Source organism: Scyliorhinus torazame, chromosome 4 (assembly GCF_047496885.1).
Source record: "Scyliorhinus torazame isolate Kashiwa2021f chromosome 4, sScyTor2.1, whole genome shotgun sequence".
NCBI classification, from domain to species: Eukaryota; Metazoa; Chordata; class Chondrichthyes; order Carcharhiniformes; family Scyliorhinidae; genus Scyliorhinus; species Scyliorhinus torazame.
The window spans coordinates 375,568,356-375,856,713 of NC_092710.1; the positions used below are offsets into that span (position 1 = coordinate 375,568,356).

The window sequence follows — 288,358 nt, forward strand, 5'->3', positions numbered from 1 at the left end:
GGGTGGTTTATATATAGAATAACAGATACCCGGGAGTTACAGACTGGAATCTAATCCAGGGGTTCAGGGTGGATTGTATATAGAATAACAGATACCCGGGAGTGAGTTACAGACTGGAATCTAATCGAGGGGTTCGGCGTGGTTTATATATAGAATAACAGATACCCGGGAGTGAGTTACAGACTGGAATCTAATCGAGGGGTTCGGGGTGGTTTATATATAGAATAACAGATACCCGGGAGTGAGTTACAGACTGGAATCTAATCGAGGGGTTCGGCGTGGTTTATAAATAGAATAACAGATACCCGGGAGTTACAGACTGGAATCTAATCGAGGGGTTCGGGGTGGTTTATATATAGAATAACAGATACCCGGGAGTTACAGACTGGAATCTAATCGAGGGGTTCGGGGAGGTTTATATATAGAATAACAGATACCCGGGAGTTACAGACTGGAATCTAATCGAGGGGTTCGGGGTGGTTTATATATAGAATAACAAATACCCGGGAGTTACAGACTGGAATCTAATCGAGGGGTTCGGGGTGGTTTATATATAGAATAACAGATACCCGGGAGTGAGTTACAGACTGGAATCTAATCGAGGGGTTCAGGATGGTTTATATATCGAATAACAGATACCCGGGAGTGAGTTACAGACTGGAATCTAATCGAGGGTTCGGGGTGGTTTACATATAGAATAACAGATACCCGGGAGTCAGTTACAGACTGGAATCTAATCGAGGGGTTCGGGGTGGTTTATATATGGAGTAACAGATACCCGGGAGTGAGTTACAGACTGGAATCTAATCGAGGGGTTCGGGGTGGTTTATATATGGAGTAACAGATACCCGGGAGTGAGTTACAGACTGGAATCTAATCGAGGGGTTCAGGGTGGCTTATATACAGAGTAACAGATACCCGGGAGTGAGTTACAGACTGGAATCTAATCGAGGGGTTCAGGGTGGTTTATATATAGAATAACAGATACCCGGGAGTGAGTTACAGACTGGAATCTAATCGAGGGGTTCAGGTGGTTTATATATAGAATAACAGATGCCCGGGAGTGAGTTACAGACTGGAATCTAATCGAGGGGTTCGGGGTGGTTTATATAGAGAATAACAGATACCCGGGAGTTACAGACTGGAATCTAATCGAGGGGTTCGGGGTGGTTTATATAGAGAATAACAGATACCCGGGAGTGAGTTACAGACTGGAATCTAATCGAGGCGTTCGGGGTGGTTTATATATAGAATAACAGATACCCGGGAGTTACAGACTGGAATCTAATCGAGGGTCGGGGTGGTTTATATATAGAATAACAGATACCCGGGAGTGAGTTACACACTGGAATCTAATCGAGGCGTTCAGGGTGGTTTATATATAGAATAACAGATACCCGGGAGTGAGTTACAGCCTGGAATCTAATCGAGGGGTTCAGTGTGGTTTATATATAGAATAACAGATACCCGGGAGTGAGTTACAGGCTGGAAACTAATCAAGGGGTTCGGGGTGGTTTATATATAGATTAACAGATACCCGGGAGTGAGTTACAGACTGGAATCTAATCGAGGGGTCGGGGTGGTTTATATATAGAATAACAGATACCCGGGAGTGAGTTACAGACTGGAATCTAATCGAGAGGTTCGGGGTGGTTTATATATAGAATAACAGATACCCGGGAGTGAGTTACAGACTGGAATCTAATCGAGGGGTCAGGGTGGTTTATATATAGAATAACAGATACCCGGGAGTGAGTTACAGACTGGAATCTAATCGAGGGGTCGGGGTGGTTTATATATAGAATAACAGATACCCGGGAGTGAGTTACAGACTGGAATCTAATCGAGGGGTTCAGGGTGGTTTATATATAGAATAACAGATACCCGGGGGTGAGTTACAGACTGGAATCTAATCGAGGGGTTCGGGGTGGTTTATATACAGAATAACAGACACCCGGGAGTGAGTTACACACTGGAATCTAATCGAGGGGTTCGGGGTGGTTTATATATAGAATAACAGATACCCGGGAGTGAGTTACAGACTGGAATCTAATCGAGGGGTTCGGGGTGGTTTATATATAGAATAACAGATACCCGGGAGTGAGTTACAGACTGGAATCTAATCGAGGGGTTCAGGGTGGCTTATATACAGAGTAACAGATACCCGGGAATGAGTTACAGACTGGAATCTAATCGAGGGGTTCGGGGTGGTTTATATATAGAATAACAGATACCCGGGAGTGAGTTACAGACTGGAATCTAATCGAGGTGTTCAGGGAGGTTTATATATAGAATAACAGATACCCGGGAGTGAGTTACAGACTGGAATCTAATCGAGGGGTTCAGGGTGGTTTATATATAGAATAACAGATGCCCGGGAGTGAGTTACAGACTGGAATCTAATCGAGGGGTTCAGGGTGGTTTATATATAGAATAACAGATACCCGGGAGTGAGTTACAGACTGGAATCTAATCGAGGGGTTCAGGGTGGTTTATATAGAGAATAACAGATACCCGGGAGTTACAGACTGGAATCTAATCGAGGGGTTCGTGGTGGTTTATATATAGAATAACAGATACCCGGGAGTGAGTTACAGTCTGGAATCTAATCGAGGGGTTCAGGGTTGTTTATATATAGAATAACAGATACCCGGGAGTGAGTTACAGACTGGAATCTAATTGAGGGGTTCGGGGTGGTTTATATATAGAATAACAGATACCTGGGAGTTACAGACTGGAATCTAATCGAGGGTCGGGGTGGTTTATATATAGAATAACAGATACCCGGGAGTGAGTTACACACTGGAATCTAATCGAGGGGTTCAGGGTGGTTTATATATAGAATAACAGATACCCGGGAGTGAGTTACAGACTGGAATCTAATCGAGGGGTTCGGGGTGGTTTATATCTAGAATAACAGATACCTGGGAGTGAGTTACAGACTGGAATCTAATCGAGGGGTTCGGGGTGGTTTATATATAGAATAACAGATACCCGGCAGTGAGTTACACACTGGAATCTAATCGAGGGTTCGGGGTGGTTTATATAGAGAATAACAGATACCAGGGAGTGAGTTACAGACTGGAATCTAATCGAGGTGTTCAGGGTGGTTTATATATAGAATAACAGATACCCGGGTGTGAGTTACAGACTGGAATCTAATCGAGGGGTCAGGGTTATTTATATACAGAATAACAGATACCCGGGAGTGAGTTACAGACTGGAATCTAATCGAGGGGTTCAGGGTGGTTTATATAGAGAATAACAGATACCCGGGAGTGAGTTACAGACTGGTATCTAATCGAGGGGGTTCAGGGTGGTTTATATAGAGAATAACAGATACCCGGGAGTGAGTTACAGACTGGAATCTAATCGAGGGGTTCAGGGTGGTTTATATATAGAACAACAGATACCCGGGAGTGAGTTACAGACTGGAATCTAATCGAGGGGTTCGGGGTGGTTTGTATATAGAATAACAGATACCCGGGGGTGAGTTACAGACTGGAATCTAATCGAGGGGTAAGGGTGGTTTATATATAGAATAACAGATACCCGTGAGTGAGTTACAGACTGGAATCAAATGGATGGGTTCGGGTGGTTTATATATAGAATAACAGATACCCGGGAGTGAGTTACAGACTGGAATCTAATCGAGGGGTTCAGGATGGTTTATATAGAGAATAACAGATACCCGGGAGTGAGTTACAGACTGGAATCTAATCGAGGGGTTCAGGGTGGTTTATATATAGAACAACAGATACCCGGGAGTGAGTTACAGACTGGAATCTAATCGAGGGGTTCGGGGTGGTTTATATATAGAACAACAGATACCCGGTAGTGAGTTACAGACTGGAATCTAATCGAGGGGTTCAGGGTGGTTTATATATAGAATAACAGATACCCGGGAGTGAGTTACAGACTGGAATCTAATCGAGGGGTTCGGGGTGGTTTATATATAGAATAACAGATTCCCGGGAGTGAGTTACAGACTGGAATCTAATCGAGGGGTTCAGGGTGGTTTATATATAGAATAACAGATACCCGGGAGTGAGTGACAGACTGGAATCTATTCGAGGGGTTCGGGGTGGTTTATATATAGAATAACAGATACCCGGGAGTGAGTTACAGACTGGAATCTAATCGAGGGGTTCGGGGTGGTTTATATATAGAATAACAGTTACCCGGGAGTGAGTTACAGACTGGAATCTAATCGAGGTGTTCAGGATGGTTTATATATAGAAGAACAGATACCCGGGAGTGAGTTACAGACTGGAATCTAATGGATGGGTTCGGGTGGTTTATATATAGAATAACAGATACCCGGGAGTGAGTTACAGACTGGAATCTAATCGAGGGGTTCAGGATGGTTTATATATAGAACAACAGATACCCGGGAGTGAGTTACAGACTGGAATCTAATCGAGGGGTTCAGGATGGTTTATATATAGAACAACAGATACCCGGGAGTGAGTTACAGACTGGAATCTAATCGAGGGGTTTGGGGTGGTTTATATAGAGAATAACAGATACCCGGGTGTGAGTTACACACTGGAATCGAATTGAGGGGTTCGGGGGGGTTAATATAGAGAATAACAGATACCCGGCAGTGAGTTACAGACTGGAATCTAATCGAGCGGTTCAGGGTGGATTATATATAGAATAACAGATACCCGGGAGTGAATTACAGTCTGGAATCTAATCGAGGGGTTCAGGGTGGTTTATATAGAGAATAACAGATACCCGGGAGTGAGTTACACACTGGAATCTAATCGAGGGGTTCAGGGTGGTTTATATAGAGAATAACAGATACCCGGGAGTGAGTTACAGGCTGGAATCTAATCGAGGGGTTCGGGGTGGTTTATATATAGAATAATAGATACCCGGGAGTGAGTAACAGACTGGAATCTAATCGAGGGGTTCGGGGTGGTTTATATATAGAATAACAGATACCCGGGAGTGAGTTACAGACTGGAATCTAATCGAGGGGTTCAGGGTGGATTGTATATAGAATAACAGACGCCCAGGAGTGAGTTACAGACTGGAATCTAATCGAGGGGTTCAGGGTGGTTTATATACAGAATAACAGATACCCGGGAGTGAGTAACAGACTGGAATCTAATCGAGGGGTTCAGGGTGGTTTATATACAGAATAACAGATACCCGGGAGTGAATAACAGACTGGAATCTAATCGAGGGGTTCAGGGTGGTTTATATACAGAATAACAGATACCCGGGAGTGAGTAACAGACTGGAATCTAATCGAGGGGTTCGGGGTGGTTTATATATAGAATAACAGATACCCGGGAGTGAGTTACAGGCTGGAATCTAATCGAGGGGTTCAGGGTGGTTTATATATAGAATAACAGATACCCGGGAGTGAGTTACTGACTGGAACCTAATCGAGGGGTTCGGGGTGGTTTATATATAGAATAACAGATACCCGGGAGTTACAGACTGGAATCTAATCCAGGGGTTCAGGGTGGATTGTATATAGAATAACAGATACCCGGGAGTGAGTTACAGACTGGAATCTAATCGAGGGGTTCGGCGTGGTTTATATATAGAATAACAGATACCCGGGAGTGAGTTACAGACTGGAATCTAATCGAGGGGTTCGGGGTGGTTTATATATAGAATAACAGATACCCGGGAGTGAGTTACAGACTGGAATCTAATCGAGGGGTTCGGCGTGGTTTATAAATAGAATAACAGATACCCGGGAGTGAGTTACAGACTGGAATCTAATCGAGGGTTCGGGGTGGTTTATATATAGAATAACAGATACCCGGGAGTTACAGACTGGAATCTAATCGAGGGGTTCGCGGTGGTTTATATATAGAATAACAGATACCCGGGAGTTACAGACTGGAATCTAATCGAGGGGTTCGGGGAGGTTTATATATAGAATAACAGATACCCGGGAGTTACAGACTGGAATCTAATCGAGGGGTTCGGGGTGGTTTATATATAGAATAACAAATACCCGGGAGTTACAGACTGGAATCTAATCGAGGGGTTCGGGGTGGTTTATATATAGAATAACAGATACCCGGGAGTGAGTTACAGACTGGAATCTAATCGAGGGGTTCAGGATGGTTTATATATCGAATAACAGATACCCGGGAGTGAGTTACAGACTGGAATCTAATCGAGGGTTCGGGGTGGTTTACATATAGAATAACAGATACCCGGGAGTCAGTTACAGACTGGAATCTAATCGAGGGGTTCGGGGTGGTTTATATATGGAGTAACAGATACCCGGGAGTGAGTTACAGACTGGAATCTAATCGAGGGGTTCGGGGTGGTTTATATATGGAGTAACAGATACCCGGGAGTGAGTTACAGACTGGAATCTAATCGAGGGGTTCAGGGTGGCTTATATACAGAGTAACAGATACCCGGGAGTGAGTTACAGACTGGAATCTAATCGAGGGGTTCAGGGTGGTTTATATATAGAATAACAGATACCCGGGAGTGAGTTACAGACTGGAATCTAATCGAGGGGTTCAGGTGGTTTATATATAGAATAACAGATGCCCGGGAGTGAGTTACAGACTGGAATCTAATCGAGGGGTTCGGGGTGGTTTATATAGAGAATAACAGATACCCGGGAGTTACAGACTGGAATCTAATCGAGGGGTTCGGGGTGGTTTATATAGAGAATAACAGATACCCGGGAGTGAGTTACAGACTGGAATCTAATCGAGGCGTTCGGGGTGGTTTATATATAGAATAACAGATACCCGGGAGTTACAGACTGGAATCTAATCGAGGGTCGGGGTGGTTTATATATAGAATAACAGATACCCGGGAGTGAGTTACACACTGGAATCTAATCGAGGCGTTCAGGGTGGTTTATATATAGAATAACAGATACCCGGGAGTGAGTTACAGCCTGGAATCTAATCGAGGGGTTCAGTGTGGTTTATATATAGAATAACAGATACCCGGGAGTGAGTTACAGGCTGGAAACTAATCAAGGGGTTCGGGGTGGTTTATATATAGATTAACAGATACCCGGGAGTGAGTTACAGACTGGAATCTAATCGAGGGGTCGGGGTGGTTTATATATAGAATAACAGATACCCGGGAGTGAGTTACAGACTGGAATCTAATCGAGAGGTTCGGGGTGGTTTATATATAGAATAACAGATACCCGGGAGTGAGTTACAGACTGGAATCTAATCGAGGGGTCAGGGTGGTTTATATATAGAATAACAGATACCCGGGAGTGAGTTACAGACTGGAATCTAATCGAGGGGTCGGGGTGGTTTATATATAGAATAACAGATACCCGGGAGTGAGTTACAGACTGGAATCTAATCGAGGGGTTCAGGGTGGTTTATATATAGAATAACAGATACCCGGGGGTGAGTTACAGACTGGAATCTAATCGAGGGGTTCGGGGTGGTTTATATACAGAATAACAGACACCCGGGAGTGAGTTACACACTGGAATCTAATCGAGGGGTTCGGGGTGGTTTATATATAGAATAACAGATACCCGGGAGTGAGTTACAGACTGGAATCTAATCGAGGGGTTCGGGGTGGTTTATATATAGAATAACAGATACCCGGGAGTGAGTTACAGACTGGAATCTAATCGAGGGGTTCAGGGTGGCTTATATACAGAGTAACAGATACCCGGGAATGAGTTACAGACTGGAATCTAATCGAGGGGTTCGGGGTGGTTTATATATAGAATAACAGATACCCGGGAGTGAGTTACAGACTGGAATCTAATCGAGGTGTTCAGGGTGGTTTATATATAGAATAACAGATACCCGGGAGTGAGTTACAGACTGGAATCTAATCGAGGGGTTCAGGGTGGTTTATATATAGAATAACAGATGCCCGGGAGTGAGTTACAGACTGGAATCTAATCGAGGGGTTCAGGGTGGTTTATATATAGAATAACAGATACCCGGGAGTGAGTTACAGACTGGAATCTAATCGAGGGGTTCAGGGTGGTTTATATAGAGAATAACAGATACCCGGGAGTTACAGACTGGAATCTAATCGAGGGGTTCGGGGTGGTTTATATATAGAATAACAGATACCCGGGAGTGAGTTACAGTCTGGAATCTAATCGAGGGGTTCAGGGTTGTTTATATATAGAATAACAGATACCCGGGAGTGAGTTACAGACTGGAATCTAATTGAGGGGTTCGGGGTGGTTTATATATAGAATAACAGATACCTGGGAGTTACAGACTGGAATCTAATCGAGGGTCGGGGTGGTTTATATATAGAATAACAGATACCCGGGAGTGAGTTACACACTGGAATCTAATCGAGGGGTTCAGGGTGGTTTATATATAGAATAACAGATACCCGGGAGTGAGTTACAGACTGGAATCTAATCGAGGGGTTCGGGGTGGTTTATATCTAGAATAACAGATACCTGGGAGTGAGTTACAGACTGGAATCTAATCGAGGGGTTCGGGGTGGTTTATATATAGAATAACAGATACCCGGCAGTGAGTTACACACTGGAATCTAATCGAGGGTTCGGGGTGGTTTATATAGAGAATAACAGATACCAGGGAGTGAGTTACAGACTGGAATCTAATCGAGGGGTTCAGGGTGGTTTATATATAGAATAACAGATACCCGGGTGTGAGTTACAGACTGGAATCTAATCGAGGGGTCAGGGTTATTTATATACAGAATAACAGATACCCGGGAGTGAGTTACAGACTGGAATCTAATCGAGGGGTTCAGGGTGGTTTATATAGAGAATAACAGATACCCGGGAGTGAGTTACAGACTGGAATCTAATCGAGGGGGTTCAGGGTGGTTTATATAGAGAATAACAGATACCCGGGAGTGAGTTACAGACTGGAATCTAATCGAGGGGTTCAGGGTGGTTTATATATAGAACAACAGATACCCGGGAGTGAGTTACAGACTGGAATCTAATCGAGGGGTTCGGGGTGGTTTGTATATAGAATAACAGATACCCGGGGGTGAGTTACAGACTGGAATCTAATCGAGGGGTAAGGGTGGTTTATATATAGAATAACAGATACCCGTGAGTGAGTTACAGACTGGAATCAAATGGATGGGTTCGGGTGGTTTATATATAGAATAACAGATACCCGGGAGTGAGTTACAGACTGGAATCTAATCGAGGGGTTCAGGATGGTTTATATAGAGAATAACAGATACCCGGGAGTGAGTTACAGACTGGAATCTAATCGAGGGGTTCAGGGTGGTTTATATATAGAACAACAGATACCCGGGAGTGAGTTACAGACTGGAATCTAATCGAGGGGTTCGGGGTGGTTTATATATAGAACAACAGATACCCGGGAGTGAGTTACAGACTGGAATCTAATCGAGGGGTTCAGGGTGGTTTATATATAGAATAACAGATACCCGGGAGTGAGTTACAGACTGGAATCTAATCGAGGGGTTCGGGGTGGTTTATATATAGAATAACAGATTCCCGGGAGTGAGTTACAGACTGGAATCTAATCGAGGGGTTCAGGGTGGTTTATATATAGAATAACAGATACCCGGGAGTGAGTGACAGACTGGAATCTATTCGAGGGGTTCGGGGTGGTTTATATATAGAATAACAGATACCCGGGAGTGAGTTACAGACTGGAATCTAATCGAGGGGTTCGGGGTGGTTTATATATAGAATAACAGTTACCCGGGAGTGAGTTACAGACTGGAATCTAATCGAGGTGTTCAGGATGGTTTATATATAGAAGAACAGATACCCGGGAGTGAGTTACAGACTGGAATCTAATGGATGGGTTCGGGTGGTTTATATATAGAATAACAGATACCCGGGAGTGAGTTACAGACTGGAATCTAATCGAGGGGTTCAGGATGGTTTATATATAGAACAACAGATACCCGGGAGTGAGTTACAGACTGGAATCTAATCGAGGGGTTCAGGATGGTTTATATATAGAACAACAGATACCCGGGAATGAGTTACAGACTGGAATCTAATCGAGGGGTTTGGGGTGGTTTATATAGAGAATAACAGATACCCGGGTGTGAGTTACACACTGGAATCGAATTGAGGGGTTCGGGGGGGTTAATATAGAGAATAACAGATACCCGGCAGTGAGTTACAGACTGGAATCTAATCGAGCGGTTCAGGGTGGATTATATATAGAATAACAGATACCCGGGAGTGAATTACAGTCTGGAATCTAATCGAGGGGTTCAGGGTGGTTTATATAGAGAATAACAGATACCCGGGAGTGAGTTACACACTGGAATCTAATCGAGGGGTTCAGGGTGGTTTATATAGAGAATAACAGATACCCGGGAGTGAGTTACAGGCTGGAATCTAATCGAGGGGTTCAGGGTGGTTTATATACAGAATAACAGATACCCGGGAGTGAGTTACAGACTGGAATCTAATCGAGGGGTTCAGGGTGGTTTATATAGAGAATAACAGATACCCGGGAGTGAGTTACACACTGGAATCTAATCGAGGGGTTCAGGGTGGTTTATATAGAGAATAACAGATACCCGGGAGTGAGTTACACACTGGAATCTAATCGAGGGGTTCGGGGCGGTTTAGATATAGAATAACAGATACCCGGGAGTGAGTTACAGACTGGAATCTAATCGAGGGGTTCAGGGTGGTTTATATAGAGATAACAGATACCCGGGAGTGAGTTACAGACTGGAATCTAATCGAGGCGTTCAGGGTGGTTTATATATAGAATAACAGATACCCGGGAGTGAGTTACAGACTGGAATCTAATCGAGGGGTTCAGGGTGGTTTATATATAGAATAACAGATACCCGGGAGTGAGTTACAGACTGGAATCTAATCGAGGGGTTCAGGGTGGTTTATATATAGAATAACAGATACCCGGGTGTGAGTTACAGACTGGAATCTAATCGAGGCGTTCAGGGTGGTTTATATATAGAATAACAGATACCCGGGAGTGAGTTACACACTGGAATCTAATCGAGGGGTTCAGGGTGGTTTATATATAGAATAACAGAAACCCGGGAGTGAGTTACAGACTGGAATCTAATCGAGGCGTTCAGGGTAGTTTATATATAGAATAACAGATACCCGGGAGTGAGTTACAGACTGGAATCTAATCGAGAGGTTCGGGGTGGTTTATATATAGAATAACAGATACCTGGGAGTGAGTTACAGACTGGAATCTAATCGAGGGGTCAGGGTGGTTTATATATAGAATAACAGATACCCGGGAGTGAGTTACACACTGGAATCTAATCGAGGGGTCGGGGTGGTTTATATATAGACTAACAGATACCCGGGAGTGAGTTACAGACTGGAATCTAATCGAGGGGTTCAGGGTGGTTTATATATAGAATAACAGATACCCGGGGGTGAGTTACAGACTGGAATCTAATCGAGGGGTTCGGGGTGGTTTATATACAGAATAACAGACACCCGGGAGTGAGTTACACACTGGAATCTAATCGAGGGGTTCGGGGTGGTTTATACATAGAATAACAGATACCCGGGAGTGAGTTACAGACTGGAATCTAATCAAGGGGTTCGGCGTGGTTTATATATAGAATAACAGATACCCGGGAGTGAGTTACAGACTGGAATCTAATCGAGGGGTTCAGGGTGGCTTATATACAGAGTAAGAGATACCCGGGAATGAGTTACAGACTGGAATCTAATCGAGGGGTTCGGGGTGGTTTATATATAGAATAACAGATACCCGGGAGTGAGTTACAGACTGGAATCTAATCGAGGGGTTCAGGGTGGTTCATATATAGAATAACAGATACCCGGGAGTGAGTTACAGACTGGAATCTAATAGAGGGGTTCAGGGTGGTTTATATATAGAATAACAGATGCCAGGGAGTGAGTTACAGACTGGAATCTAATCGAGGGGTTCGGGGTGGTTTATATAGAGAATAACAGATACCCGGGAGTTACAGACTGGAATCTAATCGAGGGGTTCGGGGTGGTTTATATATAGAATAACAGATGCCCGGGAGTGAGTTACAGTCTGGAATCTAATCGAGGGGTTCAGGGTTGTTTATATATAGAATAACAGATACCCGGGAGTGAGTTACAGACTGGAATCTAATCGAGGGGTTCGGGGTGGTTTATATATAGAATAACAGATACCCGGGAGTTACAGACTGGAATCTAATCGAGGGTCGGGGTGGTTTATATATAGAATAACAGATACCCGGGAGTGAGTTACACACTGGAATCTAATCGAGGCGTTCAGGGTGGTTTATATATAGAATAACAGATACCCGGGAGTGAGTTACAGACTGGAATCTAATCGAGGGGTTCGGGGTGGTTTATATAGAGAATAACAGATACCCGGGAGTTACAGACTGGAATCTAATCGAGGGGTTCGGGGTGGTTTATATAGAGAATAACAGATACCCGGGAGTTACAGACTGGAATCTAATCGAGGGGTTCGGGGTGGTTTACATATAGAATAACAGATACCCGGGAGTGAGTTACAGTCTGGAATCTAATCGAGGGGTTCAGGGTTGTTTATATATAGAATAACAGATACCCGGGAGTGAGTTACAGACTGGAATCTAATTGAGGGGTTCGGGGTGGTTTATATATAGAATAACAGATACCTGGGAGTTACAGACTGGAATCTAATCGAGGGTCTGGGTGGTTTATATATAGAATAACAGATACCCCGCAGTGAGTTACACACTGGAATCTAATCGAGGGTTCGGGGTGGTTTATATAGAGAATAACAGATACCCGGGAGTGAGTTACAGACTGGAATCTAATCGAGGGGTTCAGGGTGGTTTATATATAGAATAACAGATACCCGGGTGTGAGTTACAGACTGGAATCTAATCGAGGGGTCAGGGTTATTTATATACAGAATAACAGATACCCGGGAGTGAGTTACAGACTGGAATCTAATCGAGGGGTTCAGGGTGGTTTATATAGAGAATAACAGATACCCGGGAGTGAGTTACAGACTGGAATCTAATCGAGGGGGTTCAGGGTGGTTTATATAGAGAATAACAGATACCCGGGAGTGAGTTACAGACTGGAATCTAATCGAGGGGTTCAGGGTGGTTTATATATAGAACAACAGATACCCGGGAGTGAGTTACAGACTGGAATCTAATCGAGGGGTTCGGGGTGGTTTGTATATAGAATAACAGATACGCGGGGGTGAGTTACAGACTGGAATCTAATCGAGGGGTCAGGGTGGTTTATATATAGAATATCAGATACCCGTGAGTGAGTAACAGACTGGAATCAAATGGATGGGTTCGGGTGGTTTATATATAGAATAACAGATACCCGGGAGTGAGTTACAGACTGGAATCTAATCGAGGGGTTCAGGATGGTTTATATATAGAATAACAGATACCTGGGAGTGAGTTACAGTCTGGAATCTAATCGAGGGGTTCAGGGTGGTTTATATAGAGAATAACAGATACCCGGGATTGAGTTACAGACTGGAATCTAATCGAGGGGTTCAGGGTGGTTTATATATAGAACAACAGATACCCGGGAGTGAGTTACAGACTGGAATCTAATCGAGGGGTTCGGTGTGGTTTATATATCGAATAACAGATACCCGGGAGTGAGTTACAGACTGGAATCTAATCGAGGGGTTCGGAGTGGTTTATATATAGAATAACAGATACCCGGGTGTGAGTTACAGACTGGAATCTAATCGAGGCGTTCAGGGTGGTTTATATATAGAATAACAGATACCCGGGATTGAGTTACACACTGGAATCTAATCGAGGGGTTCAGGGTGGTTTATATATAGAATAACAGAAACCCGGGAGTGAGTTACAGACTGGAATCTAATCGAGGCGTTCAGGGTGGTTTATATATAGAATAACAGATACCCGGGAGTGAGTTACAGACTGGAATCTAATCGAGAGGTTCGGGGTGGTTTATATATAGAATAACAGATACCCGGGAGTGAGTTACAGACTGGAATCTAATCAAGGGGTCAGGGTGGTTTATATATAGAATAACAGATACCCGGGAGTGAGTTACACACTGGAATCTAATCGAGGGGTCGGGGTGGTTTATATATAGACTAACAGATACCCGGGAGTGAGTTACAGACTGGAATCTAATCGAGGGGTTCAGGGTGGTTTATATATAGAATAACAGATACCCGGGGGTGAGTTACAGACTGGAATCTAATCGAGGGGTTCGGGGTGGTTTATATACAGAATAACAGACACCCGGGAGTGAGTTACACACTGGAATCTAATCGAGGGGTTCGGGGTGGTTTATATATAGAATAACAGATACCCGGGAGTGAGTTACAGACTGGAATCTAATCGAGGGGTTCGGGGTGGTTTATATATAGAATAACAGATACCCGGGAGTGAGTTACAGACTGGAATCTAATCGAGGGGTTCAGGGTGGCTTATATACAGAGTAACAGATACCCGGGAATGAGTTACAGACTGGAATCTAATCGAGGGGTTCGGGGTGGTTTATATAAAAAATAACAGATACCCGGGAGTGAGTTACAGACTGGAATCTAATCGAGGGGTTCAGGGTGGTTCATATATAGAATAACAGATACCCGGGAGTGAGTTACAGACTGGAATCTAATAGAGGGGTTCAGGGTGGTTTATATATAGAATAACAGATGCCAGGGAGTGAGTTACAGACTGGAATCTAATCGAGGGGTTCGGGGTGGTTTATATAGAGAATAACAGATACCCGGGAGTTACAGACTGGAATCTAATCGAGGGGTTCGGGGTGGTTTATATATAGAATAACAGATACCCGGGAGTGAGTTACAGTCTGGAATCTAATCGAGGGGTTCAGGGTTGTTTATATATAGAATAACAGATACCCGGGAGTGAGTTACAGACTGGAATCTAATCGAGGGGTTCGGGGTGGTTTATATATAGAATAACAGATACCCGGGAGTTACAGACTGGAATCTAACCGAGGGTCGGGGTGGTTTATATATAGAATAACAGATACCCGGGAGTGAGTTACAGACTGGAATCTAATCGAGGGGTTCAGGGTGGTTTATATATAGAATAACAGATACCCGGGAGTGAGTTACAGACTGGAATCTAATGGATGGGTTCGGGTGGTTTATATATAGAATAACAGATACCCGGGAGTGAGTTACAGACTGGAATCTAATCGAGGGGTTCAGGATGGTTTATATATAGAAGAACAGATACCCGGGAGTGAGATACAGTCTGGAATCTAATCGAGGGGTTCAGGGTGGTTTATATAGAGAATAACAGATACCCGGGAGTGAGTTACAGACTGGAATCTAATCGAGGGGTTCAGGGTGGTTTATATATAGAACAACAGATACCCGTGAATGAGTTACAGACTGGAATCTAATCGAGGGTTTGGGGTGGTTTATATAGAGATTAACAGATACCCGGGAGTGAGTTACAGACTGGAATCTAATCGAGGGGTTCAGGGTGGTTTATATAGAGAATAACAGATACCCGGGAGTGAGTTACAGGCTGGAATCTAATCGAGGGGTTCAGGGTGGTTTATATAGAGAATAACAGATACCCGGGTGTGAGTTACAGACTGGAATCTAATCGAGGGGTTTGGGGTGGTTTATATAGAGAATAACAGATACCCGGGAGTGAGTTACAGACTGGAATCTAATCGAGGGGTTCAGGGTGGTTTATATAGAGAATAACAGATACCCGGGAGTGAGTTACAGGCTGGAATCTAATCGAGGGGTTCAGGGTGGTTTATATAGAGAATAACAGATACCCGTGAGTGAGTTACAGACTGGAATCTAATCGAGGGGTTCAGGGTGGTTTATATAGAGAATAACAGATACCCGGGAGTGAGTTACAGACTGGAATCTAATCGAGGGGTTCAGGGTGGTTTATATAGAGAATAACAGATACCCGGGAGTGAGTTACAGACTGGAATCTAATCGAGGCGTTCAGGGTGGTTTATATATAGAATAACAGATACCCGGGAGTGAGTTACAGACTGGAATCTAATCGAGGGGTTCGGAGTGGTTTATATATAGAATAACAGATACCCGGGTGTGAGTTACAGACTGGAATCTAATCGAGGCGTTCAGGGTGGTTTATATATAGAATAACAGACACCCGGGAGTGAGTTACAGACTGGAATCTAATCGAGGCGTTCAGGGTGGTTTATATATAGAATAACAGATACCCGGGAGTGAGTTACAGACTGGAATCTAATCGAGGGGTTCGGAGTGGTTTATATATAGAATAACAGATACCCGGGTGTGAGTTACAGACTGGAATCTATTCGAGGGGTTCAGGGTGGTTTATATAGAGAATAACAGATACCCGGGAGTGAGTTACACACTGGAATCTAATCGAGGGTCGGGCTGGTTTATATATAGAATAACAGATACCCGGGAGTGAGTTACAGACTGGAATCTAATCGAGGCATTCAGGGTGGTTTATATATAGAATAACAGATACCCGGGAGTGAGTTACAGACTGGAATCTAATCGAGGGGTTCGGAGTGGTTTATATATAGAATAACAGATACCCGGGTGTGAGTTACAGACTGGAATCTATTCGAGGGGTTCAGGGTGGTTTATATAGAGAATAACAGATACCCGGGAGTGAGTTACACACTGGAATCTAATCGAGGGTCGGGCTGGTTTATATATAGAATAACAGATACCCGGGAGTGAGTTACAGACTGGAATCTAATCGAGGGGTTCAGGGTGGTTTATATATAGAATAACAGATACCCGGGAGTGAGTTACAGACTGGAATCTAATCGAGGGTTCGGGGTGGTTTATATATAGAATAACAGAAACCCGGGAGTGAGTTACAGACTGGAATCTAATCGAGGCGTTCAGGGTGGTTTATATATAGAATAACAGATACCCGGGAGTGAGTTACAGACTGGAATCTAATCGAGAGGTTCGGGGTGGTTTATATATAGAATAACAGATACCCGGGAGTGAATTACAGACTGGAATCTAATCAAGGGGTCAGGGTGGTTTATATATAGAATAACAGATACCCGGGAGTGAGTTACACACTGGAATCTAATCGAGGGGTCGGGGTGGTTTATATATAGACTAACAGATACCCGGGAGTGAGTTACAGACTGGAATCTAATCGAGGGGTTCAGGGTGGTTTATATATAGAATAACAGATACCCGGGGGTGAGTTACAGACTGGAATCTAATCGAGGGGTTCGGGGTGGTTTATATACAGAATAACAGACACCCGGGAGTGAGTTACACACTGGAATCTAATCGAGGGGTTCGGGGTGGTTTATATATAGAATAACAGACACCCGGGAGTGAGTTACAGACTGGAATCTAATCGAGGGGTTCAGGGTGGCTTATATACAGAGTAACAGATACCCGGGAATGAGTTACAGACTGGAATCTAATCGAGGGGTTCGGGGTGGTTTATATATAGAATAACAGATACCCGGGAGTGAGTTACAGACTGGAATCTAATCGAGGGGTTCAGGGTGGTTCATATATAGAATAACAGATACCCGGGAGTGAGTTACAGACTGGAATCTAATAGAGGGGTTCAGGGTGGTTTAAAAATAGAATAACAGATGCCAGGGAGTGAGTTACAGACTGGAATCTAATCGAGGGGTTCGGGGTGGTTTATATAGAGAATAACAGATACCCGGGAGTTACAGACTGGAATCTAATCGAGGGGTTCGGGGTGGTTTATATATAGAATAACAGATACCCGGGAGTGAGTTACAGTCTGGAATCTAATCGAGGGGTTCAGGGTTGTTTATATATAGAATAACAGATACCCGGGAGTGAGTTACAGACTGGAATCTAATCGAGGGGTTCGGGGTGGTTTATATATAGAATAACAGATACCCGGGAGTTACAGACTGGAATCTAATCGAGGGTCGGGGTGGTTTATATATAGAATAACAGATACCCGGGAGTGAGTTACAGACTGGAATCTAATCGAGGGGTTCAGGGTGGTTTATATATAGAATAACAGATACCCGGGAGTGAGTTACAGACTGGAATCTAATGGATGGGTTCGGGTGGTTTATATATAGAATAACAGATACCCGGGAGTGAGTTACAGACTGGAATCTAATCGAGGGGTTCAGGATGGTTTATATATAGAAGAACAGATACCCGGGAGTGAGATACAGTCTGGAATCTAATCGAGGGGTTCAGGGTGGTTTATATAGAGAATAACAGATACCCGGGAGTGAGTTACAGACTGGAATCTAATCGAGGGGTTCAGGGTGGTTTATATATAGAACAACAGATACCCGGGAGTGAGTTACAGACTGGAATCTAATCGAGGGGTTTGGGGTGGTTTATATAGAGAATAACAGATACCCGGGAGTGAGTTACAGACTGGAATCTAATCGAGGGGTTCAGGGTGGTTTATATAGAGAATAACAGATACCCGGGAGTGAGTTACAGGCTGGAATCTAATCGAGGGGTTCAGGGTGGTTTATATAGAGAATAACAGATACCCGGGAGTGAGTTACAGACTGGAATCTAATCGAGGGGTTCAGGGTGGTTTATATAGAGAATAACAGATACCCGGGAGTGAGTTACAGACTGGAATCTAATCGAGGGGTTCAGGGTGGTTTATATAGAGAATAACAGATACCCGGGAGTGAGTTACAGACTGGAATCTAATCGAGGCGTTCAGGGTGGTTTATATATAGAATAACAGATACCCGGGAGTGAGTTACAGACTGGAATCTAATCGAGGGGTTCGGAGTCGTTTATATATAGAATAACAGATACCCGGGTGTGAGTTACAGACTGGAATCTAATCGAGGCGTTCAGGGTGGTTTATATATAGAATAACAGATACCCGGGAGTGAGTTACAGACTGGAATCTAATCGAGGGGTTCGGAGTGGTTTATATATAGAATAACAGATACCCGGGTGTGAGTTACAGACTGGAATCTAATCGAGGCGTTCAGGGTGGTTTATATATAGAATAACAGATACCCGGGAGTGAGTTACAGACTGGAATCTAATCGAGGCGTTCAGGGTGGTTTATATATAGAATAACAGATACCCGGGAGTGAGTTACAGACTGGAATCTAATCGAGGGGTTCGGAGTGGTTTATATATAGAATAACAGATACCCGGGTGTGAGTTACAGACTGGAATCTATTCGAGGGGTTCAGGGTGGTTTATATAGAGAATAACAGATACCCGGGAGTGAGTTACACACTGGAATCTAATCGAGGGTCGGGCTGGTTTATATATAGAATAACAGATACCCGGGAGTGAGTTACAGACTGGAATCTAATCGAGGGGTTCAGGGTGGTTTATATATAGAATAACAGATACCCGGGAGTGAGTTACAGACTGGAATCTAATCGAGGGTTCGGGGTGGTTTATATATAGAATAACAGATACCCGGGAGTGAGTTACAGACTGGAATCTAATCGAGGGGTTCAGGGTGGTTTATATATAGAATAACAGATACCCGGGAGTGAGTTACAGACTGGAATCTAATCGAGGGGTTCAGGGTGGTTTCTATATAGAATAACAGACACCCGGGAGTGAGTTACAGACTGGAATCTAATCGAGGGGTTCAGGGTGGTTTATATATAGAATAACAGACACCCGGGAGTGAGTTACAGACTGGAATCTAATCGAGGGGTTCAGGGTGGTTTATATATAGAATAACAGATACTGGGAGTGAGTTACAGACTGGAATCTAATAGAGGGGTTCGGGGTTGTTTATATATAGAATAACAGATTCCCGGGAGTGAGTTACAGACTGGAATCTAACCGAGGGGTTCAGGGTGGTTTATATATAGAATAACAGATACCCGGGAGTGAGTTACACACTGGAATCTAATCGAGGAGATCGGAGTGGTTTATATAGAGAATAACAGTTACCAAGGAGTGAGGTACAGACTGGAATCTAATCGAGGGGTTCAGGGTGGTTATATATAGAATAACAGTTACCCGAGAGTGAGTTACAGACTGGAATCTAAGCGAGGGGTTCGGGGTGGTTTATATAGAGAATAACAGATACCAAGGAGTGAGTTGCAGTCTGGAATCTAATCGAGGGGTTCAGGGTGGTTTATATATAGAATAACAGATGCCCGGGAGTGAGTTACAGACTAGCATCTAATCGAGGGGTTCAGGGTGGTTTATATAGAGAATAACAGATACCCGGGAGTGAGTTACAGACTGGAATTTAATGGAGGGCTCGGAGTGGTTTATATCTCGAATAACAGATACCCGGGAGTTACAGACTGGAATCTAATTAAGGGGTCAGGGTGGTTTATATATAGAATAACGGATACCCGGGAGTGAGTTACAGACTGGAATCTAATCGAGGGGTTCAGGGTGGTTCATATATAGAATAACAGATACCCGCGAGTGTGTTACAGACTGGAATCTAATCGAGGGGTTCAGGGTGGTTTATATAGAGAATAACAGATGCCCGGGAGTAAGTTACAGACTGAAATCTAATCTCGGGCTCGGAGTGGTTTATATATAGAATAACAGATACCCGGTAGTGAGTTACAGACTGGAGTCTAATCGGGGGGTCAGAGTTGTTTATATATAGAATAACAGATACCCGGGAGTGAGTGACAGACTGGAATTTAATGGAGGGCTCGGAGTGGTTTATATCTCGAATAACAGATACCCGGGAGTTCCAGACTGGAATCTAATTGAGGGGTCAGGGTGGTTTATATATAGAATAACACATACCCGGGGGTGAGTTACAGACTGGAATCTAATCGAGGGGTCGTGGTGGTTTATATATAGAATAACAGATACCCGGGAGTGAGTTACAGACTGGAATCTAATCGAGGGGTTCGGGGTGGTTTATATATAGAATAACAGATACCCGGGAGTGAGTTACAGACTGGAATCTAATCGAGGGGTTCGGGGTGGTTTATATATAGAGTAACAGATACCCGGGAGTGAGTTACAGACAGGAATCTAATTGAGGGGTCAGGGTGGTTTATATATAGAATGACAGATTCCCGGGAGTGAGTTACAGGCTGGAATCTAATCGAGGGGTTCAGGGTGGTTTATATATAGAATAACAGGTACCCGGGAGTGAGTTACACACTGGAATCTAATCGAGGGGTTCGGGGTGGTTTATATATAGAGTAACAGATACCCGGGAGTGAGTTACAGACTGGAAACTAATGGATGGGTTCGGGGTTGTTTATATATAGAATAACAGATTCCCGGGAGTGAGTTACAGACTGGAATCTAATCGAGGGGTTCAGGGTGGTTTATATATAGAATAACAGATACTCGGGAGTGAGTTACAGACTGGAATCTAATCGAGGTGTTCAGGGTGGTTTATATATAGAATAACAGATACTCGGGAGTGAGTTACAGACTGGAATCTAATCGAGGGGTTCGGGGTGGTTTATATATAGAGTAACAGATACCCGGGAGTGAGTTACAGACTGGAAACTAATGGATGGGTTCGGGGTTGTTTATATATAGAATAACAGATTCCCGGGAGTGAGTTACAGACTGGAATCTAATCGAGGGGTTCAGGGTGGTTTATATATAGAATAACAGACACCCGGGAGTGAGTTACAGACTGGAATCTAATCGAGGGGTTCAGGGTGGTTTATATATAGAATAGCAGACACCCGGGAGTGAGTTACAGACTTGAATCTAATCGAGGGGTTCAGGGTGGTTTATATATATAATAACAGATACCCGGGAGTGAGTTACACACTGGAATCTAATCGAGTGTCGGGCTGGTTTATATATAGAATAACAGATGCCCGGGAGTGAGTTACAGACTGGAATCTAATCGAGGGGTTCAGGGTGGTTTATATATAGAATAACAGATACCCGGGAGTGAGTTACAGACTGGAATCTAATCGAGGGTTCGGCGTGGTTTATATATAGAATAACAGATACCCGGGAGTGAGTTACAGACTGGAATCTAATCGAGGGGTTCAGTGTGGTTTATATAAAGAATAACAGATACCCGGGAGTGAGTTACAGACTGGAATCTAATCGAGGGGTTCAGGGTGGTTTATATATAGAATAACAGACACCCGGGAGTGAGTTACAGACTGGAATCTAATCGAGGGGTTCAGGGTGGTTTATATATAGAATAACAGACACCCGGGAGTGAGTTACAGACTGGAATCTAACCGAGGGGTTCAGGGTGGTTTATATATAGAATAACAGATACCCGGGAGTGAGTTACACACTGGAATCTAAGCGAGGGGTTCGGGGTGGTTTATATAGAGAATAACAGATACCAAGGAGTGAGTTGCGGTCTGGAATCTAATCGAGGGGTTCAGGGTGGTTATATATAGAATAACAGATGCCCGGGAGTGAGTTACAGACTAGCATCTAATCGAGGGGTTCAGGGTGGTTTATATAGAGAATAACAGATACCCGGGAGTGAGTTACAGACTGGAATTTAATGGAGGGCTCGGGGTGGTTTATATATAGAATAACAGATACCTGGGTGTGAGTTACAGACTGGAATCTAATCGAAGGGTTCGGGGTGGTTTATATATAGAATAACAGATACCCGGGTGTTACAGACTGGAATCTAATCAAGGGGTCAGGGTGGTTTATATATAGAATAACAGATACCCGGGAGTGAGTTACTGACTGGAATCTAATCGAGGGGTTCGGGGTGGTTTATATATAGAATAACAGATACCCGGGAGTGAGTTACAGACTGGAATCTAATCGAGGGGTTCAGTGTGGTTTATATAAAGAATAACAGATACCCGGGAGTGAGTTACAGACTGGAATCTAATCGAGGGGTTCAGGGTGGTTTATATATAGAATAACAGACACCCGGGAGTGAGTTACAGACTGGAATCTAATCGAGGGGTTCAGGGTGGTTTATATATAGAATAACAGACACCCGGGAGTGAGTTACAGACTGGAATCTAACCGAGGGGTTCAGGGTGGTTTATATATAGAATAACAGATACCCGGGAGTGAGTTACACACTGGAATCTAAGCGAGGGGTTCGGGGTGGTTTATATAGAGAATAACAGATACCAAGGAGTGAGTTGCGGTCTGGAATCTAATCGAGGGGTTCAGGGTGGTTATATATAGAATAACAGATGCCCGGGAGTGAGTTACAGACTAGCATCTAATCGAGGGGTTCAGGGTGGTTTATATAGAGAATAACAGATACCCGGGAGTGAGTTACAGACTGGAATTTAATGGAGGGCTCGGGGTGGTTTATATATAGAATAACAGATACCTGGGTGTGAGTTACAGACTGGAATCTAATCGAAGGGTTCGGGGTGGTTTATATATAGAATAACAGATACCCGGGTGTTACAGACTGGAATCTAATCAAGGGGTCAGGGTGGTTTATATATAGAATAACAGATATCCGGGGGTGTATTACAGACTGGAATCTAATCGAGGGGTTCAGGGTGGTTTATATATAGAATAACAGATACCCGCGAGTGAGTTACAGACTGGAATCTAATCGAGGGGTTCAGGGTGGTTTATATATAGAATAACAGATACCCGCGAGTGAGTTACAGACTGGAATCTAATCGAGGGGTTCAGGGTGGTTTATATATAGAATAACAGATACCCGGGAGTAAGTTACAGACTGAAATCTAATCTCGGGCTCGGAGTGGTTTATATATAGAATAACAGATACCCGGGAGTGAGTTACAGACTGGAGTCTAATCGAGGGGTCAGGGTTGTTTACATATAGAATAACAGATACCCGGGGGTGAGTTACAGACTGGAATCTAATCGAGGGGTCGGGGTGGTTTATATATAGAATAACAGATACCCGGGAGTGAGTTACAGACTGGAATCTAATCGAGGGGTTCGGGGTGGTTTATATATGGAGTAACAGATACCCGGGAGTGAGTTACAGACTGGAATCTAATCGAGGGGTTCGGAGTGGTTTATATATAGAATAACAGATACCCGGGAGTGAGTTACAGACTGGAATCTAATGGATGGGTTCGGGGTTGTTTATATAGAGAATAACAGATACCCGGGTGTGAGTTACACACTGGAATCTAATCGAGGGGTTCGGGGGGGTTAATATAGAGAATAACAGATACCCGGGAGTGAGTTACAGACTGGAATCTAATCGAGGGGTTCAGGGTGGTTTATATAGAGAATAACAGAAACCCGGGAGTGAGTTACAGACTGGAATCTAATCGAGGGGTTCGCGGTGGTTTATATATAGAATAACAGATACCCGGGAGTGAGTTGCAGTCTGGAATCTAATCGAGCGGTTCAGGGTGGTTTATATATAGAATAACAGATACCCGGGAGTGAGTTACAGACTGGAATCTAATCGTGGGGTTCAGGGTGGTTTATATAGAGAATAACAGATACCCGGGAGTGAGTTACAGACTGGAATCTAATCGAGGGGTTTAGGGTGGTTTATATAGAGAATAACAGATACCCGGGAGTGAGTTACAGACTGGAATCTAATCGAGGGGTTCGGGGTGGTTTATATATAGAATAACAGATACCCGGGAGTGAGTTACAGACTGGAATCTAATCGAGGGGTTCAGGGTGGTTTATATAGAGAATAACAGATACCCGGGAGTGAGTTACAGACTGGAATCTAATCGAGGGGTTCAGGGTGGTTTATATAGAGAATAACAGATACCTGGGAGTGAGTTACAGACTGGAATCTAATCGAGGGGTTCAGGGTGGTTTATATAGAGAATAACAGATACCCGGGAGTGAGTTACAGACTGGAATCTAATCGAGGGGTTCAGGGTGGTTTTTAAATAGAATAACAGATACCCGTGAGTGAGTTACAGACTGGAATCTAATCGAGGGGTTCAGGGTGGTTTATATACAGAATAACAGATACCCGGGAGTAAGTTACAGACTGAAATCTCATCTCGGGCTCGGAGTGGTTTATATATAGAATAACAGATACCCGTGAGTGAGTTACAGACTGGAATCTAATCGAGAGGTTCAGGGTTGTTTATATATAGAATAACAGATACCCGGGAGTGAGTTACAGACTGGAATCTAATCGAGGGGTTCAGGGTGGTTATATATAGAATAACAGATACCCGGGAGTGAGTTACAGACTGGAATCTAATCGAGGGGTTCAGGGTGGTATATATATAGAATAAGAGATACCCGGGGGTGAGTTACAGACTGGAATCTAATCGAGGGGTTCGGGGTGGTTTATATATAGAATGACAGATACCCGGGGATGTGTTACAGACTGGAATCTAATCGAGGGGTTCAGGGTGGTTTATATATAGAATAACAGATACCCGGGAGTGAGTTACAGACTGGAATCTAATTGAGGGGTTCAGGGTGGTTTATATATAGAATAACAGATACCCGGGAGTGAGTTACAGACTGGAATCTAATCGAGGTGTTCAGGGTGGTTTATATATAGAATAACAGATACCCGGGAGTGAGTTACAGACTGGAATCTAATCGAAGGGTTCAGGGTGGTTTATATATAGAATAACAGATACACGGGTGTGAGTTACAGACTGGAATCTAATCGAGGGGTTCGGGGTGGTTTATATATAGAATAACAGATACCCGGGAGTGAGTTGCAGTCTGGAATCTAATTGAGGGGTCAGGGTGGTTTATATATAGAATAACAGATACCCGGGAGTGAGTTGCAGTCTGGAATCTAATTGAGGGGTCAGGGTGGTTTATATATAGAATAACAGATACCCGGGAGTGAGTTACAGACTGGAATCTAATCGAGGGGTTCAGGGTGGTTTATATATAGAATAACAGATACCCGGGAGTGAGTTACAGACTGGAATCTAATCGAGGGGTTCAGGGTGGTTTATATATAGAATAACAGATACACCGGCGTGTCCATAAGACCATAAGACATAGGAGCAGAATTAAGCCACTCGGCCCATCGAGTCTGCTCCGCCATTCAATCATGGCTGATATTTTCTCATCCCCATTCTCCTGCCTTCTCCCCATAACCCCTGATCCCCTTATTAATCAAGAACCTATCTATCTCTGTCTTAAAGACACTCAGTGATTTGGCCTCCACAGCCTTCTGCGGCAAAGAGTTCCACAGATTCACCACCCTCTGGCTGAAGAAATTTCTCCTCATCTCTGTTTTAAAGGATCGTCCCTTTAGTCTGAGATGGTGTCCTCTGGTTCTAGTTTTTCCTACAAGTGGAAACATCCTCTCCACGTCCACTCTATCCAGGCCTCGCAGTATCCTGTAAGTTTCAATAAGATCCCCCCTCATCCTTCTAAACTCCAACGAGTACAGACCCAGAGTCCTCAACTGTTCCTCATACGACAAGCTCTTCATTCCAGGGATCATTCTTGTGAACCTCCTCTTGACTCTCCAGATGTGATACAGCAGAAATGGACAAGTGGTTTTTAAAACAAAACAATGTTTATTCTATGAACTCAAGTTAACCTTTTAAAACACACATTGAATATCTTAACACCCATTACTTCAAAGATAACCCCAAAAGACTACAACACTAAATAATCCTTCAAACTGTTCCTTTAAACATCCAAAAGACTTCAAACCTTCAAAAATAGGAGCACATTAGGTTACATTCAATATATTTATAGTCTTTGGATTGCAGAAATCAACAGATCAGCTCTGTGTTTCTTCATGCAGCTCACAGCAAAACACACAGACACTCCCAGCTGCCTTCTCAAACTGAAACTCAAAAAGCAGAAGTGAGCTCAGCTCCCCCCACCCTCTGACATCTCTTCAGTAATATGATCAGCTCCATTTCTTAAAGGTACATTGCTTAAACATCCATTTCTTAAAGGTACTCTCACATGACACCTCCCCCCAAGAAAAAAAAACCCATCAACTTCAAGATGGTTTAATTTTTCACCTTTGCACCATCAATTAAGAAATGCACACAGTAAAAACACTTTACCGGTTCAAAAAAAATAACACACGCAAACAGGTATAATAATATAGTCCATTTTTTTTTTTTCCGTTCTTCTCCCTCCAACCAAAATCCTTCTCGATTGACCGTCTCTTTGAACAAGAAGGTCTCTGCATGATCTATCAATTCCTCTATGCCTCGGCATTTCTCTTTAAAGTTAGATACTTCAGTTCAATCTGATCACAGAGTCCCTTGCAATTCTCCAATACAGGAGCATCGGTTACCACAGCTTTCAGGCAGTCAAATGCCTGTTGAAACTCCGCTGTCCATTGAAATTTTTTAACGTTTCTTCAGCAAGTCCATCAGTGGAGCAACCACGCTACAAAACTCTTGCACAAATGTTCGATCAAATCCACTCATGCCAAGAAATCAAATTATTTCCCGTCGTGTCAAGGCTATTGGAAACCCCAATAACTTTTGTTCTCACATCCCGTGGGACCAATCAACCCTGTCCGATTGTATGGCAAAGGAAAGTGATTTTGACTTTTCCAAATTCACTTTTGGCTCGGTTTATCACCAAACCCGCCTCCTGAAGTCAATCGAATAACTCCAGCAGATGTTTCAAATGTTCTTTCCATGTCTGGCTGAAAACTAACTTAACAATTCATCCCAATTTTTAAGAACATCCTCATTTTCCAATTTAATTTGAGGTATGTCAAATTCACAGTCATCTGGATTTGGTTCGTCACTTTGAGTTAGAATCATTAAAACCTCCTTTTTCTCTCCTTCCCTTTCAAAGTACCTTTTAAGCATATTCACATGACACACTCGGTGAGTCTTCCTTCTATCTGGTGTTTTTACCACATAATTCACCTCACTGAATTTAATTTCAATCTGATACAGTCCACAAAACCCTAGCTTTTAAAGGCTCCCCTACCACTGGTAACAACACTAAAACTTTATCTCCCCTGGCAAAACTACGAACTTTGGATTTCTTGTCCGCTACTCGTTTCATCACATTTTGTGAAACTTTCAAATGTTGTCTAGCCAATTCACCTGCTCTATTTAATCGTTCCCTAAAATTTGAAACGTAATCCAAGAATGTAATTTCCGATTTCTCACCCACCAATTTTAAAAAATCAATTTAAGTGGTCCTCTTACCTCATGTCCAAAAAGTAGTTCAAAAGGACTAAATTTGGTTGACTCAATAGGTGCATCCCTAATTGCAAACAGTACGAATGGAATTCCTTTATCCCAATCCTCTGGATAATCTTGACAATAAGCCCTCAACATTGTCTTTAATGTCTGATGCCACCTTTCTAACGATTCTGGATGGTACGCAGCTGATTTAAATTGTTTTATTCCTAAGCTATCCATAACTTCTTTGAATACTTTGAGGTAAAATTTGATCCTTGATCCGATTGTATTTCTGTGGGTAGTCCATATCTAGTAAAGAATTTAAGTAACTCCTCCACAATCTTTTTAGCTGTAATATTACGTACTGGAATGGCCTCTGGAAAACTAGTAGACACATCCATTATAGTCAAAAGATATTGATTCCCACTTTTTGTTTCAGGAAGCGGTCCGACACAATCAATTAGGACCCTTGTAAAAGGTTCCTCAAATGCTGGAATGGGTATTAAGGGCGCTGGTTTTATCATTGCTTGAGGTTTCCCGATCACTTGACATGTGTGACATGATCGACAAAATTTAACTACATCTTTATGTAGTCCAGGCCAATAAACATGTTTCTGGATTTTAGCTTGAGTTTTCCTTTTCCCCAAATGACCTCCCACTGGTACCTCATGCGCCACTCGCAACACCTCCTTTCTATACCCTACCGGCAATACTACTTGATAAACCTCTGCCCACTTTTCATTCGCCTGCATATGTAAAGGTCTCCATTTTCTTATCAAGACATTACTTTTACGGTAATAACACTCTGGTATACACTCAGATTCCTCTTCCGTGTATGCTTTCTGATACATCCATTTTATTTCTACATCTTTCTGTTGTAACTCCGCCAATTTTCCTGAACTAAAAATATCCACCTCATCCTCCACCTGTTCTTGTTCTTTTTCCAACCATCTGATCGAAAATCATTTCTGATAATTGCACTTCAACTTCATCTTCACTCTTTGATTTCTCCTCTTGACTTAACCTGTGACTTTGCGACCTTGTTACGACACAATCCAGAAAAATCCCAGGATATTCGTCCTTCAACACGTCAGTTGTCTGATTTTCCACTGGCTTATAAACCACAGTAGGCATCACTCCCACTTGCGATCCAGCTATATCATTACCCAAGATAAACTATATTCCTGGACAAAATAGTTTCTCTATTACTCCGACTACCACTTCACCACTCTTCACTGGACTTTCCAACCTTACCTTATATAATGGAACGCTACTCCTCTCATCCTGAATTCCACATATTACCACCTTTTCTAGCAACATTCTTCCCAAACTACATAATTCCTCATCTCTTACCATTAAAGATTGACTAGCTCCTGTATATCTTAAAACTGTGACTTCTTTACCTGCTCCTCCTGATACACATGAGTAAACTTTACCCACACAAGTAAATTCTTGAAAGAGATCTGGCACCTTCTTATCAATCACCTCTTGAACAGGCTGTACAATCTTTTGCATCTCCTTCGCTTCCCTTGGGCTTTCCTTTACCACTCTAACAAACCCCACTGTCTTATCCTGTTTTACCACATCAGCCTTCCCAGTGCTTTTCTTCAACCACCAACACTGTGACTTTACATGGCCTAGTTTATTACAGTGAAAACATTTGAAACTTTTCATTTCTTTTCCACCCTCCTGGATTTCTTTTTTAATCTGAGGTACTCTCTCTTTATTATCTCCCATCAGATCACCTTTATCGTTACCACTTGAGTATTTCTCTTTTCCCCAGTTTCTATCCCTCACAGGCTGAAATTGATGTCGGAAACCAAACTTTGATTTATGAACTAATTCATAATCATCTGCCATTTCTGCTGCTAATCTCGCAGTTTTAACCCTCTGCTCTTCCACATGAGTTCTCACTACATCAGGAATTGAAGTTTTAAACTCCTCCAAAAGTATAATTTCTCTGAGAGCTTGATACGTTTGGTCTATTTTCAAAGCCCTTACCCACCTATCAAAATTACTCTGTTTGAGCCTTTCAAACTCCATGTATGTTTGACCAAATTATTTCCTTAAATTTCTAAACCTTTGTCTGTAAGCTTCAGGCACTAGCTCATATGCACCTAAGATGGGTTTTTTCACCTCCTCATACGTTCCAGATACCTCCTCCGGTAGTGATGCAAACACTTCACTAGCTCTACCTATCAGCTTTGTTTGAATCAGTAACACCCACATGTCCTGTGGCCATTTCATTTGTTTAGCTACCTTCTCAAATGAAATGAAAAAGGCTTCTACCTCCTCGTCAAACCTTGGCAATGCTTGGACATATTTGAATAGATCCCCCCCACGTCTTTGACTATGACGCTCTGTCTCACTATCCTCATCCATCTCATCCAACTGTATGTTTCCCTTTGCGTCTGCCAATTTTAACTGATTTTCATGTTTCACAGCCATTTTATGAAGTTCAAACTCTCTCTTTTTCCCTTTCCTTGCTATCTCTTTCTTTGTTTCTTTCTTCTCTCTCCTTTTCTTTTTCTCTCATTGCATATTCAAGCTGCTTTAATTCTTTTTCATGTTCAAATGGGTTAATCTGCAACTGGACCTTTGCCATTTCTAATGAGTCAGAATGTATCTCAGGCAAAATTAAATGCTCAGCTACCGTGGTAAGTACCTCATCTTTTCGCATTTTGCCAGGCAATGTTAATTGCAATGCTTTTGCCAAATCTAACAGTCTGCTTTTAGTCTCTGTCCGTAAGGTATTGCGTGTTACCATGTCCACCCCCAAAACCTCCTGAGTCTCTGAAAGAGCCATTGTCCACAACACCCCCCCCCCCCACTTAAACTAATATACCACACCTGAAAAGCAACCACAACATGCTCACCTCTCACTGTCTTTCAGTTCGTTAAGCCAATCCAATCGATAGACTTTTATCCCCCTCGAGCCCCCAATTGTTATGGGTCCGGGTTTACAGAACCCCAAAGAGTTTCATGGAGTTCAACCGACCCACAACTTTTAATAGATTGTGGTGTGGGAAGCACACGGCGTACTCTCCAGGTGTGATTCCCACACCACAATCTATTAAAAGTTGTGGGTCGGTTGAACTCCATGAAACTCTTTGGGGTTCTGTATCTCTAACTAAAATTAGTGGTAAAGCAAAAAGTGCAGAGGATACTGGAAGTCTGCAGAGGGATTTGGATAGTTTAAGTGAATGGGCAGATGGAATATAATGTTGACAAATGTGAGGTTATCGATTGTGTGCCTAAAATTGGCCGACTTCTGTTCCTAATTCTTATGTTCTTATGTGATACAGCAGAAATGGACACGTGGTTTTTAAAACAAAACAATGTTTATTCTATGAACTCAAGTTAACCTTTTAAAACAAACATTGAATATCTTAACACCCATTACTTCAAAGATAACCCCAAAAGACTACAACACTAAATAATCCTTCAAACTGTTCCTTTAAATATACAAAAGACTTCAAACCTTCAGAAATAGGAGCACATTAGGTTACATTCAATATATTTATAGTCTTTGGATTGCAGAAATCAACAGACCAGCTCTGTGTTCCTGCAGCTCTCAGCAAAACACACAGACACTCCCAGCTGCCTTCTCAAACTGAAACTCAAAAGCAGAAATGAGCTCAGCTGCCCCCCACCCTCTGACATCACTTCAGGAATATGATCAGCTCCATTTCTTAAAGGTACATTGCTTAAACATCCATTTCTTAAAGGTACACTCACATGACAAACTTTTGGAGTTCACCTATTCGTTCCATTGGACAGACGCAGCATGGGTTCAAAAGGGCAGGTTATGCCTAACTAATTTAGTGGAAATTTTGGAATTACCAGTGCGGTAGATAACGTGGAGCCAATGGATGTGGTATATCTGGATTTCCAGAAAGCTTTTGACAAGGTGCCACACAAAAGGTTGCTGCATAAGATAAATATGCATGGCGTTAAGGGTAAAGTAATAGCATGGATAGAGGATTGGTTAATTAAGAGAAAGCAAAGAGTGGGGATTAATGGGTGTTTCTCTGGTTGGCAATCAGTAGCTAGTGGTGTCCCTCAGGGATCAGTGTTGGGCCCACAACTGTTCACAATTTACATAGATGATTTGGAGTTGGGGACCAAGTGCAATGTGTCCAAGTTTGCAGACGACACTAAGATAAGTGGTAAAGCAAAAAGAGCAGAGGATACTGGAAGTCTGCAGAGGGATTTGGATAGGCTAAGTGAATGGGCTAGGGTCTGGCAGATGGAATATAATGTTGACAAATGTGAGGTTATCGATTTTGGTAGGAATAACAGCAAAAGGGATTATTATTTAAATGATAAAATATTAAAACATGCTGCTGTGCAGAGAGACCTGGGTGTGCTAGTGCATGAGTCGCAAAAAGTTGGTTTACAGGTGCAACAGGTGATTAAGAAGGCGAATGGAGTTTTGTCCTTCATTGCTAGAGGGATGCAGTTTAAGACTAGGGAGGTTATGCTGCAACTGTATAAGGTGTTAGTGAGGCCACACCTGGAGTATTGTGTTCAGTTTTGGGCTCCTTACCTGAGAAAGGACGTACTGGCACTGGAGGGTGTGCAGAGGAGATTCACTAGGTTAATCCCAGAGCTGAAGGGGTTGGATTACGAGGAGAGGTTGAGTAGACTGGGACTGTACTCATTGGAATTTAGAAGGATGAGGGGGGACCTTATAGAAACATATAAAATTATGAAGGGAATAGATGGGATAGATGCGGGCAGGTTATTTCCACTGGCGGGTGAAAGCAGAACTAGGGGGCATAGCCTCAAAATAAGGGGAAGTAGATTTAGGACTGAGTTTAGGAGGAACTTCTTCACCCAAAAGGTTATGAGTCTATGGAATTCCTTGCTCAGTGAAGCAGTAGAGGCTCCTTCATTAAAAGTTTTTAAGATAAAGACAGATAGTTTTTTGAAGAATAAAGGGATTAAGGGTTATGGTGTTCGGGCCGGAAAGTGGGGCTGAGTCCACAAAAGATCAGCCATGATCTCATTGAATGGCGGAGCAGGCTCGAGGGGCCAGATGGCCGACTCCTGCTCCTAGTTCTTATGTTATGTTCCTTGAATGCCTGTCATTGCCTGTCCACTGCACTTCCTTTCAGTAATGATGTGGAGATGCCGGCATTGGACTGGGGTGAGCACAGTAAGAAGTCTTACAACACCATGTTAAAGTCTAACAGGTTTGTTTCGAATCACGAGCTTTCGGAGCGCTGCTCCTTCCTCAGGTGAATGAAGAGGTGGGTTCCAGGAACATTTATATAGACAAAGTCACAGAAGGAATACGATACTTTGAATGTGAGTCTTTGCAGATAATTAGCAGCACGGTAGCATTGTGGATAGCACAATTGCTTCACAGCTCCAGGGTCCCAGGTTCGATTCTGGCTTGGGTCACTGTCTGTGTGGAGTCTGCACGTCCTCCCCGTGTCTGTGTGGGTTTCCTCCGGGTGCTCCGGTTTCCTCCCACAGTCCAAAGATGTGCAGGTTAGGTGGATTGGCCATGATAAATTGCCCTTAGTGTCCAAAATTGCCCTTTAGTGTTGGGTGGGGTTACTGGGTTATGGCGATAGGGTGGAGGTGTTGACCTTGGGTAGGGTGCTCTTTCCAAGAGCCGGTGCAGACTCGATGGGTCGAATGACCTCCTTCTGCACTGTAAATTCTATGATAATCTATGATAAGTCTTTACAGGTCCAGACGGCGCGACTGGAGATAGGGGTAACCCCAGGTTAAAGAGGTGTGAATTGTATCAAGCCAGGACAGTTGGTAGGATTTCGCAGGCCAGATGGTGGGGGATTAATGTAATGCGACATGAATCCCAGGTCCCGGTTGAGGCCGCACTCATGTGTGCGGAACTTGGCTATAAGTTTCTGCTCGGCGATTCTGCGTTGTCGCGTGTCCTGAAGGCCGCCTTGGAGAACGCTTACCCGGAGATCAGAGGCTGAATGCCCTTGACTGCTGAAGTGTTCCCCGACTGGAAGGGAACATTCCTGCCTGGCGATTGTCGCGCGCTGTCCGTTCATCCGTTGTTTCAGCGTCTGCAATGTCTCGCCAATGTACCACGCTTCGGGACATCCTTTCCTGCAGCGTTTGAGGTAGACAACGTTGGCCGAGTCGCACGGGTATGTACCACATACCTGGTGGGTGGTGTTCTCACGTATAATGGTGGTACCCATGTCGATGACCTGGCATGTCTTGCAGACATTACCATGGCAGGGTTGTGTGGTGTCGTGGTCGCTGTTCTGAAGGCTGGGTAGTTTGCTGCAAACAATGGGTTGTTTGAGGTTGCGCGATTGTTTGAAGGCAAGTGGGGGGGGGGGGGGTGACCTTGGCAAGATGTTCATCTTCATCAATGACGTGTTGAAGGCTGCGAAGAAGATGTCGCAGTTTCTCCGCTCCGGGGAAGTACTGGACGATGAAGAGTACTCCGTCAGTTGTGTTCCTTTCAGTAATGTTTCCCAGTCCACCATAGCAGGCTCATGCCTCGTACCATCATAGTTACCTTTATTAAAGTTCAGGACCCTGGTCTCTGAATCAACTACCTCACTAATCACCTTGATAAAGAATTCTACCATATTATGGTCACTCCTCCCCAAGGGTTCTCTCACAACTAGATTGCCAACTAATCCTTTCTCATTGCACAACATCCAGTCCAAGATGGCCTGATCCCTTGTTGGGTGGTGGTTAAGATCTCATGCCCAGCCGTGATTTTCAGCAAGAGGTTTTGAGTATAGAAGCAGGGATGTGTTGTTACAATTGTACAGGGCCTTGACAAGAGGAGATCATTTCTGTTATAACTGGCAGCATTGTTGTATCTGACAACCCCCTCCCATGCCCGATGATCTGCACCAACACTTTTACCGAAGTCACTAAGAATGATTCTCTTGTCTGGCTTTGGCATAGTGCCAATCAAGAAGTGGAGGTCATCAGTGAATTTAACCTCAAATTCATCAGGATGGTGATACATAGATACATAGCTATGTAGAAGATAGGAGCAGGAGGAGGCCTTTTGGCCCATCGAGCCTGCTCCGCCATTCATCACCATCATGGCTGATCATCCAACCTAATCCTGCTTTCTCCCCATAGCCTTTGATCCCATTCTCCCCAAGTGTTATATCCAGCCGCCTCTTGAATATATTCAAAGTTTTAGCATCAACTACTTCCTGTGGTGATGAATTCCACAGGCTCACCACTCTTTGTGTGAAGAAATGTCTCCTTATCTCTGTCCGAAATGGTTTACCCTGAATCCTCAGACTGTGACCCCTGGTTCTGGACACACCCACCATCGGGAACATCCTTCCTGCATCTACCCTGTCCGGTCCTGTTAGAATTTTATACGTCTCTATGAGATCCCTCCCTCCTCATTCTGCTGAACTCCAGCGCGAACAATCCTAACCTCGTCAATCTCTCCTCACATGACAGTCCCTCCATCCCTAGAATCAGTCTGGTAAACCTTCGCTGCTCTCCCTCGAGAGCAAGAACATCCTTCCTCAGAGAAGGAGACCAAAACTGCCCACAATACTCCAGGTGTGGCCTCACCAAGGCCCAGTATAATTGTAGCAACACATCCCTGCTCCTGTACTCGAAACCTCTCGCAATGAAGGCCAACGTACCATTAGCCTTCTTTACCGCCTGCTGTACCTGCAGCTTACCTTCAGCGACTGGTGCACAAGGACACCCAGGTCCCGCTGCACACTCCCCTCTCCCAATTTACAATCATTCAGGTAGTAATCTGCCTTCCTGTTTTTGCTTCCAAAGTCAATAACCTCACACGTATCCAAATTATACTGCATCTGCCATTGGTTTGCCCACTCGCCCAACCTGTCCAGATCATGCTGCAGGATCCCTGCATCCTCGTCACAATTCACCCTCCCACCTAATTTGGTATCATCTGCAAAGAACAAAGAAATGTACAGCACAGGAACAGGCCCTTCGGCCCTCTAAGCCTGTGCCGACCATGCTGCCCATCTAAACTAAAATCTTCTACACTTCTGGGGTCTGTATCCCTCTATTCCCATCTTTGAGATGTTATATTTTATTCATGCATTTTATGATGGTAGTGGTATCCACACTAATGAGAGTTACTTGCCTGTTGCCATCTAAAGGGAATTTAAGCACCATCATTCGATCATTAACACCCTTGAGAAGGAAGTCAACTGGCTGTCGAGATGGTTCATGACCACCAAAGGCCACACCAGCTTCGCACCCTTCCACAGCTGGGAATGTGTAACCTGCACCAATGTGCTTGAGCTGATCCTCCTCAAGTAGGTAAGCCTCGCTGAGGGTGGTCATCCTCAACGTAGCTAGCTCGCGACCAACAGGAGAAGTTCTCTCAGCGCTGTGGGCTGTGGGGTTCTCCATGAGGGTGCACATATTCCATGCACCCAATGGTGACCAGTGTCACTAACGAGGGCATTTGGACACATACACAGACAGGCAGGCGCAGAGGCAGACAGACACTGAAGACAGGTACAGGCACCAGATACAGACAGGCAGACACTGGAAGACAGGCAGACACAGACGGCAGAAAGTTGCCACCCAGGTTGAGAGGGTTGTTAAGAAGGCGTACGGTGTGTTAGCTTTTATTGGTAGAGGGATTGAGTTCCGGAGTCGGGAGGTCATGTTGCAGCTGTACAAAACTCTGGTGCGGCCGCATTTGGAGTATTGCGTGCAATTCTGGTCGCCGCATTATAGAAAGGATGTGGAAGCATTGGAAAGGGTGCAGAGGAGATTTACCAGAATCTTGCCTGTTATGGAGGGAAGATCTTGGGCGAAATTCTCCGACCCGCCGCCGGGCCCGGATGGGCCGAAGTCCCGCCGCTAAAATGCCTGTCCCGCCGGCGTAAATTAGACCACCTACCTTACCGGCGGGACAAGGCGGCGCGGGCGGGCTCCGGGGTCCTGGGGGGGGCGCGGGGCGATCTAGGCCCAGGGGGTGCCCCCACGGTGGCCTGGCCCGCGATCGGGGCCCACCGATCCACGGGCGGGCCTGTGCCGTGGGGGCACTCTTTCCCTTCCACCTCCGCCACGGTCTCCACCATGGCGGAGGCGGAAGAGACTCCCTCCACTGCACATGCGTGGAAATGCTGTCAGCGGCCGCTGACGCTCCCGCGCATGCGCCGCCCGGAGATGTCATTTCCGTGCCAGCTGGCGGGGCACCAAAGGCCTTTTCCACCAGCTGGCAGGGCGGAAATTCGTCCGGCGCCGACCTAGCCCCTCAATTTTGGGGCTCGGCCCCCAAAGATGCGGAGCACTCCGCACCTTTGGGGCGGCGCGATGCCCGTCTGATTTGCGCTGTTTTGGGCGCCATATTCGGCGGATATCGTGCCGTTTCCGGGGAATTTCGCCCCTGATGAGGAAGGCTGAGGGACTTGAGGCTGTTTTTGTTAGAGAGAAGAAGGTTAAGAGGTAACTTAATTGAGGCATACAAGATGATCAGAGGATTGGATAGGGTGGACAGTGAGAGCCTTTTTCCTCGGATGGTGATGTCTAGCACGAGGGGACATGGCTTTAAATTGAGGGGAGATAGATATAGGACAGATGTCAGAGGTAGGTTCTTTACCCAGAGAGTAGTAAGGGCGTGGAATGCCCTGCCTGCAACAGTAGTGGACTCGCCAACACTAAGGGCATTCAAATGGTCATTGGATAGACATGTGGACGGTAAGGGAATAGTGTAGATGGGCTTTCGAGTGGTTTCACAGGTCGGCGCAACATCGAGGGCCGAAGGGCCTGTACTGCACTGTAATGTTCTATGTTCTAAGATACTGACAGACACAGACAGGCAGACACTGACATACAGACACAGACAGGCAGACACTGACAGGCAGACACCGACAGACAGACACAGACAGGCAGACACTGACAGGCAGACACTGACAGGCAGACACTGACAGACAGACACAGACAGGCAGACACTGACAGGCAGACACTGCGGTAATAGTTGGGGACTTTAAACTTTCCCAACATTAACTGGGACAGCCATAGCACCAGGGGTTTGGATGGAGAGAAATTTGTTGAGCGTATTCAGGAGGAATTTCTCATTCAGTACGTGGATGGGCCGAATGGGGAGGGGGCAGGTGACAGAAGTGTTAGTGAGGGATCACTTTGGGACCAGCGACCATAATTCCATTAGTTTTAAGATAGCTCCGGAGAATGATAGTTCTGGCCCAAAAGTGAAAATATTAAATTGGGGCAAGGCCAATTTCGGGGGTATTCGGCAGGAACTTTCAGAAGTTGATTGGGGGGGAGCCTATTTACAGGCAAGGGGACAGCTGGGAAGTGGGAATCTTTCAAAAAGGTGTTAACTAGGGTTCAGGGTGAGCACATTCCTCTTAGAGTGAAGGGTAAGGCTGGTAGAGGGAGGGAACCTTGAAGACTCGGGATATTGAGGTCATCGTCAAAAAGGAAGGAGGCAGCACGGTAGCACAGTGGTTAGCACTGTGGCTTCACAGCTCCAGGGTCCCAGGTTCGATTCCCGTCTTGGGTCGCTGTCTGTGCGGAGTCTGCACGTTCTCCCCGTGTCTGTGTGGGTTTCCTCCGGGTGCTCCGGTTTCCTCCCACAGTCTAAAGATGTGCAGGTTAGGTGGATTGGCCGTGATAAATTGCCCTTAGTGTCCAAAAAGGTGAGGTGGGGCTACTGGGTTATGGGGATGGGGTGGAGATGTGGGCTTGAGTCTGCTGCTCTTTCCAAGAACCGGTGCAGACTCGATAGGCCGAATGGCCTCCTTCTGCACTGTAAGTTCTATCTTCTATATGGCATGCATAGGCAGCTGGGATCAAATGGATCCCTTGAAGAGTATAGGGCTTGTCGGAGTAGAGTTAAGAGAGAAATCAGGAGGGCAAAAAGGGGACATGAGATTGTCTTGGCAGATACGGCAAAGGAAAATCCAAAGAGCTTTTCCAGATGCATACTGGGTAAAAGGGTGACTGGGGACAGGGTGGGGCCTCTTCAGGATAAACAAGGTCATCTATGTGCAGATCCACAAGGGATGGGAGAGGTCCTAAATGAATATTCCTCGTCAGTATTTACTGTTGAAAAAGGCGCGAATGTTAGGGAAATTGGGGAAATAAAAGTGATGTCTTGAGGAGTGTCCATATTACAGAGAAGGAGGTGCTGGAGGTATTAAAGCTCATCAAGGTAGACAAATCCCCGGGACCTGATGAAATGTATCCCAGGACGTTGTGGGAGGCTCGGGAGGAAATTGCCGAGCCCCTGGCTGAGATATTTAATTCATCGACAGTCACAGGAGAAGTGCCTGAAGATTGGAGGGTTGCAAATGTTGTGCCCTTGTTTAAGAAGAGCTGTAGGGATAAGCCTGGGAATTACAGACCGGGTAGCCTGACTTCTGTAGTGGGTAAGTTGTTAAAGGTATTCTGAGGGACAGGATCTACAGGCATTTAGACAGGCAAGGGCTAATTAGGGAAGGTCAGCGTGGCTTTGTAAGGGGAAAGTCATGTCTCACCAATTTGAGTTTTTTGAAGGGGTAACCAAGAAGGTAGATGAGGGCAGTGCGGTCGACGTTGTCCAAATGGACTTTAGCAAGGCCTTTGACAAGGTACCGCATGGTAGGTTGTTGCAAAAGGTTAAATCTCACGGTATCCAGGGCGCAGTAGTCAATTGGATACAAAATTGTCTTGGCGACCGAAGCTAAAGGGTGGTTGTGGAGGGTTATTTTTCAAACTGGAGGCCTGTGAGCAGCGGTGTGCCTCGGGGATCGGGGCTGGCTCCACTGTTATTTGTTGTATATACTATTGATTTGGATGAGAATGTAGGAGGCATGGTTAGTAACTTTGCAGATAACACCAAGATTGGTGTCATAGCGGACAGTGAAGGTTCTATAAGATTGCAACAGGATCTTGACCAATTGGGCCAGTGGGCCGATGAATGGCAGATGGAGTTTAATTTGGATAAATGTGAGGTGATGCATTTTGGTCGATCGAATCGGGGCAGGACCTACTCAGTTAATGGTAGGGAGTTGGGGAGAGTTACAGAACAAAGAGATCGAGGGGTACAGGTTCATAGTTCCTTGGAGGTGGAGTCGCAGGTGGACAGGGTGGTGAAGGAGGCATTCAGCAAGATGGGTTTGATTGGTCAGAATATTGAATACAGGAGTTAGGGCGTCTTGTTGAAGTTGTAGCAGACATTGCAAAGACCACACATGGAATAATGTGTTCAGTTCTGGTCACCCTATTATAGGAAGGCTATTGTTAAACTAGAAAGAGTGAGAAGAGATTTACGAGGATGCTACCAGGACTTGATAATCTGAGTTATAAGGAGAGGCTGGAACTTTTTTTCCTGGAGCGTAGGAGGCTTAGGGGTGATCTTATCGAGGTCTATAAAATAATGAGGGACATCGATAAGGTAGATAGTCAACATCTTTTCCCAAAGGTAGAGGAGTCTAGAAAAGTCCAAAGACGTGCAGGTTAGGGGGATTGGCCTTGATAAATTGCCCTTAGTGATTAGGAGGGGTTATTGGGTTATGGGGATAGGGTGGAAGTGAGGGCTTAAGTGGGTCGGTGCAGACTCGATGGGCCGAATGGCCTCCTTCTGCACTGTATGTTCTATGTCTATGTGTAGAGGGCAGAGGTTCAAGGTGAGAGGGGAGAGATACAAAAGAGACCAGAGGGGACATTTCTTCACACAGAGGGTGGTGAGTGTCTGGAACGAGCTGCCAGAGGCAGTGGTAGAGGTGGGTACAATTTTGTCCTTTAAAAAACAGACAGTTCCATGGGCAGGGTGGGTAGAGAGGGATATGGGCCAAATGCGGGCAAGTGGGACCAGCTTAGTGATAGAAACTGGGCGGCATCAACAAGCTGGGCCGAAGGGCCTGTTTCCGTGCTGTAAACATCTATGACTCTATGACTGACAGGCAGACGCAGAGAGGCAGACGCAGAGAGGCAGACGCAGAGAGGCAGACGCAGACAGGCAGACGCAGAGAGGCAGACGCAGACAGGAAGACACTGACAGGCTGACACAGAGAGGCAGACACAGAGAGGCAGACACTGACAGGCAGACACAGAGAGGCAGACACAGAGAGGCAGACGCAGACAGGCAGACACAGAGAGGCAGACGCAGAGAGGCAGACGCAGAGAGGCAGACGCAGAGAGGCAGACGCAGAGAGGCAGACGCAGAGAGGCAGACGCAGAGAGGCAGGCACAGAGAGGCAGGCACAGAGAGGCAGACACAGAGAGGCAGACACAGAGAGGCAGACACAGAGAGGCAGACGCAGAGAGGCAGACGCAGAGAGGCAGACACAGAGAGGCAGGCACAGAGAGGCAGACACAGAGAGGCAGACACTGACAGGCAGACACAGAGAGGCTGGCACAGAGAGGCAGACACAGACAGACAGACACTGACAGGCAGAGGCAGAGAGGCAGACAGACAGGCAGACACAGAGAGGCAGACGCAGAGAGGCAGATACAGAGAGGCAGACACAGAGAGGCAGATACAGAGAGGCAGACACAGAGAGGCAGACGCAGAGAGGCAGACGCAGAGAGGCAGATGCAGAGAGGCAGACACAGAGAGGCAGACACAGAGAGGCAGGCGCAGAGAGGCAGACACAGAGAGGCAGACACAGACAGACAGACACAGACAGGCAGACACAGAGAGGCAGACACAGAGAGGCAGACACAGAGAGGCAGACACAGAGAGGCAGACACAGAGATGCAGACGCAGAGAGGCAGACACAGACAGACAGACACAGACAGGCAGACACAGAGAGGCAGACACTGACAGGCAGAAACTGAGAGGCAGAAACTGACAGGCAGAAACTGACAGGCAGACACTGACATGCAGACACAGATGGCAGACACTGACAGGCAGGCAGACAGCGTCAGGCAGACACCGAAGGCACACACAGATAGGCAGATACTAACAGGCAGACACAGACAGGCAGACACAGACAGGCAGACGCGGAGAGGCAGACGCAGAGAGGCAGACGCAGAGAGGCAGACGCCGAGAGGCAGACACAGAGAGGCAGACACAGAGAGGCAGACACAGAGAGGCAGACACAGAGAGGCAGACACAGAGAGGCAGGCACAGAGAGGCAGGCACAGAGAGGCAGGCACAGAGAGGCAGACACAGAGAGGCAGACACAGAGAGGCAGACACAGAGAGGCAGACACAGACAGGCAGACACAGAGAGGCAGACGCAGAGAGGCAGACACAGAGAGGCAGACACAGAGAGGCAGACACAGAGAGGCAGACACTGACAGGCAGACACAGAGAGGCAGACACAGAGAGGCAGACGCAGAGAGGCTGACACTGAGAGGCAGACGCAGAGAGGCAGACACTGACAGGCAGACACAGAGAGGCAGACACAGAGAGGCAGACACAGAGAGGCAGACACTGACAGGCAGACACAGAGAGGCAGACACAGAGAGGCAGACGCAGAGAGGCAGACGCAGAGAGGCAGACACAGAGAGGCAGGCACAGAGAGGCAGACACTGACAGGCAGACACAGAGAGGCTGGCACAGAGAGGCAGACACAGACAGACAGACACTGACAGGCAGAGGCAGAGAGGCAGACAGACAGGCAGACACAGAGAGGCAGACGCAGAGAGGCAGATACAGAGAGGCAGACACAGAGAGGCAGACACAGAGAGGCAGACACAGAGAGGCAGACGCAGAGAGGCAGACGCAGAGAGGCAGATGCAGAGAGGCAGACACAGAGAGGCAGACACAGAGAGGCAGACGCAGAGAGGCAGACACAGAGAGGCAGACACAGACAGACAGACACAGACAGGCAGACACAGAGAGGCAGACACAGAGAGGCAGACACAGAGAGGCAGACACAGAGATGCAGACGCAGAGAGGCAGACACAGACAGACAGACACAGACAGGCAGACACAGAGAGGCAGACACTGACAGGCAGAAACGGAGAGGCAGAAACTGACAGGCAGAAACTGACAGGCAGACACTGACATGCAGACACAGATGGCAGACACTGACAGGCAGGCAGACAGCGTCAGGCAGACACCGAAAGGCACACACAGATAGGCAGATACTAACAGGCAGACACAGACAGGCAGACACAGACAGGCAGACGCGGAGAGGCAGACGCAGAGAGGCAGACGCAGAGAGGCAGACGCCGAGAGGCAGACACAGAGAGGCAGACACAGAGAGGCAGACACAGAGAGGCAGACACAGAGAGGCAGGCACAGAGAGGCAGGCACAGAGAGGCAGACACAGAGAGGCAGACACAGAGATGCAGACGCAGAGAGGCAGACACAGACAGACAGACACAGACAGGCAGACACAGAGAGGCAGACACTGACAGGCAGAAACTGAGAGGCAGAAACTGACAGGCAGAAACTGACAGGCAGACACTGACATGCAGACACAGATGGCAGACACTGACAGGCAGGCAGACAGCGTCAGGCAGACACCGAAAGGCACACACAGATAGGCAGATACTAACAGGCAGACACAGACAGGCAGACACAGACAGGCAGACGCGGAGAGGCAGACGCAGAGAGGCAGACGCAGAGAGGCAGACGCCGAGAGGCAGACACAGAGAGGCAGACACAGAGAGGCAGACACAGAGAGGCAGGCACAGAGAGGCAGACACAGAGAGGCAGACACAGAGAGGCAGACACAGAGAGGCAGACACAGACAGGCAGACACAGAGAGGCAGACGCAGAGAGGCAGACACAGAGAGGCAGACACAGAGAGGCAGACACAGAGAGGCAGACACTGACAGGCAGACACAGAGAGGCAGACACAGAGAGGCAGACACAGAGAGGCAGACGCAGAGAGGCTGACACTGAGAGGCAGACACTGACAGGCAGACACAGAGAGGCAGGCGCAGAGAGGCAGACACAGAGAGGCAGACGCAGAGAGGCAGACACAGAGAGGCAGACGCAGAGAGGCAGACGCAGAGAGGCAGACGCAGAGAGGCAGACACAGAGAGGCAGACGCTGAGAGGCAGACGCAGAGAGGCAGACGCAGAGAGGCAGACGCAGAGAGGCAGACGCAGAGAGGCAGACACTGAGAGGCAGACACTGACAGGCAGACACAGAGAGGCAGACACAGAGAGGCAGACACAGAGAGGCAGACACAGAGAGGCAGGCGCAGAGAGGCAGGCGCAGTGAGGCAGGCGCAGAGAGGCAGGCGCAGAGAGGCAGGCGCAGAGAGGCAGGCGCAGAGAGGCAGACACAGAGAGGCAGACACAGAGAGGCAGACACAGAGAGGCAGACACAGAGAGGCAGACACAGACAGGCAGACACAGAGAGGCAGACACAGAGAGGCAGACACAGAGAGGCAGACACTGACAGGCAGACACTGACAGGCAGACACTGACAGGCAGACACTGACAGGCAGACACAGAGAGGCCGACACAGAGAGGCAGACACAGAGAGGCTGACCCAGAGAGGCAGACACAGAGAGGCAGACACAGAGAGTCAGGCACAGAGAGGCAGGCACAGAGAGGCAGACACAGAGAGGCCGACACAGAGAGGCCGACACAGAGAGGCCGACACAGAGAGGCCGACACAGAGAGGCAGACACAGAGAGGCAGACACAGAGAGGCAGACACAGAGAGGCAGACACAGAGAGGCAGATACTGACAGGCAGACACAGAGAGGCAGATACTGACAGGCAGACACAGAGAGGCCGACACAGAGAGGCAGACACAGAGAGGCCGACACAGAGAGGCAGACACAGAGAGGCAGACACAGAGAGGCAGACACTGAGAGGCAGACGCAGAGAGGCAGACACAGACAGGCAGACACAGACAAGCAGACACAGAGAGGCAGACACAGAGAGGCAGACACAGAGAGGCAGACACAGACAGGCAGACACTGACAGGCAGACACAGAGAGGCAGACGCAGACAGACAGACACAGACAGGCAGACACAGAGAGGCAGACACAGAGAGGCAGGCACAGAGAGGCAGACACTGACAGGCAGGCACAGAGAGGCAGACACAGAGAGGCAGGCACAGAGAGGCAGACACAGAGAGGCAGGCACAGAGAGGCAGGCACAGAGAGGCAGACACTGACAGGCTGACACAGAGAGGCAGACACAGAGAGGCAGACGCAGAGAGGCAGACACAGAGAGGCAGACACTGACAGGCAGACACTGACAGGCAGACACTGACAGGCAGACACTGACAGGCAGACACAGAGAGGCAGACACTGACAGGCAGACACAAAGAGGCAGACACAGAGAGGCAGACACAGAGAGGCAGACACAGAGAGGCAGACGCAGACAGACAGACACAGACAGGCAGGCACAGAGAGGCAGACACAGAGAGGCAGACACAGAGAGGCAGACACTGACAGGCAGACACTGACAGGCAGGCACAGAGAGGCAGACACAGAGAGGCAGACACTGACAGGCAGACACAGAGAGGCAGACACAGAGAGGCAGACACAGAGAGGCAGACACAGAGAGGCAGACACAGAGAGGCAGACACTGACAGGCAGACACAGAGAGGCAGACACAGAGAGGCAGATACTGACAGGCAGACACAGACAGGCAGACACAGACAGGCAGACACAGAGAGGCAGACGCAGACAGACAGACACAGACAGGCAGACACAGAGAGGCACACACAGAGAGGCAGACACAGAGAGGCAGACACAGAGAGGCAGACACAGAGAGGCAGACACTGACAGTCAGACACTGACAGTCAGACACTGACAGGCAGACACAGAGAGGCAGGCACAGAGAGGCAGACACAGAGAGGCAGACACAGAGAGGCAGGCACAGAGAGGCAGACACAGAGAGGCAGGCACAGAGAGGCAGACACAGAGAGGCACACACAGAGAGGCAGACACAGAGAGGCAGACACAGAGAGGCAGACACAGAGAGGCAGACACTGACAGTCAGACACTGACAGGCAGGCACAGAGAGGCAGACACAGAGAGGCAGGCACAGAGAGGCAGACACAGAGAGGCAGACACAGAGAGGCAGGCACAGAGAGGCAGGCACAGAGAGGCAGGCACAGAGAGGCAGACACTGACAGGCTGACACAGAGAGGCAGACACAGAGAGGCAGACACAGAGAGGCAGGCACAGAGAGGCAGACACAGAGAGGCAGACACAGAGAGGCAGACACAGAGAGGCAGACACAGAGAGGCAGACACAGAGAGGCAGACGCAGACAGGCAGACACAGAGAGGCAGACGCAGAGAGGCAGACACAGAGAGGCAGACACAGAGAGGCAGGCACAGAGAGGCAGACACAGAGAGTCAGGCACAGAGAGGCAGACGCAGAGAGGCAGACACAGAGAGGCAGACACAGAGAGGCTGACACAGAGAGGCAGACACAGAGAGTCAGGCACAGAGAGGCAGACACAGAGAGGCAGACGCAGAGAGGCAGACACAGAGAGGCAGACACAGAGAGTCAGGCACAGAGAGTCAGGCACAGAGAGGCAGACGCAGAGAGGCAGACACAGAGAGGCAGACACAGAGAGGCTGACACAGAGAGGCTGACACAGAGAGGCAGACACAGAGAGTCAGACACAGAGAGGCAGACACAGAGAGTCAGGCACAGAGAGGCAGACGCAGAGAGGCAGACACAGAGAGGCAGACACAGAGAGGCTGACACAGAGAGGCAGACACAGAGAGGCAGACACAGAGAGGCAGACACAGAGAGGCAGACACAGAGAGGCAGACACAGAGAGGCAGACACAGAGAGGCAGACACAGAGAGGCAGACACAGAGAGGCAGACGCAGAGAGGCAGACGCAGAGAGGCAGACACAGAGAGGCAGACACAGAGAGGCAGACACAGAGAGGCAGATTCTGACAGTCTCAAAACAGGGAGGTGTAGAGCTATCGGTACACAGGCACAGAGGGACACACAGCTCTTCTTTCACATTCAGCCTGGCACTGGTTATGATCGCAGATAACAATGAGTAACAGATCAGTCTCGGAGTAACTGAGGAGCTGTAGCACAGTGGTTAGCACTATGGCTTCACAGCGCCAGGGTCGCAGGTTCGATTCCCGGCTTGGGTCACTGTCTGTGTGGAGTCTGCATGTTCTCCCCGTGTCTGCGTGGGTTTCCTCCGGGTGCTCCGGTTTCCTCCCACAAGTCCCGGAAGACGTGCTGTCAGGTGATTTGGACATTCTGAATTCTCCCTCTGTGACCCGAACAGGCGTCGGAATGTGGCGACTAGGGGCTTTTCACAGTAACTTCATTGCAGTGTTAGTGTAAGCCTGCTTGTGACAATAAAATTATTATAATTATTGATGAGCCAATGATGAGACAATCAGGAGGTTAAAAGCTGAAGATATTTATTGCTTCAGCATTTCCCATGAGAACATTAGATAGTGCTGATGTGGAGAGCTGACAGAGCTACTCCCAGCAACATACATTCTTCAAACGTCAGAAAACGTTTTGGGCATTTGAATATTAGAAACAAACCAAGCGATTCTCTGAGCCAATTCTGACTCTTTGACATTAACGGACAATTAAAGGCTGAGATTACGCCTTCCTCATTCATGTTGCAGGTGGTTTGAGGCCAGCCGGCTTTCAATAAGAAATTTACAGCTCTCTGGGCAAACCACAGAAAATTGCGGCTATGTGGATCGTTCCTTCAGAGACTGAGCACAGTCAATATGGGCTGAATGGTCACCTCCTGTTCTGTAGCATTCAGTGATTCTGCATTATCAGCACTGCACACTGCAGATAACGGAATACAGTCCCACACACACTGCAGATAACGGAATACAGTCCCACACACACTGCAGATAACGGAATACAGTCCCACACACACTGCAGATAACGGAATACAGTCCCACACACACTGCAGATAACGGAATACAGTCCCACACACACTGCAGATAACGGAATACAGTCCCACACACACTGACTCTCACTGGGGTACAGTTCCACACACACTGACTCTCACTGGGGTACAGTTCCACACACACTGACTCTCACTGGGATACAGTTCCACACACACTGACTCTCACTGGGATACAGTTCCACACACACTGACTCTCGCTGGGATACAGTTCCACACACACTGACTCTCACTGGGATACAGTTCCACACACACTGACTCTCACTGCGAAACAGTTCCACACACACTGACTCTCACTGGGATACAGTTCCACACACACTGACTCTCACTGGGATACAGTTCCACACACACTGACTCTCGCTGGGATACAGTTCCACACACACTGCAGATAACGGAATACAGTCCCACACACACTGCAGATAACGGAATACAGTCCCACACACACTGCAGATAACGGAATACAGTCCCACACACACTGCAGATAACGGAATACAGTCCCACACACACTGCAGATAACGGAATACAGTCCCACACACACTGCAGATAACGGAATACAGTCCCACACACACTGCAGATAACGGAATACAGTTCCACACACACTGCAGATAACGGAATACAGTCCCACACACACTGACTCTCACTGGGGTACAGTTCCACACACACTGACTCTCACTGGGGTACAGTTCCACACACACTGACTCTCACTGGGATACAGTTCCACACACACTGACTCTCACTGGGATACAGTTCCACACACACTGACTCTCGCTGGGATACAGTTCCACACACACTGACTCTCACTGGGATACAGTTCCACACACACTGACTCTCACTGCGAAACAGTTCCACACACACTGACTCTCACTGGGATACAGTTCCACACACACTGACTCTCACTGGGATACAGTTCCACACACACTGACTCTCGCTGGGATACAGTTCCACACACACTGACTCTCGCTGGGATACAGTTCCACACACACTGACTCTCACTGGGGTACAGTTCCACACACACTGACTCTCACTGGGATACAGTTCCACACACACTGACTCTCACTGGGATACAGTTCCACACACACTGACTCTCGCTGGGATACAGTTCCACACACACTGACTCTCGCTGGGATACAGTTCCACACACACTGACTCTCACTGGGGTACAGTTCCACACACACTGACTCTCACTGGGGTACAGTTCCACACACACTGACTCTCACTGGGATACAGTTCCACACACACTGACTCTCACTGCGAAACAGTTCCACACACACTGACTCTCACTGGGATACAGTTCCACACACACTGACTCTCGCTGGGATACAGTTCCACACACACTGACTCTCACTGGGGTACAGTTCCACACACACTGACTCTCACTGGGATACAGTCCCACACATACTGAGTCTCACTGGGGTACAGTTCCACACATACTGACTCTCACTGGGATACAGTTCCACACACACTGACTCTCACTGGGATACAGTTCCACACACACTGGCTCTCACTGGGATACAGTTCCACACACACTGACTCTCACTGGGATACAGTTCCACACACACTGACTCTCACTGGGATACAGTTCCACACACACTGAATCTCACTGGGATACAGTTCCACACACACTGACTCTCACTGGGGTACAGTTCCACACACACTGACTCTCACTGGGATACAGTCCCACACATACTGACTCTCACTGGGATACAGTTCCACACACACTGACTCTCACTGGGATACAGTTCCACACACACTGACTCTCACTGGGGTACAGTTCCACACACACTGACTCTCACTGGGATACAGTTCCACACACACTGACACTCACTGGGATACAGTTCCACACACACTGACTCTCACTGGGATACAGTTCCACACACACTGACTCTCACTGGGGTACAGTTCCACACACACTGACTCTCACTGGGATACAGTTCCACACACACTGACTCTCACTGTGGTACAGTTCCACACACACTGACTCTCACTGGGATACAGTTCCACACACACTGACTCTCACTGTGGTACAGTTCCACACACACTGACTCTCACTGGGATACAGTTCCACACACACTGACTCTCACTGGGATACAGTTCCACACACACTGACTCTCACTGTGGTACAGTTCCACACACACTGACTCTCACTGGGATACAGTTCCACACACACTGACTCTCACTGTGGTACAGTTCCACACACACTGACTCTCACTGGGATACAGTTCCACACACACTGACTCTCACTGGGATACAGTTCCACACACACTGACTCTCACTGGGTTACAGTTCCACACACACTGACTCTCACTGGGATACAGTTCCACACACACTGACTCTCACTGGGGTACAGTTCCACACACACTGACTCTCACTGGGTTACAGTTCCACACACACTGACTCTCACTGGGATACAGTTCCACACACACTGACTCTCACTGGGATACAGTTCCACACACACTGACTCTCACTGGGGTACAGTTCCACACACACTGACTCTCACTGGGATACAGTTCCACACACACTGACTCTCACTGGGGTACAGTTCCACACACACTGACTCTCACTGGGATACAGTTCCACACACACTGACTCTCACTGGGGTGCAGTTCCACACACACTGACTCTCACTGGGGTACAGTTCCACACACACTGACTCTCACTGGGATACAGTTCCACACACACTGACTCTCACTGGGGTGCAGTTCCACACACACTGACTCTCACTGGGGTACAGTTCCACACACACTAAGTCTCACTAGGGGACAGTGACTCACACTCACAGGAATATAATTATCATCCTAATTGACCCAGGGTCTCACCATAGTCACTGATGGGTAAAGTGCCCTCTTCACTCAGCCTGTCTCTGCTGATGTTGTCCTTCAGCCGGGTGATAGCAGCTTAAAATGGTAGAAAACATCAGTGTGGATCCTGAGAGTGACGAAGCTGGCAGTTCTACTGTTGGCCAGCCTGCCCTCTAATCTTCGTGCTCTCCTTCCCTTCCTTCGCTCTCCCACCTTGTTCCCTCCTTCGCCCTCCCTCGACACTCTCACCGTTGTACTGTCTTCCCTCCCTCTCCTCTCCCGGCTGAAGGAGAAAGTCAGGTCGATTTGAGGCAGCGAACTGAGTTGATTCCTCTGCTGACCGAGGTGGGGACTGTCTAGAGACGGGAGACGCACCAGGATTGGCCGGATCGATGGAAGAAGCCTTGGCCTTTGCCAGATCAATGGGAGTGTCCTGTGATTGGCGGGGTCAATGGGAGAATCCTGGGATTGGCCAGATGGAGAGGAGAGGTTGTGGAATTGGCTGGGTCAGTGCCTCTTCCTCCATTGCCGGAAAGCCTTGCTGTTGTGCGCAGACAATTCCAACACCTCACACCCGCCAAAAACCTTCTCCTGCAGCATGAAGAAGATGGCCACGATGGAGAGGTACCACCTGGCCAGGTTGTACGACCAGATCACCACAAACATGGTCAGCACAAAGACGGTCCAGTACACAATGGATAAGAACTTGATGAGGAACACTCGGCCTCTGGACTTACAGGGAGGCAGGGGCGCCTGACCTTCACCCCTGCCCTGACCCCAATCGTGAGCCGAAACTTGGACCCGACGCTGACGCCGGCTCCAGGCATTTCCCAGGAACGGCAATCGGAAAGGGCGTTTAGCCTGAACCCGGCTCTGATCGGGAATTTGACTCAGAACCTGGACCTGGCTCTGAATCAGGATTTGGGCCTGGCTCTGAATTTCGGCCTGATCGCTGAATGAGCGGTTGCCTTGGTAATAAGTGCGCAGCAGTTTCTCCTTGTCCTGCCACCTGAGGCAGCACCACTCCTTCAGCCCCTCCACCGAGGTGGGCAGGTAGGCGGCCGGGTACCGTCGGATGTGGAAGTGAATCTCCCTGGGAAAGTTGCCAGTGAACAGGTCCCTCTCATTCTGCGGGATGTTGTATGGATAAGCGACTGTCACGTCATGGATGGCATCCAGGTTGCAGCCTAGGACAGAATCAGAAACAGTTATTACCTTTTTCTGGAGACAGATGTTGCGGTTTCAAACTGGAATGTGTCCTGCAGAAATGGGAGAGGGCATTGCAATCTCAGAGGGTCAGGACTGAGGGAGTGCTGCACTGTCAGGGGGTCAGTACTGAGGGAGTGCTGCACTGTCGGAGGGTCAGTACTGAGGGAGTGCCGCACTGTCAGAGGGTCAGTACTGAGGGAGTGCTGCACTGTCAGAGGGTCAGTACTGAGGGAGTGCTGCACTGTCAGAGGGTCAGGACTGAGGGAGTGCCGCACTGTCAGAGGGTCAGTACTGAGGGAGAGCCGCACTGTCAGAGGGTCAGTACTGAGGGAGTGCCGCACTGTCAGAGGGTCAGTACTGAGGGAGTGCTGCATTGTCAGAGGGTCAGGACTGAGGGAGTGCTGCACTGTCAGAGGGTCAGTACTGAGGGAGTGCCGCACTGTCAGAGGGTCAGTACTGAGGGAGTGCTGCACTGTCAGAGGGTCAGGACTGAGGGAGTGCTGCACTGTCAGAGGGTCAGGACTGAGGGAGTGCCGCACTGTCAGAGGGTCAGTACTGAGGGAGTGCTGCACTGTCAGAGGGTCAGGACTGAGGGAGTGCCGCACTGTCAGAGGGTCAGTACTGAGGGAGTGCTGCACTGTCAGAGGGTCAGGACTGAGGGAGTGCTGCACTGTCAGAGGGTCAGTACTGAGGGAGTGCCGCACTGTCAGAGGGTCAGTACTGAGGGAGTGCTGCACTGTCAGAGGGTCAGTACTGAGGGAGTGCCGCACTGTCAGAGGGTCAGTACTGAGGGAGTGCTGCACTGTCAGAGGGTCAGGACTGAGGGAGTGCTGCACTGTCAGAGGGTCAGGACTGAGGGAGTGCCGCACTGTCAGAGGGTCAGTACTGAGGGAGTGCTGCACTGTCAGAGGGTCAGGACTGAGGGAGTGCCGCACTGTCAGAGGGTCAGTACTGAGGGAGTGCTGCACTGTCAGAGGGTCAGGACTGAGGGAGTGCTGCACTGTCAGAGGGTCAGTACTGAGGGAGTGCTGCACTCTCAGAGGGTCAGGACTGAGGGAGTGCTGCACTGTCAGAGGGTCAGGACTGAGGGAGTGCCGCACTGTCAGAGGGTCAGTACTGAGGGACTGCTGCACTGTCAGAGGGTCAGTACTGAGGGAGTGCTGCACTGTCAGAGGGTCAGTACTGAGGGAGTGCTGCACTGTCAGAGGGTCAGTACTGAGGGAGTGCTGCACTGTCAGATGGTCAGTACTGAGGGAGTGCCGCACTGTCAGAGGGTCAGTACTGAGGGAGTGCTGCACTGTCAGAGGGTCAGTACTGAGGGAGTGCTGCACTGTCAGAGGGTCAGGACTGAGGGAGTGCTGCACTGTCAGAGGGTCAGTACTGAGGGAGTGCCGCACTGTCAGAGGGTCAGTACCGAGGGAGGGCCGCACTGTCAGAGGGTCAGTACTGAGGGAGTGCCGCACTGTCAGAGGGTCAGTACTGTGGGAGAGCTGCACTGTCAGAGGGTCAGTACTGAGGGAGTGCCGCACTGTCAGAGGGTCAGTACTGAGGGAGTGCTGCACTGTCAGAGGGTCAGTGCTGAGGGAGAGCCGCACTGTCAGAGGGTCAGTATTGAGGGTGTGCTGCACTGTCAGAGGGTCAGTACTGAGGGAGTGCTGCAATCTCAGAGGGTCAGTACTGAGGGAGTGCTGCACTGTCAGAGGGTCAGTACTGAGGGAGTGCTGCACTGTCAGAGGGTCAGTACTGAGGGAGTGCTGCACTGTCAGAGGGTCAGTACTGAGGGAGTGCTGCACTGTCAGAGGGTCAGGACTGAGGGAGTGCTGCACTGTCAGAGGGTCAGTACTGAGGGAGTGCTGCACTGTCAGAGGGTCAGTACTGAGGGAGTGCTGCACTGTCAGAGGGTCAGGACTGAGGGAGTGCTGCACTGTCAGAGGGTCAGTACTGAGGGAGTGCTGCACTGTCAGAGGGTCAGTACTGAGGGAGTGCCGCACTGTCAGAGGGTCAGTACTGAGGGAGTGCTGCACTGTCAGAGGGTCAGTACTGAGGGAGTGCTGTACTGTCAGAGGGTCAGTACTGAGGGAGTGCCGCACTGTCAGAGGGTCAGTACTGAGGGAGTGCTGCACTGTCAGAGGGTCAGTACTGAGGGAGTGCTGTACTGTCAGAGGGTCAGTACTGAGGGAGTGCTGTACTGTCAGAGGGTCAGTACTGAGGGAGTGCCGCACTGTCAGAGGGTCAGTACTGAGGGGGTGCCGCACTGTCAGAGGGTCAGTACTGAGGGAGTGCTGTACTGTCAGAGGGTCAGTACTGAGGGAGTGCTGTACTGTCAGAGGGTCAGTACTGAGGGGGTGCCGCACTGTCAGAGGGTCAGTACTGAGGGAGTGCTGTACTGTCAGAGGGTCAGTACTGAGGGAGTGCTGTACTGTCAGAGGGTCAGTACTGAGGGGGTGCCGCACTGTCAGAGGGTCAGTACTGAGGGAGTGCTGTACTGTCAGAGGGTCAGTACTGAGGGAGTGCTGTACTGTCAGAGGGTCAGTACTGAGGGAGTGCCGCACTGTCAGAGGGTCAGTACTGAGGGAGCGCCGCACCGTCAGAGGGTCAGTACTGAGGGAGCGCCGCACTGTCAGAGGGTCAGTACTGAGGGAGTGCTGTACTGTCAGAGGGTCAGTACTGAGGGGGTGCCGCACTGTCAGAGGGTCAGTACTGAGCGAGTGCTGTACTGTCATAGGGTCAGTACTGAGGGAGTGCCACACTGTCAGAGGGTCAGTACTGAGGGGGTGCCGCACTGTCAGAGGGTCAGTACTGAGGGAGTGCTGTACTGTCAGAGGGTCAGTACTGAGGGAGTGCTGTACTGTCAGAGGGTCAGTACTGAGGGGGTGCCGCACTGTCAGAGGGTCAGTACTGAGGGAGTGCTGTACTGTCAGAGGGTCAGTACTGAGGGAGTGCTGTACTGTCAGAGGGTCAGTACTGAGGGGGTGCCGCACTGTCAGAGGGTCAGTACTGAGGGAGTGCTGTACTGTCAGAGGGTCAGTACTGAGGGAGTGCTGTACTGTCAGAGGGTCAGTACTGAGGGAGTGCCGCACTGTCAGAGGGTCAGTACTGAGGGAGTGCCGCACTGTCAGAGGGTCAGTACTGAGGGAGCGCCGCACTGTCAGAGGGTCAGTACTGAGGGAGTGCTGCACTGTCAGAGGGTCAGTACTGAGGGGGTGCCGCATTGTCAGAGGGTCAGTACTGAGGGAGTGCTGTACTGTCAGAGGGTCAGTACTGAGGGAGTGCTGTACTGTCAGAGGGTAAGTACTGAGGGAGTGCCGCACTGTCAGAGGGTCAGTACTGAGGGAGCGCCGCACTGTCAGAGGGTCAGTACTGAGGGAGCGCCGCACTGTCAGAGGGTCAGTACTGAGGGAGTGCTGCACTGTCAGAGGGTCAGTACTGAGGGAGTGCCGCACTGTCAGAGGGTCAGTACTGAGGGAGTACTGCACTGTCAGAGGGTCAGTACTGAGGGAGTGCCGCACTGTCAGAGGGTCAGTACTGAGGGAGTGCCGCACTGTCAGAGGGTCAGTACTGAGGGAGTGCTGCACTGTCAGAGGGTCAGTACTGAGGGAGTGCCGCACTGTCAGAGGGTCAGTGGTGAGGGAGTGACGCACTGTCAGAGGGTCAGTACTGAGGGGCTGCGGCACTGTCAGAGGGTCAGTACTGAGGGAGCACTGCACTGTCAGAGGGTCAGTACTGAGGGAGTGCCGCACTGTCAGAGGGTCAGTACTGAGGGAGTGCTGCACTGTCAGAGGGTCAGTACTGAGGGAGTGCCGCACTGTCAGAGGGTCAGTGCTGAGGGAGTGCTGCAGTGTCAGAGGGTCAGTACTGAGGGAGAGCCGCACTGTCAGAGGGACAGTACTAAGGGAGTGCTGCACTGTCAGAGGGTCAGTACTGAGGGAGTGCCGCACTGTCAGAGGGTCAGTACTGAGGGAGTGCCGCACTGTCAGAGGGTCAGTACTGAGGGAGTGCTGCACTGTCAGAGGGTCAGTACTGAGGGAGTGCTGCACTGTCAGAGGGTCAGTACTGAGGGAGTGCTGCACTGTCAGAGGGTCAGTACTGAGGGAGTGCCGCACTGTCAGAGCGTCAGTACTGAGGGAGTGCTGCACTGTCAGAGGGTCAGTACTGAGGGAGTGCCGCACTGTCAGAGGGTCAGTACTGAGGGAGTGCTTTACTGTCAGAGGGTCAGTACTGAGGGAGTGCCGCACTGTCAGAGCGTCAGTACTGAGGGAGTGCTGCACTGTCAGAGGGTCAGTACTGAGGGAGTGCCGCACTGTCAGAGGGTCAGTACTGAGGGAGTGCTGCACTGTCAGAGGGTCAGTACTGTGGGAGTGCTGCAGTGTTAGAGGGTCAGTGCTGAGGGAGTGCTGCAGTGTCAGAGGGTCAGTGCTGAGGGAGTGCTGCACAGTCAGAGGGTCAGTACTGAGGGAGTGCTGCAGTGTCAGAGGGTCAGGACTGAGGGAGTGCTGCACTGTCAGAGGGTCAGGACTGAGGGAGTGCCGCACTGTCAGAGGGTCAGTACTGAGGGAGTGCCGCACTGTCAGAGCGTCAGTACTGAGGGAGTGCAGCACTGTTAGCGGGTCAGTACTGAGGGAGTGCTGCAGTGTCAGAGGGTCAGGACTGAGGGAGTGCTGCACTGTCAGAGGGTCAGTACTGAGGGAGTGCCGCATTGTCAGACGGTCAGTACTGAGGGAGTTCTGCAGTGTCAGAGGGTCAGTACTCAGGGAGTGCCGCACTGTCAGAGGATCAGTACAGAGGGAGTGCCGCACTGTCAGAGGGTCAGTACCGAGGGAGTGCCGCACTGACAGAGGGTCAGTACTGAGGGAGTGCTGCACTGTCAGAGGGTCAGTCTGAGGGAGTTCCACACTGTCAGAGGGTCAGTCTGAGGGAGTTCCACACTGTCAGAGGGTCAATATTGACGGAGTGCTGCACTGTCAGAGGGTCAGTACTGAGGGACTGCCACACTGTCAGAGGGTCAGTACTGAGGGAGTGCTGCACTGTCAGAGGGTCAGTACTGAGGGAGTGCCGCACTGTCAGAGGGTCAGTACTGAGGGAGTGCTGCACTGTCAGAGGGTCAGTACTGAGGGACTGCCACACTGTCAGAGGGTCAGTACTGAGGGAGTGCTGCACTGTCAGAGGGTCAATATTGAGGGAGTGCTGCACTGTCAGAGGGTCAGTACAGAGGAGGTGCTGCACAGTCATCGGGTCATTACTGAGGGAGTGCCTCACTGTCAGAGGGTCAGTCCTGAGGGAGTGCCGCACTGTCAGAGGGTCAGTACTGAGGGAGTGCCGCACTGTCAGAGGGTCAGTACTGAGGGTGTGCCGCACTGTCAGAGGGTCAGTACTGAGGGAGTGCCGCACTGTCAGAGGGTCAGTACTGAGGGAGCACTGCACTGTCAGAGGGTCAGTACTGAGGGAGTGCCGCACTTTCAGAGGGTCAGTACTGAGGGAGTGCCGCACTGTCAGAGGATCAGGACTGAGGGAGTGCCGCACTGTCAGAGGGTCAGTACTGAGGGAGTGCTGCACTGTCAGAGGGTCAGGACTGAGGGAGTGCTGCACTGTCAGAGGGTCAGTACTGAGGGAGTGCTACACTGTCAGATGGTCAGTACTGAGGGAGTGCCGCACTGTCAGAGGGTCAGTACTGAGGGAGTGCTGCACAGTCAGAGGGTCAGTGCTGAGGGAGTGCCGCACTGTCAGAGGGTCAGTACTGAGGGTGTGCCGCACTGTCAGAGGGTCAGTACTGAGGGAGTGCTACACTGTCAGATGATCAGGACTGAGGGAGTGCAGCACTGTCAGAGGGTCAGTACTGAGGGAGAGCCGCACTGTCAGAGGGACAGTACTGAGGGAGTGCCGCACTGTCAGAGGGTCAGGACTGAGGGAGTGCTGCACTGTCAGTGGGTCTGTACTGAGGGAGTGCTGCACTGTCAGAAGGTCAGTACTGAGGGAGTGCGGCGCTGTTAGAGGGTCAGTACTGAGGGAGTGCCGCACTGTCAGAGGGTCAGTACTGAGGGAGTGCTGCACTGTCAGAGGGTCAGTACTGAGGGAGTGCCGCACTGTCAGAGGGTCAGTGCTGAGGGAGTGCTGCAGTGTCAGAGGGTCAGTACTGAGGGAGAGCCGCACTGTCAGAGGGACAGTACTAAGGGAGTGCTGCACTGTCAGAGGGTCAGTACCGAGGGAGTGCCGCACTGTCAGAGGGTCAGTACTGAGGGAGTGCCGCACTGTCAGAGGGTCAGTACTGAGGGAGTGCTGCACTCTCAGAGGGTCAGTACTGAGGGAGTGCCGCACTGTCAGAGGGTCAGTACTGAGGGAGTGCCGCACTGTCAGAGGGTCAGTACTGAGGGAGTGCTGCACTGTCAGAGGGTCAGTACTGAGGGAGTGCTGCACTGTCAGAGGGTCAGTACTGAGGGAGTGCTGCACTGTCAGAGGGTCAGTACTGAGGGAGTGCCGCACTGTCAGAGCGTCAGTACTGAGGGAGTGCTGCACTGTCAGAGGGTCAGTACTGAGGGAGTGCCGCACTGTCAGAGGGTCAGTACTGAGGGAGTGCTTTACTGTCAGAGGGTCAGTACTGAGGGAGTGCCGCACTGTCAGAGCGTCAGTACTGAGGGAGTGCTGCACTGTCAGAGGGTCAGTACTGAGGGAGTGCCGCACTGTCAGAGGGTCAGTACTGAGGGAGTGCTGCACTGTCAGAGGGTCAGTACTGTGGGAGTGCTGCAGTGTTAGAGGGTCAGTGCTGAGGGAGTGCTGCAGTGTCAGAGGGTCAGTGCTGAGGGAGTGCTGCACAGTCAGAGGGTCAGTACTGAGGGAGTGCTGCAGTGTCAGAGGGTCAGGACTGAGGGAGTGCTGCACTGTCAGAGGGTCAGGACTGAGGGAGTGCCGCACTGTCAGAGGGTCAGTACTGAGGGAGTGCCGCACTGTCAGAGCGTCAGTACTGAGGGAGTGCAGCACTGTTAGCGGGTCAGTACTGAGGGAGTGCTGCAGTGTCAGAGGGTCAGGACTGAGGGAGTGCTGCACTGTCAGAGGGTCAGTACTGAGGGAGTGCCGCATTGTCAGACGGTCAGTACTGAGGGAGTTCTGCAGTGTCAGAGGGTCAGTACTCAGGGAGTGCCGCACTGTCAGAGGATCAGTACAGAGGGAGTGCCGCACTGTCAGAGGGTCAGTACCGAGGGAGTGCCGCACTGACAGAGGGTCAGTACTGAGGGAGTGCTGCACTGTCAGAGGGTCAGTCTGAGGGAGTTCCACACTGTCAGAGGGTCAGTCTGAGGGAGTTCCACACTGTCAGAGGGTCAATATTGACGGAGTGCTGCACTGTCAGAGGGTCAGTACTGAGGGACTGCCACACTGTCAGAGGGTCAGTACTGAGGGAGTGCTGCACTGTCAGAGGGTCAGTACTGAGGGAGTGCCACACTGTCAGAGGGTCAATATTGAGGGAGTGCTGCACTGTCAGAGGGTCAGTACAGAGGAGGTGCTGCACAGTCATCGGGTCATTACTGAGGGAGTGCCTCACTGTCAGAAGGTCAGTCCTGAGGGAGTGCCGCACTGTCAGAGGGTCAGTACTGAGGGAGTGCCGCACTGTCAGAGGGTCAGTACTGAGGGTGTGCCGCACTGTCAGAGGGTCAGTACTGAGGGAGTGCCGCACTGTCAGAGGGTCAGTACTGAGGGAGCACTGCACTGTCAGAGGGTCAGTACTGAGGGAGTGCCGCACTTTCAGAGGGTCAGTACTGAGGGAGTGCCGCACTGTCAGAGGATCAGGACTGAGGGAGTGCCGCACTGTCAGAGGGTCAGTACTGAGGGAGTGCTGCACTGTCAGAGGGTCAGGACTGAGGGAGTGCTGCACTGTCAGAGGGTCAGTACTGAGGGAGTGCTGCACTGTCAGATGGTCAGTACTGAGGGAGTGCCGCACTGTCAGAGGGTCAGTACTGAGGGAGTGCTGCACAGTCAGAGGGTCAGTACTGAGGGAGTGCCGCACTGTCAGAGGGTCAGTACTGAGGGTGTGCCGCACTGTCAGAGGGTCAGTACTGAGGGAGTGCTACACTGTCAGATGATCAGGACTGAGGGAGTGCAGCACTGTCAGAGGGTCAGTACTGAGGGAGAGCCGCACTGTCAGAGGGACAGTACTGAGGGAGTGCCGCACTGTCAGAGGGTCAGGACTGAGGGAGTGCTGCACTGTCAGTGGGTCTGTACTGAGGGAGTGCTGCACTGTCAGAAGGTCAGTACTGAGGGAGTGCGGCGCTGTTAGAGGGTCAGTACTGAGGGAGTGCCGCACTGTCAGAGGGTCAGTACTGAGGGAGTGCTGCACTGTCAGAGGGTCAGTACTGAGGGAGTGCCGCACTGTCAGAGGGTCAGTGCTGAGGGAGTGCTGCAGTGTCAGAGGGTCAGTACTGAGGGAGAGCCGCACTGTCAGAGGGACAGTACTAAGGGAGTGCTGCACTGTCAGAGGGTCAGTACCGAGGGAGTGCCGCACTGTCAGAGGGTCAGTACTGAGGGAGTGCCGCACTGTCAGAGGGTCAGTACTGAGGGAGTGCTGCACTCTCAGAGGGTCAGTACTGAGGGAGTGCTGCACTGTCAGAGGGTTAGTCGTGAACACCGCCCAGTCCATCACACGAACCTGCCTCCCATCCATTGACTCCATCGACACCTCCCGCTGCCTGGGGAAAGCGGGCAGCATAATCAAAGACCCCTCCCACCCGGCTTGCTCACTCTTCCAACTTCTTCCATTGGGCAGGAGACACAGAAGTCTGAGAACACGCACGAACAGACTCAAAAACAGCTTCTTCCCCACTGTCACCAGACTCCTAAATGACCCTCTTATGGACTGACCTGATTAACACTACACCCTGTCTGCTTCACCCGATGCCGGTGCTTATGTAGTTACATTGTATACCTTGTGTTGCCCTATTATGTATTTTCTTTTTTTTTCATGTTCTTTATTACAAACATGCATCAAAAGAGCAAATAAACACCCCGGAAACATATCTTATGTATTTCTTTTTATTTTATTTTCATGTGTGAAATGATCATTTGAGCTGCTCGCAGAAATTTTTTTTTCATTATACCTCGGTACACGTAACAATAAACACATCCAATCGAAATGGAGCAGGGCCTGGACAATCCAGGCTTGACAGTGTAGAGTGGCTTTACTCTGTATCTAACCCCGTGCTGTACCTGTCCTGGGAGTGTTTGATGGGGGCAGTGTAGAGGGAGCTTTACTCTGTATCTAACCCCATGCTGTACCTGTCCTGGGAGTGTTTGATGGGGACAGTGTAGAGAGAGCTTTACTCTGTATCTAACCCCGTGCTGTACCTGTCCTGGGAGTGTTTGATGGGGACAGTGTAGAGAGAGCTTTACTCTGTATCTAACCCCGTGCTGTACCTGTCCTGGGAGTGTTTGATGGGGACAGTGTAGAGGGAGCTTTACTCTGTATCTAACCCCGTGCTGTACCTGTCCTGGGAGTGTTTGATGGGGGCAGTGTAGAGGGAGCTTTACTCTGTATCCAACCCTGCGTTGTCCCTGTCCTGGGAGTGTTTGATGGGGACAGTGTAGAGAGAGCTTTACTCTGTATCTAACCATGTGCTGTACCTGTCCTGGGAGTGTTTGATGGGGGCAGTGTAGAGGGAGCTTTACTCTGTATCTAACCCCGTGCTGTACCTGTCCTGGGAGTGTTTGATGGGGACAGTGTAGAGAGAGCTTTACTCTGTATCTAACCCCGTGCTGTACCTGTCCTGGGAGTGTTTGATGGGGACAGTGTAGAGGGAGCTTTACTCTGTATCTAACCCTGTGCTGTACCTGTCCTGGGACTGTTTGATGGGGACAGTGTAGAGAGAGCTTTACTCTGTATCTAACCCCGTGCTGTACCTGTCCTGGGAGTGTTTGATGGGGACAGTGTAGAGAGAGCTTTACTCTGTATCTAACCCCGTGCTGTACCTGTCCTGGGAGTGTTTGATGGGGACAGTGTAGAGGGAGCTTTACTCTGTATCTAACCATGTGCTGTACCTGTCCTGGGAGTGTTTGATGGGGGCAGTGTAGAGGGAGCTTTACTCTGTATCCAACCCTGCGTTGTCCCTGTCCTGGGAGTGTCTGATGGGAACAGTGTAGAGGGAGCTTTACTCTGTATCTAACCCCGTGCTGTACCTGTCCTGGGAGTGTTTGATGGGGACAGTGTAGAGGGAGCTTTACTCTGTATCTAACCCCGTGCTGTACCTGTCCTGGGAGTGTTTGATGGGGGCAGTGTAGAGGGAGCTTTACTCTGTATCCAACCCTGCGTTGTCCCTGTCCTGGGAGTGTCTGATGGGAACAGTGTAGAGGGAGCTTTACTCTGTATCTAACCCCGTGCTGTACCTGTCCTGGGAGTGTTTGATGGGGACAGTGCAGAGGGAGCTTTACTCTGTATCTAACCACGTGCTGTACCTGTCCTGGGAGTTTTTGATGGGGACAGTGTAGAGGGAGCTTTACTCTGTATCTAACCCCGTGCTGTACCTGTCCTGGTCGTGTTTGATGGGGACAGTGTAGAGGGAGCTTTACTCTGTATCTAACCCCGTGCTGTACCTGTCCTGGGAGTGTTTGATGGGGACAGTGTAGAGGGAGCTTTACTCTGTATCTAACTCCGTGCTGTACCTGTCCTGGGAGTGTTTGATGGGGACAGTGCAGAGGGAGCTTTACTCTGTATCTAACCCCATGCTGTACCTGTCCTGGGAATGTTTGACGGGGACAGTGTAGAGGGAGCTTTACTCTGTACCTAACCCCGTGCTGTACCTGTCCTGGGAGTGTTTGATGGGGACAGTGTAGAGGGAGCTTTACTCTGTACCTAACCCCGTGCTGTACCTGTCCTTGGAGTGTTTGATGGGACAGTGTAGAGGGAGGTTTACTCTGTATCTAACCCCGTGCTGTACCTGTCCTGGGAGTGTCTGATGGGAACAGTGTAGAGGGAGCTTTACTCTGTATCTAACCCCGTGCTGTACCTGTCCTGGGAGTGTTTGATGGGGACAGTGCAGAGGGAGCTTTACTCTGTATCTAACCACGTGCTGTACCTGTCCTGGGAGTTTTTGATGGGGACAGTGTAGAGGGAGCTTTACTCTGTATCTAACCCCGTGCTGTACCTGTCCTGGGAGTGTTTGATGGGGACAGTGTAGAGGGAGCTTTACTCTGTATCTAACCCCGTGCTGTACCTGTCCTGGGAGTGTTTGATGGGGGCAGTGTAGAGGGAGCTTTACTCTGTATCTAACTCCGTGCTGTACCTGTCCTGGGAGTGTTTGATGGGGACAGTGCAGAGGGAGCTTTACTCTGTATCTAACCCCATGCTGTACCTGTCCTGGGAATGTTTGACGGGGACAGTGTAGAGGGAGCTTTACTCTGTACCTAACCCCGTGCTGTACCTGTCCTGGGAGTGTTTGATGGGGACAGTGTAGAGGGAGCTTTACTCTGTACCTAACCCCGTGCTGTACCTGTCCTCGGAGTGTTTGATGGGACAGTGTAGAGGGAGCTTTACTCTGTACCTAACCCCGTGCTGTACCTGTCCTGGGAATTACTTAAAAACACATTGTTATGGTAGTGGCCCTTGCTGGCTCGGTCACCATTAATTGCTGTTGAGAAGGTGGGGGTGAGCTGCCTTCTTGAACCCGCTGCAGTCCATGAGGTGTAGGTACACCCATTGTGCTGTTAGGGAGGGGTTCCAGGAGGTTGCCCCAGCGACAGTGAAGGAACGGCGATATATTTCCCAGTCAGGGTGGTGAGTGACTGGGAGGGGAACCTCCAGGTGGTGGGGTTCCCAGGTATCTGCTGCTCTCGTCCTAGAGGGTAGAGATCGAGGGTTTGGAAGGTGCTGTCTAAGGAACCTTGGTGAGTTACTGCAGTGCATCCTGTAGATGGGACACACGGCTGCGACTGTGTGTCGGTGGTGGAGGGAGTGAATGTTTGTGGAAGGGGGAGCAATCAAGCGGGGCTGTTTTGTCCTGGATGGTGTCGAGCTTCTTGAGTGTTGTTGGAGCTGCGCTCATCCAGGCAAGTACACTCCATTACACAGGTACATTAAATTCCATTACACTCCTGACTTGTGCCTTGTAGATGGTGGACAGGCTTTGGAGGGGTCTACTCGCTGTAAGATTCCTAGCTTCTGGTCTGCTCTTGTACCCACAGTAGTTCTCTCTCGAACTGCTCCAGTTCAGGTTCTGGTCAATGGTCACCCCCAGAGAGACATGTTGCGGAAGTTTTTTATCTTGCACTCATTGGAACAAACACAAGAATACCAAATTTCAAACACAGCAATTTATTTTTGAGGAAGAAAGGGTGCTGATTGGTTGGCATGTCGACTCTGATTGGCTGAGGTGTTGCCGTGGAGAAACCCAACAGGCCACCATTGACTTCCCAAACTTCTGGGTATTTCAAGAACTGCTCAAGGCTTGCTTATATTCCTTTTGTTTGTGGAAAAGCTACTTGAATATCTATGTATGTCGCTTCCAGTAAACAGGAATGAGCTTCACCACGCTCAGTGGGTGGCTTTCCAACCTCTGCTTCTGGCTCATTCTGTTCCTGGTGTCGACTGAGGGGGGTATTGCCTGAGCCAATAGGCTGTCCCCCCCACCCCCCCTGAACAGATTGTTTACCGCCTGGGCCCGGTCCCATCACCAGGCTGCAAGTAATGAAGCTCATATTCAGATTGTTGTTGAAATCCTGGGAGATCCTGGAGAATGGTCTGTTTCAGATGCTGCTTTAACCTTGATGTATACATGGCCAATCCACCTAACCTGCACATCTTTGGACTGTGGGAGGAAACCGGAGCACCCGGAGGAAACCCACGCACACACGGGGAGAACGTGCAGACTCCGCACAGACAGTGACCCAAGCCGGGAATCGAACCTGGGACCCTAGAGCTGTGAAGCAATTGTGTTATCCACTGTGCTACCGTGCTGCCCTTATACAGCCTCAGAAGTACATCCCTGGTCTTGTATTCTAGCCCTCTTGACATGAATGCTAACATTGCATTTGCCTTCCTAACTGCCGACTGAACCTGCACGTTAACCTTAAGAGAATCGTGAACAAGGACTCCCAAGTCCCTTTGTGCTTCTGATTTCCTGAGCATCTCCCCATTTAGAAAATAGTCTATGCCTAAATTCCTCCTTCCACAGTGCATAACCTCACACTTTTCCACATAGTATTCCATCTGCCACTTCATTGCCCGCTCTCCTAGCTTGTCCAAGTCCTTCTGCAGCCCCCTTGCTTCCTCAATACTACCTGTCCCTCGACAGATCTTTGTATCATCTCCCAACTTAGCAACAGAGCCTTCAGTTCCTTCTTCCAGATCATTCATGTATATTGTGAAAAGTTGTGGTCCCAGCACAGACCCCTGAGGCACACCACTAGTCACCGGCTGCCATCCTGAATAAGACCCCTTTATCCCCACTCTCTGCCTTCTGCCAGTCAGCCAATCCTCTATCCATGCCCGGATCTTACCCTGAACACCATGGGCTCTTAACTTCTTTAACAGTCTCCTATACGGCACCTTGTCAAAGGCTTTCTGGAAATCTAAATAAATCACGTCCACTGGTTCTCCTTTGTCTAACTTCCGTGTTACTTTCTCAAAGAACTCTAACAGATTTGTCAGACACGACCTCCCTTTGACGAAGCCGTGCTGACTCAGTCCTATTTTACCATGCACTTCCAAGTACTCCACGATCTCATCGTTAATAACAGACCAATCTTACCAATGGCCGAAGTCAGGCTAACCGGCCTATAATTTCCCGTCTTCTGCCTCCCTCCCTTCTTAAACAGTGGTGTTACATTAGCCACTTTCCAGTCCTCTGGGACCCTTCCTGTCTCCAAAGATCATCACCAATGCCTCCACAATTTCCTCAGCTATCTCTTTTAGAACCCTGGGGTGTAGTCCATCTGGTCCAGGTGACTTATCCACATTCAGACCTTCCAGTTTCCCCAGAACCTTCTCCTTAGTGATGATCACTGCACTCACCTCTGCCCCCTGGAGCTCTGGCATCCCACTGGTGTCTTCCACCGTGAAAACTGATGTAAAGTAACTATTCAGTTCCTCTGCCATTTCTTTGTTTCCTATTATCACTTCTCCAGCCACATTTTCCAGTGGTCCAATGTCTGTTTTTGCCTCTCTTACCTTTTATATATTGAAAGAAACACTCTTCCTATCTTCCTTTATATTACTAGCTAACTTACACTCAGATTTCATCTTCTCCCCTATTGCTTTTTTAGTTGTCCTCTGCTCACTTTTAAAGGCTTCCCAATCCTCTGGTTTCCCACTAATACTCGCCACTTTGTCTGCTTTTTCTTTTTCTTTTATGCTGTCCTTGACTTCCCTCGTCAGCCATGGATGCCTTGTCCTCCCCGTAGCATGTTTCCTCCTCCTTGGGATGAATTCCTGTTGGGCTTCCCGAATAACCCCCCAAAAAACTACTGCCATTGCTGTTCCACTGTCTTCCCTGCTAGGCTCCTTTTCCAATCAACTCTGGCTCATTACACATCACCAAATCCAGAATTGCCTGTTCCCTAGTGGGCTCTGTCACAAGCTGCTCCAAAAAACATCTCTTAAACATTCCACAAATTCCTTTTCTCGGAATCCACGACCAACCTGATTTTCCCAGTCCACCTGCATATTGAAGTCCCCCATGATTATTGTAATATTGACTTTTCTATCTCCTGATTTATTTTCTGCCCCACATCCTGACTACTGCTCGGGGGCCTGTACATAACTCCCATCAGGGTCTTTTTACCTTTGCGATTCCTCAACTCTACCCAGAGTTCTATGCCTTCTGATCCTATATTGCTCCTTGCTATCGATTTAACTTCATTTCTTACTAACAATGTGACCCCACCCCCTTTTCACATATCCTGTCCTTTCGATAGGACACATATCTTGGATATTTAGATCCTAGCCCTGATCCCCTTGCAGCCACGTCTCTGTGACGCCCACAACATCGTACCGGCCAATTTCAATATGTGCAACAAGCTCATTTACCATGTTCCGTATACTGCGCGCATTTAGGTCCAACACCCTCAGTCCTGCATTGACCACCTCCCGTCTCACACTCGTCACCTTTTCTGCTCTGCCTGAGGTTGATGTTCTATTAGTTTTGTTCTCTATTTCCCCTTCAGTTCTGGCACCTTCTAAGCTCACGCTCTGGTTCCCTCCCCCTGCCATATTAGTTTAAATCCTCCCGAGTGACACGAGCAAACCTCCCAGCCAGGATATTGTTGCCTCCAGTTTAGATGTAACCCGTCCTTCTTGTCCAGGTCCCACCTGCCCCGGAAGAGATCCCAATGGTCCAGAAATCTGAAACCCTCCCTCCTACACCATCAGTTTAGTCACGTGTTTAGCTGCTCTATCCTCCTATTTCTAGCCTCACTGGCACGTGGCACAGGGAGTAATCCTGAGATTACAACCCTAGAGGTTCTGCTTTTTAGCTTACTGCCTAGCTCCCTGAACTCCTACGTCGTTAGGACCTCTTGTGTTCTGCGGCCTCTGGCTGTTCACCCTCCCTCTTCAGAATGTACTGTGTTCGTTCAGAGACATCCTTTACCCTGGCCCGGGTCCTCGGCACCGTGAGGCAGCAGTGCTAATCACTGTGTCACCGTGCTGCCCCGAGTCCCTGCCACCGCGAGGCAACAGTGCTAACCACTGTGTCACCGTGCTGCCCCGGGTCCCTGGCGCTGTGAGGGAGCAGTGCTAACCACTGTGTCACCGTGCTGCCCCGAGTCCCTGCCACTGTGAGGCAGCAGTGCTAACCACTGTGTCACCGTGCTGCCCCGGGTCCCTGGTGCTGTGAGGCAACAGTGCTAACCACTGTGTCACCGTGCTGCCCCGGGTCCTCGGCACCGTGAGGCAGCAGTGCTAATCACTGTCACCGTGCTGCCCCGAGTCCCTGCCACCGCGAGGCAACAGTGCTAACCACTGTGTCACTGTGCTGACCCGGGTCCCTGCCACTGTGAGGCAGCAGTGCTAACCATTGTCACCGTGCTGCCCCGGGTCCCTGCCACTGAGGCAGCAGTGGTAACCACCGTGTCACCGTGCTGCCCCGGGTCCCCGATGCTGTGAGGCAGCAGTGCTAACCACTGTGTCACCGTGCGGACCCGGGTCCCTGGTGCTGTGAAGCAGCAGTGCTAACCACTGTGTCACTGTGCTGCCCCGGGTCCCTGGTGCTGTGAGGCAGCAGTGCTAACCACTGTGTCACCGTGCTGTCCCGGGTCCCTGGCGCTGTGAGGCAGCAGTGCTAACCACTGTGTCCCCGTGTTGACCCGGGTCCCTGGCGTTGTGAGGCAGCAGTGCTAACCACTGTGTCCCCGTGCTGACCCGGGTCCCTGGCGCTGTGAGGCAGCAGTGCTAACCACTGTGTCCCCGTGCTGACCTGGGTCCCTGGCGCTGTGAAGCAGCAGTGCTAACAACTGTGTCCCCGTGCTGACCCGGGTCCTCAGTGCTGTGAGGCAGTAGTGCTAACCACTGCGACACCATGCTGCCCCAGGGTAGGTCTGAATGTTGAGCCCACTCTTTAGCCTTGGGTAATTCTTCCTGAGATGGGTCGACGTGACTTTTGGCTGCCCTCGTCTTTCTCTTGTCCGAATAATATGGATCCGAGGGTGAAGATGCTTTTCATCTTCATATATCTTCGGACTTGCCGAGGTGCCACGGGCATTATCTATGTTCCTCTTAATTTTGATGCCTTTGCGGGTTAGCAGTGGAACTGTTGTTGGTGGGCCTGGGTGGCACTGACAAACGGAGATGAATTTTTGTTGGCTTTTGTTAGTGGTTAACCTGCCGCTGTGCTGTGGGTTTCCCCCGTCCTTACGACAATATTCCTCTGGGGTCTTGGTGCCATGGCTGCCTGACCACCTTTTGGGGGTGGTGTTGGCACTGGTGGTTCGTTGCTCGGTTTTCTCCTGGCACCTGGGGTTCGGAGGCTTGGTGACTGTCAGCTTTATTCACTTTTTACTTCTTCTTCTGTGGATGATCTTGGATTGATCACCTAGGTCTAGTTGTGCCTCTGAACTCCCCATAGCTGTCGGGTATGGTTTTCCCCGTCTGTCATTCTGTTTTGAAGCTATGGGTGTGATGTGAGTTTAAAACGTTGCCTGTATCCTGTTTGGCTGCAGACGGGTCATTTATTCATGGAGGATAATCTGTTAGGGAATTTGTCCCTGATTCATCCGGTCTTGTTCCTAACGCAGTAATGACTGTAGTTTTGTGTTGTACCTGTTGCACACTGACACCTGAAGCTGTACCTGTTGTACACTTACACCTGTAGCTGTACCTGTCGTACACGGACACCTGTAGCTGTACCTGTCGCACACGGACACCTGTAGCTGTACCTGTTGTACACTGACACCTGTAGCTGTACCTGTCGCACACTGCCACCTGCGGCTGTACCTGTCGTACACTGACACCTGTAGCTGTACCTGTCGCACACTGCCACCTGCGGCTGTACCTGTCGTACACTGCCACCTGTACCTGTTGTACACTTACACCTCTAGCTGTACCTGTCGTACACTGACACCTGTAGCTGTTGTACACTGACACCTGTAGCTGTTGTACACTGACACCTGTAGCTGTTGTACACTGACACCTGTAGCTATACCTGTCGTACACTGCCACCTGTACCTGTGGTACACTGACACCTGTAGCTGTACCTGTGGTGCACTGACGCCTGCAGCTGTACCTGTCGCACACTGACACCTGCGGCTGTACCTGTTGTACACTTACTCCTGTAGCTGTTGTACACTGACACCTGTAGCTGTACCTGTTGTACACGGACACCTGTAGCTGTACCTGTTGCACACTGACACCTGTAGCTGTTGTACACTGATGCCTGCAGCTGTACCTGTTGTACACTGACACCTGTAGCTGTACCTGTCGCACACTGACACCTGTAGCTGTACCTGTCGCACACTGACACCTGCGGCTGTACCTGTCGTACACTGACACCTGCGGCTGTACCTGTCGTACACTGACACCTGTAGCTGTACCTGTTGTACACTGACACCTGCAGCTGTACCTGTTGTACACTGACACCTGTAGCTGTACCTGTCGCACACTGACACCTGCGGCTGTACCCGTCGTACACTGCCACCTGTAGCTGTACCTGTCGTACACTGCCACCTGTACCTGTCGCACACTGACACTGTAGCTGTACCTGTTGTACACTTACACCTGTAGCTGTACCTGTCGTACACTGACACCTGTAGCTGTACCTGTCGCACACGGACACCTGTAGCTGTACCTGTTGTACACTGACACCTGTAGCTGTACCTGTCGCACACTGACACCTGCGGCTGTACCTGTCGTACACTGCTACCTGTACCTGTTGTACACTTACACCTGTAGCTGTACCTGTCGTACACTGACACCTGCAGCTGTTGTGCACTGACACCTGTAGCTATACCTGTCGTACACTGCCACCTGTACCTGTGGTACACAGACACCTGTAGCTGTACCTGTCGCACACTGACACCTGCGGCTGTACCTGTTGTACACAGACACCTGTAGCTGCACCTGTTGTACACTGACACCTGTAGCTGTACCTGTTGCACACTGACACCTGTAGCTGTTGTATACTGACGCCTGCAGCTGTACCTGTTGTACACTGACACCTGTAGCTGTACCTGTCGTACACTGACACCTGCAGCTGTTGTGCACTGACACCTGTAGCTATACCTGTCGTACACTGCCACCTGTACCTGTGGTACACTGCCACCTGTAGCTGTACCTGTCGCACACTGACACCTGCGGCTGTACCTGTTGTACACTTACACCTGTAGCTGTTGTACACTGACACCTGTAGCTGTACCTGTTGTACACTGACACCTCTAGCTGTACCTGTTGCACACTGACACCTGTAGCTGTTGTACACTGACGCCTGCAGCTGTACCTGTTGTACACTGACACCTGTAGCTGTACCTGTCGCACACTGACACCTGTAGCTGTACCTGTTGTACACTTACACCTGTAGCTGTACCTGTCGTACACTGACACCTGTAGCTGTACCTGTCGCACACGGACACCTGTAGCTGTACCTGTTGTACACTGACACCTGTAGCTGTACCTGTCGCACACTGACACCTGCGGCTGTACCTGTCGTACACTGCTACCTGTACCTGTTGTACACTTACACCTGTAGCTGTACCTGTCGTACACTGACACCTGCAGCTGTTGTGCACTGACACCTGTAGCTATACCTGTCGTACACTGCCACCTGTACCTGTGGTACACAGACACCTGTAGCTGTACCTGTCGCACACTGACACCTGCGGCTGTACCTGTTGTACACTGACACCTGTAGCTGCACCTGTTGTACACTGACACCTGTAGCTGTACCTGTTGCACACTGACACCTGTAGCTGTTGTATACTGACGCCTGCAGCTGTACCTGTTGTACACTGACACCTGTAGCTGTACCTGTCGTACACTGACACCTGCAGCTGTTGTGCACTGACACCTGTAGCTATACCTGTCATACACTGCCACCTGTACCTGTGGTACACTGCCACCTGTAGCTGTACCTGTCGCACACTGACACCTGCGGCTGTACCTGTTGTACACTTACACCTGTAGCTGTTGTACACTGACACCTGTAGCTGTACCTGTTGTACACTGACACCTCTAGCTGTACCTGTTGCACACTGACACCTGTAGCTGTTGTACACTGACGCCTGCAGCTGTACCTGTTGTACACTGACACCTGTAGCTGTACCTGTCGCACACTGACACCTGTAGCTGTACCTGTTGCACACTAACACCTGTAGCTGTTGTACACTGACACCTGTAGCTATACCTGTTGTACACTGACACCTGTAGCTGTACCTGTGGTACACTGACACCTGTAATTGTTGTACACTGACACCTGTAGCTATACCTGTCATACACTGACACCTGTAGCTGTTGTACACGGACACCTGTAGCTGTACCTGTGGTACACTGACACCTGTGTCTGTACCTGTGGTACACTGACACCTGTAGCTGTTGTACACTGACACCTGTAGCTATACCTGTTGTACACTGACACCTGTAGCTGTACCTGTGGTACACTGACACCTGTAGCTGTACCTGTGGTACACTGACACCTGTAGCTATACCTGTCGTACACTGACACCTGTAGCTGTACCTGTCGCACTGACACCTGTAGCTGTACCTGTCGCACTGACACCTCCTGCTGTACCTGTCGTACACTGACACCTCTTGCTGTACTTGTCGCACAATGATACCTGTAGCTGTACCTGTTGCACACTGACGCCTGTACCTCTTGTACACTGACACCTGTAGCTGTACCTGTCGTACACTGACCCTGTACCTGACGTACGCTGACACCTGTACCTGACGTACACTGACACCTGTAGTACACTGACACCTGGACCTGTCGTACACTGATACCTGTACCTGCCTCACACTGACACCTGTAGCTGTACCTGTTGTCCACTGATATCTGGACCTATCGTACACTGACACCCATACCTGATGTATACTGACACCTGTACCTGTCGTACATTGACACCTGGAGCTGTCGTACATTGACACCCGTACCTGTCGTACATTGACACCCGTACCTGTCGTACATTGACACCCGTACCTGTCGTACACTGACACCTGTACCTGTCGTACACTGACACCTGGAGCTGTCATACACTGACACCTGTACCTGATGTATACTGACACCTGGAGCTGTTGTACACTGACACCTGGACCTGTCATACCTGTACCTGTTGTACACTGACACCTGTCGTACATTGACACCTGTATCTGTCCATCTCAACACTACCCGTAATCCCATGCGCTTTAACTTTACATATTAATCTGCTATTTGAAACCTTGCCAGAAGCCTTCTGAAAGTCAAAATAAGCCACATCCAGTGGTTCTCCCGAGTCAACTCCACCAGTTACATCTTCAAAGAATTCTGGTAGATTTGTCAAGCATGATTTCCCTTTTGTAAATCCAAGCTGACTTTGTCTGATTACACCACTGCTTTCCAAATGCTGTGCTATGAAATCATGATAACTGACTCCAGCAACTTCCCAACTACCAATGTTATGTAAAGAGCAAGAGGGTAGCCAGAGAAAGGGTTGGTCTTTTCAAGGCTATAGGAGGGAATATATGTATAGAACCAGAGGAAATGGGAGAGATACTAAATTAATACTTTGCCCCACAATTCACCAAAGAGAAGGACTTGTTGGATGAGGAGTATAGGGTAGAGGGTGTAGATAGTCTGAAACATGTTGATATTAATAAAGAGGAGGTGTTGGGCATCTTAAAAAGTATTAAAGTAGATAAGTCCCAGGGCCTGATGGAATCTACCCCAGAATACTGAGGGAGGCAAGGGAGGAAATTGCTGGGGCCTTGACAGTATCTTTGCATCCTCATTGGCCACAGGTGAAGTTCCAGAGGACTGGAGAGGAGCCAATGTTGTTCCATTGTTCAAGAAGGGCAGCAGGGATAATCCAGGAAATTATAGGCCGGTGAGCCTTACGTCAGTGGTAGGCAAATTACTGGACAAGATTCTTAGAGATAGGATTTACTCACCTTCGGAAACAAATGGACTTATGAGTGATGGACAGCATGGTTTTGTGAAGGGGAGGTCGGGCCTCACTAATTTGATTGAGTTTTTCGAGGACGTGATGAAGATGATAGATGAGGGAAAGGTAGTAGATGTTGTCGACATGGACTTCAGTAAAGACTTCGACAAGGTCCGTCATGGTAGACTGGTACAAAAGTGAAGTCACACGGGATCAAAGGAGAGCTGGCAAGTTGGATACTGAACTGGCTTGGGCACAGAAGACAGAGGGTAGCTGTAGAAGGTGCTTTTCTGAATGGAAGGCTGTGACTAGCGGCGTTCCACAGGGATCAGGTCTGGGGCCTTTGTTGTTTGTGGTGTATATATATAATGTGGAAGAAAATGTAGCTGGTCTGATTAGTAAGTTTGCAGATGACACAAAATTGGTGGCGTTGCGGATAATAATAATAATAAACTTTTATTGTCACAAGTATGAAGTTACTGTGAAAAGCCCCGAGTCACCACATTCCGGCGCCTCTTCGGGTAAGTTGGTACGGGAATTGAACCCACGCTGCTGGCATTATTCTGCATCACAAACCAGCTGTCTAGCCCACTGAGCAAAACCAGCACTTGGATAGTGATGGTGAAGAGGATTGTCAGAGGATAGAATCATAGGATTCACAGTGCAGGAGGCCATTCGGCCCATCGAGTCTGCACCAGCCCATGGAAAGAGTGCCCTACTCAAGCTCACACCCCCACCCTATCCCCGTAACCCAGTAACCCCACTTAACCTTGTTGGTCACTAAGGGCAATTTATCCTGGCCAATCCACCTAACCTGCACATCTTTGGACTGTGGGAGGAAACCGGAGCACCCGGAGGAAACCCACGCAGACACGGGGAGAATGTGCAGACTCCGCACAGACAGCGACCCAAGCCGGGAATCGAACCTGGGACCCTGGAGCTGTAAAGCAACTGTGCTAACCACTGTGCTGCCCTGTAGGATCGGGTGGACGAGCACGGGACACCATTTCCGCAGCCGGCAAAGCAGCCATGCAGCTGCGTACACCACTGACTGCTCACTTTGAACCAGGTGCCACGGGTCATATAGGTGTCCCCCCCAGGGCACCCCCCTGGGTGCCCTCTGGCCCCAGCCGATCCATCAGCTGTACGGGCGCGATCCAGCACAACCAGTGCCGTCTTGTTGTCTGGGATGTGTGTGTGTGGGGAGTGTAATGTGTATGTGTGGCTGCAGCTTGTCAGCCTCCCGAGTGTCGATCACGGAGCCGGCCAATCCCGCTCCGTGTTTCACGGTGGAGTTGATTGTGTTGCACACTGTGCTGGTCGCGGAATCGGTCCAGGTGCGGCACTAGGGTTTCAGTCCTGAAAGTCCACAGATTCTGCGTTGGTGTCAACTCAGACTCCGAAACGGAGAATCCTGCCTCATCTCTTAGACATTCCACAAATACCTTTTCTTGGGATCCACGACCAACCTGATTTTCCCAGTCCACCTGCATATTGAAGTCCCCCATGATCATTGGAATATTGCCTTTTCTATCTCCTGATTTATTTTCTGCCCCACATCCTGACTACTGCGAGGGGGCCTGTACATAACTCCCATCAGGGTCTTTTTACCTTTGCGATGCCTCAACTCTACCCACAGAGATTCTCTGCCTTCTGATCCTATATCGCTCCTTGCTAGCGATTTAACTTCATTCCTTACTAACAATGCAACCCCGTCCCCTTTGCCCATCTGCCTGTCCTTTCGATAGGACACATATCCTTGGATATTTAGATCCCAGCCCTGATCCCCTTGCAGCCACGTCTCTGTGATGCCCACAACATCGTACCGGCCAATTTCAATATGTGCAACAAGCTCATTTACCTTGTTCCGTATACTGCGTGCATTTAGATACAGCACCCTCAGTCCTGCATTGACCTTCACAGAATCACAGAATAATAGTGCAGAAGAGGCCGCTCCGCCCATCGGGTCTGTACCGACACATGAAAACCCCTGACCTGCCCCCCTCATCCCACTTGCCAGCACTTGGCCCATCGCCTCGAACGTTCTGACGTACCAAGTGCCCATCCAGATACTTTTTAAAGGATGTGAGGCAGCCCACCTCTAACCCCCTCCCAGGCAGCGCGTTCCAGACCCTCACCATCCTCTGGGGAAAAACGTTTTTCCTCAAATCCCCCCTAAACCTACCGCCCCTCACCTTGACCTTGTGTTCCCCTCGTAACCGACCCTTCAACTAAGGGGACCAGCTGCTCCCTATCCCCCCTGTCCACACCCCTCATAATCCTGCAACCTCGATCAGATCGCCCCTCAGTCTTCTCTGCTCCAGCGAAAACAACCCAAGCCCCAACCTCTCTTCATAACTGAAATGTTCCGTCCCAGGCACCATCCTGGTGAATCTCCTCTGCACCCCCTCCAGTACAGTCACATCCTTCCTATAATGTGGTGCCCAGAATTACACACAGTACTCCAGCTGTGTCCTCACCAATGTTCTGTACAACTCCAACATCACCTCCCTGCTTTTGTAATCTCTGTCCCGATTGAGAAAAGCCAGTGTCCCATTTGCCTTTTCCACCCCCCTATTAACCTGCCTTCTACCTTCAGAGATCTCTGGACAAACACACCAAGGTCCCTTTGTTCTTCGGAACTTCCCAGTGGCGGATCTTCCACAGTATAATTCCTTGTTAAATTACTCCTTCCAAAGTGTGTCACCTCACACTTTTCAGGGTTAAATTCCATCTGGACAAATCCGCCCATTTGACCATCCCGTCGATATCTTCCTGTACCCAAGACACTCAACCTCACTGTTAACCACCCGGCCAGTCTTTGTGTCATCCGCAAACTTACTGATCCTACCCCCACATAGTCATTTAAGTCATTTATACAAATGACAAACAATAGTGGGCCCAGCACAGATCCCTGTGGTACGTCACTGGACACTGTCTTCCAGACACGAAAGTCTGTCATCACCCTCTGTCTCCTACAGCTCAGCCAATTTTGAATCCACCTTATCAAGTTCCCCTGTATCCCAGGAGCATTTGCCTTCTTTTTAAGTCTCCCATGTGGGACCTTGTCAAAGGCTTTGCTCAAATCCATGTAAACTACATCAACTGCACTACCCTCATCTACACACTTGGTCACATGCTCAGAAAATGCAATCAAATGTGTTAGGCGTGACCTCCCTCTGACAAAGCCATGCTGACTATTCCTGATCAAACCCTGCCTGTCCCAGTGGAGATTCGCTCCTTCAGAATCTTCTCCGGACGTTTCCCCACCACTGACGTCAGACTCACTGGTCTGTAGTTCCCTGGTTTGTCTCTACAACCTTTCTTTTTTTTAAAAATAATATTTTATTAAGGTATTTGAAAATTTTTATAACAGTAACAAAAACAATGACATCAACATGGTAAAATACACATTTCCCTCCCACCCAGCCCAACCTTCACACAACTCAACCAGACAAGAACAATCCACCCGCACCCCCCCCCTGGAATGCTGCATCTGCTGACATTTTTAATTTCCCCCGAGAAAGTCGACGAACGGCTGCCACCTCCGGGTGAACCCTAACATTGACTCTCTTAAGGCGAACTTTATTTTCTCGAGACTGAGAAACCCAGCCATGTCACAAACCCAGGTCTCTACACTCGGGGCTTCGGGTCCCTCCACATTAAGACGATCCGTCTCCGGGCTCCCAGGGAGGCAAAGGCCAGGACGTCGGCCTCTTTCACCCCCCTGAACTCCCGGCTCTTCCAACTCCAAAGATCGCTACCTCCGGACTCGGCACCACCCGTGTTTTTAGTACCGTGGGTATTGCCGTAGCAAAACCCTGCCAAAACCCTTTAAGCTGCGGGCATGCCCAAAACATGTGGACATGATTTGCTGGGCTTCCCGCGCACCTCGGACACCTGCCCTCTACCCTGAAGAACTTACTCATCCTAGCCACTGTCATGTGTGCCCGGTGGACTACCTTAAATTGTATCAGGCATGATGAGGAGGTATTAACCCTGCTTAGGGCTTCCGCCCATCGACCCGCCTTTATCTCTCCTCCTAGCCCATCCTCCCACTTGCCCTTAAGCTTCTCCACCGGAGTTTCCTCCGCCTCCGAAAGCTCCTGGTAAATATCCGATACCTTCCCCTCTCCCACCCAGGTACTGGAGACTACTCTGCCCTGTTACCCCTGTGGTGGCAGCAGCGGAGAGGCCGGCACCTGTTTTCTCAGGAAGTCTCGCACCTGCAAATACCTACAACCATTCCCTGCTGGCAATTTAAATTTATCCTCCAAAGCTTTCAAGCTGGGGAAGCTCCCGTCTATAAATAGATCCCCCATCCTTCTAATTCCTGCCCTCTGCTAACTCTGGAACCCGCCATCTAGCCTACCCGGTACCAACCTGTGGTGGTCATAAATCGGGGTCCAAATCGATGCTCCCCCCATTCTCTTATATCTCCTCCATTGCCCCCCAGATCCTCAGAGCCGCCACCACCACCGGACTTGTGGAGTATCGGGCCGGCGAGAACGGCAGAGGTGCCACTACCAATGCTCCCAGACTGGTACCTTTACATGACGCCACCTCCATCCGCTCCCATGCCGACCCCCTCCCCCACTACCCACTTCCTAATCATGGCTGTATTAGCCGCCCAGTAGTAATTGCAGAAGTTCGGCAGCGCCAACCCACCCTCCCCCTGACTGCGCTCCAGCAACACTTTCTTCACTCGCGGGGTTTTACTCGCCCACACAAAGCCCAAAATAATCTTATTCCCCCGCTTAAAATAGGCCCTCGGGATGAAGATGGGGAGACACTGAAAGATAAACAGAAATCTGGGGAGGACCGTCATTTTCACGGTCTGTACCCTCCCTGCCAGTGATAGCGGGAGCATGTCCCATCTCTTAAAGTCCCCTTCCATTTGTTCTACCAGCCGGGATAGGTTTAACTTGTGCAGTACCTCCCATTCCAGGGCCACCTGAATTCCCAGATATCGAAAGCTCTTCCCTACCATTCTAAGCGACAGCTCTCCCAGTCTCTTCTCCTGCCCTCTTGCCTGGATCGCAAACATCTCGCTTTTCCCTATGTTCAATTTATACCCTGAAAAACTGCCAAATTCCCCCAAGATTCGCATTACTTCCCCCATCCCCTCCAACGGGTCCACAATATACAAGAGCAGGTCATCTGCGTAGAGAGAGACTGGGTGTCCCAACCCCCACCCGAAACAGCCCTTTCCAGTTCCTAGAGGCTCTTAACGCCATGGCCAATGGCTCTATGTCCAGAGCAAACAGCAACGGGGAGGGGGGGCACCCTTGCCTCGTCCCTCGGTGTAGTTTAAAATACCCTGACCTCAGCCGGTTCGTACGCACACTTGCTACTGGTGCCTGATAGAGCAACCGCCCCCAGTCAGTAAAGCCCTCACCAAACCCAAACCTTCCCAGCGCCTCCCACAGGCAATTCCACTCCACCCGATCAAAAGCCTTCTCCGCATCCTCTCCTTCTGAGGGCATCATAATAACATTTAGAAGCCTTCGAACATTGGCCTCGAGTTGCCTGCCCTTTACAAATCCCGTCTGGTCTTCCCCCATCGCCCCCGGGACACAGTCCTCTATCCTTATGGCCAGTATCTTAGCCAGCAGTTTGGCATCCTCATTCAGTGGAGAAATCGGCCTGTATGACCCACATTGCTCCGGATCCTTCTCCCGTTTCAAGATCAATGAAATCGAGGCCTGCGACATTGTTGGGGGGAGGACTCCCTTCTCTCTTACTTTGTTAAATGTCCTCACCAGCAGTGGGCTCAATATCTCTGAAAACTTCTTATAGAATTCCACCGGGTAGCAGTCAGGCCCCGGGGCCTTGCCAGACTGAAAGCCCTCCAGCCCCTTGATTATTTCCTCAATCTCACTTGGGGCTCCCAGCCCCTCCACCAGGTCCTCCTCCACCCTCGGGAACCTCAACTGATCCAGAAATTGCCTCATTCTCCCTCCACCCCCCCCCCCCCCCCCCCCCCCCCAGCCGGGAGCTCCGACTCATATAATTTACTATAAAAGTCCTTAAACACCTCGTGCACCCCCGCTGGGTCCAGGACAGTATTACCATCTCTACACTTTACTTTACCTATCTCCCTGGCTGCCTCTCTTTTCCTGAGCTGGTGCGGCAACATTCTGCTTGCCTTTTCCCCATACTCAGAGATCGCCCCCCCTTGCCTTCCTCAACTGTTCCACTGCTTTCAGTGTGGTCAACAGCCCAAACTCAACCTGTAACCTCCGCCGCTCCTGCCTGGGGCCTCCGAGTATCTCCTGCCCACCTGGAGTATCTCCTCCACTAATCTATCCCTCTCAGCCCGTTGCACCTTTTCTCTGTGGGCCCGTATCGAGATTAATTCCCCTCTGACCACTGCCTTCAAAGCTTCCCAGACCGTCGTGGCAGAGACCGCCCCCATATCATTTGTTTCCAGGTAGTTCTGGATGGACTTGTTAACCCGCCCACAGACCACCTCGTCCGCTAGCAACCCCACATCCAGTCTCCACAGCGGGCGTTGCCCTCTCTCCACACTAACCCATAGATCCACCCAGTGCGGGCATGATCCGACACTGCGATTGCCGAGTACTCAGTATCCACCACCTCCGGTATTAGCACCCTGCTCAGAACAAAAAAGTCGATGCGAGAGTATACCTTGTGGACATGTGAAAAAAAGGAAAACTCCTTCGTCCTCGGCCGTGCAAACCTCCATGGGTCTACTCCCCCCGCCCCCCCATCTGTTCTGTAAACCCCTTCAATTCCTTTGCCGCAGCCGGCCTCCTCTCCCTGTCCTGGATTTTGACCGGTCCAATTCCGGATCAATGACTGTGTTGAAGTCCCCTCCCATGATGAGGTTATGTGACTCTAAGTCTGGGATCTTACCTAACACCCGCCTCATAAATTCCACGTCGTCCCAATTCGGAGCATATACGTTCACGAGTACCACTCGCACCCCCTCCAGCTTCCCACTCACCATTATGTACCTACCCCCCCGTGTCTGACATGATTCTCCCTGCCTCGAATGCCACTCGTTTGCTGATCAAGATCGATACCCCCCTGGTCTGTGAGTCCAGTCCGGAGTGAAACACTTGGCTAACCCACCCCTTCCTCAATCACGTCTGGTCTGTAACCTTTAGGTGTGTCTCTTGCAGCATTGCCACGTCCGCCTTCAGTTGCGCGAACACGCGAGCCCTCTTGACCGGCCCATTCAGTCCTCTCACGTTCCATGTGATCAGCCTGGACGGGGGGCTTCCAACCACACCCCCTGCCAACTAGCCATCACCCTTTTTAGACCAGCCTCGAGCTCGCGCCCTACACTTCCTCGAGTCCCCACTCGGGCTATCGCCGTTCCCGACCTCCCATTTGTCCCCTAGTAACAGTTCCTCCCCTGTCAGCAAAGCAGCCCCCCTCCCTCGTAACATCACTAAAAACCCAATCCCCCAAATCAGGCTCCAGCTTAACATCTGTCCACCCCCCACTGCGCTTCCGAGAGTCAGCTGACTCGATAGCTCCCGCCCCGGCACCAAGCAGTCTGTCTCCCTATTGTACTCTCCTCTCTCCCCCCGCACATCAATAAACATTTTAAAAGCATCACATTCCCCAGTAAACAAACAGAAAAAACAGTGAAGAAAGTCACTTAAAAAAAATAGTCACCCAAAAAGCAGAACTAAATTCAAAGCCCCCCCCCCACCAGCAAGGTCCCTGCAAGACAGATCAACCTTTAACCATCCACACAGCCCATTATTTCACATGGAGCTACTTAAATTATTACAATCCAGCACCGCAAATCACTGCCACAGTACTTCTCCAAGGCTCAAGTGTCTTTTAATTCGCCTCCAGCTTCATTTCTTTAATAAAGGTCCATCCTTCGTCTGGCGTTTCAAAGTAGAAGTCCCGTTCCTCATGCGTGACCCACAGACGGGCAGGGTACAGCACCCCGAACTTCACCCCCTTCTTAAAGAGGGCCGTTTTTGCCCAATTGAACCCAGCTCGCCTCTTGGCCAAATCCGCTCCCAGGTCCTGATAAATGCGCAGCTCACGGTTCTCCCACTTACTGCTCCGTTCTTTCTTGGCCCACCGCAAAATGTGTTCCTTGTCCATGAGACGGTGAAAACGTACCACCGTGGCCCTCGGCGGCTCGTTCACTCTGGGCTTCCTCGCGAGGGCTCTGTGCGCTCTGTCCAATTCCAGGGGCCGAGGGAACGCCCCAGCCCCCATCAACTTTTCCAACATGTCCGTCACATAGGCCTTCACATCCGATCCCTCACTGCCTTCAGGGAGGCCAACAATTCTGAGATTCTGCCTCCTGGACCTCTTCTCCAGGTCCTCCAGCTCCTCATGCATTCTTTTCTGGCGGTCGTTCATCATCCCCACCTTGCTTTCCAGCACGGTTATATACACCTCGTGCTCGGACAACTTTTGTTCAATGCCTTGGATCGCTCTTCCGTGGGTTTCCCGATTCTGAACCACTTGATCAATCAAAGCCTTAATCGGGTCCAGCGTGTCCTTCAGCTTGGCGAAGCAATCCTTGAAAAACTTCACCAGCTGCTCCGTCGACCACTGTGCCGTCTCCCCGCGGCCCTTGCGCTCCGCCATGCTGTCCCGTGTTACCAGCTCTGCTTGCGTCTCCCTTATAGGACTTTGTCGTCTCACACATCCACGTCTGGTCCAATTTTCCATACACCGGAGGGGGATTTCTCCTTATGTCTCACTCTACACTGCTTTATCCCATAAAATCCGGAAAAAAACGGGGGAAAAAGGTCCAAAAATCCGTTACAGGCGGGAGCTATCAAATGTGCAACCTAACCCTCCATGGAAGTCCCTCTACAACCGTTCTTAAATAGTGGGACCACATGAGCTGTTCACCAATCCTCTGGCACCTCCCCCGTGGCCAGTGAGGAATTAGAAATTTGGGTCAGAACCCCAGCAATCTCCTCCCTCACCTCCCACAGCATCCTGGGACACAATTCATCCGGACCTGGAGACTTGTCCACTTTTAAGCCCGCCAATACCTTGTCACTCCCGATGACAATTTGCTCACGAGCCTCACAATCTCTCTCCCCGAGTTCTATAACTATCTCCTCATTCTCTTGGGTGAAGACAGATGTGAAATATTCATTCAACACCCTACCAATGTCCTCTGGCTCCACTCATAGATTTCCCCCTTGGTCCCTAATGGGCCCTATTCTTTCCCGGATTATCCTCTTCCCATTGATATACTTTTCGAATATCTTGGGATTATCCGTACCTTTACCAGCCAGAGCTTTCTCATATCCCCTCTTTGTTTTCCGAATGGTTTCTTAACTGATCCTGCATTTTCTGTGCTCCACTAATGCCTCTGCAGACTGGCTCCCCTTTATATTTGTTAAAAGCCTCTCTTTTCCTTCTCAATGTACCCTGAATGTATCTGCTTATCCGCTTTTCAGGGTTTGTTACACCTTCCTATTACCCTAGAGGGAACACATTGGGCCTTTTTGAAAGTTCCTTCCACTGCTCTTCTGCAGATCCTGCCTTATTTTCTATCATCCACTCCCACCTCAATCCAAAACCTTTTTTTGCAACTTGTCCATAACAAACATAAATTGTACCATGTTGTGATCACTATCACTAAAATGCTCCCCCATCAACACATCAACCACCTGTACGGCTTCATTCCCCAGAATTCCCCTTCTCAGAGATGTCCCGTTACGTGCTGTGCCTGAAGTTAGATTCCTGTCATTTTCCGCACTCTCTATTCTATTGCTTGTTCTGGAAACTACCCTCCTGCTTCTAACGAGATTAAAGTCCTTGTCATGAACCTGCACTCCAATCTTCTTCTTTAACTTTGATTTTCATTCAGAACAGCTCCCTCCGTCCCCAGTACTAGTTCCAATGGTCCCTTGAATTCTAACCCATTTCTCCCACACCAATCTTTGAGGCCACGCATTTACCTCCTTAATCTTGTTGACCCTGTGCCAATTAGCTCGTGGCTCAGGTCGTGATCCAGAGATTATTGCCTTTTTGTTTCTGCTTTTTAATTTAGCTCCCAGCTGTACATGCTCCCTGTATTTGTTCCACCTATGTCATTGGTACCAACGTGGACCACAACAACTGGATCTTTACCCTCCCACTCTAAGTTCCTCTGCAGCCTGATATCCCGAACCCTGGCACCAGGCAGGCAACGCAACCTATAAGACCATAAGACAGAGGAGGCACTAGTCTGCTCGTCCCATCGAGTCTGCTCCGCCATTCAACCATGGCTGATATTTTCTCATCCCCATTCTCCTGCCTTCGACCCATCACCCCTGATCCCCTTATTAATCAAGAACCTAACTATCTCTGTCTTAAAGACACTCAGTGATTTGGCCTCCCACAGCCTTCTGCGGCAAAGAGTTCCACAGATTCACCACCCTCTGGGTGAAGAAATTCCTCCACATCTCTGTTTTAAAGGATCGTCCCTTTAGTCTGAGATTCTGTCCTCTGGTTCTAGTTTTTCCTACAAGTGGAAACATCCTCTCCATGTCCACTCTATCCAGGCCTCGCACTAACCTGTAAGTTTCAATAAGATCCCCCCTCATCCTTCTAAACTCCAATGAGTACAGACCCAGAGTCCTCAACTGTTCCTCATATGACAAGTTCTTCATTCCAGGGATCATTCTTGTGAACCTCCTCTGGGCCCTTTCCAAGGCCAGCACATCCTTCCTTAGATACGGGCCCCAAAACTGCTCACAATATTCCAAATGGGGTCTGACCAGAGCCTTATACAGCCTCAGAAGCACATCCCTGGTCTTTTATTCTGGGCCTCTTGACATGAATGCTAACATTGCAGTTGCCTTCTTAACTGCCGACTGAACCTGCACGTTAACCTTAAGAGAGTCGTGAACAAGGACTCCCAAGTCCCTTTGTGCCTCTGATTTCCTAAGCATTTCCCCATTTGGAAAACAGTCTATGCCTAAATTCCTCCTTCCAAAGTGCGTAACCTCACACTTTTCCACATTGTATTCCATCTGCCACTTCATTGCCCACTCTCCTAGCTTGTCCAAATCCTTCTGCAGCCCCCTTGCTTCTGTCATGTGAGAGTACCTTTAAGAAATGTTTTTTTATAAATGGGTATGCATATAAATATCTGTAGTGAGAGCACCTGCAAGAAATGGGTGTTTACTACTGCAGTGATGTCAGACTGTGGGTGGAGCTGAGCTGTCTGTCAGCTTTTTACTTTTGTTTTAGGCTGTTGCTGCAGGGTGTGTTTTAGTTTTGTTTTCAGTGTTGGAGCTGAAGCCAGACAGAGCAGGTGTACTGCTGTTCTCTCTGCCATCAAAAGACTATCTCTTGATCATTTTGTGAATTCAGAATTCTAAATGTTTTCAGTAGTGAATGTAAACCTAATGTGCTGCTGTTAAAAGGTGTTTCTTCTGCCTTCTGGATGTTGTTTGGGAAGTTATTAAGAATTACTTAGTGTTGTATTCTTTGGGGGTTGTATTTGAATTGATGGTTGCTAAGATGTTCACTGTATGTTTCAAAAAGGTTAAATTGAGATCACAGAATAAACATTGTTTTGCTTTGAAAAATCCTTTTCCATTTCTGCTGTGCCACACCTGTCGAGTGGGCCGTGTGCTCCCCGTACCACAATCTAGTAAAAGTTGTGGGTCAGGTGAACTCCATGATACACTTTGGGGTCCTCTAAACCCTGGCCCATAACACTTCCACAATACTACCTGGCCCCTCTACAGATCTTTGTATCTTTGGGACTGTCGATCTTGGTCACAGAGAACAGTGTGAATGCCCCTAACTATACTATCCCCAATTACGACTACATTTCTGCTCTCTCCTCGCCCACTTGAATGGCTCTCTGCACCACAAGAGCTGTGGTCAGTTTGCTCCCCCTCACTCCCCATTCCCGTCCACACAGGGAGCAAGAATCTTGAACCTGTTGGATAAGAACAAGGGCTGAATCTGCAACAACCCTACCTCCTGGATCTCTCTACCTGCCTCACTCACAGTCACACCCTCCTGTCCCTGACTGAATTCAAGGTAGTTGATCTAAGTGAGATTAGTCTCGATTATCAGCCCAAACCCGAATATGCCCAGGTCTTGCTGCGTGGATATTTCGCGTGTACCTCCCTCGATGTGCCTCACTCACTCTCTGCACGTCTCGGACTCTCTCCGCCGCCTCTCTGTTGAAAGACGTGGCGAGGATATCCTGCCCCAATGGGCCTGCGTCCTCAGCACTGAGCATCGCTGATTCGCAGCGGTCACGCCAGAACGTCTGGTAAACAGGACACAGGCTCAAAAGCAGCCAGCTTCAAGGAAGCGGAGGCAGACACGCTTTCCCTCCCTTGGCCACACAGGGGAGTCGGAGCCTGACACTCTCCTCAGCCTAAAACTTTAGAGTCTGTAAGTTTAAGGATTTGAATTCAGTCAAAAAATTGAATCAAAAGCCGAGATCAGTAATAGCGTCAGATCGTCATAAAATTCCAGCTGAGTATCCTCCAGGGAGGGAAGTGTGCTCCCCTTACCCAGTGTGGTTTACAGAACAGAGTGCAGAAGGAGGCCATTCGGCCCATCGAGTCTGCACCGACCCACTTAAGCCCTCATTTCCACCCTATCCCCGTAACCCAATAACCCCTCCTAACCTTTTTGGACACCAGGGGCAATTTATCACGGCCAATCCACCTAACCTGCACGTCTTTGGACTGTGGGAGGAAACTGGAGCACCCGGAGGAAACCCACGCACACACGGGGAGAACGTGCAGACTCCGCACAGACAGTGACCCAGCGGGGAATCGAACCTGGGACCCTGGCGCTGTGAAGCCACAGTGCTAACCACCTGTGCTACCGTGCTGTCCTTCCGTGACTCCAGCCCCAAACCAACTTCACCTGGTGCCGAGAAGGCCCAGGCATATTTCAGAGAATTTACAGTGCAGAAGGAGGCCATTCGGCCCATCGAGTCTGCACCGGCTCTTGGAAAGAGGAATCTACCCAAGGTCCACACCTCCATCCTATCCCCATAACCCAGCAACCCCACCCAACACTATGGGCAATTTTGGACACCAAGGGCCATTTAGCACGGCCAATCCACCTAACCTGCACATCTTTGGACTGTGGGAGGAAACCGGAGCACCCGGAGGAAACCAGCGCACACACGGGGAGGACGTGCATACTCCACACAGACAGTGACCCAGCGGGGAATCGAACCTAGGACCCTGGAGCTGTGAAGCAATTGTGCTATCCACAATGCTACCGTGCTGCCCAAACACAGTTAACCATGATCAATGTGGACAGAAGCTCACCTCGACTTCCATATGAGGAGAATGGACAATACATTGCAGCCTTATCAGCGGTACCCACATCCCGGGAATGAACATAGAACATACAGCACAGAACAGGCCCTTCGGCCCACGATGTTGTGCTGAACCTTTGTCCTAGATTAATCATAGATTATCATTGAATTTACATTGCAGAAGGAGGCTATTCGGCCCCCCGAGTCTGCACCGGCTCTTGGAAAGAGCACCCCACCCAAACTCAACACCTCCACCCAACACCAAGGGCAATTTGGACATTAAGGGCAATTTATCATTGGCCAATTCACCTAACCCACACATCTTTGGACTGTGGGAGGAAACCGGAGCACCCGGAGGAAACCCACGCAGACACGGGGAGGATGTGCAGACTCCGCACAGACAGTGACCCAAGCCGGAATTGAACCTGGGACCCTGGAGCTGTGAAGCAATTGAGCTATCCACAATGCTACCGTGCTGCCCTAAAAACAAATAAATCTACACTATATCATTTTACCATAATCCATGTACCTATCCAATAGCTGCTTGAAGGTCCCTAATGTTTCCGACTCAACTACTTCCACAGGCAGTGCATTCCATGCCCCCACTACTCTCTGGGTCAAGATCCTACCTCTGATATCCCTCCTATATCTTCCACCTTTCACCTTAAATTTATGTCCCCTTGTAATGGTTTGTTCCACCTGGGGAAAAAGTCTCTGACTGTCTACTCTATCTATTCCCCTGATCATCTTATAAACCTCCATCAAGTCGCCCCTCATCCTTCTCCGTTCTAATGAGAAAAGGCCTAGCACCCTCAACCTTTCCTCGTAAGACCTACTCGCCATTCCAGGCAACATCCTGGTAAATCCTCTTTGCACCTTTTCCAAAGCTTCCACTTCCTTCCTAAAATGAGGCGACCAGAACTGTACACCGTACACCAAATGTGGCCTTACCAAAGTTTTGTTCAGCTGCATCATCACCTCAGGGCTCTTAAATTCAATCCCTCTGTTAATGAACGCGAGCACACCATCGGCCTTCTTCACAACTCTATCCACTTGAGTGGCAACTTTCAAAGATGTATGAACAGAGACCCCAAGATCTCTCTGCTCCTCCACATTGCCAAGAACTCTACCGTTAACCCTGTATTCCGCATTCATATTTGTCCTTCCAAAATGGACAACCTCACACTTTTCAGGGTTAAACTCCATCTGCCACTTCTCAGCCCAGCTCTGCATCCTATCTATGTCTCTTTGCAGCCGACAACAGCCCTCCTTACTATCCACAACTCCACCAATCTTCGTATCGTCTGCAAATTTACTGACCCACCCTTCAACTCCCTCACCCAAGTCATTAATGAAAATCACAAACAGCAGAGGACCCAGAACTGATCCCTGCGGTACGCCACTGGTAACTGGGATCCAGGCTGAATATTTGCCATCCACCACCACTCTCTGACTTCTATCGGTTAGCCAGTTCGTTATCCAACTGGCCAAATTTCCCACTATCCCATGCCTCCTTACTTTCTGCATAAGCCTACCATGGGGAACTTTATCAAATGCCTTACTAAAATCCATGTACACTACATCCACTGCTTTACCTTCATCCACATGCTTGGTCACCTCCTCAAAGAATTCAATAAGACTTGTAAGGCAAGACCTACCCCTCACAAATCCGTGCTGACTATCCCTAATCAAGCAGTGTCTTTCCAGATGCTCAGAAATCCTATCCTTCAGTACCCTTTCCATTACTTTGCCTACCACCGAAGTAAGACTAACTGGCCTGTAATTCCCAGGGTTATCCCGAGTCCCTTTTTTGATCAGGGGCACGACATTCGCCACTCTCCAATCCCCTGGTACCACCCCTGTTGACAGTGAGGACGAAAAGATCATTGCCAACGGCTCTGCAATTTCATCTCTTGCTTCCCATAGAATCCTTGGATATATCTCGTCAGGCCCGGGGGACTTGTCTACCCTCATGTTTTTCAAAATGCCCAACACATCTTCCTTCCTAACAAGTATCTCCTCAAGCTTACCAGTCTGTTTCACACTGTCCTCTCCAACAATCTGGCCCCTCTCATTTGTAAATACTGAAGAAAAGTATTCGTTCAAGACCTCTCCTATCTCTTCAGACTCAATACACAATCTCCTGCTACTGTCCTTGATCGGACCTACCCTCGCTCTAGTCATTCTCATATTTCTCACATATGTGTAAAAGGCCTTGGGGTTTTCCTTGATCCTACCCGCCAAAGATTGTTCATACCCTCTCTTAGCTCTCCTAATCCCTTTCTTCAGTTCCCTCCTGGCTATTTTATATCCCTCCAATGCCCTGTCTGAACCTTGTTTCCTCAGCCTTACATAAGTCACCTTTTTCCTCTAAACAAGACATTCAACCTCTGTCAACCATGGTTCCCTCACTCAACCATCTCTTCCCTGCCTGACAGGGACATACATATCAAGGACACGTAGTACCTGTTCCTTGAACAAGTTCCACATTTCACTTGTGTCCTTCCCTGCCAGCCTATGTTCCCAACTTATGCACTTCAATTCTTGTCTGACAACATCGTATTTACCCTTCCCCCAATTGTAAACCTTTCCCTGTTGCACACACCTATCTCTCTCCATTACTAAAGTGAAAGTCACAGAATTGTGGTCACTATCTCCAATATGCTCCCCCACTAACAAATCTATCACTTGCCCTGGTTCATTACCCAGTACTAAATCCAATATTGCCCCTCCTCTGGTCGGACAATCTACATACTGTGTTAGAAAAGCTTCCTGGACACACTGCACAAACACCACCCCATCCAAACTATTTGATCTAAAGAGTTTCCACTCAATATTTGGGAAGTTAAAGTCGCCCATGACTACTACCCTATGACTTCTGCACCTTTCCAAAATCTGTTTCCCAATCTGTTCCTCCACATCTCTGCTACTATTGGGGGGCCTATAGAAAACTCCTAACAAGGTGACTGCTCCTTTCCTATTTCTGACTTCAACCCATACTACCTCAATAGGGTGATACTCCTCGAACTGCCTTTCTGAAGCTGTTATACTATCTCTAATTAATAATGCCACCCCCCCACCTCTTTTACCACCCTCCCTAATCTTATTGAAACATCTATAACCAGGGACCTCCAACAACCATTTCTGCCCCTCTTCTATCCAAGTTTCCGTGATGGCCACCACATCGTAGTCCCAAGTACCGATCCATGCCTTAAGTTCACCCACCTTATTCCTGATGCTTCTTGCGTTGAAGTATACACACTTCAACCCATCTCCGTGCCTGCAAGTACTCTCCTTTGTCAGTGTTCCCTTCCCCACTGCCTCATTACACGCTTTGGCGTCCTGAATATCGGCTACCTTAGTTGCTGGACTACAAATCCGGTTCCCATTCCCCTGCCAAATTAGTTTAAACCCTCCCGAAGAGTACTAGAAAACCTCCCTCCCAGGATATTGGTGCCCCTCTGGTTCAGATGCAACCCGTCCTGCTTGTACAGGTCCCATCTTCCCCAGAATGCGCTCCAATTATCCAAATACCTGAAGCCCTCCCTCCTACACCATTCCTGCAGCCACGTGTTCAACTGCACTCTCTCCCTATTCCTAGCCGCGCTATCACGTGGCACCGGCAACAAACCAGAGATGACAACTCTGTCTGTCCTGGCTTTTAACTTCCAGCCTAACTCCCTAAACTTGTTTATTACCTCCCCACCCCTTTTCCCACCTATGTTGTTGGTACCAACGTGCACCACGACTTCTGGCTGCTCACCCTCCCCCTTAAGGATCCTGAAGACACGATCCGAGACATCCCTGGCTTTGGCACCCGGGAGGCAACATACCTTCCGGGAGTCTCGCTCGCGACCACAGAATCTCCTATCTATTTCCCTAACCATTGAATCTCCTACAACTATTGCTTTTCTATTCTCCCCCCTTCCCTTCTGAGACCCAGAGCCAGACTCAGTGCCAGAGACCTGGCTGCTAGGGCCTTCCCCCGGTAGGTCATCCCCCCCCCCAACAGCATCCAAAACGGTATACTTGTTTTGAAGGGGAACGGCCACGAGGGATCCCTGCACTGTCTGCCTGTTTGTTTTTTTCCCCCTGACTGTAACCCAGCTATTCTTGTCCTGTGCCTTGGGTGTGGTTACCTCCCTGTAACTCTTCTCAATCACCCCCTCTGCCTCCCGGATGATCCGAAGTTCATCCAGCTTCAGCTCCAGTTCCCTAACACGGTCTTTGAGGAGCTGAAGTTGGGTGCACTTCCCGCAGGTATAGTCAGCGGGGACACCGGTGGTATCCCTCACCACCCACATCCTACAGGAGGAGCATGTAACTGGCCTAGCCTCCATCCCCTCTTACCTTACAGAATATAGCTGCTGTGTGGACTAACTAGATCTCCGCCCTCCGACTCTGCTCTCAGTCAGCTACACTTTCTGTAAACTCCTAGCTCTCTTCTCACTCTTTGCAGAAATGTCGGAAACAAAATGAAAGGAGCACCTTACTCCCTCCTCACCTAACTCCCTCGGTCACCAAACTCTCATTATCGCACTCAAATGCACCAAATTCAGCACTCCCTCGGTCACCAAACTCTCACTATCGCACTCAAATGCACCAAATTCAGCACTCCCTCGGTCACCAAACTCTCACTATCGCACTCAAAAAGCACCAAATTCAGCACTCAGTGCAAACAAAGTCTGCACTGTAGGGGATCACTTTTATACTGTGAATCTAGCCTCTGAAAACTGGCCTAATCCAATTAACTAATTAACAAGCTCCAGCTGCAAGTGCCGACAAGTAGAAGTTTGTTTAAAGCTGATTGAAAATTCACCTTCTTCTAAACCAAACAGCAACTTTTAAGTTAATTAACTAAATAAAAGACTAAACTTTAGATAAAAATGAAGCCTTATACTCCCTCGGTCACTAAACTCTCACTATCGCACTCACATGCACCGAATTCAGCACTCAGTGCAAACAAAGGGAATTAAAACAAAGGGAACACCCGCCAGGTTGGGAAAGATTCCAGCATGGACTCCGGATCTGTGGGTTTTGGTCAGGATGCTGAATTGATTTCCTTATAAGAGAGGAAAGACAAAAAAGTGCTTCCTGCTCCTGATCTCTGTCCAGTGACCCCTGGGTTAGAGAGAGAGGGGAAATCAGCCAGGGTTCCTGCTCCTGATCACTGTCCAGCGATCCCTGGGTTAGAGGGGGGAAATCAGCCAGGGTTCCTGCTCCTGATCTCTGTCCAGTGATCCCTGGGTTAGAGAGAGAGGGGAAATCAGCCAGGGTCCCTGCTCCTGATCACTGCCCAGTGATCCCTGGGTTAGAGAGAGAGAGGGGAAATCAGCCAGGGTTCCTGCTCCTGATCTCTGTCCAGTGATCCCTGGGTTAGAGAGAGAGGGGAAATCAGCCAGGGTTCCTGCTCCTGATCACTGTCCAGTGATCCCTGGGTTAGAGAGAGAGGGGAAATCAGCCAGGGTTCCTGCTCCTGATCTCTGTCCAGTGATCCCTGGGTTAGAGAGAGAGGGGAAATCAGCCAGGGTTCCTGCTCCTGATCACTGTCCAGTGATCCCTGGGTTAGAGAGAGAGAGAGAGGGGGGAAATCAGCCAGGGTCCCTGCTCCTGATCACTGTCCAGTGATCCCTGGGTTAGAGAGAGAGGGGAAATCAGCCAGGGTTCCTGCTCCTGATCTCTGTCCAGTGATCCCTGGGTTAGAGAGAGAGGGGAAATCAGCCAGGGTTCCTGCTCCTGATCTCTGTCCAGTGATCCCTGGGTTAGAGAGAGAGGGGAAATCAGCCAGGGTTCCTGCTCCTGATCTCTGTCCAGTGATCCCTGGGTTAGAGAGAGAGGGGGGAAATCAGCCAGGGTTCCTGCTCCTGATCACTGTCCAGTGATCCCTGGGTTAGAGAGAGAGGGGGGAAATCAGCCAGGGTTCCTGCTCCTGATCACTGCCCAGTGACCCCCGGGTTAGAGAGAGAGAGAGAGAGAGGGGAAATCAGCCAGGGTTCCTGCTCCTGATCACTGTCCAGTGATCCCTGGGTTAGAGAGAGAGGGGGGAAATCAGCCAGGGTTCCTGCTCCTGATCACTGTCCAGTGATCCCTGGGTTAGAGAGAGAGAGAGAGAGAGGGGAAATCAGCCAGGGTTCCTGCTCCTGATCACTGTCCAGTGATCCCTGGGTTAGAGAGAGAGAGGGGAAATCAGCCAGGGTTCCTGCTCCTGATCACTGTCCAGTGATCCCTGGGTTAGAGAGAGAGAGGGGAAATCAGCCAGGGTTCCTGCTCCTGATCACTGTCCAGTGATCCCTGGGTTAGAGAGAGAGAGAGAGAGGGGAAATCAGCCAGGGTTCCTGCTCCTGATCACTGTCCAGTGATCCCTGGGTTAGAGAGAGAGAGAGGGGAAATCAGCCAGGGTTCCTGCTCCTGATCTCTGTCCAGTGACCCCTGGGTTAGAGAGAGAGAGGGGAAATCAGCCAGGATTCCTGCTCATGATCACTGTCCAGTGAGCCCTGGGTTAGAGAGACAGGGGGGAAATCAGCCAGGGTTCCTGCTCCTGATCACTGTCCAGTGATCCCTGGGTTAGTGAGAGAGAGGAAATCAGCCAAGGTTCCTGCCCCTGATCACTGTCCAGTGATCCCTGGGTTAGAGAGAGAGAGGGGAAATCAGCCAGGGTTCCTGCTCCTGATCTCTGTCCAGTGACCCCTGGGTTAGAGAGAGAGAGAGAGAGGGGAAATCAGCCAGTGTTCCTGCTCCTGATCACTGTCCAGTGATCCCTGGGTTAGAGAGAGATAGAGAGGGGAAATCAGCCAGCGTTCCTGCTCCTGATCACTGTCCAGTGATCCCTGGGTTAGAGAGAGAGAGGAAATCAGCCAGGGTTCCTGCTCCTGATCACAGTCAAGTGATCCCTGGGTTAGAGCGAGAGGGGAAATCAGCAAGGGTTCCTGCTCCTGATCACTGTCCAGTGATCCATGGCTAAGAGAGAGAGGGGAAATCAGCCAGGGTTCCTGCTCCTGATCACTGTCCAGTAATCCATGGGTTAGAGAGAGAGAGGGGAAATCAGCCAGGGTTCCTGCTCCTGATCATTGTCCAGTGATCCCTGGGTTAGAGAGAGGGGAAATCAGCCAGCGTTCCTGCTCCTGATCACTGTCCAGTGATCCATGGGTTAGAGAGAGGGGAAATCAGCCAGAGTTCCTGCTCCTGATCACTGTCCAGTGAGCCCTGGGTTAGAGAGAGAGGGGAAATCAGCCAGGGTTCCTGCTCCTGATCACTGTCCAGTGAGCCCTGGGTTAGAGAGAGAGGGGAAATCAGCCAGGGTTCCTGCTCCTGATCACTGTCCAGTGATCCATGGGTTAGAGAGAGAGGGGAAATCAGCCAGGGTTCCTGCTCCTGATCACTGTCCAGTGATCCCTGGGTTTGAGAGAGAGGGGAAATCAGCCAGGGTTCCTGCTCATGACCACTGTCCAGTGATCCCTGGGTTAGAGAGGGGAAATCAGCCAGGGTTCCTGCTCCTGATCACTGTCCAGTGATCCCTGGGTTAGAGAGAGGGGAAATCAGCCAGGGTTCCTGCTCCTGATCACTGTCCAGCGATCCCTGGGTTCGAGAGAGTGGGGAAATCAGCCAGGGTTCCTGCTCCTGATCACTGTCCAGTGATCCCTGGGTTAGAGAGAGAGAGAGAGAGAGGGGAAATCAGCCAGGGTTCCTGCTCCTGATCACTGTCCAGTGATCCCTGGGTTAGAGAGAGAGGGGAAATCAGCCAGGGTTCCTGCTCCTGATCTCTGTCCAGTGATCCCTGGGTTAGAGAGAGAGAGAGAGAGGGGAAATCAGCCAGGGTTCCTGTTCATGATCACTGTCCAGTGATCCCTGGGTTAGAGAGAGAGGGGGGAAAATCAGCCAGGGTTCCTGCTCCTGATCACTGTCCAGTGACCCCTGGGTTAGAGAGAGAGAGAGAGAGAGAGAGAGAGGGGAAAATCAGCCAGGGTGCCTGCTCCTGATCACTGTCCAGTGATCCCTGGGTTAGAGAGAGGGGAAATCAGCCAGGGTTCCTGCTCCTGATCACTGGCCAGTGACCCCTGGGTTAGAGAGAGAGAGAGAGGGGAAATCAGCCAGGGTTCCTGCTCCTGATCTCTGTCCAGTGACCCCTGGGTTAGAGAGAGAGAGAGAGAGAGGGGAAATCAGCCAGGGTTCCTGTTCATGATCACTGTCCAGTGATCCCTGGGTTAGAGAGAGAGAGGGGAAATCAGCCAGGGTTCCTGCTCCTGATCACTGTCCAGCGATCCCTGGGTTCGAGAGAGTGGGGAAGTCAGCCAGGGTTCCTGCTCCTGATCACTGTCCAGTGATCCCTGGGTTAGAGAGAGAGAGAGAGAGGGGAAATCAGCCAGGGTTCCTGCTCCTGATCACTGTCCAGTGATCCCTGGGTTAGAGAGAGAGGGGAAATCAGCCAGGGTTCCTGCTCCTGATCTCTGTCCAGTGACCCCTGGGTTAGAGAGAGAGAGAGAGAGGGGAAATCAGCCAGGGTTCCTGTTCATGATCACTGTCCAGTGACCCCTGGGTTAGAGAGAGAGAGAGAGAGAGAGAGGGGAAAATCAGCCAGGGTGCCTGCTCCTGATCACTGTCCAGTGATCCCTGGGTTAGAGAGAGGGGAAATCAGCCAGGGTTCCTGCTCCTGATCACTGGCCAGTGACCCCTGGGTTAGAGAGAGAGAGAGAGAGGGGAAATCAGCCAGGGTTCCTGCTCCTGATCTCTGTCCAGTGACCCCTGGGTTAGAGAGAGAGAGAGAGAGAGGGGAAATCAGCCAGGGTTCCTGTTCATGATCACTGTCCAGTGATCCCTGGGTTAGAGAGAGAGAGGGGAAATCAGCCAGGGTTCCTGCTCCTGATCACTGGCCAGTGACCCCTGGGTTAGAGAGAGAGAGAGAGAGAGGAAAATCAGCCAGGGTTCCTGCTCCTGATCACTGTCCAGTGATCCCTGGGTTAGAGAGAGGGGAAATCAGCCAGGGTTCCTGCTCCTGATCTCTGTCCAGTGACCCCTGGGTTAGAGAGAGAGAGAGAGGGGAAATCAGCCAGGGTTCCTGTTCATGATCACTGTCCAGTGATCCCTGGGTTAGAGAGAGAGAGGGGAAATCAGCCAGGGTTCCTGCTCCTGATCACTGTCCATTGATCCCTGGGTTAGAGAGAGAGAGAGGGGAAATCAGCCAGGGTTCCTGCTCCTGATCGCTGTCCAGCGATCCCTGGGTTAGAGAGAGAGGGGAAATCAGCCAGGGTTCCTGTTCATGATCACTGTCCAGTGATCCCTGGGTTAGAGAGAGAGAGGGTAAATCAGCCAGGGTTCCTGCTCCTGATCACTGTCCAGTGATCCCTGGGTTAGAGAGCCGGGTTCAATAATATTAATAATCTTTTATTGTCACTGGTATGAAGTTACTGTGAAAAGCCCCTAGTCGCCACATTCCGGCGCCTGTTGGGGTACACGGATGGAGAATTCAGAATTCTCAGCTGGTACGGGAATTGAACCCTCGCTGCTGGCCTTGTTCTGCATCACAAACCAGCTGTCTAGCCCCCCCGATCTAAACCAGCCCTGACGCTGATGGAGTCCTTCTGAAGCTTGCGGAAAGTTTTGCAAAGAAAGGCAGGCTTGCTCTCGAGTTGTGGTTTTGTGTTTGGGACAGAGTTGAAGAAGGCTTTTAGGTTTTCTCTCCCTGAAGGGGCTGGAGGCTCTGCTTTCTCCTCAGGTAGGCATTCTCTGTGAGACTGTTTCCCAAGTTAGTTTGCGGTTGGATCAAGAAGCTGGAGAGTGCAGGCCCTGATCTCGCTGTTCTGATGGGGCTGTGTCTGAAGGTGCAAAGTAAAGCCCGGCCTCTCTCTCTCTCTACAGTGGGATTGGTCTAGGGAGGTCAGTTCAGTAGCAACTGCGGGCCGGGCCAGTGGTTTAAAAACCCTCTCATGTTGAGAACTTCAGATTGACTCAGTAAGGACGGTAGTCCATTTGGTGGACGCAAGTTAGAATGGCATAGACCTTCACTGTGAAAGCCCAAATCAGTGGCTCTGAAGGCAACTGCAGAGGAAGTCTTACAGCCTGAGAGTTTGAACTGAAGGTAGATCCAAAATGATCCAGACAAACCGATGCTTTGCAACACTTCACATTCAGAGAAGGTCATCGCCTACAAAGACCACAACCTCAGCAGCCAAGATATGCATCTCTCACCCCCAGTTTAATCCCTGTTGTTTTGAACCTTTCCTACTGGTCCACCATGTGCCTGCCTCGGGCCCGCCTGCCTCGGGCCCGCCTGCGTGGAGAGTTAGACAGGGTTTGCGGAATAATTTGATTACCAGACCGTTGTTCTCTTATTACCAATACATGTTTATCTTTTCCCTTGTTATAAATAAAGTTTTAAAAAAAATTTTACGTACAAATTTGGTACCTGTTAAGTCTTTGGAGCAGTCGAGGGTCAAGGATTTTAGGAAAACATACAAATGATTGGTTAATTGACTTATGCTGGGGCTCGGGGGCCTGTGGGACTGGAATTGACCGCCACTCGCCCAGGGTGCCACAGCAAACGGGGGAGTGACAGAGTGTTTAAACAATGGATAGAACGAGTGTCAATATCACATATGGTACAGAGAAAGCCAGCAATTGTACCCACCTTTCCTTAGCTGCTCTACAATGAAGGAGAAGCCGTTAGTCCGGGGGTGGAGGACATACTCGTACGTCGGCAGCCCACGAGCCGCGGCAAACTCGTCACTCCGTGCTTTGTTAAAATCTAAGCAACAGGACAGAACAGCAGTATGAGCACATTCCAAAACCGAGTCAGTTAATCTTCATCGCCACTATCTGTGTGCTAGACGGACTGTTAAAATCCCTGAACCACGTGTGCGGAGAAGATGGGGAAAAGGCGAACAGGTCAACTTTCTGGGATTGATCAGAAATGGAACAGAACAATACTTTTCACTGTATCTCGATACACGTGACAATAAACAAATCCAAATCGACAAGATAAGTTAAGGTTGGTGAGGGTGGGGATAACGGGGAGACGGTGCGGTTGGTGGGGGTGGGGATAACGGGAAGACGGTGCGGTTGGTGGGGGTTACGGGGAGACGGTGAGGTTGGTGGGGGTGGGGGTTACGGGGAGATGGTGGTTACGGGGAGACGGTGAGGTTGGTGGGGGTAGGGGTTACGGGGAGACGGTGCGGTTGGTGGGGGTTACGGGGAGACGGTGAGGTTGGTGGGGGTGGGGGATACGGGGAGACGGTGCTGTTGGTGGGGGTGGGGGTTACGGGGAGACGGTGCGGTTGGTGGGGGTGACGGGGAGATGGTGCGGTTGGTGGGGTTGGGGGTTACGGGGAGATGGTGCGGTTGGCGGGGGTGGGGGTTATGGGGAGACGGTGCGGTTGGTGGGGGTTACGGGAAGACGGTGCGGTTGGTGGGGGTTACGGGAAGACGGTGCGGTTGGTGGGGGTTACGGGGAGACGGTGAGGTTGGTGGGGGTTACGGGGAGACGGTGAGGTTGGTGGGGGTGGGGGTTACGGGGAGACGGTGAGGTTGGTGGGGATAAGGGGAGACGGTGAGGTTGGTGGGGGTTACGGGAAGACGGTGCGGTTGGTGGGGGTGGGGGTTACGGGGAGACGGTGCGGTTGGTGGGGGTGGGGGTTACGGGGAGACGGTGAGGTTGGTGGGGGTGGGGGTTTCGGGGAGACGGTGAGGTTGGTGGGGGTTACGGGGAGATGGTGAGGTTGGTGGGGGTGGGGGTTACGGGAAGACGGTGCGGTTGGTGGGGGTGGGGGTGACGGGGAGATGGTGAGGTTGGTGGGTGTGGGAGTTACGGGGAGACGGTGAGGTTGGTGGGGGTGACGCGGAGATGGTGAGGTTGGTGGGTGTGGGAGTTACGGGGAGACGGTGAGGTTGGTGGGGGTGGGGGTTACGGGGAGACGGTGAGGTTGGTGGGTGTGGGAGTTACGGGGAGACGGTGAGGTTGGTGGGGGTGGGGGTTACGGGGAGACGGTGCGGTTGGTGGGGGTGACGGGGAGATGGTGCGGTTGGTGGGGGTTACGGGAAGACGGTGAGGTTGGTGGGGGTGGGAGTTACGGGGAGACGGTGAGGTTGGTGGGGGTGGGAGTTACGGGGAGATGGTGAGGTTGGTGGGGGTGGGGATACGGGGAGACGGTGAGGTTGGCGGGGGTGGGGGTTACGGGGAGACGGTGCGGTTGGTGGGGGTGACGCGGAGATGGTGAGGTTGGTGGGGGTGGGAGTTACGGGGAGACGGTGAGGTTGGTGGGGGTGGGAGTTACGGGGAGACGGTGAGGTTGGTGGGGGTGGGGGTTACGGGAAGACGGTGAGGTTGGTGGGTGTGGGAGTTACGGGGAGACGGTGAGGTTGGTGGGGGTGGGGGTTACGGGGAGATGGTGAGGTTGGTGGGTGTGGGAGTTACGGGGAGACGGTGAGGTTGGTGGGAGTGGGGGTTACGGGGAGACGGTGCGGTTGGTGGGGGTGGGGGTTACGGGGAGACGGTGCGGTTGGTGGGGGTGGGAGTTACGGGGAGACGGTGAGGTTGGTGGGGGTGGGGGTTACGGGGAGACGGTGAGGTTGGGGGTTACGGGGAGACGGTGAGGTTGGTGGGGGTGGGGGTTGCGGGGAGACGGTGAGGTTGGGGGTTACGGGGAGACGGTGAGGTTGGTGGGGGTGGGGGTTACGGGGAGATGGTGAGGTTGGTGGGGGTGGGAGTTACGGGGAGACGGTGAGGTTGGTGGGGGTGGGGGTTACGGGGAGACGGTGAGGTTGGGGGTTACGGGGAGACGGTGCGATTGGTGGGGGTGGGGGTTACGGGAAGACGGTGCGGTTGGTGGGGGTGGGGGTTACGGGGAGACGGTGAGGTTGGGGGTTACGGGGAGACGGTGCGGTTGGTGGGGGTGGGGGTTACGGGAAGACGGTGCGGTTGGTGGGGGTGGGGATTACGGGGAGACGGTGAGATTGGGGGTTACGGGTAGACGGTGCGGTTGGTGGGGGTGGGGGTTACGGGGAGACGGTGCGGTTGGTGGGGGTTACGGGGAGACGGTGCGGTTGGTGGGGGTTACGGGGAGACGGTGCGGTTGGTGGGGGTGGGAGTTACGGGGAGACGGTGAGGTTGGGGGTTACGGGGAGACGGTGAGGTTGGTGGGGGTGGGGGTTGCGGGGAGACGGTGAGGTTGGGGGTTACGGGGAGACGGTGAGGTTGGTGGGGGTGGGGGTTACGGGGAGATGGTGAGGTTGGTGGGGGTGGGAGTTACGGGGAGACGGTGAGGTTGGTGGGGGTGGGGGTTACGGGGAGACGGTGAGGTTGGGGGTTACGGGGAGACGGTGCGATTGGTGGGGGTGGGGGTTACGGGAAGACGGTGCGGTTGGTGGGGGTGGGGGTTACGGGGAGACGGTGAGGTTGGGGGTTACGGGGAGACGGTGCGGTTGGTGGGGGTGGGGGTTACGGGAAGACGGTGCGGTTGGTGGGGGTGGGGATTACGGGGAGACGGTGAGATTGGGGGTTACGGGTAGACGGTGCGGTTGGTGGGGGTGGGGGTTACGGGGAGACGGTGCGGTTGGTGGGGGTTACGGGGAGACGGTGCGGTTGGTGGGGGTTACGGGGAGACGGTGCGGTTGGTGGGGGTGGGAGTTACGGGGAGACGGTGAGGTTGGGGGTTACGGGGAGACGGTGAGGTTGGTGGGGGTGGGAGTTACGGGGAGACGGTGAGGTTGGTGGGGGTGGGGGTTACGGGGAGACGGTGAGGTTGGTGGGGGTGGGAGTTACGGGGAGACGGTGAGGTTGGGGGTTACGGGGAGACGGTGCGATTGGTGGGGGTGGGGGTTACGGGGAGACGGTGAGGTTGGTGGGGGTGGGGGTTACGGGAAGACGGTGCGGTTGGTGGGGGTGGGGATTACGGGGAGACGGTGAGGTTGGTGGGGGTGGGGGTCACGGGGAGACGGTGAGGTTGGGGGTTACGGGGAGACGGTGAGGTTGGTGGGGGTGGGAGTTACGGGGAGACGGTGAGGTTGGTGGGGGTGGGAGTTACGGGGAGACGGTGAGATTGGGGGTTACGGGGAGATGGTGCGGTTGGTGGGGGTGGGGGTTACGGGAAGACGGTGAGGTTGGGGGTTGCGGGAAGACGGTGCGGTTGGTGGGGGTGGGGGTTACGGGGAGTTGGTGAGGTTGGTGGGGGTTACGGGAAGACGGTGCGGTTGGTGGGGGTGGGGGTTACGGGGAGACGGTGAGGTGGTGGGGGTGGGGGTTACGGGGAGACGGTGCGGTTGGTGGGGGTGGGAGTTACGGGGAGACGGTGAGGTTGGGGGTTACGGGGAGACGGTGCGATTGGTGGGGGTGGGGTTACGGGGAGACGGTGAGGTTGGGGGTTACGGGGAGATGGTGAGGTTGGTGGGGGTGGGGATTACGGGGAGACGGTGAGGTTGGGGGTTACGGGGAGACGGTGCGATTGGTGGGGGTGGGGGTTACGGGGAGATGGTGAGGTTGGTGGGGTGGGGGTTACGGGGAGATGGTGAGGTTGGTGGGGGTGGGGATTACGGGGAGACGGTGAGGTTGGTGCGGTTGGGGGTTACGGGGAGACGGTGCGGTTGGTGGGGGTGGGAGTTACGGGGAGACGGTGAGGTTGGTGGGGGTGGGGGTTACGGGGAGACGGTGAGGTTGGGGGTTACGGGAAGACGGTGCGGTTGGTGTGGGTGGGGGTTACTGGGAGACGGTGCGGTTGGTGGGGGTTACGGGGAGACGGTGCGGTTGGTGGGGGTGGGGGTTACGGGAAGACGGTGCGGTTGTGTGGGGGTGGGGGTTACGGGGAGATGGTGAGGTTGGGAGTTACGGGGAGACGGTGCGGTTGGTGGGGGTGGGAGTTACGGGGAGACGGTAAGGTTGGTGGGGGTGGGGGTTACGGGCAGACGGTGAGGTTGGGGGTTACGGGAAGACGGTGCGGTTGGTGGGGGTGGGGGTTACGGGGAGACGGTGAGGTTGGGGGTTACGGGAAGACGGTGCGGTTGGTGGGGGTGGGGGTTACGGGGAGACGGTGTGGTTGGTGGGGGTGGGGGTTACGGGAAGACGGTGTGGTTGGTGGGGGTGGGGGTCACGGGGAGACGGTGAGGTTGGGGGTTACGGGGAGATGGTGCGGTTGGTGGGGGTGGGGGTTACGGGAAGACGGTGAGGTTGGGAGTTACGGGGAGACGGTGAGGTTGGTGGGGGTGGGGGTTACGGGGAGACGGTGAGGTTGGGAGTTACGGGGAGACGGTGAGGTTGGTGGGGGTGGGGGTTACGGGGAGACGGTGAGGTTGGGGGTTACGGGGAGATGGTGCGGTTGGTGGGGGTGGGGGTTACGGGAAGACGGTGAGGTTGGGGGTTACGGGAAGACGGTGCGGTTGGTGGGGGTGGGGGTTACGGGGAGTTGGTGAGGTTGGTGGGGGTTACGGGAAGACGGTGCGGTTGGTGGGGGTGGGGGTTACGGGGAGACGGTGAGGTTGGTGGGGGTGGGGGTTACGGGAAGACGGTGCGGTTGGTGGGGGTGGGAGTTACGGGGAGACGGTGAGGTTGGTGGGGGTGGGGGTTACGGGGAGACGGTGAGGTTGGGGGTTACGGGGAGACGGTGCGGTTGGTGGGGGTGGGGGTTACGGGGAGACGGTGAGGTTGGTGGGGGTGGGGGTTACGGGGAGATGGTGAGGTTGGTGGGGGTGGGAGTTACGGGGAGACGGTGAGGTTGGTGGGGGTGGGGGTTACGGGGAGACGGTGAGGTTGGGGGTTACGGGGAGACGGTGCGATTGGTGGGGGTGGGGGTAACGGGGAGATGGTGAGGTTGGTGGGGGTGGGGGTTACGGGGAGATGGTGAGGTTGGTGGGGGTGGGGATTACGGGGAGACGGTGAGGTTGGGGGTTACGGGAAGACGGTGCGGTTGGTGGGGGTGGGGGTTACGGGAAGACGGTGCGGTTGGGGGTTACGGGGAGACGGTGAGGTTGGTGGGGGTGGGAGTTACGGGGAGACGGTGTGGTTGGTGGGGGTGGGGGTTACGGGGAGACGGTGAGGTTGGGGGTTACGGGGAGACGGTGAGGTTGGTGGGGGTGGGAGTTACGGGGAGACGGTGAGGTTGGTGGGGGTGGGGGTTACGGGGAGACGGTGAGGTTGGGGGTTACGGGGAGACGGTGCGGTTGGTGGGGGTGGGGGTTACGGGAAGACGGTGCGGTTGGTGGGGGTGGGGGTTACGGGAAGACGGTGCGGTTGGTGGGGGTGGGGGTTACGGGGAGATGGTGAGGTTGGTGAGGTTGGGAGTTACGGGGAGACGGTGCGGTTGGTGGGGGTGGGGGTTACGGGCAGACGGTGAGGTTGGGGGTTACGGGAAGACGGTGCGGTTGGTGGGGGTGGGGGTTACGGGGAGACGGTGAGGTTGGGGGTTACGGGAAGACGGTGCGGTTGGTGGGGGTGGGGGTTACGGGGAGACGGTGAGGTTGGTGGGGGTGGGAGTTACGGGGAGACGGTGCGGTTGGTGGGGGTGGGGGTTACGGGGAGACGGTGTGGTTGGTGGGGGTGGGGGTTACGGGAAGACGGTGCGGTTGGTGGGGGTGGGGGTTACGGGGAGACGGTGAGGTTGGGGGTTACGGGGAGACGGTGAGGTTGGGGGGGGTGGGAGTTACGGGGAGACGGGGAGGTTGGTGGGGGTGGGGGTTACGGGGAGACGGTGAGGTTGGGGGTTACGGGGAGATGGTGCGGTTGGTGGGGGTGGGGGTTACGGGAAGACGGTGAGGTTGGGGGTTACGGGAAGACGGTGCGGTTGGTGGGGGTGGGGGTTACGGGGAGTTGGTGAGGTTGGTGGGGGTTACGGGAAGACGGTGCGGTTGGTGGGGGTGGGGGTTACGGGGAGACGGTGAGGTTGGTGGGGGTGGGGGTTACGGGGAGACGGTGCGGTTGGTGGGGGTGGGAGTTACGGGGAGACGGTGAGGTTGGTGGGGGTGGGGGTTACGGGAAGACGGTGCGGTTGGTGGGGGTGGGGGTTACGGGGAGATGGTGAGGTTGGTGAGGTTGGGAGTTACGGGGAGACGGTGCGGTTGGTGGGGGTGGGAGTTACGGGGAGACGGTGAGGTTGGTGGGGGTGGGGGTTATGGGCAGACGGTGAGGTTGGGGGTTACGGGAAGACGGTGCGGTTGGTGGGGGTGGGGGTTACGGGGAGACGGTGAGGTTGGGGGTTACGGGAAGACGGTGCGGTTGGTGGGGGTGGGGGTTACGGGGAGACAGTGAGGTTGGTGGGGGTGGGAGTTACGGGGAGACGGTGCGGTTGGTGGGGGTGGGGGTTACGGGGAGACGGTGTGGTTGGTGGGGGTGGGGGTTACGGGAAGACGGTGCGGTTGGTGGGGGTTACGGGGAGACGGTGAGGTTGGTGGGGGTGGGGGTTACGGGAAGACGGTGCGGTTGGTGGGGGTGGGGGTTACGGGGAGTTGGTGAGGTTGGTGGGGGTGGGGGTTACGGGGAGACGGTGAGGTTGGGGGTTACGGGGAGACGGTGCGGTTGGTGGGGGTGGGGGTTACGGGGAGACGGTGAGGTTGGGGGTTACGGGGAGACGGTGCGATTGGTGGGGGTGGGGGTTACGGGGAGACGGTAAGGTTGGTGGGGGTGGGGGTTACGGGGAGACGGTGGGGTTGGTGGGTGTGGGAGTTACGGGGAGACGGTGAGGTTGGTGGGGGTTACGGGGTTACGGGCAGACGGTGAGGTTGGGGGTTACGGGAAGACGGTGCGGTTGGTGGGGGTGGGGGTTACGGGGAGACGGTGAGGTTGGTGGGGGTGGGGGTTACGGGGAGACGGTGAGGTTGGTGGGGGTGGGGGTTACAGGGAGACGGTAAGGTTGGTGGGGGTGGGGGTTACGGGGAGACGGTGAGGTTGGGGGTTACGGGAAGACGGTGCGGTTGGTGGGGGTGGGGGTTACGGGGAGACGGTGAGGTTGGTGGGGGTGGGGGTTACGGGGAGACGGTGAGGTTGGTGGGGGTGGGAGTTACGGGGAGACGGTGCGCTTGGTGGGGGTGGGGGTTACGGGGAGACGGTGTGGTTGGTGGGGGTGGGGGTTACGGGAAGACGGTGCGGTTGGTGGGGGTTACGGGGAGACGGTGAGGTTGGGGGTTACGGGAAGACGGTGCGGTTGGTGGGGGTTACGGGGAGTTGGTGAGGTTGGTGGGGGTGGGAGTTACGGGGAGACGGTGAGGTTGGTGGGGGTGGGGGTTACGGGGAGACGGTGAGGTTGGGGGTTACGGGAAGACGGTGCGGTTGGTGGGGGTGGGGGTTACGGGAAGACGGTGCGGTTGGTGGGGGTGGGAGTTACGGGAAGACGGTGCGGTTGGTGGGGGTGGGGGTTACGGGGAGACGGTGCGGTTGGTGGGGGTGGGGGTTACGGGAAGACGGTGCGGTTGGTGGGGGTGGGGGTTACGGGGAGACGGTGAGGTTGGTGGGGGTGGGGGTTACGGGAAGACGGTGCGGTTGGTGGGGGTGGGAGTTACGGGGAGACGGTGAGGTTGGTGGGGGTGGGGGTTACGGGGAGACGGTGAGGTTGGGGGTTACGGGGAGACGGTGCGGTTGGTGGGGGTGGGGGTTACGGGGAGACGGTGAGGTTGGTGGGGGTGGGGGTTACGGGGAGATGGTGAGGTTGGTGGGGGTGGGAGTTACGGGGAGACGGTGAGGTTGGTGGGGGTGGGGGTTACGGGGAGACGGTGAGGTTGGGGGTTACGGGGAGACGGTGCGATTGGTGGGGGTGGGGGTAACGGGGAGATGGTGAGGTTGGTGGGGGTGGGGGTTACGGGGAGATGGTGAGGTTGGTGGGGGTGGGGATTACGGGGAGACGGTGAGGTTGGGGGTTACGGGAAGACGGTGCGGTTGGTGGGGGTTACGGGGAGACGGTGCGGTTGGTGGGGGTGGGGGTTACGGGAAGACGGTGCGGTTGGTGGGGGTTACGGGAAGACGGTGCGGTTGGTGAGGTTGGGAGTTACGGGGAGACGGTGCGGTTGGTGGGGGTGGGGGTTACGGGGAGACGGTGTGGTTGGTGGGGGTGGGGGTTACGGGCAGACGGTGAGGTTGGGGGTTACGGGAAGACGGTGCGGTTGGTGGGGGTGGGGGTTACGGGGAGACGGTGAGGTTGGGGGTTACGGGAAGACGGTGCGGTTGGTGGGGGTGGGGGTTACGGGGAGACGGTGAGGTTGGTGGGGGTGGGAGTTACGGGGAGACGGTGCGGTTGGTGGGGGTGGGGGTTACGGGGAGACGGTGTGGTTGGTGGGGGTGGGGGTTACGGGAAGACGGTGCGGTTGGTGGGGGTGGGGGTTACGGGGAGACGGTGAGGTTGGGGGTTACGGGGAGACGGTGAGGTTGGGGGGGGTGGGAGTTACGGGGAGACGGGGAGGTTGGTGGGGGTGGGGGTTACGGGGAGACGGTGAGGTTGGGGGTTACGGGGAGATGGTGCGGTTGGTGGGGGTGGGGGTTACGGGAAGACGGTGAGGTTGGGGGTAACGGGAAGACGGTGCGGTTGGTAGGGGTGGGGGTTACGGGGAGTTGGTGAGGTTGGTGGGGGTTACGGGAAGACGGTGCGGTTGGTGGGGGTGGGGGTTACGGGGAGACGGTGAGGTTGGTGGGGGTGGGGGTTACGGGGAGACGGTGCGGTTGGTGGGGGTGGGAGTTACGGGGAGACGGTGAGGTTGGTGGGGGTGGGGGTTACGGGAAGACGGTGCGGTTGGTGGGGGTGGGGGTTACGGGGAGATGGTGAGGTTGGTGGGGGTGGGGGTTACGGGGAGACGGTGAGGTTGGTGGGGGTGGGGGTTACGGGGAGACGGTGCGGTTGGTGGGGGTGGGAGTTACGGGGAGACGGTGAGGTTGGTGGGGGTGGGGGTTATGGGCAGACGGTGAGGTTGGGGGTTACGGGAAGACGGTGCGGTTGGTGGGGGTGGGGGTTACGGGGAGACGGTGAGGTTGGGGGTTACGGGAAGACGGTGCGGTTGGTGGGGGTGGGGGTTACGGGGAGACGGTGAGGTTGGTGGGGGTGGGAGTTACGGGGAGACGGTGCGGTTGGTGGGGGTGGGGGTTACGGGGAGACGGTGTGGTTGGTGGGGGTGGGGGTTACGGGAAGACGGTGCGGTTGGTGGGGGTGGGGGTTACGGGGAGACGGTGAGGTTGGGGGTTACGGGGAGACGGTGAGGTTGGTGGGGGTGGGAGTTACGGGGAGACGGTGAGGTTGGGGGTTACGGGAAGACGGTGCGGTTGGTGGGGGTGGGGGTTACGGGGAGTTGGTGAGGTTGGTGGGGGTTACGGGAAGACGGTGCGGTTGGTGGGGGTGGGAGTTACGGGGAGACGGTGCGGTTGGTGGGGGTGGGAGTTACGGGGAGACGGTGAGGTTGGGGGTTACGGGGAGACGGTGAGGTTGGTGGGGGTGGGGGTTACGGGGAGACGGTGCGGTTGGTGGGGGTGGGAGTTACGGGGAGACGGTGAGGTTGGTGGGGGTGGGGATTACGGGGAGACGGTGAGGTTGGGGGTTACGGGGAGACGGTGCGGTTGGTGGGGGTGGGGGTTACGGGGAGACGGTGAGGTTGGGGGTTACGGGGAGACGGTGCGGTTGGTGGGGGTGGGGTTACGGGGAGACGGTGAGGTTGGTGGGGGTGGGGGTTACGGGGAGACGGTGAGGTTGGTGGGGGTGGGGGTTACGGGGAGACGGTGCGATTGGTGGGGGTGGGGGTTACGGGGAGATGGTGAGGTTGGTGGGGGTGGGGGTTACGGGGAGATGGTGAGGTTGGTGGGGGTGGGGATTACGGGGAGACGGTGAGGTTGGGGGTTACGGGAAGACGGTGCGGTTGGTGGGGGTGGGGATTACGGGGAGACGGTGAGGTTGGGGGTTACGGGAAGACGGTGCGGTTGGTGGGGGTGGGGGTTACGGGGAGACGGTGCGGTTGGTGGGGGTTACGGGGAGACGGTGAGGTTGGTGGGTGTGGGGGTTACGGGGAGACGGTGCGGTTGGTGGGGGTGGGGGTTACGGGAAGACGGTGCGGTTGGTGGGGGTGGGGGTTACGGGGAGATGGTGAGGTTGGTGAGGTTGGGAGTTACGGGGAGACGGTGCGGTTGGTGGGGGTGGGGGTTACGGGGAGACGGTAAGGTTGGGGGTTACGGGAAGACGGTGCGGTTGGTGGGGGTGGGGGTTACGGGGAGACGGTGAGGTTGGTGGGGGTGGGGGTTACGGGCAGACGGTGAGGTTGGGGGTTACGGGAAGACGGTGCGGTTGGTGGGGGTGGGGGTTACGGGGAGACGGTGAGGTTGGGGGTTACGGGAAGACGGTGCGGTTGGTGGGGGTGGGGCTTACGGGGAGACGGTGAGGTTGGTGGGGGTGGGAGTTACGGGGAGACGGTGCGGTTGGTGGGGGTGGGGGTTACGGGGAGACGGTGTGGTTGGTGGGGGTGGGGGTGACGGGAAGACGGTGCGGTTGGTGGGGGTGGGGGTGACGGGAAGACGGTGCGGTTGGTGGGGGTGGGGGTTACGGGGAGACGGTGAGGTTGGGGGTTACGGGGAGACGGTGAGGTTGGTGGTGGTGGGAGTTACGGGGAGACGGGGAGGTTGGTGGGGGTGGGGGTTACGGGGAGACGGTGAGGTTGGGCGTTACGGGGAGATGGTGCGGTTGGTGGGGGTGGGGGTTACGGGGAGACGGTGAGGTTGGTGGGGGTGGGGGTTACGGGAAGACGGTGCGGTTGGTGGGGGTGGGCGTTACGGGGAGTTGGTGAGGTTGGTGGGGGTGGGGGTTACGGGGAGACGGTGCGGTTGGTGGGGGTGGGAGTTACGGGGAGACGGTGAGGTTGGTGGGGGTGGGGGTTACGGGGAGACGGTGCGGTTGGTGGGGGTGGGGGTTACGGGGAGACGGTGAGGTTGGTGGGGGTGGGGGTTACGGGGAGACGGTGCGGTTGGTGGGGGTGGGAGTTACGGGGAGACGGTGAGGTTGGTGGGGTTGGGGATTACGGGGAGACGGTGAGGTTGGGGGTTACGGGGAGACGGTGCGGTTGGTGGGGGTGGGGGTTACGGGGAGACGGTGAGGTTGGTGGGGGTGGGGGTTACGGGGAGATGGTGAGGTTGGTGGGGGTGGGAGTTACGGGGAGACGGTGAGGTTGGTGGGGGTGGGGGTTACGGGGAGACGGTGAGGTTGGGGGTTACGGGGAGACGGTGCGATTGGTGGGGGTGGGGGTTACGGGGAGATGGTGAGGTTGGTGGGGGTGGGGGTTACGGGGAGATGGTGAGGTTGGTGGGGGTGGGGATTACGGGGAGACGGTGAGGTTGGGGGTTACGGGAAGACGGTGCGGTTGGTGGGGGTGGGGGTTACGGGGAGACGGTGCGGTTGGTGGGGGTTACGGGGAGACGGTGAGGTTGGTGGGTGTGGGGGTTACGGGGAGACGGTGCGGTTGGTGGGGGTGGGGGTTACGGGAAGACGGTGCGGTTGGTGGGGGTGGGGGTTACGGGGAGATGGTGAGGTTGGTGAGGTTGGGAGTTACGGGGAGACGGTGCGGTTGGTGGGGGTGGGGTTAGGGGGAGACGGTGAGGTTGGTGGGGGTGGGGGTTACGGGGAGCCGGTGAGGTTGGTGGGGGTGGGGTTACGGGGAGACGGTGCGGTTGGTGGGGGTGGGAGTTACGGGGAGACGGTGAGGTTGGTGGGGGTTGGGGTTACGGGCAGACGGTGAGGTTGGGGGTTACGGGAAGACGGTGCGGTTGGTGGGGGTGGGGGTTACGGGGAGACGGTGAGGTTGGGGGTTACGGGAAGACGGTGCGGTTGGTGGGGGTGGGGGTTACGGGGAGACGGTGAGGTTGGTGGGGGTGGGAGTTACGGGGAGACGGTGCGGTTGGGGGTTACGGGAAGACGGTGCGGTTGGTGGGGGTGGGGGTTACGGGGAGACGGTGAGGTTGGGGGTTACGGGAAGACGGTGCGGTTGGTGGGGGTGGGGGTTACGGGGAGACGGTGAGGTTGGTGGGGGTGGGGGTTACGGGGAGACGGTGTGGTTGGTGGGGGTGGGGTTACGGGGAGACGGTGCGGTTGGTGGGGGTGGGAGTTACGGGGAGACGGTGCGGTTGGTGGGGGTGGGGGTTACGGGGAGACGGTGAGGTTGGTGGGGGTGACGGGGAGACGGTGAGGTTGGTGGGGGAGGGGGTTACGGGGAGACGGTGCGGTTGGTGGGGGTGGGAGTTACGGGGAGACGGTGAGGTTGGTGAGGTTGGGAGTTACGGGGAGACGGTGCGGTTGGTGGGGGTGGGAGTTACGGGGAGACGGTGAGGTTGGTGGGGGAGGGGGTTACGGGGAGACGGTGCAGTTGGTGGGGGTGGGGGTTACGGGGAGACTGTGATGTTGGTGGGGGTGGGGGTTACGGGGAGACGGTGAGGTTGGTGGGGGTGGGAGTTACGGGGAGACGGTGAGGTTGGTGGGGGTTACGGGGAGACGGTGCGGTTGGTGGGGGTGGGGGTTACGGGGAGACGGTGAGGTTGGTGGGGGTGGGAGTTACGGGGAGACGGTGAGGTTGGTGGGGGTGGGGGTTACGGGGAGACGGTGAGGTTGGGGGTTACGGGGAGACGGTGCGATTGGTGGGGGTGGGGGTTACGGGAAGACGGTGTGGTTGGTGGGGGTGGGGGTTACGGGGAGACGGTGCGGTTGGTGGGGGTTACGGGGAGACAGTGCGGTTGATGGGGGTGGGTTTCCGGGGAGGCAGTAAGGTTGGTGTATAATAAAAGCTGGAGGATTACTGGAAGGAGTTGTTTCGGGTAATCTCTCAGGTGGTGCATGTGAAACTGGACCCGGGCCCCCGGGAGGCCGTATTCGGGGTGTCGGACCAGCCAGGGTTGGAAACGGGTGCGGAGGTAGATGTTGTAGCCTTCACCTCGGTGATCGCCCGAAGGCGGATCCTGTTAGGGTAGAGATCAACCTCTCCACCCTGTACCCTGGCGTGGCGGGGGGACCTGCTGGAATTCTTCACTCTTGAGAAGGTTAAGTATGAACTGAGGGGAAGGATGGAGGGGTTCTACAATTCATGGGCATTATTCATTATGCACTTTCAAGAACTGGATAACATCGAACATTAGGAGGGGTTGGGGGGGGCTCGGAGAGTTGGGGGGAGGGGGGCTGTGTGTGTTAATGGTGACTATGGGTGATTCCGGATTCCTTTTTGTCATTTGTTTATGTGAACATGCGGGCTAATGTCTGGGGGTTTGGTGGGAGGATGGGATCGTTGTTATTGATATGGGGATTGACATTACATTCGTTACTGATTATTGTTTATTGTTGGGTGTATATTGAACAAGAGCAAAGAAAATTACAGCACAGGAACAGGCCCTTCGGCCCTCCCAGCCTGCGCCGATTCAGGTCCTTTATCTAAACCTGTCACCTATTTTCCAAGGATCTACTTCCCTCTGTTCCCCGCCCGTTCATATATCTGTCTAGATGCATCTTGAATGATGCTATCGTGCCCGCCTCTACCACCTCCGCTGGCAAAGCGTTCCAGGCACCCACCACCCTCTGCGTAAAGAACTTTCCACGCACATCTCCCTTAAACATTCCCCCTCTCACCTTGAAATCGTGACCCTTTGTAACTGACACCCCCACTCTTGGAAAAAGCTTGTTGCTATCCACCCTGTCCATACCTCTCATAATTTTGTAGACCTCAATCAGGTCCCCCCTCAACCTCCGTCTTTCCAACGAAAACAATCCTAATCTACTCAACCTTTCTTCATAGCTAGCACCCTCCATACCAGGCAACATCCTGGTGGACCTCCTCTGCACCCTCTCTCAAGCACTCACATCCTTCTGGTAATGTGGCGACCAGAACTGCACGCAGTATTCCAAATGTGGCCTAACCAACGTCCTATACAACTGTAACATGACCTGCCAACTCTTGTACTCAATACCCCGTCCGATGAAGGCAAGCATGCTGTATGCCTTCTTGACCACTCTATCGACCTGCGTTGCCACCTTCAGGGTACAATGGACCTGAACTCCCAGATCTCTCTGTACATCAATTTTCCCCAGGACTCTTCCATTTACCGTATTGGGGAGAAAATGTGAAAAAGGAGAAGTATAAAAAATATTAACAAAGATTTGTGTGTTTCTGCAGTGGTAAGATAGGAGTAGTTATACAGTTAAACATTTAGTCCCACATTCCCAAGCCCCTCCTCCTCAGGCAGGATGTGAAACCAGAATCTAAACTCTGACAGATTTGCGACTCATTTGCGAAGGTATTTGCTCCTTGGCTGGGAATCACGTAAACAGTTGTTAAAAATAACTTGGGTTATTAATCCTTGTCCCAGAGCCCATTTACTCATTCACAAAGCAACAACATTTCAACAAAATCTGCAGAAAACAGGAAGCAGAATGTCAGATTTATACGGAATGATTCGACCTTTAAACCCTCTGGGATTATCAGCAGAGACTGGGTAACAATCAGCAAACAGCCACCCGTTGATAGACAAGTAGGCACGAGGAAGAGGATTGGGTTTATTCCATTGGGATTGTGCACAGTGGGAGTGAACAGGAAGGGGGTTGGGTCCATTGGGATTGTGCACAGTGGGAGTGAACGGGAAGGGGTTTGGGTCCATTGGGATTGTGCACAGTGGGAGTGAACGGGAAGGGGTTTGGGTCCATTGGGATTGTGTACAGTGGGAGTGAATGGGAAGGGGTTTGGATCCGTTGGGATTGTGCACAGTGGGAGTGAACGGGAAGGGGTTTGGATCCATTGGGATTGTGTACAGTGGGAGTGAACGGGAAGGGGTTTGGGTCCATTGGGATTGTGCACAGTGGGAGTGAACGGGAAGGGGTTTGGGTCCATTGGGATTGTGCACAGTGGGAGTGAACGGGAAGTGGTTTGGGTCCATTGGGATTGTGCACAGTGGGAGTGAACGGGAAGGTGATTGGGTCCATTGGGATTGTGCACAGTGGGAGTGAACGGGAAGGGGTTTGGGTCCATTGGGATTGTGCACAGTGGGAGTGAACGGGAAGGGGTTTGGGTCCATTGGGATTGTGCACAGTGGGAGTGAACGGGAAGGGGTTTGGGTCCATTGGGATTGTGCACAGTGGGAGTGAACGGGAAGGGGTTTGGGTCCATTGGGATTGTGCACAGTGGGAGTGAACGGGAAGGGGTTTGGGTCCATTGGGATTGTGGACAGTGGGAGTGAACGGGAAGGGGTTTGGGTCCATTGGGATTGTGCACAGTGGGAGTGAACGGGAAGGTGTTTGAGTCCATTGGGATTGTGCACAGTAGGAGTGAACAGGAAGGGGTTTGATCCATTGGGATTGTGTACAGTGGGAGTGAACGGGAAGGGGTTTGATCCATTGGGATTGTGTACAGTGGAAGTGAATGGGAAGGGGTTTGAGTCCATTGGGATTGCATACAGTGGGAATGAATGGGACCCAAACCCCTTCCCCTGTACACAATGAATGGGAAGGAGATTAATCCATTGGGATTTTGGACAGAGTGAATGCGAACTGGTTAGGTCCATATACAGAGGGTAAAGCACAGAGACATGGCTATGGGCCCAGCCATTGTTGGCCTTTACCCTCCCCAGTAGCACACAGTTCCAATCATAGTTACCCTGTTCCAAAACCTTTTAACCTCTTTACTTCCACAACACTTCAACCTCATACGGGCAGCACGGTAGCACAAGTGGTTAGCACTGTGGCTTCACAGCTCCAGGGTCCCAGGTTCGACTCCCCGCTGGGTCACTGTCTGTGCGGAGTCTGCACATCCTCCCCGTGTCTGCGTGGGTTTCCTCCGGGTGCTCCGGTTTCCTTCCACAGTCCAAAGACATGAAGGTTGGGTGGATTGGCCATGATAAGGTGCCCTTAGTGTCCAAAAAGGTGAGGTGGGGTTATTGGGTTACGGGGATAGGGTGGAAGTGAGGGTTTAAGTGGGTCGGTGCAGACTCGATGGGCCGAATGGCCCCCTTCTGCACTGTCTGTTCTATGTTCTGTAACTCCAAGCCTCTGTCTCACCCACTCTTCAGATGTCACCTCACCCACTAATCCTGGAAGTGAGTCCCACAGTCTCACCTCTATCTCTGGCCCCTTGTTACATTCGCAACGACTGAAAACAATCTGCACACCCATCCTTTGAGGAGGTGAGGGAAGTGGGATGAGGAGGGGATGGAGAGATGAGAGGCAGCGAGGAGCAGAGGAGGACAATGAGGGATTCATCGGAACTCAGTCCAGAATGGCAAGGTGGAGTTTCAAGCTCCACCCAAAGTTACGTGGATTATTCACACGACTCCGAGCTCGGGACTGTTCACGGACACCCCTCCCACAACGAGAGTCTGCGGTTCAGCGCGCCGACAATTCAAGTACAATTCTCAAAGCGCTTGCACAAGTCTCCCGAGTCTCAAAGCATTCCCCGAAATCTGAACATTCACAGCTCCTGGAAGCTATTTCAACATTGCCAAGAACTTCAACACAACCTTTTAAAATAAACACCATGATTCCTGATGCATCAGACAAAACGCACATTACCACAAAGTCCAAAACTGAGGCATGAAGCAGCTCAGAGTGAGGGATACGGGGGAGGGGGTCAGAGTGAGAGAGATACGGGGGAGGGGGTCAGAGTGAAGGATACGGGGGAGGGGGGGGGTCAGAGTGAGGGATACGGGGGGGGGGGTCAGAGTGAGAGAGATACGGGGGAGGGGGTCAGAGTGAGGGATACGGGGGAGGGGGGGGGGTCAGAGTGAGGGATACGGGGGGGGGTCAGAGTGTGAGGGATACGGGGGAGGGGGTCAGAGTGAGGGATACGGGGAGGGGGGTCAGAGTGAAGGATACGGGGGAGGGGGGGGTCAGAGTGAGGGATACAGGGGGGGGGGGTCAGAGTGAGGATACGGGGGAGGGGGTCAGAGTGAGGGATACGGGGGAGGGGGTCAGAGTGAGGGATACGGGAGAGGGGGGTCAGAGTGAGGGATACGGGGGAGGGGGGGATCAGAGTGAGGGATACGGGGGACGGGGGTCAGAGTGAAGGATACGGGGAGGGGGGTCAGAGTGAGGGATACGGGGAGGGGGGTCTGAGTGAAGGACACGGGGGAGGGGGGGGTCAGAGTGAGGGATACGGGGGAGGGGGTCAGAGGGAGGGATACGGGGGAGGGGGTCAGAGTGAGGGATACGGGGGAGGGGGGTCAGAGTGAGGGATACGGGGAGGGGGGTCAGAGTGAGGGATACGGGGGAGGGGGGGATCAGAGTGAGGGATACGGGGGAGGGGGGGATCAGAGTGAGGGATACGGGGGAGGGGGGATCAGAGTGAGGGATACGGGGAGGGGGGGATCAGAGTGAGGGATACGGGGAGGGGGGGGATCAGAGTGAGGGATACGGGGGAGGGGGTCAGAGTGAAGGATACGGGGAGGGGGGGGGGTCAGAGTGAGGGATACGGGGGAGGGGGTCAGAGTGAGGGACACGGGGGAGGGGGTCAGAGTGAGGGATACGGGGGGGGGTCAGAGTGAGGGATACGGGGGAGGGGGGTCAGAGTGTGAGGGATATGGGGGAGTGGGGGGTCAGAGTGTGAGGGATGGGGGGGGTCAGAGTGAGGGATACGGGGAGGGGGGGTCAGTGTGAGGGATACGGGGAGGGGGTCAGAGTGTGAGGGATACGGGGGAGGGGGTCAGAGTGAGGGATACGGCGGAGGGGGGTCAGAGTGTGAGGGATACGGGGGAGGGGGTCAGAGTGTGAGGGATATGGGGAGGGGGGTCAGAGTGAGGAATACGGGGAGGGGGGTCAGAGTGAGGCATACGGGGGAGGGGGGGTCAGAGTGAGGGATACGGGGGGGGGGTCAGAGTGAGGGATACGGGGAGGGGTGTCAGAGTGAGGGATACGGGGGAGGGGGGTCAGAGTGAGGGATACGGGGAGGGGTGTCAGAGTGAGGGATACGGGGGAGAGGGTCAGAGTGAGGGATACGGGGGGGGGTCAGAGTGAGGGATACGGGGGAGGGGGGGTCAGAGTGAGGGATACGGGGGAGGGGGGGATCAGAGTGAGGGATACGGGGGAGGGGGGGTCAGAGTGTGAGGGATACGGGAGAGGGGGTCAGAGTGTGAGTGATATGGGGGAGGGGGGGTCAGAGTGTGAGTGATACGGGGAGGGGGGGTCAGAGTGTGAGTGATACGGGGGAGGGGGGGTCAGAGTGTGAGTGATACGGGGGAGGGGGTCAGAGTGAGGGATACGGGGGAGGCGGTCAGAGTGAGGGATACGGGGAGGGGGGGGATCAGAGTGAGGGATACGGGGAGGGGGGGGTCAGAGTGAGGGATATGGGGAGGATGTGTGGGGTTTGGGAATGGTGTGGGGGTGAGGCCAGATTGGCGGGGGGGGGGTGGGACAGGTTCCCCCTCAGCTGGACAAGGAGACGTGTTCACTCGAGGCGGTTTGCTGGTGAGATTCAGTTGGTTGAAAGGTGGGTGGGAATGGAATGGAGAAAAAGGCGGAGAGAGAGAATTGGGGGAGGCAGGTGGTACAAGACTAAGGTGTTCGGTTGGGGCAGGTGAAGACGGAATGTAATAGGGTCTAAATTAGCTTCACAATGCATGTTCGTCAACAGAAACATGGAAAATAAGGTGGGTGAGCGACAGCTGGAGGTAACCATTTGGGAATATCATGTCAACAATATTGGAGACAGGGCGGATTCTGAGGGAATAGGGACGAAATTCCAATTCTCCTTCCATACAGTGATGGTGCTGGAGAATGGTACATGTTACCCACAGAAACGCAGCGAGAGACGCAGCGAGAGAGAGCGAGAGACGCAGCGAGAGAGAGCGAGAGACGCAGCGAGAGAGAGCGAGAGACGCAGCGAGAGAGAGCGAGAGACGCAGCGAGAGAGAGCGAGAGACGCAGAGAGAGCGAGAGACGCAGAGAGAGCGAGAGACGCAGAGAGAGCGAGAGACGCAGAGAGAGCGAGAGACGCAGAGAGAGCGAGAGACGCAGAGAGAGCGAGAGACGCAGAGAGAGCGAGAGACGCAGAGAGAGCGAGAGACGCAGAGAGAGCGAGAGACGCAGAGAGAGCGAGAGACGCAGAGAGAGCGAGAGACGCAGAGAGAGCGAGAGACGCAGAGAGAGCGAGAGACGCAGAGAGAGCGAGAGACGCAGAGAGAGCGAGAGACGCAGAGAGAGCGAGAGACGCAGAGAGAGCGAGAGACGCAGAGAGAGCGAGAGACGCAGAGAGAGCGAGAGACGCAGAGAGAGCGAGAGACGCAGAGAGAGCGAGAGACGCAGAGAGAGCGAGAGACGCAGAGAGAGCGAGAGACGCAGAGAGAGCGAGAGACGCAGAGAGAGCGAGAGACGCAGAGAGAGCGAGAGACGCAGAGAGAGCGAGAGACGCAGAGAGAGCGAGAGACGCAGAGAGAGCGAGAGACGCAGAGAGAGCGAGCGAGAGACGCAGAGAGAGCGAGCGAGAGACGCAGAGAGAGCGAGCGAGAGACGCAGAGAGAGCGAGCGAGAGACGCAGAGAGAGCGAGCGAGAGACGCAGAGAGAGCGAGCGAGAGACGCAGAGAGAGCGAGCGAGAGACGCAGAGAGAGCGAGCGAGAGACGCAGAGAGAGCGAGCGAGAGACGCAGAGAGAGCGAGCGAGAGACGCAGAGAGAGCGAGCGAGAGACGCAGAGAGAGCGAGCGAGAGACGCAGAGAGAGCGAGCGAGAGACGCAGAGAGAGCGAGCGAGAGACGCAGAGAGAGCGAGCGAGAGACGCAGAGAGAGCGAGCGAGAGACGCAGAGAGAGCGAGCGAGAGACGCAGAGAGAGCGCGCGAGAGGCGCAGAGAGAGCGGGCGAGAGGCGCAGAGAGAGCGGGCGAGAGACGCAGAGAGAGCGGGCGAGAGACGCAGAGAGAGCGAGCGAGAGACGCAGAGAGAGCGAGCGAGAGACGCAGAGAGAGCGAGCGAGTGACGCAGAGAGAGCGAGCGAGAGACGCAGAGAGAGCGAGCGAGAGAGCGAGAGACGCAGCGAGAGAGCGAGAGACGCAGCGAGAGAGCGAGAGACGCAGCGAGAGAGCGAGAGACGCAGCGAGAGAGCGAGAGACGCAGCGAGAGAGCGAGAGACGCAGCGAGAGAGCGAGAGACGCAGCGAGAGAGCGAGAGACGCAGCGAGAGAGCGAGAGACGCAGCGAGAGAGCGAGAGACGCAGCGAGAGAGCGAGAGACGCAGCGAGAGAGCGAGAGACGCAGCGAGAGAGCGAGAGACGCAGCGAGAGAGCGAGAGACGCAGCGAGAGAGCGAGAGACGCAGCGAGAGAGCGAGAGACGCAGCGAGAGAGCGAGAGACGCAGCGAGAGAGCGAGAGACGCAGCGAGAGAGCGAGAGACGCAGCGAGAGAGCGAGAGACGCAGCGAGAGACGCAGCGAGAGACGCAGCGAGAGACGCAGCGAGAGACGCAGCGAGAGACGCAGCGAGTGAGGCAGCGAGAGAGGCAGCGAGAGAGGCAGCGAGAGAGGCAGCGAGAGAGGCAGCGAGAGAGGCAGCGAGGGAGGCAGCGAGAGAGGGAGAGACGCAGCGAGAGAGCGAGAGACGCAGCGAGAGAGCGAGAGACGCAGCGAGAGAGCGAGAGACGCAGCGAGAGAGCGAGAGACGCAGCGAGAGAGCGAGAGACGCAGCGAGAGAGCGAGCGAGAGACGCAGAGAGAGCGAGCGAGAGACGCAGAGAGAGCGAGCGAGAGACGCAGAGAGAGCGAGCGAGAGACGCAGAGAGAGCGAGCGAGAGACGCAGAGAGAGCGAGCGAGAGACGCAGAGAGAGCGAGCGAGAGACGCAGAGAGAGCGAGCGAGAGACGCAGAGAGAGCGAGCGAGAGACGCAGAGAGAGCGAGCGAGAGACGCAGAGAGAGCGAGCGAGAGACGCAGAGAGAGCGAGCGAGAGACGCAGAGAGAGCGAGCGAGAGACGCAGAGAGAGCGAGCGAGTGACGCAGAGAGAGCGAGCGAGAGAGCGAGCGAGAGAGCGAGCGAGAGAGCGAGAGAGCGAGCGAGAGAGCGAGAGAGCGAGAGAGCGAGAGAGCGAGTGAGAGAGCGAGAGAGCGAGCGAGAGAGCGAGAGAGCGAGCGAGAGACGCAGCGAGAGAGCGAGAGACGCAGCGAGAGAGCGAGAGACGCAGCGAGAGAGCGAGAGACGCAGCGAGAGAGCGAGAGACGCAGCGAGAGAGCGAGAGACGCAGCGAGAGAGCGAGAGACGCAGCGAGAGAGCGAGAGACGCAGCGAGAGAGCGAGAGACGCAGCGAGAGAGCGAGAGACGCAGCGAGAGAGCGAGAGACGCAGCGAGAGAGCGAGAGACGCAGCGAGAGAGCGAGAGACGCAGCGAGAGAGCGAGAGACGCAGCGAGAGACGCAGCGAGAGACGCAGCGAGAGACGCAGCGAGAGACGCAGCGAGAGACGCAGCGAGAGACGCAGCGAGAGACGCAGCGAGAGACGCAGCGAGAGACGCAGCGAGTGAGGCAGCGAGTGAGGCAGCGAGTGAGGCAGCGAGAGAGGCAGCGAGAGAGGCAGCGAGAGAGGCAGCGAGAGAGGCAGCGAGAGAGGCAGCGAGAGAGGCAGCGAGAGAGGCAGCGAGAGAGGCAGCGAGAGAGGCAGCGAGAGAGGCAGCGAGAGAGCGAGAGAGGCAGCGAGAGAGCGAGAGAGGCAGCGAGAGAGCGAGAGAGGCAGCGAGAGAGCGAGAGACGCAGCGAGAGAGCGAGAGACGCAGCGAGAGAGCGAGAGAGGCAGCGAGAGAGGCAGCGAGAGAGGCAGCGAGAGAGGCAGCGAGAGAGGCAGCGAGAGAGGCAGCGAGAGAGGCAGCGAGAGAGGCAGCGAGAGAGGCAGCGAGAGAGGCAGCGAGAGAGGCAGCGAGAGAGGCAGCGAGAGAGGCAGCGAGAGAGGCAGCGAGAGGGCGAGAGAGGCAGCGAGAGGGCGAGAGAGGCAGCGAGAGGGCGAGAGAGGCAGCGAGAGGGCGAGAGAGGCAGCGAGAGAGGCAGCGAGAGAGGCAGCGAGAGAGGCAGCGAGAGAGGCAGCGAGAGAGGCAGCGAGAGAGGCAGCGAGAGGGCGAGAGAGGCAGCGAGAGGGCGAGAGAGGCAGCGAGGGCGAGAGACGCAGCGAGAGACGCAGCGAGAGAGGCAGCGAGAGAGGCAGCGAGAGAGGCAGCGAGAGGCGCAGCGAGAGGCGCAGCGGCAGCGAGAGAGGCAGCGAGAGAGGCAGCGAGAGAGGCAGCGAGAGAGGCAGCGAGAGAGGGCGAGAGAGGCAGCGAGAGGGCGAGAGAGGCAGCGAGAGAGGCAGCGAGAGAGGCAGCGAGAGAGGCAGCGAGAGAGGCAGCGAGAGAGGCAGCGAGAGAGGCAGCGAGAGGGCGAGAGACGCAGCGAGAGACGCAGCGAGAGAGGCAGCGAGAGAGGCAGCGAGAGACGCAGGAGAGAAGCAGCGAGAGACGCAGCGAGAGACGCAGCGAGAGACGCAGCGAGAGACGCAGCGAGAGACGCAGCGAGAGACGCAGCGAGAGACGCAGCGAGAGACGCAGCGAGAGACGCAGCGAGAGACGCAGCGAGAGGCGCAGCGAGAGGCGCAGCGAGAGACGCAGCGAGAGACGCAGCGAGAGACGCAGGAGAGAAGCAGCGAGAGACGCAGCGAGAGACGCAGCGAGAGACGCAGCGAGAGACGCAGCGAGAGACGCAGCGAGAGACGCAGCGAGAGAGCGAGAGACGCAGCGAGGGCGAGAGACGCAGCGAGGGCGAGAGACGCAGCGAGAGAGCGAGAGACGCAGCGAGAGAGCGAGAGATGCAGCGAGAGACGCAGCGAGAGACGCAGCGAGAGACGCAGCGAGAGACGCAGCGAGAGAGACGCAGAGAGAGCGAGCGAGAGACGCAGAGAGAGCGAGCGAGCGACGCAGAGAGAGCGAGCGAGAGACGCAGAGAGAGCGAGCGAGAGACGCAGAGAGAGCGAGCGAGAGACGCAGAGAGAGCGAGCGAGAGACGCAGAGAGAGCGAGCGAGAGACGCAGAGAGAGCGAGCGAGAGACGCAGAGAGAGCGAGCGAGAGACGCAGAGAGAGCGCGCGAGAGACGCAGAGAGAGCGCGCGAGAGACGCAGAGAGAGCGAGCGAGAGACGCAGAGAGAGCGAGAGACGCAGAGACAGCGAGCGAGAGACGCAGAGAGAGCGAGCGAGAGACGCAGAGAGAGCGAGAGACGCAGAGACAGCGAGCGAGAGACGCAGAGAGAGCGAGCGAGAGACGCAGAGAGAGACGCAGAGAGCGAGAGACGCAGAGAGCGAGAGACGCAGAGAGCGAGCGACGCAGAGAGCGAGAGACGCAGAGAGCGAGAGACGCAGAGAGCGAGAGACGCAGAGAGCGAGAGACGCAGAGAGAGCGAGCGAGAGACGCAGAGAGAGCGAGCGAGAGACGCAGAGAGAGCGAGCGAGAGACGCAGAGAGAGCGAGCGAGAGACGCAGAGAGAGCGAGCGAGAGACGCAGAGAGAGCGAGCGAGAGACGCAGAGAGAGCGAGCGAGAGACGCAGAGAGAGCGAGCGAGAGACGCAGAGAGAGCGAGCGAGAGACGCAGAGAGAGCGAGCGAGAGACGCAGAGAGCGAGCGAGAGACGCAGAGCGAGCGAGAGACGCAGTGAGAGCGAGCGAGAGACGCAGTGAGAGCGAGCGAGAGACGCAGAGAGAGCGAGCGAGAGACGCAGAGAGAGAGAGCGAGAGACGCAGAGAGAGAGAGCGAGAGACGCAGAGAGCGAGCGAGAGACGCAGAGAGAGCGAGCGAGAGACGCAGAGAGAGCGCGCGAGAGACGCAGAGAGAGCGAGCGAGAGACGCAGAGAGAGCGGGCGAGAGACGCAGAGAGAGCGGGCGAGAGACGCAGAGAGAGCGAGCGAGAGACGCAGAGAGAGCGAGCGAGAGACGCAGAGAGAGCGGGCGAGAGACGCAGAGAGAGCGGGCGAGAGACGCAGAGAGAGCGAGCGAGAGACGCAGAGAGAGCGAGCGAGAGACGCAGAGCGAGAGACGCAGAGAGAGCGAGCGAGAGACGCAGAGAGAGACGCAGAGAGCGAGAGACGCAGAGAGCGAGAGACGCAGAGAGCGAGCGACGCAGAGAGCGAGAGACGCAGAGAGCGAGAGACGCAGAGAGCGAGAGACGCAGAGAGAGCGAGCGAGAGACGCAGAGAGAGCGAGCGAGAGACGCAGAGAGAGCGAGCGAGAGACGCAGAGAGAGCGAGCGAGAGACGCAGAGAGAGCGAGCGAGAGACGCAGAGAGAGCGAGCGAGAGACGCAGAGAGAGCGAGCGAGAGACGCAGAGAGAGCGAGCGAGAGACGCAGAGAGAGCGAGCGAGAGACGCAGAGAGAGCGAGCGAGAGACGCAGAGAGCGAGCGAGAGACGCAGAGCGAGCGAGAGACGCAGTGAGAGCGAGCGAGAGACGCAGTGAGAGCGAGCGAGAGACGCAGAGAGAGCGAGCGAGAGACGCAGAGAGAGAGAGCGAGAGACGCAGAGAGAGAGCGAGAGACGCAGAGAGCGAGCGAGAGACGCAGAGAGAGCGAGCGAGAGACGCAGAGAGAGCGCGCGAGAGACGCAGAGAGAGCGAGCGAGAGACGCAGAGAGAGCGGGCGAGAGACGCAGAGAGAGCGGGCGAGAGACGCAGAGAGAGCGAGCGAGAGACGCAGAGAGAGCGAGCGAGAGACGCAGAGAGAGCGGGCGAGAGACGCAGAGAGAGCGGGCGAGAGACGCAGAGAGCGCGAGCGAGAGACGCAGAGAGAGCGAGCGAGAGACGCAGAGAGAGAGACGCAGAGAGAGCGAGCGACGCAGAGAGAGCGAGCGACGCAGAGAGAGCGAGCGACGCAGAGAGAGCGAGCGACGCAGAGAGAGCGAGCGACGCAGAGAGAGCGAGCGACGCAGAGAGAGCGAGCGACGCAGAGAGAGCGAGCGAGAGACGCAGAGAGAGCGAGCGAGAGACGCAGAGAGAGCGAGCGAGAGACGCAGAGAGAGCGAGCGAGAGACGCAGAGAGAGCGAGCGAGAGACGCAGAGAGAGCGAGCGAGAGACGCAGAGAGAGCGAGCGAGAGACGCAGAGAGAGCGAGCCAGAGACGCAGAGAGAGCGAGCGAGAGACGCAGAGAGAGCGAGCGAGAGACGCAGAGAGAGCGAGCGAGAGACGCAGAGGGCGAGAGACGCAGAGAGCGAGAGACGCAGAGAGCGAGCGAGAGACGCAGAGAGAGAGCGAGCGACGCAGAGAGAGCGAGCGACGCAGAGAGAGCGAGCGACGCAGAGAGCGAGCGACGCAGAGAGAGCGAGCGACGCAGAGAGAGCGAGCGAGAGACGCAGAGAGAGCGAGCGAGAGACGCAGAGAGAGCGAGCGAGAGACGCAGAGAGAGCGAGCGAGAGACGCAGAGAGCGAGAGACGCAGAGAGCGAGAGACGCAGAGAGCGAGAGACGCAGAGAGAGAGCGAGAGACGCAGAGAGAGAGAGAGAGAGAGACGCAGAGAGAGACGCAGCGAGTGAGGCAGCGAGTGAGGCAGCGAGAGAGGCAGCGAGAGAGGCAGCGAGAGAGGCAGCGAGAGAGGCAGCGAGAGAGGCAGCGAGAGGGCCAGAGAGGCAGCGAGAGGGCCAGAGAGGCAGCGAGAGGGCCAGAGAGGCAGCGAGAGGGCCAGAGAGGCAGCGAGAGGGCCAGAGAGGCAGCGAGAGGGCCAGAGAGGCAGCGAGAGGGCCAGAGGCAGCGAGAGGGCCAGAGAGGCAGCGAGAGGGCCAGAGAGGCAGCGAGAGGGCCAGAGAGGCAGCGAGAGGGCCAGAGAGGCAGCGAGAGGGCCAGAGAGGCAGCGAGAGGGCCAGAGAGGCAGCGAGAGGGCCAGAGAGGCAGCGAGAGGGCCAGAGAGGCAGCGAGAGGGCCAGAGAGGCAGCGAGAGGGCCAGAGAGGCAGCGAGAGGGCCAGAGAGGCAGCGAGAGGGCCAGAGAGGCAGCGAGAGGGCCAGAGAGGCAGCGGGAGGGCCAGAGAGGCAGCGGGAGGGCCAGAGAGAGCGAGCGACGCAGAGAGAGCGAGCGAGCGACGCAGAGAGCGAGCGAGAGACGCAGAGAGAGAGCGAGCGACGCAGAGAGAGCGAGCGACGCAGAGAGAGCGAGCGACGCAGAGAGAGCGAGCGACGCAGAGAGCGAGCGACGCAGAGAGAGCGAGCGAGCGACGCAGAGAGAGCGAGCGAGAGACGCAGAGAGAGCGAGCGAGAGACGCAGAGAGAGCGAGCGAGAGACGCAGAGAGAGCGAGCGAGAGACGCAGAGAGAGCGAGCGAGAGACGCAGAGAGCGAGAGACGCAGAGAGCGAGAGACGCAGAGAGAGAGAGAGAGACGCAGAGAGAGACGCAGCGAGAGAGGCAGCGAGAGAGGCAGCGAGAGAGGCAGCGAGAGAGGCAGCGAGAGAGGCAGCGAGAGAGGCAGCGAGAGGGCCAGAGAGGCAGCGAGAGGGCCAGAGAGGCAGCGAGAGGGCCAGAGAGGCAGCGAGAGGGCCAGAGAGGCAGCGAGAGGGCCAGAGAGGCAGCGAGAGGGCCAGAGAGGCAGCGAGAGGGCCAGAGAGGCAGCGAGAGGGCCAGAGAGGCAGCGAGAGGGCCAGAGAGGCAGCGAGAGGGCCAGAGAGGCAGCGAGAGGGCCAGAGAGGCAGCGAGAGGGCCAGAGAGGCAGCGAGAGGGCCAGAGAGGCAGCGAGAGGGCCAGAGAGGCAGCGAGAGGGCCAGAGAGGCAGCGAGAGGGCCAGAGAGGCAGCGAGAGGGCCAGAGAGGCAGCGGGAGGGCCAGAGAGGCAGCGAGAGGGCCAGAGAAGCAGCGAGAGGGCCAGAGAGGCAGCGGGAGGGCCAGAGAGGCAGCGGGAGGGCCAGAGAGGCAGCGGGAGGGCCAGAGAGGCAGCGGGAGGGCCAGAGAGGCAGCGGGAGGGCCAGAGAGGCAGCGGGAGGGCCAGAGAGGCAGCGGGAGGGCCAGAGAGGCAGCGGGAGGGCCAGAGAGGCAGCGGGAGGGCCAGAGAGGCAGCGGGAGGGCCAGAGAGGCAGCGGGAGGGCCAGAGAGGCAGCGGGAGGGCCAGAGAGGCAGCGGGAGGGCCAGAGAGGCAGCGAGAGGGCCAGAGAGGCAGCGAGAGGGCCAGAGAGGCAGCGAGAGGGCCAGAGAGGCAGCGAGAGGGCCAGAGAGGCAGCGAGAGGGCCAGAGAGGCAGCGAGAGGGCCAGAGAGGCAGCGAGAGGGCCAGAGAGGCAGCGAGAGGGCCAGAGAGGCAGCGAGAGGGCCAGAGAGGCAGCGAGAGGGCCAGAGAGGCAGCGAGAGGGCCAGAGAGGCAGCGAGAGGGCCAGAGAGGCAGCGAGAGGGCCAGAGAGGCAGCGAGAGGGCCAGAGAGGCAGCGAGAGGGCCAGAGAGGCAGCGAGAGGGCCAGAGAGGCAGAGAGAGGGCCAGAGAGGCAGAGAGAGGGCCAGAGAGGCAGCGAGAGGGCCAGAGAGGCAGCGAGAGGGCCAGAGAGGCAGCGAGAGGGCCAGAGAGGCAGCGAGAGGGCCAGAGAGGCAGCGAGCGGGCCAGAGAGGCAGCGAGCGGGCCAGAGAGGCAGCGAGCGGGCCAGAGAGGCAGCGAGTGGGCCAGAGAGGCAGCGAGCGGGCCAGAGAGGCAGCGAGCGGGCCAGAGAGGCAGCGAGCGGGCCAGAGCGGGCCAGAGAGGCAGCGAGCGGGCCAGAGAGGCAGCGAGCGGGCCAGAGAGGCAGCGAGCGGGCCAGAGAGGCAGCGAGCGGGCCAGAGAGGCAGCGAGCGGGCCAGAGAGGCAGCGAGCCAGAGAGGCAGCGAGCCAGAGAGGCAGCGAGCCAGAGAGGCAGCGAGCCAGAGAGGCAGCGAGCCAGAGAGGCAGCGAGCCAGAGAGGCAGCGAGCCAGAGAGGCAGAGCGAGAGAGGCAGAGCGAGAGAGACAGAGCGAGAGAGACAGAGCGAGAGTGGGAGAGTGCAGAAAGAATTCACAAGAATGGTTACATGCACGAGGAAGCCCGGTTATGTGGGCAGATTGGAGAACTTTTTCTTCAGAGAAGGAGAGGTTTGATTAAAGTGCTCAAAACCCTGAAGGGTTGTGGACAGAGTTGACGGGGATAAAATGTTTGACTGGCGTAAGGATCGAGAATCAGAGGGCACAGACTGAAGGCAATTGACGAAAGAAACACTCGGCATGGGCCATTTTTCCCCAGCGAATGGTCAGGAGTGTGGAGGAGGCAGATTTAATCAAGATTTATCATCAGGGAATTGGGCAATTAATTGAAGAGAAAGATTTGGTCTGGGAACGGGGAGGAGAGTGGGACTGGGTGAGTTGTTCTTGCAGAGGGCTAGCACGGGGCAATAGAGGTCGAATAGCCTGACTCTGTGCTCTAACCAATCTATAATTCCAAGTCCACATAGAACACATCGCAAACATTTCCTCCATCAACCCCGATTGTTACAACAACAAAAACCTCAAGAAAACCACTTGAACACAATTTGCCTTCAGCGAATCTCTGCTGGCTTTAGTCGTGAACGGGACTGCTACTTATGTCCTGGATTATCGCTCTGAAAGTTTCCCCACAGAGACAGAGTGAACCTGGAGCTGATTGCAATGTGAACAGAATGCTGCCCTCGGCAGTTTAGTGCACGTGCAGATTCCCTGCCAGCTATTGCTCAAGCTGAAATGTTACCACATTTAGAACTCGAAGAGCTGTACAAAGTATTAAAGCAACTGCAAGTTAGTTGAACGACCTAGCGAACCGCGACAGCTAACCAGCGACAAGTAGTTTTCTGAACAGATGCTCATTACTCTGAACAAGAAACTGAGCGAGACATTATGTGGGATTGGTAAACTTTGCTCAAGTAGGCAGCACAGTGGTTAGAACGGTTTCTTCACAGCGCCAGGGTCCCAGGTTCGATCCCCAGCTTGGGTCACTGTCTGTGCGGAGTCTGCACATCCTCCCCGTGTCTGCGTGGGTTTCCTCCGGGTGCTCCGGCTTCCTCCCACAAGTCCAGAAAGACGTGCTGTTAGGTGAATTGGACATTCTGAATACTCCCTCTGTGACCCGAACAGGCGCCGGAATGTGGCGACGAGGGGCTTTTCACAGTAACTTCATTGCAGTGTTAGTGTAAGCCTGCTTGTGACACTAATAAAGATTATATTTATATTATAAATAAGTAAGGACTCCGTGTCCGGGAGGCTGGAGGAATAGGAGGTTATGGAAAAGGTTGTTGAGGATTGGTGAGGGACAGGCTGGACACACACCTGTGAGGTCCGTCCCCTCAGGGAACATGAGGAGCTGGAGCGGATGTTTGATGTCACACAGGTATTCCAACATCAGACTGAGGTATTCCTGGTCCTCTTCCCAATTCCTCCGAACAAAGATAAATGCAGCTACTTGCATGGCCCAGCCTGAAAGGCAAAGAAAGAGAGTGAGCAGAGTAACGGTGGAGTTCGGCAAAGGGGCAGTGACTGGGGACAGAGTGAGGGGGTGGGGGCCGAGGGGGTGGGGGCAACATGATAGGAGCGGGACAGACAGTCCTGTGAGTGTTCGACAGTGTAGAGGGAGCTTTACTCTGTATCTAACCCCGTGCTGTACCTGTCCTGGGAGTGTTTGATGGGGACAGTGTAGAGGGAGCTTTACTCTGTATCTAACCCCGTGCTGTACCTGTCCTGGGAGTGTTTGATGGGGACAGTGTAGAGGGAGCTTTGCTCTGTATCTAACCCCGTGCTGTACCTGTCCTGGGAGTGTTTGATGGGGACAGTGTAGAGGGAGCTTTACTCTGTATCTAACCCCGTACTGTACCTGTCCTGGGAGTGTTTGATGGGGACAGTGTAGAGGGGGCTTTACTCTGTATCTAACCCCATGCTGTACCTGTCCTGGGAGTGTTTGATGGGGACAGTGTAGAGGGAGCTTTACTCTGTATCTAACCCCGTGCTGTACCTGTCCTGGGAGTGTTTGATGGGGACAGTGTAGAGGGAGCTTTACTCTGTATCTAACCCCGTACTGTACCTGTCCTGGGAGTGTTTGATGGGGACAGTGTAGAGGGGGCTTTACTCTGTATCTAACCCCATGCTGTACCTGTCCTGGGAGTGTTTGATGGGGACAGTGTAGAGGGAGCTTTACTCTGTATCTAACCCCGTGCTGTACCTGTCCTGGGAGTGTTTGATGGGGACAGTGTAGAGGGAGCTTAACTCTGTATCGAACCACGTGCTGTACCTGTGCTGGGAGTGTTTGATGGGGACAGTGTAGAGGGAGCTTTACTCTGTATCTAACCCCGTGCTATACCTGTCCTGGGAGTGTTTGGTGGGGACAGTGTAGAGGGAGCTTTACTCTGTATCTAACCCCGCGCTATACCTGTCCTGGGAGTGTTTGATGGGGACAGTGCAGAGCGAGTTTTACTCTGTATCTAACCCCGTGCTGTACCTGTCCTGGGAGTGTCTGATGGGGACAGTGTAGAGGGAGCTTTACTCTGTATCTATCCCCGTGCTGTACCTGCCCTGGGAGTGTTTGATGGGGACAGTGTAGAGGGAGCTTTACTCTGTATCTAACCCCATGCTGTACCTGTCCTGGGAGTGTTTGATGGGGACAGTGTAGAGGGAGCTTTACTCTGTATCTAACCCCGTGCTGTACCTGTCCTGGGAGTGTTTGATGGGGACAGTGTAGAGGGAGCTTTACTCTGTATCTAACCCCGTGCTGTTCCTGTCCTGGGAGTGCTTGATGGGGACAGTGTAGAGGGAGCTTTACTCTGTATCTAACCCCGTGCTGTACCTGTCCTGGGAGTGTTTGATGGGGACAGTGTAGAGGGAGCTTTACTCTGTATCTAACCCCGTGCTGTACCTGTCCTGCGAGTGTTTGATGGGGACAGCGTAGAGGGAGCTTTACTCTGTATCTAACCCCGTGCTGTACCTGTCCTGGGAGTGTTTGATGGGGACAGTGTAGAGGGAGCTTTACTCTGTATCTAACCCCGTGCTGTTCCTGTCCTGGGAGTGCTTGATGGGGACAGTGTAGAGGGAGCTTTACTCTGTATCTAACCCCGTGCTGTACCTGTCCTGGGAGTGTTTGATGCGGACAGTGTAGAGGGAGCTTTACTCTGTATCTAACCCTGTGCTGTACCTGTCCTGGGAGTGTTTGATGCGGACAGTGTAGAGGGAGCTTTGCTCTGTATCTAACCCTGTGCTGTACCTGTCCTGGGAGTGTTTGATGGGGACAGTGTAGAGGGAGCTTTACTCTGTATCCAACCACGTGCTGTACCCAGGATGTGATCAGTTACTAATCCGCTAAACTGCAATGGATGAGGGTAGCGGGGCCATGGGGCCTTGTAGGAGAGGGGCGAGGGAGGTGTTCGAGACCTCGGCTTGTGTTGAAGGACCCAAATGTCGCGCAGGTTGGCAATTGGTCCACAGCTCCCGCTGAGAGCAGCCACTGTATTGAGGAAGAAATGCTTCAGCTGCACCATCCTGTCCAAGGCCCTCTCGTGCACTCTGCCTCTCTGTGCAGACTGCAGATTCACCGCGGCAGGATGTTGGGCAGGCTCTGCTCGCGGACCTGTCACTGCCGTGGTTACTCTGCGCCTGTCAATTTGCTGGAAATCGTCTGACCACCTGTTCGGATCTCAAGTTTTGCAATACTGACAACAGGAAATGCTCAGCTGGCTGCCCAATCTGTTTCTATTCCTGTCATGAACTGTCTTATCTGCAAACTCTCTCTTCAACGCCTGCTCAGCTCCTCAACTAAACCATATTTAAAAACATTTAGAACTTTGTTTTTGAGCAGATGGGAAGCTCAGCACAGAGTAAAGCTCCCTCTACACTGTCCCCATCAAACACTCCCAGGACAGGTACAGCACGGGGTTAGATACAGAGTAAAGCTCCCTCCACACTGTCCCCATCAAACACTCCCAGGACAGGTACAGCACGGGGTTAGATACAGAGTAAAGCTCCCTCTACACTGTCCCCATCAAACACTCCCAGGACAGGTACAGCACGTGGTTAGATACAGAGTAAAGCTCCCTCCACACTGTCCCCATCAAACACTCCCAGGACAGATACAGCACGGGGTTAGATACAGAACAAAGCTCCCTCTACACTGTCCCCATCAAACACTCCCAGGGCAGGTACAGCACGGGGTTAGATACAGAGTAAAGCTCCCCGACACTGTCCCCATCAAACACTCCCAGGACAGGTACAGCACGGGGTTAGATGCAAAGTAAAGCTCTATCTAGACTGTCCCCATCAAGCAATCCCAGGACAGGTACAGCACGGGGTTAGATACAGAGTAAAGCTCCCTCTACACTGTCCCCATCAAACATTCTCAGGACAGGTACAGCACGGGGTTAGATACAGAGTAAAGCTCACTCTACACTGTCCCCATCAAACACTCCCAGGACAGGTACAGCACGGGGTTAGATACAGAGTAAAGCTCCCTCTACACTGTCCCCATCAAACACTCCCAGGACAGGTACAGCATGGGGTTAGATACAGAGTAAAGCTCTCTCTACGTTGTCCCCATCAAACACTCCCAGGACAGGTACAGCACATGGTTAGATACAGAGTAAAGCTCCCTCTACACTGTCCCCATCAAACACTCCCAGGACAGGTACAGCACGTGGTTAGATACAGAGTAAAGCTGTCCGCATCAAACACTCCCAGGACAGGTACAGCACGTGGTTAGATACAGAGTAAAGCTCCCTCGACACTGTCCCCATAAAACACGCCCAGGACAGGTACAGCACAGGGTTAGATACAGAGTTAAGCTCACTCTACACTGTCCCCATCAAACACTGCCAGGACAGGTACAGCATGGGGTTAGATACAGAGTAAAGCTCCCTCTACGCTGTCCCCATCAAACACTCCCAGGACAGGTACAGCACATGGTTAGATACAGAGTAAAGCTCCCTCTACACTGTTCCCATCAAACACTCCCAGGACAGGTACAGCACAGGGTTAGATACAGAGTAAATCTCCCTCTACACTGTCCCCATCAAACACTCCCAGGTCAGGTACAGCACGGGGTTAGATACAGAGTAACGCTCCCTCCACACTGTCCCCATCAAACACTCCCAGGATAGGTACAGCACGGGGTCAGATACAGAGTAAAGCTCCCTCTACACTGTCCCCATCAAACACTCCCAGGACAGATAAAGCACGGGGTTAGATGCAGAGTAAAGCTCCCTCTACACTGACCCCATCAAACACTCCCAGGACAGGTACAGCACGGGGTTAGATACAGAGTAAAGCTCCCTCTACACTGTCCCCATCAAACACTCCCAGGACAGGTACAGCACGGGGTTAGATACAGAGTAAAGCTCCCTCTACACTGTCCCCATCAAACACTCCCAGGACAGGTGCAGCACGGGGTTAGATACAGAGTAAAGCTCCCTCTACACTGTCCCCATCAAACACTCCCAGGACAGGTACAGCACGGGGCTAGATACAGAGTAAAGCTCCATCTAGACTGTCCCCATCAAACACTCCCAGGACAGGTGCAGCACGGGGTTAGATACAGAGTAAATCTCCCTCTACACTGTTCCGATCAAACACTCCCAGGACAGGTACAGCACAGGGTTAGATACAGAGTAAATCTCCCTCTACACTGTCCCCATCAAACACTCCCAGGACAGGTACAGCACGGGGTTAGATACAGAGTAAAGCTCCCTCTACACTGTCCCCATCAAACACTCCCAGGACAGAGATAGCATGGGGTTCGATACAGAGTAATGCTCCCTCTACACTGTCCCCATCAAACACTCCCAGGACAGGTACAGCAAGGGGTTAGATACAGAGTAAAGCTCCCTCTACACTGACCCCATCAAACACTCCCAGGATAGGTACAGCACGTGGTCAGATACAGAGTAAAGCTCCCTCTACACTGAACCCATCAAACACCCCCAGGACAGGTACAGCACGTGGTTAGATACAGAGTAAAGCTGTCCGCATCAAACACTCCCAGGACAGGTACAGCACGTGGTTAGATACAGAGTAAAGCTCCCTCGACACTGTCCCCATCAAACTCTCCCAGGACAGTTACAGCACGGGGTTAGATACAGAGTAAAGCTCCCTCTACACTGTCCGCATCAAACACTCCCAGGACAGGTACTGCACGGGGTTAGATACAGAGTAAAGCTCCATCTACACTGTCCCCATCAAACACTCCCAGGACAGGTACAGCACGGGGTTAGATACAGAGTAACGCTCCCTCTACACTGTCCCCATCAAACACTCCTAGGACAGGTACAGCACGGGGTTAGATACAGAGTAAAGCTCCCTCTACACTGTCCCCATCAAACACTCCCAGGACAGGTACAGCATGGGGTTAGATACAGAGTAAAGCTCTCTCTACGTTGTCCCCATCAAACACTCCCAGGAGAGGTACAGCACATGGTTAGATACAGAGTAAAGCTCCCTCGACACTGTTCCCATCAAACACTCCCATGACAGGTACAGCACGGGGTTAGATACAGAGTAAAGCTCCCTCTACACTGTCCCCATCAAACACTCCCAGGACAGGTACAGCACGGGGTCAGATACAGAGTTAAGCTCCCTCTACACTGTCCCCATCAAACTCTCCCAGGACAGTTACAGCACGGGGTTAGATACAGAGTAAAGCTCCCTCTACACTGTCCGCATCAAACACTCCCAGGTCAGGTACTGCACGGGGTTAGATGCAGAGTAAAGCTCCCTCTACACTGTCCCCATCAAACACTCCCAGGACAGGTACAGCACATGGTTAGATACAGAGTAAAGCTCCCTCTACACTGTTCCCATCAAACACTCCCAGGACAGGTACAGCACAGGGTTAGATACAGAGTCAATCTCCCTCTACACTGTCCCCATCAAACACTCCCAGGACAGATAAAGCACGGGGTTAGATGCAGAGTAAAGCTCCCTCTACACTGACCCCATCAAACACTCCCAGGACAGAGATAGCATGGGGTTCGATACAGAGTAAAGCTCCCTCGACACTGACCCCATCAAACACTCCCAGGACAGGTACAGCACGTGGTTAGATACAGAGTAAAGCTCCCTCTACACTGTCCCCATCAAACACTCCCAGGACAGGTACAGCACGTGGTTAGATACAGAGTAAAGCTGTCCGCATCAAACACTCCCAGCACAGGTGCAGCACGTGGTTAGATACAGAGGAAAGCTCCCTCGACACTGTCCCCATCAAACACGCCCAGGACAGGTACAGCACAGGGTTAGATACAGAGTTAAGCTCCCTCTACACTGTCCCCATCAAAGACTCCCAGGACAGGTACAGCACGGGGTTAGATACAGAGTAAAGCTCCCTCTACACTGACCCCATCAAACACTCCCAGGACAGGTACAGCACGTGGTTAGATACAGAGTAAAGCTGTCCGCATCAAACACTCCCAGGACAGGTACAGCACGTGGTTAGATACAGAGTAAAGCTCCCTCGACACTGTCCCCATCAAACACTCCCAGGACAGGTACAGCACGGGCTTAGATACAGAGTAAAGCTCCCTCTACACTGTCCGCATCAAACACTCCCAGGACAGGTACTGCACGGGGTTAGATACAGAGTAAAGCTCCATCTACACTGTCCCCATCAAACACTCCCAGGACAGGTACAGCACGTGGTTAGATACAGAGTAAAGCTGTTCGCATCAAACACTCCCAGGACAGGTACAGCACGGGGTTAGATACAGAGTAAAGCTCCCTCTACACTGTCCCCATCAAACACTCCCAGGACAGGTACAGCATGGGGTTAGATACAGAGTAAAGCTCCCTCTACGCTGTCCCCATCAAACACTCCCAGGACAGGTACAGCACATGGTTAGATACAGAGTAAAGCTCCCTCTACACTGTTCCCATCAAACACTCCCAGGACAGGTACAGCACAGGGTTAGATACAGAGTAAATCTCCCTCTACACTGTCCCCATCAAACACTCCCAGGACAGGTACAGCACGGGGTTAGATACAGAGTAACACTCCCTCCACACTGTCCCCATCAAACACTCCCAGGATAGGTACAGCACGGGGTCAGATACAGAGTAATGCTCCCTCTACACTGTCCCCATCAAACACTCCCAGGACAGGTACAGCACGGGGTTAGATACAGAGTAAAGCTCCATCTAGACTGTCCCCATCAAACAATCCCAGGACAGGTACAGCACAGGGTTAGATACAGAGTAAATCTCCCTCTACACTGTCCCCATCAAACAGTCCCAGGACAGGTACAGCACGGGGTTAGATACAGAGTAAAGCTGTCCACATCAAACAATCCCAGGACAGGTACAGCACGGGGCTAGATACAGAGTAAAGCTCCATCTACACTGTCCCCATCAAACACTCCCAGGACAGGAACAGCACGGGTTTAGATACAGAGTAAAGCTCTCTCTACGCTGTCCCCATCAAACACTCCCAGGACAGGTACAACACATGGTTAGATACAGAGTAAAGCTCCCTCTACAGTGTTCCCATCAAACACTCCCAGGACAGGTACAGCACAGGGTTAGATACAGAGTAAATCTCCCTCTACACTGTCCCCATCAAACACTCCCAGGACAGGTACAGCACGGGGTTAGATACAGAGTAAAGCTCCCTCTACACTGTCCCCATCAAACACTCCCAGGACAGATAAAGCACGGGGTTAGATGCAGAGTAAAGCTCCCTCTACACTGTCCCCATCAAACACTCCCAGGACAGATAAAGCACGGGGTTAGATGCAGAGTAAGGCTCCCTCTACACTGACCCCATCAAACACTCCCAGGACAGAGATAGCATGGGGTACGATACAGAGTAATGCTCCCTCTACACTGTCCCCATCAAACACTCCCAGGACAGGTATAGCACGTGGTTAGATACAGAGTAAAGCTCCCTCTACACTGTCCCCATCAAACACTCCCAGGACAGGTACAGCACGTGGTTAGATACAGAGTAAAGCTGTCCGCATCAAACACTCCCAGGACAGGTGCAGCACGTGGTTAGATACAGAGTAAAGCTCCCTCGACACTGTCCCCATCAAACACGTCCAGGACAGGTACAGCACAGGGTTAGATACAGAGTTAAGCTCCCTCTACACTGTCCCCATCAAACACTCCCAGGACAGGTACAGCACGGGGTTAGATACAGAGTAAAGCTCCCTCTACACTGTCCCCGTCAAACACTCCCAGGACAGGTACAGCACGGGGTCAGATACAGAGTTAAGCTCCATCTACACTCTCCCCATCAAACACTCCCAGGACAGGTACAGCACGGGGTTAGATACAGAGTAACGCTCCCTCTAAACTGTCCCCATCAAACACTCCCAGGACAGGTACAGCACGGGGTCAGATACAGAGTAAAGCTCCCTCTACACTGTCCCCATCAAACACTCCCAGGACAGATAAAGCACGGGGTTAGATGCAGAGTAAAGCTCCCTCTACACTGACCCCATCAAACACTCCCAGGACAGAGAAATCATGGGGTTCGATACAGAGTAATGCTCCATCTAGACTGTCCCCATCAAACAATCCCAGGACAGGTACAGCACGGGGTTAGATACAGAGTAAAGCTCCCTCGACACTGTCCCCATCAACCACGCCCAGGACAGGTACAGCACAGGGTTAGATACAGAGTTAAGCTCCCTCTACACTGTCCCCATCAAACACTCCCAGGACAGGTACAGCAAGGGGTTAGATACAGAGTAAAGCTCCCTCTACACTGACCCCATCAAACACTCCCAGGACAGGTACAGCACGTGGTCAGATACAGAGTAAAGCTCCCTCTACACTGTACCCATCAAACACCCCCAGGACAGGTACAGCAAGTGGTTAGATACAGAGTAAAGCTGTCCGCATCAAACACTCCCAGGACAGGTACAGCACGTGGTTAGATACAGAGTAAAGCTCCCTCGACACTGTCCCCATCAAACTCTCCCAGGACAGTTACAGCACGGGGTTAGATACAGAGTAAAGCTCCCTCTACACTGTCCGCATCAAACACTCCCAGGACAGGTACTGCACGGGGTTAGATACAGAGTAAAGCTCCATCTACACTGTCCCCATCAAACACTCCCAGGACAGGTACAGCACGGGGTTAGATACAGAGTAACGCTCCCTCTACACTGTCCCCATCAAACACTCCTAGGACAGGTACAGCACGGGGTTAGATACAGAGTAAAGCTCCCTCTACACTGTCCCCATCAAACACTCCCAGGACAGGTACAGCATGGGGTTAGATACAGAGTAAAGCTCTCTCTACGTTGTCCCCATCAAACACTCCCAGGAGAGGTACAGCACGGGGTTAGATACAGAGTAAAGCTCCCTCTACACTGTCCCCATCAAACACTCCCAGGACAGGTACAGCACGGGGTCAGATACAGAGTTAAGCTCCCTCTACACTGTCCCCATCAAACTCTCCCAGGACAGTTACAGCACGGGGTTAGATACAGAGTAAAGCTCCCTCTACACTGTCCGCATCAAACACTCCCAGGTCAGGTACTGCACGGGGTTAGATGCAGAGTAAAGCTCCCTCTACACTGTCCCCATCAAACACTCCCAGGACAGGTACAGCACATGGTTAGATACAGAGTAAAGCTCCCTCTACACTGTTCCCATCAAACACTCCCAGGACAGGTACAGCACAGGGTTAGATACAGAGTCAATCTCCCTCTACACTGTCCCCATCAAACACTCCCAGGACAGGTACAGCACAGGGTTAGATACAGAGTTAAGCTCCCTCTACACTGTCCCCATCAAAGACTCCCAGGACAGGTACAGCACGGGGTTAGATACAGAGTAAAGCTCCCTCTACACTGACCCCATCAAACACTCCCAGGACAGGTACAGCACGTGGTTAGATACAGAGTAAAGCTGTCCGCATCAAACACTCCCAGGACAGGTACAGCACGTGGTTAGATACAGAGTAAAGCTCCCTCGACACTGTCCCCATCAAACACTCCCAGGACAGGTACAGCACGGGCTTAGATACAGAGTAAAGCTCCCTCTACACTGTCCGCATCAAACACTCCCAGGACAGGTACTGCACGGGGTTAGATACAGAGTAAAGCTCCATCTACACTGTCCCCATCAAACACTCCCAGGACAGGTACAGCACGTGGTTAGATACAGAGTAAAGCTGTTCGCATCAAACACTCCCAGGACAGGTACAGCACGGGGTTAGATACAGAATAAAGCTCCCTCTACACTGTCCCCATCAAACACTCCCAGGACAGGTACAGCATGGGGTTAGATACAGAGTAAAGCTCCCTCTACGCTGTCCCCATCAAACACTCCCAGGACAGGTACAGCACATGGTTAGATACAGAGTAAAGCTCCCTCTACACTGTTCCCATCAAACACTCCCAGGACAGGTACAGCACAGGGTTAGATACAGAGTAAATCTCCCTCTACACTGTCCCCATCAAACACTCCCAGGACAGGTACAGCACGGGGTTAGATACAGAGTAACACTCCCTCCACACTGTCCCCATCAAACACTCCCAGGATAGGTACAGCACGGGGTCAGATACAGAGTAATGCTCCCTCTACACTGTCCCCATCAAACACTCCCAGGACAGGTACAGCACGGGGTTAGATACAGAGTAAAGCTCCATCTAGACTGTCCCCATCAAACAATCCCAGGACAGGTACAGCACAGGGTTAGATACAGAGTAAATCTCCCTCTACACTGTCCCCATCAAACAGTCCCAGGACAGGTACAGCACGGGGTTAGATACAGAGTAAAGCTGTCCACATCAAACACTCCCAGGACAGGTACAGCACGGGGCTAGATACAGAGTAAAGCTCCATCTACACTGTCCCCATCAAACACTCCCAGGACAGGAACAGCACGGGTTTAGATACAGAGTAAAGCTCTCTCTACGCTGTCCCCATCAAACACTCCCAGGACAGGTACAACACATGGTTAGATACAGAGTAAAGCTCCCTCTACAGTGTTCCCATCAAACACTCCCAGGACAGGTACAGCACAGGGTTAGATACAGAGTAAATCTCCCTCTACACTGTCCCCATCAAACACTCCCAGGACAGGTACAGCACGGGGTTAGATACAGAGTAAAGCTCCCTCTACACTGTCCCCATCAAACACTCCCAGGACAGATAAAGCACGGGGTTAGATGCAGAGTAAAGCTCCCTCTACACTGTCCCCATCAAACACTCCCAGGACAGATAAAGCACGGGGTTAGATGCAGAGTAAGGCTCCCTCTACACTGACCCCATCAAACACTCCCAGGACAGAGATAGCATGGGGTACGATACAGAGTAATGCTCCCTCTACACTGTCCCCATCAAACACTCCCAGGACAGGTACAGCACGTGGTTAGATACAGAGTAAAGCTCCCTCTACACTGTCCCCATCAAACACTCCCAGGACAGGTACAGCACGTGGTTAGATACAGAGTAAAGCTGTCCGCATCAAACACTCCCAGGACAGGTGCAGCACGTGGTTAGATACAGAGTAAAGCTCCCTCGACACTGTCCCCATCAAACACGTCCAGGACAGGTACAGCACAGGGTTAGATACAGAGTTAAGCTCCCTCTACACTGTCCCCATCAAACACTCCCAGGACAGGTACAGCACGGGGTTAGATACAGAGTAAAGCTCCCTCTACACTGTCCCCGTCAAACACTCCCAGGACCGGTACAGCACGGGGTCAGATACAGAGTTAAGCTCCATCTACACTCTCCCCATCAAACACTCCCAGGACAGGTACAGCACGGGGTTAGATACAGAGTAACGCTCCCTCTAAACTGTCCCCATCAAACACTCCCAGGACAGGTACAGCACGGGGTCAGATACAGAGTAAAGCTCCCTCTACACTGTCCCCATCAAACACTCCCAGGACAGATAAAGCACGGGGTTAGATGCAGAGTAAAGCTCCCTCTACACTGACCCCATCAAACACTCCCAGGACAGAGAAATCATGGGGTTCGATACAGAGTAATGCTCCATCTAGACTGTCCCCATCAAACAATCCCAGGACAGGTACAGCACGGGGTTAGATACAGAGTAAAGCTCCCTCGACACTGTCCCCATCAACCACGCCCAGGACAGGTACAGCACAGGGTTAGATACAGAGTTAAGCTCCCTCTACACTGTCCCCATCAAACACTCCCAGGACAGGTACAGCACAGGGTTAGATACAGAGTTAAGCTCCCTCTACACTGTCCCCATCAAACTGTCCCAGGACAGTTACAGCACGGGGTTAGATACAGAGTAAAGATCCCTCTACATTGTCCCCATCAAACACTCCCATGACAGGTACAGCACGGGGTTAGATACAGAGTAAAGCTCCCTCTACACTGTCCCCATCAAACACTCCCAGGACAGGTACAGCACGGGGTCAGATACAGAGTTAAGCTCCCTCTACACTGTCCCCATCAAACTCTCCCAGGACAGTTACAGCACGGGGTTAGATACAGAGTAAAGCTCCCTCTACACTGTCCGCATCAAACACTCCCAAGTCAGGTACTGCACGGGGTTAGATGCAGAGTAAAGCTCCCTCTACACTGTCCCCATCAAACACTCCCAGGACAGGTACAGCACATGGTTAGATACAGAGTAAAGCTCCCTCTACACTGTTCCCATCAAACACTCCCAGGACAGGTACAGCACAGGGTTAGATACAGAGTCAATCTCCCTCTACACTGTCCCCATCAAACACTCCCAGGACAGATAAAGCACGGGGTTAGATGCAGAGTAAAGCTCCCTCTACACTGACCCCATCAAACACTCCCAGGACAGAGATAGCATGGGGTTCGATACAGAGTAAAGCTCCCTCGACACTGACCCCATCAAACACTCCCAGGACAGGTACAGCACGTGGTTAGATACAGAGTAAAGCTCCCTCTACACTGTCCCCATCAAACACTCCCAGGACAGGTACAGCACGTGGTTAGATACAGAGTAAAGCTGTCCGCATCAAACACTCCCAGGACAGGTGCAGCACGTGGTTAGATACAGAGGAAAGCTCCCTCGACACTGTCCCCATCAAACACGCCCAGGACAGGTACAGCACAGGGTTAGATACAGAGTTAAGCTCCCTCTACACTGTCCCCATCAAAGACTCCCAGGACAGGTACAGCACGGGGTTAGATACAGAGTAAAGCTCCCTCTACACTGACCCCATCAAACACTCCCAGGACAGGTACAGCACGTGGTTAGATACAGAGTAAAGCTGTCCGCATCAAACACTCCCAGGACAGGTACAGCACGTGGTTAGATACAGAGTAAAGCTCCCTCGATACTGTCCCCATCAAACACTCCCAGGACAGGTACAGCACGGGGTTAGATACAGAGTAAAGCTCCCTCTACACTGTCCCCATCAAACACTCCCAGGACAGATACAGCACGGGGTCAGATACAGAGTTAAGCTCCCTCTACACTGTCCCCATCAAACTCTCCCAGGACAGTTACAGCACGGGGTTAGATACAGAGTAAAGCTCCCTCTACACTGTCCGCATCAAACACTCCCAGGACAGGTACTGCACGGGGTTAGATACAGAGTAAAGCTCCATCTACACTGTCCCCATCAAACACTCCCAGGACAGGTACAGCACGTGGTTAGATACAGAGTAAAGCTGTCTGCATCAAACACTCCCAGGACAGGTCCAGCACGAGGTTAGATACAGAGTAACGCTCCCTCTACACTGTCCCCATCAAACACTCCCAGGACAGGTACAGCACGGGGTCAGATACGGAGTAAAGCTCCCTCTACACTGACCCCATCAAACACTCCCAGGACAGAGACAGCATGGGGTTCGATACAGAGTAATGCTCCATCTAGACTGTCCCCATCAAACAATCCCAGGACAGGTACAGCACGGGGTTAGATACAGAGTAAAGCTCCCTCTACACTGTCCCCATCAAACACTCCCAGGACAGGTACAGCACGGGGTTAGATACAGAGTAAAGCTCCCTCGACACTGTCCCCATCAAACACGCCCAGGACAGTTACAGCACGGGGTTAGATACAGAGTAAAGCCCCCTCGACACTGTACCCATCAAACACGCCCAGGACAGGTACAGCACATGGTTAGATACAGAGTTAAGCTCCCTCTACACTGTTCCCATCAAACACTCCCAGGACAGGTACAGCACGGGGCTAGATACAGAGTAAAGCTCCATCTAGACTGTCCCCATCAAACACTCCCAGGACAGATAGAGCACAGGGTTAGATACAGAGTAAAGCTGTCCTCATCAAACACTCCCAGGACAGGTACAGCACGTGGTTAGATACAGAGTAAAGCTCCCTCTACACTGTCCGCATCAAACACTCCCAGGACAGGTACAGCACGGGGTTAGATACAGAGTAAAGCTCCCTCTACACTGTCCCCATCAAACACTCCCAGGACAGGTACAGCATGGGGTTAGATACAGAGTAAAGCTCCCTCTACGCTATCCCCATCAAACACTCCCAGGACAGGTACAGCACATGGTTAGATACAGAGTAAAGCTCCCTCTACACTGTTCCCATCAAACACTCCCAGGACAGGTACAGCACAGGGTTAGATACAGAGTAAATCTCCCTCTACACTGTCCCCATCAAACACTCCCAGGACAGGTACTGCACGGGGTTAGATACAGAGTAAAGCTCCCTCTACACTGTCCCCATCAAACACTCCCAGGACAGATAAAGCACGGGGTTAGATGCAGAGTAAAGCTCCCTCTACACTGACCCCATCAAACACTCCCAGGACAGAGACAGCATGGGGTTCGATACAGAGTAATGCTCCATCTAGACACTCCCCATCAAACAATCCCAGGACAGGTACAGCACGGGGTTAGATACAGAGTAAAGCTCCCTCTACACTGTCCCCATCAAACACTCCCAGGACAGGTACAGCACGGGGATAGATACAGAGTAAAGCTCCATCTAGACTGTCCCCATCAAACACTCCCAGGACAGATACAGCACAGGGTTAGATACAGAGTAAAGCTCCCTCTACACTGTCCCCATCAAACATTCCCAGGACAGGTACAGCACGGGGTTAGATACAGAGTAAAGCTCCCTCTACACTGTCCCCATCAAACACTCCCAGGACAGGTACAGCACGGGGTTAGATACAGAGTAAAGCTCCATCTAGACTGTCCCCATCAAACACTCCTAGGACAGGTACAGCACGGGGTTAGATACAGAGTAAAGCTCCATCTACACTGTCCCCATCAAACACTCCCAGGACAGGTACAGCACGTGGTTAGATACAGAGTAAAGCTGTCCGCATCAAACACTCCCAGGACAGGTGCAGCACGTGGTTAGATACAGAGTAAAGCTCCCTCGACACTGTCCCCATCAAACACGCCCAGGACAGGTACAGCACAGGGTTAGATACAGGGTTAAGCTCCCTCTACACTGTCCCCATCAAACACTCCCAGGACAGGTACAGCACGTGGTTAGATACAGAGTAAAGCTGTCCGCATCAAACACTCCCAGGACAGGTACAGCACGTGGTTTGATACAGAGTACAGCTCCCTCGACACTGTCCCCATCAAACACTCCCAGGACAGGTACAGCACAGGGTTAGATACAGAGTTAAGCTCCCTCTACACTGTCCCCATCAAACTCTCCCAGGACAGTTACAGCACGGGGTTAGATACAGAGTAAAGCTCCCTCTACACTGTCCCCATCAAACACTCCCAGGACAGGTACAGCACGGGGTCAGATACAGAGTTAAGCTCCCTCTACACTGTCCCCATCAAACTCTCCCAGGACAGTTACAGCACGGGGTTAGATACAGAGTAAAGCTCCCTCTACACTGTCCCCATCAAACACGACCAGGACAGGTACAGTACAGGGTTAGATACAGAGTTAAGCTCCCTCTACACTGTCCCCATCAAACACTCCCAGGACAGGTACAGCACGTGGTTAGATACAGAGTAAAGCTGTCCGCATCAAACACTCCCAGGACAGGTACAGCACGTGGTTAGATACAGAGTAAAGCTCCCTCGACACTGTCCCCATCAAACACTCCCAGGACAGGTACAGCACAGGGTTAGATACAGAGTTAAGCTCCCTCTACACTGTCCCCATCAAACTCTCCCAGGACAGTTACAGCACGGGGTTAGATACAGAGTAAAGCTCCCTCTACACTGTCCCCATCAAACACTCCCATGACAGGTACAGCACGGGGTTAGATACAGAGTAAAGTTCCATCTACACTGTCCCCATCAAACACTCCCAGGACAGGTACAGCACGGGGTTAGATACAGAGTAACGCTCCCTCTTCACTGTCCCCATCAAACACTCCTAGGACAGGTACAGCACGGGGTTAGATACAGAGTAAAGCTCCCTCTACACTGTCCCCATTAAACACTCCCAGGACAGGTACAGCATGGGGTTAGATACAGAGTAAAGCTCTCTCTACGTTGTCCCCATCAAACACTCCCAGGAGAGGTACAGCACATGGTTAGATACAGAGTAAAGCTCCCTCGACACTGTTCCCATCAAACACTCCCAGGACAGGTACAGCACAGGGTTAGATACAGAGTAAATCTCCCACTACACTGTCCCCATCAAACACTCCCAGGACAGGTACAGCACGGGGTTAGATACAGAGTAAAGCTCCCTCTACACTGTCCCCATCAAACACTCCCAGGACAGATAAAGCACGGGGTTAGATGCAGAGTAAAGCTCCCTCTACACTGTCCCCATCAAACACTCCCAGGACAGATAAAGCACGGGGTTAGATGCAGAGTCAAGCTCCCTCTACACTGACCCCATCAAACACTCCCAGGACAGAGACAGCATGGGGTTCGATACAGAGTAAAGCTCCCTCTACACTGACCCCATCAAACACTCCCAGGACAGGTACAGCACGTGGTCAGATACAGAGTAAAGCTCCCTCTACACTGTCCCCATCAAACACTCCCAGGACAGGTACAGCACGTGGTTAGATACAGAGTAAAGCTGTCCGCATCAAACACTCCCAGGACAGGTACAGCACGTGGTTAGATACAGAGTAAAGCTCCCTCTACACTGTCCGCATCAAACACTCCCAGGACAGGTACTGCACGGGGTTAGATACAGAGTAAAGCTCCATCTACACTGTCCCCATCAAACACTCCCAGGACAGGTACAGCACGTGGTTAGATACAGAGTAAAGCTGTTCGCATCAAACACTCCCAGGACAGGTACAGCACGGGGTTAGATACAGAGTAAAGCTCCCTCGACACTGTCCCCATCAAACACTCCCAGGACAGGTACAGCATGGGGTTAGATACAGAGTAAAGCTCCCTCTACGCTGTCCCCATCAAACACTCCCAGGACAGGTACAGCACATGGTTAGATACAGAGTAAAGCTCCCTCTACACTGTTCCCATCAAACACTCCCAGGACAGGTACAGCACAGGGTTAGATACAGAGTAAATCTCCCTCTACACTGTCCCCATCAAACACTCCCAGGACAGGTACAGCACGGGGTTAGATACAGAGTAACGCTCCCTCCACACTGTCCCCATCAAACACTCCCAGGATAGGTACAGCACGGGGTCAGATACAGAGTAATGCTCCCTCTACACTGTCCCCATCAAACACTCCCAGGACAGGTACAGCACGGGGTTAGATACAGAGTAAAGCTCCATCTAGACTGTCCCCATCAAACAATCCCAGGACAGGTACAGCACAGGGTTAGATACAGAGTAAATCTCCCTCTACACTGTCCCCATCAAACACTCCCAGGACAGGTACAGCACGGGGTTAGATACAGAGTAAAGCTGTCCACATCAAACACTCCCAGGACAGGTACAGCACGGGGCTAGATACAGAGTAAAGCTCCATCTACACTGTCCCCATCAAACACTCCCAGGACAGGAACAGCACGGGTTTAGATACAGAGTTAAGCTCCCTCTACACTGTCCCCATCAAAGACTCCCAGGACAGGTACAGCACGGGGTTAGATACAGAGTAAAGCTCCCTCTACACTGACCCCATCAAACACTCCCAGGACAGGTACAGCACGTGGTTAGATACAGAGTAAAGCTGTCCGCATCAAACACTCCCAGGACAGGTACAGCACGTGGTTAGATACAGAGTAAAGCTCCACCGATACTGTCCCCATCAAACACTCCCAGGACAGGTACAGCACGGGGTTAGATACAGAGTAAAGCTCCCTCTACACTGTCCCCATCAAACACTCCCAGGACAGGTACAGCACGGGGTCAGATACAGAGTTAAGCTCCCTCTACACTGTCCCCATCAAACTCTCCCAGGACAGTTACAGCACGGGGTTAGATACAGAGTAAAGCTCCCTCTACACTGTCCGCATCAAACACTCCCAGGACAGGTACTGCACGGGGTTAGATACAGAGTAAAGCTCTATCTACACTGTCCCCATCAAACACTCCCAGGACAGGTACAGCACGTGGTTAGATACAGAGTAAAGCTGTCTGCATCAAACACTCCCAGGACAGGTCCAGCACGAGGTTAGATACAGAGTAACGCTCCCTCTACACTGTCCCCATCAAACACTCCCAGGACAGAGACAGCATGGGGTCAGATACAGAGTAAAGCTCCCTCTAGACTGTCCCCATCAAACAATCCCAGGACAGGTACAGCACGGGGTTAGATACAGAGTAAAGCTCCCTCGACACTGTCCCCATCAAACACGCCCAGGACAGTTACAGCACGGGGTGAGATACAGAGTAAAGCCCCCTCGACACTGTACCCATCAAACACGCCCAGGACAGGTACAGCACAGGGTTAGATACAGAGTTAAGCTCCCTCTACACTGTTCCCATCAAACACTCCCAGGACAGGTACAGCACGGGGCTAGATACAGAGTAAAGCTCCATCTAGACTGTCCCCATCAAACACTCCCAGGACAGATACAGCACAGGGTTAGATACAGAGTAAAGCTGTCCTCATCAAACACTCCCAGGACAGGTGCAGCACGTGGTTAGATACAGAGTAAAGCTCCCTCGACACTGTCCCCATCAAACACTCCCAGGACAGGTACAGCACGGGGTTAGATACAGAGTAAAGCTCCCTCTACACTGTCCGCATCAAACACTCCCAGGACAGGTACAGCACGGGGTTAGATACAGAGTAAAGCTCCCTCTACACTGACCCCATCAAACACTCCCAGGACAGGTACAGCACGTGGTTAGATACAGAGTAAAGCTCCCTCTACACTGTCCGCATCAAACACTCCCAGGACAGGTACAGCACGGGGTTAGATACAGAGTAAAGCTCCCTCTACACTGTCCCCATCAAACACTCCCAGGACAGGTACTGCATGGGGTTAGATACAGAGTAAAGCTCCCTCTACGCTATCCCCATCAAACACTCCCAGGACAGGTACAGCACATGGTTAGATACAGAGTAAAGCTCCCTCTACACTGTTCCCATCAAACACTCCCAGGACAGGTACAGCACAGGGTTAGATACAGAGTAAATCTCCCTCTACACTGTCCCCATCAAACACTCCCAGGACAGGTACTGCACGGGGTTAGATACAGAGTAAAGCTCCCTCTACACTGTCCCCATCAAACACTCCCAGGACAGATAAAGCACGGGGTTAGATGCAGAGTAAAGCTCCCTCTACACTGACCCCATCAAACACTCCCAGGACAGAGACAGCATGGGGTTCGATACAGAGTAATGCTCCATCTAGACACTCCCCATCAAACAATCCCAGGACAGGTACAGCACGGGGTTAGATACAGAGTAAAGCTCCCTCTACACTGTCCCCATCAAACACTCCCAGGACAGGTACAGCACGGGGATAGATACAGAGTAAAGCTCCATCTAGACTGTCCCCATCAAACACGCCCAGGACAGATACAGCACAGGGTTAGATACAGAGTAAAGCTCCCTCTACACTGTCCCCATCAAACATTCCCAGGACAGGTACAGCACGGGGTTAGATACAGAGTAAAGCTCCCTCTACACTGTCCCCATCAAACACTCCCAGGACAGGTACAGCACGGGGTTAGATACAGAGTAAAGCTCCATCTACACTGTCCCCATCAAACACTCCCAGGACAGGTACAGCACGTGGTTAGATACAGAGTAAAGCTGTCCGCATCAAACACTCCCAGGACAGGTGCAGCACGTGGTTAGATACAGAGTAAAGCTCCCTCGACACTGTCCCCATCAAACACGCCCAGGACAGGTACAGCACAGGGTTAGATACAGGGTTAAGCTCCCTCTACACTGTCCCCATCAAACACTCCCAGGACAGGTACAGCACGTGGTTAGATACAGAGTAAAGCTGTCCGCATCAAACACTCCCAGGACAGGTACAGCACGTGGTTTGATACAGAGTACAGCTCCCTCGACACTGTCCCCATCAAACACTCCCAGGACAGGTACAGCACAGGGTTAGATACAGAGTTAAGCTCCCTCTACACTGTCCCCATCAAACTCTCCCAGGACAGTTACAGCACGGGGTTAGATACAGAGTAAAGCTCCCTCTACCCTGTCCCCATCAAACACTCCCAGGACAGGTACAGCACGGGGTTAGATACAGAGTAAAGCTCCATCTACACTGTCCCCATCAAACACTCCCAGGACAGGTACAGCACGTGGTTAGATACAGAGTAAAGCTGTCCGCATCAAACACTCCCAGGACAGGTGCAGCACGTGGTTAGATACAGAGTAAAGCTCCCTCGACACTGTCCCCATCAAACACGCCCAGGACAGGTACAGCACAGGGTTAGATACAGGGTTAAGCTCCCTCTACACTGTCCCCATCAAACACTCCCAGGACAGGTACAGCACGTGGTTAGATACAGAGTAAAGCTGTCCGCATCAAACACTCCCAGGACAGGTACAGCACGTGGTTTGATACAGAGTACAGCTCCCTCGACACTGTCCCCATCAAACACTCCCAGGACAGGTACAGCACAGGGTTAGATACAGAGTTAAGCTCCCTCTACACTGTCCCCATCAAACTCTCCCAGGACAGTTACAGCACGGGGTTAGATACAGAGTAAAGCTCCCTCTACACTGTCCCCATCAAACACTCCCAGGACAGGTACAGCACGGGGTCAGATACAGAGTTAAGCTCCCTCTACACTGTCCCCATCAAACTCTCCCAGGACAGTTACAGCACGGGGTTAGATACAGAGTAAAGCTCCCTCTACACTGTCCCCATCAAACACGACCAGGACAGGTACAGTACAGGGTTAGATACAGAGTTAAGCTCCCTCTACACTGTCCCCATCAAACACTCCCAGGACAGGTACAGCACGTGGTTAGATACAGAGTAAAGCTGTCCGCATCAAACACTCCCAGGACAGGTACAGCACGTGGTTAGATACAGAGTAAAGCTCCCTCGACACTGTCCCCATCAAACACTCCCAGGACAGGTACAGCACAGGGTTAGATACAGAGTTAAGCTCCCTCTACACTGTCCCCATCAAACTCTCCCAGGACAGTTACAGCACGGGGTTAGATACAGAGTAAAGCTCCCTCTACACTGTCCCCATCAAACACTCCCATGACAGGTACAGCACGGGGTTAGATACAGATTAAAGCTCCCTCTACACTGTCCCCATCAAACTCTCCCAGGACAGTTACAGCACGGGGTTAGATACAGAGTAAAGCTCCCTCTACACTGTCCGCATCAAACACTCCCAGGTCAGGTACTGCACGGGGTTAGATACAGAGTAAAGCTCCCTCTACACTGTCCCCATCAAACACTCCCAGGACAGGTACAGCACGTGGTTAGATACAGAGTAAAGCTGTCCGCATCAAACACTCCCAGGACAGGTACAGCACGTGGTTAGATACAGAGTAAAGCTCCCTCGACACTGTCCCCATCAAACACTCCCAGGACAGGTACAGCACAGGGTTAGATACAGAGTTAAGCTCCCTCTACACTGTCCCCATCAAACACTCCCAGGACAGGTACAGCACGGGGTTAGATACACAGTAAAGCTCCCTCTACACTGTCCCCATCAAACACTCCCAGGACAGGTACAGCACGGGGTTAGATACAGAGTAAAGCTCCCTCTACACTGTCCGCATCAAACACTCCCAGGACAGGTACAGCACGGGGTCAGATACAGAGTTAAGCTCCCTCTACACTGTCCCCATCAACCACTCCCTGGACAGGTACAGCACGGGGTTAGATACAGAGTTAAGCTCCCTCTACACTGTCCGCATCAAACACTCCCAGGAAAGGTACAGCGCGGGGTTGGATACAGAGTAAAGCTCACTCTACACTGTCCCCATCAAACACTCCCAGGACAGGTACAGCACGGCGTTAGATACAGAGTAAAGCTCCCTCTACACTGTCCCCATCAAACACTCCCAGGACAGGTACAGCACAGGGTTAGATACAGAGTAAAGCTCCCTCTACGCTGTCCCCATCAAACACTCGCAGGACAGGTACAGCACGGGGTTAGATACAGAGTAAAGCTCCCTCTACACTGTCCCCATCAAACACTCCCAGGACAGGTACAGCACGGGGTTAGATACAGAGTAAAGCTCCCTCTACACTGTCCCCATCAAACACTCCCAGGACAGGTACAGCACGGGGTTAGATACAGAGTAAAGCTCCCTCGACACTGTCCCCATCAAACACTCCCAGGACGGGAGAGCACGGGGTTCGATACAGAGTAAAGCTCCCTCTACATTGTCCCCATCAAATACTCCCAGGACAGGTACAGCACGGAGTTAGATAGAGAGTAAAGCTCCCTCTACACTGACCCATCAAACACTCCCAGGACAGGTGCAGCACGGGGTTACATACAGAGTAAAGCTCCCTCTACACTGTCCCCATCAAACACTCCCAGGACAGGAACAGCACGGTGTTAGATACAGAGTAAAGCTCCCTCTACACTGTCCCCATCAAACACTCCCAGGACAGGAACAGCACGGGGTTAGATACAGAGTAAAGCTCCCTCTACACTGTCCCCAGCAAACACTCGCAGGACAGATTCAAAGAAGAGGCATACAAATTGGCAAGAAAAAGCAATAGACCTGAGGATTGGAACAGTTTAAAATTCAGCAAAGGCAGTTCAAGGGATTGATTAAGAAGGGGAAAAAGCAATTTAAAAGTAAGCTAGCAGTGAATATAAAACTGACTCTAAAAGTTTCTATAGGTGAGTAAACAGAATCAAAGAATTCAGAATCTCACAGTGCTGAAAAGGCCCTTCGGCCCATCGAGTCTGCACTGACACATGAAAGGCCCTGACTTGCCCCCCTCATCCCACTTGTCAACACTTGGCCTGAACATTATGACGAGCCAAGTGCCCATCCAAATACTTTTTAAAGGATGTGAGGCAACCCACCTCTACCCCCCTCCCAGGCAGCGCGTTCCACACCGTCACCACTCTCTGGGTAAAAATGTTTTCACTCAAATCCCCCTTAAACCACCCGCCCCTCACCTTGAACTTGTGTCCCCCTCGTAACCGACCCTTCAACTAAGGGGACCAGCTGCTCCCTATCCCCCCTGTCCACGCCCCTCATAACCCTGCAACCTCGGTCAGATCGCCCCTCAGACTTCTCTGCTCCAGCGAAAACAACCCAAGCCCCAACCTCTCTTCATAACTGAAATGTTCCGTCCCAGGCAACATCCTGGTGAATCTCCTCTGCACCCCCTCCAGTACAGTCACATCCTTCCTATAATGTGGTGCCCAGAATTACACACAGTACTCCAGCTGTGTCCTCACCAATGTTCTGTACAACTCCAACATCACCTCCCTGCTTTTGTAATCTATGTCCCGATTGAGAAAAGCCAGTGTCCCATTTGCCTTTTCCACCCCCCTATTAACCTGCCTTCTACCTTCAGAGATCTATTCCTGATCAAACCTTGCCTCTCCAAGTGGAGATAGATTCTCTCCTTCAGAATCTTCTCCAGTTGTTTCCCCACCACTGACGTGAGACTCACTGGCCTGTAGTTCTCTGGCTTGTCTCTACAACCTTTCTTAACTAGTGGGACCACATTAGCTGTTCTCCAGTCCTCTGGCACCTCCCCAGTGGCCAGAGAGGAATTAAAAATTCGGGTCAGAGCCCCGGCAATCTCCCCCCTCACCTCCCACAGCATCCTGGGACACAATTCATCCGGACCTGGAGACTTGTCCACTTTTAAGCCCGCCAATACCTTGTCACTCTGCCAATTTGCTCACGAGCCTCACAATCTCTCTCCCAGAGTTCTCTAACTATCTCCTCATTCTCTTGGCTGAAGATAGACGTGAAATATTCGTTCAACACCCTACCAATGTCCTCTGGCTCCAACCACAGCTTTCTCCCTTGGTCCCTAATGGGCCCTAATCTCTCCCTGGTTATCCTCTTCCCATTGATACACTTATAGAATATCGGGATCTTCCTTACTTTCACCAGCCAGAGATTTCTCTTTGCTCTCCTAAAAAGATTGATAAAATTAATGTCACCCCCTTGCAGTCAGAAACGGGGGAATTCAGAACAGGGAACAAAGAAATGGCTGAGGAACTAAATTCCTACTTTGCTTCTGTCTTCACCAAGGAAGACATGAATAATGTACCGGAAGTTCTGAGAAACGCAAGTTTCAGTGAGGAGCTGAAGGAAATTACTATCAGTAAAGAAATGGTTTTGGGGAAATTAATGGGATTGAAGGCGATAAATCTCCAGGGCCTGATAATCTTCATCCCAGAGTACTTAAGGAAGTGGCCCGAGACATAGTAGATCCATTGGTGGTCATTTTCCAAAATTCTTTGGACGCTGGAATGGTTCTTACAGATTGGAGGGTCGCGAAAGTAACCCCGTTATTCAAAAAGGGAGGTAGAGAGAAAACAGGGAACTATAGACCAGTGAGCCTAACGTCGGTAGTAGGGAAGTTGCTGGAGTCAGTTATCAAGGATTTCATAGCACAGCATTTGGAAAGCAGTGGGGTAATCAGACAAAGTCAGCTTGGATTTACAAAAGGGAAATCAGGCTTGACAAATCTACCAGAATTCTTTGAGGACGTAATGAGAAGGGTTGACCTGGGAGAACTGGTGGATGTAGTTTATGTAGATTTTCAGAAGACTTTCTACAACGTTTCACAAAGCGGATTACTATGTATAGTTTACGCCCATGGGAGTATGGGTAGTGCCTTGAGATGGATAGAAAGCTGGTCAGCAGACAGGAAGCAAAAAGTTGGAACAAATGGGTCTCTTTCTGATTGTCAGGCAGTGACTAGTGGGGTATCGCAGGGATCTGTGCTCAGACCCCAACTGTTCACATTATATATTAATGATTTGGACAAGAGAAAGAAATGTTTTATCTCAACATTTACAGCTGATAACTAGTTACGGGGGGGTGAGAGTGAGCTGCGAGGAGGATGCAGAGGTACTTCAGCGGGATTTGGACAGGCTGAGTGAGTGGCCGCATGCCTGGCAGATGCAGTATAATGTGGATAAATGTTAGGTTGTCCGCTTCGGGAGCATAAATAGGAAGGCAGATTATTATTAAATTGAGAGAGGCGGATACTCAGCGAGACCTTGCTGTCCTCGTGCATCAGTCGCTGAAAGTAAGCGCGCAGGTACAGCAGGCAGGAAAGAAGGCAAATGGTATGTTGGCCTTCATAGCGAGAGGATTGGAGTCTAGGAACAGAGATGTTTTACTGCAATTGTATCGGGCATTGGTGAGGCCACACCTGGAGTATTGTGCCCAGTTTTGGTGTCCTGATCTGAGGAAGGATGTTCTTGCTATGGAGGGAGAGCAGCGAAGGTTAACCAGGCTGATTCCTGGGATGGCGGGACTGTCATATGAGGAGAGACTAAGTCGGTTAGGATTATATTCATTGGAGTTTAGAGAATGAGGGGGTCTCATAGAAACTTACACAATTCTACCAGGATTAGACATATTCAGAAAGAACGTTCCCGATGGTGGGGGAGTCCAGAACGAGGGGTCATAGTTTGAGGATAAGGGGTAAACCTTTTAGGACTGAGGTGAGGAGAAATTTCTTCACCCAGAGAGCGGTGAATCTGTGGAATTCACTCCCACAGAAAGTAGTTGAGGTCAAAACGTTGTGTAATTTGAAGAAGGAATTAGATTTGCTCTCGGGACTAAAGGGATCGAGGGATATGGGGGAAGGCGGGATCAGGGTATTGAACTTGGTGATCAGCCATGATCATAATGAATGGCGGAGCAGGCTCGAAGGGCCGAATGGCATCCTCGTGCTTCAATTTTCTATGTAGGGACAGCACAGGGTTAAAAACAGAGTAAAGTTCTCCCTGCACTGTTTAAATAAACACTCTCAGGACAAGTACAGCACGGGATTAGTGTTATATTGGTCAGGTGCACTAACCAAAGCCTGGAATGGATTTGAGGGATGACTTCAGGCAGATCTTCTCCATTCTGAGGTAGCTGTATCTGAGCAGGCAGTTCCACAGATACATCCAATCCAAGCGAGTTCGATGGTTCATGATAATCACGGTGCGCTCACCAGGAATGAAGCCATCACCAGTGACGACCACCCTCACTCCCAGCACCATCTCCAAGAGGGCCTGACAGAGAGACCAAGGCAAAAACACAACAGGGTTCAGATTGTTGAGGAACATTCTCAGCAGCAAGCAGGGGATAGGTCTTTGGAAACAGTCGCCAGATTCAGGGCAGTTAACGCAAACACGCACACTTACAACGGGGAGGGTGAGCCAGACGGCAACGATGCGGTCAGTAATCCAGCGGTAGCAGGACGGAGAGAGCAGCATCACGGGAAGGAAGGGAGCCAGCATGAAGATACTGCCAAAGAAGCTGCTGAAGAACAGCAACAGCAGGATGAAAGTCCCCTTCAATGAAAACATTCTGAAAAACATGAGCAAGAGAGTCAACAGCTGGCAGATCAGAGCGAGAACTCCACTCAAACTGGCATTGCAGAACAGTGAGGTACACCGGTGATGGGGAAAGATTTTAGTCCCTATATAACACTGGGGTACAGTACTGGTGGGGACGGGTCTGTCACTGTATAACACTGGGGTACAGTACTGGTGGGGGAGGGTCTGTCACTGTATAACGCTGGGGTACAGTACTGGTGGGGACGGGTCTGTCACTATAACACTGGGGTACAGTACTGGTGGGAATGGGTCTGTCACTGTATAACACGGGTACAGTACTGGTGGGGACGGGTCTGTCACTGCATAACACTGGGGTACAGTACTGGTGGGGATGGGTCTGTCAGTGTACAACACTGGGGTACAGTACAGGTGGGGACGGGTCTGTCACTATATAACACTGGGGTAAGGTACTGGTGGGGACGGGTCTGACACTGTATAACACTGGGGTACAGTAATGCTGGGGAGGGTCTGTCACTATAACACTGGGGTACAGTACTGGTGGGGACGGGTCTGTCACTGTATAACACTGGAGTACAGTACTGGTGGGGATGGGTCTGTCACTGTATAACACGGGTACAGTACTGGTGGGGACGGGTCTGTCACTGCATAACACTGGGGTACAGTACTGGTGGGGATGGGTCTGTCAGTGTACAACACTGGGGTACAGTACTGGTGGGGACGGGTCTGTCACTGTATGACACTGGGGTACAGTACTGGTGGGGACGGGTCTGTCACTGTATAACACTGGGGTATAGTACTGGTGGGGACGGGTCTGTCACTGTATAACACTGGGGCACAGTACTGGTGGGGACGGGTCTGTCACTGTATAACACTGGGGTACAGTACTGGTGGAGACGGGTCTGTCACTGTATAACACTGGGGTACAGTACTGGTGGGGACGGGTCTGTCACTGCATAACACTGGGATACAGTACTGGTGGGGACGGGTTTCTCACTGTATAACACTGGGGTACAGTACCGGTGGGAACGGGTCTGTCACTGTATAACACTGGGGTACAGTACTGGTGGGGATGGGTCTGTCACTGTATAACACTGGGGTACAGTACTGGTGGGGACGGGTCTGACACTGGATAACACTGGGGTACAGTAATGCTGGGGAGGGTCTGTCACTATAACACTGGGGTACAGTACTGGTGGGGACGGGTCTGTCACTGTATAACACTGGGTACAGTACTGGTGGGGGCGGGTCTGTCACTGTATAACACTGGGGCACTGTACTGGTGGGGACAGGTCTGTCACTGCATAACACTGGGGTACAGTACTGGTGGGGAGGGTCTGTCACTATAACACTGGGGTACAGTACTGGTGGGAATGGGTCTGTCACTGTATAACACTGGGGTACAGTACTGGTGGGTATGGGTCTGTCACTGTATAACACGGGTACAGTACTGGTGGGGACGGGTCTGTCACTGCATAACACTGGGGTACAGTACTGGTGGGGATGGGTCTGTCAGTGTACAACACTGGGGTACAGTACTGGTGGGGACGGGTCTCTCACTGTATAACACTGGGGTACAGTACCGGTGGGAACGGGTCTGTCACTGTATAACACTGGGTTACAGTACTGGTGGGGATGGGTCTGTCACTGTATAACACTGGGGTACAGTACTGGTGGGGACGGGTCTGACACTGGATAACACTGGGGTACAGTAATGCTGGGGAGGGTCTGTCACTGTATAACGCTGGGGTACAGTACTGGTGGGAACGGGTCTGTCACTGTATAACACTGGGGTACAGTACTGGTGGGGACGGGTTTGTCACTGTATAACACTGGGGTACAGTACTGGTGGGGGAGGGTCTGTCACTGTATAACGCTGGGGTACAGTACTGGTGGGAACGGGTCTGTCACTGTATAACACTGGGGTACAGTACTGGTGGGGACGGGTTTGTCACTGTACAACACTGGGGTATAGTACTGGTGGGGACGGGTCTGTCACTGTATAACACTGGGGTATAGTACTGGTGGGGACGGGTCTGTCACTGTATAACACTGGGGTATAGTACTGGTGGGGACGGGTCTGTCACTGTATAACACTGGGGTATAGTACTGGTGGGGACGGGTCTGTCACTGTATAACACTGGGGTATAGTACTGGTGGGGACGGGTCTGTCACTGTATAACACTGGGGTACAGTACTGGTGGGGACGGGTCTGTCACTGTATAACACTGGGGCACAGTACTGGTGGGGACGGGTCTGTCACTGTATAACACTGGGGTACAGTACTGGTGGGGACGGGTCTGTCACTGTATAACACTGGGTACAGTACTGGTGGGGACGGGTCTGTCACTGTATAACACTGGGGCACAGTACTGGTGGGAACGGGTCTGTCACTGTATAACACTGGGGTACAGTACTAGTGGGGACGGGTCTGTTACTGTATAACACTGGGGTACAGTACTGGTGGGGATGGGTGGGTCACTGTATAACACTGGGGTACAGTACTGGTGGGGACGGGTCTGTTACTGTATAACACTGGGGTACAGTACTGGTGGGGACGGGTCTGTCACTGTATAACACTGAGGTACAGTACTGGTGGGGACGGGTCTGTCACTGTATAACACTGAGGTACAGTACTGGTGGGGACGGGTCTGTCACTGTATAACACTGGGGTACAGTACTGGTGGGGGAGGGTCTGTCACTGTATAACACTGGGGTACAGTACTGGTGGGGACGGGTCTGTCACTGTATAACACTGGGGTATAGTACTGGTGGGGACGGGTCTGTCACTGTATAACACTGGGGTATAGTACTGGTGGGGACGGGTCTGTCACTGTATAACACTGGGGTATAGTACTGGTGGGGACGGGTCTGTCACTGTATAACACTGGGGTATAGTACTGGTGGGGACGGGTCTGTCACTGTATAACACTGGGGTACAGTACTGGTGGGGACGGGTCTGTCACTGTATAACACTGGGGTACAGTACTGGTGGGGACGGGTCTGTCACTGTATAACACTGGGATACAGTACTGGTGGGGACCGGTCTGTCACTGTATAACACTGGGGTACAGTACCGGTGGGAACGGGTCTGTCACTGTATAACACTGGGGTACAGTACTGGTGGGGATGGGTCTGTCACTGTATAACACTGGGGTACAGTACTGGTGGGGACGGGTCTGACACTGTATAACACTGGGGTACAGTAATGCTGGGGAGGGTCTGTCACTATAACACTGGGGTACAGTACTGGTGGGGACGGGTCTGTCACTGTATAACACTGGAAAACAATACTGGTGGGGATGGGTCTGTCACTGTATAACACTGGGGTACAGTACTGGTGGGGGCGGGTCTGTCACTGTATAACACTGGGTACAGTACTGGTGGTGCGGGTCTGTCACTGTATAACACTGGGGCACTGTACTGGTGGGGAGGGTCTGTCACTATAACACTGGGGTACAGTACAGGTGGGGACGGGTCTGTCACTGTATAACACTGGGGTACAGTACTGGTGGGGATGGGTCTGTCACTGTATAACACGGGTACAGTACTGGTGGGGACGGGTCTGTCACTGCATAACACTGGGGTACAGTACTGGTGGGGATGGGTCTGTCAGTGTACAACACTGGGGTACAGTACAGGTGGGGACGGGTCTGTCACTATATAACACTGGGGTAAGGTACTGGTGGGGACGGGTCTGACACTGTATAACACTGGGGTACAGTAATGCTGGGGAGGGTCTGTCACTATAACACTGGGGTACAGTACTGGTGGGGACGGGTCTGTCACTGTATAACACTGGAGTACAGTACTGGTGGGGATGGGTCTGTCACTGTATAACACGGGTACAGTACTGGTGGGGACGGGTCTGTCACTGCATAACACTGGGGTACAGTACTGGTGGGGATGGGTCTGTCAGTGTACAACACTGGGGTACAGTACTGGTGGGGACGGGTCTGTCACTGTATGACACTGGGGTACAGTACTGGTGGGGACGGGTCTGTCACTGTATAACACTGGGGTATAGTACTGGTGGGGACGGGTCTGTCACTGTATAACACTGGGGCACAGTACTGGTGGGGACGGGTCTGTCACTGTATAACACTGGGGTACAGTACTGGTGGAGACGGGTCTGTCACTGTATAACACTGGGGTACAGTACTGGTGGGGACGGGTCTGTCACTGCATAACACTGGGATACAGTACTGGTGGGGACGGGTTTCTCACTGTATAACACTGGGGTACAGTACCGGTGGGAACGGGTCTGTCACTGTATAACACTGGGGTACAGTACTGGTGGGGATGGGTCTGTCACTGTATAACACTGGGGTACAGTACTGGTGGGGACGGGTCTGACACTGGATAACACTGGGGTACAGTAATGCTGGGGAGGGTCTGTCACTATAACACTGGGGTACAGTACTGGTGGGGACGGGTCTGTCACTGTATAACACTGGGTACAGTACTGGTGGGGGCGGGTCTGTCACTGTATAACACTGGGGCACTGTACTGGTGGGGACAGGTCTGTCACTGCATAACACTGGGGTACAGTACTGGTGGGGAGGGTCTGTCACTATAACACTGGGGTACAGTACTGGTGGGAATGGGTCTGTCACTGTATAACACTGGGGTACAGTACTGGTGGGTATGGGTCTGTCACTGTATAACACGGGTACAGTACTGGTGGGGACGGGTCTGTCACTGCATAACACTGGGGTACAGTACTGGTGGGGATGGGTCTGTCAGTGTACAACACTGGGGTACAGTACTGGTGGGGACGGGTCTCTCACTGTATAACACTGGGGTACAGTACCGGTGGGAACGGGTCTGTCACTGTATAACACTGGGTTACAGTACTGGTGGGGATGGGTCTGTCACTGTATAACACTGGGGTACAGTACTGGTGGGGACGGGTCTGACACTGGATAACACTGGGGTACAGTAATGCTGGGGAGGGTCTGTCACTGTATAACGCTGGGGTACAGTACTGGTGGGAACGGGTCTGTCACTGTATAACACTGGGGTACAGTACTGGTGGGGACGGGTTTGTCACTGTATAACACTGGGGTACAGTACTGGTGGGGGAGGGTCTGTCACTGTATAACGCTGGGGTACAGTACTGGTGGGAACGGGTCTGTCACTGTATAACACTGGGGTACAGTACTGGTGGGGACGGGTTTGTCACTGTACAACACTGGGGTATAGTACTGGTGGGGACGGGTCTGTCACTGTATAACACTGGGGTATAGTACTGGTGGGGACGGGTCTGTCACTGTATAACACTGGGGTATAGTACTGGTGGGGACGGGTCTGTCACTGTATAACACTGGGGTATAGTACTGGTGGGGACGGGTCTGTCACTGTATAACACTGGGGTATAGTACTGGTGGGGACGGGTCTGTCACTGTATAACACTGGGGTACAGTACTGGTGGGGACGGGTCTGTCACTGTATAACACTGGGGCACAGTACTGGTGGGGACGGGTCTGTCACTGTATAACACTGGGGTACAGTACTGGTGGGGACGGGTCTGTCACTGTATAACACTGGGTACAGTACTGGTGGGGACGGGTCTGTCACTGTATAACACTGGGGCACAGTACTGGTGGGAACGGGTCTGTCACTGTATAACACTGGGGTACAGTACTAGTGGGGACGGGTCTGTTACTGTATAACACTGGGGTACAGTACTGGTGGGGATGGGTGGGTCACTGTATAACACTGGGGTACAGTACTGGTGGGGACGGGTCTGTTACTGTATAACACTGGGGTACAGTACTGGTGGGGACGGGTCTGTCACTGTATAACACTGAGGTACAGTACTGGTGGGGACGGGTCTGTCACTGTATAACACTGAGGTACAGTACTGGTGGGGACGGGTCTGTCACTGTATAACACTGGGGTACAGTACTGGTGGGGGAGGGTCTGTCACTGTATAACACTGGGGTACAGTACTGGTGGGGACGGGTCTGTCACTGTATAACACTGGGGTATAGTACTGGTGGGGACGGGTCTGTCACTGTATAACACTGGGGTATAGTACTGGTGGGGACGGGTCTGTCACTGTATAACACTGGGGTATAGTACTGGTGGGGACGGGTCTGTCACTGTATAACACTGGGGTATAGTACTGGTGGGGACGGGTCTGTCACTGTATAACACTGGGGTACAGTACTGGTGGGGACGGGTCTGTCACTGTATAACACTGGGGTACAGTACTGGTGGGGACGGGTCTGTCACTGTATAACACTGGGATACAGTACTGGTGGGGACCGGTCTGTCACTGTATAACACTGGGGTACAGTACCGGTGGGAACGGGTCTGTCACTGTATAACACTGGGGTACAGTACTGGTGGGGATGGGTCTGTCACTGTATAACACTGGGGTACAGTACTGGTGGGGACGGGTCTGACACTGTATAACACTGGGGTACAGTAATGCTGGGGAGGGTCTGTCACTATAACACTGGGGTACAGTACTGGTGGGGACGGGTCTGTCACTGTATAACACTGGAAAACAATACTGGTGGGGATGGGTCTGTCACTGTATAACACTGGGGTACAGTACTGGTGGGGGCGGGTCTGTCACTGTATAACACTGGGTACAGTACTGGTGGTGCGGGTCTGTCACTGTATAACACTGGGGCACTGTACTGGTGGGGAGGGTCTGTCACTATAACACTGGGGTACAGTACAGGTGGGGACGGGTCTGTCACTGTATAACACTGGGGTACAGTACTGGTGGGGATGGGTCTGTCACTGTATAACACGGGTACAGTACTGGTGGGGACGGGTCTGTCACTGCATAACACTGGGGTACAGTACTGGTGGGGATGGGTCTGTCAGTGTACAACACTGGGGTACAGTACAGGTGGGGACGGGTCTGTCACTATATAACACTGGGGTAAGGTACTGGTGGGGACGGGTCTGACACTGTATAACACTGGGGTACAGTAATGCTGGGGAGGGTCTGTCACTATAACACTGGGGTACAGTACTGGTGGGGACGGGTCTGTCACTGTATAACACTGGAGTACAGTACTGGTGGGGATGGGTCTGTCACTGTATAACACGGGTACAGTACTGGTGGGGACGGGTCTGTCACTGCATAACACTGGGGTACAGTACTGGTGGGGATGGGTCTGTCAGTGTACAACACTGGGGTACAGTACTGGTGGGGACGGGTCTGTCACTGTATGACACTGGGGTACAGTACTGGTGGGGACGGGTCTGTCACTGTATAACACTGGGGTATAGTACTGGTGGGGACGGGTCTGTCACTGTATAACACTGGGGCACAGTACTGGTGGGGACGGGTCTGTCACTGTATAACACTGGGGTACAGTACTGGTGGAGACGGGTCTGTCACTGTATAACACTGGGGTACAGTACTGGTGGGGACGGGTCTGTCACTGCATAACACTGGGATACAGTACTGGTGGGGACGGGTTTCTCACTGTATAACACTGGGGTACAGTACCGGTGGGAACGGGTCTGTCACTGTATAACACTGGGGTACAGTACTGGTGGGGATGGGTCTGTCACTGTATAACACTGGGGTACAGTACTGGTGGGGACGGGTCTGACACTGGATAACACTGGGGTACAGTAATGCTGGGGAGGGTCTGTCACTATAACACTGGGGTACAGTACTGGTGGGGACGGGTCTGTCACTGTATAACACTGGGTACAGTACTGGTGGGGGCGGGTCTGTCACTGTATAACACTGGGGCACTGTACTGGTGGGGACAGGTCTGTCACTGCATAACACTGGGGTACAGTACTGGTGGGGAGGGTCTGTCACTATAACACTGGGGTACAGTACTGGTGGGAATGGGTCTGTCACTGTATAACACTGGGGTACAGTACTGGTGGGTATGGGTCTGTCACTGTATAACACGGGTACAGTACTGGTGGGGACGGGTCTGTCACTGCATAACACTGGGGTACAGTACTGGTGGGGATGGGTCTGTCAGTGTACAACACTGGGGTACAGTACTGGTGGGGACGGGTCTCTCACTGTATAACACTGGGGTACAGTACCGGTGGGAACGGGTCTGTCACTGTATAACACTGGGTTACAGTACTGGTGGGGATGGGTCTGTCACTGTATAACACTGGGGTACAGTACTGGTGGGGACGGGTCTGACACTGGATAACACTGGGGTACAGTAATGCTGGGGAGGGTCTGTCACTATAACACTGGGGTACAGTACTGGTGGGGACGGGTCTGTCACTGTATAACACTGGAGTACAGTACTGGTGGGGATGGGTCTGTCACTGTATAACACTGGGGTACAGTACTGGTGGGGGCGGGTCTGTCACTGTATAACACTGGGTACAGTACTGGTGGGGGCGGGTCTGTCACTGTATAACACTGGGGCACTGTACTGGTGGGGACAGGTCTGTCACTGCATAACACTGGGGTACAGTACTGGTGGGGAGGGTCTGTCACTATAACACTGGGGTACAGTACTGGTGGGAATGGGTCTGTCACTGTATAACACTGGGGTACAGTACTGGTGGGTATGGGTCTGTCACTGTATAACACTGGGGTACAGTACTGGTGGGGACGGGTCTGTCACTGTATAACGCTGGGGTACAGTACTGGTGGGAACGGGTCTGTCACTGTATAACACTGGGGTACAGTACTGGTGGGGACGGGTTTGTCACTGTATAACACTGGGGTACAGTACTGGTGGGGGAGGGTCTGTCACTGTATAACGCTGGGGTACAGTACTGGTGGGAACGGGTCTGTCACTGTATAACACTGGGGTACAGTACTGGTGGGGACGGGTTTGTCACTGTACAACACTGGGGTATAGTACTGGTGGGGACGGGTCTGTCACTGTATAACACTGGGGTATAGTACTGGTGGGGACGGGTCTGTCACTGTATAACACTGGGGTATAGTACTGGTGGGGACGGGTCTGTCACTGTATAACACTGGGGTATAGTACTGGTGGGGACGGGTCTGTCACTGTATAACACTGGGGTATAGTACTGGTGGGGACGGGTCTGTCACTGTATAACACTGGGGTACAGTACTGGTGGGGACGGGTCTGTCACTGTATAACACTGGGGCACAGTACTGGTGGGGACGGGTCTGTCACTGTATAACACTGGGGTACAGTACTGGTGGGGACGGGTCTGTCACTGTATAACACTGGGTACAGTACTGGTGGGGACGGGTCTGTCACTGTATAACACTGGGGCACAGTACTGGTGGGAACGGGTCTGTCACTGTATAACACTGGGGTACAGTACTAGTGGGGACGGGTCTGTTACTGTATAACACTGGGGTACAGTACTGGTGGGGATGGGTGGGTCACTGTATAACACTGGGGTACAGTACTGGTGGGGACGGGTCTGTTACTGTAAAGCACTGGGGTACAGTACTGGTGGGGACGGGTCTGTCACTGTATAACACTGAGGTACAGTACTGGTGGGGACGGGTCTGTCACTGTATAACACTGAGGTACAGTACTGGTGGGGACGGGTCTGTCACTGTATAACACTGGGGTACAGTACTGGTGGGGGAGGGTCTGTCACTGTATAACACTGGGGTACAGTACTGGTGGGGACGGGTCTGTCACTGTATAACACTGGGGTACAGTACTGGTGGGGACGGGTCTGTCACTGTATAACACTGGGATACAGTACTGGTGGGGACCGGTCTGTCACTGTATAACACTGGGGTACAGTACCGGTGGGAACGGGTCTGTCACTGTATAACACTGGGGTACAGTACTGGTGGGGATGGGTCTGTCACTGTATAACACTGGGGTACAGTACTGGTGGGGACGGGTCTGACACTGTATAACACTGGGGTACAGTAATGCTGGGGAGGGTCTGTCACTATAACACTGGGGTACAGTACTGGTGGGGACGGGTCTGTCACTGTATAACACTGGAAAACAATACTGGTGGGGATGGGTCTGTCACTGTATAACACTGGGGTACAGTACTGGTGGGGGCGGGTCTGTCACTGTATAACACTGGGTACAGTACTGGTGGTGCGGGTCTGTCACTGTATAACACTGGGGCACTGTACTGGTGGGGAGGGTCTGTCACTATAACACTGGGGTACAGTACTGGTGGGGACGGGTCTGTCACTGTATAACACTGGGGTACAGTACTGGTGGGGATGGGTCTGTCACTGTATAACACGGGTACAGTACTGGTGGGGACGGGTCTGTCACTGCATAACACTGGGGTACAGTACTGGTGGGGATGGGTCTGTCAGTGTACAACACTGGGGTACAGTACAGGTGGGGACGGGTCTGTCACTATACAACACTGGGGTAAGGTACTGGTGGGGACGGGTCTGACACTGTATAACACTGGGGTACAGTAATGCTGGGGAGGGTCTGTCACTATAACACTGGGGTACAGTACTGGTGGGGACGGGTCTGTCACTGTATAACACTGGAGTACAGTACTGGTGGGGATGGGTCTGTCACTGTATAACACGGGTACAGTACTGGTGGGGACGGGTCTGTCACTGCATAACACTGGGGTACAGTACTGGTGGGGATGGGTCTGTCAGTGTACAACACTGGGGTACAGTACTGGTGGGGACGGGTCTGTCACTGTATGACACTGGGGTACAGTACTGGTGGGGACGGGTCTGTCACTGTATAACACTGGGGTACAGTACTGGTGGGGACGGGTCTGTCACTGTATAACACTGGGGCACAGTACTGGTGGGGACGGGTCTGTCACTGTATAACACTGGGGTACAGTACTGGTGGAGACGGGTCTGTCACTGTATAACACTGGGGTACAGTACTGGTGGGGACGGGTCTGTCACTGCATAACACTGGGATACAGTACTGGTGGGGACGGGTCTCTCACTGTATAACACTGGGGTACAGTACCGGTGGGAACGGGTCTGTCACTGTATAACACTGGGGTACAGTACTGGTGGGGATGGGTCTGTCACTGTATAACACTGGGGTACAGTACTGGTGGGGACGGGTCTGACACTGGATAACACTGGGGTACAGTAATGCTGGGGAGGGTCTGTCACTATAACACTGGGGTACAGTACTGGTGGGGACGGGTCTGTCACTGTATAACACTGGAGTACAGTACTGGTGGGGATGGGTCTGTCACTGTATAACACTGGGGTACAGTACTGGTGGGGGCGGGTCTGTCACTGTATAACACTGGGTACAGTACTGGTGGGGGCGGGTCTGTCACTGTATAACACTGGGGCACTGTACTGGTGGGGACAGGTCTGTCACTGCATAACACTGGGGTACAGCACTGGTGGGGAGGGTCTGTCACTATAACACTGGGGTACAGTACTGGTGGGAATGGGTCTGTCACTGTATAACACTGGGGTACAGTACTGGTGGGTATGGGTCTGTCACTGTATAACACGGGTACAGTACTGGTGGGGACGGGTCTGTCACTGCATAACACTGGGGTACAGTACTGGTGGGGATGGGTCTGTCAGTGTACAACACTGGGGTACAGTACTGGTGGGGACGGGTCTGTCACTATATAACACTGGGGTACTGTACTGGTGGGGACGTGTCTGTCACTGTATAACACTGAGGTACAGTACGGGTGGGGACGGGTCTGTCACTGTATAACACTGGGGTACAGTACTGGTGGGGACGGGGCTGTCACTGTATAACACTGGGGTACAGTACTGGTGGGGACATGTCTGTCACTGTATAACACTGGGTACAGTACTGGTGGGGGCGGGTCTGTCACTGTATAACACTGGGGCACTGTACTGGTGGGGACAGGTCTGTCACTGCATAACACTGGGGTACAGTACTGGTGGGGAGGGTCTGTCACTATAACACTGGGGTACAGTACTGGTGGGAATGGGTCTGTCACTGTATAACACTGGGGTACAGTACTGGTGGGTATGGGTCTGTCACTGTATAACACTGGGGTACAGTACTGGTGGGGACGGGTCTGTCACTGTATAACGCTGGGGTACAGTACTGGTGGGAACGGGTCTGTCACTGTATAACACTGGGGTACAGTACTGGTGGGGACGGGTTTGTCACTGTATAACACTGGGGTACAGTACTGGTGGGGGAGGGTCTGTCACTGTATAACGCTGGGGTACAGTACTGGTGGGAACGGGTCTGTCACTGTATAACACTGGGGTACAGTACTGGTGGGGACGGGTTTGTCACTGTACAACACTGGGGTATAGTACTGGTGGGGACGGGTCTGTCACTGTATAACACTGGGGTATAGTACTGGTGGGGACGGGTCTGTCACTGTATAACACTGGGGTATAGTACTGGTGGGGACGGGTCTGTCACTGTATAACACTGGGGTATAGTACTGGTGGGGACGGGTCTGTCACTGTATAACACTGGGGTATAGTACTGGTGGGGACGGGTCTGTCACTGTATAACACTGGGGTACAGTACTGGTGGGGACGGGTCTGTCACTGTATAACACTGGGGCACAGTACTGGTGGGGACGGGTCTGTCACTGTATAACACTGGGGTACAGTACTGGTGGGGACGGGTCTGTCACTGTATAACACTGGGTACAGTACTGGTGGGGACGGGTCTGTCACTGTATAACACTGGGGCACAGTACTGGTGGGAACGGGTCTGTCACTGTATAACACTGGGGTACAGTACTAGTGGGGACGGGTCTGTTACTGTATAACACTGGGGTACAGTACTGGTGGGGATGGGTGGGTCACTGTATAACACTGGGGTACAGTACTGGTGGGGACGGGTCTGTTACTGTAAAGCACTGGGGTACAGTACTGGTGGGGACGGGTCTGTCACTGTATAACACTGAGGTACAGTACTGGTGGGGACGGGTCTGTCACTGTATAACACTGAGGTACAGTACTGGTGGGGACGGGTCTGTCACTGTATAACACTGGGGTACAGTACTGGTGGGGGAGGGTCTGTCACTGTATAACACTGGGGTACAGTACTGGTGGGGACGGGTCTGTCACTGTATAACACTGGGGTACAGTACTGGTGGGGACGGGTCTGTCACTGTATAACACTGGGATACAGTACTGGTGGGGACCGGTCTGTCACTGTATAACACTGGGGTACAGTACCGGTGGGAACGGGTCTGTCACTGTATAACACTGGGGTACAGTACTGGTGGGGATGGGTCTGTCACTGTATAACACTGGGGTACAGTACTGGTGGGGACGGGTCTGACACTGTATAACACTGGGGTACAGTAATGCTGGGGAGGGTCTGTCACTATAACACTGGGGTACAGTACTGGTGGGGACGGGTCTGTCACTGTATAACACTGGAAAACAATACTGGTGGGGATGGGTCTGTCACTGTATAACACTGGGGTACAGTACTGGTGGGGGCGGGTCTGTCACTGTATAACACTGGGTACAGTACTGGTGGTGCGGGTCTGTCACTGTATAACACTGGGGCACTGTACTGGTGGGGAGGGTCTGTCACTATAACACTGGGGTACAGTACTGGTGGGGACGGGTCTGTCACTGTATAACACTGGGGTACAGTACTGGTGGGGATGGGTCTGTCACTGTATAACACGGGTACAGTACTGGTGGGGACGGGTCTGTCACTGCATAACACTGGGGTACAGTACTGGTGGGGATGGGTCTGTCAGTGTACAACACTGGGGTACAGTACAGGTGGGGACGGGTCTGTCACTATATAACACTGGGGTAAGGTACTGGTGGGGACGGGTCTGACACTGTATAACACTGGGGTACAGTAATGCTGGGGAGGGTCTGTCACTATAACACTGGGGTACAGTACTGGTGGGGACGGGTCTGTCACTGTATAACACTGGAGTACAGTACTGGTGGGGATGGGTCTGTCACTGTATAACACGGGTACAGTACTGGTGGGGACGGGTCTGTCACTGCATAACACTGGGGTACAGTACTGGTGGGGATGGGTCTGTCAGTGTACAACACTGGGGTACAGTACTGGTGGGGACGGGTCTGTCACTGTATGACACTGGGGTACAGTACTGGTGGGGACGGGTCTGTCACTGTATAACACTGGGGTACAGTACTGGTGGGGACGGGTCTGTCACTGTATAACACTGGGGCACAGTACTGGTGGGGACGGGTCTGTCACTGTATAACACTGGGGTACAGTACTGGTGGAGACGGGTCTGTCACTGTATAACACTGGGGTACAGTACTGGTGGGGACGGGTCTGTCACTGCATAACACTGGGATACAGTACTGGTGGGGACGGGTCTCTCACTGTATAACACTGGGGTACAGTACCGGTGGGAACGGGTCTGTCACTGTATAACACTGGGGTACAGTACTGGTGGGGATGGGTCTGTCACTGTATAACACTGGGGTACAGTACTGGTGGGGACGGGTCTGACACTGGATAACACTGGGGTACAGTAATGCTGGGGAGGGTCTGTCACTATAACACTGGGGTACAGTACTGGTGGGGACGGGTCTGTCACTGTATAACACTGGAGTACAGTACTGGTGGGGATGGGTCTGTCACTGTATAACACTGGGGTACAGTACTGGTGGGGGCGGGTCTGTCACTGTATAACACTGGGTACAGTACTGGTGGGGGCGGGTCTGTCACTGTATAACACTGGGGCACTGTACTGGTGGGGACAGGTCTGTCACTGCATAACACTGGGGTACAGCACTGGTGGGGAGGGTCTGTCACTATAACACTGGGGTACAGTACTGGTGGGAATGGGTCTGTCACTGTATAACACTGGGGTACAGTACTGGTGGGTATGGGTCTGTCACTGTATAACACGGGTACAGTACTGGTGGGGACGGGTCTGTCACTGCATAACACTGGGGTACAGTACTGGTGGGGATGGGTCTGTCAGTGTACAACACTGGGGTACAGTACTGGTGGGGACGGGTCTGTCACTATATAACACTGGGGTACTGTACTGGTGGGGACGTGTCTGTCACTGTATAACACTGAGGTACAGTACGGGTGGGGACGGGTCTGTCACTGTATAACACTGGGGTACAGTACTGGTGGGGACGGGGCTGTCACTGTATAACACTGGGGTACAGTACTGGTGGGGACGGGTCTGTCACTGTATGACACTGGGGTACAGTACTGGTGGGGACTGGTCTGTCACTGTATAACACTGGGATACAGTACTGGTGGGGACGGGGCTGTCACTGTATAACACTGGGGTACAGTACTGGTGGGGACGGGTCTGTCACTGTATGACACTGGGATACAGTACTGGTGGGGACGGGGCTGTCACTGTATAACACTGGGGTACAGTACTGGTGGGGACGGGTCTGTCACTGTATAACACTGGGGTACAGTACTGGTGGGGACGGGTCTGTCACTGTATAACACGGGTACAGTACTGGTGGGGACGGGTCTGTCACTGCATAACACTGGGGTACAGTACTGGTGGGGATGGGTCTGTCAGTGTACAACACTGGGGTACAGTACTGGTGGGGATAGGTCTGTCACTGTATAACACTGGGGTACAGTACTGGTGGGGACGGGTCTGTCACTGTATAACACTGAGGTACAGTACTGGTGGGGAGGGTCTGTCACTATAACACTGGGGTACAGTACTGGTGGGGACGGGTCTGTCACTGTATAACACTGAGGTACAGTACTGGTGGGGAGGGTCTGTCACTATAACACTGGGGTACAGTACTGGTGGGGACGGGACTGTCACTGTATAACACTGGGGTACAGTCCTGGTGGGGCTGGGTCTGTCACTGTATAACACTGGGGTACAGTACTGGTGGGGACGGGTCTGTCACTGTATAACACTGGGGTACAGTACTGGTGGGGAGGGTCTGTCACTATAACACTGGGGTACAGTACTGGTGGGGACGGGTCTGTCACTGTATAACACTGGGGTACAGTACTGGTGGGGACGGGTCTGTCACTGTACAACACTGGGGTACAGTACTGGTGGGGACGGGTCTGTCACTGTATAACACTGGGGTACATTACTGGTGGGGAGGGTCTGTCACTATAACACTGGGGTACAGTACTGGTGGGGACGGGTCTGTCACTGTATAACACTGGGGTACAGTACTGGTGGGGACGGGTCTGTCACTGTATAACACTGGGGTACAGTACTGGTAGGGAGGGTCTGTCACTATACCACTGGGGTACAGTACTGGTGGGGACGGGTCTGTCACTGTATAACACTGGGGTACAGTACTGGTGGGGACGGGTCTGTCACTGTATAACACTGGGGTACAGTACTGGTGGGGACGGGTCTGTCACTGTATAACACTGGGGTACAGTACTGGTGGGGAGGGTCTGTCACTATAACACTGGGGTACAGTACTGGTGGGGATGGGTCTGTCACTGTATAACACTGGGGTACAGTACTGGTGGGGACGGGTCTGTCACTGTAGAACACTGGGATACAGTACTGGTGGGGACGGGTCTGTCACTGTATAACACTGGGGTACAGTACTGGTGGGGACTGGTCTGTCACTGTATAACACTGGGGTACAGTACTGGTGGGGACAGGTCTGTCACTGTATAACACTGGGGTACAGTACTGGTGGGGACGGGTCTGTCACTGTATAACACTGGGGTACAGTACTGGTGGGGACGGGTCTGTCACTGTATAACACTGGGTACAGTACTGGTGGGGACGGGTCTGTCACTGTATAACACTGGGGTAGAGTACTGGTGGGGACGGGTCTGTCACTGTATAACACTGGGGTACAGTACTGGTGGGGACGGGTCTGTCACTGTATAACACTGGGGTACAGTACTGGTGGGGACGGGTCTGTCACTGTAGAACACTGGGGTACAGTACTGGTGGGGGCGGATCTGTCACTGTATAACACTGGGGTACAGTACTGGTGGGGACGGGTCAGTCACTGTATAACACTGGGGTACAGTACTGGTGGGGACGGGTCTGTCACTGTATAACACTGGGGTACAGTGTCATAGAATTATCATAGAATTTACAGTGCAGAAGGAGGTCATTCGGCCCATCGAGTCTGCACCGGCTCTTGGAAAGAGCACCCTACCCAAGGTCAACACCTCCACCCTAACCCCACAACCCAGTAACCCCACCCAACACTAAGGGCAATTTTGGACACTAAGGGCAATTTATCCTGGCCAATCCACCTAACCTGCACATCTTTGGACTGTGGGAGGAAACCGGAGCACCCGGAGGAAACCCACGCAGACACGGGGAGGATGTGCAGACTCCGCACAGTCAGTGACCCAAGCCGGAATCGAACCTGGGACCCTGGAGCTGTGAAGCAACTGTGTTATCCACAATGTTACCGTGCTGGCCCCAAAATTTTTTAAATCCCGATGCCGAATTGCTGTATCATAATCAAGCCTACATATGATGAAAATCGCTCGTCACAAGTAGGCTTCGAATGAAGTTACTGTGAAAAGCCCCTAGTCGCCACATTCCGGCGCCTGTTCGGGGAGGCTGGTACGGGAATCGAACCGTGCTGCTGGCCTGCCTTGGTCTGCTTTCAAAGCCAGCGATTTAGCCTTGTGCTAAACCACCTTGCCAGTACTGGTGGGGACGGGTCTGTCACTGTATAACACTGGGGTACCGTACTTGTGGGGAGGGTCTGTCACTATAACACTGGGGTACAGTACTGTTGGGGTCGGGTCTGTCACTGTATAACACTGGGGTACAGTACTGGTGGGGACGGGTCTGTCACTATAACACTGGGGTACAGTACTGGTTGGGATGGGTCTGTCACTGTATAACACTGGGGTACGGTACTGGTGGGGAGGGTCTGTCACTATAACACTGGGGTACAGTACTGGTGGGGACGGGTCTGTCAGTGTATAACACTGGGGTACGGTACTGGTGGGGAGGGTCTGTCACTATAACACTGGGGTACAGTACTGGTGGGGACGGGTCTGTCAGTGTATAACACTGGGGTACAGCGCTGGTGGGGACGGGTCTGTCACTGCATAACACGGGTACAGTACTGGTGGGGACGGGTCTGTCACTGTATAACACTGGGATACAGTACTGGTGGGGACGGGTCTGTCACTGTATAACACTAGGGTACAGTACTAGTGGGGGGGGTCTGTCACTGTATAACACTGGGGTACAGTACTGGTGGGGACGGGTCTGTCACTGTATAGCACTGGGGTACAGTACTGGTGGGGACGGGTCTGTCACTGTATAACACTGGGGTACAGTACTGGTGGGGACGGGTCTGTCACTGTATAACACTGGGGTACAGTACTGGTGGGGACGGGTCTGTCACTGTATAACACTGGGGTACAGTACTGGTGGGGACGGGTCTGTCACTGTATAACACTGGGGTACAGTACTGGTGGGGACGGGTCTGTCACTGTATAACACTGGGGTACAGTACTAGTGGGGGGGGTCTGTCACTGTATAACACTGGGGTGCAGTACTGGTGGGGACGGGTCTGTCACTGTATAACACTGGGGTACAGTACTGGTGGGGACGGGTCTGTCACTGTATAACACTGGGGTACAGTACTGGTGGGGACGGGTCTGTCACTGTATAACACTGGGGTACAGTACTGGTGGGGACGGGTCTGTCACTGTATAACACTGGGGTGCAGTACTGGTGGGGACGGGTCTGTCACTGTATAACACTGGGGTACAGTACTAGTGGGGGGGGGGTCTGTCACTGTATAACACTGGGGTACAGTACAAGTGGGGACGGGTCTGTCACTGTATAACACTGGGGTACAGTACTGGTGGGGACGGGTCTGTCACTGTATAATACTGGGGTACAGTACTGGTGGGGACGGGCCTGTCACTGTATAACACTGGGGTACAGTACTGGTGGGGATGGGTCTGTCAGTGTATAACATTGGGGTACAGTACTGGTGGAGACGGGTCTGTCACTGTAGAACACTGGGGTACAGTACTGGTGGGGACGGGTCTGTCACTGTATAACACTGGGGTACAGTACTGGTGGGGATGGGTCTGTCTCTGTATAACTCTGGGGTACAGTACTGGTGGGGATGGGTCTGTCACTGTATAACACTGGGGTACAGTACTGGTGGAGACGGGTCTGTCACTGTAGAACACTGGGGTACAGTACTGGTGGGGACGGGTCTGTCACTGTATAACACTGGGGTACAGTACTGGTGGGGACGGGACTGTCACTGTATAACACTGGGGTACAGTACTGGTGGAGACGGGTCTGTCACTGTAGAACACTGGGGTACAGTACTGGTGGGGACGGGTCTGACACTGGATAACACTGGGGTACAGTAATGCTGGGGAGGGTCTGTCACTATAACACTGGGGTACAGTACTGGTGGGGACGGGTCTGTCACTGTATAACACTGGAGTACAGTACTGGTGGGGATGGGTCTGTCACTGTATAACACTGGGGTACAGTACTGGTGGGGGCGGGTCTGTCACTGTATAACACTGGGTACAGTACTGGTGGGGGCGGGTCTGTCACTGTATAACACTGGGGCACTGTACTGGTGGGGACAGGTCTGTCACTGCATAACACTGGGGTACAGCACTGGTGGGGAGGGTCTGTCACTATAACACTGGGGTACAGTACTGGTGGGAATGGGTCTGTCACTGTATAACACTGGGGTACAGTACTGGTGGGTATGGGTCTGTCACTGTATAACACGGGTACAGTACTGGTGGGGACGGGTCTGTCACTGCATAACACTGGGGTACAGTACTGGTGGGGATGGGTCTGTCAGTGTACAACACTGGGGTACAGTACTGGTGGGGACGGGTCTGTCACTATATAACACTGGGGTACTGTACTGGTGGGGACGTGTCTGTCACTGTATAACACTGAGGTACAGTACGGGTGGGGACGGGTCTGTCACTGTATAACACTGGGGTACAGTACTGGTGGGGACGGGGCTGTCACTGTATAACACTGGGGTACAGTACTGGTGGGGACGGGTCTGTCACTGTATGACACTGGGGTACAGTACTGGTGGGGACTGGTCTGTCACTGTATAACACTGGGATACAGTACTGGTGGGGACGGGGCTGTCACTGTATAACACTGGGGTACAGTACTGGTGGGGACGGGTCTGTCACTGTATGACACTGGGATACAGTACTGGTGGGGACGGGGCTGTCACTGTATAACACTGGGGTACAGTACTGGTGGGGACGGGTCTGTCACTGTATAACACTGGGGTACAGTACTGGTGGGGACGGGTCTGTCACTGTATAACACGGGTACAGTACTGGTGGGGACGGGTCTGTCACTGCATAACACTGGGGTACAGTACTGGTGGGGATGGGTCTGTCAGTGTACAACACTGGGGTACAGTACTGGTGGGGATAGGTCTGTCACTGTATAACACTGGGGTACAGTACTGGTGGGGACGGGTCTGTCACTGTATAACACTGAGGTACAGTACTGGTGGGGAGGGTCTGTCACTATAACACTGGGGTACAGTACTGGTGGGGACGGGTCTGTCACTGTATAACACTGAGGTACAGTACTGGTGGGGAGGGTCTGTCACTATAACACTGGGGTACAGTACTGGTGGGGACGGGACTGTCACTGTATAACACTGGGGTACAGTCCTGGTGGGGCTGGGTCTGTCACTGTATAACACTGGGGTACAGTACTGGTGGGGACGGGTCTGTCACTGTATAACACTGGGGTACAGTACTGGTGGGGAGGGTCTGTCACTATAACACTGGGGTACAGTACTGGTGGGGACGGGTCTGTCACTGTATAACACTGGGGTACAGTACTGGTGGGGACGGGTCTGTCACTGTACAACACTGGGGTACAGTACTGGTGGGGACGGGTCTGTCACTGTATAACACTGGGGTACATTACTGGTGGGGAGGGTCTGTCACTATAACACTGGGGTACAGTACTGGTGGGGACGGGTCTGTCACTGTATAACACTGGGGTACAGTACTGGTGGGGACGGGTCTGTCACTGTATAACACTGGGGTACAGTACTGGTAGGGAGGGTCTGTCACTATACCACTGGGGTACAGTACTGGTGGGGACGGGTCTGTCACTGTATAACACTGGGGTACAGTACTGGTGGGGACGGGTCTGTCACTGTATAACACTGGGGTACAGTACTGGTGGGGACGGGTCTGTCACTGTATAACACTGGGGTACAGTACTGGTGGGGAGGGTCTGTCACTATAACACTGGGGTACAGTACTGGTGGGGATGGGTCTGTCACTGTATAACACTGGGGTACAGTACTGGTGGGGACGGGTCTGTCACTGTAGAACACTGGGATACAGTACTGGTGGGGACGGGTCTGTCACTGTATAACACTGGGGTACAGTACTGGTGGGGACTGGTCTGTCACTGTATAACACTGGGGTACAGTACTGGTGGGGACAGGTCTGTCACTGTATAACACTGGGGTACAGTACTGGTGGGGACGGGTCTGTCACTGTATAACACTGGGGTACAGTACTGGTGGGGACGGGTCTGTCACTGTATAACACTGGGTACAGTACTGGTGGGGACGGGTCTGTCACTGTATAACACTGGGGTAGAGTACTGGTGGGGACGGGTCTGTCACTGTATAACACTGGGGTACAGTACTGGTGGGGACGGGTCTGTCACTGTATAACACTGGGGTACAGTACTGGTGGGGACGGGTCTGTCACTGTAGAACACTGGGGTACAGTACTGGTGGGGGCGGATCTGTCACTGTATAACACTGGGGTACAGTACTGGTGGGGACGGGTCAGTCACTGTATAACACTGGGGTACAGTACTGGTGGGGACGGGTCTGTCACTGTATAACACTGGGGTACAGTGTCATAGAATTATCATAGAATTTACAGTGCAGAAGGAGGTCATTCGGCCCATCGAGTCTGCACCGGCTCTTGGAAAGAGCACCCTACCCAAGGTCAACACCTCCACCCTAACCCCACAACCCAGTAACCCCACCCAACACTAAGGGCAATTTTGGACACTAAGGGCAATTTATCCTGGCCAATCCACCTAACCTGCACATCTTTGGACTGTGGGAGGAAACCGGAGCACCCGGAGGAAACCCACGCAGACACGGGGAGGATGTGCAGACTCCGCACAGTCAGTGACCCAAGCCGGAATCGAACCTGGGACCCTGGAGCTGTGAAGCAACTGTGTTATCCACAATGTTACCGTGCTGGCCCCAAAATTTTTTAAATCCCGATGCCGAATTGCTGTATCATAATCAAGCCTACATATGATGAAAATCGCTCGTCACAAGTAGGCTTCGAATGAAGTTACTGTGAAAAGCCCCTAGTCGCCACATTCCGGCGCCTGTTCGGGGAGGCTGGTACGGGAATCGAACCGTGCTGCTGGCCTGCCTTGGTCTGCTTTCAAAGCCAGCGATTTAGCCTTGTGCTAAACCACCTTGCCAGTACTGGTGGGGACGGGTCTGTCACTGTATAACACTGGGGTACCGTACTTGTGGGGAGGGTCTGTCACTATAACACTGGGGTACAGTACTGTTGGGGTCGGGTCTGTCACTGTATAACACTGGGGTACAGTACTGGTGGGGACGGGTCTGTCACTATAACACTGGGGTACAGTACTGGTTGGGATGGGTCTGTCACTGTATAACACTGGGGTACGGTACTGGTGGGGAGGGTCTGTCACTATAACACTGGGGTACAGTACTGGTGGGGACGGGTCTGTCAGTGTATAACACTGGGGTACGGTACTGGTGGGGAGGGTCTGTCACTATAACACTGGGGTACAGTACTGGTGGGGACGGGTCTGTCAGTGTATAACACTGGGGTACAGCGCTGGTGGGGACGGGTCTGTCACTGCATAACACGGGTACAGTACTGGTGGGGACGGGTCTGTCACTGTATAACACTGGGATACAGTACTGGTGGGGACGGGTCTGTCACTGTATAACACTAGGGTACAGTACTAGTGGGGGGGGTCTGTCACTGTATAACACTGGGGTACAGTACTGGTGGGGACGGGTCTGTCACTGTATAGCACTGGGGTACAGTACTGGTGGGGACGGGTCTGACACTGGATAACACTGGGGTACAGTAATGCTGGGGAGGGTCTGTCACTATAACACTGGGGTACAGTACTGGTGGGGACGGGTCTGTCACTGTATAACACTGGAGTACAGTACTGGTGGGGATGGGTCTGTCACTGTATAACACTGGGGTACAGTACTGGTGGGGGCGGGTCTGTCACTGTATAACACTGGGTACAGTACTGGTGGGGGCGGGTCTGTCACTGTATAACACTGGGGCACTGTACTGGTGGGGACAGGTCTGTCACTGCATAACACTGGGGTACAGCACTGGTGGGGAGGGTCTGTCACTATAACACTGGGGTACAGTACTGGTGGGAATGGGTCTGTCACTGTATAACACTGGGGTACAGTACTGGTGGGTATGGGTCTGTCACTGTATAACACGGGTACAGTACTGGTGGGGACGGGTCTGTCACTGCATAACACTGGGGTACAGTACTGGTGGGGATGGGTCTGTCAGTGTACAACACTGGGGTACAGTACTGGTGGGGACGGGTCTGTCACTATATAACACTGGGGTACTGTACTGGTGGGGACGTGTCTGTCACTGTATAACACTGAGGTACAGTACGGGTGGGGACGGGTCTGTCACTGTATAACACTGGGGTACAGTACTGGTGGGGACGGGGCTGTCACTGTATAACACTGGGGTACAGTACTGGTGGGGACGGGTCTGTCACTGTATGACACTGGGGTACAGTACTGGTGGGGACTGGTCTGTCACTGTATAACACTGGGATACAGTACTGGTGGGGACGGGGCTGTCACTGTATAACACTGGGGTACAGTACTGGTGGGGACGGGTCTGTCACTGTATGACACTGGGATACAGTACTGGTGGGGACGGGGCTGTCACTGTATAACACTGGGGTACAGTACTGGTGGGGACGGGTCTGTCACTGTATAACACTGGGGTACAGTACTGGTGGGGACGGGTCTGTCACTGTATAACACGGGTACAGTACTGGTGGGGACGGGTCTGTCACTGCATAACACTGGGGTACAGTACTGGTGGGGATGGGTCTGTCAGTGTACAACACTGGGGTACAGTACTGGTGGGGATAGGTCTGTCACTGTATAACACTGGGGTACAGTACTGGTGGGGACGGGTCTGTCACTGTATAACACTGAGGTACAGTACTGGTGGGGAGGGTCTGTCACTATAACACTGGGGTACAGTACTGGTGGGGACGGGTCTGTCACTGTATAACACTGAGGTACAGTACTGGTGGGGAGGGTCTGTCACTATAACACTGGGGTACAGTACTGGTGGGGACGGGACTGTCACTGTATAACACTGGGGTACAGTCCTGGTGGGGCTGGGTCTGTCACTGTATAACACTGGGGTACAGTACTGGTGGGGACGGGTCTGTCACTGTATAACACTGGGGTACAGTACTGGTGGGGAGGGTCTGTCACTATAACACTGGGGTACAGTACTGGTGGGGACGGGTCTGTCACTGTATAACACTGGGGTACAGTACTGGTGGGGACGGGTCTGTCACTGTACAACACTGGGGTACAGTACTGGTGGGGACGGGTCTGTCACTGTATAACACTGGGGTACATTACTGGTGGGGAGGGTCTGTCACTATAACACTGGGGTACAGTACTGGTGGGGACGGGTCTGTCACTGTATAACACTGGGGTACAGTACTGGTGGGGACGGGTCTGTCACTGTATAACACTGGGGTACAGTACTGGTAGGGAGGGTCTGTCACTATACCACTGGGGTACAGTACTGGTGGGGACGGGTCTGTCACTGTATAACACTGGGGTACAGTACTGGTGGGGACGGGTCTGTCACTGTATAACACTGGGGTACAGTACTGGTGGGGACGGGTCTGTCACTGTATAACACTGGGGTACAGTACTGGTGGGGAGGGTCTGTCACTATAACACTGGGGTACAGTACTGGTGGGGATGGGTCTGTCACTGTATAACACTGGGGTACAGTACTGGTGGGGACGGGTCTGTCACTGTAGAACACTGGGATACAGTACTGGTGGGGACGGGTCTGTCACTGTATAACACTGGGGTACAGTACTGGTGGGGACTGGTCTGTCACTGTATAACACTGGGGTACAGTACTGGTGGGGACAGGTCTGTCACTGTATAACACTGGGGTACAGTACTGGTGGGGACGGGTCTGTCACTGTATAACACTGGGGTACAGTACTGGTGGGGACGGGTCTGTCACTGTATAACACTGGGTACAGTACTGGTGGGGACGGGTCTGTCACTGTATAACACTGGGGTAGAGTACTGGTGGGGACGGGTCTGTCACTGTATAACACTGGGGTACAGTACTGGTGGGGACGGGTCTGTCACTGTATAACACTGGGGTACAGTACTGGTGGGGACGGGTCTGTCACTGTAGAACACTGGGGTACAGTACTGGTGGGGGCGGATCTGTCACTGTATAACACTGGGGTACAGTACTGGTCGGGACGGGTCAGTCACTGTATAACACTGGGGTACAGTACTGGTGGGGACGGGTCTGTCACTGTATAACACTGGGGTACAGTGTCATAGAATTATCATAGAATTTACAGTGCAGAAGGAGGTCATTCGGCCCATCGAGTCTGCACCGGCTCTTGGAAAGAGCACCCTACCCAAGGTCAACACCTCCACCCTAACCCCACAACCCAGTAACCCCACCCAACACTAAGGGCAATTTTGGACACTAAGGGCAATTCATCCTGGCCAATCCACCTAACCTGCACATCTTTGGACTGTGGGAGGAAACCGGAGCACCCGGAGGAAACCCACGCAGACACGGGGAGGATGTGCAGACTCCGCACAGTCAGTGACCCAAGCCGGAATCGAACCTGGGACCCTGGAGCTGTGAAGCAACTGTGTTATCCACAATGTTACCGTGCTGGCCCCAAAATTTTTTAAATCCCGATGCCGAATTGCTGTATCATAATCAAGCCTACATATGATGAAAATCGCTCGTCACAAGTAGGCTTCGAATGAAGTTACTGTGAAAAGCCCCTAGTCGCCACATTCCGGCGCCTGTTCGGGGAGGCTGGTACGGGAATCGAACCGTGCTGCTGGCCTGCCTTGGTCTGCTTTCAAAGCCAGCGATTTAGCCTTGTGCTAAACCACCTTGCCAGTACTGGTGGGGACGGGTCTGTCACTGTATAACACTGGGGTACCGTACTTGTGGGGAGGGTCTGTCACTATAACACTGGGGTACAGTACTGTTGGGGTCGGGTCTGTCACTGTATAACACTGGGGTACAGTACTGGTGGGGACGGGTCTGTCACTATAACACTGGGGTACAGTACTGGTTGGGATGGGTCTGTCACTGTATAACACTGGGGTACGGTACTGGTGGGGAGGGTCTGTCACTATAACACTGGGGTACAGTACTGGTGGGGACGGGTCTGTCAGTGTATAACACTGGGGTACGGTACTGGTGGGGAGGGTCTGTCACTATAACACTGGGGTACAGTACTGGTGGGGACGGGTCTGTCAGTGTATAACACTGGGGTACAGCGCTGGTGGGGACGGGTCTGTCACTGCATAACACGGGTACAGTACTGGTGGGGACGGGTCTGTCACTGTATAACACTGGGATACAGTACTGGTGGGGACGGGTCTGTCACTGTATAACACTAGGGTACAGTACTAGTGGGGGGGGTCTGTCACTGTATAACACTGGGGTACAGTACTGGTGGGGACGGGTCTGTCACTGTATAGCACTGGGGTACAGTACTGGTGGGGACGGGTCTGTCACTGTATAACACTGGGGTACAGTACTGGTGGGGACGGGTCTGTCACTGTATAACACTGGGGTACAGTACTGGTGGGGACGGGTCTGTCACTGTATAACACTGGGGTACAGTACTGGTGGGGACGGGTCTGTCACTGTATAACACTGGGGTACAGTACTGGTGGGGACGGGTCTGTCACTGTATAACACTGGGGTACAGTACTAGTGGGGGGGGTCTGTCACTGTATAACACTGGGGTGCAGTACTGGTGGGGACGGGTCTGTCACTGTATAACACTGGGGTACAGTACTGGTGGGGACGGGTCTGTCACTGTATAACACTGGGGTACAGTACTGGTGGGGACGGGTCTGTCACTGTATAACACTGGGGTACAGTACTGGTGGGGACGGGTCTGTCACTGTATAACACTGGGGTGCAGTACTGGTGGGGACGGGTCTGTCACTGTATAACACTGGGGTACAGTACTAGTGGGGGGGGGGTCTGTCACTGTATAACACTGGGGTACAGTACAAGTGGGGACGGGTCTGTCACTGTATAACACTGGGGTACAGTACTGGTGGGGACGGGTCTGTCACTGTATAATACTGGGGTACAGTACTGGTGGGGACGGGCCTGTCACTGTATAACACTGGGGTACAGTACTGGTGGGGATGGGTCTGTCAGTGTATAACATTGGGGTACAGTACTGGTGGAGACGGGTCTGTCACTGTAGAACACTGGGGTACAGTACTGGTGGGGACGGGTCTGTCACTGTATAACACTGGGGTACAGTACTGGTGGGGATGGGTCTGTCTCTGTATAACTCTGGGGTACAGTACTGGTGGGGATGGGTCTGTCACTGTATAACACTGGGGTACAGTACTGGTGGAGACGGGTCTGTCACTGTAGAACACTGGGGTACAGTACTGGTGGGGACGGGTCTGTCACTGTATAACACTGGGGTACAGTACTGGTGGGGACGGGACTGTCACTGTATAACACTGGGTACAGTACTGGTGGGGACGGGTCTGTCACTGTATAACACTGGGGTACAGTACTGGTGGGGACGTGTCTGTCACTGTATAACACTGGGGTACAGTACTGGTGGGGACGGGTCTGTCACTGTATAACACTGGGGTACAGTACTGGTGGGGAGGGTCTGTCACTGTATAACACTGGGTACAGTACTGGTGGGGACGGGTCTGTCACTGTATAACACTGGGTACAGTACTGGTGGGGACGGGTCTGTCACTGTATAACACTGGGGTACAGTACTGGTGGGGACGGGACTGTCACTGTATAACACTGGGTACAGTACTGGTGAGGACGTGTCTGCCACTGTATAACACTGGGGTACAGTACTGGTGGGGACGGGTCTGTCACTATAACACTGGGGTACAGTACTGGTGGGGATGGGTCTGTCACTGTATAACACTGGGGTACAGTACTGGTGGGGACGGGTCTGTCACTGTATAACACTGGGTACAGTACTGGTGGGGACGGGTCTGTCACTGTATAACACTGGGGTACAGTACTGGTGGGGACGGGTCTGTCACTGTATAACACTGGGGTACAGTACTGGTGGGGACGGGTCTGTCACTGTATAACACTGGGGTACAGTACTGGTGGGGACGGGTCTGTCACTGCATAACACTGGGGTACAGTACTGGTGGGGATGGGTCTGTCAGTGTATAACACTGGGTTACAGTACTGGTGGGGACGGGTCTGTCACTGTATAACACTGGGTACAGTACTGGTGGGGACGGGCCTGTCACTGTATAACACTGGGGTACAGTACTGGTGGGGACGGGTCTGTCACTGTATAACACTGGGTACAGTACTGGTGGGGATGGGTCTGTCAGTGTATAACACTGGGTTACAGTACTGGTTGGGATGGGTCTGTCACTGTATAACACTGGGGTACAGTACTGGTGGGGACGGGTCTGTCACTGTACAACACTGGGGTACAGTACTGGTGGGAACAGGTCTGTCACTCTGTAACACTGGGGTACAGTACTGGTGGGGGCGGGTCTGTCACTGTATAACACTGGGTACAGTACTGGTGGGGACGGGTCTGTCACTGTATAACACTGGGATACAGTACTGGTGGGGACAGGTCTGTCACTGTATAACACTGGGGTACAGTACTGGTGGGGAATCCATATCCCAGTGAGAGTCAGTGTGTGTGGAACTGTATCCCAGTGAGAGTCAGTGTGTGTGGGACTGTACCCAAGTGAGAGTCAGTGTGTGTGGAACTGTATCCCAGTGAGAGTCAGTGTTTGTGGAACTGTATCCCAGTGAGAGTCAGTGTGTGTGGAACTGTATCCCAGTAAGAGTCAGTGTGTGTGGAACTGTACCCCAGTGAGAGTCAGTGTGTGTGGAACTGTTTCGCAGTGAGAGTCAGTGTGTGTGGAACTGTACCCCAGTGAGAGTCAGTGTGTGGGGAACTGTACCCCAGTGAGAGTCAGTGTGTGTGGAACTGTACCCCAGTGAGAGCCAGTGTGTGTGGAACTGTATCCCAGTGAGAGTCAGTGTGTGTGGAACTGTATCCCAGTGAGAGTCAGTGTGTGTGGAACTGTATCCCAGTGAGAGTCAGTGTGTGTGGGACTGTACCCCAGTGAGAGTCAGTGTGTGTGGAACTGTATCCCAGTGAGAGTCAGTATGTGTGGAACTGTACCCCAGTGAGAGTCAGTGTGTGTGGAACTGTACCCCAGTGAGAGTCAGTGTGTGGGGAACTGTACCCCAGTGAGAGTCAGTGTGTGGGGAACTGTACCCCAGTGAGAGTCAGTGTGTGTGGAACTGTACCCCAGTGAGAGTCAGTGTGTGTGGAACTGTACCCCAGTGAGAGTCAGTGTGTGTGGAACTGTATCCCAGTGAGAGTCAGTGTGTGTGGAACTGTATCCCAGTGAGAGTCAGTGTGTGTGGGACTGTACCCCAGTGAGAGTCAGTGTTTGTGTAACTGTATCCCAGTGAGAGTCAGTGTGTGTGGGACTGTACCCCAGTGAGAGTCAGTGTGTGTGGGACTGTACCCCAGTGAGAGTCAGTGCGTGTGGAACTGTATCCTAGTAAGAGTCAGGTGTGTGGAACTGTACCCCAGTGAGAGTCAGTGTGTGTGTAACTGTACCCCAGTGAGAGTCAGTGTGTGTGGAACTGTACACCAGTGAGAGCCAGTGTGTGTGGAACTGTATCCCAGTGAGAGTCAGTGTGTGTGGAACTGTATCCCAGTGAGAGTCAGTGTGTGTGGAACTGTCCCCCAGTGAGAGTCAGTGTGTGTGGAACTGTACCCCAGTGAGAGTCAGTGTGTGTGGAACTGTATCCCAGTGAGAGTCAGTGTGTGGGGAACTGTACCCCAGTGAGAGTCAGTGTGTGGGGAACTGTACCTGAGTGAGAGTCAGCGTGTGTGGAAATGTATCCCAGTGAGAGTCAGTGTGTGGGGAACTGTACCTGAGTGAGAGTCAGCGTGTGTGGAACCCATTCCCCAATGAGTCAGAGTACTCAATGCTGGAGGAGCCCAGCACATCTGTACAAAAGACAAGGCTGAGGCATTCGCAACAATTTTCAGCCAGCAGTGTCGAGTGGATGATCCACTCGGTCTCCTCCGGAGGTCCCAGCATCACAGATGTCAGTCTTCAGCCAATACGATTCACTCCACTCGATACCAAGAAACGGCTGAAGGCTCTGGATACGGCAAAGGCTGTGGGGCCCTGACAATATCCCGGCAATAGTACTGAAGACTTGTGCTCCAGAACTTGCCGCACCCCTAGCCACGCTGTTCCAGTACAGCTACAACACTGACATCTACCCGGCAATGTGGAAAATTGCCCAGGTGTGTCCTGTACACAAGAAATAGGAAAATCCAACCCAGCCAATTACCGCCCGATCAGTCTCCTCTCCATCATCAGCACAGTGACGGGAGGAGTCATCGACAGTGCTATCAAGTGGCACGTACTCAGCAATAAGCTACCTCCTTTTGAGTTGGACTGAGAGCGCACTGGTGAAGGACGTTCGCCTGAAAATATTTCAGAATTTCCTCCTCTCCCTTACCCTTTACTCAAACAGTATCCTGCTCAATATACCCGGACCGCCCGCTTTTACCTACTTCCCCAAATCCACACAGCGGACTGTCCCGGCAGGCCCATTGTGTCAGCATGCTCCTGCCCCACCGAACCTATTTCCTCTTATCCGGACTCCATCCTCCCTCCTCTGGTCCATTCCCTCCCCACCCACATCCGGGATTCCTCTGATGCCCTGCGTCATATTCACAGCGTCCCGTTCGCGGGCCCGAACCGCATTCTATTCACCAGGGCTGTGCAATCCCTCGACACCTCCATCCCACACCAGGGTGGCCCGAGAGCTCTTCGCTTCTTCTCGAAAAGAGGCCCAGACAATTCCCATCCACCACCACTCTCCTCCGCCTGGCTGAACTCGTTCTATCTCTCAACCACTTCTCCTTTAACTCATCCCACTTTCTCCAAATCAAAGGTGTAGCAATGGGTACCCGCATGGGTCCTAGCTACGCTTGCCTTTTTATGGGGTATGTGGAACATTCCTTGTTCCAGGTCTATCCGGGCCTCCTCCCACTCCTTTACCGATACATCGATGACTGTTTTGGTGCCGCGTCATGCTCTCGCCCGGACCTGGAAAGATTCATCAACTTCGCTTCCAGTTTTCACCTGGTCCATCTCAGACACTTCCCTTTCCAATAGACTATCCACTAATATCCACTACAAGCCCACTGACTCCCACAGCTATCTGGACTACAGCTCTTCGCACCCTACACCCTGTAAGGACTCCATCCCTTTCTCTCAACTCCTTCGCCTCCGTCGCATTTGTTCCGATGATGCCACTTTCCAAAATGGTGCTTCGAAAATGTGTTCCTTCTTCCTCGACCATGATTTCCCACCTACAGTTGTGGATAGGGCCCTCAACAGTGTGCGGTCCATCTCCCGCGCCACTACCCTCGCCCCCTCCACTCCCTCCCAGAACAAGGATAGATGCCCCCTCTCGTTCTCACATTTCATCCCATCAGCCTCCGTATGCAAAGCATAATCCTCTGTCATTTTCGCTAACTCCAGCGTGATGCCACCACCAAACACATCTTCCCTTCACTCCCCCTGTCAGCATTCCGCAGAGACCGTTCCCTCCGAGATAATCTAGTCCCCTCCTCCACCATACCCAGTACCTCTCCCATCACCCATGGCACCTTCCCATGCAACCGCAGAAGGTGTAACACCTGCCCCTTTACCTCTTCCATGCTTAACATCCCAGCCCCAAAACACTCATTCCAGGTTAAGCAGCGTTTCACTTGCATCTCTTCCAATCTGGCCAATTGCATTCTCTGCTCCCAATGTGGTCTCCTCTATATCGGAGAGACCAAACGCAGACTGGGTGATCGCTTTGCTGAGCACGTTCGGTCTGTGCGCATTCAGGACCCTGACCTTCCCGTTGCTTGCTATTTTAACACAAGACCCTGCTCCCATGTCCACATGTCTGTTCTTGGCCTGCTGGAATGTTCCGGTGACGCTCAACACAAACTGGAGGAACCACATCTCATCTTCCGGTTAGGCACGCGACAGCCTTCCGGCCTGAACATCGAATTCAACAACTTCAGATGATCAGCTCTACCCCACCTCGACCCATTTGTTCATTTAATTTTAACCGTCTTTTACCATTTCTTTCTTTCCCAATATATATTTAACCCCCCCCCCCCAATCTTATCCATCTTTCCTGCACCTTTCTCCTCTTTGCTTCCCCCGTCCCCTCCCCTACATCTACGGTTCATCCTCTGATGTTAGTTTCCCTGCTGTTTGGCCTTTCACATCTGTTGTCCTCTCTGGGAACTGCCATTAACACTCTGTTCCCTTGGTTTCTGTGGCCATTAGCACTCTGTTCCCTTGGTTTCTGTGGCCATTAGCACCCGGTTTCCCTGGGTTTCTGTGTCTATGACTCATCTTTCATCCTCACTCCACAGTATAAATATTTCCCACTTTCTCTCTCTGTTAGCTTTGACAAAGAGTCATCGGACTCGAAACGTTCGCTCTTTTCTCTCCTTACAGATGCTGCCAGGCCTGCTGAGATTTTCCAGCATTTTCTCTTTCGATCCTGATCAATATCTGGGTCAGTATCATCACTCTATAGCTTTTGAACATAGAGATATAGAAAATAGAAGCAGGAGGCCATTTGGGCCCTCCGAGCCTGCTGTAAAGCCCTCATCTTTTACCATCTCCCCAGCCACGTGTTCATTTCACTACCCACCTGTTTCTGTACTCACTACTATGGGGGTGGGGGGTGTGGCGGTGGCACGGTGATTAGCACTGCTGTCTCACAGCGCCAGGTTCGATTCCGACCTTGCGCGAGTGTCTGTGCGGAGTTTGCACTTTCTCCGTGGGTTTCCTCCGGGTGCTCCAGTTTCCTCCCACAGTCCAAAGATGTGCAGGTTAGGTGGATTGGCCATGATAAATTGCCCTTAGTGTCCAGGGATGTTTTGGTTAGTTTAAGGGGTTTTGGATTAGGGCAGGAGGTGGGCTTGGGAGGAGAGCTCTTTCAGAGGATTAGTGCCAGCTCGATGGGCCAAATGGCCCTGTTCTGCACTGCAGGGATTCTAAGTTATTGGATCATTCTCGTATGTATTGGCTGCTAATGTGGATCACCCTCATAGGCACTGGATCTCAATATAAAAGCAGGGATGTACTTCTGAAGCTTTATAAAGCATTAGTTAGGCCCCATTTAGAATACTGTGAGCAATTTTGGGCCCCACACCTCAGGAAGGACATACTGGCACTGGAGCGGGTCCAGCGGAGATTCACACGGATGATCCCAGGAATGGTAGGCCTAACATACGATGAACGTCTGAGGATCCTGGGATTATATTCATTGGAGTTTAGGAGGTTGAGGGGAGATCTAATAGAAACTTACAAGATAATGAATGGCTTAGATACGGTGGACGTAGGGAAGTTGTTTCCATTAGCAGGGGAGACTAGGACCCGGGGGCACAGCCTTAGAATAAAAGGGGGTCACTTTAGAACAGAGATGAGGAGAAATGTCTTCAGCCAGAGAGTGGTGGGTCTGTGGAATTCATTGCCACAGAGGGCGGTGGAGGCCGGGACGTTGAGTGTCTTTCAGACAGAAGTTGATCAATTCTTGATTTCTCGAGGAATTAAGGGCTACGGAAAGAGAGCGGGTAAATGGAGCTGAAATCAGACATGATTGAATGGTGGAGTGGACTCGATGGGCTAAATGGCCTTACTTCCGCTCATGTCTTATGGATGGATCCCCTCACAATCATCATAGAAACGTTACAGCACAGGAGGGCATTTGGCCCATTTGTCCATGCCACCCTGAGGACACCTGGTGCCCTTTCTAATCCCCCCTTCCTGCACCTGGTCCAGATCTTACAGCAGTAACGGTGCAGATCCAGGTACTTTTTAAAAGAATTTTAAAAGGGTCTCTGCCTCCACCACCAACTTGGGCAGCGATTGGGTGACCAGGTAACAGTCTCAATATAGAACACTGTGGCTACCACAGCAGGTCAAAAGTGGTGCAGAGAATTGTTGAAATAGATGCTCACCTGCCTGCCTCCCCCTCGACACCGCTGGGTGAGCAAAGTCCGACCACCGACACGGTACCACTGAGGTGCAGCACCCGCTGTTACACTCCCTCTTCAGGAGTCAAATGTCCTCCTTTCACTGGGAGGGAACCACTCTCCTCTTCAACCTCAACATCATTCCAGGAGTCTCTCCCTCACTCCGGGGGAGTCTCACTCTCCCTCAGTCCCTCTCTCCCTCAGTCCCTCTCTCCCTCAGTCCCTCTCTCCCTCAGTCCCTCTCTCCCTCCCTCTTTCTCTCTCTCTCAGTCCCTCTCTCCCTCAGTCCCTCTTTCTCTCTCCCTCAGTCCCTCTCTCCCTCAGTCCCTCTTTCTCTCTCTCTCAGTCCCTCTCTCCCTCAGTCCCTCTCTCTCACTCCCTCAGTCCCTCTTTCTCTCTCCCTCAGTCCCTCTCTCCCTCAGTCCCTCTTTCTCTCTCCCTCAGTCCCTCTCTCCCTCAGTCCCTCTTTCTCTCTCTCTCAGTCCCTCTCTCCCTCAGTCCCTCTTTCTCTCTCTCTCAGTCCCTCTCTCCCTCAGTCCCTCTCTCTCTCTCCCTCAGTCCCTCTCTCTCTCTCCCTCAGTCCCTCTCTCTCACTCCCTCAGTCCCTCTCCCTCAGTCCCTCTCTCTCTCTCCCTCAGTCCCTCTCTCCCTCAGTCCCTCTTTCTCTCTCCCTCAGTCCCTCTCTCTCACTCCCTCAGTCCCTCTCTCCCTCAGTCCCTCTCTCTCTCTCCCTCAGTCCCTCTCTCCCTCAGTCCCTCTTTCTCTCTCCCTCAGTCCCTCTTTCTCTCTCTCTCTCTCCCTCAGTCCCTCTCTCTCTCTCCCTCAGTCCCTCTCTCTCTCTCCCTCAGTCCCTCTCTCTCTCTCTCCCTCAGTCCCTCTCCCTCAGTCCCTCTCTCTCCCTCAGTCCCTCTTTCTCTCTCCCTCAGTCCCTCTCTCCCTCAGTCCCTCTTTCTCTCTCTCTCAGTCCCTCTCTCCCTCAGTCCCTCTTTCTCTCTCTCTCAGTCCCTCTCTCCCTCAGTCCCTCTCTCTCTCTCCCTCAGTCCCTCTCTCTCTCTCCCTCAGTCCCTCTCTCTCACTCCCTCAGTCCCTCTCCCTCAGTCCCTCTCTCTCTCTCCCTCAGTCCCTCTCTCCCTCAGTCCCTCTTTCTCTCTCCCTCAGTCCCTCTCTCTCACTCCCTCAGTCCCTCTCTCCCTCAGTCCCTCTCTCTCTCTCCCTCAGTCCCTCTCTCCCTCAGTCCCTCTTTCTCTCTCCCTCAGTCCCTCTTTCTCTCTCTCTCTCTCCCTCAGTCCCTCTCTCTCTCTCCCTCAGTCCCTCTCTCTCTCTCCCTCAGTCCCTCTCTCTCACTCCCTCAGTCCCTCTCTCTCTCTCCCTCAGTCCCTCTCCCTCAGTCCCTCTCTCTCTCAGTCCCTCTTTCTCTCTCCCTCAGTCCCTCTCTCTCTCTCCCTCAGTCCCTCTCTCTCTCTCCCTCAGTCCCTCTCTCTCTCTCCCTCAGTCCCTCTCTCCCTCAGTCCCTCTTTCTCTCTCCCTCAGTCCCTCTCTCTCACTCCCTCAGTCCCTCTCTCTCTCTCCCTCAGTCCCTCTCCCTCAGTCCCTCTCTCTCTCAGTCCCTCTTTCTCTCTCCCTCAGTCCCTCTCTCTCTCTCCCTCAGTCCCTCTCTCTCTCTCCCTCAGTCCCTCTCTCTCTCTCCCTCAGTCCCTCTCTCCCTCAGTCCCTCTTTCTCTCTCCCTCAGTCCCTCTCTCTCACTCCCTCAGTCCCTCTCCCTCAGTCCCTCTCTCTCTCTCAGTCCCTCTCTCTCTCTCTCTCCCTCTCTCCCTCTCTCTCTCTCTCAGTCCCCCTCTCCCTCAGTCCCTCTCTCTCTCTCTGTCTCAGTGGGTGAGGGGCGGTGTCTCGGTGCCGCCTGTGCCCCGGGCTCTCTCTCGGGCCCCGGGCTCTCTCTCGGGCCCCGGGCTCTCTCTCGGGCCCCGGACTCTCTCCCTGTCCCCGGGCTCTCTCTCGGCCCCGGGCTCTCTCCCCGGGCTCTGAATCGGGCCCCCGGCTCTCTCCCTGTTTCTCTCCCGGATTCCGGACACTTTGCTGCCGGAAGCCGCCGCGATTCCCTCCGAATAAACACTCCGGGTGGAAACCAGGAAACATCCCATAACCCCCGTCACCATAGTTACTGATCCCCCGTCACCATAGTTACTGACCCCCGTCACCATAGTTACTGACCCCCATCACCATAATTACTGACCCCCGTCACCATAGTTACTGATCCCCCGTCACCATAGTTACTGACCCCCGTCACCATAGTTACTGATCCCCCGTCACCATAGTTACTGACCCCCATCACCATAGTTACTGACCCCCATCACCATAGTTACTGATCCCCCATCACCATAGTTACTGATCCCCATCACCATAGTTACTGATCCCCCGTCACCATAGTTACTGACCCCCATCACCATAGTTACTGACCCCCATCACCATAGTTACTGATCCCCACCAGCATAGTTACTGATCCCCCATCACCATAGTTACTGACCCCCATCACCATAGTTACTGATCCCCACCAGCATAGTTACTGATCCCCGTCACCATAGTTACTGACCCCCATCACCATAGTTACTGACCCCCATCACCATAGTTACTGATCCCCATCACCATAGTTACTGATCCCCCATCACCATAGTTACTGACCCCCATCACCATAGTTACTGACCCCCATCACCATAATTACTGATCCCCATCATCATAGTTACTGATCCCCCATCACCATAGTTACTGATCCCCCACCAGCATAGTTACTGATCCCCCATCACCATAGTTACTGATCCCCCATCACCATAGTTACTGATCTCCATCACCATAGTTACTGACCACCATCACCATAGTTACTGATCCCCGTCACCATAGTTACTGATCCCCCGTCACCATAGTTACTGATCCCCACCAGCATAGTTACTGACCCCCATCACCATAGTTACTGATCCCCCATCACCATAGTTACTGATCCCCCATCACCATAGTTACTGATCCCCACCAGCATAGTTACTGATCCCCATCACCATAGTTACTGATCCCCATCACCATAGTTACTGATCCCCATCACCATAGTTACTGATCCCCCATCACCATAGTTACTGACCCCCATCACCATAGTTACTGACCCCCATCACCATAGTTACTGATCCCCCATCACCATAGTTACTGATCCCCCATCACCATAGTTACTGACCCCCATCACCATTGTTACTGATCCCCACCAGCATAGTTACTGATCCCCCATCACCATAGTTACTGATCCCCCATCACCATAGTTACTGATCCCCCATCACCATAGTTACTGACCCCCATCACCATTGTTACTGATCCCCACCAGCATAGTTACTGACCCCCATCACCATAGTTACTGATCCCCCATCACCATAGTTACTGATCCCCCATCACCATAGTTACTGACCCCCATCACCATTGTTACTGATCCCCACCAGCATAGTTACTGATCCCCCATCACCATAGTTACTGATCCCCATCACCATTGTTACTGATCCCCCATCACCATAGTTACTGATCCCCCATCACCATAGTTACTGATCCCCATCACCATTGTTACTGATCCCCCATCACCATAGTTACTGATCCCCCATCACCATAGTTACTGACCCCCATCACCATTGTTACTGATCCCCACCAGCATAGTTACTGATCCCCCATCACCATAGTTACTGATCCCCATCACCATAGTTACTGATCCCCATCACCATAGTTACTGACCCCCATCACCATTGTTACTGATCCCCCATCACCATAGTTACTGATCCCCCATCACCATAGTTACTGACCCCCATCACCATAGTTACTGATCCCCCATCACCATAGTTACTGACCCCCATCACCATAGTTACTGATCCCACATCACCATAGTTACTGATCCCACATCACCATAGTTACTGACCCCCATCACCATAGTTACTGATCCCACATCACCATAGTAACTGATCCCCCATCACCATAGTTACTGACCCCCATCACCATAGTTACTGACCCCCATCACCATAGTTACTGATCCCCCGTCACCATAATTACTGACCCCCATCACCATAGTTACTGATCCCCCATCACCATAGTTACTGATCCCCCATCACCATAGTTACTGACCCCCATCACCTTTGTTACTGATCCCCCATCACCATAGTTACTGATCCCCCATCACCATAGTTATTGATCCCCCATCACCATAGTTATTGATCCCCCACCAGCATAGTTACTGATCCCCCGTCACCATAATTACTGATCCCCATCACCATAGTTACTGATCCCCATCACCATAGTTACTGACCCCCATCACCATAGTTACTGATCCCCCATCACCATAGTTACTGACCCCCATCACCATAGTTACTGATCCCCATCACCATAGTTACTGATCCCCGTCACCATAGTTACTGATCCCCCGTCACCATAGTTACTGACCCCCATCACCATTGTTACTGATCCCCCATCACCATAGTTACTGATCCCCCATCACCATAGTTACTGACCCCCATCACCATAGTTACTGACCCCCCATCACCATAGTTACTGACCCCCATCACCATAGTTACTGATCCCCCATCACCATAGTTACTGACCCCCATCACCATAGTTACTGATCCCCCATCACCATAGTTACTGATCCCCCACCAGCATAGTTACTGATCCCACATCACCATAGTTACTGATCCCACATCACCATAGTTACTGATCCCCATCACCATAGTTACTGATCCCCGTCACCATAGTAACTGATCCCCCATCACCATAGTTACTGACCCCCATCACCATAGTTACTGACCCCCATCACCATAGTTACTGACCACCATCACCATAGTTACTGATCCCCGTCACCATAGTTACTGATCCCCCGTCACCATAGTTACTGACCCCCATCACCATAGTTACTGATCCCCATCATCATAGTTACTGACCCCCATCACCATAGTTACTGATCCCCCATCACCATAGTTACTGATCTCCATCACCATAGTTACTGACCCCCCATCACCATAGTTACTGATCCCCGTCACCATAGTTACTGATCCCCCGTCACCATAGTTACTGACCCCCATCACCATAGTTACTGATCCCCACCAGCATAGTTACTGACCCCCATCACCATAGTTACTGATCTCCATCACCATAGTTACTGATCCCCCATCACCATAGTTACTGACCCCCATCACCATTGTTACTGATCCCCCATCACCATAGTTACTGATCCCCCATCACCATAGTTACTGACCCCCATCACCATAGTTATTGATCCCCCATCACCATAGTTACTGATCCCCCACCAGCATAGTTACTGATCCCCCATCACCATAGTTACTGATCCCCCACCAGCATAGTTACTGATCCCCCGTCACCATAATTACTGACCCCCATCACCATAGTTACTGATCCCCCATCACCATAGTTACTGACCCCCATCACCATAGTGACTGATCCCCCATCACCATAGTTACTGACCCCCATCACCATAGTGACTGATCCCCCATCACCATAGTTACTGACCCCCATCACCATAGTTACTGATCCCCCATCACCATAGTTACTGACCCCCATCACCATAGTTACTGATCCCCCATCACCATAGTTACTGACCCCATCACCATAGTTACTGATCCCCCATCACCATAGTTACTGACCCGATCACCATAGTTACTGACCCCCATCACCATAGTTACTGATCCCCCATCACCATAGTTACTGACCCCCATCACCTTTGTTACTGATCCCCCATCACCATAGTTACTGATCCCCCATCACCATAGTTATTGATCCCCCATCACCATAGTTATTGATCCCCCACCAGCATAGTTACTGATCCCACATCACCATAGTTATTGACCCCCACCAGCATAGTTACTGATCCCCCACCAGCATAGTTACTGATCCCCCGTCACCATAATTACTGACCCCCATCACCATAGTTACTGATCCCCCATCACCATAGTTACTGACCCCCATCACCATAGTTACTGATCCCCCATCACCATAGTTACTGATCCCCACCAGCATAGTTACTGACCACCATCACCATAGTTACTGATCCCCGTCACCATAGTTACTGATCCCCCGTCACCATAGTTACTGACCCCCATCACCATTGTTACTGATCCCCCATCACCATAGTTACTGATCCCCCATCACCATAGTTACTGACCCCCATCACCATAGTTACTGATCCCCCACCAGCATAGTTACTGATCCCACATCACCATAGTTACTGATCCCACATCACCATAGTTACTGATCCCCATCACCATAGTTACTGATCCCCCGTCACCATAGTAACTGATCCCCCATCACCATAGTTACTGACCCCGATCACCATAGTTACTGATCCCCATCACCATAGTTACTGATCCCACATCACCATAGTTACTGATCCCCCATCACCATAGTAACTGATCCCCATCACCATAGTTACTGACCCCCACCAGCATAGTTACTGACCCCCATCACCATAGTTACTGATCCCCCATCACCATAGTTACTGATCCCCCATCACCATAGTTACTGATCCCCACCAGCATAGTTACTGACCCCCATCACCACAGTTACTGATCCCCCGTCACCATAGTTACTGATCCCCATCACCATAGTTACTGACCCCATCACCATAGTTACTGATCCCCACCAGCATAGTTACAGATCCCCCATCACCATAGTTACTGACCCCCATCACCATAGTTACAGATCCCCCGTCACCATAGTTACAGATCCCCACCAGCATAGTTACTGACCCCCATCACCATAGCTACTGACCCCCATCACCATAGTTACTGAACCCCCGTCACCATAGTTACTGATCCCCACCAGCATAGTTACTGATCCCCATCACCATAGTTACTGATCCCCATCACCATAGTTTCTGATCCCCCATCACCATAGTTACTGACCCCCATCACCATATTTACAGGTCTCCATCACCATAGTTACTGACCCCCATCACCATAGTTACTGATCCCCACCAGCATAGTTACTGACCCCCATCACCATATTTACAGGTCTCCATCACCATAGTTACTGACACCCATCACCATAGTTACTGATCCCCCATCACCATAGTTACTGACCCCCATCACCATAGTTACTGATCCCCACCAGCATAGTTACTGTTCCCCCACCAGCATAGTTACTGATCCCCATCACCATAGTTACTGACCCCCATCACCATAGTTACTGATCCCCCATCACCATAGTCACTGATCCCCACCAGCATAGTTACTGACCCCCATCACCATAGTTACTGACCCCCATCACAATAGTTACTGACCCCCCACCAGCATAGTTACTGATCCCCCACCAGCATAGTTACTGACCCCCATCACCATAGTTATTGACCCCCACCAGCATAGTTATTGATCCCCCACCAGCATAGTTACTGATCCCACATCACCATAGTTATTGACCCCCACCAGCATAGTTACTGATCCCCCACCAGCATAGTTACTGATCCCCCATCACCATAGTTATTGACCCCCACCAGCATAGCTATTGATCCCCCACCAGCATAGTTACTGATCCCACATCACCATAGTTATTGACCCCCACCAGCATAGTTACTGATCCCCCGTCACCATAATTACTGACCCCCATCACCATAGTTACTGATCCCCCATCACCATAGTTACTGACCCCCATCACCATAGTTACTGATCCCCCATCACCATAGTTACTGATCCCCCATCACCATAGTTACTGATCCCCACCAGCATAGTTACTGACCACCATCACCATAGTTACTGATCCCCGTCACCATAGTTACTGATCCCCCGTCACCATAGTTACTGACCCCCATCACCATCGTTACTGATCCCCCATCACCATAGTTTCTGATCCCCCGTCACCATAGTTACTGACCCCCATCACCATAGTTACTGATCCCCCGTCACCATAGTTACTGACCCCCATCACCATAGTCACTGATCCCCCATCACCATAGTTACTGACCCCCACCAGCATAGTTACTGATCCCCCATCACCATAGTTACTGACCCCCATCACCATAGTTACTGATCCCCCACCAGCATAGTTACTGATCCCACATCACCATAGTTACTGATCCCACATCACCATAGTTACTGATCCCCATCACCATAGTTACTGATCCCCCGTCACCATAGTAACTGATCCCCCATCACCATAGTTACTGACCCCGATCACCATAGTTACTGATCCCCATCACCATAGTTACTGATCCCACATCACCATAGTTACTGATCCCCCATCACCATAGTAACTGATCCCCATCACCATAGTTACTGACCCCCACCAGCATAGTTACTGACCCCCATCACCATAGTTACTGATCCCCCATCACCATAGTTACTGATCCCCCATCACCATAGTTACTGATCCCCACCAGCATAGTTACTGACCCCCATCACCACAGTTACTGATCCCCCGTCACCATAGTTACTGATCCCCATCACCATAGTTACTGACCCCATCACCATAGTTACTGATCCCCCATCACCATAGTTACTGACCCCCACCAGCATAGTTACAGATCCCCCATCACCATAGTTACTGACCCCCATCACCATAGTTACAGATCCCCCGTCACCATAGTTACAGATCCCCACCAGCATAGTTACTGACCCCCATCACCATAGCTACTGACCCCCATCACCATAGTTACTGAACCCCCGTCACCATAGTTACTGACCCCATCACCATATTTACAGGTCTCCATCACCATAGTTACTGACCCCCATCACTATAGTTACTGATCCCACATCACCATAGTTACTGATCCCCACCAGCATAGTTACTGATCCCCCATCACCATAGTTACTGATCCCCACCAGCATAGTTACTGATCCCCCATCACCATAGTCACTGATCCCCCATCACAATAGTTACTGATCCCCCATCACCATAGTTACTGACCCCCATCACCATAGTTACTGATCCCCCATCACCATAGTTACTGATCCCCACCAGCATAGTTACTGATCCCCCATCACCATAGTTACTGATCCACACCAGCATAGTTACTGATCCCCATCACCATAGTTACTGACCCCCATCACCATAGTTACTGATCCCCCATCACCATAGTCACTGATCCCCACCAGCATAGTTACTGACCCCCATCACCATAGTTACTGATCCCCATCACCATAGTTACTGATCCCCCATCACCATAGTTACTGATCCCCACCAGCATAGTTACAGATCCCCCATCACCATAGTTACTGACCCCCATCACCATAGTTACTGATCCCCCGTCACCATAGTTACAGATCCCCACGAGCATAGTTACTGACCCCCATCACCATAGCTACTGACCCCCATCACCATAGTTACTGACCCCGTCACCATAGTTACTGATCCCCCATCACCATAGTTACTGACCCCGTCACCATAGTTACTGATCCCCCATCACCATAGTTACTGATCCCCATCATCATAGTTACTGATCCCCATCACCATAGTTACTGATCCCCCATCACCATCGTTACAGGTCTCCATCACCATAGTTACTGACCCCCATCACCATAGTTACTGATCCCACATCACCATAGTTACTGGTCCCCACCAGCATAGTTACTGATCCCCCATCACCATAGTTACTGATCCCCACCAGCATAGTTACTGATCCCCCACCAGCATAGTTACTGACCCCCATCACCATAGTTACTGATCCCCATCACCATAGTTACTGACCCCCATCACCATAGTTACTGATCCCCATCATCATAGTCACTGATCCCCCATCACAATAGTTACTGATCCCCCATCACCATAGTCACTGATCCCCCATCACAATAGTTACTGATCCCCCATCACCATAGTTACTGACCCCCATCACCATAGTTACTGATCCCCCATCACCATAGTTACTGATCCCCACCAGCATAGTTACTGATCCCCCATCACCATAGTTACTGATCCACACCAGCATAGTTACTGATCCCCATCACCATAGTTACTGACCCCCATCACCATAGTTACTGATCCCCCATCACCATAGTCACTGATCCCCACCAGCATAGTTACTGACCCCCATCACCATAGTTACTGATCCCCATCACCATAGTTACTGATCCCCCATCACCATAGTTACTGATCCCCACCAGCATAGTTACAGATCCCCCATCACCATAGTTACTGACCCCCATCACCATAGTTACTGATCCCCCGTCACCATAGTTACAGATCCCCACGAGCATAGTTACTGACCCCCATCACCATAGCTACTGACCCCCATCACCATAGTTACTGACCCCGTCACCATAGTTACTGATCCCCCATCACCATAGTTACTGACCCCGTCACCATAGTTACTGATCCCCCATCACCATAGTTACTGATCCCCATCATCATAGTTACTGATCCCCATCACCATAGTTACTGATCCCCCATCACCATCGTTACAGGTCTCCATCACCATAGTTACTGACCCCCATCACCATAGTTACTGATCCCACATCACCATAGTTACTGGTCCCCACCAGCATAGTTACTGATCCCCCATCACCATAGTTACTGATCCCCACCAGCATAGTTACTGATCCCCCACCAGCATAGTTACTGACCCCCATCACCATAGTTACTGATCCCCATCACCATAGTTACTGACCCCCATCACCATAGTTACTGATCCCCATCATCATAGTCACTGATCCCCCATCACAATAGTTACTGATCCCCCATCACCATAGTTACTGATCCCCCATCACCATAGTTACTGACCCCCATCACCATAGTTACTGATCCCCACCAGCATAGTTACTGATCCCCCATCACCATAGTTACTGACCCCCATCACCATAGTTACTGACCCCCATCACCATAGTCACTGATCCCCACCAGCATAGTTACTGACCCCCATCACCATAGTTACTGATCCCCACCAGCATAGTTACTGATCCACCATCACCATAGTTACTGACCCCCATCACCATAGTTACTGACCCCCATCACCATAGTTACTGATCCCCCACCACCACAGTTATTGATCCCCATCACCATAGTTACTGATCCCCTTCACCATCGTTACTGACCCACATCACCATAGTTACTGATCCCCATCACCGTAGTTACTGATTTCCCATCACCATAGTTACAGACACCCCATCACCATAGTTACTGACCCCATCACCATAGTTACTGATCTCCATCACATTGTTACTGGTCCCCATCACCATAGTAACTGATCCCCCATCACCATAGTTACTGTCTCCCCATCACCTTAGTTATTGATCCGCTATCACCATAGTTACTGACCCACCATCAGCATAGTTACTGACCCCCCAATCACCATAGTTACTGACCCCCCATCACCATAATTATTGATCCCCCATCACCATAGTTACAGATTCACCATCACCATAGTTACTGACCCACATCACCCCTTTTACTGAACCCCCATCACCATAGTTACTGATCCCCATCACCATAGTTACTGATCCCCCATCACCATAGTTCCTGACCCCATCACCATAGTTGCTACCTCCCCATCACCATAGTTACAGACACCGCATCACCATAGTTACTGACCCCCATCACCATAGTTACTGATCTCCATCACCATAGTTACTGACCCACCATCACCATAGTTACTGACCCCACAATCACCATAGTTACTGACCCCCCATCACCATAATTATTGATCCCCCATCACCATAGTTACAGATTCACCATCACCATAGTTACTGACCCACATCACCACTGTTACTGATCCCCCGTCACCATAGTTACTGATCCCCGTCACCATAGTTACTGATCCCCATCACCATAGTTACTGATCCCCCATCACCATAGTTACTGACCCCCATCACCATAGTTACTGATCCCCCATCACCATAGTTACTGATCCCCACCAGCATAGTTACAGATCCCCCATCACCATAGTCACTGATCCCCAATCACAATAGTTACTGATCCCCCATCACCATAGTTACTGACCCCCATCACCATAGTTACTGCTCCCCACCAGCATAGTTACTGATCCCCCATCACCATAGTTACTGATTCCAACCAGCATAGTTACTGATCCCCCATCACCATAGTTACTGACCCCCATCACCATAGTTACTGACCCCATCACCATAGTTACTGACCCCCATCACCATAGTTACTGATCCCCACCAGCATAGTTACTGATCCCCCATCACCATAGTTACTGACCCCCATCACCATAGTTACTGATCCCCATTACCGTAGTTACTGACACCATCACCATAGTTACTGGTCCCCACCAGCATAGTTACTGATCCCCCATCACCATAGTTACTGACCCCCATCACCATAGTTACTGACCCCCATCACCACAGTTACTGACCCCCATCACCATAGTTACTGATCCCCCACCACCACAGTTATTGATCCCCATCACCATAGTTACTGATCCCCTTCACCATCGTTACTGACCCACATCACCATTGTTACTGATCCCCATCACCGTAGTTACTGATTTCCCATCACCATAGTTACAGACACCCCATCACCATAGTTACTGACCCCATCACCATAGTTACTGATCCCCCGTCACCATAGTTACAGACACCCACCAGCATAGTTACTGACCCCCATCACCATAGCTACTGACCCCCATCACCATATTTACTGATCCCCCGTCACCATAGTTACTGATCCCCACCAGCATAGTTACTGATCCCCATCACCATAGTTACTGATCCCCCATCACCATAGTTACTGATCCCCCATCACCATAGTTCCTGACCCCCATCACCATAGTTACTGACACCCATCACCATAGTTACTGATCCCCCATCACCATTGTTACTGACCCCCGTCACCATAGTTACTGATCCCCCATCACCATTGTTACTGACCACCATCACTATAGTGACTGATCCCCCATCACCATAGCTACTGATCCCCCATCACCATAGTTACCGACCCCCCATCAACATAGTTACTCACTCCCATTCACCATAGTTACTGACCCACATCACCATAGTTACTGATTCCCCATCACCATAGTTCCTGACCCCCATCACCATAGTTACTCTCTCCCCATCACCATAGTTACTGACACCCATCACCATAGTTACTGATCCCCCATCACCATTGTTACTGACCCCCATCACCATAGTTACTGATCCCCCATCACCATTGTTACTGACCCCCATCACCATAGTTACTGATCCCCCATCACCATAGTTACTGATCCCCAATAACCATAGTTACTGACCCGATCACCATAGGTACAGACCCCCATCACCATAGTTACCCATAGTTACTGACCCTCGTTCCCATCGTTATTGATCTCTATCACCATAGCTACTGATCCCCCATCACCATAGTTACCGACCCCCCATCAACATAGTTACTCACTCCCCATCACCATAGTTACTGACCCACATCACCATAGTTACTGATTCCCAATCACCATAGTTACTGACCCCCAATAACCATAGTTACTGACCCGATCACCATAGGTACAGACCCACATCACCATAGTTACCCATAGTTACTGACCCTCGTTCCCATCGTTATTGATCTCTATCACCATAGCTACTGATCCCCCATCACCATAGTTACCGACCCCCCATCAACATAGTTACTCACTCCCCATCACCATAGTTACTGACCCACATCACCATAGTTACTGATCCCCATCACCATAGTTACTGACCCACATCACCATAGTTACTGATTCCCAATCACCATAGTTACTGAGCCCATCACTATATTTACTGACCCCCATCACCATAGTTACTGACCACCTTGACCATAGTTACTGACCCTCCTTCACCATAGCTACTGATCCCCCATCACCATAGTTACTGACTCCCCATCACCATAGTTACGGACCCCCATCACCATAGTTGCTGAACCCCATCACCATAGTTACTGATCCCCATCACCATAGTTACTGATCTCCCATCACCGTAGTTACTCATCCCCATCACCATAGTTACTGATCTCCCATCACCATAGTTACTGATCCCCCACCACCATAGTTACTGAACCCCCTTCACCATAGTTACTGACCCACATCACCATAGTTACTGATCCCCATCACCATAGTCACTGATTTCCCATCACCATAGTTACTGACCCCCCATCACCATAGTTCACTGACCCCATCACCATAGTTACTGATCTCCATCACCATTGTTACTGGTCCCCATCACCATAGTAACTGATCTCCCATCACCGTAGTTACTCATCCCCATCACCATAGTTACTGAACTCCCATCACCATAGTTACTGATCCCCCACCACCATAGTTACTGAACCCCCTTCACCATAGTTACTGACCCACATCACCATAGTTACTGACTCCCCATCACCATAGTTATTGATCCCCCATCACCATAGTTACTGACCCCCCATCACCATAGTTACTGATCCCCCATCACCATAGTTACTGCTCCCAGCACCATAGTTACAGACCCCCCATCATCATAGTTACCCATAATTACTGACCCCATCACCATAGTTACTGATCTCTATCACCATAGCTACTGATCCCCCATCACCAAAATTACTGATACCCTATCACCATAGTTACTGACCCCCATCACCAGAGGTACTGAGCACCATGACCATAGTTACTGACCCTCCATCACCATAGTTATTGACCCCCCATCACCATAGTTACTGACCCCCATAACCATAGTTACTGACTCCCTATCACCATAGTTACTGATCTCCCATCCATAGTTACTGATTCCCCACCATCATAGTTACTGAACACCCATCACCATAGTTACTGACCCCCTTCACCATAGTTACTGACCGCCATCACCATAGTTACTGACCCACATTACCACTGTTACTGATCCCCATCAACATAGTTACTGTTCCCCCATCACCATAGTTACTGATTTCCCATCACCATAGTTACTGACCCCACCATCACCATAGTTACTGATCTCCATCACCATAGTTACTGATCTCCATCACCATAGTTACTGATCCCCATCACCATTGGTAATGATCTCCAGCACCATAGTTACTGATCCCCATCACCATAGTTACTGATCTCCATCACCGTAGATACTGAACCCCAATCACCATAGTTATTGACCCCTCATCACCATAGTTACTGACCCCCATCACCATAGTTACTGATTCCCCATCACCATAGTTACTGATCAACATCACCATAGTTATTGATCCCCCATCACCATAGTTACTGATTCCCCATCACCATAGTAACTGATCTCCAGCACCATAGTTAGTGATCCCCCATCACCATAGTTATTGACCCCCATCACCATAGTTACTGATTCCCCATCACCATAGTTACTGATCTCCGTCACCATAGTTACTGATCCCCATCACTATAGTTACTGACCCTCAGCACCATAGTTACTCATCCCCATCACCATAGTTACTGATCCACCATCACCATAGTTACTGATTCCCATCACCATAGTTACTGACCCATTCATCACCATAGTTACTGACCCCGCACTCCCAGAGTTACTGGCCCCCATCACCATAGTTACTGATCCACCATTACCATAGTTACTGATCCCCCATCACCATAGGTACTGACCCCCATCACTGTCGTTACTGACCCCCATGACCATAGTTACTGGTCCCAATCACCATAGTTACTGATCCCCCGTCACCATAGTTACTGATCCCCCATCACCATAGTTACTGACCCCCCATCCTCATAGTTACTGATGTCTATCACCGTAGCTACTGATCCCCCCATCACCATAGTTACTGACCCCCCATCACCATAGTTACTGACTCCCCACCACCATAGTTATGGACCCCCATCACCACAGTTACTGCCCCCATCACCGTAGTTACTGACCCCCCATCACCATCGTTACTGACCCCCATCACCATAGTTACTGAACCCCATCACCATAGTTACTGATCCCCATCACTATAGTTACTGACCCTCATCACCATAGTTACTCACCCCGATCACCATAGTTACTGATCCACCATCACCACATTCACTGACCCACATCACCATAGTTACTGATCCCCACCAGCATAGTTACTGATCCCCATCACCATAGTTACTGATCCCCAATCACAATAGTTACTGATCCCCCATCACCATAGTTACTGATCCCCCATCACCATAGTTACTGACCCCCATCGCCATAGTTACTGATCCCCATCACCATAGTTACTGATCCCCCATCACCATAGTTACTGACCCCCATCACCATAGTTACTGATCCCCATTGTCGTGTTGGGTGTTCCGATACACGAATGAACCAACACGGTTGTAGATGGTACAACTCTGTTTTATTGTCTTATACAATTATAACTAAAACTGCTGGCTGAGGTTCGTGCTTCACCAGCTAACCTGTAGACCCAGCCCTTTCACTATCTTGGTGAGGCACTCAGCACATGGTGTATGTCTGAGTGGCACGCTGTGAGCTCTGTGCTCTGAGCTATCTCCTGGTAGAATGAGCGGGAACTGTGGTGTGCCCTGTTTTATAGTGCGTGTGCTCTCACTGGTGATTGGCTGTGATGTTATGTGTGTGCTGGTTGGTCCAACTACCTGTCCATCAGTGTGTGTGATTGCACCATGATATGTTAATGTGGATATCATGACATTCCCCCTTTTCACAAAGAGATGTGCCTACGTGCTAATAAATATTAGTGTGTACACGTGTAGTGTCTCCCACCCACCCTCCTCCTCTAACCTAATAATAAGACCCATTGGTGGGAGGTAAGTGTCATATTATATTATTATTTAAAAAAAATTTCATTTATTAACCATGACTTGGTTGGAAGTTAGAGGGATGGCAGGGAAGGGAGTGCAATGTTCCTCCTGCAGGATGTTTGAGGTGAGGGATGCCGTTAGTGTCCCTGCTGATTTTACCTGCAGGAAGTGCAGCCATCTCCAGCTCCTCCAAGGCCGAGTTAGGGAACTGGAGCTGGAGTTGGATGAACTTCGGATCATTCGGGAGGCAGAGGGGGTCATAGATAGCAGCTTCAGGGAATTAGTTACACCAAAGATTGGAGATAGCTGGGTAACTGTAAGAGGGACTGGGAAGAAGCAGTCAGTGCAGGGACCCCCTGTGGTCGTTCCCCTGAGAAACAAATATACCGCTTTGGATACTTGTGGGGGGGGGGACTTACCAGGGGTAAGCCATGGGGTACGGGCCTCTGGCACGGAGTCTGTCCCTGTTGCTCAGAAGGGAAGGGGGGAGAGGAGCAGAGCATTAGTAATTGGGGACTCGATAGTCAGGGGCACAGATAGGAGATTTGTGGGAGCGAGAGAGACTCACGTTTGGTATGTTGCCTCCCAGGTGCAAGGGTACGTGATGTCTCGGATCGTGTTTTCCGGGTCCTTAAGGGGGAGGGGGAGCAGCCCCAAGTCGTGGTCCACATTGGCACTAACGACATAAGTAGGAAAGGGGACAAGGATGTCAGGCAGGCTTTCAGGGAGCTAGGATGGAAGCTCAGAACTAGAACAAACAGAGTTGTTATCTCTGGGTTGTTGCCCGTGCCACGTGATAGTGAGATGAGGAATAGGGAGAGAGAGCAATTAAACACGTGGCTACAGGGATGGTGCAGGCGGGAGGGATTCAGATTTCTGGATAACTGGGGCTCTTTCTGGGGAAGGTGGGACCTCTACAGACAGGATGGTCTACATCTGAACCTGAGGGGCACAAATATCCTGGGGGGGAGATTTGCTAGTGCACTTTGGGGGGGTTTAAACTAATGCAGCAGGGGCATGGGAACCTGGATTGTAGTTTTAGGGTAAGGGAGAATGAGAGTATAGAGGTCAGGAGCTCAGATTTGACGTCGCAGGAGGGGGCCAGTGTTCAGCTAGGTGGTTTGAAGTGTGTCTACTTCAATGCCAGGAGTATACGAAACAAGGTAGGGGAACTGGCAGCGTGGGTTGGTACCTGGGACTTCGATGTTGTGGCCATTTCGGAGACATGGATAGAGCAGGGACAGGAATGGTTGTTGCAGGTTCCGGGGTTTAGGTGTTTTAGTAAGCTCAGAGAAGGAGGCAAAAGAGGGGGAAGTGTGGCGCTGCTAGTCAAGAGCAGTATTATGGTGGCGGAGAGGATGCTAGATGGGGACTCTTCTTCCGAGGTAGTATGGGCTGAGGTTAGAAACAGGAAAGGAGAGGTCACCCTGTTGGGAGTTTTCTATAGGCCTCCAAATAGTTCTAGGGATGTAGAGGAAAGGATGGCGAGGATGATCCTGGATAAGAGCGAAAGTAACAGGGTAGTTATTATGGGAGACTTTAACTTTCCAAATATTGACTGGAAAAGATATAGTTCGAATACATTAGATGGGTCGTTTTTTGTACAATGTGTGCAGGAGGGTTTCCTGACACAATATGTTGACAGGCCAACAAGAGGCGAGGCCACATTGGATTTGGTTTTGGGGAATGAACCAGGCCAGGTGTTAGATTTGGAGATAGGTGAGCACTTTGGGTTAAAAGTTTATTGGATAAACATATGGATGACAATGGCATAGTGTAGGTTGGATGGCTTTTGTTTCGGTGCAACATCGTGGGCCGAAGGGCCTGTACTGCGCTGTATTGTTCTATGTTCTATGTTCTATGTTCTATATGACCACAATTCGGTGACATTTACGTTGGTGATGGAAAGGGATAAGTATACCCCGCAGGGCAAGAGTTATAGCTGGGGGAAGGGCAATTATGATGCCATTAGACATGACTTGGGAGGGGTAGGTTGGAGAAGTAGGCTGCGAATGTTGGGCACACTGGATATGTGGAGCTTGTTCAAGGAACAGCGACTGCGTGTTCTTGATAAGTACGTACCGGTCAGGCAGGAAGGAAGGCGTCGAGCAAGGGAACCGTGGTTTACCAAAGAAGTGGAATCTCTTGTTAAGAGGAAGAAGGAGGCCTATGTGAAGATGAGGTGTGAAGTTTCAGTTGGGGAGCTTGATAGTTACAAGGTAGCGAGGAAGGATCTAAAGAGAGAGCTAAGACGAGCAAGGAGGGGACATGAGAAGTATTTGGCAGGTAGGATCAAGGAAAACCCAAAGGCTTTCTATAGGTATGTCAGGAATAAAAGAATGACTAGGGTAAGAGTAGGGCCAGTCAAGGACAGGGATGGGAAGTTGTGTGTGGAGTCTTAAGAGATAGGCGAGATAATGCATTAATATTTTTCGTCAGTATTCACTCAGGAAAAAGAGAATGTTGTGGAGGAGAATGCTGAGACCCAGGCTATTAGAATAGATGGCATTGAGGTACGTAGGGAAGAGGTGTTGGCAATTCTGGACAGGCTGAAAATAGATAAGTCCCCGGGGCCCGATGGGATTTATCCGAGGATTCTCTGGGAAGCCAGGGAAGAGATTGCTGAGCATTTGGCTTTGATTTTTATGTCATCATTGGCTACAGGAATAGTGCCAGAGGACTGGAGGATAGCAAATGTGGTCCCTTTGTTCAAGAAGGGGAGTAGAGACAACCCCGGCAACTATAGACCGGTGAGCCTCACGTCTGTAGTGGGTAAAGTCTTGGAGGGGATTATAAGAGACAAGATTTATAATCATCTAGATAGGAATAATATGATCAGGGATAGTCAGCATGGCTTTGTGAAGGGTAGGTCATGCCTCACAAACCTTATCGAGTTCTTTGAGAAGGTGACTGAACAGGTAGACGAGGGTAGAGCAGTTGATGTGGTGTATATGGATTTCAGTAAAGCGTTTGATAAGGTTCCCCACGGTAGGCTATTGCAGAAAATACGGAGGCTGGGGATTGAGGGTGATTTAGAGATGTGGGTCAGAAATTGGCTAGCTGAAAGAAGACAGAGGGTGGTGGTTGATGGGAAATGTTCAGAATGGAGTTCAGTTACAAGTGGCGTACCACAAGGATCTGTTCTGGGGCCGTTGCTGTTTGTCATTTTTATCAATGACCTAGAGAAGGGCGCAGAAGGGTGGGTGAGTAAATTTGCAGACGACACTAAAGTCGGTGGTGTTGTCGACAGTGCGGAAGGATGTTGCAGGTTACAGAGGGACATAGATAAGCTGCAGAGCTGGGCTGAGAGGTGGCAAATGGAGTTTAATGTAGAGAAGTGTGAGGTGATTCACTTTGGAAGGAATAACAGGAATGCGGAATATTTGGCTAATGGTAAAGTTCTTGAAAGTGTGGATGAGCAGAGGGATCTCCGTGTCCATGTCCATAGATCCCTGAAAGTTGCCACCCAGGTTGATAGGGTTGTGAAGAAGGCCTATTGAGTATTGGCCTTTATTGGTAGAGGGATTGAGCTCCGGAGTCATGAGGTCATGTTGCAGCTGTACAAAACTCTGGTATGGCCGCATTTGGAGTATTGCGTACAGTTCTGGTCACCGCATTATAGGAAGGACGTGGAGGCTTTGGAACAGGTGCAGAGGAGATTTACCAGGATGTTGCCTGGTATGGAGGGAAAATCTTATGAGGAAAGGCTGATGGACTTGAGGTTGTTTTCGTTGGAGAGAAGAAGGTTAAGAGCAGACTTAATAGAGGCATACAAAATGATCAGGGGGTTGGATAGGGTGGACAGTGAGAGCCTTCTCCCGCGGATGGAAATGGCTGGCACGAGGGGACATAGCTTTAAACTGAGGGGTAATAGATATAGGACAGAGGTCAGAGGTAGGTTCTTTACGCAAAGAGTAGTGAGGCCGTGGAATGCCCTACCTGCTACAGTAGTGAACTCGCCAACATTGAGGGCATTTAAAAGTTTATTGGATAAACATATGGATGATAATGGCATAGTGTAGGTTAGATGGCTTTTGTTTTTTGACTTCCCATGTCGGTGCAACATTGTGGGCCGAAGGGTCTGTACTGCGCTGTATCGTTCTATGTTCTATGTTCTATGTTCTATCTGAGTATGTGTGTGCAATATTTACAACATGTACATGGGGCTAAACTATGTACAGAGGAAGGTGTCAGGTGCAACAGAGCAACGAGGTTGTACCACGAACAAAACAAGTGTAATCAGCAAACGACGAGAGAGAACTTCTGGAAGGACAAGAAAGAAACACGTTAACATTATTGTAAAACAATTCAGTGAGTCCAATCTGCTAACAGGCTCATAAGTCCAGACTATCAGGTGGGCGACGAATTCGGGTTGTCCGCCTCAAGGCTGGGTCAGGATCCACCGGCTGAGGAATGGGCCTGGCCATGGGCGATAGAGGAATAGGCAGAGTGGCAGGAAGCTCAACAAAGTCGACATCAGGGACAACAGGAGGGCGTGGCACCGGTGCATGATCTCGTAGTGAGCGCGGAACCAGACGAAGGGCCCGCCGATTACGTCGGCGAATGGAGCCATCAGGCAGGCAAACCAGGAACGAGCGGGGAGCCACGCGGCGGAGAACCTCGGCGGTTGCCGACCAGCCACCCTCTGGTAGGTGTATGCGGACGTTGTCTCCAGGCGCCAGGGCAGGAAGATCAGTCGCCCGAGCGTCATGTGCCACCTTCTGCTGAGCATGCTGTTGTTGCATCCTTCACAGTACTGGAGCATGGTCGGGTTCAGGAACATGAATGGACGGCACAGTGGTCCTGAGGGTGCGACCCATCAACAGCTGGGCTGGCGAGAGGCCCGTGGACAGTGGGACCGAGCGATAGACCAGCAGGGCTAAACAGAAGTCAGATCCGGCATCAGCAGCCTTGCAGAGGAGCCGCTTCACGATGTGGATGCCCTTTTCCGCCTTGCCATTCGACTGAGGATGCAGAGGGCTGGACGTCACGTGTGTGAAGTTGTATGAAGTGGCAAAAGACCATTCTTGACTCGCAAAACAAGGCCCGTTGTCAGACACGACGGTGAGCGGAATTCCATGGCGAGCGAAGGTTTCTTTGCATGCCCGGATGACAGCTGATGACGTTGTGTCGTGCAGGTGTATGACCTCCGGATAATTTGAAAAATAGTCAATCAGAATGACGTAGTCCCTGCCGAGCGCATGAAGAAGGTCCCCGCCCACCTTCGCCCAGGGGGACGTCACCAACTCATGGGGCTGAAGCGTCTCAGCGGGTTGCGCCGGCTGAAACCTTTGGCAGGTGGGGCAGTTGAGCACCATGTTGGCGATGTCGTCGCTGATGCCCGGCCAGTACACAGCCTCTCGGGCCCTCCGCCTGCACTTTTCAACTCCGAGATGGCCTTTGTGCAGTTGTTCGAGGACAAGCCGGTGCAGCTGTGTGGGGTCACAATCCGGTCCAGCTTTAGGAGGACACCATCAATAACGGCCAAGTCGTCCCGGACATTGTAGAATTGTGGGCACTGCCCCTTGAGCCACCCTTCCGTCATGTGGCACATCACACGTTATAGAAGGGGGTCAGCCGCAGTCTCACGGCGAATGTGGGCCAGACGTGCGTCAGTAGCCGGCAGATTGGCCGATGTGAAGGCTACCTGTGCGTCGACCTGACAAACGAACCCCTCCGATTCGGGCGGTGTGCTCACTGCTCTGGACAGGGCATCCGTGATGATGAGGTCCTTTCCTGGGGTGTAGACAAGTTGGAAGTCGTACCTCCGGAGCTTGAGCAGAATGCGCTGGAGGCGAGGGGTCATATCGTTGAGGTCCTTCTGAATGATGCCGACCAGGGGGCGATGGTCGGTCTCCACAGTGAACTGCGGAAGACCATATACATAATCATGGAATTTGTCGATGCCGGTCAACAGGCCTAGGAACTCCTTTTCAATCTGCGCATAGTGCTGTTCTGTGGGGGCCATGGCCCGCGAGGCATAGGCGACCGGGGCCCATGATGCGGTGTCATCCCATTGCAGGAGTACCACCCCAATGCCGGACTGGCTGGCATCCGTTGAGATCTTTGTATCTCGAGTGGTATCGAAAAACGCCAATACCGGGGCAGTGGTGAGCTTGACCTTGAGCTCCTCCCATTCACTCTGGTGTGCGGGCAGCCACTGGAATTCCATTGTCTTCATGACCAGGTGGCGAAGAGCCGTTGTGTGGGAGGCAAAGTTGGGAATGAACCTCCCCAGGAAGTTGACCATCCCGAGAAAGCGCAGCACTGCCTTCTTGTCTGCCGGCTGCGGCATGGCTGCGATGGCTGCCACTTTGTCAGCATCTGACCGGGATATGTGGTCCCCCCAAAACTTTAGCTCATTCTGGCCAAAAGAACACTTGGCTCGGTTAAAGCGCAGGCCCAGATCCCGTATCCGTGCAAAGACACGCTGGAGACGACTGATGTGCTCCTGTGGTGTGGTGGACCAGATGATAACTTCGTCTACATAGACGCGCACCCCTTCGATGCCCTCCATCATCTGTTCCATGATGCGATGGAACACCTCGGAGGCCGAGATGATGCCAAACGACATCCTATTGTAGCAGTATCTGCCAATGGAGTGTTGAAAGTGCACAGCTTCCTGCTGGACTGATCCAGTTGAATCTGCCAAAAACCCTTTGAGGCATCAAGCTTGGTGAATATTTTTGCCCGAGCCATTTCGCTCGTGATCTCTTCCCGTTTGGGTATGGGGTAGTGCTCCCTCATAATGTTGTTGTTCAGGTCTTTTGGGTCGATGCAGATCCGGAGCTCGCCGGAGGGCTTCTTGACGCACACCACGGAGCTGACCCATGGCATTGGCTCCGTGACCCGGGAAAGCACTCCTTGGTCCTGCAGGTCCTGCAGCTGCTGCTTGAGGCGGTCCTTGAGTGGTGCTGGGACTCTGCGAGGTGCGTGAATGACCGGGGTGGCGTCCGGTTTGAGCCGTATTCTGTAAGTGTAGGGCAGTGTGCCCATGCCCTCGAAAACCTCCTGGTTGTGCGCGTGGAGTGAGTGGAGCTGCGCCCTAAAGTCTGCATCCGGGAAACCGGACGTGCCTTCTGGAGACAGAGTGTGTACCCGCTGAACGAGGTGGAGGATCTTGCACGCCTGTGCGCCGAACAGAGAGTCCTTCGAGGATCCAACTATTTCAAACGACAATGTGGCTGTATGTGAGTTGTGTGCAACCTCGAGCTGGCAGGACCCCGTGGCCAGGATGACGTTTCCATTGTAGTCAACCAGCTGACAGTGGGATGGCAGAATCGGAAGTTTAACCTTCAAGGTCTGGAAGGCTGACCATGCGAGGAGATTGGCGGAGGCACCAGTGTCCAGGCAAAATGTGACGGGTGATCGGTTGACCGTTAGGGTGGCACACCACTCATCGCCCGGATCAATGCTGTGCACTGGCATCGGCTGGTGGTTCCGACCTGGGGACATCCGGTTCTTGTTTATTACCGCAATGCGGAAGGGTTCCCGGTCGTCGGTATCACCGGTCTGCACGTTGTCAGGGTATGACTCGGTGCATGGGGGTTGAATGGCCTGCACGTCCCTGCGAGGCTGGCGGAATTGCGGAGAGTTGGCAGGTTGAGCTGCTCGACAGCGGGCAGCGTAGTGACCCATCCTGCCACAGCGGAGGCATTGTTGCGCTTTGGCCGGACATTGCCGCTTTAAGTGGGCGGATCCACAGTTGCTGCATGTCGTGACGTCATGGCGTTCGTTGCGCCACCGCGCATGCGCGGTGCGGTCCTGCGTAGAGCGCGCCTGCGCACCCCGTCCCTCTGCGCCGACGTCCCCTCTTTTGGCGCGCACAAGCGCGAGAGGCCTCGGAAAGCGCGCGAAATGGCCGCCCTCGTCCGGGCCGCGGGCCGGGAGGAACTCGAACGACTGGACCCGCTCGGCCTCGTAGGACCCCTGCCGTGCCGTTTCGGCCGCCTGGATTTGGGAGTACCGGCTGGTCGCGTTCTCGTGGAGGACGCTGGTCTCGATGGCAGTCGCTAGGGTGAGGCGCTTTATTTTGAGGAGCTGCTGACGTAGGGTGTCCGAGATGACCCCAAAAACTATCTGATCCCGAATCATGGAGTCGGTGATGGCCTCAGAGCCGCAGGACTGCGCGAGGATACGGAGGTGTGTCAAGTAAGATTGGAAAGGCTCATCCTTACCCTGCAGGCGCTGCTGGAAGAGGTGCCTCTCGAAGCTCTCATTGACTTCCACACTGAAGTGTTCCTCAAACTTTAGAAGCACCGTCTTGTATTTTGTTTTGTCCTCGCGTTCCGCGAATGCCAGGGAGTTGTAGATGTGGATGGCCTGTTGCCCCGCCGTGGAGAGGAGGAGGGCGATCTTCCTGGTGTCCGATGCATTCTCCCTGTCCGTGGCTTCCAGGAAGAGCTGGCAGCGCTGTTTAAACAGCTTCCAGTTGACGCCAAGATTTCCAGCGATTCGGAGCGGCTGCGGCGGGCTGATGTTTTCCATAGAGCAGGATGGCGGATTTCTGGAGAGGTGCAGATAGGTCTCACAGTCGCTGGCGAGTTTCCAGTCCTGGTATCGCGTCGTGTTGGGTGTTCCGATACACGAATGAACCAACACGGTTGTAGATGGTACAACTCTGTTTTATTGTCTTATACAATTATAACTAAAACTGCTGGCTGTGGTTCGTGCTTCACCAGCTATCCTGTGGACCCAGCCCTCGCACTATCTCAGTGAGGCCCTCAGCACATGGTGTATGTCTGAGTGGCGCGCTGTGAGCTCTGTGCTCTGAGCTATCTCCTGGTAGAATGAGCGGGAACTGTGGTGTGCCCTGTTTTATAGTGCATGTGCTCTCACTGGTGATTGGCTGTGATGTTATGTGTGTGTTGATTGGTCCAACTAACTGTCCATCAGTGTGTGTGATTGCACCATGATATGTTAATGTGGATATCATGACACCCATCACCATAGTTACTGATTTCCCATCACCATAGTTACTGACCCCCCCATCACCATCGTTACTGACCCCCATCAGTATGGTTGCTGATCTCCATCATCATAGTTACTGACAGGGCAGCACGGTGGCGCAGTGGTTAGCACTGCGACCTCACGGCGCCGAGGTCCCAGGTTCGATCTCGGCTCTGGATCACTGACCGTGTGGAGTTTGCACAATCTCTCCGTGTTTGCGTGGGTTTCGCCCCCACAACCCAAAAGATGTGCAGGGTAGGTCGATTGGCCACGCTAAATTCTGGCCTTCTGGGAGGTGAGTAGTGAGTTTAAAACCACTTACCTTTACAGGAGCAGCCCTTTGGATTTCGGCGGCAGCGGTGCGCAGGGGCCTTCTTGGAGGTGAGTAGTGTATTTAAAAACCTTACCTTTACAGGAGCAGCTCTTTGGATTTCGGCGGGAGCGGTGCGCAGGGGCCTTCTGGGAGGTGAGTAGCGACTTTAAAACCACTTACCTTTACAGGAGCAGCCCTTTGGATTTCGGTGGCAGCGGTGCGCAGGGGCCTTCTGGGAGGTGAGTAGTGAGTTTAAAAAGCCTTACCTTTACAGGAGCAGCTCTTTGGATTTCGGCGGCAGCGGTGCGCAGGGGCCTTCTGGGAGGTGAGTAGTGAGTTTAAAAAGCCTTACCTTTACAGGAGCAGCCCTTTGGATTTCGGCGGCAGCCGTGCGCAGGGGCCTTCTGGGAGGTGAGTAGTGAATTTAAAAAGCCTTGCCTGGTCCCGTGTCTGTTCTTCTTTTCTGTTTTATTTGTTTTTATATAAGGCGGGAACCGGAAGTTCGACCTCTGGCAAGTCCCCCCCCCCAACCAATAAATTCTGGTGGAGAGGAAACCCGAGACACTACACGTGTAGTGTCTCCCACCCGCCCTCCTCCTCTAACCTAATAATAAGACCCATTGGTGTAAGGTAAGTGCCATATTATATTATTATATTATTAGCATTGTGCAGGTCAAGGATCGGTGGTGGAGGAGCAGTCTCTGTCAGCGAGAGAACCTGAGAACATCTCAGACACTCAGAAGGTAAGAAGGTAAGTAAGTGATTTTTACTTTTATACCTTTTTTCAAATTGTGTGTGTCGGGGGGAAACTGAAGTGACATCACAGAAAAGCTGTGGCCAGAGTGGCTGGTTGGGATTCTAACCTAAATTAAAAAAAAAAAAAAATTTGAGTATTTGGGAACTAATTAAACATAATAACTTAATTATAATTTAGAGGATATCTAAGCCAGAGATCGGAGAGTATTATAGTTAGCTATCGCATTTCTATTAGAAATCTAGTGCTAGGAAACAGATAGTTGACAGTAACTTTGAAATTTAAAAAAAAAGTATTTAAAAAAAAAAAGACAAATTTTAATTAATTGACGCAATGTCAGTTAGAGGGGTGCTGTGCTCTGACTGTGAGATGTGGCAGGTCCAGGAGGCTTCCAGCGTCCCGGATAGCTTCATCTGCAGAAAGTGCACCCAACTGGAGCTCCTCACAGACCGCATGGTTCGGTTGGAGCAGCAATTGGATGCACTTAGGAGCATGCAGGTGGCGGAAAGCGTCATAGATCGCAGTTATGTAAATGTGGTCACACCCAAGGTGCAGGCAGAGAAATGGGTGACCACCAGAAAGGGCAGGCAGTCAGTGCAGGAATCCCCTGTGGTTGTCCCCCTCTCGAACAGATATACCCCTTTGGATACTGTCGGGGGGGATAGCCTATCAGGGGAAAACAGCAGCAGCCAGAGCAGTGGCACCACGGCTGGCTCTGATGTTCAGAAGGGAGGGTCAAAGCGCAGAAGAGCAATAGTAATAGGGAAATCTATAGTCAGGGGCACAGATAGGCGCTTCTGTGGACGTGAAAGAGATTCCAGGATGGTATGTTGCCTCCCTGGTGCCAGGGTCCAGGATGTCTCCGAACGGGTAGAGGGAATCCTGAAGGGGGAGGGCAAACAGGCAGAGGTCGTTGTACATATTGGTACTAACGACATAGGCAGGAAGGGGCATGAGGTCCTGCAGCAGGAGTTCAGGGAGCTAGGCAGAAAGTTAAAAGACAGGACCTCGAGGGTTGTAATCTCGGGATTACTCCCTGTGCCACGTGCCAGTGAGGCTAGAAATAGGAAGATAGAGCAGACAAACACGTGGCTAAACAGCTGGTGTAGGAGGGAGGGTTTCTGTTATCTGGACCACTGGGAGCTCTTCTGGGGCAGGTGTGACCTATATAAGAAGGACGGGTTGCATCTAAACCGGAGAGGCATAAATATCCTGGCCGCGAGGTTTGCTAGTGTCACACGGGAGGGTTTAAACTAGTATGGCAGGGGGGTGGGCAAGGGAGCAATAGGTCAGAAGGTGAGAGCATTGAGGGAGAACTAGGGAATAGGGACAGTGTGGCTCTGAGGCAGAGCAGACGGGGAGAAGTTGCTGAACACAGCGGGTCTGGTGGCCTGAAGTGCATATGTTTTAATGCAAGGAGCATTACGGGTAAGGCAGATGAACTTAGAGCTTGGATTAGTACTTGGAACTATGATGTTGTTGCCATTACAGAGACCTGGTTGAGGGAAGGGCAGGATTGGCAGCTAAACGTTCCAGGATTTAGATGTTTCAGGCGGGATAGAGGGGGATGTAAAAGGGGAGGCGGAGTTGCGCTACTTGTTCGGGAGAATATCACAGCTATACTGCGAGAGGACACCTCAGAGGGCAGTGAGGCTATATGGGTAGAGATCAGGAATAAGAAGGGTGCAGTCACAATGTTGGGGGTATACTACAGGCCTCCCAACAGCCAGCGGGAGATAGAGGAGCAGATAGGTAGACAGATTTTGGGAAAGAGTAAAAACAACAGGGTTGTGGTGATGGGAGACTTCAACTTCCCCAATATTGACTGGGACTCACTTAGTGCCAGGGGCTTAGACGGGGCGGAGTTTGTAAGGAGCATCCAGGAGGGCTTCTTAAAACAATATGTAAACAGTCCAACTAGGGAAGGGGCGGTACTGGACCTGGTATTGGGGAATGAGCCCGGCCAGGTGGTAGATGTTTCAGTAGGGGAGCATTTCGGTAACAGTGACCACAATTCAGTAAGTTTTAAAGTACTGGTGGACAAGGATAAGAGTGGTCCGAGGATGAATGTGCTAAATTGGGGGAAGGCTAATTATAACAATATTAGGCGGGAACTGAAGAACCTCGATTGGGGGCGGATGTTTGAGGGCAAATCAACATCTGACATGTGGGAGGCTTTCAAGTGTCAGTTGAAAGGAATACAGGACCGGCATGTTCCTGTGAGGAAGAAAGATAAATACGGCAATTTTCGGGAACCTTGGATGACGAGTGATATTGTAGGCCTCGTCAAAAAGAAAAAGGAGGCATTTGTCAGGGCTAAAAGGCTGGGAACAGACGAAGCCTGTGTGGCATATAAGGAAAGTAGGAAGGAACTTAAGCAAGGAGTCAGGAGGGCTAGAAGGGGTCATGAAAAGTCATTGGCAAATAGGGTTAAGGAAAATCCCAAGGCTTTTTACACGTACATAAAAAGCAAGAGGGTAGCCAGGGAAAGGGTTGGCCCACTGAAGGATAGGCAAGGGAATCTATGTGTGGAGCCAGAGGAAATGGGCGAGGTACTAAATGAATACTTTGCATCAGTATTCACCAAAGAGAAGGAATTGGTAGATGTTGAGTCTGGAGAAGGGGTGGAGATAGCCTGGGTCACATTGTGATCCAAAAAGACGAGGTGTTGGGTGTCTTAAAAAATATTAAGGTAGATAAGTCCCCAGGGCCTGATGGGATCTACCCCAGAATACTGAAGGAGGCTGGAGAGGAAATTGCTGAGGCCTTGACAGAAATCTTTGGATCCTCGCTGTCTTCAGGGGATGTCCCGGAGGACTGGAGAATAGCCAATGTTGTTCCTCTGTTTAAGAAGGGTAGCAAGGATAATCCCGGGAACTACAGGCCGGTGAGCCTCACTTCAGTGGTAGGGAAATTACTGGAGAGAATTCTTCGAGACAGGATCTACTCCCATTTGGAAGCAAATGGACGTATTAGTGAGAGGCAGCACAGTTTTGTGAAGGGGAGGTCGTGTCTCACTAACTTGATAGAGTTTTTCGAGGAGGTCACTAAGATGATTGATGCAGGTAGGGCAGTAGATGTTGTCTATATGGCCTTCAGTAAGGCCTTTGACAAGGTCCCTCATGGTGGACTAGTACAAAAGGTGAAGTCACACGGGATCAGGGGTGAACTGGCAAGGTGGATACAGAACTGGCTAGGCCATAGAAGGCAGAGGGTAGCAATGGAGGGATGCTTTTCTAATTGGAGGGCTGTGACCAGTGGTGTTCCACAGGGATCAGTGCTGGTACCTTTGCTCTTTGTAGTATATATAAATGATTTGGAGGAAAATGTAACTGGTCTGATTAGTAAGTTTGCAGACGACACAAAGGTTGGTGGAATTGCGGATAGCGATGAGGACTGTCTGAGGATACAGCAGGATTTAGATTGTCTGGAGACTTGGGCGGAGAGATGGCAGATGGAGTTTAATCCGGACAAATGTGAGGTAATGCATTTTGGAAGGGCTAATGCAGGTAGGGAATATACAGTGAATGGTAGAACCCTCAAGAGTATTGAAAGTCAAAGAGATCTAGGAGTACAGGTCCACAGGTCATTGAAAGGGGCAACACAGGTGGAGAAGGTAGTCAAGAAGGCATATGGCATGCTTGCCTTCATTGGCCGGGGCATTGAGTATAAGAATTGGCAAGTCATGTTGCAGCTGTATAGAACCTTAGTTAGGCCACACTTGGAGTATAGTGTTCAATTCTGGTCGCCACACTACCAGAAGGATGTGGAGGCTTTAGAGAGGGTGCAGAAGAGATTTACCAGAATGTTGCCTGGTATGGAGGGCATAAGCTATGAGGAGCGATTGAATAAACTCGGTTTGTTCTCACTGGAACGAAGGAGGTTGAGGGGCGACCTGATAGAGGTCTACAAAATTATGAGGGGCATAGACAGAGTGGATAGTCAGAGGCTTTTCCCCAGGGTAGAGGGGTCAATTACTAGGGGGCATAGGTTTAAGGTGAGAGGGGCAAGGTTTAGAGTAGATGTACGAGGCAAGTTTTTTACGCAGAGGGTAGTGGGTGCCTGGAACTCACTACCGGAGGAGGTAGTGGAAGCAGGGACGATAGGGACATTTAAGGGGCATCTTGACAAATACATGAATAGGATGGGAATAGAAGGATACGGACCCAGGAAGTGTAGAAGATTGTAGTTTAGTCGGGCAGTATGGTCGGCGCGGGCTTGGAGGGCCGAAGGGCCTGTTCCTGTGCTGTACATTTCTTTGTTCTTTGTTCTTTGTAAATTGCACCTTAATTGCAAAAAAATTAATTGGGTAATATTAGAGGTATTACGGTACCTGAGAGGCTGGAGCACCATTGGTGGACACTGTATGTCTTCTATTGGTTCGGATGTAGCTCCGCCCTGCTAGGCGGGGTATAAGAACCCGTGCCGCCCCAGCAGCCCCCATTCTGTACCTGAGCTGCTGGGGGAAACATCGAGCTTATTAAAGCCTTCAGTTGGACTCCAACCTCGCTTTAGTGGTCATTGACCGTGCATCAATTTAATAAGCTAGATTTAAAAGGATGGAGAATCAAGCCGGAGTGTCTGCAACTCAGCCCCCACGCGGCAAACTCAGCGGCAATCTTCAAGCACTGGCTGGCCTGTTTTAAAGGGTATCTCGGAACGGCCGAAAACACACCCACTGGAGAACAGAAATTGCAAGTCCTGCACTCGAGGGTGAGCCGGGAGATTTACACACTCATCGAGGAAGCAGAAGACTTCGATGCAGCAATAGAGCTGCTAAAAGGACATTATATTCGCCCGGTAAACCAGGTCTACGCCCGGCACCTGCTTGCAACAAGGCGACCACCCCCTGGGGAATCGCTGGAAGAATTCTACCGTACACTGCTGGTGTTGGGGAGAAGCTGAACACACTCTTAGTCCGGGACGCTTTCGTGGCAGGTATGCTATCCTCACAAATCCGCCAGCGACGGTTAGAAAAAGACACTCTGGGTCTCAAGGAGGCACAGGCCCTTGCAGGCTCCCTGGACGTGGCCTCCAGGAACGCCCGCGCTTACGTTCCCGACCGCGCGGCTGCCCACTGGGCAGCGTGGAACCCATCCGCGGCCGACCCCGAGACTTTACCCATCCCCCCACAGGCCTGCGCTGCAAGGTGGCCTGGCAACCCCGGGGGGCCCCGCTGCTACTTTTGCGGGCAGGCCCAACACCCCCGCCAGCGCTGCCCGGCCCGCACATCCACCTGCAAGGGATGCGGCAAAAAGGGCCATTTTGTGGTGGTATGCTAGGCCCGTGCGGTTAGAACATAGAACATAGAACGATACAGTGCAGTACAGGCCCTTCGGCCCACGATGTTGCACCGAAACAAAAGCCATCTAACCTACACTATGCCATTATCATCCATATGTTTATCCAATAAACTTTTAAATGCCCTCAATGTTGGCGAGTTCACTACTGTAGCAGGTAGGGCATTCCACGGCCTCACTACTCTTTGCGTAAAGAACCTACCTCTGACCTCTGTCCTATATCTATTACCGCTCAGTTTAAAGCTATGTCCCCTCGTGCCAGCTATTTCCATCCGCGGGAGAAGGCTCTCACTGTCCACCCTATCTAACCCCCTGATCATTTTGTATGCCTCTATTAAGTCTGCTCTTAACCTTCTTCTCTCCAACAAAAACAACCTCAAGTCCATCAGCCTTTCCTCATAAGATTTTCCCTCCATACCAGGCAACATCCTGGTAAATCTCCTCTGCACCCGCTCCAAAGCCTCCACGTCCTTCCTATAATGCGGTGACCAGAACTGTACGCAATACTCCAAATGCGGCCGTACCAGAGTTTTGTACAGCTGCAACATGACCTCATGACTCCGGAACTCAATCCCTCTACCAATAAAGGCCAACACTCCATAGGCCTTCTTCACAACCCTATCAACCTGGGTGGCAACCTTCAGGGATCTATGTACATGGACACCTAGATCCCTCTGCTCATCCACACTTTCAAGAACTTTACCATTAGCCAAATATTCCGCATTCCTGTTATTCCTTCCAAAGTGAATCACCTCACACTTCTCTACATTAAACTCCATTTGCCACCTCTCAGCCCAGCTCTGCAGCTTATCTATATCCCTCTGTAACCTGCAACATCCTTCCACACTGTCGACAACACCACCGACTTTAGTGTCGTCTGCAAATTTACTCACCCACCCTTCTGCGCCCTCCTCTAGGTCATTGATAAAAATGACAAACAGCAACGGCCCCAGAACAGATCCTTGTGGTACGCCACTTGTAACTGAACTCCATTCTGAACATTTCCCATCAACCAACACCCTCTGTCTTCTTTCAGCTAGCCAATTTCTGATCCACATCTCTAAATCACCCTCAATCCCCAGCCTCCGTATTTTCTGCAATAGCCTACCGTGGGGAACCTTATCAAACGCTTTACTGAAATCCATATACACCACATCAACTGCTCTACCCTCGTCTACCTGTTCAGTCACCTTCTCAAAGAACTCGATAAGGTTTGTGAGGCATGACCTACCCTTCACAAAGCCATGCTGACTATCCCTGATCATATTATTCCTATCTAGATGATTATAAATCTTGTCTCTTATAATCCCCTCCAAGACTTTACCCACTACAGACGTGAGGCTCACCGGTCTATAGTTGCCGGGGTTGTCTCTACTCCCCTTTTTGAACAAAGGGACCACATTTGCTAGCCTCCAGTCCTCTGGCACTATTCCTGGAGCCAATGGTGACATAAAAATCAAAGCCAAAGGCCCAGCAATCTCTTCCCTGGCTTCCCAGAGAATCCTAGGATAAATCCCATCAGGCCCCATTAGGTTGCCGCGGTCTCTGGCGGCGAATGCGGACCGCAACCACAAACTTCTCCATGGTCCCCGTGCGGCCAGCGGTCGCCGCTATCTTCCTATTGCAGGGCCACGTGCCGACCCTGGGCACCGCCATCTTGTTCCGCGGACGCCACGTTGGAGGGATGGGCACCGCCATTTTTGCACCCCCAGCCATGTGCGACCAATGGGAGTCGCCATCTTGGATGGACTCCCAGGACCCCAGCTCGGCTGTCCATGCACTGCCCGAAGAGAACTCTCAACTGCTGCGATTAGCCTCGGTGACCCTGGATCAGTCCCGACCTCGAACACTCTCAACTGCTACCACGACCGTATTCATCAACGGGCACGAGACACCCTGCCTAATCGACTCTGGGAGCACGGAGAGCTTCATACACCCTGACACGGTAAGGCGCTGTTCTCTCCTCATCCACCCCATTAATCAAAAAATCTCCCTGGCCTCCGGTTCCCACTCAGTAGAGATAAAGGGGTTTTGTGTAGCAAACCTCACAGTCCAGGGAAGGGAGTTCAAAAATTTCCGTCTCTACGTCCTTCCCCACCTCTGCGCGGCCACACTCCTGGGGTTGGAATTCCAATGTAACTTGCAAAGCCTAACCTTTAAATTCGGCGGCCCTATACCCCCCCTCACTGTCTGCGGCCTCGCGACCCTTAAGGTCGACCCGCCTTCCCTGTTTGCGAACCTCACCCCGGATTGCAAACCCGTCGCCACCAGGAGCAGACGGTACAGCGCCCAGGATCGGATCTTTATTAGGTCAGAGGTCCAAAGGCTACTGAGGGAAGGGGTCATTGAGGCCAGTAACAGCCCCTGGAGAGCTCAAGTACTATTGGTAAAGACCGGGGAGAAGCATAGGATGGTCATCGACTACAGTCAGACCATCAACAGGTTTACGCAGCTGGACGCGTACCCCCTCCCCCGCATATCCGACCTGCTAAACAAGATTGCGCATTACAAGGTCTTCTCCACGGTGGATCTTAAGTCCGCCCACCACCAGCTCCCCATCCGCACTAGTGACCGCAAATACACTGCCTTCGAGGCAGATGGGCGGCTCTACCACTTCTTAAGGGTTCCCTTCGGTGTCACCAACGGGGTCTCGGTCTTCCAGCGCGAGATGGACCGAATGGTTGACCGGTACGATTTACGGGCAACATTCCCGTATCTCGATAATGTCACCATCTGCGGCCATGACCAGCAGGACCACGACACCAACCTCCGAAAATTCCTCCAGACCGCGAAAATCCTTAACCTTACATACAACAAGGATAAATGCTTGTTTAGCACCGACCGTCTAGCCATCCTCGGCTACGTAGTGCGAAATGGAGTTACTGGCCCCGACCCTGAATGCGTGCGCCCCCTTATGGAGTTCCCCCTCCCGCACTGCTCCAAGGCCTTGAAGCGTTGCCTCGGGGTTTTTCAGCTACTACGCCCAGTGGGTCCCCAACTATGTGTGGTAATACCAGATATTGCAGTACCTGAGAGAGGAATAACCATTGGCTATACCGCAATGTACATAGCCCCGCCCTGCGAGGCGGGGTATAAGAACCGATGCCGTCCCAGCAGCCTTCACTTCTGTAACATCGCTGCTGGGTGCAGTTCTATCTGATTGAAGCGGAATCGATATGACTCCTCGTGGTCTCGAGAGTATTGATGGTGTATCAATTTAATCAGATAAGTACTTTTGAAGGATGGGTCTCCGCATCAAGCCGGCGTGCCTTCAGCTCAGCCCTCACGCAGAAAACTCCACCGCGATTTCTAAGCATTGGCTGGCATGCTTCCAGAGCTACCTCGATACGGCTGCCGACACCCCCACGGAAAGGCAGAAGATACACCTCCTATGCTCGCGGGTCAGCCCAGCGATCTACCCCCTGATCGAAGGGGCGGCGAACTATGATAAAGCCAGGGAACTGCTGGAAGGACATTACATTCGTCCACTGAACCAGGTCTACGCCCGTCACCTGCTGGCAACGAGACGGCAGAGCCCAGATGAGACACTCGAAGACTTCTACCGGGCACTGATAGTGCTGGGCCAAAACTGCGGCTGCCCAGCGGTGACGGGAAACGAGCACACGGAACTTTTAATTCGAGACGCTTTCGTGGCAGGTATGATTTCCCCCGACATCCGCCGAAGGCTCCTCGAAATGGACACACTGGGCCTCCCCGAGGCCCGGGCCCTGGCAGGGTCCATGGACGTGGCGTACAAAAATGCCCTTGCGTACGCCCCCGCACGCACCGCGCCCCCCTGGGCTGCGTGTCTCCCCGCCGCGGCAGCGCCCCAGACTTAACCGCTAACTCCGCAGGCCTGCGCGGCAAGGCGACCCGCTACCGCCACCGGCCAACGCTGCTTCTTCTGCGGCCAGGCGAATCACCCGCGCGCGCGCTGCCCGGCCCGCACCGTCACCTGCAAAGGGTGCGGCAAGAATGGCCACTATGCCGCAGCCTGCCTAGCCCGCGCTGTGGCCGCGGTACCCAGCGAGTACCCACAGCTGTTTTTCCAGGTCCCTGCTGTTCAAGGCCCACCGCAGTCCTTTTTCCCAGCCCCGCCGGCCCAACGCGCACCGCAGCCTTTGTCCCTCCAGGCAGCGTGCGACCCGCAGCCGTGGCCATTTTGCCCCGGCAACCACGCTGGAGGAGTGGGCGCCGCCATTTTGTCCCTCGCCGCCGCCATCTTCGGAGTCCCCGGACTCCATGTGCGATCCATGGCCGGCGCCATCTTGGATGGGGCCTCAAGCCCCCAGCACGGCTGACTACGCGCTGCCCGACCTAAACTCCTTGCTGCAGCTGGCCTCCGTTACCCTGGACCAGAGTCGGCCCCGGACGCTAGCGAAGGCCACCACGACGATCGCCATCAACGGCCACGTGACGTCGTGCCTCATCGAGTCCGGGAGCACGGAGAGCTTCATCCACCCCGACACGGTAAGGCGCTGTTCTCTGGTCACCTATCCCACCCAACAAAGGATCGCCCTGGCCTCCGGGTCGCACGCGGTGCAGATAAAAGGGTTCTGCCTCGCGAACCTCACCGTCCAACGCAGGGAATTCCGCAATTTCCGCCTATACGTGCTGCCGCAGCTCTGCGCAGCCACCCTTCTGGGGCTGGATTTCCAGTGCCACCTACAAAGCCTGACCTTTAAATTTGGCGGCCCTATACCCCCCCTTACTGTTTGCGGCCTCGCGACCCTTAAGGTCGACCCGCCTTCCCTGTTTGCGAACCTCACCCCGGATTGCAAACCCGTCGCCACCAGGAGCAGACGGTACAGTGCCCAGGACCGGACCTTCATCAGGTCAGAGGTCCAAAGGCTGCTGAAGGAAGGGGTCATCGAAGCGAGCAACAGCCCCTGGAGGGCTCAAGTCGTGGTGGTAAAGACCGGGGAGAAACATAGGATGGTCATCGACTATAGCCAGACCATCAACAGGTTTACGCAGCTGGACGCGTACCCTCTCCCCCGCATCTCCGACCTGGTAAACAGGATCGCACAATACAAGGTCTTCTCCACGGTGGATCTCAAGTCTGCCTACCACCAGCTACCCCTCCGTAATGGTGACCGCCAGGACACTGCCTTCGAAGCAGATGGGCGGCTCTACTACTTTTTAAGGGTTCCTTTCGGTGTCACAAACGGGGTCTCGGTCTTCCAGCGTGAGATGGACCGAATGGTTGACCGGTACGGCTTACACGCAACGTTCCCGTATCTTGACAACGTCACCATCTGCGGCCACGACCAGCAGGACCACGACACCAACCTCCGTAAATTCCTCCAGACCGCGCACTTCCTTAATCTGACCGACAATAAGGAGAAGTGCGTGTTTAGCACCGACTGTCTAGCTATCCGAGGCTACGTAGTGCGAAATGGAGTCATAGGCCCCGACCCCTGTTGCTCTTTTTAGCTTTAGTCTATTTGCTCTGTTTAGGTCACCTTTGCTCATGAGTCGCCAGGTATCTTTATGATACCGCCACGTGGTTCAAGTTCAGTTTATGATTAATAATACAGCACACCGCTTAGTAAGGATTAAAACAACGGTCATTTATTATATACAACAAGCAATATTAATACCCTAATACTACTTTCTATATAATAAACCTATCACTACTGGCCAATACTTAACTTAGGAAGAGCCCACCAGGTCAGGGAAACGAATGGCTTGTCCAATCAGATCTGGCCCGCGGGATTCAAAAGGCTGCTACAGGTCGGTGGCTAGGTGTCTCTACCGGATAGCGATCGCTGGATTCAAACTTACTGCTACCGGTGGCTGGTCTTGCGAAGGTCTCGAGCAGGCGAAGAGGAGAGAGAGAGAGATCTGAACTGGGCCCCTCACTTTTATAGGGCCCAGGGGCTTCCCGCCTCCCGGGGCGGCCCTTGACCCTGAGTCCCAAGTGATTGGATTTGTTCCCAATCCCTGGGGTCGATGTGTCCAATGGTGAGGCGATTCCTCGATCGGGGGGTGGTCGCTCACCTGTCTTTGTTTCGGCCACTGCAGGCGCCGACAGGTCTGGCCCGGTATTCAATTGCTAATATGTTGCAATTGTTCCCGGGGATAGCCGATTTAAGTGTGGATGTCTGAGTAGATTAGGTGTAAACAGTCCTGAATGAAACTGCGGATACCTGGGTTGATGGGCTGTTGATAGCCCTGAGTATCGATCTGGGCTACGTTCCCAGAGCTAAATATGCAAAGCTGTCTGCAGCTGCCTGCTTGTGTCTTCTTGGCTGCTTTTCCCAGCAGTCTTTCGGGTTACAAAGAACAAAGAACAAAGAAATGTCCAGCACAGGAACAGGCCCTTCGGCCCTCCAAGCCCGTGCCGACCATGCTGCCCGACTAAACTACAATCTTCTACACTTCCTGGGTCCGTATCCCTCTATTCCCATCCTATTCATGTATTTGTCAAGATGCCCCTTAAATGTCACGATCGTCCCTGCTTCCACCACCACTAATATGTTGCAATTGTTCCCGGGGATAGCCGCTTTAAACTGGGTTTTGGCCAGATTAATCGGAACGCAGCCATTTTACATGGCTACACCCCGAACGCATGCGCCCCCTCATGGAGTTCCCCCTCCCTCACTGCCCCAAGGCCCTAAAGCGCAGACAAGGCTCGACCCCTGATCCAGTCCACAACCTTCCCCCTGTCGACGGAGGCCCGCCAGGCCTTCTGCCGCATCAAAGCGGACATCGCAAAAGCCACGATGCGCGCCATCGACGAGTCGCTCCCCTTCCAGGTCGAGAGCGACGCGTCTGACGTAGCTCTGGCGGCCACCCTCAACCAAGCGGGCAGACCCGTGGCCTTCTTCTCCCGGACCCTCCACGCCTCAGAAATCCGCCACTCCTCAGTCGTAAAGGAAGCCCAGGCCATAGTAGAAGCTGTGCGACACTGGAGGCATTACCTGGCCGGCAGGAGATTCACTCTCCTCACTGACCAACGGTCGGTGGCCTTCATGTTCGATAACGCGCAGCGGGGCAAGATCAAAATCGAACTCTCCACCTACAATTACGAGATCTTGTACTGTCCCGGGAAGCTGAACGAGCCTCGTGATGCCCTGTCCCACGGCACTTGTGCCACCGCACAAGTAGACCGCCTCCGATCCCTCCACAAGGACCTCTGCCACCCGGGAGTCACCCGGTTCTTCCATTTCGTTAAGTCCCGAAACCTGCCCTACTCCATCGAGGAGGTCAGGACAGTCACCAGCGACTGCCAAATCTGCGCGGAGTGCAAACCGCACTTCTACCGGCCAGAGAGGGCGCATCTGATAAAGGCTTTGCGTCCCTTTGAACGCCTCAGCATGGACTTCAAAGGCCCCCTCCCCTCCACCGACCGCAACACGTACTTCCTGAACGTGATTGACGAGTACTCCCGGTTCCCATTCGCCATCCCCTGCCCCGACATGACCACAACCACCGTCATCAAGGCCCTCCAAAGTATTTTTACACTGTTCGGTTTCCCCGCGTACATACACAGTGATAGGGGGTCCTCCTTTATGAGCGACGAACTGCGTCAATTCCTGCTCAGCAAGGGCATCGCCTCGAGCAGGACGACCAGTTACAACCCCCAGGGTAACGGACAAGTAGAGAGGGAGAACGGAACGGTCTGGAAGACCATCCTACTGGCCCTACGGTCCAGGAATCTCCCAGTCTCCCGCTGGCAGGAAGTCCTCCCAGTGGCCCTGCACGCCATTCGGTCGCTGCTCTGTACTACCACAAACCCGACACCTCACGAACGTCCCCTTGTTTTCCCCAGGAAGTCCTCCTCGGGGACCTCGCTCTCCACCTGGCTAGCGACACCCGGACCCGTCCTGCTTCGGAAACATGCGAGGGCGCACAAGTCGGACCCGTTGGTCGAGAGGGTCCACCTGCTGCATGCCAACCCCCAGTACGCCTATGTAGCGTTCCCCGACGGACGCCAAGATACAGTCTCCCTTCGGGACCTTGCGCCCGCCGGAGCACCACGCTCGCCCACGCCACTACCCCCCCCCCCCCCGCAGCACCTGACTGGAGGGTCAGTACTGCCGCCGGAACCCCTACCCAGAGCCAAACAGGCACCGACGCCCCCTACCGGCACCCCTCCCCCTGCCCATTTTTCGCCCCTACAGCGCCGCCTAGGGGTGACGAAACTGCCTGGGAGGAAGACACCACGTTCCCGGAGTCACAACCGCCGGGGCCCTCACCAGGATCGCCGCCGAAACTCAGACGCTCCAGAAGGACGACCAGGCCACCCGATCGTCTGATTGCAGCACCATGAAGAAAATAAACAACACAAGAACTTTCTCCGTGACCCTCGACAGCGTGGTACCTGCAATACCTGGTCCTACCATGCACAGGCGACAGTGACACTGGCCATCACCCCGCTGGGTCCTTTTTTAACAGGGGGTGAATGTGGTAATACCAGGTATTGCAGTACCTGAGAGGTGAATGACCATTGGCTAGACCGCGGGGTCTACCATTGGGTAATGTACATAGCCCCGCCCTGAGAGGCGGGGTATAAGAACCAATGCCGTCCCAGCAGCCTTCACTTCTGTAACATCGCTGCTGGGTACAGTTCTATCTGATTGAAGCTGAATCGATATGACTCCTCGTGGTCTCAAGAGTATTGATTGTGCATCACTATGTGGACAAGGCACGTCCCCTGATCCAATCCACAGTTTTTCCCTTGTCGATAGAGGCCCGCCAGGCCTTCAGCCGCATCAAAGCGGACATTGCAAAGGCCACGATGCGCGCCATCGACGAGTCCCTCCCCTTCCAGGTTGAGATCGATGCGCCTGACGTAGCTCTGGCGGCCACCCTCAACCAGGCAGGCAGGCCCGTGGCCTTCTTCTCCCGGACCCTCCATGCCTACGAAATTCGCCACTCCTCAGTCGAAAAGGAGGCCCAAGCCATAGTAGAAGCTGTGCGACACTGGAGGCATTACCTGGCCGGCAGGAGATTCACTCTCCTCACGGACCAACGGTCCGTGGCTTTCATGTTCGATAATGCACAGCGGGGCAAGATCAAAAACGACAAGATCTTGCGGTGGAGGATCGAACTCTCCACCTACAACTACAAGATCTTGTACCGTCCGGGGAAGCTGAACGAGCCTCCTGACGCCCTGTCCTGCGGCACATGTGCCACCGCACAAGTGGACCGCCTCCGAGCCCTCCACGACGACATCTGCCACCCGGGGGTCACTCGCCTTTTCCATTTTGCCAAGACCCGCAACCTGCCCTACTCCATCGAGGAGGTCAGGACAGTCACCAGGGACTGCCAAATCTGGGTGGAGTGCAAACCGCACTTCTACCGGCCAGAGAGAGCGCACCTGATAAAGGCTTCCCGTCCCTTTGAACGCCTCAGTGTTATACGTTTTAGTTACCATTGTATGAAGAGTCAATAGGCCTGTTCCTTTTCACCAAACACCATTTATTTCACTTCCCCAGCCTCTGCACAAAACTCTTAACAACACAACACCTGACACAAGGGCCACCTGAAGCCCCATTACATATCAGTGTCAATCATTGGATTGAACACGCACTTATGCATGGACTTCAAAGGCCCCCTCCCCTCCACCGACTGCAACACGTACTTCCTGAACGTGATTGAAGAGTACTCCCGGTTCCCATTCGCCATCCCCTGCCCAGACATGACCACAACCACCGTCATCAAGGCCCTCCAGGGTATCTTTGCACTGTTTGGTTTCCCCGCATACATCCACAGTGACAGGGGGTCCTCCTTTATGAGCGACGAACTGCGTCAATTCCTGCTCAGCAAGGGCATCGCCTCGAGCAGGACGACCAGTTACAACCCCCGGGGAAACGGACAAGTAGAGAGGGAGAACGGAACGGTCTGGAAGACCCTCCTACTGGCCCTACGGTCCTGGAACCTCTCAGTCTCCCGCTGGCAGGAGGCCCTCCCGGATGCCCTCCACTCCATCCGGTCACTGCTTTGTACGACCACCAATTAGACACCTCACAAACATATCCTTGTCTTCCCCAGGAAGTCCTCCTCTGGGACCTCGCTCCCGACCTGGCTGGCAGCTCCCGGACCCTTCCTACTCCGAATACACGTGCGGATGCACAAGTCGGACCCGTTGGTCGAGAGGGTCCAACTTCTCCACGCTAACCCCCAGTACGCCTACGTGGCGTACCCTGACAGCCGACAAGATACGGTCTTCCTACGAGACCTGGCGCCCGCCGGAGCCCCACGCACCCCCCAGCCACCAGTCCCACCCTCCCTCCCACCAGGGCACCTTACAGGAGGATCGGTCCTCCCGCCGGCCCCGTCTAGGCCCCCCCACCCACCGACGCCCCCCGCAGGCGCTCCCTTCCCAGGTCAACCGTTTTCCCCACCAGCGCCGTCTAGGGGTGCCGAAGCTGCCATGGAGATCGAGGCCACGCTCCCGGAGTCACAGACGCTCGAGCCTCCACCGGAGTCACCACCGAAGCTCCGACGATCACAGAGGACGACCAGGGCCCCCGATCGACTGATTGCTTAATTTTAAATTGTAAATTTAAATCATAAATTGTAAATAGCTATCAGAATTGTAAATAGTTACTAAGCACTGTACGGAGGTATTACGGGACCTCCATAACTAATTCTACCATGTTGCCATGTTTGTAGTATTAGGCCACCACCCCCGCCGGACTCTTTTTTAACAGGGGGTGAATGTGGTATTAGAGGTACTACGATACCTGATAGGCTGGAGCACCATTGGTGGAAACTGTATGCTTTCTATTGGTTAGGATGTATGGTAGCTCCGCCCTGCTAGGCGGGGTATAAGAGCCCGTGCCGCCCCAGCAGCCCTCATTCTGTAGCTGAGCTGCTGGGGGAAACATCAGGCTTATTAAAGCCTTCAGTTGGACTACAACCTCGCTTTAGTGGCCATTGATCGTGCATCAGGTATTCTAAATAAAAAATTAAAAAAATCATAGTCACTGACCCCCCCATCACCATAGTTACTGATACCCCCATCACCATAGAGCAGTATGGTAGCACAGTGGTTAGCTCCAGGGTCCCAGGTTCGATTCCGGCTTGGGTCACTGTCTGTGCGGAGTCTGCACGTCCTCCCCTTGTGTGCGTGGGTTTCCTCCGGGTGCTCCGGTTTCCTCCCACAGTCCAAAGATGTGCAGGTTAGGTGGATTGGCCGCGCTAAATTGTCCCTTAGTGTCCATAAAAGGTTAAGTGGTGGTTACGGGGATCGGGTAGATACGTGGGCTTGAGTTGGGTGCTCTTTGTAAGGGCTGGTGCAGACTCGATGGGCCGAATAGCCTCCTTTTGCACTGTAAATTCTGTGATCTATGACCATAGTCACTGATCCTGTCTGGATTCTCTTGGGGATTTTTCCGGATGTCGCTCTGGGTGCCTCACTGTCCAGCCTGAACTGATCCAGGTGGGAAGCGTCAGTTTAACATCCTGATTCTGTGAACCCGTGCTGAGTTCAGCGAGCTGAGAGTGACAGTGATGGTGGTGGCTGGTTCTGGTGGTTATTGCTAAAGTTCTCTCTGCTTTCTACAATCTCTCTGTGTTCATGTCTGTTTCTGCAAATAGACCGACATTTGCTGCAGGATTTCCTGTTGTGTTGTGGCCGGGACCCTGACACTAAACTCCCTTTTCACTACACCGTGAGGCAGAAATCTGCCTGTTCTCCCCGTCCCCTCCTCCATCCCCTCCTCCATCCCCCCCTCCATCCCCCCCTCCACTCCCCCCTCCACTCCCCGCACTGTCCCCATCCCCTCCTCCATCTCCCCTCCACTCCCCGCACTGTCACCATCCCCTCCTCCATCCCCCCCTCCACTCCCCCCCTCCACTCCCCTCCTCCACTCCCCCCTCCACTCCCCGCACTGTCCCCATCCCCTCCTCCATCCCCCCTCCACTCCCCGCACTGTCACCATCCCCTCCTCCATCCCCTCCTCCATCCCCTCCTCCACTCCCTGCACTGTCCCCATCCCCTCCTCCATCCCCCCCTCCACTCCCCGCACTGTCCCCATCCCCTCCTCCACTCCCCTCCTCCACTCCCCGCACTGTCCCCATCCCCTCCTCCATCCCCTCCTCCATCCCCCCCTCCACTCCCCGCACTGTCCCCATCCCCTCCTCCATCCCCCCCTCCACTCCCCGCACTGTCCCCATCCCCTCCTCCACTCCCCTCCTCCACTCCCCGCACTGTCCCCATCCCCTCCTCCACTCCCCGCACTGTCCCCATCCCCTCCTCCACTCCCCGCACTGTCCCCATCCCCTCCTCCATCCCCTCCTCCATCCCCCCCTCCACTCCCCGCACTGTCCCCATCCCCTCCTCCATCCCCTCCTCCATCCCCTCCTCCACTCCCCGCACTGTCCCCATCCCCTCCTCCATTCCCTCCTCCACTCCCCGCACTGTCCCCATCCCCTCCTCCATCCCCTCCTCCATCCCCCCCTCCACTCCCCGCACTGTCCCCATCCCCTCCTCCATCCCCTCCTCCAACCCCTCCTCCACTCCCCGCACTGTCCCCATCCCCTCCTCCATTCCCTCCTCCACTCCCCGCACTGTCCCCATCCCCTCCTCCATCCCCTCCTCCATCCCCCCCTCCACTCCCCGCACTGTCCCCATCCCCTCCTCCACTCCCCGCACTGTCCTCCATCCCCTCCTCCATCCCCTCCTCCATCCCCCCCTCCACTCCCCGCACTGTCCCCATCCCCTCCTCCATCCCCCCCCTCCACTCCCCGCACTGTCCCCATCCCCTCCTCCATCCCCCCCTCCACTCCCCGCACTGTCCCCATCCCCTCCTCCATCCCCTCCTCCACTCCCCCCCTCCACTCCCCGCACTGTCCCCATCCCCTCCTCCATCCCCCCTCCACTCCCCGCACTGTCCCCATCCCCTCCTCCATCCCCCCCTCCACTCCCCGCAATGTCCCCATCCCCTCCTCCATCCCCTCCTCCACTCCCCGCACTGTCCCCATCCCCTCCTCCACTCCCCGCACTGTCCCCATCCCCTCCTCCATCCCCTCCTCCACTCCCCCCCTCCACTCCCCGCACTGTCCCCATCCCCTCCTCCACTCCCCGCACTGTCCCCATCCCCTCCTCCACTCCCCCCCTCCACTCCCCGCACTGTCCCCATCCCCTCCTCCATCCCCTCCTCCACTCCCCGCACTGTCCCCATCCCCTCCTCCACTCCCCCCCTCCACTCCCCGCACTGTCCCCATCCCCTCCTCCACTCCCACCCTCCACTCCCCGCACTGTCCCCATCCCCTCCTCCATCCCCCCCTCCACTCCCCGCACTGTCCCCATCCCCTCCTCCATCCCCCCCTCCTCCACTCCCCTCCTCCATCCCCTCCTCCATCCCCCCTCCACTCCCCGCACTGTCCCCATCCCCTCCTCCATCCCCTCCTCCATCCCCCCCTCCATCCCCCCGCCACTCCCCGCACTGTCCCCATCCCCTCCTCCATCCCCCCCTCCATCCCCCCTCCACTCCCCGCACTGTCCCCATCCCCTCCTCCATCCCCCCCTCCATCCCCCCTCCACTCCCCGCACTGTCCCCATCCCCTCCTCCATCCTCTCCTCCACTCCCCTCCTCCACTCCCCGCACTGTCCCCATCCCCTCCTCCATCCCCCCCTCCATCCCCCCCTCCACTCGCCGCACTGTCCCCATCCCCTCCTCCATCCCCTCCTCCATCCCCCCCTCCACTCCCCCCCCTCCACTCCCCGCACTGTCCCCATCCCGTCCTCCATCCCCCCCTCCACTCCCCCCCTCCACTCCCCGCACTGTCCCCATCCCCTCCTCCATCCCCTCCTCCACTCCCCGCACTGTCCCCATCCCCTCCTCCATCCCCCCCTCCACTCCCCGCACTGTCCCCATCCCCTCCTCCATCCCCTCCTCCATCCCCCCCTCCATCCCCCCCTCCACTCGCCGCACTGTCCCCATCCCCTCCTCCATCCCCTCCTCCATCCCCCCCTCCACTCCCCCCCTCCACTCCCCGCACTGTCCCCATCCCGTCCTCCATCCCCCCCCTCCACTCCCCCCCTCCACTCCCCGCACTGTCCCCATCCCCTCCTCCATCCCCTCCTCCACTCCCCGCACTGTCCCCGTCCCCTCCTCCATCCCCTCCTCCACTCCCCGCACTGTCCCCATCCCCTCCTCCATTCCCCCCTCCACTCCCCCCCTCCACTCCCCGCACTGTCCCCATCCCCTCCTCCATCCCCCCCTCCACTCCCCCCCTCCACTCCCCGCACTGTCCCCATCCCCTCCTCCATCCCCACCTCCACTCCCCTCCTCCACTCCCCTCCTCCACTCCCCGCACTGTCCCCATCCCCTCCTCCATCCCCTCCTCCACTCCCCGCACTGTCTCCATCCCCTCCTCCATCCCCCCTCCACTCCCCGCACTGTCCCCATCCCCTCCTCCATCCCCTCCTCCACTCCCCTCCTCCATCCCCTCCTCCACTCCCCGCACTGTCCCCATCCCCTCCTCCATCCCCTCCTCCATCCCCTCCTCCATCCCCTCCTCCACTCCCCGCACTGTCCCCATCCCCTCCTCCATCCCCCTCTCCACTCCCCGCACTGTCCCCATCCCCTCCTCCATCCCCTCCTCCACTCCCCGCACTGTCCCCATCCCCTCCTCCATCCCCTCCTCCATCCCCTCCTCCATCCCCTCCTCCATCCCCTCCTCCACTCCCCGCACTGTCCCCATCCCCTCCTCCATCCCCCTCTCCACTCCCCGCACTGTCCCCATCCCCTCCTCCACTCCCCTCCTCCACTCCCCGCACTGTCCCCATCCCCTCCTCCATCCCCCCCTCCACTCCCCTCCTCCACTCCCCGCACTGTCCCCATCCCCTCCTCCATCCCCTCCTCCACTCCCCGCACTGTCCCCATCCCCTCCTCCATCCCCTCCTCCATCCCCTCCTCCATCCCCTCCTCCACTCCCCGCACTGTCCCCATCCCCTCCTCCATCCCCTCCTCCATCCCCCCCTCCACTCCCCGCACTGTCCCCATCCCCTCCTCCACTCCCCGCACTGTCCCCATCCCCCCCTCCACTCCCCTCCTCCACTCCCCGCACTGTCCCCATCCCCCCCTCCACTCCCCTCCTCCACTCCCCGCACTGTCCCCATCCCCTCCTCCATCCCCCCCTCCACTCCCCGCACTGTCCCCATCCCCTCCTCCACTCCCCGCACTGTCCCCATCCCCCCCTCCACTCCCCTCCTCCACTCCCCGCACTGTCCCCATCCCCTCCTCCATCCCCCCTCCACTCCCCGCACTGTCCCCATCCCCTCCTCCACTCCCCTCCTCCACTCCCCTCCTCCACTCCCCGCACTGTCCCCATCCCCTCCTCCATCCCCTCCTCCACTCCCCGCACTGTCCCCGTCCCCTCCTCCATCCCCCCTCCACTCCCCGCACTGTCCCCATCCCCTCCTCCATCCCCTCCTCCACTCCCCGCACTGTCCCCATCCCCTCCTCCATCCCCCCCTCCATCCCCCCCTCCACTCCCCGCACTGTCCCCGTCCCCTCCTCCATCCCCTCCTCCACTCCCCGCACTGTCCCCATCCCCTCCTCCATCCCCTCCTCCATCCCCTCCTCCACTCCCCGCACTGTTCCCATCGCCTCCTCCATCCCCTCCTCCACTCCCCGCACTGTCCCCATCCCCTCCTCCATCCCCTCCTCCATCCCCCCCTCCACTCCCCGCACTGTCCCCATCCCCTCCTCCATCCCCCCCTCCACTCCCCGCACTGCCCCCATCCCCTCCTCCATCCCCTCCTCCATCCCCTCATCCATCCCCCCCTCCACTCCCCGCACTGTCCCCATCCCCTCCTCCATCCCCCCTCCACTCCCCGCACTGTCCCCATCCCCTCCTCCATCCTCTCCTCCACTCCCCGCACTGTCCTCATCCCCTCCTCCATCCCCTCCTCCATCCCCCCCTCCACTCCCCGCACTGTCCCCATCCCCTCCTCCATCCCCTCCTCCATCCCCTCCTCCATCCCCCCCTCCACTCCCCGCACTGTCCCCATCCCCTCCTCCACTCCCCGCACTGTCCCCATCCCCTCCTCCATCCCCCCCTCCACTCCCCTCCTCCACTCCCCGCACTGTCCCCATCCCCTCCTCCATCCCCTCCTCCACTCCCCGCACTGTCCCTATCCCCTCCTCCATCCCCTCCTCCACTCCCCGCACTGTCCCCATCCCCTCCTCCACTCCCCTCCTCCACTCCCCGCACTGTCCCCATCCCCTCCTCCATCCCCTCCTCCATCCCCTCCTCCACTCCCCGCACTGTCCCCATCCCCTCCTCCATCCCCCCCTCCACTCCCCGCACTGTCCCCATCCCCTCCTCCATCCCCTCCTCCATCCCCTCCTCCACTCCCCGCACTGTCCCCATCCCCTCCTCAATCCCCTCCTCCATCCCCCCCTCCACTCCCCGCACTGTCCCCATCCCCTCCTCCATCCCCGCCTCCACTCCCCGCACTGTCCCCATCCCCTCCTCCATCCCCTCCTCCACTCCCCGCACTGTCCCCATCCCCTCCTCCATCCCCTCCTCCATCCCCCCCTCCATCCCCCCCTCCACTCCCCGCACTGTCCCCATCCCCTCCTCCATCCCCCCTCCACTCCCCGCACTGTCCCCATCCCCTCCTCCATCCCCCCTCCACTCCCCGCACTGTCCCCATCCCCTCCTCCATCCCCTCCTCCACTCCCCCCCTCCACTCCCCGCACTGTCCCCATCCCCTCCTCCATCCCCTCCTCCACTCCCCTCCTCCACTCCCCGCACTGTCCCCGTCCCCTCCTCCACTCCCCCCCTCCACTCCCCGCACTGTCCCCATCCCCTCCTCCATCCCCTCCTCCATCCCCTCCTCCACTCCCCGCACTGTCCCCATCCCCTCCTCCATCCCCTCCTCCATCCCCCCCTCCACTCCCCGCACTGTGCCCAACCCCTCCTCCATCCCCTCCTCCACTCCCCGCACTGTCCCCATCCCCTCCTCCATCCCCCCCTCCACTCCCCGCACTGTCCCCATCCCCTCCTCCATCCCCTCCTCCATCCCCTCCTCCACTCCCCGCACTGTGCCCATCCCCTCCTCCATCCCCCCCTCCACTCCCCGCACTGACCCCATCCCCTCCTCCATCCCCTCCTCCATCCCCCCTCCACTCCCCGCACTGTCCCCATCCCCTCCTCCATCCCCTCCTCCACTCCCCGCACTGACCCCATCCCCTCCTCCATCCCCTCCTCCATCCCCCCTCCATCCCCCCCTCCACTCCCCGCACTGTCCCCATCCCCTCCTCCATCCCCCCCTCCACTCCCCGCACTGTCCCCATCCCCTCCTCCATCCCCCCCTCCATCCCCCCCTCCACTCCCCGCACTGTCCCCATCCCCTCCTCCATCCCCCCCTCCATCCCCCCTCCACTCCCCGCACTGTCCCCATCCCCTCCTCCATCCCCCCCTCCACTCCCCCCCTCCACTCCCCGCACTGTCCCCATCCCCTCCTCCATCCCCTCCTCCACTCCCCGCACTGTCCCCATCCCCTCCTCCATCCCCTCCTCCACTCCCCGCACTGTCCCCATCCCCTCCTCCATCCCCCCCTCCATACCCCCCTCCACTCCCCGCACTGTCCCCGTCCCCTCCTCCATCCCCTCCTCCACTCCCCGCACTGTCCCCATCCCCTCCTCCATCCCCTCCTCCATCCCCCCCTCCACTCCCCGCACTGTCCCCATCCCCTCCTCCATCCCCTCCTCCACTCCCCTCCTCCACTCCCGGCACTGTCCACATCCCCTCCTCCATCCCCCCCTCCACTCCCCGCACTGTCCCCATCCCCTCCTCCATCCCCTCCTCCACTCCCCTCCTCCACTCCCCGCACTGTCCCCGTCCCCTCCTCCATCCCCTCCTCCACTCCCCGCACTGTCCCCATCCCCTCCTCCATCCCCTCCTCCACTCCCCTCCTCCACTCCCGGCACTGTCCACATCCCCTCCTCCATCCCCCCCTCCACTCCCCGCACTGTCCCCATCCCCTCCTCCATCCCCTCCTCCACTCCCCTCCTCCACTCCCCGCACTGTCCCCGTCCCCTCCTCCATCCCCTCCTCCACTCCCCGCACTGTCCCCGTCCCCTCCTCCATCCCCTCCTCCATCCCCTCCTCCACTCCCCGCACTGTCCCCATCCCCTCCTCCATCCCCTCCTCCATCCCCCCCTCCACTCCCCGCACTGTCCCCATCCCCTCCTCCATCCCCTCCTCCACTCCCCTCCTCCACTCCCCGCACTGTCCCCATCCCCTCCTCCATCCCCTCCTCCATCCCCCCCTCCACTCCCCGCACTGTCCCCATCCCCTCCTCCATCCCCTCCTCCACTCCCCCCCTCCACTCCCCGCACTGTCCCCATCCCCTCCTCCACTCCCCGCACTGTCCCCATCCCCTCCTCCATCCCCCCCCTCCACTCCCCGCACTGTCCCCATCCCCTCCTCCATCCCCTCTCCACTCCCCGCACTGTCCCCATCCCCTCCTCCACTCCCCGCACTGTCCCCATCCCCTCCTCCACTCCCCCCCTCCACTCCCCGCACTGTCCCCATTCCCTCCTCCACTCCCCGCACTGTCCCCATCCCCTCCTCCACTCCCCCCCTCCACTCCCCGCACTGTCCCTATCCCCTCCTCCATCCCCTCCTCCACTCCCCGCACTGTCCCCATCCCCTCCTCCACTCCCCCCCTCCACTCCCCGCACTGTCCCCATCCCCTCCTCCACTCCCCCCCTCCACTCCCCGCACTGTCCCCATCCCCTCCTCCATCCCCCCCTCCACTCCCCCCCTCCACTCCCCTCCTCCACTCCCCGCACTGTCCCCATCCCCTCCTCCATCCCCCCCTCCACTCCCCGCACTGTCCCCATCCCCTCCTCCATCCCCTCCTCCATCCCCCCCTCCTCCACTCCCCTCCTCCATCCCCTCCTCCACTCCCCTCCTCCATCCCCTCCTCCATCCCCTCCTCCACTCCCCGCACTGTCCCCATCCCCTCCTCCATCCCCTCCTCCATCCCCCCCTCCATCCCCCCCTCCACTCCCCGCACTGTCCCCATCCCCTCCTCCATCCCCCCCTCCACTCCCCGCACTGTCCCCATCCCCTCCTCCATCCCCCCCTCCATCCCCCCTCCACTCCCCGCACTGTCCCCATCCCCTCCTCCATCCTCTCCTCCACTCCCCGCACTGTCCCCATCCCCTCCTCCATCCCCCCCTCCATCCCCCCCTCCACTCGCCGCACTGTCCCCATCCCCTCCTCCATCCCCTCCTCCATCCCCCCCTCCACTCCCCCCCTCCACTCCCCGCACTGTCCCCATCCCCTCCTCAATCCCCTCCTCCACTCCCCGCACTGTCCCCATCCCGTCCTCCATCCCCCCCTCCACTCCCCCCCTCCACTCCCCGCACTGTCCCCATCCCCTCCTCCATCCCCTCCTCCACTCCCCGCACTGTCCCCATCCCCTCCTCCATCCCCTCCTCCACTCCCCGCACTGTCCCCGTCCCCTCCTCCATCCCCTCCTCCATCCCCTCCTCCACTCCCCGCACTGTCCCCATCCCCTCCTCCATCCCCTCCTCCATCCCCCCCTCCACTCCCCGCACTGTCCCCATCCCCTCCTCCATCCCCTCCTCCACTCCCCTCCTCCACTCCCCGCACTGTCCCCATCCCCTCCTCCATCCCCTCCTCCATCCCCCCCTCCACTCCCCGCACTGTCCCCATCCCCTCCTCCATCCCCTCCTCCACTCCCCCCCTCCACTCCCCGCACTGTCCCCATCCCCTCCTCCACTCCCCGCACTGTCCCCATCCCCTCCTCCATCCCCCCCCTCCACTCCCCGCACTGTCCCCATCCCCTCCTCCATCCCCTCTCCACTCCCCGCACTGTCCCCATCCCCTCCTCCACTCCCCGCACTGTCCCCATCCCCTCCTCCACTCCCCCCCTCCACTCCCCGCACTGTCCCCATTCCCTCCTCCACTCCCCGCACTGTCCCCATCCCCTCCTCCACTCCCCCCCTCCACTCCCCGCACTGTCCCTATCCCCTCCTCCATCCCCTCCTCCACTCCCCGCACTGTCCCCATCCCCTCCTCCACTCCCCCCCTCCACTCCCCGCACTGTCCCCATCCCCTCCTCCACTCCCCCCCTCCACTCCCCGCACTGTCCCCATCCCCTCCTCCATCCCCCCCTCCACTCCCCCCCTCCACTCCCCTCCTCCACTCCCCGCACTGTCCCCATCCCCTCCTCCATCCCCCCCTCCACTCCCCGCACTGTCCCCATCCCCTCCTCCATCCCCTCCTCCATCCCCCCCTCCTCCACTCCCCTCCTCCATCCCCTCCTCCACTCCCCTCCTCCATCCCCTCCTCCATCCCCTCCTCCACTCCCCGCACTGTCCCCATCCCCTCCTCCATCCCCTCCTCCATCCCCCCCTCCATCCCCCCCTCCACTCCCCGCACTGTCCCCATCCCCTCCTCCATCCCCCCCTCCACTCCCCGCACTGTCCCCATCCCCTCCTCCATCCCCCCCTCCATCCCCCCTCCACTCCCCGCACTGTCCCCATCCCCTCCTCCATCCTCTCCTCCACTCCCCGCACTGTCCCCATCCCCTCCTCCATCCCCCCCTCCATCCCCCCCTCCACTCGCCGCACTGTCCCCATCCCCTCCTCCATCCCCTCCTCCATCCCCCCCTCCACTCCCCCCCTCCACTCCCCGCACTGTCCCCATCCCCTCCTCCATCCCCTCCTCCACTCCCCGCACTGTCCCCATCCCGTCCTCCATCCCCCCCTCCACTCCCCCCCTCCACTCCCCGCACTGTCCCCATCCCCTCCTCCATCCCCTCCTCCACTCCCCGCACTGTCCCCATCCCCTCCTCCATCCCCCCCTCCACTCCCCCCCTCCACTCCCCGCACTGTCCCCATCCCCTCCTCCATCCCCTCCTCCACTCCCCGCACTGTCCCCATCCCCTCCTCCATCCCCTCCTCCATCCCCTCCTCCATCCCCTCCTCCACTCCCCGCACTGTCCCCGTCCCCTCCTCCATCCCCCCCTCCACTCCCCCCCTCCACTCCCCGCACTGTCCCCATCCCCTCCTCCATCCCCCCCTCCACTCCCCCCCTCCACTCCCCGCACTGTCCCCATCCCCTCCTCCATCCCCACCTCCACTCCCCTCCTCCACTCCCCTCCTCCACTCCCCGCACTGTCCCCATCCCCTCCTCCATCCCCTCCTCCACTCCCCGCACTGTCTCCATCCCCTCCTCCATCCCCCCTCCACTCCCCGCACTGTCCCCATCCCCTCCTCCATCCCCTCCTCCACTCCCCTCCTCCATCCCCTCCTCCACTCCCCGCACTGTCCCCATCCCCACCTCCATCCCCTCCTCCATCCCCTCCTCCACTACCCGCACTGTCCCCATCCCCTCCTCCATCCCCCTCTCCACTCCCCGCACTGTCCCCATCCCCTCCTCCATCCCCTCCTCCACTCCCCGCACTGTCCCCATCCCCTCCTCCATCCCCTCCTCCATCCCCTCCTCCATCCCCTCCTCCACTCCCCACACTGTCCCCATCCCCTCCTCCATCCCCCTCTCCACTCCCCGCACTGTCCCCATCCCCTCCTCCACTCCCCTCCTCCACTCCCCGCACTGTCCCCATCCCCTCCTCTATCCCCCCCTCCACTCCCCTCCTCCACTCCCCGCACTGTCCCCATCCCCTCCTCCATCCCCTCCTCCACTCCCCGCACTGTCCCCATCCCCTCCTCAATCCCCTCCTCCATCCCCTCCTCCATCCCCTCCTCCACTCCCCGCACTGTCCCCATCCCCTCCTCCATCCCCTCCTCCATCCCCCCCTCCACTCCCCGCACTGTCCCCATCCCCCCCTCCACTCCCCTCCTCCACTCCCCGCACTGTCCCCATCCCCCCCTCCACTCCCCTCCTCCACTCCCCGCACTGTCTCCGTCCCCTCCTCCATCCCCCCTCCACTCCCCGCACTGTCCCCATCCCCTCCTCCATCCCCTCCTCCACTCCCCTCCTCCATCCCCTCCTCCACTCCCCGCACTGTCCCCATCCCCTCCTCCATCCCCTCCTCCATCCCCTCCTCCACTCCCCGCACTGTCCCCATCCCCTCCTCCATCCCCTCCTCCATCCCCTCCTCCACTCCCCGCACTGTCCCCATCCCCTCCTCCATCCCCTCCTCCATCCCCTCCTCCACTCCCCGCACTGTCCCCATCCCCTCCTCCATCCCCTCCTCCATCCCCTCCTCCACTCCCCGCACTGTCCCCATCCCCTCCTCCATCCCCTCCTCCACTCCCCGCACTGTCCCCATCCCCTCCTCCATCCCCCCCTCCACTCCCCGCACTGTCCCCATCCCCTCCTCCACTCCCCGCACTGTCCCCATCCCCCCCTCCACTCCCCTCCTCCACTCCCCGCACTGTCCCCATCCCCTCCTCCATCCCCCCCTCCACTCCCCGCACTGTCCCCATCCCCTCCTCCACTCCCCGCACTGTCCCCATCCCCTCCTCCATCCCCCCTCCACTCCCCGCACTGTCCCCATCCCCTCCTCCACTCCCCTCCTCCACTCCCCTCCTCCACTCCCCGCACTGTCCCCATCCCCTCCTCCATCCCCTCCTCCACTCCCCGCACTGTCCCCATCCCCTCCTCCATCCCCCCCTCCACTCCCCGCACTGTCCCCGTCCCCTCCTCCATCCCCTCCTCCACTCCCCGCACTGTCCCCATCCCCTCCTCCATCCCCCCCTCCATCCCCCCCTCCACTCCCCGCACTGTCCCCGTCCCCTCCTCCATCCCCTCCTCCACTCCCCGCACTGTCCCCATCCCCTCCTCCATCCCCTCCTCCATCCCCCCCTCCACTCCCCGCACTGTCCCCATCCCCTCCTCCATCCCCCCCTCCACTCCCCGCACTGCCCCCATCCCCTCCTCCATCCCCTCCTCCATCCCCTCCTCCATCCCCCCCTCCACTCCCCGCACTGTCCCCATCCCCTCCTCCATCCCCCCCTCCACTCCCCGCACTGTCCCCATCCCCTCCTCCATCCTCTCCTCCACTCCCCGCACTGTCCTCATCCCCTCCTCCATCCCCTCCTCCATCCCCCCCTCCACTCCCCGCACTGTCCCCATCCCCTCCTCCATCCCCTCCTCCACTCCCCGCACTGTCCCCATCCCCTCCTCCACTCCCCTCCTCCACTCCCCGCACTGTCCCCATCCCCTCCTCCATCCCCTCCTCCATCCCCTCCTCCACTCCCCGCACTGTCCCCATCCCCTCCTCCATCCCCCCCTCCACTCCCCGCACTGTCCCCATCCCCTCCTCCATCCCCTCCTCCATCCCCTCCTCCACTCCCCGCACTGTCCCCATCCCCTCCTCCATCCCCTCCTCCACTCCCCGCACTGTCCCCATCCCCTCCTCCATCCCCTCCTCCATCCCCTCCTCCACTCCCCGCACTGTCCCCATCCCCTCCTCCATCCCCTCCTCCATCCCCCCCTCCATCCCCCCCTCCACTCCCCGCACTGTCCCCATCCCCTCCTCCATCCCCCCTCCACTCCCCGCACTGTCCCCATCCCCTCCTCCATCCCCCCTCCACTCCCCGCACTGTCCCCATCCCCTCCTCCATCCCCTCCTCCACTCCCCTCCTCCACTCCCCGCAGTGTCCCCATCCCCTCCTCCATCCCCTCCTCCATCCCCTCCTCCACTCCCCGCACTGTCCCCATCCCCTCCTCCATCCCCTCCTCCATCCCCCCCTCCACTTCCCGCACTGTCCCCATCCCCTCCTCCATCCCCTCCTCCATCCCCCCCTCCACTCCCCGCACTGTGCCCAACCCCTCCTCCATCCCCTCCTCCACTCCCCGCACTGTCCCCATCCCCTCCTCCATCCCCCCTCCACTCCCCGCACTGTCCCCATCCCCTCCTCCATCCCCTCCTCCATCCCCTCCTCCATCCCCCCTCCACTCCCCGCACTGTCCCCATCCCCTCCTCCATCCCCTCCTCCATCCCCTCCTCCACTCCCCGCACTGACCCCATCCCCTCCTCCATCCCCTCCTCCATCCCCCCCTCCATCCCCCCCTCCACTCCCCGCACTGTCCCCATCCCCTCCTCCATCCCCCCCTCCATCCCCCCTCCACTCCCCGCACTGTCCCCATCCCCTCCTCCATCCCCCCCTCCACTCCCCCCCTCCACTCCCCGCACTGTCCCCATCCCCTCCTCCATCCCCCCCTCCACTCCCCTCCTCCACTCCCCGCACTGTCCCCATCCCCTCCTCCATCCCCCCCTCCACTCCCCGCACTGTCCCCATCCCCTCCTCCATCCCCCCCTCCACTCCCCGCACTGTCCCCATCCCCTCCTCCATCCCCCCCTCCATCCCCCCTCCACTCCCCGCACTGTCCCCATCCCCTCCTCCATCCCCCCCTCCACTCCCCCCCTCCACTCCCCGCACTGTCCCCATCCCCTCCTCCATCCCCTCCTCCACTCCCCGCACTGTCCCCATCCCCTCCTCCATCCCCTCCTCCACTCCCCGCACTGTCCCCATCCCCTCCTCCATCCCCCCCTCCATACCCCCCTCCACTCCCCGCACTGTCCCCGTCCCCTCCTCCATCCCCTCCTCCACTCCCCGCACTGTCCCCATCCCCACCTCCATCCCCTCCTCCATCCCCCCCTCCACTCCCCGCACTGTCCCCATCCCCTCCTCTATCCCCTCCTCCACTCCCCTCCTCCACTCCCCTCCTCCACTCCCCGCACTGTCCCCATCCCCTCCTCCATCCCCTCCTCCATCCCCCCCTCCACTCCCCTCCTCCACTCCCCTCCTCCACTCCCCGCACTGTCCCCATCCCCTCCTCCATCCCCCCCTCCACTCCCCTCCTCCACTCCCCTCCTCCACTCCCCGCACTGTCCCCATCCCCTCCTCCATCCCCTCCTCCATCCCCTCCTCCACTCCCCTCCTCCACTCCCCGCACTGTCCCCATCCCCTCCTCCATCCCCTCCTCCATCCCCCCCTCCACTCCCCGCACTGTCCCCATCCCCTCCTCCATCCCCTCCTCCACTCCCCCCCTCCACTCCCCTCCTCCACTCCCCTCCTCCACTCCCCGCACTGTCCCCATCCCCTCCTCCATCCCCCCCTCCACTCCCCTCCTCCACTCCCCGCACTGTCCCCATCCCCTCCTCCATCCCCCCCTCCACTCCCCTCCTCCACTCCCCGCACTGTCCCCATCCCCTCCTCCACTCCCCGCACTGTCCCCATCCCCTCCTCCATCCCCCCCTCCACTCCCCTCCTCCACTCCCCGCACTGTCCCCATCCCCTCCTCCATCCCCTCCTCCATCCCCTCCTCCATCCCCTCCTCCACTCCCCGCACTGTCCCCATCCCCTCCTCAATCCCCTCCTCCATCCCCCCTCCACTCCCCGCACTGTCCCCATCCCCTCCTCCATCCCCTCCTCCATCCCCTCCTCCACTCCCCTCCTCCACTCCCCGCACTGTCCCCATCCCCTCCTCCATCCCCTCCTCCACTCCCCGCACTGTCCCCATCCCCTCCTCCACTCCCCGCACTGTCCCCATCCCCTCCTCCATCCCCTCCTCCACTCCACGCACTGTCCCCATCCCCTCCTCCACTCCCCGCACTGTCCCCATCCCCTCCTCCATCCCCTCCTCCATCCCCCCCTCCATCCCCCCCTCCACTCCCCGCACTGTCCCCATCCCCTCCTCCATCCCCCCTCCACTCCCCGCACTGTCCCCATCCCCTCCTCCATCCCCCCCTCCACTCCCCGCACTGTCCCCATCCCCTCCTCCATCCCCTCCTCCACTCCCCTCCTCCACTCCCCTCCTCCACTCCCCGCACTGTCCCCATCCCCTCCTCCATCCCCCCCTCCACTCCCCTCCTCCACTCCCCGCACTGTCCCCATCCCCTCCTCCATCCCCTCCTCCATCCCCTCCTCCACTCCCCGCCCTGCCCCATCCCCTCCTCCATCCCCTCCTCCATCCCCTCCTCCATCCCCTCCTCCACTCCCCGCACTGTCCCCATCCCCTCCTCCATCCCCCCCTCCACTCCCCGCACTGTCCCCATCCCCTCCTCCATCCCCTCCTCCATCCCCCCTCCACTCCCCGCACTGTCCCCATCCCCTCCTCCATCCCCTCCTCCATCCCCTCCTCCACTCCCCGCACTGTCCCCATCCCCTCCTCCATCCCCCCTCCACTCCCCCCCTCCACTCCCCGCACTGTCCCCATCCCCTCCTCCACTCCCCTCCTCCACTCCCCGCACTGTCCCCATCCCCTCTTCCATCCACTCCTCCATCCCCTCCTCCACTCCCCGCACTGTCCCCATCCCCTCCTCCATCCCCTCCTCCACTCCCCGCACTGTCCCCATCCCCTCCTCCATCCCCTCCTCCATCCCCTCCTCCACTCCCCGCCCTGCCCCATCCCCTCCTCCATCCCCTCCTCCATCCCCTCCTCCATCCCCTCCTCCACTCCCCGCACTGTCCCCATCCCCTCCTCCATCCCCTCCTCCATCCCCTCCTCCACTCCCCGCCCTGCCCCATCCCCTCCTCCATCCCCTCCTCCATCCCCTCCTCCATCCCCTCCTCCACTCCCCGCACTGTCCCCATCCCCTCCTCCATCCCCTCCTCCATCCCCTCCTCCACTCCCCGCACTGTCCCCATCCCCTCCTCCATCCCCTCCTCCACTCCCCGCACTGTCCCCATCCCCTCCTCCATCCCCTCCTCCATCCCCTCCTCCACTCCCCACCCTGCCCCATCCCCTCCTCCATCCCCTCCTCCATCCCCTCCTCCACTCCCCTCCTCCATCCCCTCCTCCACTCCCCGCACTGTCCCCATCCCCTCCTCCATCTCCCCCTCCACTCCCCGCACTGTCCCCATCCCCTCTTCCATCCCCCCTCCACTCCCCTCCTCCATCCCCTCCTCCATCCCCTCCTCCACTCCCCTCCTCCCCTCCCCGCACTGTCCCCATCCCCTCCTCCATCCCCTCCTCCACTCCCCTCCTCCACTCCCCGCACTGTCCCCATCCCCTCCTCCATCCCCCCCTCCACTCCCCGCTCTGTCCCCATCCCCTCCTCCATCCCCCCTCCACTCCCCGCACTGTCCCCATCCCCTCCTCCATCCCCTCCTCCACTCCCCCCCTCCACTCCCCGCACTGTCCCCATCCCCTCCTCCACTCCACTCCTCCACTCCCCGCACTGTCCCCATCCCCTCCTCCACTCCCCTCCTCCACTCCCCGCACTGTCCCCATCCCCTCCTCCACTCCACTCCTCCACTCCCCGCACTGTCCCCATCCCCTCCTCCACTCCCCTCCTCCACTCCCCGCACTGTCCCCATCCCCTCCTCCATCCCCTCCTCCACTCCCCTCCTCCACTCCCCGCACTGTCCCCATCCCCTCCTCCACTCCACTCCTCCACTCCCCGCACTGTCCCCAACCCCTCCTCCATCTCCTCCTCCATCCCCTCCTCCACTCCCCTCCTCCACTCCCCTCCTCCACTCCCCGCACTGTCCCCATCCCCTCCTCCACTCCCCTCCTCCTCAACTCCCCTCCTCCACTCCCCTCCTCCACTCCCCGCACTGTCCCCATCCCCTCCTCCATCCCCTCCTCCATCCCCTCCTCCACTCCCCTCCTCCACTCCCCTCCCTGTCCCCTTCCCCTCCTCCACTCCCCTCCTCCACTCCCCTCCTCCACTCCCCTCCCTGTCCCCATCCCCTCCTCCACTCCCCTCCCTGTCCCCATCCCCTCCTCCCCTCCCCTCCTCCCCTCTCCTCCTCCACTCCCCTCCTCCACTCCCCGCACTGTCCCCATCCCCTCCTCCATCCCCTCCTCCCCTCACCTCCTCCAGTCCCCTCCCTGTCCCCATCCCCTCCTCCCCTCCCCTCCTCCCCTCTCCTCCTCCACTCCCCTCCTCCACTCCCCGCACTGTCCCCATCCCCTCCTCCATCCCCTCCTCCCCTCTCCTCCTCCACTCCCCTCCCTGTCCCCATCCCCTCTTTATCCCTTATCCTCTTCCACTATTGCCATCACCTCTAAACCTCCAACACCTCCTTCTGTTCCCTCGGCGCGATACTCCGACCCCCCTCCGGGTTGGATAATCGCCGGGGGCTGGCGTGAATCCCGCCCCGCCGTGTCCTGAATTCTCCGCCACCAGAGATTCGGCGGGGGCGGGAATCGCGCCGCGCCGGTCGACGGGAATCGCGCCGGTCGGCAGGCCCAGCCCCAGCGTTTCTCCGGTCCGCGATGGGCCGAAGTCCCGCCGCTATCAACCCACGCCAGCTGGCATGGATTGAACCACCTTTCGAACGGCGGGACAAGGCGGCGCGAGCGGGCTCCGGGGTCCTGGGGGGGGGGGGGGCGCGGGGCGATCTGGCCCCTGGGGGGGTGCCCCCACGGTGGCCTGGCCCGCGAGCGGGGCCCACCGATCCGCGGGCGGGCCTGTGCCCTGGGGGCACTCTTTTCCTTCCGCCTTCGCCACGGTCTCCACCATGGCAGAGGCGGAAGAGACCCCCTCCACTGCGCATGCGCGGGGATGCCGTGAGCGGCCGCTGATGCTCCCGCACATGCGCCGCCCGGCAAAGTCATTTCCGCGCCAGCTGGCGGGGCACCAAAGGCCTTTCCCGCCAGCTGGCGGGGCGGAAATCAGTCCGGCGCGGGCCTAGCCCCTCAAGGTTGGGGCTCAGCCCCCTCAAGATGGGGAGAATTCCGCACCTTTGGGGCGGCGCGATGCCCGACTGATTCGCGCCGTTTTTGGCGCCAGTCGGCGGACATCGCGGCGATTGCGGAGAATCCCGTCCCTGATCTCCTCCATTTTCCCTTCTTCTCACTCCTCTTCTATCTTCCTGTCCACACTCTCTCCTTCTCCATCTTCTCCTGTCTTCAAACCCACTCCCCAACCTCTCCCTTTCGTCTGTCTCTCCTTTCCCTCTTTCCTCACTTCCTGCCTCCCTCCATTCCTCTCTCTGACTTTCCTCATCTCTCCCTCCCTCCCTTCTCCTTTTCCCCCTTTTGTTAAATATAAATTTAAAGTCCCCAATTAATTGTTTTCTAATTAAGGGGCAATTTAGCCTGGCCAATCCACTTGCCCTGCACATGAAAAATGAAAATCGCTTATTGTCGCAAGTGGGCTTCAATGAAGTTACTGTGAAAAGCCCCTAGTCGCCACATTCCGGCGCCTGTTCGGGGAGACTGGTACAGGAATTGAAGCGTGCTGCTGGCCTGCCTTGGTCTACTTTCATAGCCCGCGATTTAGCCCTGTGCTAAACAACCCCTCACATCATTGGGTTGTGGGGGTGAAATCCACGCAAACACGGGGAAAATGTGTAAACTCCATACGGACAGTGACCGGGGCCGGGAGTCGAACACGGTTCCTCAATGCCCTGAGGCAGCAGTGCTAACCACAGTGTCACGTGCAGCACTCCCTCCTTGTCCAATTCCCTCTGAATTTCCTTTTGTCCAACTCCCTCTGAATCTCCCTTTGTCCAACTCCCTCTGAATCTCCCTCTGTCCAACTCTCTCTGAATCTCCCTTTGTCCAACTTTCTCTGAATCTCCCTCTGTCCAACTCCCTCTGAATCTCCCTCTGTCCAACTCTCTCTGAATCTCCCTTTGTCCAACTTTCTCTGAATCTCCCTCTGTCCAACTCCCTCTGAATCTCCCTCTGTCCAACTCCCTCTGAATCGCCCTCTGTCCAACTCCCTCTGAATCTCCCTCTGTCCAACTCCCTCTGAATCTCCCTCTGTCCAACTCCCTCTGAATCTCCCTCTGTCCAACTCCCTCTGAATCTCCCTCTGTCCAACTCTGTCTGAATCTCCCTTTGTCCAACTCCCTCTGAATCTCCCTCTGTCCAACTCCCTCTGAATCTCCCTCTGTCCAACTCCCTCTGAATCTCCCTCTGTCCAACTCTCTCTGAATCTCCCTCTGTCCAACTCCCTCTGAATCTCCCCCTGTCCAACTCTCTCTGAATCTCCCTCTGTCCAACTCCCTCTGAATCTCCCTCTGTCCAACTCTGTCTGAATCTCCCTCTGTCCAACTCCCTCTGAATCTCCCTCTGTCCAATTCCCTCTGAATCTACCTCTCTCCAACTCTCTCTGAATCGCCCTCTGTCCAACTCTCTCTGAATCTCCCTTTGTCCAACTTTCTCTGAATCTCCCTCTGTCCAACTCCCTCTGAATCTCCCTCGGTCCAACTCCCTCTGAATCTCCCTCTGTCCAACTCCCTCTGAATCTCCCTCTGTCCAACTCTCTCTGAATCTCCCTTTGTCCAACTCCCTCTGAATCTCCTTCTGTCCAACTCTCTCTGAATCTCCCTCTGTCCAACTCCCTCTGAATCTCCCTTTGTCCAACTCTCTCTGAATCTCCCTCTGTCCAACTCTCTCTGAATCTCCCTTTGTCCAACTCCCTCTGAATCTCCCTTTGTCCAACTCTCTCTGAATCTCCCTTTGTCCAACTCTCTCTGAATCTCCCTTTGTCCAACTCCCTCTGAATCTCCCTTTGTCCAACTCTCTCTGAATCTCCCTTTGTAAAACTCTCCCTGAATCTCCCTCTGTCCAACTCCCTCTGAATCTCCCTTTGTCCAACTCCCTCTGAATCTCCTTCTGTCCAACTCTCTCTGAATCTCCCTCTGTCCAACTCCCTCTGAATCTCCCTCTGTCCAACTCTCTCTGAATCTCCCTCTGTCCAACTCCCTCTGAATCTCCCTCTGTCCAACTCCCTCTGAATCTCCTTCTGTCCAACTCCCTCTGAATCTCCCTCTGTCCAACTCTCCCTGAATCTCCCTTTGTCCAACTCCCTCTGAATCTCCTTCTGTCCAACTCTCTCTGAATCTCCCTCTGTCCAACTCCCTCTGAATCTCCCTCGGTCCAACTCCCTCTGAATCTCCCTCTGTCCAACTCTCCCTGAATCTCCCTTTGTCCAACTCCCTCTGAATCTCCTTCTGTCCAACTCCCTCTGAATCTCCCTTTGTCCAACTCTCTCTGAATCTCCCTTTGCCCAACTGTCTCTGAATCTCCCTCTGTCCAACTCCCTCTGAATCTCCCTTTGTCCAACTCTCTCTGAATCTCCCTCTGTCCAACTCCCTCTGAATCTCCCTCTGTCCAACTCTCCCTGAATCTCCCTTTGTCCAACTCCCTCTGAATCTCCTTCTGTCCAACTCTCTCTGAATCTCCCTCTGTCCAACTCCCTCTGAATCTCCTTCTGTCCAACTCTCCCTGAATCTCCCTTTGTCCAACTCCCTCTGAATCTCCCTCTGTCCAACTCTCTCTGAATCTCCCTTTGTCCAACTCTCTCTGAATCTCCCTTTGTCCAACTCCCTCTGAATCTCCCTCTGTCCAACTCCCTCTGAATCTCCTTCTGTCCAACTCTCCCTGAATCTCCCTTTGTCCAACTCCCTCTGAATCTCCCTCTGTCCAACTCTCTCTGAATCTCCCTTTGTCCAACTCTCTCTGAATCTCCCTCTGTCCAACTCCCTCTGAATCTCCCTCTGTCCAACTCTCTCTGAATCTCCCTTTGTCCAACTCCCTCTGAATCTCCCTTTGTCCAACTCTCTCTGAATCTCCCTCTGTCCAGCTCCCTCTGAATCTCCCTCTGTCCAACTCCCTCTGAATCTCCCTTTGTCCAACTCTCTCTGAATCTCCCTTTGTCCAACTCTCTCTGAATCTCCCTCTGTCCAACTCCCTCTGAATCTCCCTTTGTCCAACTCCCTCTGAATCTCCCTCTGTCCAACTCCCTCTGAATCTCCCTTTGTCCAACTCCCTCTGAATCTCCCTTTGTCCAACTCCCTCTGAATCTCGCTTTGTCCAACTCTCTCTGAATCTCCCTCTGTCCAACTCCCTCTGAATCTCCCTTTGTCCAACTCCCTCTGAATCTCCCTTTGTCCAACTCCCTCTGAATCTCCCTTTGTCCAACTCTCTCTGAATCTCCCTTTGTAAAACTCTCCCTGAATCTCCCTCTGTCCAACTCCCTCTGAATCTCCCTTTGTAAAACTCCCTCTGAATCTCCCTCTGTCCAACTCTCTCTGAATCTCCCTTTGTCCAACTCCCTCTGAATCTCCCTCTGTCCAACTCTCTCTGAATCTCCCTTTCTAAAACTCTCCCTGAATCTCCCTCTGTCCAACTCCCTCTGAATCTCCCTTTGTAAAACTCCCTCTGAATCTCCTTCTATCCAACTCCCTCTGAATCTCCCTTTGTAAAACTCCCTCTGAATCTCCCTATGTCCAACTCTCTCTGAATCTCCCTTTGTCCAACTCCCTCTGAATCTCCCTCTGTCCAACTCCCTCTGAATCTCCCTTTGTAAAACTCCCTCTGAATCTCCCTCTGTCCAACTCTCTCTGAATCTCCCTTTGCCCAACTCCCTCTGAATCTCCCTTTGTCCAACTCTCTCTGAATCTCCCTTTGTCCAACTCTCTCTGAATCTCTCTTTATCCAACTCCCTCTGAATCTCCCTTTGTCCGACTCTCTCTGAATCTCCCTTTGCCCAACTCCCTCTGAATCTCCCTTTGTCCAACTCTCTCTGAATCTCCCTCTGTCCAACTCCCTCTGAATCTCCCTTTGTCCAACTCCCTCTGAATCTCCCTTTGTCCAACTCCCTCTGAATTTCCCTTTGTCCAACTCTCTCTGAATCTCCCTTTGTCCAACTCTCTCTGAACCTGCCTTTGTCCAACTGTCTCTGAATGTCCCTCTGTCCAACTCTCTCTGAATCTCCCTTTGTCCAACTCTCTCTGAATCTCCCTTTGCCCAACTCCCTCTGAATCTCCCTTTGTCCAACTCTCTCTGAATCTCCCTTTGCCCAACTCCCTCTGAATCTCTCTTTATCCAACTCCCTCTGAATCTCCCTTTGTCCAACTCTCTCTGAATCTCCCTTTGCCCAACTCCCTCTGAATCTCCCTTTGTCCAACTCTCTCTGAATGTCCCTCTGTCCAACTCCCTCTGAATCTCCCTTTGTCCAACTCCCTCTGAATCTCCCTCTGTCCAACTCTCTCTGACTCTCCCTCTGTCCAACTCCCTCTGAATTTCCCTTTGTCCAACTCTCTCTGAACCTGCCTTTGTCCAACTCTCTCTGAATCTCCCTCTGTCCAACTCTCTCTGAATCTCCCTTTGTCCAACTCTCTCTGAATCTCCCTTTGTCCAACTCTCTCTGAATCTCCCTTTGTCCAACTCCCTCTGAATCTCCCTCTGTCCAAATAGCTCTGAATCTCCCTTTGTCCAACTCTCTCTGAATCTCCCTTTGTCCAACTCCCTCTGAATCTCCCTCTGTCCAAATAGCTCTGAATCTCCCTCTGTCCAACTCCCTCTGAATCTCCCTCTGTCCAACTCCCTCTGAATCTCCCTCTGTCCAAATAGCTCTGAATCTCCCTTTGTCCAACTCCCTCTGAATCTCCCTTTGTCCAACTCTCTCTGAATCTCCCTCTGTCCAAATAACTCTGAATCTCCCTCTGCCCAACTCCCTCTGAATCTCCCTTTGTCCAACTCTCTCTGAATCTCCCTCTGTCCAAATAACTCTGAATCTCCCTCTGCCCAACTCCCTCTGAATCTCCCTTTGTCCAACTCCCTCTGAATCTCCCTCTGTCCAACTCTCTCTGAATCTCCCTTTGTAAAACTCTCCCTGAATCTCCCTCTGTCCAACTCCCTCTGAATCTCCCTCTGTCCACCTCCCTCTGAATCTCCCTTTGTCCAACTCTCTCTGAATCTCCCTTTGTCCAACTCTCTCTGAATCTCTCTTTATCCAACTCCCTCTGAATCTCCCTTTGTCCAACTCTCTCTGAATCTCCCTTTGCCCAACTCCCTCTGAATCTCCCTTTGTCCAACTCTCTCTGAATGTCCCTCTGTCCAACTCCCTCTGAATCTCCCTTTGTCCAACTCCCTCTGAATTTCCCTTTGTCCAACTCTCTCTGAATCTCCCTTTGTCCAACTCTCTCTGAACTTGCCTTTGTCCAACTCTCTCTGAATGTCCCTCTGTCCAACTCTCTCTGAATCTCCCTTTGTCCAACTCGCTCTGAATCTCCCTTTGCCCAACTCCCTCTGAATCTCCCTTTGTCCAACTCTCTCTGAATCTCCCTTTGCCCAACTCCCTCTGAATCTCTCTTTATCCAACTCCATCTGAATCTCCCTTTGTCCAACTCTCTCTGAATCTCCCTTTGCCCAACTCCCTCTGAATCTCCCTTTGTCCAACTCTCTCTGAATGTCCCTCTGTCCAACTCCCTCTGAATCTCCCTTTGTCCAACTCCCTCTGAATCTCCCTCTGTCCAACTCTCTCTGACTCTCCCTCTGTCCAACTCCCTCTGAATTTCCCTTTGTCCAACTCTCTCTGAACCTGCCTTTGTCCAACTCTCTCTGAATCTCCCTCTGTCCAACTCTCTCTGAATCTCCCTTTGTCCAACTCTCTCTGAATCTCCCTTTGTCCAACTCTCTCTGAATCTCCCTTTGTCCAACTCCCTCTGAATCTCCCTCTGTCCAAATAGCTCTGAATCTCCCTTTGTCCAACTCTCTCTGAATCTCCCTTTGTCCAACTCCCTCTGAATCTCCCTCTGTCCAAAAAGCTCTGAATCTCCCTCTGTCCAACTCCCTCTGAATCTCCCTCTGTCCAACTCCCTCTGAATCTCCCTCTGTCCAAATAGCTCTGAATCTCCCTTTGTCCAACTCCCTATGAATCTCCCTTTGTCCAACTCTCTCTGAATCTCCCTCTGTCCAAATAACTCTGAATCTCCCTCTGCCCAACTCCCTCTGAATCTCCCTTTGTCCAACTCTCTCTGAATCTCCCTCTGTCCAAATAACTCTGAATCTCCCTCTGTCCAACTCTCTCTGAATCTCCCTTTGTAAAACTCTCCCTGAATCTCCCTCTGTCCAACTCCCTCTGAATCTCCCTCTGTCCACCTCCCTCTGAATCTCCCTTTGTCCAACTCTCTCTGAATCTCACTTTGTCCAACTCTCTCTGAATCTCCCTCTGTCCAACTCTCTCTGAATCTCCCTCTGTCCAACTCTCACTGAATCTCCCTTTGTCCAACTCCCTCTGAATCTCCCTCTGTCCAACTCCCTCTGAATCTCCCTCTGTCCAACTCTCTCTGAATCTCCCTCTGTCCAACTCCCTCTGAATCTCCCTCTGTCCAACTCCCTCTGAATCTCCCTTTGTCCAACTCCCTCTGAATCTCCCTTTGTCCAACTCTCTCTGAATCTCCCTTTGTAAAACTCTCCCTGAATCTCCCTCTGTCCAACTCCCTCTGAATCTCCCTTTGTAAAACTCCCTCTGAATCTCCCTCTGTCCAACTCTCTCTGAATCTCCCTTTGTCCAACTCCCTCTGAATCTCCCTCTGTCCAACTCTCTCTGAATCTCCCTTTCTAAAACTCTCCCTGAATCTCCCTCTGTTCAACTCCCTCTGAATCTCCCTTTGTAAAACTCCCTCTGAATCTCCCTATGTCCAACTCTCTCTGAATCTCCCTTTGTCCAACTCCCTCTGAATCTCCCTCTGTCCAACTCCCTCTGAATCTCCCTTTGTAAAACTCCCTCTGAATCTCCCTCTGTCCAACTCTCTCTGAATCTCCCTTTGCCCAACTCCCTCTGAATCTCCCTTTGTCCAACTCTCTCTGAATCTCCCTTTGTCCAACTCTCTCTGAATCTCTCTTTATCCAACTCCCTCTGAATCTCCCTTTGTCCAACTCTCTCTGAATCTCCCTTTGCCCAACTCCCTCTGAATCTCCCTTTGTCCAACTCTCTCTGAATCTCCCTCTGTCCAACTCCCTCTGAATCTCCCTTTGTCCAACTCCCTCTGAATCTCCCTTTGTCCAACTCCCTCTGAATTTCCCTTTGTCCAACTCTCTCTGAATCTCCCTTTGTCCAACTCTCTCTGAACCTGCCTTTGTCCAACTCTCTCTGAATGTCCCTCTGTCCAACTCTCTCTGAATCTCCCTTTGTCCAACTCTCTCTGAATCTCCCTTTGCCCAACTCCCTCTGAATCTCCCTTTGTCCAACTCTCTCTGAATCTCCCTTTGCCCAACTCCCTCTGAATCTCTCTTTATCCAACTCCCTCTGAATCTCCCTTTGTCCAACTCTCTCTGAATCTCCCTTTGCCCAACTCCCTCTGAATCTCCCTTTGTCCAACTCTCTCTGAATATCCCTCTGTCCAACTCCCTCTCAATCTCCCTTTGTCCAACTCCCTCTGAATCTCCCTCTGTCCAACTCTCTCTGACTCTCCCTCTGTCCAACTCCCTCTGAATTTCCCTTTGTCCAACTCTCTCTGAACCTGCCTTTGTCCAACTCTCTCTGAATCTCCCTCTGTCCAACTCTCTCTGAATCTCCCTTTGTCCAACTCTCTCTGAATCTCCCTTTGTCCAACTCTCTCTGAATCTCCCTCTGTCCAAATAGCTCTGAATCTCCCTCTGTCCAACTCCCTCTGAATCTCCCTCTGTCCAAATAGCTCTGAATCTCCCTTTGTCCAACTCTCTCTGAATCTCCCTTTGTCCAACTCCCTCTGAATCTCCCTCTGTCCAAATAGCTCTGAATCTCCCTCTGTCCAACTCCCTCTGAATCTCCCTCTGTCCAACTCCCTCTGAATCTCCCTCTGTCCAAATAGCTCTGAATCTCCCTTTGTCCAACTCCCTCTGAATCTCCCTTTGTCCAACTCTCTCTGAATCTCCCTCTGTCCAAATAAATCTGAATCTCCCTCTGCCCAACTCCCTCTGAATCTCCCTTTGTCCAACTCTCTCTGAATCTCCCTCTGTCCAAATAACTCTGAATCTCCCTCTGCCCAACTCCCTCTGAATCTCCCTTTGTCCAACTCCCTCTGAATCTCCCTCTGTCCAACTCTCTCTGAATCTCCCTTTGTAAAACTCTCCCTGAATCTCCCTCTGTCCAACTCCCTCTGAATCTCCCTCTGTCCACCTCCCTCTGAATCTCCCGTTGTCCAACTCTCTCTGAATCTCCCTTTGTCCAACTCTCTCTGAATCTCTCTTTATCCAACTCCCTCTGAATCTCCCTTTGTCCAACTCTCTCTGAATCTCCCTTTGCCCAACTCCCTCTGAATCTCCCTTTGTCCAACTCTCTCTGAATGTCCCTCTGTCCAACTCCCTCTGAATCTCCCTTTGTCCAACTCCCTCTGAATTTCCCTTTGTCCAACTCTCTCTGAATCTCCCTTTGTCCAACTCTCTCTGAACCTGCCTTTGTCCAACTCTCTCTGAATGTCCCTCTGTCCAACTCTCTCTGAATCTCCCTTTGTCCAACTCTCTCTGAATCTCCCTTTGCACAACTCCCTCTGAATCTCCCTTTGTCCAACTCTCTCTGAATCTCCCTTTGCCCAACTCCCTCTGAATCTCTCTTTATCCAACTCCCTCTGAATCTCCCTTTGTCCAACTCTCTCTGAATCTCCCTTTGCCCAACTCCCTCTGAATCTCCCTTTGTCCAACTCTCTCTGAATGTCCCTCTGTCCAACTCCCTCTGAATCTCCCTTTGTCCAACTCCCTCTGAATCTCCCTCTGTCCAACTCTCTCTGACTCTCCCTCTGTCCAACTCCCTCTGAATTTCCCTTTGTCCAACTCTCTCTGAACCTGCTTTTGTCCAACTCTCTCTGAATCTCCCTCTGTCCAACTCTCTCTGAATCTCCCTTTGTCCAACTCTCTCTGAATCTCCCTTTGTCCAACTCTCTCTGAATCTCCCTTTGTCCAACTCCCTCTGAATCTCCCTCTGTCCAAATAGCTCTGAATCTCCCTTTGTCCAACTCTCTCTGAATCTCCCTTTGTCCAACTCCCTCTGAATCTCCCTCTGTCCAAATAGCTCTGAATCTCCCTCTGTCCAACTCCCTCTGAATCTCCCTCTGTCCAACTTCCTCTGAATCTCCCTCTGTCCAAATAGCTCTGAATCTCCCTTTGTCCAACTCTCTCTGAATCTCCCTTTGTCCAACTCTCTCTGAATCTCCCTCTGTCCAAATAACTCTGAATCTCCCTCTGCCCAACTCCCTCTGAATCTCCCTTTGTCCAACTCTCTCTGAATCTCCCTCTGTCCAAATAACTCTGAATCTCCCTCTGCCCAACTCCCTCTGAATCTCCCTTTGTCCAACTCCCTCTGAATCTCCCTCTGTCCAACTCTCTCTGAATCTCCCTTTGTAAAACTCTCCCTGAATCTCCCTCTGTCCAACTCCCTCTGAATCTCCCTCTGTCCACCTCCCTCTGAATCTCCCTTTGTCCAACTCTCTCTGAATCTCCCTCTGTCCAACTCCCTCTGAATCTCCCTCTGTCCACCTCCCTCTGAATCTCCCTTTGTCCAACTCCCTCTGAATCTCCCTCTGTCCAACTCTCTCTGAATCTCCCTTTGTAAAACTCTCCCTGAATCTCCCTCTGTCCAACTCCCTCTGAATCTCCCTCTGTCCACCTCCCTCTGAATCTCCCTTTGTCCAACTCTCTCTGAATCTCACTTTGTCCAACTCTCTCTGAATCTCCCTCTGTCCAACTCTCTCTGAATCTCCCTCTGTCCAACTCTCACTGAATCTCCCTTTGTCCAACTCCCTCTGAATCTCCCTCTGTCCAACTCCCTCTGAATCTCCCTCTGTCCAACTCTCTCTGAATCTCCCTCTGTCCAACTCCCTCTGAATCTCCCTCTGTCCAACTCCCTCTGAATCTCCCACTGTCCAACTCCCTCTGAATCTCCCTTTGTCCAACTCCCTCTGAATCTCCCTTTGTCCACCTCCCTCTGAATCTCCCTTTGTCCAACTCTCTCTGAATCTCCCTTTGTCCAACTCTCTCTGAATCTCCCTTTGTCCAACTCTCTCTGAATGTCCCTCTGTCCAACTCCCTCTGAATCTCCCTCTGTCCAACTCTCTCTGAATCTCCCTTTTTCCAACTCCCTCTGAATCTCCCTCTGTCCAACTCCCTCTGAATCTCCCTTTGTCCAACTCTCTCTGAATCTCCCTTTGTAAAACTCTCCCTGAATCTCCCTCTGTCCAACTCCCTCTGAATCTCCCTCTGTCCACCTCCCTCTGAATCTCCCTTTGTCCAACTCTCTCTGAATCTCCCTTTGTCCAACTGTCTCTGAATCTCCCTTTGTCCAACTCTCTCTGAATCTCCCTCTGTCCAACTCTCTCTGAATCTCCCTCTGTCCAACTCTCTCTGAATCTCACTTTGTCCAACTCTCTCTGAATCTCCCTTTGTCCAACTCTCTCTGAATCTCCCTTTGTCCAACTCCCTCTGAATCTCCCTTTGTCCAACTCCCTCTGAATCTCCCTTTGTCCAACTCCCTCTGAATCTCCCTCTGTCCAACTCTCTCTGAATCTCCCTCTGTCCAACTCTCTCTAAATCTCCCTTTGTCCAACTCCCTCTGAATCTCCCTCTGTCCAACTCTCTCTGAATCTCCCTTTGTCCACCTCCCTCTGAATCTCCCTTTGTCCAACTCTCTCTGAATTTCCCTTTGTCCAACTCCCTCTGAATCTCCCTCTGTCCAACTCCCTCTGAATCTCCCTCTGTCCAACTCTCTCTGAATCTCCCTTTGTCCAACTCTCTCTGAATCTCCCTTTATCCAACTCTCTCTGAATCTCCCTTTGTCCAACTCCCTCTGAATCTCCCTCTGTCCAACTCCCTCTGAATCTCCCTCTGTCCAACTCCCTCTGAATCTCCCTTTGTCCAACTCTCTCTGAATCTCCCTCTGCCCAACTCCCTCTGAATCTCCCTTTGTCCAACTCTCTCTGAATCTCCCTTTGTCCAACTCCCTCTGAATCTCCCTCTGTCCAACTCCCTCTGAATCTCCCTTTGTCCAACTCTCTCTGAATCTCCCTTTGCCCAACTCCCTCTGAATCTCCCTCTGTCCAACTCCCTCTGAATCTCCCTCTGTCCAACTCTCTCTGAATCTCCCTCTGTCCAACTCCCTCTGAATCTCCCTTTGTCCAACTCCCTCTGAATCTCCCTCTGTCCAACTCCCTCTGAAACTCCCTTTGTCCAACTCTCTCTGAATCTCCCTCTGTCCAACTCCCTCTGAATCTCCCTCTGTCCAACACTGTCTGAATCTCCCTCTGTCCAACTCCCTCTGAATCTCCCTTTGTCCAACTCCCTCTGAATCTCCCTTTGTCCAACTCCCTCTGAATCTCCCTCTGTCCAACTCCCTCTGAATCTCCCTCTGTCCAACTCTCTCTGAATCGCCCTCTGTCCAACTCTCTCTGAATCTCCCTCTGTCCAACTCCCTCTGAATCTCCCTTTGTCCAACTCCCTCTGAATCTCCCTTTGTCCAACTCCCTCTGAATCTCCCTTTGTCCAACTCCCTCTGAATCTCCCTTTGTCCAACTCCCTCTGAATATCCCTTTGCCCAACTCTCTCTGAATCTCCCTTTGCCCAACTCTCTCTGACTCTCCCTTTGCCCAACTCTCTCTCAATCTCCCTCTGTCCAACTCCCTCTGAATCTCCCTTTGTCCAACTCCCTCTGAATCTCCCTCTGTCCAACTCCCTCTGAATGTCCCTCTGTCCAACTCCCTCTGAATCTCCCTCTGTCCAACTCCCTCTGAATCTCCCTCTGTCCAACTCTCTCTGAATCTCCCTTTGTCCAACTCTCTCTGAATGTCCCTCTGTCCAACTCTCTCTGAATCTCCCTTTGTCCAACTCTCTCTGAATCTCCCTTTGTCCAACTCTCTCTGAATCTCCCTTTGTCCAACTCCCTCTGAATCTCCCTCTGTCCAACTCTCTCTGAATCTCCCTTTGTCCAACTCCCTCTGAATCTCCCTCTGTACAACTCCCTCTGAATCTCCCTTTGTCCAACTCCCTCTGAATCTCCCTCTGTCCACCTCCCTCTGAATCTCCCTTTGTCCAACTCCCTCTGAATCTCCCTCTGTCCAACTCTCTCTGAATCTCCCTTTGTAAAACTCTCCCTGAATCTCCCTCTGTCCAACTCCCTCTGAATCTCCCTCTGTCCACCTCCCTCTGAATCTCCCTTTGTCCAACTCTCTCTGAATCTCACTTTGTCCAACTCTCTCTGAATCTCCCTCTGTCCAACTCTCTCTGAATCTCCCTCTGTCCAACTCTCACTGAATCTCCCTTTGTCCAACTCCCTCTGAATCTCCCTCTGTCCAACTCCCTCTGAATCTCCCTCTGTCCAACTCTCTCTGAATCTCCCTCTGTCCAACTCCCTCTGAATCTCCCTCTGTCCAACTCCCTCTGAATCTCCCACTGTCCAACTCCCTCTGAATCTCCCTTTGTCCAACTCCCTCTGAATCTCCCTTTGTCCACCTCCCTCTGAATCTCCCTTTGTCCAACTCTCTCTGAATCTCCCTTTGTCCAACTCTCTCTGAATCTCCCTTTGTCCAACTCTCTCTGAATGTCCCTCTGTCCAACTCCCTCTGAATCTCCCTCTGTCCAACTCTCTCTGAATCTCCCTTTTTCCAACTCCCTCTGAATCTCCCTCTGTCCAACTCCCTCTGAATCTCCCTTTGTCCAACTCTCTCTGAATCTCCCTTTGGAAAACTCTCCCTGAATCTCCCTCTGTCCAACTCCCTCTGAATCTCCCTCTGTCCACCTCCCTCTGAATCTCCCTTTGTCCAACTCTCTCTGAATCTCCCTTTGTCCAACTCTCTCTGAATCTCCCTTTGTCCAACTCTCTCTGAATCTCCCTCTGTCCAACTCTCTCTGAATCTCCCTCTGTCCAACTCTCTCTGAATCTCACTTTGTCCAACTCTCTCTGAATCTCCCTTTGTCCAACTCTCTCTGAATCTCCCTTTGTCCAACTCTCTCTGAATCTCCCTTTGTCCAACTCCCTCTGAATCTCCCTTTGTCCAACTCCCTCTGAATCTCCCTTTGTCCAACTCCCTCAGAATCTCCCTCTGTCCAACTCTCTCTGAATCTCCCTCTGTCCAACTCTCTCTAAATCTCCCTTTGTCCAACTCCCTCTGAATCTCCCTCTGTCCAACTCTCTCTGAATCTCCCTTTGTCCACCTCCCTCTGAATCTCCCTTTGTCCAACTCTCTCTGAATCTCCCTTTGTCCAACTCCCTCTGAATCTCCCTCTGTCCAACTCCCTCTGAATCTCCCTCTGTCCAACTCTCTCTGAATCTCCCTTTGTCCAACTCTCTCTGAATCTCCCTTTATCCAACTCTCTCTGAATCTCCCTTTGTCCAACTCCCTCTGAATCTCCCTCTGTCCAACTCCCTCTGAATCTCCCTCTGTCCAACTCCCTCTGAATCTCCCTTTGTCCAATTCCCTCTGAATCTCCCTCTGTCCAACTCTCTCTGAATCTCCCTTTGTCCAACTCTCTCTGAATCTCGCTTTGTCCAACTCCCTCTGAATCTCCCTTTGTCCAACTCCCTCTGAATCTCCCTCTGTCCAACTCTCTCTGAATCTCCCTCTGTCCAACTCTCTCTGAATCTCCCTTTGTCCAACTCTCTCTGAATCTCCCTCTGTCCAACTCTCTCTGAATCTCCCTTTGTCCAACTCCCTCTGAATCTCCCTCTGTCCAACTCCCTCTGAATCTCCCTTTGTCCAACTCTCTCTGAATCTCCCTCTGCCCAACTCCCTCTGAATCTCCCTTTGTCCAACTCTCTCTGAATCTCCCTTTGTCCAACTCCCTCTGAATCTCCCTCTGTCCAACTCCCTCTGAATCTCCCTTTGTCCAACTCTCTCTGAATCTCCCTTTGCCCAACTCCCTCTGAATCTCCCTCTGTCCAACTCCCTCTGAATCTCCCTCTGTCCAACTCTCTCTGAATCTCCCTCTGTCCAACTCCCTCTGAATCTCCCTTTGTCCAACTCCCTCTGAATCTCCCTCTGTCCAACTCCCTCTGAAACTCCCTTTGTCCAACTCTCTCTGAATCTCCCTCTGTCCAACTCCCTCTGAATCTCCCTCTGTCCAACACTGTCTGAATCTCCCTCTGTCCAACTCCCTCTGAATCTCCCTTTGTCCAACTCCCTCTGAATCTCCCTCTGTCCAACTCCCTCTGAATCTCCCTCTGTCCAACTCCCTCTGAATCTCCCTCTGTCCAACTCTCTCTGAATCGCCCTCTGTCCAACTCTCTCTGAATCTCCCTCTGTCCAACTCCCTCTGAATCTCCCTTTGTCCAACTCCCTCTGAATCTCCCTTTGTCCAACTCCCTCTGAATCTCCCTTTGTCCAACTCCCTCTGAATCTCCCTTTGTCCAACTCCCTCTGAATATCCCTTTGCCCAACTCTCTCTGAATCTCCCTTTGCCCAACTCTCTCTGACTCTCCCTTTGCCCAACTCTCTCTCAATCTCCCTCTGTCCAACTCCCTCTGAATCTCCCTTTGTCCAACTCCCTCTGAATCTCCCTCTGTCCAACTCCCTCTGAATGTCCCTCTGTCTAACTCCCTCTGAATCTCCCTCTGTCCAACTCCCTCTGAATCTCCCTCTGTCCAACTCTCTCTGAATCTCCCTTTGTCCAACTCTCTCTGAATGTCCCTCTGTCCAACTCTCTCTGAATCTCCCTTTGTCCAACTCTCTCTGAATCTCCCTTTGTCCAACTCTCTCTGAATCTCCCTTTGTCCAACTCCCTCTGAATCTCCCTCTGTCCAACTCCCTCTGAATCTCCCTCTGTCCAACTCTCTCTGAATCTCCCTTTGTCCAACTCTCTCTGAATCTCCCTTTATCCAACTCTCTCTGAATCTCCCTTTGTCCAACTCCCTCTGAATCTCCCTTTGTCCAACTCCCTCTGAATCTCCCTCTGTCCAACTCTCTCTGAATCTCCCTCTGTCCAACTCTCTCTAAATCTCCCTTTGTCCAACTCCCTCTGAATCTCCCTCTGTCCAACTCTCTCTGAATCTCCCTTTGTCCACCTCCCTCTGAATCTCCCTTTGTCCAACTCTCTCTGAATCTCCCTTTGTCCAACTCCCTCTGAATCTCCCTCTGTCCAACTCCCTCTGAATCTCCCTCTGTCCAACTCTCTCTGAATCTCCCTTTGTCCAACTCTCTCTGAATCTCCCTTTATCCAACTCTCTCTGAATCTCCCTTTGTCCAACTCCCTCTGAATCTCCCTCTGTCCAACTCCCTCTGAATCTCCCTCTGTCCAACTCCCTCTGAATCTCCCTTTGTCCAATTCCCTCTGAATCTCCCTCTGTCCAACTCTCTCTGAATCTCCCTTTGTCCAACTCTCTCTGAATCTCGCTTTGTCCAACTCCCTCTGAATCTCCCTTTGTCCAACTCCCTCTGAATCTCCCTCTGTCCAACTCTCTCTGAATCTCCCTCTGTCCAACTCTCTCTGAATCTCCCTTTGTCCAACTCTCTCTGAATCTCCCTCTGTCCAACTCTCTCTGAATCTCCCTTTGTCCAACTCCCTCTGAATCTCCTTCTGTCCAACTCCCTCTGAATCTCCCTTTGTCCAACTCTCTCTGAATCTCCCTCTGCCCAACTCCCTCTGAATCTCCCTTTGTCCAACTCTCTCTGAATCTCCCTTTGTCCAACTCCCTCTGAATCTCCCTCTGTCCAACTCCCTCTGAATCTCCCTTTGTCCAACTCTCTCTGAATCTCCCTTTGCCCAACTCCCTCTGAATCTCCCTCTGTCCAACTCCCTCTGAATCTCCCTCTGTCCAACTCTCTCTGAATCTCCCTCTGTCCAACTCCCTCTGAATCTCCCTTTGTCCAACTCCCTCTGAATCTCCCTCTGTCCAACTCCCTCTGAAACTCCCTTTGTCCAACTCTCTCTGAATCTCCCTTTGTCCAACTCCCTCTGAATCTCCCTCTGTCCAACACTGTCTGAATCTCCCTCTGTCCAACTCCCTCTGAATCTCCCTTTGTCCAACTCCCTCTGAATCTCCCTCTGTCCAACTCCCTCTGAATCTCCCTCTGTCCAACTCCCTCTGAATCTCCCTCTGTCCAACTCTCTCTGAATCGCCCTCTGTCCAACTCTCTCTGAATCTCCCTCTGTCCAACTCCCTCTGAATCTCCCTTTGTCCAACTCCCTCTGAATCTCCCTTTGTCCAACTCCCTCTGAATCTCCCTTTGTCCAACTCCCTCTGAATCTCCCTTTGTCCAACTCCCTCTGAATATCCCTTTGCCCAACTCTCTCTGAATCTCCCTTTGCCCAACTCTCTCTGACTCTCCCTTTGCCCAACTCTCTCTCAATCTCCCTCTGTCCAACTCCCTCTGAATCTCCCTTTGTCCAACTCCCTCTGAATCTCCCTCTGTCCAACTCCCTTTGAATGTCCCTCTGTCTAACTCCCTCTGAATCTCCCTCTGTCCAACTCCCTCTGAATCTCCCTCTGTCCAACTCTCTCTGAATCTCCCTTTGTCCAACTCTCTCTGAATGTCCCTCTGTCCAACTCTCTCTGAATCTCCCTTTGTCCAACTCTCTCTGAATCTCCCTTTGTCCAACTCTCTCTGAATCTCCCTTTGTCCAACTCCCTCTGAATCTCCCTCTGTCCAACTCTCTCTGAATCTCCCTTTGTCCAACTCCCTCTGAATCTCCCTCTGTACAACTCCCTCTGAATCTCCCTTTGTCCAACTCCCTCTGAATCTCCCTCTGTCCAACTCCCTCTGAATGTCCCTCTGTCCAACTCTCTCTGAATCTCCCTCTGTCCAACTCTCTCTGAATCTCCCTTTGTCCAACTCTCTCTGAATCGCCCTCTGTCCAACTCCCTCTGAATCTCCCTTTGTCCTACTCCCTCTGAATCTCCCTTTGCCCTACTCCCTCTGAATCTCCCTCTGTCCAACTCCCTCTGAATCTCCCTCTGTCCAACTCCCTCTGAATCTCTCTCTGTCCAACTCCCTCTGAATCTCCCTCTGTCCAACTCCCTCTGAATCTCCCTTTGTCCAACTCTCTCTGAATCTCCCTCTGTCCAACTCCCTCTGAATCTCCCTCTGTCCAACTCTCTCTGAATCTCCCTCTGTCCAACTCCCTCTGAATCTCCCTTTGTCCAACTCCCTCTGAATCTCCCTTTGTCCAACTCTCTCTGAATCTCCCTTTGTCCAACTCTCTCTGAATCTCCCTTTGTCCAACTCCCTCTGAATCTCCCTTTGTCCAACTCCCTCTGAATCTCCCTTTGTCCAACTCCCTCTGAATCTCCCTCTGTCCAACTCTCTCTGAATCTCCCTCTGTCCAACTCTCTCTAAATCTCCCTTTGTCCAACTCCCTCTGAATCTCCCTCTGTCCAACTCTCTCTGAATCTCCCTTTGTCCACCTCCCTCTGAATCTCCCTTTGTCCAACTCTCTCTGAATCTCCCTTTGTCCAACTCCCTCTGAATCTCCCTCTGTCCAACTCCCTCTGAATCTCCCTCTGTCCAACTCTCTCTGAATCTCCCTTTGTCCAACTCTCTCTGAATCTCCCTTTATCCAACTCTCTCTGAATCTCCCTTTGTCCAACTCCCTCTGAATCTCCCTCTGTCCAACTCCCTCTGAATCTCCCTCTGTCCAACTCCCTCTGAATCTCCCTTTGTCCAACTCCCTCTGAATCTCCCTCTGTCCAACTCTCTCTGAATCTCCCTCTGTCCAACTCTCTCTGAATCTCCCTTTGTCCAACTCTCTCTGAATCTCCCTCTGTCCAACTCTCTCTGAATCTCCCTTTGTCCAACTCCCTCTGAATCTCCCTCTGTCCAACTCCCTCTGAATCTCCCTTTGTCCAACTCTCTCTGAATCTCCCTCTGCCCAACTCCCTCTGAATCTCCCTTTGTCCAACTCTCTCTGAATCTCCCTTTGTCCAACTCCCTCTGAATCTCCCTCTGTCCAACTCCCTCTGAATCTCCCTTTGTCCAACTCTCTCTGAATCTCCCTTTGCCCAACTCCCTCTGAATCTCCCTCTGTCCAACTCCCTCTGAATCTCCCTCTGTCCAACTCTCTCTGAATCTCCCTCTGTCCAACTCCCTCTGAATCTCCCTTTGTCCAACTCCCTCTGAATCTCCCTCTGTCCAACTCCCTCTGAAACTCCCTTTGTCCAACTCTCTCTGAATCTCCCTCTGTCCAACTCCCTCTGAATCTCCCTCTGTCCAACACTGTCTGAATCTCCCTCTGTCCAACTCCCTCTGAATCTCCCTTTGTCCAACTCCCTCTGAATCTCCCTCTGTCCAACTCCCTCTGAATCTCCCTCTGTCCAACTCCCTCTGAATCTCCCTCTGTCCAACTCTCTCTGAATCGCCCTCTGTCCAACTCTCTCTGAATCTCCCTCTGTCCAACTCCCTCTGAATCTCCCTTTGTCCAACTCCCTCTGAATCTCCCTTTGTCCAACTCCCTCTGAATCTCCCTTTGTCCAACTCCCTCTGAATCTCCCTTTGTCCAACTCCCTCTGAATATCCCTTTGCCCAACTCTCTCTGAATCTCCCTTTGCCCAACTCTCTCTGACTCTCCCTTTGCCCAACTCTCTCTCAATCTCCCTCTGTCCAACTCCCTCTGAATCTCCCTTTGTCCAACTCCCTCTGAATCTCCCTCTGTCCAACTCCCTCTGAATGTCCCTCTGTCTAACTCCCTCTGAATCTCCCTCTGTCCAACTCCCTCTGAATCTCCCTCTGTCCAACTCTCTCTGAATCTCCCTTTGTCCAACTCTCTCTGAATGTCCCTCTGTCCAACTCTCTCTGAATCTCCCTTTGTCCAACTCTCTCTGAATCTCCCTTTGTCCAACTCTCTCTGAATCTCCCTTTGTCCAACTCCCTCTGAATCTCCCTCTGTCCAACTCCCTCTGAATCTCCCTCTGTCCAACTCTCTCTGAATCTCCCTTTGTCCAACTCTCTCTGAATCTCCCTTTATCCAACTCTCTCTGAATCTCCCTTTGTCCAACTCCCTCTGAATCTCCCTTTGTCCAACTCCCTCTGAATCTCCCTCTGTCCAACTCTCTCTGAATCTCCCTCTGTCCAACTCTCTCTAAATCTCCCTTTGTCCAACTCCCTCTGAATCTCCCTCTGTCCAACTCTCTCTGAATCTCCCTTTGTCCACCTCCCTCTGAATCTCCCTTTGTCCAACTCTCTCTGAATCTCCCTTTGTCCAACTCCCTCTGAATCTCCCTCTGTCCAACTCCCTCTGAATCTCCCTCTGTCCAACTCTCTCTGAATCTCCCTTTGTCCAACTCTCTCTGAATCTCCCTTTATCCAACTCTCTCTGAATCTCCCTTTGTCCAACTCCCTCTGAATCTCCCTCTGTCCAACTCCCTCTGAATCTCCCTCTGTCCAACTCCCTCTGAATCTCCCTTTGTCCAATTCCCTCTGAATCTCCCTCTGTCCAACTCTCTCTGAATCTCCCTTTGTCCAACTCTCTCTGAATCTCGCTTTGTCCAACTCCCTCTGAATCTCCCTTTGTCCAACTCCCTCTGAATCTCCCTCTGTCCAACTCTCTCTGAATCTCCCTCTGTCCAACTCTCTCTGAATCTCCCTTTGTCCAACTCTCTCTGAATCTCCCTCTGTCCAACTCTCTCTGAATCTCCCTTTGTCCAACTCCCTCTGAATCTCCCTCTGTCCAACTCCCTCTGAATCTCCCTTTGTCCAACTCTCTCTGAATCTCCCTCTGCCCAACTCCCTCTGAATCTCCCTTTGTCCAACTCTCTCTGAATCTCCCTTTGTCCAACTCCCTCTGAATCTCCCTCTGTCCAACTCCCTCTGAATCTCCCTTTGTCCAACTCTCTCTGAATCTCCCTTTGCCCAACTCCCTCTGAATCTCGCTCTGTCCAACTCCCTCTGAATCTCCCTCTGTCCAACTCTCTCTGAATCTCCCTCTGTCCAACTCCCTCTGAATCTCCCTTTGTCCAACTCCCTCTGAATCTCCCTCTGTCCAACTCCCTCTGAAACTCCCTTTGTCCAACTCTCTCTGAATCTCCCTCTGTCCAACTCCCTCTGAATCTCCCTCTGTCCAACACTGTCTGAATCTCCCTCTGTCCAACTCCCTCTGAATCTCCCTTTGTCCAACTCCCTCTGAATCTCCCTCTGTCCAACTCCCTCTGAATCTCCCTCTGTCCAACTCCCTCTGAATCTCCCTCTGTCCAACTCTCTCTGAATCGCCCTCTGTCCAACTCTCTCTGAATCTCCCTCTGTCCAACTCCCTCTGAATCTCCCTTTGTCCAACTCCCTCTGAATCTCCCTTTGTCCAACTCCCTCTGAATCTCCCTTTGTCCAACTCCCTCTGAATCTCCCTTTGTCCAACTCCCTCTGAATATCCCTTTGCCCAACTCTCTCTGAATCTCCCTTTGCCCAACTCTCTCTGACTCTCCCTTTGCCCAACTCTCTCTCAATCTCCCTCTGTCCAACTCCCTCTGAATCTCCCTTTGTCCAACTCCCTCTGAATCTCCCTCTGTCCAACTCCCTCTGAATGTCCCTCTGTCTAACTCCCTCTGAATCTCCCTCTGTCCAACTCCCTCTGAATCTCCCTCTGTCCAACTCTCTCTGAATCTCCCTTTGTCCAACTCTCTCTGAATGTCCCTCTGTCCAACTCTCTCTGAATCTCCCTTTGTCCAACTCTCTCTGAATCTCCCTTTGTCCAACTCTCTCTGAATCTCCCTTTGTCCAACTCCCTCTGAATCTCCCTCTGTCCAACTCCCTCTGAATCTCCCTCTGTCCAACTCTCTCTGAATCTCCCTCTGACCAACTCCCTCTGAATCTCCCTTTGTCCAACTCCCTCTGAATCTCCCTTTGTCCAACTCTCTCTGAATCTCCCTTTGTCCAACTCTCTCTGAATCTCCCTTTGTCCAACTCCCTCTGAATCTCCCTTTGTCCAACTCTCTCTGAATCTCCCTTTGTCCAACTCTCTCTGAATGTCCCTCTGTCCAACTCCCTCTGAATCTCCCTTTGTCCAACTCCCTCTGAATCTCCCTTTGTCCAACTCTCTCTGAATCTCCCTTTGTCCAACTCTCTCTGAATCTCCCTCTGTCCAACTCTCTCTGAATCTCCCTCTGACCAACTCCCTCTGAATCTCCCTTTGTCCAACTCCCTCTGAATCTCCCTTTGTCCAACTCTCTCTGAATCTCCCTTTGTCCAACTCTCTCTGAATCTCCTTTTGTCCAACTCTCTCTGAATGTCCCTCTGTCCAACTCCCTCTGAATCTCCCTTTGTCCAACTCCCTCTGAATCTCCCTTTGTCCAACTCTCTCTGAATCTCCCTTTGTCCAACTCTCTCTGAATCTCCTTTTGTCCAACTCCCTCTGAATCTCCCTTTGTCCAACTCCCTCTGAATCTCCCTCTGTCCAACTCTCTCTGAATCTCCCTCTGACCAACTCCCTCTGAATGTCCCTCTGTCCAACTCTCTCTGAATCTCCCTTTGTCCTACTCCCTCTGAATCTCCCTCTGTCCAACTCCCTCTGAATCTCCCTCTGTCCAACTCTCTCTGAATCTCCCTCTGTCCAACTCCCTCTGAATCTCCCTCTGTCCAACTCTCTCTGAATCTCCCTTTGTCCAACTCCCTCTGAAACTCCCTTTGTCCAACTCTCTCTGAATCTCCCTTTGTCCAACTCCTTCTGAATCTCCATTTGTCCAACTCCCTCTGAATCTCCCTTTGTAAAACTCTCCCTGAATCTCCCTCTGTCCAACTCTCTCTGAATCTCCCTTTGTCCAACTCTCCCTGAATCTCCCTTTGTAAAACTCTCCCTGAATCTCCTTTTGTCCAACTCTCTCTGAATCTCCCTTTGTCCAACTCTCTCCGAACCTCTCTCTCTCTCCCCACCCTGTCTCTTCTGGCTGTATTTCCTCTGCCGACGGGTTATGGGAAGTGATTTATTGGCCAGCTCAGATTCCGCAAGTAATATCAAACAAGGAACAAAGAACAGTACAGCACAGGAACAGGCCCTTCGGCCCTCCAAGCCTGCTCCAATCATGGTACGTACCTAAGCTAAAACCGCCTGTGCTTAGGGAGTCCATACCCTTCCATTCCCACTGTTTTAGGCCATGGTTCAGAATACTCCAAAGTATACTAATTAATTTCATTAATTTTGGTTAGGATGAGGACACGGGCCTTCCTTTCAGGTGTTATTCAGCACAGGCCTTAGGCGCCTGTAATCAAAAACCAAGCTTTATTCTACGAATTAAGTTTATATTTTTATAAACACACACAGTAAGCATTTTTAGCAACTACAAACATAAATACCCCACACAGCTACAGTACTCTATGTATAACCCTTAATAAATTCTGGATAAAAGGAAATTACTGCGGATGCTGGAATCTGAAACGAAAGAGAAAATGCTGGAAAATCTCAGCAGGTCTGGCAGCATCTGTGGGGCGAGAAAAGAGCCAACGTTTCGAGTCCGATGACTCTTTGTCAAAGCTAACAGACTGAGAAAGGGGGAAATATTTATACTATGGAGTGAGAATGAAAGATGAATTCTCCCTTTAACTGTTCCAATTCAGTAACAAAATCCCAGTAAAATCAGAAACCCCTTTAGTTCTTTGAGAAGGTGACCAAACAGGTAGACGAGGGTAGAGCAGTTGATGTGGTGTATCTGGATTTCAGTAAAGCGTTTGATAAGGTTCCCCACGGTAGGCTACTGCAGAAAATACGGAGGCATGGAATTTCGGGTGATTTAGCAGTTTGGATCAGAAATTGGCTAGCTGGAAGAAGACAAAGGGTGGTGGTTGATGGGAACTGTTCAGACTGGAGTCCAGTTACTAGTGGTGTACCACAAGGATCTGTTTTGGGGCCACTGCTGTTTGTCATTTTTATAAATGACCTGGAGGAGGGCGTAGAAGGATGGGTGAGTAAATTTGCAGATGACACTAAAGTCGGTGGAGTTGTGGAGAGTGCGGAAGGATGTTACAAGTTACAGAGGGACATAGATAAGCTGCAGCACTGGGCTGAGAGGTGGCAAATGGAGTTTAATGCAGAAAAGTGTGAGGTGATTCATTTTGGAAGGAATAACAGGAAGACAGAGTACTGGGCTAATGGTAAGATTCTTGGCAGTGTGGATGAGCAGAGAGATCTCGGTGTCCATGTACATAGATCCCTGAAAGTTACCACCCAGGTTGAGAGGGTTATTAAGAAGGCGTACGGTGTGTTAGCTTTTATTGGTAGAGGGATTGAGTTTCGGAGCCATGAGGTCATGTTACAGCTGTACAAAACTCTGGTGCGGCCGCATTTGGAGTATTGCATGCAATTCTGGTCGCCGCATTGTAGGAAGGATGTGGAAGCATTGGAAAGGGTGCAGAGGAGATTTACCAGAATGTTGCCTGGTATGGAGGGAAGATCTTGTGAGGAAAGGCTGAGGGACTTGAGGCTGTTTTCGTCAGAGAGAAGAAGGTTAAGAGGTGACTTAATTGAGGCATACAAGATGATCAGAGGATTGGATAGGGTGGACAGTGAGAGCCTTTTTCCTCGGATGGTGATGTCTAGCATGAGGGGACATAGCTTTAAATTGAGGGGAGATAGATATAAGACAGATGTCAGAGGTAAGTTCTTTACTCAGAGAGTAGTAAGGGCGTGGAATGCCCTGCCTGCAACAGTAGTGGACTCGCCAACACTAAGGGCATTCAAATGGTCATTGGATAGACATATGGACGATAAGGGAATCGTGTAGATGAGCTTTAGAGTGGTTTCACAGGTCGGCACAACATCGAGGGCTGAAGGGCCTGTACTGCGCTGTGATGTTCTATGTTCTAAAGGTGTGGCCCAGCACCCGGCTGTCTTAATGATATAAGACTTGTTATTGATACTCTGACCCACTTGTCAAACAGCAGGTTTAAATTCCTTCCAAAGAGCAATTATCTCTTTTACGTTACCAAGCAGTCTGGAAACGGCTTTTAACATGAAGATAGAGAAACACTTCTTTCAACTTGTGCAGTTCAAAACCCAGTCCAAAACTCAAAGCGAAAGTGAAACCCAGAGCCACAGCCCAGCTCCGCCCACACAATGACATCACTGAAGCCATGTGATAAGACAAAAACATTTCTTAAAGGGCAACTCACATGACACTTCCCCCAAGAAAAAATATAAACCAACCGCTTCAAAGGTGGTTTCATTTGTCACCTTTTCACTTGCCCATTAATAATAATTGACAATAAACATACCTTTGTTAAACAAAAACAAAACAGGAAAACATTGATAATAATATAGTCCATTTTAGTTCTCCTTCCACCGCCAAACCTGCTTCTCTTGATCACATTCGTGACAACGCATCGGCTATCACGTTTTCCAGTCCTGCCACATGTGTAATTCTTAAATGAAATGGCTGCAACAATAAACTCCATCGAAATGTCTGGCATTTTTATTCCTGAATCGCTCCAAAAACGTCAATGGATTATGATCAGTATATATAATTGTTTCAGACGAGTTGCTGGTAATATAAATGTTAAAGTTTTGCAAAGCCAGCACCAAGCTCAAAGTCTCCTTCTCAATCGTTGAATACTTCCTCTGGTGATTATTCAATTTCTTGGGAAAATATCCAATAGGCCGCTCTAGTCCTTCGTCATCTTCTTGCAAGAGCACCGCACCTACGCCCCATTGCTCGCATTGACAGTCACTTTGAATGGTTTGTGTAATTTGGGGTGACCAACACAGGAACAGTGGTTAACACAGCCTTTGTCCACTGTAATTTGCTACGTTTCTTCAGGAAGCCCGTCAGTGGAGCGACTACATCGCTAAAATTCAGCACAAATGCACGGTAAAATCCACTCATGCCAAGATATCACATTATTTCCGTTCATGTCGAGGGTTTTGGAAACTCCTCAACAACTTTTGTTTTGACATCCCGTGGGACCATTCGACCCTGTCCGATTGTATGGCCAAGGAAAGTGACTTGGGCCTTTCCAAATTCACTTTTGGCTAGGTTTATCACCAAACCGGCCCCCTGAAGTCGATCGAATAACTCCATCAGATGTTTCAAATGTTCTGTCCATGTCTGACTAAAAATTACCAGATCGGCGATGTATCAATTGGGTAATCCTGAAACAACTTTGTTAGTTAACCGTTGAAATGTGGCTGGGGCGTTTTTCATGCCAAATGGCATAAATTTGAATTGGTATATACCATCTGGAGTCACAAAAGCTGAAATCTCCTTCACCCTTTCGGATAAAGGTACCTGCCAGTAACCTTTAAGCAAATCCAGTTTGGAGATAAAAGCTGATTGTCCCACCTTCTCAAGACAGTCCTCCAAGTGTGGGATAGGATAAGAGTCCGTTCTTGTAACTGCATTAACCTTTCTATAGTCCACACACAATCATTGGGTACCGTCCGGTTTCGGTACCATCACTATGGGTGAGCTCCATTGGCTGCAACCCACTTCAATTATACCATTTTTAAACTACTCTCAATCTCTTTGTTAACCTGTGCCAATTTTAAAGGATTAAGTCTATATGGATGTTGTTTGATAGGAACAGCATTTCATACATCTACATCATGTATAGCCATTTTAGTACTTCCCAACTTATCTCCACAAACTTGCCCATGTGCTATCAATAAATTTAAATTTCAGGAGTTTAAATTAATTTAAATTAAGCGAGTATTGTGCAGTGTAGGTTAACAAGGGCTGCCGCACCCACTCACATAACTGGTTGGCAGTTAAGTGTCAGTCACTTCAATCTACTTTGATCTGAAAGCAGGTGGGGGAGGGGAGTCAACTCAGGACAGTTTAAAAAGAGCCACTTGTAAACTCACTCCCAGTGAGTTCTCCCAGTGAGACAGAGAAGACAGAGCCAGGAGTGAGACAGCAAAGAGTGAGTTTGGGAATTTGAATCGAGGTGGGAATTCAAAGCTGGGTGGGGAGGAAGTGTTTTTTATCCCTGGTAAGTGACTGGTAAGTAGTGTTTCTGTTTTTCTGTTTCTTTTCATTGGTATATTTATTTATTTTTTTCTTCCTTGTTTATTTGTTTATTTAAATTTTTTTTGGGGGAAATTGAAATTGTTGAAGTTAACCGAAGGTTTAAGACATGGCAGGAGATCTCAGACCCGTGTCATGCTCCTCGTGTGCGATGTGGGAGCTCAGGGACACGTCCACTGTCCCTGGCTCCTTCACGTGCAAGACGTGTGTCCAGTTGCAGCTCCTGTTAGACCGCTTGACGGCTCTGGAGCTGCGGATGGACTCACTTTGGAGCATCCGCGATGCTGAGGACGTCGTGGATAGCACGTTTAGCGAGTTGGTCACACCGCAGGTGAAAGGTACTGAGGGAGATAGTAAATGGGTGACCAAAGGACAGAGCAAGAGTAGGAAGGCAGTGCAGGTGTCCTCTGCGGTCATCTCCCAGCAAAACAGATATACCGCTTTGGATACTGTTGGGGGAGATGGCTCACCAGGGGAAGGCAGCAGCAGCCAGGTTCATGGCACCGTGGCTGGCTCTGCTGCTCAGCTGGGCAGGAAGAAGAATGGCAGGGCTATAGTGATAGGGGACTCAATTGTAAGGGGAATAGACAGGCGGTTGTGCGGACACAATCGAGACTCCAGGATGGTATGTTGCCTCCCTGGTGCAAGGGTCAAGGATGTCTCGGAGCGGCTGCAGGACATTCTGGGGGGGAGGGTGAACAGCCAGCTGTCGTGGTGCACATAGGCACCAACGATATAGGTAAAAAACGGGACGAGGTCCTACAAGCTGAATTTAGGGAGCTAGGAGTTAAACTAAAAAGTAGGACCTCAAAGGTAGTAATCTCAGGATTGCTACCAGTGCCACAAGCTAGTCAGAGTAGGAATGTCAGGATAGAGAGGATGAATACGTGGCTCGAGAGATGGTGCAAGAGGGAGGGATTCAAATTCCTGGGACATTGGAACCGATTCTGGGGGAGGTGGGACCAGTACAAACCGGACGGTCTGCACCTGGGCAGGACTGGAACCGATGTCCTGGGGGGGGGGGGTTTGCTAGAGCTGTTGGGGAGAGTTTAAACTAATGTGGCAGGGGGATGGGAACCGATGCAGGAAGTTGGAAGGTAGTAAAACAGGGACAGAAACAAAAAGCAGTAATTGGGGGAAAGTGTAAGGCAGAGAAGCCATAGTCAAAAATCAAAAAGGGCGACAGTACAAGGTACAGTGACTGAGGGGAGCTCAGTGAATAGGACCAGGAATACTAAAAGGAATAAAACGGGAAGTGAAAACATTAATGGTAAGCGACGCGGCAGGTTGTTACAGGAAGATGTGGGTTCGACGACAAGGAAAATTAGGAGAAAGGTTAAGAGGAAATATAACTTAGGAGAGGTTACTGATCGAGGTGTTAAGATTAAGAACAGAGGCAAAAAAGCCAACATAAGTGTACTTTACCTGAATGCTCGTAGTATTCGGAATAAGGTAAACGAGTTGATGGCGCAAATCATCGTGAATGACTATGATTTAGTGGCCATTACTGAAACATGGTTAAAGGATGGTCACGACTGGGAGTTAAATATCCGAGGGTATCAAACTTTTCGGAAGGACAGAGTGGATGGTAAGGGAGGTGGTGTAGCTCTGTTATTTAAGGATGACATCCGGGCAACAGTAAGCGATGACATCGGTGCTATGGAGGATAAGGTTGAATCCATTTGGGTGGAAATCAGGAATAGTAAGGCGAAAAAGTCACTGATAGGAGTAATCTATAGGCCACCAAATAGTAACATTATGGTGGGGCAGGCAATAAACAAAGAAATAACAGATGCATGTAGAAATGGTACAACAGTTATCATGGGGGATTTTAATCTACATGTTGATTGGTTTAACCAGGTCGGTCAAGGCAGCCTTGAGGAGGAGTTTATAGAATGTATCCGCGATAGTTTCCTCGAACAGTATGTAATGGAACCTACAAGGGTACAAGCGGTCCTAGATCTGGTCCTGTGTAATGAGACAGGATTGATTCAGGATCTCATAGTTAGGGATCCTCTCGGAAGGAGCGATCACAATATGGTGGAATTTAAAATACAGATGGAGGGTGAGAAGGTAAAATCAAGCACTAGTGTTTTGTGCTTAAACAAAGGAGATTACAATGGGATGAGAGAAGAACTAGCTGAGGTAGACTTGGAGCAAAGACTTTATGGTGAAACAGTTGAGGAACAGTGGAGAACCTTCCAAGTGATTTTTCACAGTGCCCAGCAAAGGTTTATACCAACAAAAAGGAAGGGCGGTAAAAAGAGGGAAAATCGACCGTTGATATCTAAGGAAATAAGGGAGAGTATCAAATTGAAGGAAAAAACATACAAAGTAGCAAAGATCAGTGGGAGATTAGAGGACTGGGAAATCTTTAGGGGGCAACAGAAAGCTACTAAAAAAGCTATAAAGAAGAGTAAGATAGATTATGAGAGTAAACTTGCTCAGAATATAAAAACAGATAGTAAAAGTTTCTACAAATACATAAAACAAAAAAGAGTGGCTAAGGTAAATATTGGTCCTTTAGAGGATGAGAAGGGAGATTTAATAATGGGAGATGAGGAAATGGCTGAGGAACTGAACAGGTTTTTTGGGTCGGTCTTCACAGTGGAAGACACAAATAACATGCCAGTGACTGATGGAAATGAGGCTATGACAAGTGAGGACCTTGAGAGGATTGTTATCACCAAGGAGGTAGTGATGGGCAAGCTAATGGGGCTAAAGGTAGACAAGTCTCCTGGCCCTGATGGAATGCATCCCAGAGTGCTAAAAGAGATGGCTAGGGAAATTGCAAATGCACTAGTGATAATTTACCAAAATTCACTAGACTCTGGGGTGGTCCTGGCGGATTGGAAATTAGCAAACGTGACACCACTGTTTAAAAAAGGAGGTAGGCAGAAAGTGGGTAATTATAGGCCAGTGAGCTTAACTTCGGTAGTAGGGAAGATGCTGGAATCTATCATCAAGGAAGAAATAGCGAGGCATCTGGATGGAAATTGTCCCATTGGACAGACGCAGCATGGGTTCATAAAGGGCAGGTCGTGCCTAACTAATTTAGTGGAATTTTTTGAGGACATTAACAGTGCGGTAGATAACGGGGAGCCAATGGATGTGGTATATCTGGATTTCCAGAAAGCCTTTGACAAGGTGCCACACAAAAGGTTGTTGCATAAGATAAAGATGCATGGCATTAAGGGGAAAGTAGGAGCATGGATAGAGGATTGGTTAATTAATAGAAAGCAAAGAGTGGGGATTAATGGGTGTTTCTCTGGTTGGCTGGTTGGCAATCAGTAGCTAGTGGTGTCCCTCAGGGATCAGTGTTGGGCCCACAACTGTTCACAATTTACATAGATAGAACATAGAACATAGAACATAGAACAATACAGCGCAGTACAGGCCCTTCGGCCCACGATGTTGCACCGAAACAAAAGCCATCCAACCTACACTATGCCATTATCATCCATGATTTGGAGTTGGGGACCAAGGGCAATGTGTCCAAGTTTGCAGACGACACTAAGATAAGTGGTAAAGCAAAAAGTGCAGAGGATACTGGAAGTCTGCAGAGGGATTTGGATAGGCTAAGTGAATGGGCTAGGGTCTGGCAGATGGAATACAATGTTGACAAATGTGAGGTTATCCATTTTGGTAAGAAGAACGGCAAAAGGGATTATTATTTAAATGATAAAAAATTAAAACATGCTGCTGTGCAGAGAGATCTGGGTGTGCTAGTGCATGAGTCGCAGAAAGTTGGTTTTCAGGTGCAACAGGTGATTAAGAAGGCAAATGGAATTTTGTCCTTCATTGCTAGAGGGATGGAGTTTAAGACTAGGGAGGTTATGCTGCAATTGTATAAGGTGTTAGTGAGGCTACACCTGGAGTATTGTGTTCAGTTTTGGTCTCCTTACTTGAGAAAGGACGTACTGGCACTGGAGGGTGTGCAGAGGAGATTCACTAGGTTAATCCCAGAGCTGAAGGGGTTGGATTACGAGGAGAGGTTGAGTAGACTGGGACTGTACTCGTTGGAATTTAGAAGGATGAGGGGGGATCTTATAGAAACATATAAGATTATGAAGGGAATAGACAGGATAGATGCGGGCAGGTTGTTTTCACTGGCGGGTGAAAGCAGAACTAGGGGGCATAGCCTCAAAATAAGGGGAAATAGATTTAGGACTGAGCTTAGGAGGAACTTCTTCACCCAAAGGGTTGTGAATCTATGGAATTCCTTGCCCAGTGAAGCAGTAGAGGCTCCTTCATTAAATGTTTTTAAGATAAAGATAGATAGTTTTTTGAAGAATAAAGGGATTAAGGGTTATGGTGTTCGGGCCGGAAAGTGGAGCTGAGTCCACAAAAGATCAGCCATGATCTCATTGAATGGTGGAGCAGGCTCGAGGGTCAGATGGCCGACTCCTGCTCCTAGTTCTTATGTTCTTATGTTCTTATTAATAACTTTTTCAGGTCAGTTCGTTTTTCCTCTGGAAGGAAACTCAATAATTTATCCCAATTTTTAAGAACATCCTCATTATCCAATTTAATTTGAGGAACCTCAAATTCAGAGTCATCTGGATTTGGTTCTTCACTGCTGTATCCTCTGACTATCCGCAACTCCACCAATTTTTGTGTCATCTGCAAACTTACTAATCAGACCAGCTACATTTTCTTCCAAATCATTTATATACACCACAATAACAAAGGCCCCAGACCTGATCCCTGTGGAACGCCGCTAGTCACAGCCTTCCATTCAGAAAAGCACCTTCTACAGCTACCCTCTGTCTTCTGTGCCCTAGCCAGTTCTGCATACAACTTGCCAGCTCTCCTCTGATCCCGGGTGACTTCATTTTTTGTACCAGTCTACCATGAGGCACCTTGTCATAGAATTTACAGTGCAGAAGGAGGCCATTCGGCCCATCGAGTCTGCACCGGCTCTTGGAAAGAGCACCCTACCCAAGGTCAACACCTCCACCCTAACCCCATAACCCAGTAACCCCACCCAACACTAAGGGCAATTTTGGACACTAAGGGCAATTTATCATTGGCCAATCCACCTAACCTGCACATCTTTGGACTGTGGGAGGAAACCGGAGCACCCGGAGGAAACCCACGCAGACACGGGGAGAACGTGCAGACTCCGCACAGACAGTGACCCAAGCCGGAATCGAACCTGTGACCCTGGAGCTGTAAAGCGATTGTGCTATCCACAATGCTACCGTGCTGCCCTATCAGCCTCCTGTCAGAGGCTTTACTGAAGTCCATGTATACAACATCTACTGCCTTTTCCTCATTTATCATCTTTGGCACTTCCTCGTAAAACTCAATCAAATTAGTCAGGCCCGACCTCCCCTTCACAAAACCATGCTGTCCATCACTCATAAGTCCATTTGTTTCCAAATGTGAGTCAATCCTATCTCTAAGAATTTTTTCCAGTAATTTCCCTACCACTGACGTAAGGCTCACCGGCCTATAATTTCCTGGATTATCCCTGCTGCCCTTCTTGAACAATGGAACAACATTGGCTCCTCTCCAGTCCTCTGGAACCTCACCTGTGGCCATTGAGGATGCAAAGATACTGTCAAGGCCCCAGCAATTTCCTCCCTTGCCTCCCTCAGTATTCTGGGGTAGATTCCATCAGGCCCTGGGGACTTATCTACTTTAATGCTTTTTAAGATGTCCAACACCTTTTTATTAATATTAACATGACTCAGGATATCTACACCCTCTACCCTGTACTCCTCATCCAACAAGTCCTTCTCTTTGGTGAATACTGGGGCAAAATATTCATTTAGTACCTCGCCCATTTCCTCTGGTTCCATACATAGATTCCCTCCAATATCCTTGAATGGACCAACCCTTTCTCTGGCTACCCTCTTGCTCTTTACATATGGGTCAAACGCCTTAGGCTTTTCATTAATCCTGTTTACCAACGATATTTCATGACCCCTTTTAGCCTTCCTAACTCCTACCTTAAGTTCCTTCCAACTTACTTCATATTCTTCAAGGGCTTTGTCTGTCCGAAGCCTTTTAGACCTTAACGAATGCTTCCTTTTTCTTTTTGACAAGATTCATAATATCCCTCGTTATCCAGGGTTCTCTATAATTGCCACCCTTATCTTCGCCCTCACAGGAACATGCCGGTCCCGAACTCTAATCAACTGACATTTGAAAGCCTCCTACATGGGTAGGTCATGCCTCACAAACCTTATTGAGTTCTTTGAGAAGGTGACTGAACAGGTAGACGAGGGTAGAGCAGTTGATGTGGTGTATATGGATTTCAGCAAAGCGTTTGATAAGGTTCCACACGGTAGGCTATTGCAAAAAATACGGAGGCTGGGGATTGAGGGTGATTTAGAGATGTGGATCAGAAATTGGCTAGCTGAAAGAAGACAGAGGGTGGTGGTTGATGGGAAATGTTCAGAATGGAGTACAGTCACAAGTGGAGTACCACAAGGATCTGTTCTGGGGCCGTTGCTGTTTGTCATTTTTATCAATGACCTAGAGGAAGGCGCAGAAGGGTGGGTGAGTAAATTTGCAGACGATACTAAAGTCGGTGGTGTTGTCGATAGTGTGGAAGGATGTAGCAGATTACAGAGGGATATAGATAAGCTGCAGAGCTGGGCCGAGAGGTGGCAAATGGAGTTTAATGTAGAGAAGTGTGAGGTGATTCACTTTGGAAGGAATAACAGGAATGCGGAATATTTGGCTAATGGTAAAGTTCTTGAAAGTGTGGATGAGCAGAGGGATCTAGGTGTCCATGTACATAGATCCCTGAAAGTTGCCACCCAGGTTGATAGGGTTGTGAAGAAGGCCTATGGAGTGTTGGCCTTTATTGGTAGAGGGATTGAGTTCCGGAGTCGGGAGGTCATGTTGCAGCTGTACAGAACTCTGGTACGGCCGCATTTGGAGTATTGCGTACAGTTCTGGTCACCGCATTATAGGAAGGACGTGGAGGCTTTGGAGCGGGGTTTGAGTGAGGTAGTGAGGCAGATTTACCAGGATGTTGCCTGGTATGGAGGGAAAATCTTACGAGGAAAGGCTGATGGACTTGAGGTTGTTTTCGTTGGAGAGAAGAAGGTTAAGAGGAGACTTAATAGAGGCATACAAAATGATCAGGGGGTTGGATAGGGTGGACAGTGAGAGCCTTCTCCCGCGGATGGATATGGCTGGCACGAGGGGACATAGCTTTAAACTGAGGGGTAATAGATATAGGACAGAGGTCAGAGGTAGGTTCTTTACGCAAAGAGTAGTGAGGCCGTGGAATGCCCTACCTGCTACAGTAGTGAACTCGCCAACATTGAGGGCATTTAAAAGTTCATTGGATAAACATATGGATGATAATGGCATAGTGTAGGTTGGATGGCTTTTGTTTCGGTGCAGCATCGTGGGCCGAAGGGCCTGTACTGCGCTGTATTGTTCTATGTTCTATGTTCTATGTTCTATGCCAGATGTTGATTTTCCCTCAAACAGCCTCGCCCAGTCGACACACTCCAGATCCTGCCCAATGCTGCTGTAATTAACCTTCCCCCAGTCTAACACCTTCGCCTGAGGACCTCTCTCGTCCTTCTCATTTTGTTCCCGAAATGATCTCCGACTGAAACTTCGATCACCTGGCCAGGCGTATTCCCCAGCACCAGGTCTAATTTGGCCCCTTCCCGAGTTGGGCTATTTACATATTGTTTCAGGAAACCATCCTGGACGATCCTTACAAATTCTGCTCCATCCATGCCTCTAGCAGTAAGTGTGTCCCAATCAATATAGGGAAAGTTAAAATCACCCACCACAACAACTCTGTTGTTTAAGCATCTGTCCAAGATCTGCTCCTCTATCTCCCGCTGGCTGTTAGGAGGTCTGTCGTAAACCCCCAACATTGTGACAGCACCCTTCCTGTTCCTGAGCTCTACCCAGATTGCCTCGCTGCCTGAACCCTCCAAGGTGTCCTCCCTCAGCACAGCTGTGATATTCTCCTCAACCAAAAATGCAACTCCCCCACCCCTTTTACATCCACCTCTATCCTGCCTGAAACATCTAAATCCTGGAATGTTTAGTTACCAATCCTGTCCTGTCCCTCTTTCAACCAAGTTTCTGTAATAACAACATCATAATTCCACGTACTAATCCAAGCTCTAACTTCATCTGTCTTACCTGAAATACTCCTCGCGTTGAAACTAACGCACTTCAGCCCACCAGCCCCGCTGCGTTAGCCAACCACTCCCTGCCTGCTCTTCCTCTTAATCTTCCAGGCCCAAGTCTGTAGCTCTCCCTCAGTTATTTCTCCCGCTGACCTACTGCTCTGGTTCCCACCCCCCTGCCATACTAGGCAGTTCAATCTGTTTCTCTGCCTTCCACTTTTCGTCTCACTGCAATTTGTTTCTGTCCCCCCCTTTGCTACTTTCAGACTTCCCGCATCGGTTCCCACCGTTGGTAACCCATTGGTAACCGTGTCATTAGTGGCTGTGCCCCAAGCTCCAGAACTCAAACCCCTCAGCCCCACTCCAACCCCACTGCCTCACTACCTCACTCAAACCCCTCTGCCTCACTCCAACCCCACTGCCTCACTACCCCACTCAAACCCCTCTGCCTCACTCAAACCCCTCTGCCTCACTACCTCACTCAAACCCCTCTGCCTCACTACCTCACTCAAACCCCTCTGCCTCACTACCTCACTCAAACCCCTCTGCCTCACTACCTCACTCAAACTCCTCTGCCTCACTCCAACCCCACTGCCTCACTACCCCACTCAAACCCCTCTGCATCACTACCCCACTCAAACCCCTCTGCCTCACTCAAACCCCTCTGCCTCACTACCTCACTCAAACCCCTCTGCCTCACTACCTCACTCAAACCCCTCTGCCTCACTACCTCACTCAAACCCCTCTGCCTCACTACCTCACTCAAACCCCTCTGCCTCACTAACCCACTCAAACCCCTCTGCCTCACTACCTCACTCAAACCCCACTGCCTCACTACCCCACTCAAACCCCTCTGCCTCACTACCTCACTCAAACCCCACTGCCTCACTACCTCACTCAAACCCCTCTGCCTCACTCAAACCCCTCTGCCTCACTACCCCACTCAAACCCCTCTGCCTCACTACCTCACTCAAACCCCTCTGCTTCACTACCTCACTCAAACCCCTCTGCCTCACTACCTCACTCAAACCCCTCTGCCTCACTACCTCACTCCAACCCCTCTGCCTCACTACCTCACTCCAACCCCTCTGCCTCACTACCTCACTCCAACCCCTCTGCCTCACTACCTCACTCCAACCCCTCTGCCTCACTACCTCACTCCAACCCCTCTGCCTCACTACCTCACTCAACCCCTCTGCCTCACTACCTCACTCAAACCCCTCTGCCTCACTACCTCACTCAAACCCCTCTGCGCCACTACCTCACTCAAACCCCTCTGCCTCACTACCTCACTCAAACCCCTCTACCTCACTACCTCACTCAAACCCCTCTGCCTCACTACCTCACTCAAACCCCTCTGCCTCACTACCTCACTCCAACCCCTCTGCCTCACTATCTCACTCAAACCCCTCTGCCTCACTATCTCACTCAAAGCCCTCTGCCTCACTACCTCACTCAAACCCCTCTGCCTCACTACCTCACTCAAACCCCTCTGCCTCACTACCTCACTCAAACCCCTCTGCCTCACTACCTCACTCAAACCCCTCTGCCTCACTACCTCACTCAAACCCCTCTGCCTCACTACCTCACTCAAACCCCTATGCTTCACTACCTCACTCAAACCCCTCTGCCTCACCACCTCACTCAAACCCCTCTGCCTCACTACCTCACTCAAACCCCTCTGCCTCACTACCTCACTCAAACCCCACTGCCTCACTACCTCACTCAAACCCCACTGCCTCACTGTCTCACTCAAACCCCTCTGCCTCACTGTCTCAATCAAACTCCTCTGCCTCACTACCTCACTCAAACCCCTCTGCCTCACTATCTCACTCAAACCCCTCTGCCTCACTACCTCACTCAAACCCCTCTGCCTCACTACCTCACTAAAACCCCTCTGCCTCACTATCTCACTCAAACCCCTCTGCCTCACTACCTCACTCAGACCCCTCTGCCTCACTACCTCACTCAAACCCCTCTGCCTCACTACCTCACTCAAACCCCACTGCCTCACTACCTCACTCAAACCCCTCTGCCTCACTACCTCACTCAAACCCCACTGCCTCACCACCTCACTCCAACCCCTCTGCCTCACTACCTCACTCAAACCCCTCTGCCTCACTACCTCACTCAAACCCCACTGCCTCACTACCTCACTCAAACCCCACTGCTTCACTATCTCACTCAAACCCCTCTGCCTCACTGTCTCACTCAAACCCCTCTGCCTCACTACCTCACTCAAACCCCACTGCCTCACTGTCTCACTCAAACCCCTCTGTCTCACTGTCTCACTCAAACCCCTCTGCCTCACTACCTAACTCAAACCCCTCTGCCTCACTGTCTCACTCAAACCCCTCTGCCTCACTACCTCACTCAAACCCCTCTGCCTCACGACCCACTCAAACCCCTCTGCCTCGCTACCTCACTCAGACCCCTCTGCCTCACTACCTCACTCAGACCCCTCTGCCTCACTACCTCACTCAGACCCCTCTGCCTCACTACCTCACTCAGACCCCTCTGCCTCACTACCTCACTCAAACCCCTCTGCCTCACTACCTCACTCAAACCCCTCTGCCTCACTACCTCACTCAACCCCTCTCCCTCACTATCTCACTCATACCCCTCTGCCTCACTGCCTCACTCAAACCCCTCTGCCTCACTACCCCACTCAAACCCCTCTGCCTCACTACCCACTCAAACCCCTCTGCCTCACTACCTCACTCAAACCCCACTGCCTCACTACCTTACTCCAACCCCACTGCCTCACTACCTCACTCAAACCCCTCTGCCTCACTATCTCACTCAAACCCCTCTGCCTCACTACCTCACTCAAACCCCTCTGCCTCACTACCTCACTCAAACCCCTCTGCCTCACTACCTCACTCAAACCCCTCTGCCTCACTACCTCACTCAAACCCCTCTGCCTCACTACCTCACTCAAACCCCTCTACCTCACTCAAACTCCTCTGCCTCACTACCTCACTCAAACCCCTCTGCCTCACTACCTCACTCAAACCCCTCTGCCTCACTACCTCACTCAGACCCCTCTGCCTCACTACCTCACTCAGACCCCTCTCCCTCACTATCTCACTCATACCCCTCTGCCTCACTGCCTCACTCAAACCCCTCTGCCTCACTACCCACTTAAACCCCTCTGCCTCACTACCTCACTCAAACCCCACTGCCTCACTACCTCACTCCAACCCCACTGCCTCACTACCTCACTCAAACCCCTCTGCCTCACTATCTCACTCAAACCCCTCTGCCTCACTACCTCACTCAAACCCCTCTGCCTCACTACCTCACTCAAACCCCTCTGCCTCACTACCTCACTCAAACCCCTCTGCCTCACTACCTCACTCAAACCCCTCTGCCTCACTACCTCGCTCAAACCCCTCTGCCTCACTACCTCACTCAAACCCCTCTACCTCACTCAAACTCCTCTGCCTCACTACCTCACTCAAACCCCTCTGCCTCACTACCTCACTCAAACCCCTCTGCCTCACTATCTCAGTCAAACCCCTCTGCCTCACTACCTCACTCAAACCCCTCTACCTCACTCAAACCCCTCTGCCTCACTACCTCACTCAAACCCCTCTGCCTCACTACCTCGCTCAAACCCCTCTGCCTCACTACCTCACTCAAACCCCTCTACCTCACTCAAACTCCTCTGCCTCACTACCTCACTCAAACCCCTCTGCCTCACTATCTCACTCAAACCCCTCTGCCTTACTACCTCACTCAAACCCCTCTACCTCACTCAAACCCCTCTGCCTCACTGCCTCACTCAAACCCCTCTGCCTCACTGCCTCACTCAAACCCCTCTGCCTCACTACCTCACTCAAACCCCTCTGCCTCACTACCTCACTCAAACCCATCTGCCTCACTACCTCACTCTAACCCCTCTGCCTCACTACCTCACTCTAACCCCTCTGCCTCACTACCTCACTCAAACCCCTCTGCCTCACTACCTCACTCCAACCCCTCTGCCTCACCACCTCACTCAAACCCCTCTGCCTCACTATCTCACTCAAACCCCTCTGCCTCACTACCTCACTCAAACCCCTCTGCCTCACTACCTCACTCAAACCCCTCTGCCTCACTACCTCACTCAAACCCCTCTGCCTCACTACCTCACTCAAACCCCACTGCCTCACTACCCATTCAAACCCCTCTGCCTCACTATCTCACTCAAACCCCTCTGCCTCACTACCCACTCAAACCCCTCTGCCTCACTATCTCACTCAAACCCCTCTGCCTCACTACCTCACTCAAACCCCTCTGCCTCACTACCTCACTCAAACCCCTCTGCCTCACTACCCCACTCAAACCCCTCTGCCTCACTACCCCACTCAAACCCCTCTGCCTCACTACCTCACTCAAACCCCTCTGCCTCACTACCTCACTCAAACCCCACTGCCTCACTACATCACTCCAACCCCACTGCCTCACTACCTCACTCAAACCCCTCTGCCTCACTATCTCACTCAAACCCCTCTGCCTCACTACCTCACTCAATCCCCTCTGCCTCACTACCTCACTCAAACCCCTCTGCCTCACTACCTCACTCAAACCCCTCTGCCTCACTACCTCACTCAAACCCCTCTGCCTCACTACCTCGCTCAAACCCCTCTGCCTCACTACCTCACTCAAACCCCTCTACCTCACTCAAACTCCTCTGCCTCACTACCTCACTCAAACCCCTCTGCCTCACTCAAACCCCTCTGCCTCACTATCTCAGTCAAACCCCTCTGCCTCACTACCTCACTCAAACCCCTCTACCTCACTCAAACCCCTCTGCCTCACTACCTCACTCAAACCCCTCTGCCTCACTACCTCGCTCAAACCCCTCTGCCTCACTACCTCACTCAAACCCCTCTACCTCACTCAAACTCCTCTGCCTCACTACCTCACTCAAACCCCTCTGCCTCACTACCTCACTCAAACCCCTCTGCCTCACTATCTCACTCAAACCCCTCTGCCTTACTACCTCACTCAAACCCCTCTACCTCACTCAAACCCCTCTGCCTCACTGCCTCACTCAAACCCCTCTGCCTCACTGCCTCACTCAAACCCCTCTGCCTCACTACCTCACTCAAACCCCTCTGCCTCACTACCTCACTCAAACCCCTCTGCCTCACTACCTCACTCTAACCCCTCTGCCTCACTACCTCACTCTAACCCCTCTGCCTCACTACCTCACTCAAACCCCTCTGCCTCACTACCTCACTCCAACCCCTCTGCCTCACCACCTCACTCAAACCCCTCTGCCTCACTACCTCACTCAAACCCCTCTGCCTCACTACCTCACTCAAACCCCTCTGCCTCACTACCTCACTCAAACCCCTCTGCCTCACTACCTCACTCAAACCCCTCTGCCTCACTACCTCACTCAAACCCCTCTGCCTCACTATCTCACTCCTCTCCTTTTCGATCCTCTTTAACGCCGACCAGGCAGGAGAGTGAGTTATGTGATTCTGAGACCGGGGTCCCGAATCTTAATCAAGGAAGCCACGGTGATGTGAGGCCTGAGTTGGCAAATGGCAAACATTCACAGACAAAATGGGGGAACTGCAACAATTGTTTATTACTGTCTGGCCCAATCGTTGGCTTACAAGGGAAGTTAGGGATAGTGGATCCAATTTAACGGAAAGGTCATCGACATGGACACCACCATTACACGTGAGAACACCACCCACCAGGTACGCGGTACATACTCGTGCGACTCGGCCAACGTGGTCTACCTCATACGCTGCAGGAAAGGATGTCCCGAAGCGTGGTACATTGGCGAGACCATGCAGACGCTGCGAGAACGAATGAACGGACATCGCGCAACAATCACCAGGCAGGAATGTTCCCTTCCAGTCGGGGAACACTTCAGCAGTCAAGGGCATTCAGCCTCTGATCTCCGGGTAAGCGTTCTCCAAGGCGGCCTTCAAGACCCGCGACAACGCAGAATCGCCGAGCAGAAACTTATAGCCAAGTTCCGCACACATGAGTGCGGCCTCAACCGGGACCTGGGATTCATGTCGCATTACATTCATCCCCCACCATCTGGCCTGCGAAATCCTACCAACTGTCCTGGCTTGATGCAATTCACACCTCTTTAACCTGGGGTACCCCTCTCTCCAGTCACTCCGTCTGGACCTGTAAAGACTTAATTACCTGCAAAGACTCGCATTCAAAGCATTGTCTTGCATCTTTGACTTTGTCTACATATATGTTTCTGGAACCCATCTCTTCATGCACCTGAGGAAGGAGCTGTGCTCCGAAAGCTAGTGATTCCAAGCAACCTGTTGGACTTTAACCTGGTGTTGTAAGACTTCTTACTGTGCTCACCCCAGTCCAACGCCGACATCTCCACACCATGGTTACCTCCTGTAGTGATATCATGGTTGTATTGTAATTCCCTGACTGACCACTAATCTCATTAGTATATAAGTGAATGTTAGAGTCAGCAGACCTCAGACTGACTAGGGAGCTGGGAGAGAGGTTGCTTTTGCATGTTCATACTGTTATTCATCTGTTGTTTTGTATATATGTGAC

At 52.9% G+C, this 288,358-nt stretch overlaps 1 protein-coding gene across 2 annotated transcripts; it reads right to left on the reverse strand.

Moving 5' to 3' along the window:
- Positions 1–47,100: 47,100 nt before the first annotated feature.
- On the reverse strand, positions 47,101–188,161 carry lclat1 (lysocardiolipin acyltransferase 1). Of its 2 annotated transcripts, XM_072500379.1 has the most exons (6): positions 187,193–188,161; positions 152,813–152,978; positions 152,482–152,680; positions 126,562–126,708; positions 97,051–97,167; positions 47,101–51,618 (listed from the first exon to the last, which is right to left on the reverse strand). In XM_072500379.1, exons 2-6 carry the CDS (start codon positions 152,975–152,977, stop codon positions 50,939–50,941), a joined length of 1,308 nt encoding a protein of 435 aa, XP_072356480.1. In that variant the 5' UTR covers position 152,978; positions 187,193–188,161; the 3' UTR covers positions 47,101–50,938. The 2 variants fall into 2 exon arrangements, with proteins under 2 accessions (XP_072356480.1, XP_072356481.1); XM_072500380.1 differs by lacking the exons at positions 152,482–152,680; positions 152,813–152,978.
- Between the last annotated feature and the right edge of the window lie 100,197 nt (positions 188,162–288,358).

Excerpts from the sequence above, each read along its gene's own strand:
- lclat1 (XM_072500379.1), bottom strand. The coding sequence starts at position 152,977 with ATGTTTTCATTGAAGGGGACTTTCATCCTGCTGTTGCTGTTCTTCAGC. Across the intron at positions 126,709-152,481 it reads CAAATCCATTCCAGGCTTTG|GCTGGGCCATGCAAGTAGCT; the intron begins GTTAGTGCACCT and ends TTTGCCTTTCAG. Across the intron at positions 97,168-126,561 it reads TGAGGGGACGGACCTCACAG|ATTTTAACAAAGCACGGAGT; the intron begins GTGTGTGTCCAG and ends CCTGTTGCTTAG.